This window comes from Stegostoma tigrinum, chromosome 28 (genome assembly GCF_030684315.1).
Source record: "Stegostoma tigrinum isolate sSteTig4 chromosome 28, sSteTig4.hap1, whole genome shotgun sequence".
Taxonomy (NCBI): Eukaryota; Metazoa; Chordata; class Chondrichthyes; order Orectolobiformes; family Stegostomatidae; genus Stegostoma; species Stegostoma tigrinum.
In genome coordinates this window covers 13769349-14005041 of record NC_081381.1, presented here as the reverse complement: position 1 = coordinate 14005041, position 235693 = coordinate 13769349, and the positions used below count along the sequence as shown (strand labels likewise).

Below are 235693 nucleotides of genomic sequence, written 5' to 3'. Positions count from 1 at the left end.
CTCTTTAAGAACTTAACTTTTTTTTGGAAAGGATTCATCATTGAGCTACTAGCAATTACTGATGCAAACATAGAACAAGAGTAGACCATTCACTCCTTCAAGCCTGCTCTGCCATTCAATAATTTCATAATGACTGCTATGCAGGAATATAGATTTGAGGTTAAAATTGTATCTCCTGACAATCTTTCAGCTCGTTGGTAAACTAGAATCTACCGCTGCCTAAAAAATATGTAAAGGTTCTACATCCGCTGCCTTTTGAGGAATAGCATTCCAAAGATATTCAACCCTCGGCAATTTTCTTTTCGTCATCTGCTTTAAATGGGCAACCTATTATTTTTAAACTATGAGCCCTTGTTCTAGATATTCCCACAAGAGGAAGCATCCTCTCCACACCCACCTGGTCAAGTCCCTTAGCATTCCTCATGTAAGTCTGGGTGACTTCTGATTTGTTATTATTATGTTGAAACTGCTCATCACCTGAATTACCCGAAGACGTCACTTTCAATGATGACTGAAGAAAATCACTGACTTACAGCAGACTTTGTCAGCTGCTGGACAACTATCATGATCAAAGTGTGAATCAGCCGCTCCCTGTGACTTGCATAATGGGTGTACTTTTCTGCTAATAATCCTACTACTGTGTGTCAGACTAAGATGGCTGACTCCTTATGGAAAGTCTCTTGCATGGGTTTTGTGCTTTATCATTTAATACAGCTGCCACATTTTCAGTAGCTTGAAATAAAATCACAAGGTGCTGGAGAAACTCAGCAGGTTTGACAACAACTAAGGAAGGGGGTACAAAAGTGATGCAGTGGTAAAGTCACTGGGTTAGTAACCTGGAAACCCAGGCTAATAGCCCGAGGACAATCGTTTGAATTCCATGATGGCAAGCAGTGAAATTTGAATCAAAAAATTCAATCAAGAAATCTGGAATAATAAAATTAAATAAAGAAACTGGTTAATGACAACCATGTAACTTGTCGATAGTTGTAAAAACCTGACTGGTTCATTAATCTCCTTTTGGGATGGAAATCTGCTGCCCTAAACTGGTCCAGTCTCCATGAGACTCTAGACCTACATCAAGATGACTGACTCTTATTGCACGATGCCTACACCTCATGAATGACAAAGAAAAACTCAATTTCTAAGAGATCGTAGGAACTGCCAATGCTGGAAAATCTGAGATAACATGATGTGAGGCTGGATGAAAGTAGCAGGCCAAGCAGCATCAGAGGAGCAGGCAAGTTGATGTTTCAGGTCGAGACCCTTCTTCTGAGTAAGGGTCTTGACCCGAAATGTCAACTTTCCTGCTCCTCTGACACTGCTTGGCTTCCTGTGTACATCAGCTTCACACAGTGTTGCCTCCATTTCTAAGACACAGATTTCCAAAGAAGGATTCTGAGATGAGTTGCAGGATTTCTCAGGACAAGTGGGAGGAGATTAGATATTCCCCAATGTAACTGAGAGTGGAACTAACTAAATTGTTGTTTGAAGAGCTGGTCCAGAGTTGATGGGCTGAATGACATCATAGGAATATTTATGGTGCTGAAGAAAGCCATTAGGCCGATTTGTATCTGTGCTGACTCACTGAAAGAGCATGTCACCTTGTGCATCTCCTCTGCGTGTCTCCTGTGTCTCTTGCAATTTCCCTTTACAGATATTGATCCATTTCCTGTCTCAATATCCTAACTCCTTGCTGTGTGAAAAAGCTTTCTGCTGTGTTGTCATTGCTTCTTTTGCCAATTAACCTAAATCTGAGGCCATTTGTTCATGGTCACTCCACCATTGGGAAAGTTTTTTTTAAGTACTCCATCCAGACTCCTTTTGATTTTGAACACCTTCATCAAATCTCCTTATGGTCTAATGATGTCCTCTCAACTTCCTGTTTTTCAAAGGATAACAATTTCTCATGTATATCTACGTAACTGAAATTTATTGTGCTTGGACCTTTTTCATAAATCTTTTCTCCCTCTTCACATCCTGGTTGCAATATTCCAGCTGAGGCTAAACCAGTGTTTATGCTGGTTTCACATTACTTCCCTGCTTTTGTGCTTTATGTCCCTTTTGACGAAGCCTAGGATACTGTTTACTTTATTAAGCAGCCTCTTTAACCAGTCTATCAGGTCTGCAGAAGGGTCCTGACCCGAAACATAAAGCTTTCCTGCTCCTCTGACGCTGCTTGGCCTGCTGTGTTCATCCAGCTTCACACTGTGTTATCTCTAACCAGTCCATCCATCTTTGGTGATTTATACACCAGATCCCTTGTTCACACTTTTTTTCCCTAAATTCCTATTCTCATGTTTTCTCCTTATGCAATTTAATTCCAGTTTTCAAGCTATGCCCCCAGTTCTACATGACTTTGTCTCAATATCCTTTTGGCAGTGCATTCCAGACTGCTGCTACCCTCTAAACGAAAGCAGTTCTCCTCAACTCTCCTTTTACCTCTTACCCTAAAATCATGTCCCTTGGTTTTTGACCCCTCTGATGAAAAGTGTGAGGAAAGAGTGGTAGAATTATGGAGGATTGAGGTGCACCTTACTTATGTATAAACTAAGCAGCTTTGTAACCCTCAGAGCCTTGTAAATTAGCAAAGTTTGGCACGAATTCAAGTTGTGGGATTTCAGTTACAGACCACACATCTAGAGTATTACAACAGCCCAAAAGTCTTAACAACTTAAACTTACATAGCAGCAGATAATGTACAGTGTTTTCATGAAGGATCCCAAGGAACCGCAGCCACACCATAAGACAAAATTTGCCACTGAGCTATGTGAGGTGACATTAGGCGCTCCTGTGGAACAATGCCCCAACTTCTGAGCCAAAAGGCCAGGGTTCAAATCCCACCCTCCTCAAATGTGGGTCATAACATCTCTGAAGAGGTTAATTTAAAAACTATTATGAGGAGATACTAAGCCAAGTGGAAACAAATCGACGAAGGGATAGTTTTAGAGTATGTGGAGGAGGAATAAAGTTAGGCTTGTTTATGGAGAAATACCCAGAGCTTAGACTCTAGGCAGCTGAAGGGAAGTCGCTGATGTGGGGTAATTAAGACTGGAGGTGCTGAGGAGGCCAGAAACACAGTTTCTGTGATAACTTAGAGGGCTGTGGGGCTGGTGGACATCAGAATTGGGGAGTGAGGATGCTGTGGATGGCTTTGTAAACAAGGAAACAAATTATGAAATGGAGGCATTGCTTAGTTGAGAACCAATGTAAGACTGACTGATTAATGGAACTCTGTGACTGAGGGAAACGGTTTCGAACATGAGAACTTTATAGATCATAAAACGAAGGAGCTGAAGCTCAGGACACATCGGGATAGTTAATTCTCGAGGTACCAAAGCCGTGGATGAGGGTTTTTGCAGCACATGAGTTAAGGTAGGAATGGGAGTAGGCCATTCAGACCCTTCAACTGTTCCACCATTCAATGAGATCATGGCTGATTAGTGGCCTACTTTAGCTCATACCCCTTAATACTGTACCTTTGCTTAAAACAAATCTATTTCATATCTGAAATTAACATCTCATCCAGCATCCACTGTCATTTGTGTAAAAAAAGTTCCAAATCTCTACCAGCCTTTGTGTGTAGAAGTGCTTCCTAACATCTCTCCTGAACAGTCTGGCCCTAATTCTCAGACTGTAAGCCCTGTTCTAGAATCACCAACCAATGGAAATAATTTATCAACCCTGCCTTTTCCATTGATATCTTGAAAACTTTGATCAGATCATCCTTAACCTTCTAAATTCTAGAGAAAATAGGTTTAATTTGTTGTAATCTACTCTCATAACCCCTGAAGTCCAGTTTTCACTCTTGTAAACCTGCTCTACAGTCCTTCCAAGGCTGGTATATCCTACCTAAGGTGTAGTGCCCTGATCTGCTAACAGTGCTCCAAGTGGGGTCTCACCAATGTTTTGTATAGCTGCAGTATAACTTGTGCTTCCTTGTGGAAGAGTTGGGCAATGTTACAATGTGGAAATGGGCAGTCTTTGTAAAGCCACAGTTATTTGGCCAGAAGCCCATCTCAGGGACAAATAGAATATCGTGGTTGTAAACTAGTTCAGCCTCAATGAGTTGCCAGGGAATAAATGTGGCTGACAGAGAGGAAAAAAACTTTGTCGGGCAAAGGTGAAGCCTGGTTTCAGTCTGAGAGCTTGAGACATTGAAAACCACGGGAGTACTTAAAAGACTGGTCAAAGTTATAAAGAAGGTTTATACTGACTTAGAGTCGAGATTCATCCATTGGAAGTGTCCCTATGAATTCAAGAAATGTGTATTCTTTTCATAGTGAGTGTAAAGTGGAGAATTTAGCTTCCCCCACTGTGATATGTTGAGTATTGATCATTTTGTGCAGCAACCTCGTTAACCTGTTTCCAAGGTCAGTCCAAATAGGAGTTACTAACAAAATATTAGCAGATACAAAGCACAATATCTACAATTTAAAATATTTCTGCACATGCTTTACTTCTTTTTCAGAATCTGCATTATACTGCAGTCTTGGATCCAGCATTTGTAAAGCATTGAGTGACAGAATTCTCAGACCTGTCATGTTGTGTTTTAATCCCTCCTGCTAACCGCATTTCTGCTTTTAGCTTTGAAACAACCAAGGTTAAAGTCAATGCATCCCATAACAATACAGCATATGTAATTTCTGCATTCCACTTGTCATTGCAGGATACCATGCACCCATATTTGAAATTCACAGGATTCTACAAGAGCCAAGGTTCAATGAGACTTTAAACCAAGCATTTTGCACGGGGTTTCCATGCTGGGTGTTTGATTATTTTGGTGACAGCTCAGATCATAATCTTATAATCGAGTTTGTGACAGTTACATTATATTTTGTATCATACAGAAAGGACAGGAAAAGATTTTCGTATAAGAAATGAGTGACACTTATTGTTTAAGCATTCATGCCTGCAACAAATTGCTATTCATAATCCTATACTTCACTAATCTGTGATCTAAAACAACAAGATGAAAACAATCTATTTATTTTTGACAGAGATAGTAGCAGTTCCTGCTATCTGTCAAAAATAAATCATTTTTTTTCAATATAATGAATTATTTCAGATAACACAACAAATTTGGAGGAAGATTTAGTTCCCATTTAATGTTTTAGATAAAACTCAAAGATACATGAGGGCGCATACATGCGGATCAATAGTCGGCACAACATCGTGGGCTGAAGGGCCTGTTCTGTGCTGTACTGTTCTATGTTCTATAAACTGACTTCACATGTCACCAGTCAGCCCTCCTCGATGAGAGAGCAGCCCTCCGGGATACAGCAGGCAGATGGAGTTGAGGTATAGGCTCTGCATCCATGATCTAGTTTTTTTTCATATTCATTCATGGGATGTGGGCGTTGCTGGCTGGGCCCAGCATTTATTGCCTGTTTCTAGTTGCACTTGAGAAGGTGGCAATGAGCTGCTCCAGTCCATGTGCCCACAATGTTGTTAGGGAGGGAGTCCCAGAATTTTGGCGCAACGACTCTGAAGGAATGGCGTAACATTTCCAAGTCAGCTTCGGGGATGGGGGAAATCTTGCAGTGAGTGATGTTTCCATACATCTGCTGTTCTGGATGGTAGTGGTTGAGGATGCAGAATCTTATGTTATAGAAGACCGTAACTGAAGGGTGGTGTTGACAGGAGAAATCCAATGATCTAATATTGCTTCTATGTTAATAAGGATGCAACTACTGAGATTTCTTATTACCGGCTCAAAGCAACCAAAGGCATTTTACGTGTTTGAAGAATTGCCAGATTTTCTGTGCTAGTGACCACGCATGTTACAGACTTGTTAAAACATTCATTTCCGTTCATTTCACACAGTTTCCACAAGTAGACCCAGTTTCCTATCTCCATATCTTCCTGAGTAACCGACCCTTCCAGAATAAAATGCTCTGAGATGCTGAGGGTCTGGGACGGACTGCCTGAAGGATTGAAAAACACAAATCCAAATTGCTTTTGTAAAAAACATTTGTGTATGTACTCGATAGTCTATTAATTAATAGAGAAGCCATTTCCCAGAGGGCTGCTCTCTCATTAAGGAGGGCTGACTGGTGATGGGTTAACTTAAGGGTCACCATGCCTCAGGTAAGGAGAAAAATTGAGAAGGACAGTTCTTCATGATAACCTCAGCTAGTGCAGGAATTGAACCCATGCAATTGGTATTAATCTTCAATGCAAGCCAGCCATCCAACTAACTGACCCCCCCACCACCCCAGTTCCATCAATAAACAGCCAAGAGACTGCTGCTGGTAGGCGGCTGGATATCTCACCTTTCTCTGTAACAGCCAAAAACAGAAATTGCTGGAGAAACTCAACAGGTCTGATATCATGTGTGAAGAGAAAACAGAGTTTACTTGTCAAGTCCAGTCCGAAGGAGGATCCCAGACTCAAAACATTAACGCTGTTGTTCCTTCATAGATGCTTTCAGACCTGTAGAGTTTTCCCAACATCTGCAGTTCTTTGTTTTATCCTAGACTTCTCGTGCTGTAAAAACTTTCTATGTTTCATTTACATTTACTAAAGTTTATTTAAAGTTGAATTTTCGACATTGGATTAAAGATTTTTATGATTCTTTTCCAAGCTGATAAAATATTAAGCCACAAAGATTTTCTTACACTAAACTATGTATTTACAAGGGGATTGAGGAGTAAAGTGTGTAGATGCTATGATAATACCAAGCTTAATCTTGAGTCCGATGGGGAAAATCATTACGGAGCTCTTCCTGCTTTGAAGTGACTTTCCATATCGAGCTGACGTATCCTTTGGAAATTGGCAGGGAAACTTTCCACAGGCTAGCTCTCAGAAACACAGAACTGTTACAGCACAGAGAGAGTTCATTTAACCCATCATGTCTGCACCAACTCTCCAAATGAACAATTCACTTAGTGCCGTTCTCCTACCTTCTTCCTGTAACCCTGTGCATTCTTCCTTTTCAGGCAAGTCTCTTCTGTTTTGAAAGTGTTGCGTGAACCTGCCTTCCCCACACTCAGTACGTTCCACACCCTAACCACTCGAGTGAACTTGCCTTCCCCATACTCTCAGACAGTATGTTCCAGATCCTAATTATTTGCTGCATGAATTTTTTTTTAAATCTTGTTTTTCCTTCTTTCACCAATTACTTCAAATCTGTCCCTTCTTGTGCTCAAACCTTTTAAAAGCAGGAAGTATTAGCCTGTATTTGCTCTGCATGGTAATGTGGTGTACTACTTTGAGCATTTAAAGATTGTTTGTGAAGAACAAACACAGAGCATGTTGCAAGCACTCAGCCGGGAGAGTATAGATAAAATAAAAATTTACATGTAGACCTTCTTCAGAACTTGGTTCTTATCTGGTCTTTGAATCAGGGCATGTATTTAAGTGTAGAGTGAGTGATTGTGAGGATTTTAGTAACAGTTGATGAACTTGTTTGTTTGAAAATGAGTCACGATTAAGTGGTTGTTACATTTCTATATGATTCACACCCACGGTACACTCAGACCACTTTGAGTTCTGTCAAATGAAGTTAATTGGCACCAACCTGACAACTATTACCCTGTATGTCACCAAAGCATTTTGTAACAGACTAACACTGAGACATTGCGTTCAACCAAAAGCAGAAAACTGTGTTTGTGTGTTTGTGTGTGTGTGTGTGTGTGTGTGTTGGACACCTTCAGCTAAAGCTTGCAGCGTGGGCAAGACAAGCTTTCATGCTTTTTGCTAATTGTTGGGAGAATTGTAGCCCATTTACCCCAGTTGGAAGCGGCTGTTACACTGCTGACCAAGTCTTACCCATTCATCTAAAAGGAGGTGCGGGAAAGTTAAGAACTTTTTGTGGCTCTGCTCCTGAACCTTGAAAGATGCCAATTTGCAGACCCAGTTTGTCCCAGGGGAGTTTGAAGCTAGGGGATGGTGTTCGGTGTTCTCTCGTGGGCTTGGCACGCCTGGCTTGCTTAAGGGAAATGGTGCGTGGGGTCCCACAGGTGGCTTTCTGGAACTGGTGGAAATCCCAAGCAGTCAGGTAGACTGAAATAGTAGGAACTGCTGATGCTGGAGAATCTGAGATAACACGGTGTGAAGCTGGATGAACACACCAGCCCAAACAGCGTCAAAGGGGCAGGAAAGTTTGACGTTTTGGATTGGGACCCTTCTTCAGAAATGGGGGTGGGGAAAAGGATTCTGAAATAAATAGGGTGACAGGGGAGATGGATAGAAGATGGATAAAGGAGAAGATAGGGTGAGAGGAGACAGACAGATCAAAGAGGCGGGGATGGACCCAGTAAAGGTGAGTGTAGGTGGGGAGTTAGGGAGGGGACAGGTCAGTCCAGGGAGGACGTACAGGTCGGGGGGGGGGGGGGGTGCGCGGGATAAAGTTAGTGGGTAGGCGATGGGGGTGGGGTTGGAGGTGGAAGGAATGGTTACGGAGGCGGGGGCTAGCTGGGCTGTTTTGGCATGTGGTCGGGGAAGGGGAGATTTTGAAGCTTGTGTAGTCCACATTGATACCATTGGGCTGCAGGGTTCCCAAGCGGAATATGAGCTGCTGTTCCTGCATCTTTCGGGGGCGTCATTGTGGCACTGCAGGAGGCCCAGGATGGACAAGTCGTTCGAGGAATGGGGGTGGGGTGGGGGGGGCACAAGTTGAAATGGTTCGCGACTGGGAGGTGTAGTTGTTTATTGCAAACTGAGTGTAGGTGTTCCGCAAAGCAGGTGTACTGGTAATTCAGAAAATAATCCTTGTTTCTGTGTTTACCTTGCTTTATGGCTGGACTTTTTCAGAAGGTTGTGGAATTAGGTCCTGCACGGGACGTCAGTACAGGAAGGAGAGCCGAAAATGCAATGCAATGCTGAAGAAGTGCTACACTGTCAGAAAGTGCAGTCACTTGGCTGAAATAATAAACATTAAACAGGGCAGTAGGGCAGGAAGATCGGGGATGCTATGTTTAGTGTCCTGGTATAAAATGACATAATAAAAACAGATTTACTGGTCATTGTGATCAGAGATAATGGGAACAGCAGATGCTGGAGAATCCAAGATAACAAAGTGTGAAGCTGGATGAACACAGCAGGCCCAGCAGCATCTCAGGAGCACAAAAGCTGACGTTTTGGGCCTAGACCCTTCATCAGATGAAGAGTCTAGGCCCGAAACGTCAGCTTTTGTGCCCCTGAGATGCTGCTTGGCCTGCTGTGCTCATCCAGCTCCACACTTTGTTACTGGTCATTGTCACATTTCTGTTTATAGGAGTATGCTGTGTGCTGATTGCCTGCCATATTTCTCTCCATTACAACTTTGTCTACACCTCAAAAGTACTTATTTGGCTTTAAAACACTTTGAAGACACTTTTATTAGTATAGTTTTTCTTTATTACTTTTGCCTTTCTTAAGAGAGGAATCAATTTGTAGGTAAAAACCAAAAGAACTGCGGATGCTATAAATCAGGAACAAAAACAAAGTTGCTGGAAAAGCTCAGCAGGTCTGGCAGCATCTGTGAAGGAGAAAACAGAGTTAATGTTTCGGGTCTGAGGACCCTTCCTCCGAACTGAGGAAGGGCCTGTTCTGAGGAAGGGTCACCAGACCCGAAACATTAACTCTGTTTTGTCCTTCACAGATGTTGCCAGACCCGCTGAGCTTTTCCAGCAACTTTGTTTTTGGTCATTTTGTAGAAACAGACAAATTTAAGTCTACCTTCTGGTTTATTTAGGCAAAGCATCTGTGGAGAGTACAAAAAGCCTTGAGCTTTCTCATCTCTCACATTCATTATTCTCATGGTATCAGAGGCTCATTATTTGGGGTTCAGTGAGCTCAGTTGGCTGGATTTATTTGTAACAGCTTGTGGTAGAGCCCACTAGGGAAAAGACAATTCTGGATTTAGTGATGTTTAATGAGGCAGACCTGATTAGGGACTTCGAGGTGAAGGAACCCCTACAGGGCAGTGACCATGATATGCTAGAATTCACCCTGCAGCTTGAAAGGGAGAAGCTGGAATCAAATGTAACGGTGTTACACTTGAGTAAAGGTAGGTACAAAGACATGAGGGAGGAGGCAGCCAGAGTTGATTGGAAAGGGAGCTGAGCAGGGAAGACAGTGGAGCAGCAATGGCAGGAATTTCTGGGGTTAATTCCGGAGACTGAGCAGAAATTCATCCCAAGGAAGAAGAAACATACTGAGGGCAGACGAGTTGAGCATGGCTGAGAAAGGGAATCAGGGGCAGCTTAAAGCAAAAGAAAAAATATCCAAAGTGGTGAAGATTATTAGGAAGCCAGAGGTTTGGAAAGCCTTTAAAAACCAGCAGAGGACAACTAAAAATGTAATAGTGGTGGAAAAGATGAAATATGAGAGTAAGCTAGCTAGTACTATAAAAGAAGATTGCATGAGTTTTTTGTTAAGATACCTAAAAGGTAAAAGTGAGTTAAAATTGGACATGGGACCACTGGAAGATGAGAGTGCAGAAGTCATCATGGGGAACAAAGAAATGGTGCAGGAGCTGAATAGATATGAGTGGCATACTAGAACTTCAACAGCGTCGGGCAGCAGAGGTGAGTGTAGTAGCCGTTATTAAGGAGAAGGTACTGGGAAGCTGGAAGATCTGAAGGAGGATAAATCACCTGGACCAGATGGCCTATACCCCAGAGTTCTGAAGGAGATCGCTGAGAAGATTGTGGCAGTGTTAATGCTGATATTTCTGGAATCCCTGGAGTCAGGGATGGTTACAGAGGTCTGGAAAATGGTTGATGTAACACCCCTGTTTAAGAGCGGAGGGCAGTTGAAGATTGGAACTATAGGCCAGTTAGCCTGACCTCAGTCATTGGTAAGATTTTTGAGACCATAATTAAGGATGAGATTGTGGAGTACTTGGCAGTGCATGGTAAAATAGGGCTGAGTCAGCATGAGTTTGTCAAGGGGAGGCCATACCTCAAAAATCTGCTAGAATTCTTTGAGGAGGTATAGGCCAAGTTAGACAAAGGAGACCCAGTGGATATGATCTATTTGCATTTCCAGAAGGCTTTGACAGGGTAATACACAAGAGACTGCTAAATAAGATAAGAGCCCCCACAGTGTTAGGGGTAAGGTACTGGCATTGATAGAAGAGGGGCTGCCTGGCAGAAGGCAGAGACCAAGGATAAAGGGGTCATTTTCAGGATAGCAGCCGTTGACTAGTGGAGTTCTGCAGGGGTATGTGTTGGTACTGCAACTATATATGTCACGCATTAATGATCTAGACAAAGGAACTGATGGAATTTTTGCTAAGTTTGCAGATGATAGAAAGATAGGTGGAGGGGCAGATTGTGTAGAGGAAATAGAGAAGTTCCAGAGGACTTGGATAAGATAGGAGAGCTGGTAAAAAAGTGGCAGATGGAATAAAATGTGGGAAAGTGTAAGATTGTGCACTTGGTAGGAAGAACAGAAGCATAGACTATTTTCTAAATGTGAAAAATCTTCATAAATTTGAAGCACAAACTGACTTAGGAGTGTGGGATTCTATTAAGGTAATATACAGGTTTAGTTGATAGTTAGAAGGCAAATGCAATGTTAGCTTTCATTCAAGAGGGCGAGAACACAGTAGAGATGCATTGTGTAGGCTGTATAATGGTCTGGTCAGACTGCGTTTGGAATATTGAGAGTAGTTTTGGGCCTCATATCTAAGGAAGGATGCACTGAGTTTCAAAGGCATCAAGAGGTGGTTTTACAGGAATGATCCTAGGGAAGAAAGGCTTGTTATGTGAGGAATTGTTGAGGGTCTATACTCAAGGGAGTTTAGAAGGATGAGGGGCGATTTGATTGAAACTTACAGAATATTCGAGAGGCCTGGACAGAGCGGATGTGGAGAAGATGTTTCTAGTAGTAGAATATGAGTTCCTTGATTGGGGCCTTTAAATTGGTTCAATCAGGGACCCCTGGCCGACAGATATAAACAGGAGTGCCAGAGGTTCTGTTCACTCTGACAGCTGACTTTGAGGGATCCAGATCACTGTCAAGGTCTCTCTATGCATAAATAAAGGGTGACATGGTGATGGGGTTCCAGCCTATGTAGAGTTATTTTATATAGGACCATAGGATATAGAAGCAGAACTAGGCCTTTTGGCCATTGAGTCTACTTCACCACTCAATCATGGTGATATGTTTCTTAACCCTTTGTCCTGCCCTCTCCCTGTAACCTTTAATCACCTTACTAATGATGAACCTATCTATCTCTGTCTTAAATACATTCCTTGATTTGGCCTCTTAGCTCTCTGTGGTAATGAGTTCCATAGATTCACCACCCTCTAGCTAAAGAAATTCCTTCTTATTTCTGTTCTAAAAGGCCTTCCTTCACTCTGAGTCTATGCCTTTGGGTCCTAGTCTCTCCTACTACTGGAAACATCTTCTCCACATCCGCTTTGTCTGGGCCTCTCAAATATTCTGTAAGTTTCATTCAAATCCCCCCATATCCTTCTAAACTCCCTTGAGTATAGACCCTCAACAATTCCTCACATAACAAGCCTTTCTTCCCTAGGATTCGTCTGGTTGACCTTGTTATAATCATTACATCACTCCCCCTCTGAGTCCAAGGACAGATTCCATTTCCTTTTTCTATAGCTGCTCGAGGGGCATTTCAGCATCAGGTCAGGTTCCTCCAACTCTGCCTCTGTTATGGGCAGTGCGTAATACACAGCAGCTCGCCTCTCGCACCTGGAACATCTTGCAAGAAATTCATTCTCCTCTTCAGTTGGCAGAGGCAGTGACATCGACTGTGTCCATTTCCATTTCCAATTCCAAGGTATTTTCAAAGCTTGACGGAAGGGGAGAACCATGGGCTCTGGCACACTTGGAAAGGCTGTTGAAGAGCCAGGCATGTCTTACTCCCAGAACATTTGTGAGTTTTCAGCTTTCATATGGTCTTCATGCTTGTTCAGGACCGTCACACTTACCTGAACTTTATGTATCTCTGGACCTGACCTTAGGTTGACCAGGCCTCTTACACGGGGGTGGGGGGGCATTCCTGTGGCTCCTACACCAAACTTTGTCCCCTGAAGTTAACTACTTGACACTGAACCCAAGGATGGTGACTGGCCCAGATGGAGTCCCTAGCTGTGCACTCAGCTCCTGGCCAGATCAGCTGGTCGGAGTAACCACCGACATCTTTAACCTCTCTTTGCTACAATCTGAAATTCCTACCTGCTTTAAGAAGACAACCATCAGCCCAGTTCCAAAGAAAACACATGCCATGTGCCTCAATAACTACCACCTGGTGTCTCTGTCCTCTGTAATTATAATGGGCTTTGAAAGGTTAGTTCATGGTTCACATCAACTCTAGCCTCCCAGCCTGCCTTAATCTCTTGCATATTGCTTACCAACACAACGGGTCCACAGCAGACTCCATCTCCCTGACCCTACGCTCATCCCTGGGACATCTGGAAAGTAAGGATACCTATGTCAGGATTCAACACTATAATCCCAATCAAACTAATCTCCAAACTCTGAGACCTGGGTCACAGCTCTGCTGTTTGCAGCTAGATCCTAGACTTTCCTGGACCACTCAGTGCAATCAGTGAAGACAGGCACTTCCTGCACAACAATCCCCAACACCAGTGCCCCGCAAGGATGTGTGCTCAGCCCCCCTGCTGTACATTCATGTCTGTGTGGCCAAATTTTGTCTGAACGCTGTCAACAGGCTCATTGATGACACCACTGTCATGGGCCAGACATCAAACAATGAGTCAGAATACAGGAAAGAGATAGAATGCTTGGTGTCATGGTGCAAAGATGAGAATCCTCCGTCAATGTCAGCAAAATTAAAGAACTGATCATCTCCTTAAAGAAGAAAGGAGGAAGATCCACCCCTATCTCTCAACGGAGCTGAGGTGGAGAGGGTTGAGAGCATCAAGTTGCTAGGAGTGACAATAAATAACAATCTGTCCTCATCCGCCCATGTGGATACATCAGTCAAGAAGGCACAGCTACACCACTTCTTCAGGAGATCTAGGAAATTCATAAGGACGCTCACCAACTTTTACATATGCACCATTGAAAGCATTCTAGCTGGATGCATCATGGCTGGTACAGCAACCTCTCTACCCAGAGCTGTAAGAAATTAGAAAGTTATGAACATAGCTCAGGCCATCACACAAGCCATCCATGGACTCTGTCTATACCTCTCATTGCTGTGGAAAGGCAGCCAACATCAGCAAAGACACCTCCCACCTGGATTATCCTCTCAAACTCTTCCATCAGGCAGAAGATACAGAAGCTTAAACACATGCACCAACAGTTTCAAGAACAGCTTCTTCCCTGCTGTTATTAGACTGATAAATGGACCTCTCTAATTTCAAATCTAATGTCAATCTCGCTCTTGTGCGCCTCCTGTGCAGCTGTAACCCTGTATGCCTCACTGTCTAAACACCCTGTGATCCGTATGTCCCAGACTGCCTTAATCTCTTGCATATTGCTTACCAACTCAACAGGTCCACAGCAGACTCCATCTCCCTGACCCTACGTTTATCCCTGATCTGCTTGTACTGACCACAAAACAAAACGTTTTACTGGACTTAGGTACATGTGAAAACAATAAATCAAATCAAACAACAAAGCAAATCAAATCAAACTGTTTTTCTTGCTTAGTGGAATCTACCATTCGACTTTAGGAAATACTCAAATTCCCAGCTGGTAAACAATGGCCCGTTATTTACGACCAATACTTCTGGGTGTCTGAGTATCGCAAAAGATGTGAGCAGTTTTCCTATTGTTGTCCCCGTGTTGGATGAATGAACTCTGTACATGTCCAACCACTTTGATTGGATGTCCACAATAACTAATAAATAATACGTTGGCAGTGCAGCATCACAAGGCTGTGGACAAATCTTGAACTTTTCAAGTTTCTGGAGTTTTAGAACAAAAACAGAAATTGCTGGAAAAGCTGGGCCGGTCTGACAGCATCTGTGGAGAGAAATCAGAGAGTTAAAGTTTCCAAGGAATGTTAACAGAGTTCTGAGGAAGGGTGACTCAACCCGAAACGTTAACTCCGATTTCTCTCCACAGATGCTGCCAGATCTGCTCGGCTTTTCCGGCAACTTCTGTTTCAGCTTCTGATTTACAGTAAGCCACAGATCTTTCGGTTTTCATTTTGTGGAGATTTAGATTTGACTTTTTCTTACATTGTCTGTCCTTGCTTCTCCTTCCTTTCCCTAAGAGAAGGATTTGGGCTCACTCTTGACCCTTAGATATTTGACAGCTTCAGGCCTCACTGGAAGAAGGCGGCTCTCTGCTGTACGACCTCCCGAGGCCAGGGGGCAGTACAGCCTCTGCATGGTGCCGCCTGAAACCGCATCGTTACGTCACCGGCGAGCACAGGCCCCGCCTTCAGAATGATTCTATTGGCCGCCTCCACGTGGGTGGAGCGACATTTGACATTCCGATAGGATTAACGTGCTGTCTATCAGAGGAGGTGATGTAATGCTCTGCCCGGGGGGGGGTGGTGGTGGTTGACAGTGAGGCTGCTGTTGGTACTTTGCTCCTCCTGGGGGTAGTTGCTGCTGTTTTCTTTTAGAAGGGGCAAGGTCGAAGGGGGCAAGGCTTTAGGACTTTTTGATGGTTGTATTTATTTGCGAAGGGCGGAATTTGCTGAGGTAGCCGGGGCGCTCTTGAGGCGCAGTGTATGCTCGGGGATGAAGTCGATACAAAGTAGCGGCGGGCGCGGCTGGTGCTGGGCATGAGTTCGGAGACATTGGTTACAACTGTATCCCCGCGCAGGCAGCGGTAACATTGTATCCGGGCCCTCGCTCTCGCTTTTCCCCCCTCACCACAGCTACCTGCACTCCGACCGCCCAGCACGGTAAGTGTTTAATCTGGCTCGGGCTCTTTTAGAGGGGCCCAGCTCAGCTACCTTCCACCCGCCTCACCCCCGCAAACTCATCCACCTCCCTCCTGTCTCTATCCACCTTCCTCGACATCCCTCTAACCCCTACCCTCCACAGTCCCCCACCCCAACAACGGTCCCTGTCCCCGTGTTTCCCACCCCCCCCATAGCAAATACCCTGTCACCCACAACCATCCAATTCACCCCGACCCCCCCTTCTTCGCCATTGAGTCCCCAACACCATTCAAACCACCCCCCCCCCCCACATCGATCTCCAACCGGCCCATACCATCAACCTCTTACCGCCCTCCTCCCCCACAATCCACCCGTACCCCCGACCATCCAACACACCCCAAGAGCATCCTTCTCCACCCTGTCAACACCATCCACCTCTCTTTCCCCCCCCCCGACACACCCACAGCATCCACTTCACTCACCCCCGACACACTCACAGCATCCACTTCTCTCATCTTCCCCACACTCTCAGCATCCACCTCTCCACTTCTTACCCCCCCTGCCTGCAGCATCCACTTCTCTCACCAACCCCCAGCCACAGCATTCACCTCCCATAGTTCAACTCTTATCTTGACCTCTGTTATCCACCTCTCTCACCCCCCACATAATCCACCACCCCCCAACTCAATCCAAACTTCCCCACATCAGCCAGCTACCTCCCCTGTCCCCCACCTCCATTTCAATACCCCTGCTTGTATGTTTCGCTGTTTCACTGTGGGATTGCATTGTCCATCCTTCCTTCCACAAACTGTTCCCCATTCAGCCTGGCCACGCACCAAATTCTGACTTGTAAATGGCCTGGATCCATCCTGGGGTTATATTTTTTTATTTCAATAACTTCAGAGGCAGAAGTTTTATGCACCTATTGATATTGAATGTGTTTCCTTCGAAGTTTGAATCTAGCCATTTTGTTATTTTTGTGTTTTATTTTTGGTGTGTTTTTGTTCCTGTATTAGGAAGCTGCCAGGGATGTAAATGATTTGATTTGTCTCATTGCAGATAAAGGGCTCTCTTTCCCCCCCCCCCCCCCCCCCCACCCCCAAAGACACAGCCAGTTGCTATTACGTGTTTGCAATACAGCGTTTATCTTTTTTTTAAATGATCTGACTGAAGGAATGTTGAATGTTATGTACATGATCCGCCTATACTTGTGTCTGAGAAGGAAATGGATTTGTGAAGGTTTAGTTTTGTATTATTTTCATTCCCTTTGGCAATCCTTTTGGAATATCCATGAGTCTGACTGCAGCTCCTGAGCTGGCAGCCATGTTAAGAGATGGAACAACTGGTAAAGTCAGCAAAACATCAGAGAAGCTACGCAGCAACTGTGTGTATGTCTGCCTATCTGTCTAAGGGACAGCTTCTGTGAATTAAATTTCCCTTCATCTTTGATACAGGGATTGTTTCTGTAAAGTGAGAAAGCAACACAAAAAGCAAGATGTCTGGAGCATCTGTCAAAGTTGCGGTGCGGGTCAGACCCTTCAACTCCAGAGAAAGCGGCAAGGATTCTAAATGCATCATTCAGATGCAGGGCAGCTCTACCAGTAAGTGCAACCTGCAAGTAGATCCTTGCACTAACAATCTTCTCCTCCCTACCTCCCTCCACCGTCTCATCTCCCTGCACTTCAGCACCACTGCGTCAGTCTCTCTCTGTACATCACTGCAGATTTCCACCGCTACACAGATTTCACAAGGCATTATCTTGATTTAATATACAGAGGCAGAATAACACAAGCCACCTTTTCTTTAAGGATAGTGACGTGCAAATCTTGTTGCAGCTTAGAGTTGGTATGTTTTTTGTTTAGAATGTATGTTAGCTGTATGTAAAACATCCTTTTGAGATGTTTTGGTATCCAGACACATCTGTGGAAAATGTGAAATTGTCCGGATATAACAGATTTTATTAATTACTTCGTATGTTTGATACTCAAAATACCATACAAAACTGCCAGAAAATGAAGTGTAACTTGTGTGAGGCGATGAAATAAATTAAGTAACTGGAGTATTTGTTCAATGTTAGAGTTGCCTGCAAAGGGATGATTTTTATTTTATCAACTGTTTAAGTCAGAAGAATGCACATATTGTTGTTAAGCAAAAATAATTTGAATGTAGCTTTACATGTTGTATTTATAGTCAATGAAATGTGTCATTCAATTATGTTTCATATGCGATCAGAAAATAGTTTTAGTTTTTGTATTTCGCAAGTTTGTTTACAGTTTGTGCGCATTCTCCTGCTTTATGGTAACAAAGTTTAAAACTGGCCAGTCTTTAAAGTAAAATTAACATATTTTATTGAAATTACACCTAGCAAAACATGCTTTGTGAAGTGCTTATTTTTCTTTGTGCCGTTCAGATAATATTTAATGTTGAGACTGTGTATTTTAATGGAGCAAGATTGCACCCAAGGTCTGCCTGAGACTGGCATTTCAGACAGTGCACATTGGTCTTTCAGTTGTTTGCTGGTCTAAAACTGCCTTGGATAACTTTTTGATTTATTTTTGTGTGTTCAGCATTGAGCACTTATGATTCAATTTGAGTGAACCTTAGATTCTAAGTATGTTTTAAGATGACTGGCTTCTGGCGGTTTTTGGATGAGGTTTTGGAGGGATACGTGTAGTCCATCCACCTCTCTTTTATTCTGTGCGGTCTTTTCCAGATTTTTTTTTTTCTTTCCCAACCCTCATGGAGTTTATCTAATATCAAGAAGATTTTATCTAAAGTGGCAACTTTTTAAAACACACAGATGTGGCAAAGTACATTTTGTTTTGTTTATATAGGGGAATCATTGTCACAAGTGCAGAATGAAAAGATGGCATCTTGGCATCTAGCCCAGTCTGCACTCATGGTCAGATTTGACTGCATATGGTGCAGACTGGTGCAAATAATCAGCACGTGATGCATTGTTGGGGATAGGGCACATATACTAGAAAAACCCTTGTGTGTTTTGTTGATAATTTTAAGTAGATTTAATTTTGTGTTCTATTTTATTTAATTTCTGTTCTGGGCTTCCATGCAGTGCAGTTTGCAAGCTAAGAACTGTAGTATTAGGTGTTATTTGTTTCCTGTGCTGAAGTGTCTTGATATACTGCAAGGTAAATTTTTTTTGTGAATGATGTTAAATACAATTTATATTTTCCCTCACTTCTTGTGACGTGGACTCTAGTTTGCAGCTTGGTAATCTTGCTTGCAAATTTGCTAGTTGATTTTGATAGTTAATTGGTTTGCATATATTTTCAATTTCAAATGTTGGCTGTGGCCAAGTAGTTAATCACTCTGTAAGCAGCCATACTATCTGAAGGCAACTTTAACATCCTAAAATATCCCATAGTGATTCATTAGCAGCATAATTGAACAGCATGTGGTATACTGAGTAACCTGTGGAGATTTTGGGGATGAAGACAAAACGATTGCTTCAACTTCTTGGAGGAATTAAGTGAAGCTTTCGTGCCCAGGTGGCTGAAAGCATGGCTGCTGGTGGTGGAGCCATTTAGAATTAGTGACGCTCGAAAGGCCAATGTTGAGGTCTCAGAATTGTGGTTCTAGAGGAAGGAATGTGATCATGAGGGGATTCAAAGACGAGACTGTCTGTGTCTTTCTTTTTCAGAAAATTAGGTGCTGATGATTGTCGGCCTCTGTAGGGTCACAGAGCTGATAAGTAACCAGATCTTGGTGTCAGCATGGGTATAGGCAACAGTTCTGGATGACTAAGTTGATGAAGCATAGGTTTCTGGCCAGAAAGAACAGAGGCCTAGATATATCAAAGCTGGTTAATAAATAAGGATCAGGGAACACACCAACTGTGAATACCTCACATTGAACTGTAAGACCTGCCAACGAAAACATAGAAAGGAAGAACAGGAATAGGCTATTCAGTCCTTTTGAGCTTCCTCTGCTATTCTGTGTAATCGCCGGCTCTTCATCCAATTCATAACCTTGTTCCCGCTTTCTCCCCATAACTTTTTATTCCTTTTACCCTAAGAGCTATACCTAACTCCCTCTTGAAAACATTCATTGTTTTGGGCTCAACTGCTTTCTACGGCAGAACATACCACAGGTTCACCATTGGGCAGAGAAATTTCACCTCCTCAGCCCTAAATGGCCTACCCCACATGCTTAGACTGCTACCTTTGGTCTTTGGTTCTGGACTCTCTAGTCATCAGGAACTTCATTCCTGCACTTACCCTGTCTAGTCCTTCTAGAAGTTTACAGGTTTCTGAGATTGTCCCTCATTCATCTAAAGTCTGGAGAACATAGTCTTAATCGATCCAGACTGTTGCTATATGTCAGTTGGTGTACAAGGACACCCAGATCTTGTTGTCTACCACCATATGCGCACACCTACCCAATCCTCAGTCATTATCATTTAGATAATACTTCACCTTCCTATTTTTGCTGCCAAATTGGGTAGCCTGACATTTATGCACGTTATTGTTCACTTGCTGTGCGTTTCTCCATTCATTAAATTTGTTGAAATTACATTATAAAAATATATGCATCCTTCTCACAGCTCACGCTATCAACTGGCTTTGTGTTATCTGCAAACTGAGAGATATCATTTAATTCCCTCATCTGAATTATTAACGCATATTGTGAATAGCTGGGATCCAAGCACTGATGCCTGTGGTACTGCACTAGCCACTGCCTGCCACTTGTGAAAAGAGACACTTATTCCTACTGTTTCCTGGTTGTCAATCCCCTCAGTCCCATGCACTTTAATATTACATGTTAATCTCTGTTGTGAGGCCTTATCAAAAGCCTTCTGAAAGCTTAAGTAATCCCTATCCACTGGCTCCCCCTTAACTCTTAAAATAATTTGGTGTGACGAAGACTGAGATTTATACATACTTTTTAATGTAATTTCTGTTAAATTTGAATTTTGAGATCTTGAGGTAGTGACATATGGATTGTTGTGTCTGAAGGAAATGTAATTTGAGTGTTTCTGTAGCCATGGTGATTTTTGCTTTAAACAGTTTATAAGGGCCAGCATTCAGAATTAATGGATTTCTGTTTACTATGGGGGGAGGTTTTATGACCTTGCAAGGTGAACAATTGTGCCTCAAGATTTCAGTTAAACATTTCTGAACTTTTTTTATAAGCTTAGGGGGAATCATCCATAGCTTATAGAGACAGATCTTTTCAGTTTTACTTTGTTCTGGGCAATTCTCTCGAAGCTTTCTATGTGTAAAGTTGCTCCTGAGAAATAGCGAAAATAGATTTGTTAATACTAGATTTCAGTAGAGGTAAGTAGATAGTGGTTGTCCCACATGAGAAGTGTTTGGATAAAGCTCTGAAGATGTTATTTGAAACTGAGTACATTTAAGCTGAGGTGTGTCATAGCTCCAGGACCAAGCTGTCAGATCCTCTAGATTGGAAGTTAATGTAAACCCCTTGAGGTGTTGGAGTTCTTTTGGGTACTCTACAGGGGTGTGTTTTTATTTAGACCTCTAAAGGAGCATTTTAAAATCCATGACATTTCACTTCATTTTCAAAATGTTTTTAATTTGATGATTTAGTTTGCTTGACAAATGATGTTTTGCTGTTAAATCTGCAGCATTGTGTGCTAATGTTTGTGAGAGACCACCTTATTAGTATCAGAATTAAAGAAAATATGATCTATCAAGTTAGATTTCACTTTGGGACCTGACTTGTCCAGTAATAACATCTGTTGGGATCGTTCAATTAGCTACAAATACTGTCCAACCTTCACGGAGTGTAATTTCCTTTGACAAATCATTTGCAGTGCTGCAATATATCCAAAAAAAAACACTATTTGGTTTTTAGATGCTAGGTATTATGAAGAGGAAGATGAAAACATTTGAATCATAGAACAATTGATGACATTATGTTCTCTGTGGCGGGGGGGGGGAGAAAAAACTGAAGCTTTTTATATACTATCAATGAACATATACCAAGGGTTTCAATATTATGATGCATTTCGCAGGAAATTGAATCTGTTAACTAATGTCTCAATAGAATGATACAAATGCTGTATTCTCTACATTTTAGCTTCCCTCTGTGCTCATTTGACCTGCTGAGTAATTGGACCAATAACGGCATTGATTTTCATGTACATAATGTTCTTGGATCCTAATAGGGTGCTGCTTGTTGAGTTGGCACAATGTTGTGTAGTGCAGAAGGTTCTAGAATTGGTTGACAGTCTCTTGAGCTAAGAAACATTGGCTGAGGTTAGCAATAGGCTTTGGGGAGTGGGGATGGAAAATCAGTTGGAGGCGCAGATGGTGGTTCTTCAGGAGCTTCCCATTGAAAGGTACTTTTGGATGGATGTTGGGTGAATGGAAGTCGCAATCTGGCTGAGATCCTCTGACTTGGTGCTTCTTAATTTTGTAGTCAAAATGTAATCTGCAGAGAGGGGAGGGTAGGGGAATCTGCAGAGATGCACTGTGCAGGAGTTAACTTCTTGAAGGACTCAGTAGCTAAGAAACTTTGCTTTTATCTTAACTGATGTGGGAGCTCAAGTCGCAAAGCTTTTTTTCCCCTCGCTATATTAAATGATTTATTGAGATTTATTTAATGGCCAGAAATGAATACTGTAGTTGGCTGTCATAGACTCAATTACAGGCTATTTGAGCCAACCTTATTTCCTGGGTGGTGACCTTTGGCAGATTAAATTAGAATTTACTTTAATTGTTTTGCAAAACATACAATTTACTCTAAGAAAACATAAAAATGCCAAGCTGTTAGTTTTCTCCTGAAAAATACTTTTTATTGTGGTGGGAATGCTGCAGAAGTTCAAAAATAAATACTTTCTATGAGTAATATGTGGAAATGATCCATCTGTTCAGGATTATACATTGAATTTAATTTGTGCTGGCCTTTCTGTCTGACTCTCAATTATCTTACCGGCTTTGTCACCATTTGCCTTTTAACTCCAGAGATAACAAGGCGTAGAGCTGGATGAACCCAGCAGGCCGAGCAATATCAGAGGAGCAAGAAAGCTGACATTTTTGGGTCTAGACCCTTCTTCTGAAATGGGGGCGGGAACGGGGATTCTGAAATAATAGGGAGAAAGGGGGAGGCAGATATAAGATGGATAAAGGAGAAGGTAGATGGAGAGGAGACAGACGGGTCAAGGAGGTGGAATTGGAGCCAGTAAAGGTAAGTTCCTACTATCTCTGTAACATTGGCAGTTCCTACTATCTCTGCCTTTAACTCCACCTGTGTTATTCTCCAGGGTATTACAATTGGCTTTAATTTCAGAATTGGAACGCATAAATAGACTTCCATTGATATCCAGAATATCAAACCTGAGCTGTTTACCAGGATTCCAGAAGGTCTAAAGTTGATGGTATTAGCTAATTACGATAGTTGTACAAGATATTGGAATTTTGATATGTTCAAATAGAGTCATTGGGTCATAGAACTCTACAGCATGGAAACAGGCCCTTTGGCCCAACTCCTCATCCATGCCGACCAGATATCTGAAATAAATCTAGTCCCATTCGCCAGCATTTGACCCACATCCCACTTAACCCTTTCCATTCATGTACCCATCCAGATGCCTTTTAAATGTTGTAATTGTACCAGTCTCCATCACTTCCTCTGGCAGCTCGTTCCATATACGCACACCACCCTCTGCATGAACAAGTTGTCCCTGAGGTCCCTTTTTTTAAAGCTTTCCCCTCTCATCTTACACCTATGTCTCTAGTTTTGGACTCTCCCATCCCAGGGAAAAGACTTTGTCTATTTAAGCTATTCATCTCCCTTATGATTTTAAAACATCTATGAGGTCACTCCTCGGCCTCTGACACTCCAGGGAAAATAGTCGTGGCCTATTCAGCCTCAACGTATGAGCTCAAACCCTCCAACCTTGGCTACATCCTTAAATCTTTTCGGAACCCTTTCAGGTTTCTCAACACCCTTCCTATATATTGCACTACTTCTTGCTGTTGACTTCTGCTTCATTGAGTACTGCACAGGGAGGCCCCTTTGATCCTTTGTGTACGTGCAGGCTTTCTGCAAGAATAACACAGGTCAACCTACTCCCCTTCCCCTTCCCTTTCCCTTTCCCTGTAGCCTGAAAGTTCACTCATTTTTTTTGGTGCTTGTTCAGTTTTCTTTTGGAAAGTTGCAATCCCATCTGCCTTCATTGCATGCTCTCAGGCTAAATTCTAAACAATTTTGCTGCATTAAAAAGTTTCCCTTTGCCATTAACATTATAATTAGGAAAATGTCAGCAAGTGTGTGGCTGAGATTACTGCCTGTAACAAGAAGAGCTCAGGTTTAATGTGGGCTTGATGCCTTTGAAAAGATGTTTGCGTCTTTCATAGAACTGCCCATTTTGTAACAGTAGTTGAGCTCCAATGATTTCCTGATCACTTGTGATTTGACTTCATTGGTCACCCTTGAGTGCACATCGCTTTTTTAAAGGTACTTCTAGCCATCATTATTCATCTGTAAGACCTGTATTGACAGTGCTTGAAACTTAAACCAGTGCAGCAATACTTAATATGACCAGGAATCCACCTGCAATGTTTTTACACTTAGTTGGTATTGGACACTTTTATTTTCCGTTACAGTTTATGTACTTAGAGCCTGGGGACTCTTCTGGGAAGAACAGCTGGTATATAGAGCCATGGATCAGTGTACAGTTTCAGCAGCTATGTCTGAGAAGCTGTTCCTACACGTTGAAGTGCACATTTGTTTGTGTGAGAGAGATAGGTGTTATGGGAAAGTGTGAGCAAACCTTCTCCTCCCCCCCCCCCCCCCCCCCTGCCAAAACAGGAAATAGCTCAAACAATGGAGAACAGATTTTTTTAAAAACCAGACTACATTTTTCCATAGGGCTGCACATCTACATATTTTCCTCTTTGGTTATATCAATGCCTATAAAGTTTAAAAGGAAAAAAACCTGCTGGTAATTGGTTCTGAACTTACATGGTTTAGTGCATTTGTTTGTAAGATGAAAATATTTAAAGTATATTTTCTTTATGATCTAGATTTTTTTTATCTAGATGTTCATAGGTTTGCCTTCGCCAACCTCTCCAAGCTGGTCTCTATGCATCTATTTGCACTGTTTCACCCTTGTGCTCTAGTGCTGGCATGAACATCACCATTTCAAATGTGCATTCTGGTATACACGTGGATGATTTTTGTCAAAGATGGTAAGGTTCTCATTCTGGTTTTCAAATCCCTCCATGGCCTTCCCCATCTCCGACTATGCAACCCCTTAAAACTCTGTTTATACAGCTCTAATTCTGGTCTCTTGAGTATCTCTAATTTTAATTCTTGAACATTAACTGACGATACTGTGCAATCAGACCAAAAACTCTGGAGTTCTCTCAAGTGGGAATCGACAGGTCAGTGAGCACAGGGTGATGGATGAACAGGATTTAGGACAGGATAGGGGCAGCAAGTTTTTAGATAACCACCTGTTCATGAAGTTTTGAATGTGAGCGATCAGTTAAGAGTGTGTTGGAAAAGTCAAGTCAAACCTTCTGAGATTTTCTTTGACATTATTTATGGGATTGGGGGCAGGGGAAAATTCCATTGCTATTGAATTTAAATGTTTTCATATTCCAACTGCATGCATTATACAAAAGTTTATAATAATTATCACAATTATAATCTATTGAGTCACAAGAAAAATAGCTTTGTCTGTTGTGCTGTGTTTTGTGCAACATTCTTTTAAAAGGAAAATTGACATGATTACAATGTTTAGGATCTTGCATTTCAGGTGAGATCACACTGTCTGTCGCTCCTGTGCTAGCTATATGTCAGAGGTATTGTTCTAACCCAGTATCTCTGCTTTTTCACCATTGTCCTGTAAATTTATCATGTTAAACTATGTATCCAATGAAACATAGAACAATCAGGCTAACGTTTAACATGTACGTGTCACCAGTTGTGAAAGAGCTTGGAAATTTGTAAGCAATTAAAATTGTCCAGTTTGGTGACTTTTCCTTTTTGATTACTTTCTCACAGGAAATAATGTAGTGATATTAAAAGAATGGATCAGATTAATGACGAACCATTTGAATCTATGCTGCATTGCATTCTTGTGATCAAAATTTTTTTTAAAAAAAAGCTAAGTTAAAATAGTATAATCAAGTAAAACTGTAGAAATGTATAATAACTCTAACTCTGCATTTTTGAAAAAGTTGTAGCTTGAAAATTAACACAATGGTCAACTTTTCAAAACTGTCTTTATAAATGGCAGTCTATTTTAAATTTTTCCTTTACTGTGTCTAACAGATTTTTGTAGTTGGTGACCAACACGTTGAATAAGGTGCTAAGTTTCGATCTCATAGAGATTTGTAGCACTGAAAAAGACCCTTCAGCCCATCACGTCCACACTTGTCAAGCGTCGATCCCCTCACTATTCTAATCACATTTTCCAGCACTTGGCCTAATGGGGAATCATTCACTGCCTAAATGAAACTGCTGTTTCATCTGTGCTTTAGGAATTGAGAACCTTTTAAATGCTTTTATTTTAAGAAATAAAGGCATGGCTGAACTTCTGACCTTACTGCTCGCTCCTGAGTTTTAGCTTTCAGCAGAAAATAAAGTCAAAGAATATCTGTGGTTGCCATTCTAATTGTATTTTGCGCAAGCTGCATTTGATAATTTGTAACTAAGTATACATTAAGGCAACATTCTCAATGTGTTGGTCTTTCATGTTTGTGCTTTCGTTAAAGCAATGTTGCATTTTTAAATGTGCTACATTTGTTATTGAATGCAGTAATTTTGACTTCACGTGAACCAGTTCTTAAAAAAAAATGCTTTAGTCATTTTATCCCTAAATATTTGCTAACCTTTAGGGACTTGGATTATGAAGGAAATCTAGGCCTCATTTAAACCAGTAACATTATCCACATTAGTGAATATGAGATAATCTATTCAGGTACAAAGGAAAACCTTTTGCTTTTTAGAAGCTGATAGACCTGTGCAGCTTATTGCTAGTGGTTATGATATCTCTGTTAGCCTGCTCAGAGATGCTAGTATGTTAATATAAAGTAGCAGTTTCACTGTAGTCATTTGCAACAACTCCGATTTTTATGTTGAATAACTTAATTTACTGCATGCTTTCTGCCAGTCTGTGTTGCAGTTACAGTTATCTCTGCTTCCTCTGTTAATTGATTTGTCATTGCAGAGCAGTGCTACTAAAGAAGACAAAGGTTTATTGATCTCTGGCTAGGCTTTGGTACATGAAAGCTGCAGAAATATGGTCCAGTTCCAGAAGACAGCTGACATGAGAGAAAATTCCATTGATTGGACTACATTTTTTAAAAATTCAAAATAATCATGCTCTAGTGACAAAATGCTTGCGGCATGACACTGGTTTAGACATAGCTGTACCATGGTGTTAGAGCAATTTTACTTGGGATAGTGCTATCCAGGCTTGAAGGAGGAAAATGCTCTGGATTCAACTTTGGATCTCCATTGATCTGGATCACTTTTTGGGGGCTGTCAGCACGAGGGAGTATTTTGTTTGAAGTTTGTATCAAGTTCAGCTGAAAGACTGAACCCATCATCAACAATGTGTACTTATATGGCACATATATGAAAACATTCTCTGTTTTGCAGTTGGCAAACTGAGAAGCCAGGAAGTGAGAGTTTGGAGTGGTGAACATACCATTGACCGAGGGCATGGATCTTGAGGATTCTGACTGGTTTAGTGCTGAAGACTGAGTCACCATTTATTGGCTGCAGCAAATATGGTGAATAATGCACAAGTGACCAGAATGTGCAGAAGAGAGTTCAGGAAGTGGGGAATGCAGGACTAGAGGAGACTTTAGCGAGGGTGGCAAAGCTATGGAGGGATTTATAGGAATAGGTTAACGCATTGTTTATGCATAAACCTAGTCCCTGGGAAATGTACTGGAAGGTTGTTAGTAACAATAGTGCTCTGGCATGTAATACTGAATTCAGAAGAGAAGCAGAATGCTGAGCAGGAGAAGCTTTTAAATGCAGAGATTTAACTGAGTGTCATCTTTCCAGTCTCTCACTCTCTCTTTCTCCCTTTCCAACCCTCCCGAAAAAAAAGTCGAGTGATTGCTAAAAATTCCAAGATAACGAGGTGTGGAGCTGGATGAACACAGCAGGCCAAGCAGCATCAGAGGAGCAGGAAGGCAGATGCTTTGGGCCTAGACCCTTCTTCAGAAATGGGGGAGAGGAAGGGCGTTCTGAAAGAAATAGGGAGGACCTATTTATTCCTATCTCAGGTTCGCTAGTATCTGCAGTTCCGACTATCTCTGCTTAATATTCCACTTGACTTATTTTTGAGTAGCTTTGTTAATGATCAGAGATAATGGGAACTGCAGATGCTGGAGAATCTATGATAATAAAGTGTGAAGCTGGATGAACACAGCAGGCCAGGCAGCATCTCAGGAGCACAAAAGCTGACGTTTTGGGCCTAGACCTGGCTCTGATGAAGGGTCTAGGCCCGAAATGTCAGCTTTTGTGCTCCTGAGATGCTGCTTGGCCTGCTGTGTTCATCCAGCTTCACACTTTGTTAATGATCAAATGTTTTCATCAGTTTAAAGCTTTTGATGTAAAATTCATTGGTGAAATTGATTTATTTTAATCAATGCTGCTAAATTCCTGCTGAGTAAATTTCAATAATATTTTTAAAATTTGTTTTGGCTTTGGTGCACTTTCCCCAAAGAGTCTTCTTGCACCTTTAATTTCTGTCCATGATCAGTCTCACTTGCAGATCAGAACCAGCAGTGCTTTGATTTATATTTTTAAAAATATTGCTGATTTGCTCTCGGCTGCATACTGTGAAGGTCACTGTTAGATATCTACACGTGCTAGCTTGGCAAAAGGTAAAATTTAATTGGTATAGCAAGGTTGCTTACTTTACCACATTTAACAAATTCTGTCTGTTGTGGACCTAATGAGTTCTAAGAACTGGGTTTTGACTGTTAACCTTGATGGCCAATGTGAAGGAAACTGCAAGGACTCATTATGTTGTGACTGACCTAAGGCAGGATTTTCAGCAAACCGCTTGACAGCACCCAGGTCATAGAGTAATCAAGCGAACTAGTGGAATGGTTAAGATCAGTGATATCAATAGACATGTAGGAGCTGATGCTTAATCTTTGAATGATGCTGATGTTGCCAAGTGGCTGTAAGACCATAGACCATAAAAGATAGGAGCAGAAGTAGGTCATTCAGCCCAGTGAGCCCACTCTGTAATTCAATGAAATCATGGCTGATCTGATAATTCTCAACTCCACTTTCCTCACTTTTTGTCTATGTGCCTTGACTCCCTTACTGATAGAATAGGTTTTTAATCAATCTCCACCTTGAATAAACTTAACAACTCAGCCTCTACAGCCCCCTGCGGGAAAGAATTCTACAGATCTACTGCTGACTGAGAGAAGAAACTCCTGTTTATTTTTGTCTTAAATGTGCAACCCCTTGTACTGAGATTACGTCCTCTGTTTTGTTTAAATACAATTGAGAATGATTTGCTCATCGAGAGCAGGGGGGGTCCTTGCCTTTTTTTATTATTCATTCATTGGCTTGGTCAGGAAATATTATCCCAACTGGTAGTAAAACATCAACTACATTATTGTGGGTTTGGAAACACTTGTTGTCGTGACAAGGGAAGGATGGCAGTTTTCCTTTGCTAATGAAAAGCAGTGAATCAGGTGGGTTTTATAATTAGTATATTAGGCAAGCTTCTTGTTCTAAATTTTTATTGCAATCATATTTCACCATTTGCCATGATGGGATTTGAACTTGTGTTGCCAGAACATTATGCTGGGGTTCTGCATTATCAGTCTGGTGACATTACCACTCTGTAAGCTCCTTATTTTAAAAAAAAGTAGCTTGGTACAATATCTCCCTTGTATTTAACTAATAATACTTGAGTACCCTTTTTTTGTACTCATGTCAAAGTGGAAATCAAGATTGTGTAGGGAACTAGAAGATACTTCGTTCCATTTAAGATTTGAATTTTTGTGGTTAATTGCAAACACTGCTCAAAAGTGAAACACCATCCTTTTGCATGAGGGTTTACATTGGAAAAGAGAATTACCAAGATATTTGGGACAAATACAGCCAGTGTAGTGAGCTAAATATGCTGTGCATTGCAGATTTTCACCTTTGGGAAACTGGTAACTTCATTTCTTATTTGTGTGTGAACTGAGAAGGCTTCAGTGTGATGCAAAGGATCAAGTGTGTGAACAAAAGGCTTGGGTAAACTGTGAAGATTTTAGGATGGAATAGAATGTAGATTGCTAACAAATCAGGGGATTTTTGTTCTTTTGGCAGTTCTGTAGTCTGTATATTTCAGTTGACATTTGGATACCGTCGAGCTGGTCAAGTTTGGAATTTCCTTGACACTGAAAGTAAGATACTCGCAAAACTCGATGTGTAGGGTGGTGAAAAATAAATTTGATCTGTTTAGACCTATATCTGTTGGAGGATCTGTTTTCAAGGAAGAAAAATGAGATGATTTTTTGTAAAAATAATGACATTCTATAAGAACTGCAGATGCTGTAAATCAGGAACATCTATGTATAGCTTGTTTACTGACTTGAGTTCCACAGAGGTACATGATCAAACACAATTTGACACTCCGTATCACTGATCTGATATAATGCTTGATGAAGATTGAGGAGAGGTTTCAAAGATTCTCATAGAGATTTTAAAAAAAAAGAGGTTTAAGAAAGGAAATAGCTGAACGTACCACCACACTGTGGGACAATTAAAATTAGGGATGCTCAAGAGGTCTGAACTGGGGGAGTGCTGAAATCTGGAGTTAGTAAGACTGGATGAAGTTGCAGAGATGGAGAAGTCATAGAGATGTTTGAAAATGAGGTTGAATGTTAAAATTGATTAATGGGGCACCACCGTTGGACACATGAACAGGAGTGAGTGAGATTTGTTGTCATTAGGACACAGGCATCAAAGTTTTAGATGACCCCACATTTAAAAAAAGGAGGCTGGCTACAAATGTGTTTCAATAGTCAGGCCTGGAGATAATGATTATAGGTACATTTCAAAGCTTAATTCTGATTGCCACCTGTTGCTTGGAAAATAATTCCAGGCTAACTCCAACTGAGGGCCGCACTTAGACCGAAAGCTGGTGATATGTGATTGTAATCTTGCCCCTGTGTTACAAAATGCTTACAGGGAAAAAGAACTTACAAAGTGAAGTTGCAACCTCAGTTTGTTTAAAGTGCATCTGTCAAGTGCTTGTTTCACTATTATAGACGATTAATAGATCTGTAAACATAATTGTGATGTTTTGTTTGGGAAGTGATCTCAATTTCCTGTCTTTGTACTGAGGGTTGAGTGTGGCAGATCTGTTCTTCACAGCTAAAACAATTTACTACTTATTTTGTTATCCTACCGATGAGTAAAGCTCAAAACTTAATTTTATCTGGAGTGTAGCCATTTTCATTTTAAAGACTGTCTTGCAGCAATATTCAACTTACAAGGTTAGTCAATAATTTGCTACTTACCTCATCCCACACTTTTCTAATCGTGGATGTAGGTCCTTGATTCTTCAATTTTACAAATTACACCATAATGCCCTTTAATTCGAGCACCTGTTTAATGTGTCGAGAGAGTCATTTTATATGAGGGTTGACGCGACTCTCATTTTTTAAAATCGTGCAATTGATGCTATTTCAGCATCTGACTTCAAGACCGCTATGATGTTATATGTTGTTCAGAACATTTTTGTGAATCATCTGCAAATAACATTCAAAGACTCCTGCCCAATTAGTTTCACTTTTAAGATTTGGCACATTATTGTAAAGAGGGTTTTCCAGATGCTGGGTGTCTCCGATACAGTATTCTGCTTCCTTCTAAGTGCCAAGTGTCTTGGAATTTGCAGTGTGCCTGAACTGCCTTTTTAAATTTGTACAGTTGGTCAAGGGAGTTTTACCAGGGGCTCTTTCGCAGGTAATGTCATTGCATGTCTTGAGAAAGTGTCAGTGAAACATTTGGGAAGTTAAGCCTGTAAGAGATTTGAACGTACAGAGTAACAGCAAAAGTACTTGCTTTGTACCATGTTACTGTGTTTCTTGAAAACCTAAGGAAAATCATGAGCCAGAGCCCTTCCCCCTTTTTTTGTGGTCTTGGTTGCTTTTACAGTTGCCATTCTGCATACAAAAACTGGCTATGTTTGCAGTTTTTGGATCTGGCATTTTGACTTTGACTTTGTTGTTTTGTTGAAAACCTGACCCATGGATGTGTCAGTTTGTCTTTCTTCTGTTGATTCCCACTCCAGGAAGTGCGGCATTAATATATCTACCTTTTTTTCCTGTTCAGGTAATCACCAGCAGGTTTATCAACCAGAAAGACTGCCTCACTCTGAAATTTATATCCTTTGCAGATTGCACAGGCTGTGCATATGTGCATCGGAGCATTGTTATCACAGTAGGTATGAATATTATTTGGCCAACTGGGAAAGACGAAGAATTGCTTAAATCAATAGCTGTTGGGGTTGAGATGAGCAAATAGATCCTTCTGTCAGTTTGGAATAAAATGGAAATAATGAAATTACCCATAACTGGCTTTGCCTTTGATAAGCATTGTTCAATCTATTGCCCTCTTAAACTGGCACAGGCTTGTTTTGTTTTGAACCATAACCCAAATGTATAACTCAATCATAAAGCTCTTTCCATTTAAAAATAAACTGTTCAAAAGGAATGTGATTTGTGAGAAAGTGTTCAATGGAACACGTTACTGCAGTGAGTTAAAAGGCTGAGATGTTAGATGTTGGACTAGGAATTGAGGAATAGAATGTTGAGATGACACAGGTGGAATAGGAGGAGAGACTTCTGAGAGTTATAAACACCATGTACAGTTTGGCTTACCAGCCTGATTGTGCTGGTGTTCTGTAAGGCAAATGGACAGCCTCTTGGGTCGTTGACAAACAATAGTAAGTGCAACTTTTTTGTGTGTTAATATTGACCTGGGCTTTCACTTAATGGTTAGTATCAATTTGGTTGTTCCAGATATGTCTTGCTGAGAGACATGGGACCCACAGCAATATGGTTGACTCTTAATTACCCTCTGGGCAATTAGGGTTGGGCAAGAAATGCTAGTCTTTCCAGCAATGCATGTAATCTGTGAATGAATAAAATCAAATTTGATCTTCAGTAACCAGTTCCATTAATTTTGTTCGCAAAATTGTTGCCAAGAAGATAGGCTGACAATTAGCTTCAGTCAATGACTGAAATCTCGGCATTTTGTGTTGCATTGTGATCGTTAAAGAGCATTAAGATTTCAGCTCCCCACTGGGGTCAGGAGGATCAAATGTTGACGGTGCATTCTGTTCTAAGCCAAATCTCAAAGACAGGGTGATCCTATGATTATTGACCTTGTGACAAGACTGTAATGACTGGAAGAAATAGATGGATGGCAATACTGAAAAACAAATTTCCTTTAGAAGAAAGTGAAAGGAGAAATAATTAAATGATATGAAACATGCAAAATTGTAAACTACCAAATCAAAAACATGCAGCTAACTTTGAAACTTTAATATTTGCCCAAATGTAACAAGGTTTCTTGCTGGTATTATGTTTGCATGGTATGATTGTAGTGGTGCAAAGAGTAAAACTTTATAATACCTGTAACAAGCAGTTGTTACAAGCTGGAGCTCCATATATCATGTGAAGAACAATCAGTTGCCATGCACAGACCATGCAACAGCTGGTACAGTTCTAAACCCCTGCTGAATTGTAACCTTTTTAATGTATTAGGCTCCTCCTGGGCAAGGGATTTTCTTTTGGTTTGTGATTATAGAATCAACAGAATGATACTCCGCAGTGCTGGCTTGTTTCTAGTATTAAAGCTGTGGGGTTAGAGTGCCCATTTTTCACGTGTATATTTTCACTTTGGTTGCAGCTTACAAAAACTAAAACTGCTATTGTAATGAGCTGGTGAGCAATAGCATGTCACCAAGCTGACTTCGAGCCTGAATCCTCTTGTGATGTTGCACTCGACAATTAGAATTTCCATATGTTTAGAACACTGAGTATTCAGAAGTGTGAAGTTCTGTGCATATTTGGAAAGTTTTAATGCCTCTCCAGCATTCTCCTCTTTTTAAAGATACTTCTTAAAACCTGCCTATTTGACCAACTTTTATCCTAATGTCTGCCTACACTGTTCAGCATCATGCTTCATTCAATAATGCTCCTGTGAAACGCCCTGGGATTACTTAACAGTATTAAAGATGCTATATAAATATTTGCTTTTGTTACACTAGTGGTTGTAATGTCTTTTTACAAACTTCATTTATCTATGAAATTCTGTTTCCAAATTGAAGATTCTATGACGAATAGCAGCAGAATGCAGAACTTTTTATTATAGATTCCTGGAGTTTTGGAACTTTAAATAGCAAATGTTGGCCATTGATTCCATTTATATTAAAGAAGTAAATCTGTTACTTAAGAACGTAGAAGAAGCCATTCAGTCCCTTGAGCCTATTCCACCATTCAGTGAGATCATGGCTGATCCATGGCCTAATTCCATATTCCTGCCTTTAGCCCATATCCCTTAACATCCTTACTTAGCAAAAATGTATCTGTCTCAGACTTAAAATTAGTGACTGATCCTGCATCCTTTCCTTCCAGCCATTTCTTTCTTGGTTGAAGAGTATGCAAGCTTCCAGAAATAATGTGCTGCATTGTGAGTTGCAGTGCATTTGTTAAAAGGTGGATTTACAGTTTTTGTTTGCCTTGTAGTGTTTTCATAAGCAAAACCATTGAATAATTAACCACTCTTTCACATGTGCGACCAATTGGTTATGTTACCTTTTTCCCAAATGTGGTGTTATTGAAGAGGAGGACCGCAAGGTCCACTTACTAGTCTCATAGCTGATGAAATTACTCTTCCCACATCCGATTTAGAGTCATAGAGCTGTACAGTATGGGAATAGAACCTTTGGTCCAACTCACCCATGCTGACCAGATATGCCCTAAATAAATCTAACCCCATTTGCGAGCATTTGATCCATATCCCTCTAAACCCTATGCATGTACTCATGTTGTAATTGTACCAGCCTCCTCCATTTCATTTGATAGCTCAGCCCATACATGTACCGCCCTCTGTGTGGAAAAGTTACCCCAGAGGTCCCTTTTAAATCTTCCACCTCTGGTTTTGGGCTCCCCTTGGCTATTCACCCTATTCGTGCCCCTCATGATTTTGTTAAATTTCTAGAAGGTTACCCCTCAACTTGCAGTGCTTCAGGGAAAATAGTCCCACCTTATTCAGCCTCTGCCTATAGCTAAAACCCTCCACCCTAGCAACGTCCTTGTATGTCTTTTCTGAACCCTTTCAAGTTTCACAACATCCTTCTATAGCAGGGATGCTAGAATGGAACATGTATTCCAAAAGGGGCCTAACGAATGTCCTATACAGCCGCAATATGACATCTTGAACAATTTTAGAACATAGAACAATACAGCGCAGAACAGGCCCTTCGGCCCTCGATGTTGTGCCGACTTGTGAACTAATCCAAGTCCATCCCCCGACACTATCCCATCATTATCCATATGCTTATCCAAGGACTGTGTAAATGCCCCTAATGTGGCTGAGTTAACTACATTGGCAGGCACGGTGTTCCATACCCTTACCACTCTGAGTAAAGAACCTGCCTCTGACATCCGTCTTAAATCTACCACCCCTCAATTTGCAGCTATGCCCCCTTGTACAAGCCGACGTCATCATCCTCGGAAAAAGACTCTCACTGTCACCCTAACTAATCCTCTGATCATCTTGTATGTCTCTATTAAATCCCCTCTTAGCCTCCTTCTCTTCAATGAGAACAGACCTAAGTCCTTTTGCCCTTCTTCATAAAACCTTCGCTCCAGACCAGGCAACATCCTGGTAAATCTCTTCTGCACCTTTTCCAATGATTCCACATCCTTCCTGTAATGGGGCGACCAGAACTGTACGCAATATTCCAAGTGAGGCCACGTTAGCGTTTTTGTGCAGTTGTAGCATGACATCATGGCTCCGGAACTCAATCCCTCTATCAATAAAACTTAACACACCATAAGCCTTCTTAACAGCACCATCATCCTGGGTGGCAACTTTCAGGGATCTATGTACATGGACACCAAAATCCCTCTGCACATCCACACTAACAAGAATCTTTCCATTGACCCAGTATTCTGCCTTCCTGTTCTTCCCAAAGTGAATCAGTTCACAATTATCTGCATTGAACTCCATTTGCCACCTTTCAGCCCAATGCTGCAGTTTATCCAAGTCTCCCTGCAACAGTCTTCCACACTGACCACTACTCAACCGACTTTAGTGTCATCTGCAAACTTACTGACCCATCCACCTATGCCTGCGTCCAAGTCATTTATAAATCTATACAGCAGTGGTCCCAAAACAGATCCTTGAGGCACACCAGTAGTAACCGGACTCCAGGCTGAATATTTTCCATCGGCCACCACTCATTGCCTTCTTACAGAAAGCCCGTTTCTAATCCAAACTGCTAAATCTCCCTCCATTCCATGCCTCCGCGTTTTCTCCAATAGCCTACCATGTGGAACCTTATCAAAGGCTTTACTGAAGTCCATGTACACCATATCAATTGCCCTACCCTCATCCACATGCTTGGTCACCTTCTCAAAAAAATTCAGTGAGGTTTGTGAGACACGACCTGCACTTGACAAATCCATGTTGACTGACTATCTCCAATCAAATTGTTGCTTGATAGATGATTATAAATCCTATCTTTTATAATCCTTTGCAAAGTTTTCCTACAACAGACCTAAGGCTTACAGGTCTATAATTACCTGGGTCATCTCTACTGCCCTTCTTGAACAAGAGCACAACATTTGCAATCCTCCAGTCCTCTGGTACTAAACCAGTAGAAAATGATGACTCCAAGATCAAGGCTAAAGGCTCTGCCATTTCCTCCCTAGCGTCCCAGAGAATCCTCAGAAAAATCCCATCCGGCCCAGGGGATTTATCTGCCTTCACACCTTCTAGAATTGATAACACCTCCTTACTAATTTCAATCCTTTCAATTCTAGTAGCCCATAACTCAGTCTTCTCCTCTACAATATTCTCCTTTTCCTGAGTGAAAACAGATGAGAAATATTCATTTAGCACCTCTCCGATTTCCACAGGGTCCACACACAACTTCCCACTTCCGTCTTTGACTGGCCCTGTTCCTACCCTAGTCATCCTCTTATTCCTCACATACCTATAGAAAGCTTTAGGGTTCTCCTTTATTCTACCTGCTAATGTCTGCTCATGTCCTCTCCTTGCTCTTCTTAACTCTCTCTTTAAATCCTTCCTAGCTAATCTGTAACTCTCCATCGCCTCATCTGAACCATCTCATCTCAACGTCGCATAAGCCTCCCTCTTCCGCTTAACAAGAGATACAATTTCTTTAGTAAACCACCGTTCCCTTACCTTATCACTTCCTCCCTGCCCGACAGGGACATACCTATCAAGGACATGCAATATCTGTTCCTTAAACCAGCTCTACATTTCGATTGTCCCCATCCTCTGCATTTTGCTAATCCATTCTATGCCTCCTAAGTCTTGTCTAGCTGCACTATAATTGCCCTTCCCCCATCTGTAACTCTTGCCCTGTGGCATGTTCCTATCCCTTTCCATCGCTGAACTAAACGTAACTGAATTACGGTCACTCAAAGTTTTAAAACATTCCATCCTGGTCCTGTATAAAAGTGCTTTAAAATGGAATGGATCATAAATTGAATGCACTGGGGAGGCTGATCCTTGCAGGATTCCTCATGCTTCACAAGAGTCCAGAATATTAGTAACTTTATGAATGACACAGGGATTTCCTCAGTTTTTCCCTCTCTCCAAATTAGGAAAAGTGAGTTTCTCCCTTTTTGTATTAGCAAAAGTTAACTCAGTTGAAAAGCCAAATTTTGTTACCTAATCTTAAGTCAGTCTTAATTTAGAAAGTCCTTGCAGCATTTGACAGATGTGAATGCTTGTCACTTGTTGAGAATTTCTGACCAAATGTATGATGAGTGGACTGTGTCTGAGTTTTAAGTAGGATGAATGTGTTTTTGATTTGATTGACAGTGGATAACAACTTCAAAATGTCAAACTATGTATGTGCTGTCAGCTTCACAGAATTCAAAGTAAACCTGTAATTGGGCGGTCTTGATTCTGCAAGATTTAAAAACGTTGTCCAGTGGCAGTTGGAAAAACATTAATTTCTATACTTGTTCTAACTTTCTTGGAAAGGGCTACAGCTGTCTAAAGATAGAATATAACTTACACTTCTAAAAATGATTTTTAGATTTTGGCCTCCATTGGAGGAACTGTATTTGGGTGAACAGCACATGCCAGATTATTAATCAAGCGTATTTTGGAAGAGTTGGTCTAAATTTGATTTGCAAGTGTCCTTAATTAACCCAAGTGTAAATGGTGATGTCTTCCACATCTATAAAGATCGTGGATACAGATTTTTATACATTGGCAGAACCGCAGTGTAGCTGGAAATAAAGAAAGGTAATTTTGAGAACTGATGGTCATCCTGAACCCAGTCCCACACCCACTGTTGGCAGCAAGCAGAGCCTGTGCTGTTTCCAATTTAAGTATAGGCAGAGGCAGAGTAAAACCTCCACCTGTGTTCTACCTCTAACTACAGCCTAAGGAGTGCTACTGCCGTTTGTGAAACTTCCACTTCCTACATCACACATGCTTTGTCAGATTAGGATTTACCAAACTGGTGTTTTGTATTGCATACCTGCATGAATAGAATCTGCACTGATGTGCAGGTTAATTCTGCAAAAATTATTTTGGACTCAGCAAAAAAAAAATAGAAAAAAAACTTCCACAATCTTTGTGATCAGTTTGAGCTCCTTCACATCTGAGAGAACTGTAGATATTGCAGTACATTATGCTGCTTACTTGATCTGGTAATGATGAGGAATATTTATTTCAGGAGCTGTAAAACTGCCATAGTACCTTTTGTAGGTAACATTTGAGAGAGAGGTTTATTTTAGATATTTCTTTATCACTCTGTTAAGAACTGTTTGTGCATACCTCCGGAGCGCAATCCTAGATCTGCTGCTCAAGAGGTAGGGACGTTACCACTGTTCCACAAGAGCCCTGAAAGTCATTTTACACGTGGCAGAGAAGTGTCTCTGTATAGTCATTGACTGAGGTCTCATTAAGTTGCTTTTGATGAGTTAAGCAAGCATGCTTGTGTAGGTTGTGCTTGTAAGGGCAGGAATGTGGTGGCCTCTGTTCTATTTATTGTTGGTCCATCTTCTGCACATTGACTAGTCTGTGATTGGAAGAAGGTCTTGTACATATGTCTAATATCTATATATTTTAGCACTGTATTTGTTCCATTTATATTGATCCTAAAATTAAGATCCAAAGAATTGATTGCAGTAAACTGTTGGTAGTTTATAACTGCAGTGTTCAAGTTAAGTCTGTTTGAGCTGATACATAAATCACATTTACATTTATAATTGCTTGAGTTTCTTTTCTCACAGTTTCTAAAAACGGAAGAGTTTGAGATTTGGTGAGCATTCAAACATTTTTATTAGTTGCTCTGTAATTCATCTTTTCCTTTTGTACATCTGCTCAATCTCTGTGGTACTGTAAGGAGAAAAGTCACCTCATTCTGTAAATTTACACCAAATTGCTGAAATGGCAAGTTTAGAACATAGAACATAGAACAGTACAGCACAGAACAGGCCCTTCCGCCCACGATGTTGTGCCGACCATTGATCCTCATGTACGCACCCTCAAATTTCTGTGACCATATGCATGTCCAGCAGTCTCTTAAATGACCCCAATGACCTTGCTTCCACAACTGCTGCTGGCAACGCATTCCATGCTCTCACAACTCTGTGTAAAGAATTCGCCTCTGACATCCCCTCTATACTTTCCTACAACCAGCTTAAAACTATGACCCCTCGTGTTAGCCTTTTCTGCCCTGGGAAATAGTCTCTGGCTATCAACTCTATCTATGCCTCTCATTATCTTGTATACCTCAATTAGGTCCCCTCTCCTACACCCTTCCTCCTTTAATTGGATATCCTGGTAGTTAGTTCCTGTAGAAATCAGTAAGGTCACTGGTGCGCACCAATCAGGGCTTGCTTCCTCTGGAAAAGTTTGTACCATGTGCCTAGCATATGATCCACCAGCTGGTGAGTGGTATTTATAGACCATCTATCTCTACCAACAGCTGATGAGTCCTTGGGAGTGCAAGTTAAGACTGAAAGTTTGTAGAGGATTATTGGGATTTACAGGCACACCTGTCTCGATTTCTCCTTTTACCTGATTGCTTTGCTATTCTCTTTGCATTCAGAATTTTCAAAGGAGAACAGCTCGATTCCTTGAGCCATATGTTATGCATTGCATGTCTTAGAAACCCAGAGGTGTATATATTCAAAATTTCAGTGGGATTTCTATCTTGGGGATTGTATCTTGGACGTTTTCAATACATCTTGAGGATTAAGTCTAAAGATTAAATTTTAGTAATCTTTCTATTAAGATTTTGCAATGATATTAGTATGCTTTTGAGTAACACCTGAAGCTTATAAACATACGAACTAGGAACAAACATGTTCATTTGGCCCCAGAACCATATGGATCAATAAGATCGTGGCAGATCTGTTCTGAATTTCGCAGTCCCATCAGTGAGGATAGGTAACTGCACCTCCTCTACAATAATTCAACACTGGAGTCCCCCCAAGGATGCACCTTCAGCCCCCTACTGTACTCCCTGTACACTGACTGTGCATAGCCTACACCATCACAGAAGCCAACCTTCCATCCATGATAACAAAGTGTGGAGCTGGATGACCACAGCAGGCCAAGCAGCATCTTAGGAGCACAAAAGCTGACGTTTGGGGCCCCCACCTTTCATCAGAAAAGGGGGATGGGGAGAGGATTCTGAAATAAATAGGGAGAGAGAGGGAGGTGGATTGAAGATGGATAGAGGAGGAGATAGGTGGAGAGGAGAGTATAGGTGGGGAGGTATGGAGGGGATAGGTCAGTCCGGGGAGGACGGACAGGTCATGGAAGCTGGATGAGGTTAATAGGTAGGAAATGGAGGTGCGGCTTGAGGTGGGAGGAGGGGATAGGTGAGAGGAACCCAACACCTCATTTTCAAATCCACTTCCCTGGCCTCCAGCACCTCATTTTCAAAACAGATGGTCTAAACGCCCTCCGCTTCTTCCTGTCCCGCAGACTCAACCAGTCCCACTCCACCAATACCCTCGTCTGCCTAGCCAAACTCGCCCTCGCCCTCAACAACTTCTCTTTCGATTCCTCCCACTTCCTACAGACAAAGAAAGTGGCCATGGGTACCCGCATGGGCCCAAGCTGTGCCTGCCTCTTTGTAGGTTACGTGGAACAGTCCCTCTTCTGCACCTACACTGGCCCTAAACCCCACCTCTTCCTCCGTTACATTGACTGTATCAGCGCCGCCTTTGTGCTCCCAAGAGGACCTCGAACACTTCACCAACACCTTCCACCCTAATCTCAAGTTTACCTGGACCATCTTCAACACATCCCTCACCTTCCTGGACCTCTGTCTCTATCTTAGGCAACCACGTAGAAACCGATATCCATTTCAAGCCCACTGACTCCCACAGCTACCTAAAATATACCTCCTCCCACCCACCCTCCTGCAAAAATTCCATCCCCTTCCTTCGCCTCCACTGCATCTGCCCCCGGGATAAGGCATTCCACTCCCGTACATCCCAGATGTCCTTGTTTGTCAACGACCGCAACTGCACCCCCCGCCCGCAGTGGTCGAGAACGCAATCGACCGTGTCATCCCTGTAACCCCGCCCCCGCAATAACCGCCAAAAGAGAATCCCCCTAGTCCTCACATACCACCCCACCAACCTCCGGATACAACGCATCATCCTCTGACACTTCCGCCATCTACAATCTGACCCCACCACTAAAGACATTGTTCCGCCTCCAGCCTTGTCTGCCTTCCGGAGAAACCACTCTCTCCGTGACTCCCTTGTCCACCCCACACTCCCCTCCAACCCCACCACACCCGGCACCTTCCCCTGCAACCGCAGGAAGTGCTACACTTGCCCCCACACCTCCCTCACTCCCATCCCAGGCAACTTTCCATATCAAGCAGATGTTCACCTGCACATCTGCCAATGTGGTATACTGTATCCACTGCATACGGTGTGGCCTCCTGTATATTAGGGAAACCAAGTGGAGGGTTGGGGACTGCTTTGCAGAACACCTCCGCTCAGTTCGCAATAAACAACTGCACCTCCCAGTCACGAACCATTTTAACTCCACCTCCCATTCCTTAGATGACATGTCCATCATGGGCCTCCTGCAGTGCCATAATGATGCCACCCGAAGGTTGCAGGAACAGCAACTCATATTCCGCTTGGGAACCCTGCAGCCCAATGGTATCAATGTGGATTTCACAAGTGTCAAAATCTCCCCTTCCCCCACTGCATCCCAAAACCAGCCCAGCTCATCCCCGCTTCCCTAACCTGTACTTCTTCTCACCTATGCTCCGCCCACCTCAAGCTGCACCTCCATCTCCTACCTACTAACCTCAGCCCGCCCCCTTGACCTGTCCGTCCTCCCTGGACTGATCTATCCCCTCCCTACCTCGCCACTCTCCTCTCCACCTATCTTCTCCTCTATCCATCTTCAGTCCGCTTCCCCCTCTCTCCCTATTTATTTCAGAACCCTCTCCCCGACCTCCCTTTTTCTGATGAAGGGTCTAGGCCCGAAACGTCAGCTTTTGTGCTCCTCTGATGCTGCTTGGTCTGCTGTGTTCAACCAGCTCCACGCTTTGTTATCTTGGATTCTCCAGCATCTGCAGTTCCCATTATCTCTTCCATCCATGATCTGTATTTACACGGCCTGCTGCTGTGGGAAGGCAGCTAACATCGTCAAAGACCCATTGCACTCTGGTAATGATCTCTTTTGGCCTCTTCCTTCGGGTAGAAAATGCAGCAGCCTGAACACACCTACAAATAGATTCAGAAACAGCTTCTTTGTGCCTGTTATCAGATGGTTGAATAGACTCTAGCCTCAAATAATGTAACCTGCAACGTAACCTGTTTGCCTGTCAGTCTTTTTGATCTGTACATCCTTTGCTTGCTGGGATCTGCCTGTACCGCTCATAAACAGAGCTTTTCACTGTGTTTTGGTGCACGTGACAAAGTGAAAATCAAAAGTCTATCCCCTTTTGGCTCCTTTTGTCCCTTTAATCTCCTGTGTATGGCTCATTCAGCGAAGTTTCAAGCCCAGTAAACCGCTTTAGAACTTCAGAACTTTCCCTCTCCACAGATGCTGCCAGGTTCTGCCCAGATTCTCCTGCACTTTGTTTGTTTCAGATTTTCACCCTTTGCAGTATTTTGCTTTCATTTACATTATTCCTCCTTTTTCAATCCCAACCTCCTTGATGTTGCCATAAGGCAAACCTAATCAATTCATTTTGTTTAGGAGCACAGACTATGCAATCACAAGCCTATTGTATTCTCTTTGGCTATTCCTTGAAAGGAATTGTCCTGTGATGAGAAGCTGAGTAAATTGGGCCTTTATTCCCTGGTATCAAAAGACGTGAGGACTAGTTTCATTGAAGCGTACGAGATTGTAAAGGGGATTGCTGGGTTAGACATTGCAGAATTGTTTCCACAGGCTGGTGAATCTAGACCAGGATATCTGGCTCATCCCTTAGGATTATGAGAAGAAATTTCTTCATTGAAAGCTTTGTGAATATTTTGGAATGCCCTTCTGCGTGTTTGGAGACCCTCTGTGGTTCCATTCTATTTAAGGCTAAGTTGGACAGAATTTTGGCGTCTTAAGGAATTAAGTGATATGTGGAATGCTCGGGGGAGTGGAGTTGAAGCCAGTGATCAACCGTGATCATATTGAATGGAGGGGCCTGGCCAACATATGGTCTATTCCCTTTTCTTGTATTCTTAGAGTCGTAGAATCCCAACAGTGTGGAAACAGGCCCTTGGGCCCAACAAGTCACAAGTGCACACCGAACCTTGGACCATCCCACCTAGACCCATCCCCCCCCATAACCCATCTAATCTACACCTCCTTGAACACTTTTTTTTAATGGGCAATTTTTAGCGTGGCCAATCCACCTAGCCTGCACATCTTCGGACTGTGGGTGGAACCCAGAGGAAACCCGTGCAGACACAGGGAGGATGAGCAAACTCCACACGGACAGTCGCCCGAGGCTGGAATTGAACCTGGGTCCCTGGCGCTGGGAGGCAACAGTGCTAACCGCTGTGGTGTGCCCCCCCCCCAATTTGTATTATTTGTATGTGTATCCGTTTTGGTTTCCTTTGAAGTCAGACTGAGAAAATGTCTATTAAATTGTGAATTGTTAAACTTTCACACTTGATTACAGGCAATAAGCTATGGTCGGATTGGTTTGAACTGGGTCACTGCGACTTGCTTTGGATAATAATGAACATTCACCAGTCACATTTCTTCCAAATCAAGACAGATAACTGGTCACCTCCATGACTCCACCTGTAAAAGTTAGTCATCTGAGCTTTTTCTTTTAAAGTCTTGTGTGTTCTGACTGCTGTTGATGGGGAACATGCATTCCTTTATTATCTCTTACAAACCAGAGGGGCCAGCCTGCTGGATATTTCCTTGCACCACGTGGACTACAATGGTTCAAGAAGGTAGTTCACCATTACTTTCAGAACAACAGGACATTGGCAGTAAATGCTGGGCTAGTCAGTGACACCCCTGTTTAATGAGCAAATAAAATTAGTCTGTTTTCTACAAAAACGCAATTAAACATCCTTTACAGGCAGCGTTTCCTTAGTGTTTTATGCAGCATTATAATTTGGCAGCTGTGATTTTTTAAAAATCAATTTGAAAAGTTGGAGGTGAGTTGAAACAGTCAAGTGCTTGTGGGGGAGTTGTGATCGCACAGGAGAATGTATAGAGGAGATTTACTAGGATGTTGCTTGGGCTGGAGAGTTTCTGAAGACAGATTGCACTGACTGGTGTTGTTTTTCCATGGAGTGGAGGAGATTGAGAGGCAGAGGTAAGGTAGACAGAAAGGAACGATTCCCATCAGTCGAGGGATCGATGACCAGGGGCAAACCTTTTTTTAGGGCAAGGAGCAGGACATTCAGAGAGACGTGAGGAGATTTTTTTTATTTTCACCCAGCGATCTGAGTCTGGAACTCGCTAAGAGAAGTTGAGGCAGAAATCTACGTAACAGGAAAGATGTGGAAGTGTTGGCAAAGGTGCAGACTAGATTTACCAGGATGTTGTCTGGAGGGAAGTCCTTACAAGGAAAGGTGAGAGAGCTAAGGCTTTTCTCTTTAGAACAATGAAGGATGAGAGGTGACTTGATAGAAGTGTACAAAATGATCAGAGGTATAGATAGTATCAGAGATAATGGGAACTGCAGATGCTGGAGAATTCCAAGATAATGAAATGTGAGGCTGGATGAACACAGCAGGCCAAGCAGCATCTCAGGAGCACAAAAGCTGACGTTTCGGGCCTAGACCCTTCATCAGAGAGGGAGATGGGGAGAGGGAACTGGAATAAATAGGGAGAGAGGGGGAGGCGGACCAAAGATGGAGAGTAAAGAAGATAGGTGGAGAGAGTATAGGTGGGGAGGTAGGGAGGGGATAGGTCAGTCCAGGGAAGACGGACAGGTCAAGGAGGTGGGATGAGGTTAGTAGGTAGATGGGGGTGCGGCTTGGGGTGGGAGGAAGGGATGGGTGAGAGGAAGAACCGGTTAGGGAGGCAGAGACAGGTTGGACTGGTTTTGGGATGCAGTGGGTGGGGGGGAAAGAGCTGGGCTGGTTGTGTGGTGCAGTGGGGGGAGGGGACGAACTGGGCTGGTTTAGGGATGCAGTAGGGGAAGGGGAGATTTTGAAACTGGTAAAGTCCACATTGATACCATATGGCTGCAGGGTTCCCAGGCGGAATATGAGTTGCTGTTCCTGCAACCTTCGGGTGGCATCATGGTGGCAGTGCAGGAGGCCCATGATGGACATGTCATTTAGAGAATGGGAGGGGGAGTGGAAATGGTTTGCGACTGGGAGGTGCAGTTGTTTGTTGCGAACTGAGCGGAGGTGTTCTGCAAAGCGGTCCCCAAGCCTCCGCTTGGTTTCCCCAATGTAGAGGAAGCCGCACCGGGTACAGTGGATGCAGTATACCACATTGGCAGATGTGCAGGTGAACCTCTGCTTAATGTGGAATGTCATCTTGGGGCCTGGGATAGGGGTGAGGGAGGAGGTGTGGGGGCAAGTGTAGCATTTCCTGCGGTTGCAGGGGAAGGTGCCTGGTGTGGTGGAGTTGGAGGGCAGTGTGGAGCGAACAAGGGAGTCACGGAGAGAGTGGTCTCTCCGGAAGGCAGACAGGGGTGGGGATGGAAAAATGTCTTGGGTGGTTGGGTCGGATTGTAAATGGCGGAAGTATCAGAGGATGATGCGTTGTATCCGGAGGTTGGTAGGGTGGTGTGTGAGAACGAGGGGGATCCTCTTAGGGCGGTTGTGGCGGGGGCGGAGTGTGAGAGATGTGTTGCGGGAAATACGGGAGACGCGGTCAAGGGCGTTCTCGATCACTGTAGGGGGAAAGTTGCGGTCCTTAAAGAACTTGGACATCTGGGAATTGTGGGAGTGGAATGTCTTATCGTGGGAGCAGATGCGGCGGAGGAATTGGGAATAGGGGATGGAATTTTTGCAGGAGGGTGGGTGGGAGGAGGTGTATTCTAGGTAGCTGTGGGAGTCGGTGGGCTTGAAATGGACATCAGTTACAAGCTGGTTGCCTGAGATGGAGACTGAGGTCCAGGAAGGTGAGGGATGTGCTGGAGATGGCCCAGGTGAACTGAAGGTTGGGGTGGAAGGTGTTGGTGAAGTGGATGAACTGTTCGAGCTCCTCTGGGGAGCAAGAGGCGGCGCCGATACAGTCATCAATGTACCGGAGGAAGAGGTGGGGTTTGGGGCCTGTGTAGGTGCGGAAGAGGGACTGTTCCATGTAACCTACAAAGGGGCAGGCATAGCTGGGGCCCATGCGGGTGCCCATGGCCACCCCCTTAGTCTGTAGGAAGTGGGAGGAGTCAAAAGAGAAGTTGTTGAGGGTGAGGACGAGTTCACCTAGGCGGATGAGAGTGTCGGTGGAGGGGGACTCGTCGGGCCTGCGGGACAGGAAGAAGCGGAGGGCCTTGAGGCCATCTCCATGCGGAATGCAGGTGTACAGGGACTGGTCGTCCATGGTGAATATGAGGTGTTGGGGGCCAGGGAATTGGAAGTCCTGGAGGAGGTGGAGGGCGTGGGTGGTGTCACGGATGTAGGTGGGGAGTTCCTGGACATTTTTCCATCCCCACCCCTGTCTGCTTTCCGGAGAGACCACTCTCTCCGTGACTCCCTTGTTCGCTCCACACTGCCCTCCAACCCCACCACACCCGGCACCTTCCCCTGCAACCGCAGGAGATGCTATACTTGACCCCACATCTCCTCCCTCACCCCTATCCCAGGCCCCAAGATGACATTCCACATTAAGCAGAGGTTCACCTGCACATCTGCCAATGTGGTATACTGCATCCACTGTACCCGGTGCGGCTTCCTCTACATTGGGGAAACCAAGCGGAGGCTTGGAGACCGCTTTGCAGAACACCTCCGCTCAGTTCGCAACAAACAACTGCACCTCCCAGTCGCAAACCATTTCCACTCCCCCTCCCATTCTCTAGATGACATGTCCATCATGGGCCTCCTGCACTGCCACAATGATGCCACCCGAAGGTTGCAGGAACAGCAACTCATATATTCTGCCTGGGAACCCTGCAGCCCAATGGTATCAATGTGGACTTCACCAGTTTCAAAATCTCCCCTTCCCCTACTGCATCCCTAAACCAGCCCAGTTCGTCCCCTCCCCCCACTGCACCACACAACCAGCCCAGCTCTTTCCCCCCCACCCACTGCATCCCAAAACCAGTCCAACCTGTCTCTGCCTCCCTAACCGGTTCTTCCTCTCACCCAAGCCGCACCCCCATCTACCTACTAACCTCATCCCACCTCCTTGACCTGTCCGTCTTCCCTGGACTGACCTATCCCCTCCCTACCTCCCCACCTATACTCTCTCCACCTATCTTCTTTACTCTCCATCTTTGGTCCGCCTCCCCCTCTCTCCCTATTTATTCCAGTTCCCTCTCCCCATCCCCCTCTCTGATGAAGGGTCTAGGCCTGAAACGTCAGCTTTTGTGCTCTTGAGATGCTGCTTGGCCTGCTGTGTTCATCCAGCCTCACATTTTATTATTGAGGTATAGATAGAGTGGACAGCCAGAGACTTTTTCCTCGGGTGGAGGTAGCTATTACGAGGGGACATAGTTTTAAAGTGAGTGGAGGTAGATATAGGGGAGATGTCTTTACTTGGGTGTGGGATGCGTTGCCAGAGAGGTTAGTGGAGTTGGCCTCATTAGGGACATTTTAAGCGGCTACTAGATAAGCATATGGATGATCGTATAAGGTAGGGGTGGAGGTGATATGGACCTTTAGGATTAGGGTAAAAGTTTGGCACAACATTGTGGGCTGAAGGGTCTGTATGTGCTGTACTGTTCTGTAACATTTAAGAATATTTAGATGTGCACTTGAAATGCCAAGGTATATAAGGCCATAGGTCAAGTGCTGGCAAATAGTTGGGTGGTTGTCTATAACCAGCGCAGACTTGATGAGTCAAAGAGCCTTGTTCTGTGCTGTAGACTTCTATGTCTCTGTCTCTGAACTGTCTGGTTCAAATGTTTAAATAAATAGCATCTTTCCAACCCAAACTTGTTTTCTGCAACATTCTGGAATAAGAACATCTTCCACCACTCTCACCCTCATTGCCTCAGCTACTTAACATTGAGTTGAAGTGATCTTCTGATAGATTTGGTGAGATGAAGTGAAGCCATCATGTGAGTAATCGAAAATATGGAGCTACATTAGAGTGTTGGTAATTAGTCAGTCACTGCAAATTACCATTTTGAGCAGAACCCTTTAGCAAGTACAAACTGTGAATTCCTCCAGTGTACGTTAAACCAATTATTAAAATTAAAACAGAGATTTGAATTTATGTAGCCCATGGATTCTCTCTTTTTATTTGCTTGTGGGATATAGGCATTTCTAGCTAGGCCAGTATTTATTGCCTATACCTAATTCACCTGGAGAAGGTAGTGGTGAACTGCTTACTTGAACCATTGCAGTTTGTCGAATGTAGGGATACCCACAGTGCTTTTAGAAAGGGAGTTCCATGGTTCTGATCCAATAACAGTGAAGATCTAACAACATAGTTCCTTGTCTGGATGGTATGTGGCTTGGGGAGGAACCTGCATGGGAATAGCACCACCTGCATCTTCTGCCCCTTTTCTAGGTGATAGTTATCGGTCTGAATGGTGATGTTGAAGAAGTTGTGATGTATCCTGTTGATGATACGCACTGTTACTTTGGCTAAAGATGCTAAGTGGTTTGCTGCTTTTGTAGAGCTTCCTGAGTCCTAGCTGTTACTGTCTTGGCAAGACGAGAATATTTCATTACACTCTTCAGAGTGTGGATGGTAGACCGGCATCGGGGAGATGGGATAACAAGGTGTAGAGCTGGATGAACACAGCAGGCCAACCAGCTTCAGAGGAGCAGGAAGGCAGATGTTTGGGTTCTAGATCTTTCAGAAATGGGGGTGGGGAAGGGGGTTCTGAAATAAATAGGGAGAGAGGGGGAGGCGATAGAAGATGGATAAAGGAAAAGATAGGTGGAGAATAGACAGACAGGTCAAAGGGGTGGGGATGAAGCCAGTAAAGGTGAGTGTAAGCAGGGAGTTAGGGAGGGGCTAGGTCAGTCCAGAGAGGACGGACAGGTCGAGGGGGTGGGATGAGGCTAGTTGGTAGGTGATGGGGATGGGGTTTGAGGTGGGAGGAGAGGATAGGTTGGAGGAAGGACAAGTTAGGGAGGTGGGGACAAGCTGGGCTGGTTTTGGGATGTGGTTGGGGAGGGGAGATTTTAAAGCTTGTGAAGTGAATTATTTGCCACTGAATTCACAACCTTTTGATCTGTCTTTGCCATGGCAGCCATATGAAAGGTCCAGTTAAGCTTCTGATCAGTGGTATCTCTTGGAATGTTGTTATAAGGAAACAAAGAAACCTACAGCACAGGAACAGGCCCTTCGGCCCCCCAAGGCTGCGTTGATCAAGATCCTGTCTAACCTGTCATCTATTTTCTAACGGTCTGTGTCCATTTGCTCCCTGCCCATCCATGTACCTGTCCAAATATATCTTAAAAGACGCTAACATGTCTGCGTCTACCACTTCTACTGGCAACGCGTTCCAGGTGCCCACCACCCTCTGTGTAAAGAACTTTCCACGCATATCTCCCTTAAACTTTCCTCCTCTCACTTTGAACTCATGACCCCTAGTAATTGAGTCCCCCACTCTGGAGGGGGGAAAAGCTTTTTGCTATCCACCCTGTCTATACCCCTCACGATTTTGTAGACCTCAATCAGGTCCCCTCTCAATCTCCATCTTTCTAATGAAAATAATCCTAATCTATTCAACCTCTCTTCATATCTAGCACCCTCCATACCAGGCAACATCCTGGTGAACCTGCTGTGCACCCTCTCCAAAGCATCCACATCCTTTTGGTAATGTGGCAACCAGAACTGTCCACAGTACTCCAGATGTGGCCGAACCAAAGTCCTATACAACTGCAACATGACCTGCCAACTCTTGTACTCAATACCCCGCCCAATGAAGGAAAGCATGCCATATGCCTTCTTGACCACCCTATTGACCTATGGTGTCACCTTCAGGAAACCATGGACCTGAACACCCAGATCTCTCTGTTCATCAATTTTCCCTAGGACTTTTCCATTTACTGTATAGTTCATCCTTGAATTTGATCTTCCAAAATGCATCACCTTGCATTTGCCCGGATTGAACTCCATCTGCCATTTATCTGCCCAACTCTCTAGTCTACCTATATTCTGCTGTAATTTCTGACAGCCCCCTTCACTATCAGCTACTCCACCAATCTTAGTGTCATCAGCAAACTTGCTGATCACACCACCTACACCTTCCTCCAGATCATTTACGTATATCACAAACAACAGTCGTCCCAGCACAGATCCCTGTGGAACACCACTGGTTACAGGTCTCCAATTTGAGAAACCCCCTTCTATTACTACCCTCTGTCTCCTGTTGCCCAGCCAGTTTTTTTTATCCATCTAGCTCGCACGCCCTGGACTCCATGTGACTTCACTTTCTCCATCAGCCTGCCATGGGGAACCTTATCAAAACGCCTTACTGAAGTCCTTGTATATGACATCTACAGCCTTTCCCTCATCAATCAACTTTGTCATGTCCTCAAAGAATTCCATTAAATTGGTAAGACATGACCTTCCCTGTACAAAACCATGTTGCCTATCACTGATAAGCCCATTTTCTTCCAAATGGGAATAGATCCTATCCCTCAGTATCTTTTCCAGTAGCTTCCCTACCACTGACGTCAGGCTCACTGGTCAATAATTACCTGGATTATCCTTACTGCCCTTTTTAAATAAGGGGACAACATTAGCAAGTCTCCAGTCCTCTGGGACCTCACCCGTGTCTAAGGACACTGTAAAGATATCTGTTAGGGCCCAGCTATTTCCTCTCTCGCTTCCCTCAGTAACCTGGGATAGATCTCATCCGGACCTGGGGACTTGTCCACCTTAATGTCTTCTAGGATACCTAACACTTCCTCCTTCCTTATGTCAACTTGACCTAGAGTAAGCAAACATCTACCCCCGACCTCAACATCTGTCATGTCCCTCTCCTTGGTGAATACCGATGCAAAGTACTCGTTAAGAATGTCACCCATTTTTCTCTGACTCAGCGCATAACTTTCCTTCTTTGTCCTTAAGTGGGCCAATCCTTTCTCTAGTTACCCTCGTGCTCTTTTTATCTATGAATAAAAGGCTTTGGGATTTTCCTTAACCATGTTTGCCAGCAAGATCCCATGTCTTCTCTTAGACCTCTTAATCCCTTTTTTCAGATTCGCTCTACATTCCCGATATTCTTGCAAAGCTTCGTCTGTCTTCAGTCGCCTAGACCTCATATATACTTCCTTTGTTCTCTTGGCTAGTCTCTCAATTTCACCTGTCATCCATGGTTCCCTGATCTTGCCATTTCTATTCCTCATTTTCACAGGAACATGTCCCTCCTGCACACTAATCAACCTCTCCTTAAAAGCCTCCCACATGTCAAATGTGGATTTACCTTCAAACAGTTTCTCCCAATCTACATTCCTCAGATCCTGCCGAATCTTGGTATAGTCGGCCTTCTCCCAGTTTAGTACTCTTCCTTTAGAACCACTCCTATCCTTGTCTGTGAGTATTGTAAAACTTACGGAATTGTGGTCGCTATTTCCAAAGTAGTCCCCTACTGTAATATCAACCACCTGGCCAGGTTCATTCCCCAGCACCAGGTCCAGTATGGCCCTTTCCTGAGTTGGACTACATACATACTGCTCTAGAAAACCCTCCTGGTCACACCTTACAAATTCTGCTCCGTCTTGACCCCTAACACTGAGTGAATCCTAGTCAATGTTGGGAAAATTAAAATCTCCCATCACCACTACCCTGTTTCTCCTACACCTTTCTATTATCTGTTTACATATTTGTACCTCTATCTCACGCTTGCTGTTGGGAGGCCTGTTGTACAGCCCCAACATTGTTACTGCATCCTTCCTATTTCTGAGTTCTACCCATATTGCCTCACCGCTTGAGTCCTCCATGGGGCCCTCCTTCAGTGCGGCTGTGATATCGTCTTTGACCAGTATTGCAACTCCTCCACCCCTTTTATCTCCCTCTCTATCCCGCCTGAAGCGTCGATATCCTGGGACAACTAGTTGCCAGTCATGCCCTTCCCTCAACCAAGTCTCAGTAATAGCAATAACATCATACTTCCAGGTACTGATCCAAGCCCTAAGCTCATCTGCCTTGTCTACTACACTTCTCGCATTAAAGCAAATGCACCTCAGACCACCTGTCCCTTTTGTGTTCATCATCTGCTCCCCAACTACTATTCCCTTTAGTCACACTGACTCCATTATCTAGTTCCCTACAGGCTTTTGTTTCTACCTCTTTTCTGTCCAATATTTGGTTCCCACCCCCCTGCCACATTAGTTTAAACCCTCCCCCACAGCATTAGCAAAAGCACCCCCAAGGACATTGGTTCCAGTCCGGTTCAGTTGTAGACCGTCCAATTTGTAATAGTCTCACCTTCCCCAGAACCAGTTCCGATGTCCCAAAAATCTGAACCCCTCCCTCCTACACCATCTCTCAAGCCACGCATTCATCCTAGCTATTCTTTCATTTCTGCACTGACTGGCACGTGGCACTGGTAGCAATCCTGAGATTACTACCTTTGAGGTCCTACTTTTTAACTTGGCTCCTAACTCCCTAAATTCTGCTTGTCGGACCTCATCCTGTTTTCTGCCCATATCGTTGGTGCCTATATGCACCATGACAACTGGCTGTTTGCCCTCCCCCTTCAGAATGTTCTGCAGCCGATCGGAGACATCTCTGACCTGTGCACCTGGGAGGCAACATACCATTTGGGAGTCCTGTTTTCGACTGCAGAACCGCCTATCTACGCCCCTTACAACTGAATCCCCAACGACTATCGCCCTTCCACTCTCTTTCCTGCCCTTCTGTACAGCAGAGCCAGCCACGGTGCCGTGAACCTGGCTGCTGCTGCCTTCCTCTGGTGAGCCATCTCCCCCAACAGTATTCAAAACGGAATACCTGTTTTGGAGGGAGATGACTGCAGGGGACTCCTGCACTGCCTTCCTGCTCTTCCTCTGCCTTTTGGTCACCCATTCGCTATCTCCCTCAGCAATCCTAATCTTCGGTGTGACCAAATTGCTAAACGTGCTATCCACAACCCCCTCAGCATTGCGTATGCTCCAAAGTGAGTTCACCCGCAGCTCCAGACCCATCATGCGGTCTAACAAGAGCTGCAGCTGGACACACTTCCTGCATGTGAAGGAGTCGGGGACATCAGCCCTGTCCCTGAGCTCCCACATTGAGCAAGAGGAGCACAACACGGGTGTGAGATCTCCTGACATTATTAAACTTAACTTTGATAAATGAAAAAGGAACCAAAAGGTTTTTGGCAACCACACGATATATATATATATGAAACAGAAAAAGCCTTACCTTATCTACACACCACCGAGTCTCTCCTTTTTGGTTGGAGGAGGAGGGCGGGTGGGAGACACTACACGTGTAGTGTCTCGGGTTCAGCCGCTGCCCAAATAAATGAAGACGGCTCCAGCTCGAGGTAAGCTTTTTAAAGTGGTTTAAACAAAAAGTTACCTTCCCATTAGTGAGGATTGCAGCAATGGTAATGCTATTGAACGTGAAGGGGCAATGGTTAGACTCTCTCTTGTTGGAGATGGTCATCATTTGTGTGGTGTAACAGTTACATGCCTTTTTATTAGCTCAAGCCTGGATTTTATTGAGGTCTTGTTGCTTATGAATACAATGATAGAAAGCACTTTACAGCCAATTATGTACTTTTGAACTGTAATCACTCCTGCAATGTAAGAAACACAAGTGTCGATTTGCTGCTTGTGGGAGCCTGCTGTGCACAGTGATAATGAGCTACCATGGTCTCATCTATTCCAAACACAAACAAGTACCACATTGTCCCATCAGCATGTTCAAGTACAATATTTCACCGATAGATAACATTCTTTCAAAACCTGATAAATCATGCACATCAGCTTCCAACTGATTTCTCTGATGGATGCAGAACAATAAAATGGCTCAAAGACATGTATTCCCTGATAAGTATAATCTTAGGAGGCTGCTGGAAGCTGAAAGGCTCTTCAGTGTAACTTGCTGTTTATGTTCACTCTAAAGCAGACTTTGGGGGTGAACAAACTTCTAAAACATTTTAATTACTTAACACTTGTTTAAATGATGTGAGAGCTGCAATTTCATAGTCCGTTCACATTTTTAAATACACAATAATTAAAGCTGCAAATATTTTTGCCTGATTAGTTGCTGCTAATTGTAAAAAGTGAAATCAAAGGGGCAAACTGTCCTTCTCAAGGACCAGCAACTTGTAATTCAACTATTGTCCCAAATGACCGACATGTGAGGCTGAGTACTCAGACAGGCTAGGCACACCTGCCAATTCAATTCTGTAAAATCTTAGAACTGTAATTGTCCTTTTTAATTTCTAGTTTGCCATAAATAATCAGTTGATGTCTACACAAACAGCTATTTTTGAAGCATTCTGACCAAGGTTCCAGGTTCAGAATCTGTCATATCGAGGCTGAAACTCTGATGCACTATTGAGAATTTGTGCTGGCATCTTTTAGATAAAAATGTTAAAATGAAGCCCCTGTCTGCCTTTCAAAGATGCACAGAGAATCCCACAGCACTGTTATGAATGATGTGGAGGTGCTGGTGTTGGACTGGGGTGGACAAGGTCAGAAGTCGCACAACACCAGGTTATAGCCCAACAGGTTGACTTGAAATCACAGGGTTTTGTACTGCTGCTCCTTTGTCCTGATGAAGTAGCAGCACTCAGAAAGCTTGTGATTTCAAGTCAATGCATTGGACCATAACCTGATGTTGTGAGACTTCTGACTTTGTCCACCATTATGAAGAGGAAGGAGGAGGAGGGAAGTTCTCCCAATAGCTGATGATTAACTTTCAGTCAAAACATCTGTTTGAAAATCCCAATAGTTTGTCACCAGTGTATTATATATTAATTTGATGCCTGAATAGAAGATAGTGGGAAACCTAGATTTTATCATTTTGGTATTTTAAGTTCAAACAGCTTGCAAGCTAAATTCAAGTGGCATCTCTGATCTAAGATTAGCTTTTCACACCCAGTGTGTTGTAAGTTGAAATCACTTCTTGTGGTTGCTAATGGTATGCGTTGCATGGCTCGTTCTAGACTTTCCTGTATGTGTTGTACAGATAGCACATTTAAAAGCTGGAGGTTTTTGATTATTGTGTTTCTTAGGAAGAATGTGTTTCTTCAGTCTTGAGCTCTCCAAACAATTGATTTGAACCTCTTTTAAGCTTCTTTTGCATTGCAAGTGTACATGAGGCATACACATCTGTTCAGGTACATTTTCCATGAGTGGTAATATTCCTTGAATTGGACAATCAGGAGCTGATACTGAGCTCGTGGTATTATGTGGTCAGTCATAGTGCCCTGTTTTTTTTAATATTGCTCCAACATCTGCTTGGTGTTTTTTTTTCTCTATTTGGGAACATAGACCATTTAGAATGAGCTGTGTGGCAAATTCTGCCTAATTGTGTGTATTCTAATACTTCTTGTATTTTGTATTTGCTTTTTTTATGTTAAAGGTATGTTTTCTGAATCTCTCTTTCTTTCCACCTAATGATCCCCCACTTTTTTGTTTTTGAAATCTCAATTCTACCTTTCTTCCCTTGTGTGTTTCTCTCTGTTTCTTACTTTAAGAAACAGTTTGCATACTCTAATCTCAAATTTCTAAATGCTATGGCATCTAGCAGAGTACAGTCCAGAGATGTGCAGGTTAGGTGCTTGGCCATGCTAAATTGCCCTGTGGTATCCAGGGATAGAACATTGGACAGTACAGCACAAGAATAGGCTCTTTGGCCTGCGATGTTGTGCTGAACGTAGTGCCAAAGTAAACTAATCCCTTGGTGCATATCCCTCCAAACCTTGCATAATCATGTATTTATCTAAAAGTCCCTTAAATGCTCCGATCATATCTGCCTCCACCAGTGCTCCTGGCATCGCATTCTAGACTCGCATCGCCTTCTGTATAAAGCAAAAAAAAATCACCCGTCACATCTCCTGTAAAACCACCATGCACGCACACACCCCTTGTCACCTTTTAAATGCCCGTCCCCTAGTATTAGACATTTCAATTCTGGGTGGGAGAAGGGTTGATGGTCAGAATCCCCCATCTCAATGTTACAGACTTCTATCCAGTCTACGTTAGCTTCTGCCAGTCCAGAGAAAACAACCAGAGTTATCCTAGCCTACCCTTTATAGCTCGTGCCCTCTAACCCAGGATGTGCAGGTTATGTTGCTTAGCCAAGGTAAATTGTAGTGGGGTTGTAGGGATAGGGTAGGGGTTTGGTTGGTATGCTGTTCAGAAGGCCAGTGCAGACTCATTGGGCGAAATAGCCTCTTTCTGCAGTGTAGGGATTCTGTGACTCTTGTATGATTTTCTAATGTTTGCTTCAGTTGAAAAAATATGCTGAACTTTTCTCACATACTTATCACCAAGGCCTTGTATTTGTATTCCTAGTGCAACTGGATGTGCATTCTCATTAGTTACTTGTCACTAGGTTGAAGTTGGCAGAGGCACAATCCTGTCTCCTTTTCCTCTATGAACACACAGTGCTTTGGGCTATAGTCCTGTACAGTGCATTGCACATGTATATTTTACCTTCTAACTCTTAATAGTGTACCCAGGTAAGCTTCACCTATTCTTGTCCTGTGAAATATTGCATATTATAGTTCACTGCTTTCATGCTACTGCTGTTTCTCTTGTACTTTTGTGACTTACATGCTGCAGGCCTAATTGTTGTGCAGTTAACAATGCTCCCATTTACCAGAGTGCTTTCTCTATTGTGTGCTTTGCTCAGTTAAAGGATCAATTGAGTGAAACAAAGAAGAATGGGATTTGGAGTAAAGTCCTGTGCTTGCTGAACGATTTTTTTTTGCTGCTGACTGAATTACTAATGCAGAGATGGAGAAGCTGCTGTTGGGTTAGGTCACATGATCCTGCGGTGGGGCTCTGTGGGGCTGTCTATGCTGGAAAATATGTGAAAGCAGCACTGAGCACAATGCAGACCATTAGAACTGAGTTAAGGCCTTTTAAATGGGACAGTCGTCTTGCATTTGATAGATGCAGTAGATGCAGTAAATTATGATTGGACTAAATAATCTCATTCAATGCAAAATTTAAATTTGTAACCTCACAAGTCTCGTCAAAACTGTGAAAAATCCACCAACCAGTTGTTAGCAGCAAAATGCATGTACAATGGATTTAAAGGAGCAGCCTAAGTCAGGACCACACCTAAATAATTCACTGTTGTTGTATTTCCTTTTGTAAAGCTTATGTTTTACATTTGGCTGGTTTTGGAGATTTTTTTCTTTAATAATGCAGATTAATATGACCCTCCATGGGGGAAGCATGGTGGGTCAGTAGTATGCACTGCTATCTCTCAGTGCCAGGGTTGTGGGTTCGATTCGACCCTAGGGTGACTGTGCAAAATCCATACAGACATTCTCCCTGTTGTCTGCATGGGTTTCCTCCTGCAGTCAAGAAGTTAGGTGGGTGGGCCGTGCTAAATTGCCCACAGTGTCCAGGATGTGCATGCTAGGTGGGTTAGCTACAGGAAATGCAGGATAGGGTAGAGAAGTGGATTTGGATAGGATGCTGTGTGGAGGGTTGGTGTGGATCCAATGGGTCGAGTAGCCTGCGTCTGCACTGGAGGGATTCTGGGATACCTGCGTTTCCTTTCTTGCTTTGCTCATGTTTACTTTGTTACCTTTTTAAAAAACGGATGTTGGTCCTCAGTATTTCTAAGTCTATTTTTAAGCAGTTTTGTTGTCCTACTTTTGCCTTGCTCCTCTTAAACGTTTATAATAGAGGGCAGGAGGAATGCCCTGGATTGAGGAGGATGATTTTGCTGAAGGGGGGAATAAAGAGATGACAGGACCCCAAAATGTTAGTTAATAAAAGACTGTTGTGCAACTAAAAATGATTGATACTCATAATATCTGGACAGAACGCGTCTAAAGATTGCAGGATGTGGCTGTTAGATGCAGGGAGTGAAGATCTTTTTAGTTCTTTGAGCAAGAATTACTGCAAGACTGAAGCAAAAACATATTTAGTGTCTGAGCTTAACCTGTTTGGTTTGGTAGAAGTTACTACAGAAATATTTCTTTCAGTTTCATTCTTTCTTCTGCAGACCCTTTCTCCTCGTCCAGTACACAGAACAGTTTTCTGCTCAGATTAACAAAGACCTTTTGTCTATTCATGATGCCAACTCGGGACATGATTGATTTAGTTAAACTGGAAAGTTGCATCAAAATGGGTTCTGACCAAACCAACCAATTGCTTGCTCCCTTTCCTGAAATAATTATACTCATGAGTGAATTATGATAAAGTGCTGATCTAAATAGTATCAGGATTGTCCATTTGAGAGAGTTACTGAGTAATATGTAATTTGATTAAAACACGCAAGTCCCTAAGGAGCCCTGATCGTCTGGATGTGGAAAGGATTTTCACTCTTGAAGGAGAATCTAACAGTATCCCAAAATAAGAGATTGCCTATTTAAATAACTGAGACAAAATTTGTTTTTGGAGAGAGTTGAGAGTCTTTGCAATTCAGTTCCTGAAAGACAATGGAAGCAGAGGCTATGAATACTGTTTAAAAGGCAGAAGTGAATTGTTTCTTGGTAATCAGCAGATGAAAAGTTGTCAAGGATTCATGGAATTGTGAATTTGTAGTTACAGTCAGAGAAGCCATAATCATGAAGTCAGCTGAAGGGGCTGAAAAGCTGTCCCCTAATTAAAATGTTTGTATATTCTAATTTAAAGCGGATGATTTTAATTGAACGAGCTTTACTTTCACATACTCATGTGAGTATACCAAAAAGTTTACAATTTGTCACTTATGCTGTCTTGGGTGCATGGATACCTAGGTGAAAATTCTTAAGGGGAGAAAAATATTAGAGAAAAATAACGAAATAAAATGTCCGGAATAACAGTGCATCCACCATAATATATCAAAGAAAAAAATTAAAGAGAACTTAAGACATTGTCTTAAATGGCTGAAAAATAATACTTTAGTGTCTTCATGGCTTTTCTGGTGCAATCAATGTGAGAAACGGTTGTGTAACACTAATAATTGCGTGCTCTTTGGGTGATCGTACTGTGGTCATTCATCTGTGAACCTCATTGTGACATTGATAAGCATGCAAAAGCACTGTGCATAAGGATTATGTGACAACTATTGGACATTTGGTAGTTTTTGGGATTTGAGGTTTTGCGTGTAATTCAGCAAGGTTAGTGTTAATTGCATAACGGATAAGGAAGCAAAATTCCTGCTTACAGTTATCAGAGAAACACCACAGCTTGTATTACGTAATTGAACCATAATCTTTATTCAGTAGTGTTCTTGTTGGTTTGGCCAAGATTTTTTTATTGAATAGCTTTTAATTTACATTTCTTCATTATGGACTGTTGAGTGGACTGTGGTTGCTGAAGTCTTGATGGTATTTTTTTTCTGACAGTCTGTGGTTAGCTGGGAATGTTTTTCCATCAAACACTTCTGGGGAAAAAACGGTTGTGTTTATCTAATGGTGCTGGAGATTGTGAATATGGATCAGCATTTTAATATTCTAGTTGTGGGAATGTTGAAAATACAACCATTCAGTAAACTGGTCTTTATCTCTGAAAGTTGGTTTGAGATCATGTCAACTTCCTGAGAATACAATGTGTAATCTGCCACTAATTGGCTTGGCTAACCTTCAGTGTTTATTATTATGCTGGTTTCACAGTCAGGAGCTCATACTGAGAACCGCATTGGCATGGTAAACAGGGAAACTACCTTCAGGCCATTTTACTGGAGAGTTAAGTAACTTGTTGGGCATTTAGCATGTATGTGTGGAATATTGGTCAATCTCATTGCAAAGTTAACCCCTAACTTTTAGCCAAAAGATCCAATAACTTGTGCTTACCACCTGCTCATCCGTCAAATCAAACTGTCTCTGCTAGGCCTGGCTGCGTTCATCCAGTTCCACATTTTTGTTAAATTGGTCTCTCTGGTGTGAACCTATTTAATAGAAACATGTAGGAACATGCTAATGAAGGAGGCTGCTTAGCTCCCCATGTCTGTGCATATACTTGTGGCTCCTTTTGTGCTTCTCTTGGGGACAGGGCTGGTGAGGACTGTTTCTGACCTGACGACTCTGTGATAGTGCGGTGATGAGTCAGGTTGGTTTCAGCCCTTCAAATGTCAACTGTGTAAAAGTCAAACCCCTAACATATAACTGGAAAGCTTTGACATGTGTATCAGGTGTATGGTTTTGTTATCACCTGAATTTCCTGAGTTTCCACGTCTTCTCAGTTTAAATGCAGCAAAACAGATATTTCAACTGATGTTTCTCTGATCTATGATACAGTGTAACATCCTCGGTGACCATGGTTGACTTTAAAAAGGAACAAAATAATTTCTATTTAATATGCAGATCTGACGACTTTTATTTTCCCAAATAAGCTGTCATAAAGGTGGAGTTTATAGAAGTTCTTAGAATCTCTACAGTGTGGAAGCAGGCCCTTCAGCCTAACATGTCCACGTTGACGCTCAGAGCGTCCCACCCAGACCCATCCCCCTAATCTACACAACCCTGGTCACTACAGGCAGTTTAGCATGACCAGTCCACCTAACCTGCACATCTTTGGCCTGTGGGAGGAAACCGGAGCACCCGGAGGAAACCCACGCAGACACAGAGAACGTGCAAACTCTGCACAGACAGTCATCCGAGGCTGGAATTGAACCTGGGTCCCTGGTGCTGTGAGCCAGCAGTGTTAACCACTGAGCTACCATCCCACCCCTAGATGCTAACAAATGACTGTTATCAACTTAATTAAGTTAACTTTAACCCATTAACAAATTGATTGGAATACTGATACGGTTTGAGAATTCAATAGTGGGCATGCAACCTCCAATTATTGGCCTTAAAATGGAGTTAACTCTTCCATTACATTATCCTATTTGCAACATTGTTAAAAATCTGCAGGAAACTCAATGTCTAACTTGAGCAAATAGGTTTCTAAAATAAAATCATACTTTTTCTCTTTAACATATCACAATATGGGAATTAGCTGCTAGTTAATGATTTATTGGAATAGAATTGTCATATTACAGTATACATACACAACGTCTCCAAGGCTGGCTGGAGACTATACTGAACTGAGCAACATTTGCCAAAGACACTAGACACCTTGAAAGTGAGTGATTTTTGTTTTTCCCCTTGGATTTCAAACACATCAAAGGGTATGTGGAGAAAACAGGAACATGGCATTGAGATAGAGGATCAGCCATAATCATGTTGAACAGCAGAGCAGACTCAGAGCTGAATGGCCTACTCTAGCTCCTAGTTACATTTTCTGTACTAGTTCTGGTGAAAATATGTTCTGTTTGCAAGTAAGGATTATTTTATCATCAGTTAATATTAAAACTGCTGTAGTTGTCTCAGGTTAAATGCTAAAGATCAATGGCCATGTAGTTTCTGTGAATCATATAACTTAACTGAGTGTTTCTAATTACAAGCAAAGATTTTAAGATGGTACGGGATAAAATTTGAAGTGAATAATTGCACATATCAGGGCACTATTTCCTCTGTCTGGTGGACTTGAATATTCCGTGGCATTATTTTTAAGAGCAGCAGAACTCCATCCGTTTCCTGCCCTTATTTATACTTCACACCACAACAGCTTCTGTTTAAAAGGAGTAATTATCTGGCCATAAGATTGCTGCTTATGGAGTTTACCTGTAAGTTGGACAGTAGAGCTTCAGTAGTGAAGAGAAATTGAATAGACTGATGTTTTGCTTGGAGCAACCGAGACTGAAGGAGGACATGATTGAGAAATGTAAAATTATGTATAATGTATAAAAATGTATGAAGGCCCATATGGTCAACAAGCAGAACATTTTCTCCTTAGTTGAGGACACAATGACCAGGGGACGTATATTTGAGGTACGGGCAGAAGGTTTAAAGGAGATGTAAGGAAAAATCCTTTTGACGCAGAGGGTGATGGGAATCTGGAACCTGCTGTCTGCAGTGGTGGGAGAGGCAGAAACCTTCAAACATTTAAGTATTTACAATACCAAGGTATAGAAGGCTCTGGATCAAGTGCTGAAAAATGGGATTGAAACAGTGAGGCGATTATATTTGAGTGATGCATGCTTGATGGTCTGGAGGACTTTTTTCTGTGCTGTAGGCTTCTATGGCTGTCGGTTGACTTGTGTTTCCTACATTCCTATCATCATTTTTCCCTTTCAAAAATACTTCATTGGCTGCGAAGTGCTTTAGGAGGTCCTGAGGCTGTGAAAGGTACTTCATAAATGCAAGCATTTGCCTTCCTCCTGCCCATCTGTCTGTGTTCAGAAACTGAACCTAACAAAATGGAGATCTCACCGCCAGAATTTTAAAAGCAACTAAATGTGATGCCATGTGGTTGAGAGCTTCTGGAGATTGGAATTCTGTTTATTGAAATTGGTATCTAATGTGCACACTTTTTAATGTGTCTGTAATGATTCATCCCCTTTCTGTGTATAAATAACTATAGGCTATACAGTGTGCAATTTCATTAAACTTTTAAACATATTATTGAGATTTTCAAGTGATAATGGCACGAGGAACTGATGAAAGTATGTCAATAGAACTTGAGTTGGTAATGTTATTGTTTAACATGCCTTGGTTTTGCTATAAATAAATATTCCATCTGTTCTCCCAGTACTGTACATTAGGATAGCATTGGGGCCCTCGATTGCGCGAGTATGAACCAGTGTTGGCTTGCATAGTTGTAACTCCAGAACGTGTTGTATTATGAGCAGCTTTGAACCCATTAGGCATTAATTTGAGATTGATTACAAAACTGCAACTTGGGAGTGAGGAAGAGAGCTAGAGTTAATTTTAATGCATTGGAGGGCAATAGATTCTGTTTAAACATGCAGAAAGAGAGTAGCGTGTTTGTTTACAAAAACCTGGTGCTTTATGCAGGGAATATCTAGCAAGTTGCTGGTATTGGAACAATATTTGGCATGGAGTGGCAGCGGATGAGTCCAGATGAGTTTTTCAATACGCTGACATATTCTCTGACCTTAGTTGCCAACACTGTACTGATGTACAGTAATTATCCCTTTTGATGCGTGGCCAGCAATAAGTAGTGAGAACTAGAGGTGGGATTGAACCTTTATGACTTAGTCCTCTTTGGGGTACAGGCTTTGGACTTGTGTATGTTAGTTCACTAAACCTTGCATGAAAAAGCCAGTTTGAGTTCATTTAGTTATATTTAAGAGGGAGCAGGATGTGGCCCTTGTTGCTAAAAGAATCAAGGGATATGGAGAGATGGCAGGAATGGGAGACTGAAATTACGTATCAACCATGATTAAATTGAATGATGGTGCAGGGTCAAATGGCCTATTACTGCACCTATTTTCTATGCTTCTGTTTCTATGAATTGTTAAATTTTGTTATTTGGATTGAGCTGTTATAAGGTTTAATTCCAGCATCCAAAATTTTGTGCAATTTATGGAATCATGTGATAGAAGTAGGTGGAGTTGGGGTGCACATCTTAGTAGAGGTTTGTAAGGCTCCACAAGGAAGTATAAATCTGAAGAGGAAAAAGACTTGTTTCTCAAGTCACTATTTGCTTGATGCATTGTTCTTTGTGCAGATGGGCCATTGTTGCTTAAATGTTCTTTCCTTTGCTTTTGCCTAAATGTTCTTCCATTGCTTTTGAAAGAGTTTCCATTTCCTACGGTGTCTCTTTTTATTGTACTAATCCTGAGACAAATATCCTCCGATTTAAATTTTGCCATGTAGTTTCAAAACAACACTCGTGAAAATTTTTTTCCCCAGAATTGTATGATTTGAGAAATGCACTAAACCCTATATTTCTTATGTGAACACACTCCAGTAGTCTTGTTTATTTATGAAACTGTCTCAATTGACTAAATAAATGGATGTAGCAAAGCTCACACTTGCAGGAAGTTTAGACGTCATTTTGTGACTAAAAGTACAGAAGTTCATGTTATGTTTAAAATCGAGCTTGATGTCCCATCATAAATGTGTGAGCTGCTGTTTCCTTTATTAAAAATCTGATTCAGTGACAAGAGTAGACGAGGAGATCGGGTTGACAAGTCATGTCTCATTTTTCTTGAAAACTGGCTCTGTGCAGAGAACAGCACAAGCAAGGCAGAGACCGTTTTCCTGATGAATGGTCTAGGCCTGAAATGTCAGCTTTTGTGCTCCTAAGATGCTGCTTGGCCTGCTGTGTTCATCCAACTCAGCACTTTGTTATCTCAGAGACTGCTAACAGTGGTGTGCATTCTGGACTCACATTTGGTTGTGATACAGTTGAAATTAATTGCCCAAGTCTCTCAAGTTGGTACAGTTGCATCTTCGTGTGGTAGTGTACTTTATCATTCATGTTTAGGCACTGCAATCAAGGACCCTGAGGGCCCGTTACTAAGACTGAGTAATTTGAGGAATACTAGATCACATCGAGTGGGATGTGGAGTATGCAGTGGTAGTGGATTCACAATCTGAAAATTAAGAGCTTGAATCTAAAGCTCCTGGTCTATGCTATTAAGTAGAGCGGGTTGCAGTAATTCATAGTCAGTTTGTCTGCGAATCGGGGTATAGAGGTGGAAAGCTTGCTTTCTGCAGCTGTAGATTTTTGATGCGATTAAAAGGATGGCACAGATATTCATAGCGAATGAACCAAGCACAGTGTGCATATTTTATGAGTGAAGGGGGTGGATAGAGGGATGAAGAAATAATTGATACTGTCCTTTTTACATCTAATGGCTCTTGTTCAAAAGTAACTCTCTGCATGAAAAAGTAGCCATGACGTTCCAGAAAGTAGGTTGCTTACAGTTACTCCTTTGAGTCAAAGTTTAATCTTTCAGAGACTACCTCTGTTAAATTTCAGGCGCTGCTCCTAATGTTTCCTTATTGCAACACTCTGGTATTTAAATACCAAACTGTGTTATTAGCATAGCACATATATATAATGTGCTGTAGAGCTGGAGAGTGAAGGATGGTGTGTTTGATCCATGTTAAATTCTATGCAAAGGATGTTTGTGGCTTGAATAACTTGACCATCCACAAGGTGCTTTTAAATTTGCAGCCCCTTAATTTGGAACAAAGGTGATGGTTGTAACAAAAGAACAATTGCGGGGGGATGAGATGGGAGGTGCCGGAGGTTGCTAGATTGAGTAGTTTGGGAACAAGGGATCAAAGGTGGATATGAAGATGTATTTTAGCAGGTTAATGGCAGTAAGTGTCACCACAGACAAAGAGCTGGACATTTGGGTATGACTGAACTCGAGTTGGAAAGCAAGGATGAGTGGAGAGGATCCAAAAGAAGCAAAAGGCAAGAGATAGGGCCAAAAAGAGAAGGAATAATTATTGGTTCACAAGATGTGGCTGTCTCTGGCTTTGCTAGTATGTGTTATCTTAAGTGATGGTGGACCACCTTCTTGAACCACTGCAGTCCATGTGGTGCAAGAAATACCCAGCAGACTGGCCCCTCTAGATTATAAAGGAACACATGCTCCCCATCAACAGCAGTCAAAACACATAGCACTTTAAAAGAAAAAGCTAAGATGACTGGGCAGGTGGAGTCATAGAGGTGGCCAGTTATCTGTCTTGACTGGGAAGAAATGTGACTGTTGAATATTCATTATTATACAAGGCAAGCCGCAGTAACCCGTTTTAAATCAGCATTTATTGCCCAGGAGGCAGTTAAGATTAACCACATTGCTATGGATCTGGAGTCGCCTGGTGGCCTGACTAGTTAATGATAGCAGTTTCCTCCCTCAAAGGCCGTTAGTGAAGGGATGCATTTTTCTGACAATCGCCGATAGACTCAACTGTTGATTCCAGATTTTTATTGACTTCATATTCCACCATCTGCTGTGGTTGGAATTGAACCCAAGAATATTGTCTGAGGCTTTAAATTAATAGTCTAGTGATTAATACCACTAAGCTATTACTTCCCCTTGAATAAAATAAGTATTGGGTGAAGAGTTGCAAAAATATTTTCTTTTTGAAAGGGGAGATATTTGTAATGTAATTGACTTTAATTATTTTACTCAGAGCTTGCTCATTGTGAAGTCTAACAGCTTTCTCTGATATGTAATTGGAAAGTAATGTTAAGTCCTGAAATCTACCAGGCACCTTGTGTATGTTGAATTAATATGCAGAAAAATTAAGAGTGCATTCTGATTTCTTTTAGCTAAGTCAGAGATTTGGCATTGACTCGATTTAACTGATCGGCTGCCATCTGAATTATTCATGTCCCGTCGCTTCCATTGTATCCCTAAGTGCAAAGTTATACTTTTCCCAGTCCTTTTGCCAGGCCACATTTCAATAATGATGCATACATTGATCCACACTGCATTAACTGCAATGTCAGATCAGCCATTGTCTCCATGACATTAGGGACTTCTGCTCCAAGTCATGTATTTCTGTGTTAGTGTTTTCCTTGTCTGTGCAGAATGTTTCATATCCCAAAACTAAACTCTCTTGCTTGAGGGAGTTCCATCTCTGTATTCAGTGACTGTTGCACAATTTTGCACATTTGGTTTTTAACAACATTTATTGGCTGCAGCATACTATTCTGTTTAGAAATAACTAAATGCAACCTGTACAATTCCAGCTGTTGTTTCAGAGCCAAAAAGACACTAAATGAATATCTACAATGAAAATACTGATTTTAACAATGAACAGGTTTTAAACCAAGGCTTGCTTACTGCTCATAGATTTTTAAACAGTTCTATTCAGGGCTGTAGAAGGTGAAAACTCCTCAATCTAATTTCACTGGCATCCGCATAGTGCTCTATCTATCCTTCTTTATTATTGCTGCCTGACAGCTCAGTATTGTAACTTGTTATTAGATGATAGCTGACAGCTGCAGCAAAACATCAAGGATCTTGTCAGATGCATGGCGTTAAATTTATATCTCCATTCACTGATAGTACGGTGAAGTCACTTAGACTGATGCGGTTAGCAGCAGTTATGAAGGGACGTGATCGTAATAGTAATTTTTCCATGATGCGCTACATTTTGTGCACAAAATGGGACTGGAATTTGTAGCTTAATGATGGATGGTGCGAGAGAACAATGTTACAGTCATAAACTGTTCTTTTGTGTTTCTTTCTTTGACTTGAAAGAGCAGAACAGATTTTCTGGGGTTGGGAAGGGGTAAATTGCAAAAGATGCCTTATCTGACTATAGAACTGCAGAAGCAGTGGCTTGTTTGCCCTTGAGTAAAATGTCTATTTAAAAAGAAATTCATGAAGCTTGACATTATCATGGCAAAGGACTCGTGGATAAGACGTTTTCAATTTTAATAGTGTTTGAAGTAGTTTAAAGTGCTGTTCAGTGGTAGACTTTGCCTTTGTTTTTGTACCTCAAATACAATGTCATTGCTCTTGGAGTTATCAGAAATGACCTACATTTGGTCATTTTACTGGCTACACATCATTGTCATTGTCAAGAAACTCTAAAATTATAGGGGTGTTTTATGTTTAATATTTTAAGTGTTTTGCACTCTGTAATCTTTCTGGAAGAGTTTTTGAGGCACTTTGTCTTCTGTTGCGATTGCAGTTACTGCCACCTGCTATGATAGCAAGAATATTACTCTCTTCTCCTTTCACTGAACACTTCCAATTGTCCCTCTCTTAGACGTGTGCACACAGACAACTGGCCCCTGAGAAGCACCAAGGATTAGACAGACCTTGGTATTCATGTACAGTGGGCCCTAAAGATTTCAGAAATCGTAATTTTTTTTTAACAAACACATGGCGTTCTTGCCTTTATTAGCTGATACGTAGAGTTTAAGAGCAGGAAGGTTATGCTGGCTTATGAACTATATAAAACGTTGGTTAGGCCACAGTGTACTGTGTGCAGTTCTAGAATCCACATTATAGGAGGGATGTGATTACACTGGAGAGGGTGCAGTATGGCTTTACTAGAATTTTGTCTGGGCTGGACAGTTGTAATTTTGAAGAGAGATTGGTCAGACTGAGTTTGCTTTCCTTAGAGCAGAGGAGATTGAGATGTGTAAAATTATAAGGAGCAAAGCCCACGTAGACAGGAAGATTTAATTTATTATTGTCATCTACTGAGATATGGTGAAAAGTATTGTTTTGCTAACAAGACAAACTGTACCATATGTTAGTACATCAGGATAATCAAACAGAATGCAGAATATAGTGTTACAGCTGCAGATGAAGATCAACTCAAACATGTGGGCGGTTTGTTCATAAGTCTGATAAGTGGGGAAGAAGCTGTTCTTAAATCTGTAGGTACATGTTTTCACACTTTTGTATCTTCTGCCTGAGGGATACAGTACCTCTTAGAGCAATCAGTGATGTTGGGTGTACATTTAAGGTCAGGGGCAGAAGCTTTAGAGGGGATGTGAGGAAGAAATATTTTCATTGAGAGGGTGGTGGGAAATTGGAATTCATTGGCTGTAAGGGTGGCAGAAAACATAGGGAAAAGCATGCCCCCTCAGATTACCAAATACATAATTTAACAAGTGACTAAACCCATACATATGCACTTGAATTATTTGTGGATTAATACTTGATGGAAACAAATAATGTTTTTCATTTACCTGGTATGTTTTGCTATAAATTTCTTTCATAACTTCTGGATTTGCACCATTTTCAAGGTGGAAATGAACAGCGATATTCATCTAAGTTTGTCAATGAAAATAAAGTTGTTAGACTGTGGCTATCATAGATTGTCTGATGACCACATGCAATAAAGTTGAGTAATTAACATTGAGGAGTCGTCTTCTAGTGCTCCAGTGATTGTGTGCTGTGTTTGTGATTGCTTGTACAATTGATCAATATTTACAGCATAACATCAAGTTGGTTTGCAGCTGTATAGTTGAAGGTCACTGCTGCTTCAAATCAAGGTCAGCCTCTTCATTTGAAAGTCGGTATCAGCCGTAATATGAACAATTGCGTTCAGGTTAATAAAACGAAACATTTGAGAGTTGTGTTTAAATTGCAGTTTTACTTTTTCTATGATAACCTTTCATAATAAATAAGATGTACGCGTAAAGACTGGAACTCTCTCCCACAAATGGCCATGGAGTTGGATGAATGGTTAATTTTAAATTTGAGATTAGTTTTTGTTTAGCAAAGATATTGAAGCATATGGGTCAAAGGCAGGACTAGAATTGCACGTAGATCGGCCATGATATAATTGAATGGCAGAACAAGCCTGAGTAGCTGAAAGGCTGGCTCTTATTCCTAGTGATAATGGGAACTGCAGATGCTGGAGAATCCGAGATAATAAAATGTGAGGCTGGATGAACACAGCAGGCCAAGCAGCATCTCAGGAGCACAAAAGCTGACGTTTCGGGCCTAGACCCTTCATCAGAGAGGGGGATGGGGAGAGGGAACTGGAATAAATAGGGAGAGAGGGGGAGGCGGACCGAAGATGGAGAGAAAAGAAGATAGGTGGAGAGAGTATAGGTGGGGAGGTAGGGAGGGGATAGGTCAGTCCAGGGAAGACGGACAGGCCAAGGAGTTGGGATGAGGTTAGCAGGCTTGGGGACCGCTTTGCAGAACACCTCCGCTCGGTTCGCAACAAACAACTGCACCTCCCAGTCGCAAACCATTTCCACTCCCCCTCCCATTCTTTAGACGATATGTCCATCATGGGCCTCCTGCAGTGCCACAATGATGCCAACGGAAGGTTGCAGGAACAGCAACTCATATTCCGCTTGGGAACCCTGCAGCCTAATGGTATCAATGTGGACTTCACCAGTTTCAAAATCTCCCTTTCCCCTACTGCATCCCTAAACAAGCCCAGTTCGTCCCCTCCCCCCACTGCACCACACAACCAGCCCAGCTCTTCCCCTCCACCCACTGCATCCCAAAACCAGTCCAACCTGTCTCTGCCTCCCTAACCTGTTCTTCCTCTCTCCCATCCCTTCCTCCCACCCCAAGCCGCACCCCCATCTCCTACCTACTAACATCATCCCACCTCCTTGACCTGTATGTCTTCCCTGGACTGACCTACCCCCTCCCTACCTCCCCACCTATACTCTCCTCTCCACTTATCATCTTTTCTCTCCATCTTCGGTCCGCCTCCCCCTCTCTCCCTATTTATTCCAGTTCCCTCTCCCCATCCCCCTCTCTGATGAAGGGTCTAGGCCCAAAACGTCAGCTTTTGTGCTCCTGAGATGCTGCTTGGCCTGCTGTGTTCATCCAGCTTCACGCTTTGTTACCTCTTATTCCTAATACCTGCTGCAGAATGATGGACATTGATCTTTGGGAGGTGAGCTCCCTTCAGTATTAATGAGATTGCATATTTGATTATTATCTCACTCTGTGCCCAGAGGGTTTGTAATTCGATTCAGCTCATTGTCAACTTTGCAGAGGTGGTGTAAAGGTGTGGGTAAACAAAAGCGGTGGTGGGGGTGGGGTGGGGTGGGGTGGGGTGGGGCGGGAGCAAGTTGGTCGGGGGGGGGGGAGCGGAGTTGGTCAGAGTGGCATCCTAAAATCAGGTTGTAATCACGTCCACATCATCTGGATTAATTTTAAAATTTAATGGTGTGTATTAACTGGCTTAAATTGTCATTATAAAGCCATTTATGTATTAATGCATTCCAATTTAACACAATTACTTAAGAAAATGTAATTGCATTGAGCTATATTGGTTTTTTTATGAAAGGATAAATTTTTCAGCACTTCCTACAGACTATCTGTTTCCAATTAAATGAGGTGAAATGGGAATGGTACAGATTTATCTTTGCAATGAATCCTCCCCCAGTTGCCCAATAAATGCTAACTATATTTCTAGTGAAGTGGGTGGATGCAAAGTTACCAGATTTAAATCAATGCAGTATTTTTACCTTGAAAAATTGAATCTTTTAGGCTGTAGGATATCTACGAAATGTATTAGCTTTGTAAACCAGTTTGATTAAATGATGGCAAAAATAGCATTCTACGTCTGAATGATATTTGTCTATTGTTGTATATGCTATTACATATTGCAGACTGGATAAGAAATTGTCCACATTGATGCTTTTAGCAGTTTTTTTAAAGAGGCACATTTGGAAAAACTCTCTTGCTGTTTAATCTGTGTTTAAAAAAAAGGATTAATTTACAGGCATTATGCTTTTTTCCAAACTGTTGCTCTCGCTCTTCCCACTATCCTACTGTAAATGGAGAGAGAGAAAAGGTTGTGAAATTTTTGAGAGGTGAGGTTTTGCTCATGTTGCCATAAAAATCACTGCATCACTGAGACTGCCATTTTAGATGAACTAGCTGGAGCTGTTTGTTTGGATGACCTTAATCTGGTCTTTGCATCTCCTGGCTCAGTGCCATCAAGCCAACTGGAGATCATTGCCCTCTGTGATCCGGGATGCCACACGTGGTTCTAGAATGCACTTTCAGTGCTGGCAGGAGCTCGTATGCACCTCATAAATACCCATTCAATATCCGTGTCTGCTTAGCCAGGCACTAGTCGCTGAATCTTTGCAAAACTGGAGAGTGGTAAAACTGAGAAGTCTCTTTGATTAAGATCTGAGAGAACTCCTCCTCCTCCTCCTCCTTCCCTTCCCCAACATCTCTCCATTTAACCTCCCTGGTGTTGATTTAAGGTTGAGTGAAAGTTGGGGGAGGATTTAATTGAAAGTCAGTTGGTCTGCCCTGGTAGAATTGCCCACAATTATGGAAGATTTAGGTGGAGCAGATACAGAGGAAGAACATTTCTAATTGTAAGAGAGTGCAAAACAGGACATAAGATCATCATCGTGAAACCCATTTGGGAATTCAGAGGAAACCTCTTTTCCAGGAAGGTGGTGAGAATATGGAAATCACTTCTGCCACAGAGTGAGATTGAGGTGAATATTTAAGGGGGCGCTAGTTGAATATATGAGGGAGAATGGGAGGAAGGGGTTTTTCCAACAGTGCATACAGGCTGGCACGGACTGTTTGGGTTGAATGGCCTGTATGTTCTGTGTAATTTTATAACTTTGCATGTTAGACATCCTTCAGCCTGTGAAAACGTGGATTTTCAGAAACCAGGCATCACCTTTTTGGTAAAAAGGCCCAAGTGCTGTGAATCACCAAACTTCACCACCACCACCACCAAACCAACCCAACATCCAGTACTGAGGGTGGGTGAACAGTATGTTTTCTACAGTAAGCAGATGGCACGGCTATGTCAAGGTGAGATGATCGTATTACAGTGTTTGCATCATCCTTAATGGAGTAAAGTGTTATAGTATACTTTAGGATTGATTTTAAATAGTTTTCTAACCAGCGTTCTTCAATATGTTCTGCTGAGGAAGTTGTTCGAGAAGTGACCAGAAGAGCCAATCTGAACCTTGCCCTTGTTGACAGAATGGATTAATGCACAGGCCCCCTCGCCCCCTCGCCCCTCCAAATTTCATTTTGCTTTTGGCATTTCCCACCTTGGGTGTGGAGTGGACGTGTTGTCTGGATGTACAGTTTCGTGGCTATGTCCTTGATGAGTAGATAGAGTTCAAATCCTTTTAATTTGTGCCAGAAGGTTTAAAAGGAAGGCATGTGATTGTGGTTAAAAACCAAAGAAACATGGCACTGTCCATTCAAACTGGGCTACATGGATTCTAGTTTCACAGTGTAGGTTGAGTCATCATTTTCTCTAAGGGGTTTTTGCAAGCTGCACCACCCTGAGGTGAATGACGTAAGGCTCAGCACCGTCTGCCCACAGGAACATAGAATTTGGGATTGCAGGGATAGGGTAGGGGATGGTCTTAGGAGGGTCAGTGTGGACTTGGCTGAGTGATCAACATCAACACTACAGGAATCCTATGATTTCTAGTGTCCACATGCTGTGTACTGTACTGGCAGTCCTGGGCTTATTAATGGGTTTTTAAATTAAATTTAAAATGACATCTCTGTATGGATTGCATTTGTATGTCGGATGTTCATAAGTTGGGGACCCCTGTATACTATTCCCATTTTGATATCTTATAATGTCACGCTAGCTTATTTCACTGATCCATACCATGGAAATATTATAAACATAGTGACTGATCCAAATATGTATGCATTGCTATGTAAAGCTGTTAAACTGTATTCTCAGAAATAGTAGGAACTGCCAATGCTTGAGTCTGAGATAACACTGCGTGGAGCTGGAGGAACACAGCAGGCCAGGCAGCATCAGAGGAGCAGGAAAGCTGATGTTTCAGGTCCTGACCTGAAATGTCAGTTTTCCTGCTCCTCTGGTGCTGCCTGGCCTGCTGTGTTCCTCCAGCTCCACTTAGTGTTAAACTCTCTATCCCACCCATGTCCTATATCCTGTGATGTTTAATACCTTTCTTGGTTCTTCAGTGATCAGTGCATTGAGTATGGGAGTTCGGATGTCATGTTGTGCCTGTACAGGACACTGGTTAGGTATTGGAATATTGTGTTCAGTTCTAGTCTCCCTGCTACAGGGAGGATGTTGTGAAACTTTAAAGGGTTCAGAAAAAATTAACAAGGATGTTGCCAGCGTTGGAAGGTTTGAGCTATAGGGGAAGTCTGAACAGGCTGGGGCCATTTTCCCCTGACTGTTGAAGACAATGGTGTTACGTTACAGATGTTTAGAAAATCATGAGGGGATAGGGTGAATAGCCAAGGTCTTTTCACCAGGGTATGGGAGCCCAAAACTAGAGGGGCATAGGTTGGAGGTGGGAGGAGAAAAACTTTAAAGGAACCTGAGGGGCAGCTTTTTCACACAGAGGATGGTGCGTATGTGCAATGAGCTCCCAGAGGAGTTGGCGAAGGCTAGTACAATAATAACATATAAAAAGCATCTGGATGGGTACATGAGTAGGGAGGTTTTAGAGGGATGTGGACCAAATGCTGGCAAACGGGACTGAATTCAATGTAGAATATCTGGTTGGTATGGACCCGTTAGACGAAAGGGTCGGTTTCTATGCTGTACATCAATCTATATCGCTGTATATCAATCTAACGTTCTCAGTTTTGAAATCTCAGTAACTAAATCTTGACAGAATTCCAACGATTCACCACCCTCTGCAGAAATTCCTTTACGTCTTTGTCCTAAATGGCCATTTGTAGTTCCAAGACTATATGCCTTGACTCTGCTCCCCTAGCCAGGGAAGCATCTTTCCTGTAACCACTATGTCAATCTTTCTTTATAGGTATGTGGTATGCTGAAATGAGTCACCTTTCATTCATCTAAACTCCAGAGAGTACAGGGCTCTTACAGTGCAGTGGTCCTTTCCTCTGGGCCAAGAGGCTTGAATTCAAGTCCTACCTGTTCCAGAGGCGTGAAATAACATTTTTAACAGGTTGATTTAAACAGACTGGGCCTGTAGGTATTTTTAATCTTTTACTCCTAGAACAAGCTCTCGGTTGGAGATAATGGGAACTGCAGATGCTGGAGAATCCGAGATAACAAAGTGTGGAGCTGGATGAACACTGCAGGCCAAGCAGCATCTTAGGAGCACAAAAGTTGATGTTTCGGGCCTAGACCCTTCATCAGAAAAAGGGCCTAGGCCCCAAATGTCAGCTTTTGTGCTCCTAAGAGGCCTGCTTGGCCTGCTGTGTTCATCCAGCTCTCCTCCTTATCGGGGAAACCAAGCAGAGGCTTGGGGACCGCTTTGCAGAACACCTCCGCTCGGTTCGCAATAAACAACTGCACCTCCCAGTTGTGAACCATTTCAACTCCCCCTCCCATTCCTTAGACGACATGTCCATCCTGGGCTCCTGCAGTGCCACAATGATGCCACCCGAAGGTTGCAGGAATAGCAACTCGTATTCCACTTGGGAACCCTGCAGTCCAATGGTATCAATGTGGATCTCACAAGCTTCAAAATCTCCCCTTCCCCCACTGCATCCCAAAACCAGCCCAGCTCGTCCCCGCCTCCCTAACCTGTTCTTCCTCTCACCTATCCCCCTCCTCCCACCTCAAGCCACACCTCCATTTCCCGCCTACGAACCTCATCCCGCCTCCTTCACCTGTCTGTCCTCCCTGGACTGTCCTAGCCCCTCCCTATCTCCCCACCCATACTCTCCTCTCCACCTATCCTCTTTTCTCTCCATCTTCGGTCCGCCTCCCCCTCTCTCCCTATTTATTCCAGAACCCTCTCCCCATCCCCCTTTCCTGATGAAGGTTCTAGGCCCGAAACGTCAGCTTTTGTGCTCCTGAGATGCTGCTTTGCCTGCTGTGTTCATCCAGCTTCACACTTTGTTATCTCGGATTCTCCAGCATCTGCAGTTCCCATTATCTCTCATCCAGCTCTACACCTTGTTATCTAAGTTCTCAATTGGTTTTGGTTTTGGTGAACCTTCTTCCTACTCCCTTTTGTTGCTTTTCGTGGGTACGGGGACCAAACCTATACACAACACTCTGAGCGTAGAGTGACCAAGGCCCCATATCTTAATTGCACTTCTGTGTCAACTTGCAGTGACTCATGACCAGTACACTCTGGTCCTGTTTTGAAATTCAACTTATCCCAGCTTATCACAATTTAAGAAATAACTTTGTATTTCTGTCTTTCCTCTCAAAATGGATCACTTCCCATTTCTCCACATTATATTCCATAATCTAATATCCACATGTAAAATAGTCTGATTTTTAGTGTGTTGTTGACAAGTGATGGCTGACAGATGATGTGCTAACATCTTGTTGGGAAGTGATGCAGAAGAGTTCTCCCTAAGAACATGGGCATTTTGACTTTGGTACTTCATTTAATTTTTTGGTACTTCAGGAATGTTGAATATGGTTATCTTTTTGGGCATGGGGAGGAGGGTGGGGAAACATGTCGAAATCTGTTGTGTTCCTATGATGCGCTTATAAACTTCTTGATTTGTTTTGGTGATGAAGTGATATGGACTTGGAGACTGGAAGGGGAGAACCGTTACTTCATTACTTACTTTCACACTGTATGGACCCCAGTGAAATAACATAGAAGATTGCAAAATTTCCAGTCCTTTACAAGATAGGCAACGAAGCCAGAGCACAGAGAGGAAAATAAAATACTGCGAATTGTGCTGGAAAATCTGAGCATGCCTGACATCATCAGTGGAGAGGGAAACTGTTAAATTTTTGAGCTTATTGACTGTCTGGACATGCAGACTCTTGTACTGATAAGGGCCTTTATCGTACTTTTCAGAACTGGTTCCATTTGCTTTACACCCAGTGAATTATTTTGATAGGCGATTGTTACACTGTAGAGAAACACAGCAGCCATTTTGTATGCTTCATTGAATTTGAGTTGAGTTCTTTGGGCAATTACATGCACTTAGATGTCAGAGAATAAATTTAGCTGTGCTTGCATTCCAGTTGGTTCTCGCAAAACTGAGGGAATCAGTTGCTGATGACTGCTTGCAATTTAAATGGGTACGATGAATAGGTCTTTGCTCGTTAGTCATATCTTCTGCAGAGATTGACCAGGAAGTCAGGAAATAGATTGCTGATGAGTCAGATAATTGCGGATTCCGTGCGTCTGTAATTTTGCCACCTGCTGTTCCTGTACTGTCATAGACGTTTTTAAAAAAAACAGTATAATATCAATTCTGTCATTACTGGGTCTGGGAAATGTGATATTTGAGATGAAGAGAGTATTGGGTTTGCTTTAAAAACAAGACTGCTGGAAAGCTTTGATAAAATGTGCCTTTTTTAAGCAGTGCTCTAGTTCTGTATCACCAAATGACTATTTGATCTAATTCAGTGTTTTCTATTTACAGATGAGTTTGTTCAGAAGTTTTAAAAAGTAATAAATTAGGCAGCTACGGTATTTATTTATTTGTCAACATTAGTGTATTTCTCTTGGGGAAATTTAAAATGAATTTTTTACTGTTTCCTGGTTCCTGCTGGGCTCTTCGGTTATATATCAGAATCCCTTTTGTTCACAACTTTAACAGGCAGATGTTTCTTAACAGGCAGCTCAAGTACATCAAACATTTTTATCAAAAATACGCTACTGCAGTTTGAATATAGGATGATAAAACAACACTAATGCCCATCTCTCAAAAGGCTAACGTTATCCTGAAATGCTTTGACTGTTTAGCTTATGCCATGATTGCAGGATAGTTTGCACTTTTTTTTGTGAAAATTTTGTAAAATACATCATGCAGATTTGACTGAGATAAACAGACAGAATGACTTTTACAAAATGTTGCCACCCCTTAAATACAAATATTCCAAGCAATTTTGCGAGTCAGTATTGAGGAAAAGTGACAACATGCTGTGTGAAATGATCCCGTGTCAGAAGGAGAGAGAATGTCTATTTTTATTGAGGACTGCAAAACAAGCTGTGCTAGCATCTGGCAGCTGTTTTGTGGTCTTTTTGAAGTACTAAGTGTTTGCATTCCAAGGATACTGTAAGTTCTTGCGTGCGGCGTTACCAAGTTATGAGTCCTTTATTTAAATATATTATACAGAGGTTTCAATACCACCAAATTTGAAGATCTTGGAGCAAATACTGTGAAATGTAAGATATTTCAAAAGTACTTCAAACTTTTTCTCATCCACCTCCCAATCTCTAGACTCTCTATGCTAAAGTCTTGCCTGAAGGACAACCATTTCTGGACACACGTCCTTGTTTTGAGTAAGATTATGCAAGATTCCTCCTGGAAATTCTCTGTCAGGTCCTGTTACCTCAGACTATTCATCTCCAGTGAAGATTGAGGTAATGAGCCACTTAGGAAAGCTTGTGACCAAACTGAAAGCATGACCAAGGATCCAGTGATCTTGGGGACTCTCCAGTAATCCTGCTGTTGTCATTTCGAGAAATACCTCTGGGATTAGGTAAGGTGGCCTGTATAATTTCTTGCATTTTTTTGCTTTACTTCCTGCATTGGATTTGAAGATCTGCTGAAGCTGTCTTAGCTGTACTTCAGAAAGATTTCTTCAGAGTATCCAATGCTGAGCACTAACTCGGTGAGTACTCAGTTACCATGTCGTGGTCACTGCAAAGCTAAAAGTCAGAAATTAGGAATTTCCAACACTTTTACCCTGTCCCTCCCAGACTCCTCAAGCCCCCATCCACCAGTAAACTTGTGTTTCAATGTACCATGGAAAAACAGATTTCACCTTAAATATGAGATAACAGGGTGTGAAGCTGGATGAACACAGGCCAAGCAGCATCAGAGGAGCATGAAAGTTGACGTTTTGAGTTGAGTAAAGACCCTTCTTCACCTTAAATATCATTGCTTGATATTTTTAATGGCTTGAACTGTGTAAAGCCTTTATGTTCTGTCGAACTGTTGGGCATTCAACTTTAATTGATCATTCCAGCCTGATACTCCCATGCATTGTCTCAGACCGGTGAAGACTAACATTCCTATGATAGTTCTTTTGTTCTATTGTGCAGTGGTAGTGTCCCTATCTCGAACTAGGTGACCTGAGTTCAAGTCCCACCACCTCCTGTGATGTGTAATAACATTCCTGAGCAGGTTGCTTAAAAATATGAGGGCTGGTTTTCCCCAGTAAAAGGAAGTGATCAAGAAGCAGTGGGAGTGGACTGGAGTTTGTTTGACCATGAAATATGAATAAACTGACTCCTACTTCAGGGAATGGATGATGAGCAATAAACAGTAGCTGTTGCCCATTCGCAGTTATAGAATCCCCGCTGTGTGGAAGAAGACCATTTGGCCCAATGAGCCCACACCAACCCTCTGAAGAGCATCTCACCTAGACCCAAAACCCTGCCCCATTCTAGTAACTGCATTTCTCATGGTTGACCCACCTAACCTGCACATCCCTGAACACTATGAGCAATTTAGCATGGCCAATCTACCTAGCCTGCACATCTTCAAACTGAAACCGGAGCATCTGGAGGAAACCCATGCAGACATGAGAAGAATATCCAAACTCTACAGGGACGATTGCCCGAGGGTGGAATCAAACCAGGATCTCTGGCACAGAAGCAGCAGTTCTAACTATTGAGCCACTCAAATTGTCTTTGAACTGAATGGCGCTAAGCCATTTCAGAGAGTAGTTGAGAGATATTGCTGTGGGTCAGGACTTGCAAGTGGGCCTGACCGGGTAAACATGGCCGTTTTCCTTCTCTAACATGAACCGCACAGATTTTTGACAACTAACGACAGCTTTGTCGTCAGAGATAATGAGACCAACTTTCATTCCCAATGTTTTATTAATTGAATTTAATTAATAGTTGCTAATGTGGATTTGAACCTGTGTTCCAAGAGCACTAACCTGGATGCTTTTGGATTGCTAGTTCAATGGCATTACAATTATACCATCATCTCGCTTCAACCTTCAGTGGGGATGATGCAAATTCATTAGAATGATCCTTGATATGTGGAAAACCAATTGAGGAAATACTGGGGAACTTGCTGTTGCCATAAAACCAATTCCACATTGATGTGCATGAAGAGATGTTTAAAGTCAAGATGGAATGGGACAGAGTAGCTAGAACTGTGCTGTTGCCGGTAGTTGTAGGGACAGTTAGAAGATTAAGTGGAAGGGACTTCAGATGGAATGCAGAAACCTATTTGATCTTGATTTTAATACTGAGCAGTTGAGGGGTTATGGAGTGCACTTCTGGAGTTCATATTAAAAGGAATGATCATATCAATATTTACAGATGGACAATACAGGCTGCACCTGTTTCAACTCCATGAAATAGGTGACACCTCTATCCAGGTGCTGAGCTCAGTAATGTCCTAACCAACCAGAGTCAAACTGTGTCTGATTTTAAAAATTAAACAAAGCCTGGCTGTTAACTGTCAGCCGTCATTAATTGATGCATTCTCCATGGCAATACCTCCACCAGTCAGTGCTCTCCTCTCATTCAGAATTAATGTTAGCTTTCCCTTGAATTAGAATTCTTGAACTGTCCCTATGTGTGAAAGATGAAAAGCTTTGATAAAATGCCTTTTGTTTTCCAACAATAGTCAAAGCTATCTTAAGTTTTAATAGATTATCCAAATGTTGCTGAGTGACCAAATCTAAAGTGTGTAGTTTGAGGAGTACTTTCCACCTGAAACTGTTTCTAGTAGTAAGTGACAGTATCATTTCTGAAAAAGGGTCCCGACCTGAAATGTCAACTTTGCTGCTCTGATGCTGCCCGGTCTGCTGTGTACCTCCGGCTCCACACTGTTATCCCTGACTCTAGCATTGGCAGTTTTGTAATGTCTGAGTATGAAATCTGCACCCAGTTTTCCTCTAAGGACATAACCAGTTAATGTAATTTACATCTGGTTATTTTTTTCCATTAAATATAAAGAACAGCTTCACGTCACATTGGTGGGAAATCATATCCTGACACTCTTCAGCCTTTCTTCTGAAATCTAAATGTAATCTGACTCAAATTCCAAATTTCTGTCTGTGGGAGAAGGTTCTAATCTTCAGCGTTAGCCAACTATCCTCTGCAGTGTTAAATCAGGTCCAATCCAATCAATGAGAGAAGCAAAGATAGTTTTCTTTGAGTTTATTAAGGATTCAATTTTGTAACTCTTTACGTACAGCAGTCCTATCTGCACTCCCCCACTACATGTAGAACATAGAACAGTATAGCTGTTTCGCCCATGATGTTGTGCTGACCTATTATCCTACTAAGATTAATCTATCCTGCATACCCTTCATTTTATTATCATACATGTGCCTATCCAAGAGTTGCTTAAATTTTCCTCATTTATCTGACTCTACTACCATTGCTGGCAGTGCATTTTACACACCCACCACTCTGTGTAAAGAGTCTATCTCTGACTTCTCCCCTATACCTTCCTCCGGTCCCCTTTAAAATTGTGGTCCCTCATGATAGCCATTTCTGCCCTGGGAAAAAGTCTCTGGCTATCCACTCTATCAAGTCACCTCTCATCCTTCTTCACTCCAATGAGCGCTATCCAGTCAATTAATTAGACTACTAACCTCTCTACACTTATCAAAGTTAACTCTGCAGTCGAGGAGAGTTTTTTTTATCAAAAGTGGATCATGTAAAATGAAAGGGATAACAAAGTATGGAGCTGGATGAACACAACAGACCAAGTAGCATCTTAGGAGCTGCTTGGCCTGCTGTGTTCATCCAGCTCCACTCTGTTATCGCAGATTCTCCAGCATCTGATGTTGCCATTATTTTCTCCCATATAAAATGAAAGTCCTATTGCAGCTAACTAAAATTTGTTGGAGAATGCAAACCAGCGCATGGAAAATGTTGATCTCCTGCGTCTGGCTTTACTGAATACATTATCGTTGGAGGCAAATAGTTGCACAAGGGAATTACTTTAATTGACAGAACCACTGACAACTGTTTCTATTTCTGGAGGATGGCCTTTTAAGTTATGAATGCTGTGCAAGCGTTGGTATTCATTTCGGTATTTGGAATGAGGATGCTGTATCGTTCAGTTGTCAGTTCCAATTTTCATGAATGAGACGCCTTCGTGGAATTACATTCTGACATTGGGTATGCTTTTGTCACATGACAGCATCTGTGCAAGAAAAAAGAATTGATTGCTTTCACTTATAGAATCTTAAGGAGGGATTATAGCCTGGATTGACTTGAATCTTCATTGTGTTCTTGCAGTTGCCCCAGACTAATCATTCCATACATGAACTGGAAAATATTTAATGGATAATACTCATTTAACCTCAGGCTTTAAATATTACGTTGATCATTTTCTGCAGCTTAAAAATTTAGTTCTAAATGACATCTTGCCTCTGCAATGTTTTGCCTTCGTTTCCTACTAATCTGACAGTGAATTGGCTTTGCTCCAATTCAGTCAAGAGGGATGTGATCTCCAGAGTAAGAGACTTCCGTTTTAGCTGGGGCTGCAAGTGGCCATAGACTCAGAAGGTGGGCATTGAGCCTGGGCACTTCATTTTTCATGTGCTCGTCCTGTAGTTTCTAATGGGTAATCTTAACAAGCCTTGACCCTTTATGAGGCAAATGGTAATATTTGAAAATTGATGGTGCTGATAATTTATCTATTCATTTACTGTCATCACTCCAAGAGTCGAGACCTCACTAGTGAAGGGAAGCGAGGGACTTTGTTCAATTTGGATGCTTTCAGACATTAAAGAATAAGGAGAATATGGATTAAAGGAAAACATTTTATCTTGATCCATTCAGAATGTGGCTGGACTGTATTTTGCCTGAGATTTCAACTCTCTCTTTAAAAATACACTTTGTAATGATCAAACTGTAGTTTATATACTTGGAAAATTATGCATAGGTCTTTATCTTTGTTACTTCAGTAGTGTTGTAATATTGTTGGCTTATGTTTGGATTGTTAACCAAATTGTATTTTCCAAATATTGCAAACTTGTTTGGAGTTTGCACATTTTCCCAGTGACTGTGTGGATTTTCACTGGGCGCTCTGGCTTCCTCCCACAGTCCAAATGTGTGGGCTATGTGAGTTGGCCGTACTAGATTGTCCATAGAGTCCTTGGAAGTGCAGAGTAGTGGATTAGCTATGGGAAATGTAGTGTTGGGGGTGTGGGTCTGGGTAGGATGCTCTTTGGAGGGTTCATGCCGACTTGATGGACTAAATGGCCTCTTGCTGCACTGTAAGGATTCTATGCTTCTAAATGGTTGCGTGGAGAGATGGGAAAAAACTCTACAGTTACAATACACAAGATAACGTCACTGTTGCAGCAATACTTTTAAAACGTCTTGGTCCTGGAAATAGTTTCTACTGGTTTTTCAATGTTATTTTGTTTCTTTTAATGTTTGAAACAGAAGGATTTTTACAACAATCTGGTTGTTAGCTCATCGCAATTACTGATGCTAGCTTGGTTATTCCAGATTTTATTTAATTAATTGAATTTGAATTCAGCAGCTGCCGTGCTGGGATTTGAATTCACATTTCCAAATTGCTCATCGAGTAAAAGGCTGTAACCTGTCTGCTGTGAACTGAATATTCTTCTCCTCACTATCTTACAAACGGGGCCCAAATGTGACAGCTGGTGTTTGTCCATCATTCACAGGACTCATTCATAGTGTTGCTTCATCATCTTCAAGCTTCACTAATACTGTTTTTGATGTACTCTTGAAGGAGAGGTTTACATCTTGTGGACTAGTTGATCTCCAAAGACACTGTATCCAGAGCTTGGGTATTATATTTCAATTTTGCTGTTTTTTTTTACTGACCATCAATAAGTAGTCTCTGATGTAGAATTTTTTTTCTTTTTGGAAGATCATTAGGCACATTGGTAATTTTTGTTAATTTCAATACCTACTTCCTCCATTCAATTCATCTGTGAGTCCAATTGATGCTTTGGTTGCATTACTGTATCAAATTCAGAAGAGAGGGACGATGATATTCAGTCCTTCCAGCAGGTTCTGTGGTTTTGTTCGACTTTTATTGCCTGCCTTTCCTTAATGTCCTTTCAATGTTGTGCCCGAACCAGGATCTGTTGATCTCCACTAGATGAATTCAAGCATCTATTCACTTCGTAGGGTGAGGCTATGAGTTTCCATTGTTGGGGAAGCGGTCTCCCATCTTCTTAAGAGGTAGCTTCAATTTTTGGATTATGACCCCTTTTTCAGAATTTTCCCAGGAGTGGAAATAGTTTGTTTGAGCTTCATTGAGCCCCCTTAGTATTTCAAGCAATTAGATCACCCTTTTACTGGACGTGAAACAATTTGTTCATTTTAGCGACTCTTGTGGTGCAGCGGTAGATTCCCTATCCTTGAACTGAGAGACCCCGGTTCAAATCCCACCTTCTGCAGAGGTGTGTAGTAACATCTCTGAACAGGTTGATTAGGAAAATAAGTTAATTTCCACTAGGTGTGAACCAGTTTGTGTGAACTGGCCTCATGATCTAATCCTTGCAGCACTTTAAAGCACGTAATTGCAGATAGAAGCTGACAAAGGGAAATAAACACATGTTGTAAAAACTGAAATTGTAACTCAGACTGTTTTAAAGACAGGTAATGTAAGCCAACATGTATCCTTTTGTGACAGAACATCCAACATCTTAAACAAGATCAATGAGACTCAGTGAAGTGAATAATGAGCCTCATGAATTGTCAGTGTTGCTTAGCTCCATTGTATAGTCATAGAGCCTGACCCTTTGCACATTAACTATGGAGAGCTTTCTTACCTCCTGGAATTGACAAACAAAACGGCAGGAGGCAACACACATCCTACTCCCAATGAACATTAAAGATACTTTTCAGACCACTAAAGCCCCAAAAGGCATATGTGCCCCCTCATGAGGATTAATGATGAATTGTGGGAGATAAATCAATATGAAACAGTCTGAATCATATTTTAAGGATGGTGTTCAGTTTTTAAGTTTAATCATGCTTTGTGTTGGGAACCTTTTCTCTTAAAGCAACTTAGTTACTGAATTATTCCCAAGTTATTTGCGTTAGATGCATTAGAATATTTTGTACTCTGGGAAACTATCAGATTTGGCCAATAAAATGTTGCTGTTATACTACAGTAAGTTTCTTCTTCTAGTGCTTTATGGTATTCTTCCTCAATTCCAAATGTCCCCATCACTGTTTTCCATCTCGGGCTTTTCTGAATGTTGTCCCCAGTGATCCATAATTTTGGCTCATTGAGGGGACTGCAGATGTGAAGTAATTTGCAATGAAATTTAACCAGGCACTTCCCATGCTATTTTTGGAATTTGCATGTTCACATGGAATCAACTCACCCATAACTGTGATACTGAAGTGACTTTTAATTTGTTCACAAGATCTAAACATCATTGGCAAAGCTGCCCTTAGTTGCCCTTGAGAAAGCTGGGGAGTTTCAGGAAGGAACAGTAATACATTTCCAAACTATAACGCTGTTTAGCTTAGACAGGATCTTTGTGGCGGTGTTCCTTGTATCTGCTGGCCATCCCCGTGGTAGAGGTTGCAAGTTTGGAAGATACTCTTATCAGTTACTGAAGTCCATCCTGTTCATGGTACACAGTGCTGTCACTGCATCAGTGGTAGGGGGAATAATCATTTTGATCTGGGAAATAGGGTGCTGGTTAAGTTGGCTGCCTTTTCTTGGATCATGTCTGGCTGCTTGAGTGGTACATAGAACATTACAGCACAGTACAGGCCTTTCGGCCCTCAATGTTGTGCCGACCTGTCATTCTGATCTCAAGCTCATCTAACCTACACTATTCCATGTACATCCATATGCTTATCCAATGACGACTTGAATGTACCTAAAGTTGGCGAATCTACTACCGTTGCAGGCAAAGTGTTCCATTCCCTTACTACTCTGAGTAAAGATTGTGTTGGAGCTGGACTCATCCAGGCAAATGGGGAATGTTCCATATCACACTCTCTTGAACTTGTGCCTTGAAGGTGGTAGTTAGGACTAGGAGCGCATGATAGAGTATCCAGATCGCCACTGGTTTTCTGCATTTATAGCTTTGTTCTCAAGTGAAGACTGCAGAATGAGTCACTGATATCTTTTTGTTCCTCTTCCTTTAGGTATTATAAACCCGAAGAATCCAAAAGAATCACCAAAGACCTTCAGCTTTGATTACTCCTATTGGTCACATACCTCGGTAAGAGTCTTTCTTGTATCAATCATTAATTTTGCAATAAAGGTACCTTCGTACCAAGACCTTTTTAATACCTGATTCTTGCACTGCAAAGAACCATGGATGCTGGAAATCTGAAACAAAACCAGAAATTTATGGAGAAACTCAGGAGGTCCGGTAGAATCTGTAGAGAGAGAAACTGAGTTAACATTTTGGAGCCAGTGATCCTCCTTCAGAACCTGAAGCTATTGGACTTGAAATGTTCGTTCAGTTTCTCTCTGTTTCTCTCTCACAGATGCTGCCAGACTCGCTGAGGGTTTCCAGCACTTTGTTTTTGTTTCACACTTAAATGAAATCCCTGATACCTGAAACAATGTACAGTATATCTCAGTGCCTCATTATGTGGGTTAATATGGGTGAGTCTCTTCCCTTTCCTTCACACCACAACCCTTCTCCAGCTTTAAAAAGCCTGCGCAGGTGATGGTGTTATGCATATTAGAATCTCTCCTTATCTTTTCACTTGCTGCTCATCCTGAACTCTGGGTGAGTTTGTTCATGTGCAGAATTTCAATGTTTCCATTCCTCCCAAGTGGTTGACTTAAGACCATAAGATATAGAAGCAGAATTAGACCATTTGGCCCATTGAGTTGGCTCTGCCATTCGATCATGGTTGATATGTTTCTCAACCCCATCCTCAGGTCTTCTCTCCATATTCTTTGATCCCCTTATCAATCAAGAATAACATTGATAACAGTCTTGGGCCAAAATAACCTTCACACCTACTCTTAGTTGGAGCAAAGGGCAGTGGGAAGAAATTAAGTACATTCATGTTGCGACGCTGCTGCATCAAATAAGTTGGTTTCAGATGTGGCTTCAATAAAGAGTGTAATGTCATTGACTCTTAAGCAGTTAATGCAGTGGTGACAGCCTATTTTAAACAAATGCTGAATGGGTTATTTGTGATTTCCAGTACACGTCATTAAAACAAAGTGGATTACAGTCATGGATGACAAATCTGATTTGGTGTTCGGTAATGCTGTATCCTTCATTGCTTTCTGGAAACAAGACAATCTCTTCCCTTCTTTCTCCCTACTTCACGCCTCTCTCCACCTTGAAAGGAGAACATGAGTGTTACTGGAAAAAGACACGTTTTGTTGAAACTTTGTCTTGCATTTATCAGAACACTTGGCAAGAAATACTAAAGGGGACAATATTTTCATACTGTACAAGATGAGAGTGCTGATTGGCAGGTAGAGGTAATGTGGCAGATGTACCAGTCAGAATGTATGTGACAAACCATTTGTGTGCTCTTCAAATATATGATCAAAATGTTATTGTTCTCCCTTTACTCTTGCAAATTGTTCTGATGAGTGCAAGACACAAAACCTTGAAGAAAGGTGCCTTTTTTTAGCAACATTTAAATTCTAGCCAATAAAATGAACCTTGCGTTATGGTCGAACAATCGGGACAAAACCCAACGGGTTCTTAACATTTGATAATGGGAAGTGCAGATGCTGGAGAATCCAAGATAACAAAGTGTGGAGCTGGATAAACACCGCAGGCCAAGCAGCATCTCAGGAGGACAAAAGCTGATGTTTCGGGCCTAGAACCTTAATCAGAGACGGGGATGGGGAGAGGGAACTGGAATAAATAGGGAGAGAGGGGGAGGTGGACCAAAGATGGAGAGAAAACAAGATAGGTAGAGAGGAGAGTATAGGTGAGGAGGTAGTTTAGGTCAGTCCAGGGAAGATGGACAGGTCAAAGAGGCGGGATGAGGTGGTAGGTAGGAAATGGAGGTGCGGCTTGAGGTGGGAGGAAGGGATGGGTGAGAGGAAGAACAGGTTAGGGAAACAGACAGGCTGGGCTGGTTTTGTGATGCAGTGGGGGGAGGGGAAGAACTGGGCTGGTTTTGGGATGTGGTGGGGGAAGGGGAAATTTTGAAGCTTGTGAAGTCCACATTGATACCATTGGACTGCAGGGTTCCCAAGCGGAATATGAGTTGCTGTTCTTGCAACCTTCGGGTGGCATCATTGTGGACTGCAGGAGGCCCATGATGGACATGTCGTCTGAGGAATGGGAGGGCGGAGTTGAAATGGTTCGTGACTGGGAGGTGCAGTTGTTTGTTGCGAATCGAGCGGAGGTGTTCTGGAAAGCGGTCCCCAAGCCTCTGCTTGGTTTCCCCAATATAGAGGAAGCCACACCGGGTGCACTGGATACAATATATCACATTGGCAGATGTGCAGGTGAACATCTGCTTGATACGGAAGGTCATCTTGGGGCCTGGGATGGGGGTGAGGGAAGAGGTGTGGGGGCAAGTGTAACACTTCCTCGGTTGCAGGGGAAGGTGCCGCGTGTGGTGGGGTTGGAGGGGAGTGTGGAGCGGACAAGGGAGTCGCAGAGAGAGTGGTCTCTTCGGAAGGCAGACAAGGGTGGGGATGGAAAAATAGCTTGGGTGGTGGGGTCGGATTGTAGATGGCGGAAGTGTCGGAGGATGATACGTTGTATCCGGAGGTTGGTGGGGTGGTGTGTGAGAACAAGGGGGATCCTGTTTTGGCGGGAGCGGGGTGTGAGGGATGTGTTGCGGGAAATGCAGGAGACGCGGTCAAGGGTGTTCTCGACCACTGCAGGGGAGGAAAGTTGCGGCCCTTGAAGAACGTGGACATCTGGGATGTGCGGGAGTGGAATGCCTCATCCTGGGAGCAGATGTGGTGGAGGCGGAGGAATTGGGAATAGGGGATGGAATTTTTGCAGGGGGGTAGGTGGGAGGAGGTGTATTCTAGATAGCTGTGGGAGTCAGTAGGCTTGAAATGGACATCAGTTTCTAGCTGGCTACCTGAGATGGAGAGGTCCAGGAAGGTGGGGGATGTGCTGGAGATGGCCCTGGTGAACTTGAGGTTGGGCTGGAAGGTGTTGGTAAAGTGGATGAACTGTTTGAGCTCCTCTGGGGAGCAAGAGGCAGCGCCGATACAGTCATCAATGTAACAGAGGAAGAGGTGGGGTTTGGGGCCTGTGTAGGTGCGGAAGAGAGACTGTTCCATGTAACCTACAAAGAGGCAGGCATAGCTTGGGCTTAACATTATTAGGGCTCATGAGAATCTTATTCCTTTCAATAAAAGTTACAGTGTGCAATGTAATTGATCACAGTGTGATTGATAGGTACTTTGCTAATTGTGTTTCATGTAGAATTCACATACTTTTCCCAGGCCTACTGCAGGTGCCATGCCCTTGCAGGGGCTATGATTTCCTGTATACGTCTCATTTCAATTTCTTGCCTCCCTTCCCCTTTACCAGTTACAATCCATAGATATTTGAATAGGCCATCTCAAGGATGTGATAGTATCGTGCTCCTCAAACATTTTTTTCTGCTGTTAATCCTGTTTGAGGCCTGAACATGTCACAATATCTTGGCTAATGATGGAGGAGGGAAGAAAATTCCTCTGAGTACTGGAGTTGGGGATTGGGCCCTACTGCTTCAGAGCTCTCAATCCCCAAACTTCAGCTTCACCCCCGTTGATGCCCCAGGCCCTGTTTGGGGAAGCCCTGTGATAGGGACTGGCAATCTGGAGGTCAGGGCTAATGATCCAGACAGTTTGTATTCACTCCCATGTCACCATCATTCTACTGGCATTTGCACTGTAGGATTCCAGTTTCCTTCCATACAGGGGACCAATCTCAGCAGCTGCGTTGTTCTTTTAGTTGTCTTTAGGATAAATGCGTTTGTTTTTGTCTTGGTCGTCTTCTCCACTGAATCAAGCATAACCTGAATCTGTCTCTCTCTCTCTCTCTTTTCACTTTTCAGGCTGAAGATCCAGCCTTTGCTTCTCAACATCAAGTCTACAATGACATTGGTAAAGAAATGCTGCAGCATTCGTTTGAGGGTTACAATGTATGCATTTTCGCATACGGTCAAACTGGTGCAGGGAAGTCCTATACCATGATGGGAAAACAAGATAAAGAACATCAAGGGATTATCCCGCAGGTGAAGTTCAGCTTTAAATCATCAAGATGTAACTAAACATTGTTGATTAAATTGCTTTTTACTTTGTTTAATGTGCCCCCTAAAGTCCCTCCCCTTTTTCCAAGTCACTAAGAATTGCTGAATCCCCGCTGTCAACATTATGGTGACTGCTATTGACCAGAAATTGTACTGGACTCAGTGTTGCTACAAGAGCAAGGCTAGGAATCCTGATTTCCCCCAAAGCCTGTGCACCATCTACAAGGCACAAGTCAGGAGTGTGATGGAATACTTCCCACTTACCTAGATGAGTGCAGCCCCAATAACACTTCAGAAGCAGCCTGCTTGGTTTGGAACCATGCCCACAAACACCCATTTCTGTCCACCACTGACAATCGGTGGCCATAGTGTGTACCGGCTACAGTTCGCCGAAGCTTCTTCAACAGCACCTTCCAAATCCATGACCACTTCCATCTAGAAGGACAAGGGCAGCAGATACTCGGGAATGCCACCTCCACCACCACCACTCAAGTTCCTCTCCAAACCACTCCCCATCCTGACTAGGAAACATGTTGCTGCTCCTTCAGTATGACTGGGTCAAAGTGCAGGAATTCCTTCCCTCCCAAACAGCACTGTGTATGTACCTATACCAAATAGATTGCAATGGTTCAAGAGGGCAGCTCACCCGCACCTTCTCAGGGGAAATGGGGGGCGTGGGAAATAAATGCTGGCTTAGCTAGGGGCACCCACATGCTGTAAACAAATTGGTACATAAATAATTGAGATAGCAATAACTGCAGATATTGGAGTCAGAGATGACACAGTATTGAAATAGGGGAACACAGCAGGCCAGGCAGCATCAGAGGAGCAGGAAAGCTGATGTTATGGGTCAGGATCCTTCTTCAGAAATGGGGATGGCGAGTGGAACTCAGAAATGAAGAGAGAGGAGGGTGTTGGGGCTGGGGAAAGTAGGTGGGATGGTGATAAGTGAGTGCAGGTAGGGAGTGGTGAGGATTGGTCAGTGAGGTGGGAGGAATGGACAGGTAGGAGAGAAGTTGGACAGGTCAAGGAGGTGGGGATGCGAGGGAGGGTTGGTCATGCGATGAGGCCAGGGTCGGGGGTTGGGGGGTTGCGGTGGGGAGTTTTTAAAACTGGTGAATTCCACATTCAGGCCATCAGGCTGTTGGCTACCAAGGCAAAGTATGAGGAGCTGCTCCTCCAGTTTCTGGGTGGCGTCATTGTGACACTGGAGGAGGCTCAGGATGGACATGTCACCCAGGGAGTGGGAGGTCAAGGAGACCTGACACAACCCGTCCATCTTCTGTCTCACCTATCACCATCCCACTTACCTTCCCCAGCCCCACTCCTCCTTTCACATTTTATTTCAGAGCTCCCTCCCGCTCCCCCGTTTATGAAAACGGAAACGTCAGCTTTCATGCTCCTCTGATGCTGCCTGGCCTCCTCTGCTCCCCCAGCTCCACACTGTTGTCTCTGTATTGGTACATAGATACTTTTTAAAAAATTGTTTTTATCCAACCTGTCCTTTTGACTGCTTTGTAGTAGAACTGATGAGTAGTAACTCCACTGACAACTGTGATTGTCAGCACTTTCATAGACTGTGAAGCCTATTTTCTGTTGCTGCTTGCTTTCCAAAATACAAACAGAGCTGCCCAGCATTCCTCAGGTTTGAAATGGAATAGTCATTGATCCTGTAGTCCAGGTTTTTGAAATTAATATTTATAATCTGTCAAACAAGTGGCTTTAAAATGAGACTTCTCTGCTGCAAAACTCAGTAAGGCTGTATTGGTCAAATGCAAGAGGGATAAAGAAAGATGTCAAGATGCGGTGTACGTAACACAAAATTATTGACAGATTCTGAATGAATTTGAAATTAATAGCCACCTAATACTTGAAGATAAAAGCTGTTTTAATGGGGAAACCCTGCTTGCCTTGGGATGACTGCCCAAATAGTATGTTCACTCCTTTTGCAGGAAGAGATTGTACATGATCAGTGGCTTCTGGTAAACCTTAAACTGTAATTTGTTCCTCTTGCAGCTTTGTGAAGAGCTCTTTGAAAAGATAAATGACAACAGTAATTCTGATGTGTCATATTCTGTGGAGGTAAGAACTGATGCAAAAGGTACATGTCACGGGGAATGACTCCTGGTTTAGAATCCAGCATTTTTAGATCTGAGAAACCTGTGCTTGAGGTTTTTCCCCTGTTTCTTCTTGTCTTGGAGCTGTTGTTTAGCCTGATCACATTTCCCCTGTTCCTGGGCTGTCCAATACCCTTTTTCTTTGAGAAAGAAGTTTTTAAAAAATTTTAACTGATTGAGACTTTATTTGACTAAATTAATCTGCTGTAGAATACAACAGATTTTTACAAACGATTAAGACCTGAAATTCTCCATTTCAGGGGAAAAAAAAGACAAGAATTGGCACATTTTTAAGGTGAGAGGAGAGAGATTTTAAAAAAGGCATGAGAGGCACATTTTTTTATTACACAAAGGGTGGTTTGTATGTGGAATGAACTTCCTGAGTAAGTGGTGGATGTGGGCACAATTACAACTTTCAGAAAGACACTTGGATAACTACATGAACAGGAAAGGTTTGGAGGGATATGGACCAAGAGCTGGTAGCTGGGACTGGTTTAGTTTAGGATTATGTTTGGCATGAACTGGTTGGATCGAAGGGTCCGTTTCCATGCTTTATGACTCCACGTATCTATGACTTTATGGAGCAAAAAACATTTTCAAATATTTGTAGGATTTTTTTAACCCAGAAATATGTTTTATGTGGCGTTTTCTGACATGGAACTGATCTGCATTTTGCTTATGCACATGAGATCTTTAAATTGGCCGAATTGCTCGTTCATTTGTATATTTCTGTAGAAAGAAGTTAGTCACAAATCAAAACTCGTCTTTATGCAATAGTGTTCTCAGTCCTAAACATGTATCAGAGGTAATGGGAACTGCAGATGCTGGAGAATCCAAGATAACAAAGTGTGGAGCTGGATGAACACAGCAGGCCAAGCAGCATCTTAGGAGCACAAAAGCTGACGTTTTGGGCCTAGACCCTTTTCTGATGAAGGGTCTAGGCCTGAAACATCAGCTTTCATGCTCCTAAGATGCTGCTCGGCTGCTGTGTTCATCCAGCTCCACACTGTTATCTCAGTCCTAAACCTGCCTGTTAATGAAATATCACGATAAGACCATGAGTAATGAAGCTAGAATAATCTGTTCATTGAGCCTGCCACCAGACTTTGCACTGTGGAAATTTTGGATCTGACCTTAACCCAAGGGGAGATTAAAATGACATATGGCAAAGATCTCAAATAAGCTGAATGCTCATAGTCTGACTTGGCTGTGTTAAAGATACTCTGAAATCTAAATTATATCTCTCATGTTATGAGTTGGTGGATTATTTTTAACCTTGAAGTGATGTTGATGCTATGTACCTGCAATTTATGAATTTTCACCATCGTCTAAAAATTAGCTTTCCAAAATAGTAATTCACTTACAAATGGAATGTGAAGCAGTTTTTTTCCCACAAAATGCTTGGAATTGTAGAGTCATTGATCAATCGATTTTCCTTTTGTATCATATCATTTCCATTCAATAATATTGATAGTGCTTGAATCTGAAGTGCTTTTGAAGGCATTTCTGCCTTCCTTAACAGAGGTATGTACTTTTCTGGGATTTGCAAGAACCCAGAGTTTGAAATATGTAACTGATAACAATTTTAATTATAATTATGCTCTTTGCCCCCTATTTAACGCCTCCCTCCACCCCATTTTCCAAAAACAAAGATGAAATCAAATGGGAGAACTATTAATTGTGTTGTGTGCTTTTATTTGAAAATGTGCTACACAAATAGCTATCAGCAAAAGCAGATAATTCTATAATTTAGACTATTTATGATATCTAAGTGGTGGAATACTCCGATACTTCAATGGAAAAGAGATTAAGTCTTTAATTCCAGCAATTGACTCGTGTTTTAAACCTACTTGGGTGTCTGATTTAAGTTCTCACTTAAATGTAATGTTTGACATTTTCTGTGCTATATTCGATTCATGTTTGTGTTAACAAGACTAAACAGAAAGTTTCAAACTGCATGTCTGTAATGCAATATTAAAATGGGTTTGCATTGTTCCAAACAATATGCTTTGCTGAAACATTGCTCCTTTGTTTTCATTTATACTCATAAAAGATAAGACTGGCTTCACATTGACACACTTTTTCATATTTCTGTGTTGCTCGCTCTTGTTGAAACCTAACCATGTTTTCCTGGTTGTTGGATGCAGGTCAGTTACATGGAAATTTATTGTGAAAGGGTTCGAGATCTGCTCAATCCCAAGACCAAAGGAAATCTCCGTGTCAGAGAGCACCCACTGCTGGGACCCTATGTAGAAGATCTTTCCAAGTTGGCTGTAACATCTTATACAGACATTGCAGATCTCATGGATGCAGGGAACAAAGCCAGGTTGGACATCATGTGCTGAATCAGATTCTGGTTGATTTGCACTTGGCACCTTTTGCTATTCCCTTTTTAAAAACTGCCAAGTTACGGCTGTGTAGCTGAGCTCTTCCGTTCTGGATATTGAATTTATTGTTGTCTGATGTGTTTTGCCTAAATCCTCATTATCTGGCAATATTCACCTGAGCTTTTTTTTGTTGGTTTTCTTGGTTGTTATTTTTCTCAGCGGTATACCAGTACCGATCACTCTCGGGTGCCGGAGAAAGAGGCAGTTTCCAAGTCTACGTGAGAATGAGAACCGTGCGCATTCACCATATAGCCAACTAAGATTAATAATTTTTTGGGTATTGAAGATATCATGAGGTATTGATGGATACAGGGTTTTAAAAAAATGGATTGAGATAGCAGGTTGGCCATTGTCCATTTGCTCATCCTCGAGGAACTGACTGGCTGGTGTTCCTAACTAAGCCAACCACCCCATTGAATTTAAAAAGCCAAGCATACTGTTATGATTAAAAATTATCTCGTTGCTTTGTCTTGACAATCAGGGCAGGGTTGCTGCTTCAGCATTTGTTGAAACTTGAGACCAAAATAATAATTTGTATTGAGATTTGTATCAATATTTCCTAATTTTGGTTTATTCATAATTTAGCTGTTCATTGATTTTGAGCATATAGACTTCATTAGTTTCATGCTACGTAGAATACATCAAAGTGAGAGGCTGTTGCCAAATGTCATCTGCAATTCTTTGGGCTGTGCCTGTCAAATGCTCATGGGAATCAAGATTGTTGTGTAAATGTTTCCCTGGTTATAGTACCCAGACTTTATCTTACAAATGCACTGGTAATTTAATCTTCTGCAATCTAGTATTTAAGGTTAACAGGTAACTCAATTACTGTTCAATAGTCAATGCAATATCAGTGTAAAGGGCAGCAGAGTACCTGGAAAATGGGACAGGAGGAAATGAGTAGGAATTAAACAAAAAGGAATATATTTGTTTGAGGAATAAATAAACCAGCTGTCATGTTCTACATATTGGGGTCGTTATTGGAGGAAGAAAATTTCATGTCCTGTATATTATGCAGTATGAATAATGGGCAAAGGATTATTTTTGGCACTGAATTTATGAGCTGTAAAATGTAATCATGTTTTTAATTTCAGAACTGTGGCAGCTACTAATATGAATGAGACCAGCAGCAGGTCCCATGCCGTTTTCACCATAGTTTTTACCCAGAAGAAACATGACGTGGAAACAGATCTTTGCACAGAGAAGGTAAAAAGCTGGTGATTTCTTCTGAAGGGACACTTCACTTTAAACAAAGCTGAAATTGTTGTGAAAACTCAGGTCCTAAGGGCATCTGTGGAGGAAGAATCGTGATTAATATTCTTGTCCAAAATGGCACTTTTTTTCAGGAGATGAAATACCTTGGACTTGATGTTATCCCTTGTTTCTGTCTCCACCAAGTGCAGCTTGCCTTATTGAGTTTCTCCGTAATTTCTGATTTAATTGCAATTTCCGGCATCCTCGGTATTTTGCTTTTGTTTTAGTGCTTGAACTTATCACTGTTTTTGGTTCACATTTTATTTCCATTTGCCAAAATTGCTGGAGAAACTCAACAGGTGTGGCAGGACCGTGGAGAGAAAAATTGAGTTAATGTTTCAAGCCCAGTGACCCTTCTTCAGTGTACACTTCACTTATCATACACCATCGGTTCTAACAAAGGCTCACTGGACCTGAAGCGTTAACTCTGTTTTTCTCTCCATGGTGTTGCCACACCTGAGTCTCTTCAGCACTTTGTGTCTGTTTCAGATTTCCAACATCTGCAGTTCTGACTTTTATTTCCACTTGCTATTGTTTCTGATTCCAGTGTGAATTGCATTTTTTGGTTCCATTTAATAATCGACAATTTATCTCTTAAAATACCTTTTTGACTTTCCATTTGTTCCCCACCAACTAAAAAGCAAAATTCCAACTCTTCAATTAGTAAATTGGATCTCCGTAAAGTTGTCTCAGTGATAATGGGAACTGCAGATGCTGGAGAATCCAAGATAATAAAGTGTGAAGTTGGATGAACACAGCAGGCCAAGCAGCATCTCTGGAGCACAAAAGCTGATGTTTCGGGCCTAGACCCTTCATCAGAGAGAAGGGTCTAAGCCCGAAACGTCAGCTTTTGTGCTCCTGGGATGCTGCTTGGCCTGCTGTGTTCATCCAGCTTCACACTTTATTATCTCCGTAAAGTTGCTGCTTTATTTGCTAAATGGATTTTCTTGTGAGGGATTTTCTAATCCATGTAGGAGCGATGTGTAAATGACATTCTCAAGTGTTTTTTTTTCTTTTGCTTAGTTAATGATAAATGTCCTGAGCATTAATGGATTTTTTTTTCACTTGCCCCTTCATGAGCTGTTGTCAAGTGGGTAGCATTCTGAGTCTGAAGTCTCTGGGTTCAAGTCTCATTCAAGAGAGTTGAACCTAGAAAATCCAGCATAATGCTGCACTAGAGCAACGAGGTGTTGCTGTATTGTTAGAGGTACAATCTTTTTGAATGCGAAGTTAAGCCGAGGTTCCATTTACCTAGATAGACATAAAAAATCTCCCAGCTGACATTGTGAAGCGGAGCATGGGATTTGTTCCTGATGCCCCGGCCAATGTTTATCCCTCCATCAACAGCAGTAAAACAGATTACCTATACTGTTATTCTGTGGAGCTTCGCTGTACGCAAATTAGCTACTGTATTTGCTGCAGCATTGATCACACTTTGGAGGAATTTTATTTTCTGTGAAGTATTTTCGAATGCATTGTTATTGTGAAAGGTGCTATATAATTGTAATTTTTTCTTTCTTTTGCAAAACACTGCATTCAAGATGGGAATCAGTTGATTTCTGCACATAGCTAGACACGTGGGAGGCGCTCTGTAACATTGATAACACAGGAACAGTATTCACCAAATCTTAATGTCAATATCAGATATGTGAAGTCTTGTATATTTGTCCATTAAATTGCTTGTCAATGCACTGTGTCGTTTGTGAGGGGTTTGCTCAGCAACACCTAGAAAATTCTCCCTCATCACTGTGAGGATATCAAAATTTTTTAACTCCACTTGAATGAATAAACCAAAATTCATCCTACGCTGGTCATCTTGGGAATAAATCCAAACAAAAGACCATAAGGTGTAGGAGGAGAAGTGGGGCATTCAGCCCATTGAGTCTGCTCTACTATTAAATGTGATCGTGGCTGATCTAATGATCCGCAATCCCACTTTCACCGTATTCAAAGCTGTGGCAGCTACTAATATGAATGAGACCAGCTGCAGGTCTCATGCCGTTTTCACCATTGTTTTTACCCATAAGCCCTGATGCCCTTAAAAAATCGACCTCAGCCTTCAATATACTTAACAAGCCAGCTTGATAGAATTCTCGTACAGAATTCCACAGATTTATCACCTTCAGAAGAAAATCCTCCTCATTTCTGTCTTAAATGTGTAACCCCTTATTGTGAGGTCATGGCACCTGGTCATAGATTGTCCCTTGTGGGACAATCTATCACTCCACATTTAACATGTCAAGTGTCCTAAGAATCTTTGCATGTTTCAGTAAGGTCACCTCATTCTTCTAAAATCCAATGAGCACATACCTAATGTACTCAACCTCTCCTCCTATAACAGCCCCTCCCTTTCAAAAGGGCCTGTCCTGTGCTGTACTGTTCTATGTTCCTGTTATCAGCCGAGCGAACATTTTCTGCACTGTCTTGTGTGCCAGCAATGGTTTGACTAATGCCTTGTATAGCTCTGGAAAAACCTGTCTACATCTATACTCCAGTCCATTTTGGAACAAAGGCCCACATTTCTTTTGTTATCCTGTTACTTGCTGAATTGAATGTTAGCTTTTTGTGATTCGTGGATAAGAACTCGCAAATCCCTCTGTCCTGTATTCTTTCCATTGAAATGATATTCACCGTCTCTATTCCTGCCAAAGTACATAACCTCACTTTCCCCCCACATTATATTCTGCCTTCCCTCCTTCATGCCAGTACCTCTATTCTTCAGCAGGTGCAGCCAGTGTCTCTTGCTGCTTTGATTTGGAATAGAAGCTGATTTATTTTGTTGCAGTGCAAGGCCGAGTGGTTAATTTTGAAGGTACAAGGAAATCTGATGGATGTTCACATTCTCTCCTTGATTAGGTGAGCAAAATCAGCCTCGTTGATCTGGCCGGTAGTGAACGAGCTGACTCCACTGGGGCTAAAGGAACAAGGTTAAAGGTAACAAAGAATGGCAGATTTCTTGCTGACATTTCTTTATTTCTGATAATTGGAATACAGTGAATATTTTATGAAGTCTCCCATAATACACTTGATATAAATGGTGCATGTCAGCCAGTGGCAATTTTCCAGTTCAAACTGTCAAGCTTTTGTGTGTTTTTGTTTTGGAGAGCCATTAATAGGGTCTGAAATGTAGCAGAGTGTTATAAATAATTAACTTTTGTGGAAACCTTATTAGTGGGCCCATCAAGGTTAAGAAAACCTTTTGGGGGAGGGGGGAATGCAGAAAAGAATCAAAGCACCTTGAACTTTGCAAAAAGAATGCAGTACAGGTTTAATTTTTGTCACAAATTCAATATATTGACCTAAAACACATTGAGTTAATGGCTTCTTCACTTTCAGGAAGGAGCGAATATCAACAAATCACTTACAACATTAGGAAAAGTTATCTCTGCTCTTGCAGAAGTGGTGAGTTCTTGTTTATCTACATTATCTCAGCTTTGTAATAACAGACTTTCATGGTGGTTTTCTATAACTTTGTCTTTTTTAATTATGCTGCCATTGCAGGATAATGCTCCCAGTAAGGTAATGCCAGGATATTATATTATGTATTCCTCTTTGTTTTATATATGTGACAACAAAAAACGTCAAAATCTCTTGCAAGCTCTGTGTTGCAAAGCCAGTTTCCTTCACTAATGCGCATTGTTTGCTTGTGCCTAACACAAAGCAAAGTTAGAAATGTCACATATATAATTAGCGAAACTAATTTGTCTGTGTTTTAAAATTGCTGAGGAAATGTTCCTTAATGGTGTAACAATCAGTCTATTTTTGGTTCTGAGTTACTAAAGCAATATTTGAACTACATTATTACATCCATTTGGCCATGTAAAATTGTCTGCACATGTAGCTGGCCAAACAACCTATCGACTAAAGGTTTGCTGTTCACTGGAAATGAATTTGAGATAATTCAGGAATGTGGTTTAAGTATTGAGTTGGAACTGTACACTATTTTCTATTTATTTTCAGTACTCGGCTAACATTTGAAGCTTTCTTCAAGTTGTCCTTCTTCATGGCTAAAGACTTTTACAAGTGATCTTTCATCTGTTTATTCATTATCATTTTATTTTTCATGTCCTGCAATGAAATTTAACTTGTTTCAATTGCTGTAAAATAGTAGCCCTGTGAAGCTGCTGATACCGCACCCCCTTTACCCCCTCCCCCCAACCCTCCTCAGTTTTCTCCGAAATGCTCCTTCGTAGCTGTGGTGAAAACACATCATTGGATAGCGCAGGGTTTTGAAAGTTGCACAGGTTGAGGGCTGACTGACTTTTTAAGGAATTGCTGCCACGCTTTTTACTTTTGCCTTTGCTACACTTTTTTGAGTTCCTGATTTGCTCATGACATTTGGAAACTAGTTGAGTGATAGAAGCACAGTTGCTTCCCGTAGCAAAAACACGGAACTTTCTGAGAGCCAGTCTCTCTGATGGTATCCATGAAATTATTGCTGTGCAAAAAGAAATCCTAATGTCCTTTTAAAGGAAGGAAATTCCTCATTCTGGCCAGCATGTGACTCCAGGTCCACAGCAGTCGGGTTGACTATTGCCTACCGTCTGAAATGGTCCTAACAAGCCCCTCAGTTCATGAGCAATCAATAGCCCTTATGCTGGTGTTGCCATTAATCCCCACATCCCAGGAATGAACAAATAGTAGAAAGGTAGCTGTATTTGGAAGCTAGATTATTTTCAAGATTATCTCAACCATCTGTTTGCATCTTGGCAGGTCAGAGTCCTCATCCAATCCTTCTACTGTGTGTAGGAAACATTTGAATCTCTATTTACCTATTGCCATGCTTTCCTCCTCTTTTATGTAATGTCAAGACAGCTTCTCCTGAACTTCCTAAGTTAATGTCACAGCAGTCACAGATTTCAGTCAGAGATTTCAAATTGTAAAGGCCTGACCTGAATTATTGTATTTTGAGTCAGTCATGAGGCTAACGTAAGCAGGAGTGAAGCCACCATAGGTCAGAAATATCAAATGAATCCGCCCAAAGATGGACACACCATTTACTTGCTAACAAATCTAACTTGGTTAACGATGGAAAGTTGCTTGTGTTTGATAGATAGTGGCTAGACACTGAATGCAAGTTTGCATTGATCCTTCTTCAGTAGGGGAATGAAGGGTTATGGCAATGGGCAGGAAAGTGGTTGTGAAGAGTTAGATGAGCTATGATCCTGTTGAATAGTGGAGCAGGCTTGAGGGGCTGAATGGCCTTCTGTTCCTTTTTTCTTACTGTCTTATCTGTGGTTATAGGTAGTGAGTACAATTTTGTACTGATCTTGAGACAATACTTAAATTGAGAATTTTACCACTTTTGATGGAGAATGGAAATGCCTTAATTTTGGCCTTAGTTGACTGTTAGCCAGCCCTGTATCGTGGACTCTGCTTCAGAGCTATCTCTCTTTCTGATGTTACTGACAATATTTGAAAATGAATCGAAATGAACAGAATTCCAGCTTTAGACAGGTGGGGGTGGGTGACATCTGGCATATAACTTTTCAATATTTATATATTTTTTAAACCTTTTGTTGAACAGAGCAAGAAGAAAAAGAAGTCTGACTTCATTCCTTACAGAGACTCTGTATTGACCTGGCTTCTGAGGGAGAATCTGGGTAAGGTGACTCTCCGTGAAGCTTTAGTCCGGTTAGTGGTGTATGTATGTATGGTAACTCCTTTGGTACAAAACGAAATGGAATGAAATTTTACAAAACTAAGTCATGCATACATGACAGACTAAGAATTTGTGCTTCTTTGTTTTTATCATACAACCGTAGAATCCCTATAGTGTGGAAGCAGACCATTTGGCCCATCAAACATCACACCTAGACCCACCCCGTCCTCTATCCTGTCCCTGTAACCCTGCATTTCCCATAGCTATTCCACCTAGACTGCATATCCTGTACACTATGGGCAATTTAGCATGGTTATTCCACCTAATGTGCACATCTTTGGATTGTGGGAGGAAACCAGAGGGGAAACACAGACACAGGGAGAAGGTGCAAACTCCACACACAGTCACCCAAGGGTGGAATTGAACCCAGGTTCTTGATGCTGTCAGGCAGCATTGCTAACCACTGAGCCACCGTGGCACCCTTAGTTAGAAAGCATTGAGTTTGTGTGCTAGCATAAAGAGAGAAATTAGATTTGCATTCCAGAGTATTGTGATTTGTTTCTCGCTTAGCAGACTTTTAATCACTGTGACCTGTGCTGTTAATGTTACTGGTTTTAAGCGCAGGTTTATAGATGTTTGATTGTGGCTTGTTTCTCTCAGGTGGAAACTCACGTACTGCAATGGTTGCTGCTCTTAGTCCAGCTGACATAAACTATGATGAAACTCTCAGCACTTTAAGGTATATCTGTTCTTAACATCTGGTATTTATTTTCTGCTCTTCATTTAGCAGGCTGTATTTGTGGTGACTCTGCTACAAATGAATTCATTCCACTCTCTACAGGAGCAGGTTTGAATTCTACAGAAACCAAACTTGTTGAAAACAACATTTTAGCAGGTGGCACTTCTGTCTTGATGTTTAAATTAATGAATACAAACGTTGTCTTTTAAAAATTGAAATGCAATCCTACTCTAAATTTTCAGAATTTAGCAATAAGATGTTTTCATGCAGTGCTGATACAATTTCAGCATGTCCATTTTGAGATCCCTTCCACTGTAGGCACACAATGACGGCAGTCTGTATCATCTACAAAATGCACTGCAATACTTGGTCTCCTTTGATAGCATCTTCCTAACATGTGACCACTACCACCAAGAAGGTCAGGGCAGTGGATATACGGGAGCACCACCAAGTTTCCTTGAAGAGACATATCATCCTGACTTGAAACTACATTGCCACTCCTTCACTGACAATGGATCAAACACCCAAAATGCATTCCCTAGCAGCAGCACAGTGACAGTATCTTCTCTGTTTGGGCTATGCTGGTTCCACAAGGCCGCACATGAACTTTTCCTTCCCCTTAAGGACATTTAGAGATGGACAATAAGTGCTGGCTTGCCTGTGATGACGTGAATAAAACTTGATTAAATCTGTTCCAGGTTGTGCTTTACTCTAGCCTTGCAATTTGAAGTATTGATGTATGCTGCAGCCTCAGCCACAGAATTAATTGTCATAAATCTTCAACCACTTGTCGATTCATATTCACCAAATAATTTTTCTGTGTTTGTAAAGGATTTGATGAAACTCGTGGGTTGGTCAAGGGCATAATGGTTGCCAAATCTTGACACTGTGTACATTGTTTTCATTTAATGTTCTCCTCCTGGTGTAATTGTTAATATTATTGGTATTTTTATCCTTTAGGTATGCAGATCGTGCAAAGCAGATTAAGTGCAATGCAGTGATTAATGAAGATCCGAATGCAAAACTGATCAGAGAACTGAAGGACGAAGTCACAAGATTGAAGGACTTGCTGTGTTCTCAGGGTCTGGGAGATATTTTAGACAGTAAGTGGATTAACACTATGTATAACCTTTTAAGAAGTCATCATAATTTAGGAGCATCTGCTTTAGGCATGAGGATTGTTTTGGGCACAGAAACCCTCGTTATAATCCAGAGGGAGGAAGAAAGTTTTTATTCAAATAGTATATTCTTCACTAGGTTGTCTTTAAATCTCAATTTTAGTACAGAAATTCTTTCAGAATTCACTATGTAGGATCTAAAGGATAATCCATTTGTAATCTTCTATTTTCTTTTCTGTGTGTGTGTATGGCTGACACTGAGAGTTAAATGAGGTCACATGTAATCCTAAGTAATAGCAACACTGATCAGATTTAATATAACCCTGAAGTTTTTTAAACTGTTGCAGGAAATAATTTTTCATTTTCACCTTCGTGTAGTAACAAAAGTGAAATTCAAACATTTCTTTAACTCTCTTCTTTTTGTCTGCTTAGCATAAACCTTGTCACTAACAGTCTGTCGTCAGCATCTGGAAAGAATTGTAAGTGCAGATGCTTTAGGGCATATATTCAAAGTTAAAATCTTCAAGTCAATTTCTGAGTACTCACCACTTCCAGTTTTGATGTAGATCTCGCAGGGAGAGGTAACCATGTTACATGACCATAAAGTTCTTCCTTCTAAAATCAGCATGGTTACTCTGGATACAGGTTTTTCTAAACAAATTGAGCAGTAACTCGATTGGCAAAAATTAGATTAAGTCCACTCATTATTGAGCAGAACATCGTAGGATGAACCTGCTTCCCTGTTGTTGAATACCCATCAGTGATTCAGTATGGTACATTGTTGTAATAAATGTAGGCATGTTTCAGTGCAGTTTTATTAAGGGACCTACTGGAAATAAATTTGATGCCATAGAGCATGGGTGTATGTCCTAAAATCATACGGTACAGAAGAGGCATTTCGACCCATTGAGCCTGAACCAACAGAAAGCTGCTCTAAATCTAGACTAATTCCACTTTTCTGCACTTCATCCATAGTCATGGATGTTATGATATTTCAAGTGCTCAAGGAATTACTTTTTCAAAGTTGCCTTTCAACTACCTTCTGGGGCAGTGCATTTCCAGATTCCCAACACACTCTGGGTGAAAACATTTTTTCCTTATATCTCCTGTAAACCTCCTTAGCTTTCACCTTAAATTTATACCCCCTTGCTATTGACACTTTATCTAAGGGGATAGCTATTTTCTAGTCACCCTGTCCCTGAATGGAACCCCACCCTGATTTCCAGGTTGAGAATTCTCAATGTCCAGCTTGTTTGGCACATTTAGTAAGCGAGGAAGTTGTCTCTTAGACAAGAAAGTGCGGATGATATCAAATATGTTGCTCATGAGTTTAAAAATTCCTGCATTAATTCATTCACTGCTTATATTTAATGTGGTTATTTTAACATCAGAAAGTAATTAGTGGCACACTTTCTCCATAATATTCACCTGCTTTAAGATGTTACTTCCTGCGATGCCAATAGCAATTTTAAAAATTGCTGCCCACACTTAGTTTTTCAGTAAACCCATGAGCGGTCAAATGACATTGCAGACTCAACCAGTCAGCCTATTATTTTCAAACTGGGAATGGGGACAAATCAAATGTCCAGCGAGGATGGCAGTGTATGACCTTTGCAGGTATTTTATTTCACATGCTCCAAGACAACAACTCTTGCATCCCATGTATAGTCAATGAGAGGGAATTGGTGTGGCACCAAGGTAATGTTCCTATCTCTGAACCAGAAAGTCTGGGTTCCTGCCTGTTCCTGAGGTGTGTCATAACACATCCGAACATGGTGATTAAAATGAGCTATCTTCAATAACGCTGTAACTATGAGCAATACCAGCGATTATAAAGAGCCTGCTCAAAGCGGGTGATGTTAGAGTGGGCACAGTCTGTGATGCTTTCAGGGACATTCAGCAGTATGGGAAAAGGATGTGCTGGCTCAAAAGCATTTCAGTGGCACTTGATTTTTAATGTGGCCTTTAAGGCTTCATGGCAGGTTGTTATGAAGTCAGGGAAAACCAACTGCTTAGTGAACAGTTAGTGAAATTAAATCCCTAACAAAACTAACACTGAAAACCTCAGCGTGTGCACAAATCTGAGTGCAAGGTGGGGTTATATAGCTGCGGCTTGATCATCGTATAGTGAAGGTAGATTCTGTCATGGCTTTCAAATGGAATTGAAAGATTAACTGTAGATGCAAACAAATTGTGGGGCCATGAGGATAAGGTGGGCTGATTATCCACTTCAGTATCTTTCCTCTCATAGTATTGCAATGCACTTTTCATCATTGGTGTTTAGAAGTTTGTCCATCTCTCCTTTACAAACTCAGCCATGGAGTATGTTTCTGGAGTCGAGGCTTCCAAAAATTTACAATCCAGTGAGTAAAAATAAATTCTCCTCCTTTTTTGTCCCAAAGTGGCTTCCCACTTAGTTTGAAGCTATGACCATTGGTTTAGACTTCCCAACCTGTGAGGAAACATCTTCCCTCAGTCCACCCTTTTAAGTAATTTGTCAGTTGCAAAGAGATTACCCTTAATTCTTTGGGACTCTAGACAATACAGATCTAGGTGCTTTTAATGTAATCCAGGTGTGGTCTAACCAAGTTTCTATGCAATTGAGGCAAGGCTTTGCTACTCCAGCACTTCAGTCCACTTTTGTGATCAAAGCCATCAAACCCTTAACCTTCCTCATTAATGACTTGTAACTTTGCTTATGAATCTTAACACTGGCACTAAAGAACTATCCATTGAATCCTATGCACAAATAGCCCTGATTTCTGTTTGATGTAATATAGTTTGAGAGTATAGGAATTTGAACAGAAAGATATATCTCATTCCTATTCCTTAAAGATGTTTTTGTTTAAGATTGTGTGATGGTAGAGAAGTTTGTGTTGAAAAAGCTGAGTACTAATCTCCTCCATACGCTTTCCAATGGATGCATATTCCATATCATAAATCTAAGGCCTGAGTATCTGCTTTATCAAGGAAGTGCCTCTAATATGTTAGTGTAAATCTAATATCGTTTAAAGGGATGAAAATCTAAGAGACCTATATGAATCACACCATGGTCCATGTAATATTTCTTGAAAGTTTTTTTTGGAATCTTGGAAGATTTTTAATGATTTTTTTAAAAAAATTGGGCTGGAACAGTACAACGCCAGAATTTTTTGGGATATTGAACCATTTAAATTTTGGTGAAATGTTTTGCAAGTCTGATATGCTACTGGAAGCAAGTATGTCTGAGTTTTCAGAATGACCTTTGACCCTTCTCATTCTCCTCCTGCATCCCTCCAGTTGAACCAATGACTGATGATTACTCTGGAAGTGGAATCAAATGTGTGTATACATGTGTTGGTACTTTCTCATTCTCCTGCCAAAGAAAGCTCTTCTGCTTTTAAATCGTTCTTGCTTCAGTCCAGGCTTTGCATGAACGCATCAGTGGTGTTGCTTATGGGAGTATCGCAGATAGGTTTTTGGAGAGTGTCTGTGCTGTGTTCTGTGCAAATATGTAAATGGATAGGCTGGGAATGTGTTCTAATGTGTGCTGTTGCAAGCTTGCTTTTCTGTGTGTGTTGGTGGAAATGAGTGTATGCATCTGCTCTGGATATTAGGTTGCTTTGTTCACTTTTGGGGGGAAGCACCTTCACAGCTTCTGACTGAAGCCCCAACATCTCACCCTAGATTTTGTTTTTAAAGTTCTTTCTGCAGTTCACACAATTCACTTTTTGGGTTGAGAAAAGGATGGCATCACATCACACTATGATCTTCTTTGACTGACTGTATTCTGTTCATCATTTGAAAATGTTGATTTAATCTTGTTTAAAATGTAAATCAGTAACAACTGCAAGACCCCAAATGTATATTGTTATAATTGTTCGTGAACAGAGCCCTGCTTGTCGCTGAGGATGGAGCACTTGATATGTGCCAAGTAATTGGCGTCCACTTGTAAATATCTTCATTCCTCCTCAGTGGAGCTCCAATTTCAAATTGCTTAGCATATGACAGTGATGCCTACGTTTCTGTTGTTGAGATTGGTGGAACTGGTCTTTCTTGAAAGAAAGATATTGTGCTTACAAATGTTTATCTATTAAGGGCTGGGGCCACCACTGGCTAGGCCAGGCTTTATTGCCCATCTCTAATTGTCCAGAGAGCAGTTAAGAGACAACCATATTGCTGTGGATCTGGAGTCTCGGGGCAGCACGGTGGCTCAGTGGTTAACACTGCTGCCTAACAGCGCCAGGGACCCAGGTTCAATTTCACCCTCGGGCAGCTGTCTGTGTGGAATTTGCACATTCTCCCCATGTCTGTGTGGGTTTCCGCCGGGTGCTCTGGTTTCCTTCCACAGTCCAAAGATACGCAGGCCAGGTGGATTGGCCGTGCTAAATTGCAGGTAGTGTTCAGGGATGTATAGATTAGGGGAATGGGTCTGGGTGGGACTCTGAGTGAGTGTCAATGAGGACTTGTTGGGCCGAAGGGCCTGTTTCCACACCGTAGAGATTCTATGATCACACGTAGGGCCAGGCTAGGTAAGGATGGCACTTTCCTTCCCTAATGGACATTAGTGAAGCAGATGGGTTTTCTGACAATTGACAATGGTATTATGGTTATTATTTTTTCTGTTTAATTTTCATATTTTTATGAATTCAATTCCTGCATCAGCTGTGGCAGGATTCAAACCTGGGTCCCCAGAATGTTATCTGGATCTCTGGATTAATACCACTCGGCAATCACTTGCACATCAAATTGAGGGAGAGGGATGGTGCCAGACAAAGCTAGTTTTACGAGAATAAGTCCATGACTTAGGCAATATTAATCATCTGAACTTAATTTCTCTGCCATTGGCTATGTTGGTCTTTTCAAAGGCCATTTTTCAAACTTAGCCTGAACAACACGCACATAAGTATTTCCCATGTTTGTGAACATTGTAGGGTGATGTGATGCCAAAGTTCTGTTGGTTTACTTGTCTATTTTAATCCAATGTGTTTGCAGTTTTGAGAACACTATTTCTGTAAGCTTTGAGCACAAGAGAGGTCTCTGTGTATATGCACGTGTAATGTCATCTGCATTAGCCAGCTGCTTCGCAAATCACTTTATCGGACAGTAATATGACCAGATCAGTTAACTTTTTACATTGTTGGTACTACACTGATGGTGGTTTTAAAGTCTTACAGGGGCTCTGTAGAATTACTAAATAAAAGCACTATGCATCTTTGAGTTTATCTTCTGTGGACATGACAATGTGAATGGTCAGGTATTACGGGCAGCCCTTCGTTCGATTCACCTCTGCATATTCAATGAAAAGAATCTGATAAATTCAATATGCAGGTTCATGAATCATAGTAAAATTGATTCAGATGTATTATTTTTATGTATTCATAATAGAATACTTGTAAATTCCTCGTGTGATATTACATTAGAATAACTTTGTGGACACGACTAAAAGAAACTATTAAATGAGCTATTCTTAAAATCTTTTATTATGAAATCGCTCACCAGCAAATGGAGGAATGTCAGAAAGTTTGATTCATTGAAGCATCACAAAGGATGATTGAGTTAAAAGTTCAGAAATTTGAACAGTATTTTAATGTTATGAATTTATATACTTTAATACACCCTGTATGCGGTTTGTTTCTGTCGTGTACCTCCAAAGTTGAGTTAAAAATTGCACAAGGACTTTACCATTTTTTTTTCTTTATTTGCCGTGTATCCATGGACCATGTTTGCTCTGTTTGTTGTAAAGCTGATCAGAATCAGAATGCACTGTTTTAGAACTACCATCTAGTGTATATGCCCATTCTATAACCCTGTCTTGTGGATCTTATGTCTTTCCTTTCCTCTTTTCTCTCCTTGTTTTTTCTCTTCCACTTCCTTTTCCCTTGGTCTGCTGCTCCTCTTACTCAGACTTGAAAGAGATACAGAACAGTAAACATAAGTACAAACTAGCTTCAGGAAATCAAAGGCCTGGCCATTTCTCCACAGCGCCCGTGGGTACACTGACAGCTTCCCCTTCCTCGTCTTCGCTGAGCAGCCAGGCAGGCATTCAGTCAGTAACAAGCTTGCAAGAGAGAATAATGTCAACTCCGGGTGGGGAAGAGGCCATTGAACGCTTAAAGGTATGTGCTTAATTAATGATTCTTGCATTTTCGTCATGATGTTTAGAATCACAATACTTCCGCAATTACATCCAGCCCTAGAATGTAATTTAGACCAATCAGTATTTAAAAGAGCATGTTGTGTGTTGAATTTTCAGTTTGGATCTAAAAGACATAATGCAATTTTAATGTGCCACTCCATGTTTTAACACGTCTCACTTTTGAACAGTTCATGGTGCAGGCTGATAATGGGAACTGCAGATGCTGGAGAATCTAAGATAATGAAAAGTGAGGCTGGATGAACACAGCAGGCCCAGCAGCGTCTCGGGAGCACAAAAGCTGACGTTTTGGGCCTAGACCCTTCATCCCACTCTTCTTTAATCTCCATCTTCGGTCCGCCTCCCCCTCTCTCCCTATTTATTCCAGTTCCCTCTCCCCATCCCCCTCTCTGATGAAGGGTCTCGGCCCAAAACGTCAGCTTTTGTGCTCCTGAGATGCTGCTGGGCCTGCTGTGTTCCTCCAGCCTCACATTTCATTATCATGGTGCAGGCTATTTGGCCCCATGATCTGTCCATACCAGACTGACCACCAACCTCACTGTCTTCTCGTTTATTAAAAATGCACCATATCTGTTCCCTTTTATCTTGAAAGCTCCTCTTTTACCTGCTGAATTCCAGGTTTGGTTTGGTTTGATTTATTGTCATGTGAATTTTGTACAAAGATAGTGTTGTTTAGTGCCACCACTATGTGGCAACATCTTAAAACGCAGAGAATAAATCGAAGCGCAGAATATAAAGCCAGAAAAATAAAACAATAAAGTACATCTTCTAGTCTTATTTCAATAAGGTTTGGTGGTATTTGAAATAGCTCCTGCTTCTGGCTCAGCTATGGGCCTGGATCCGTGCTCCTCCATCCTGATGCTTCGAGTCCCTGCTACTAAACTAAGGACAGTGCTGTAGCCACGCTTTGCCACTGGAACTAGAGTCACAACTCTCTGCCGTCTCACCTCCTCCAATTGTACCAACTCCGTGAGTTCACACTGGGCCAACTTCTCCAATGCAGCTGCAGGGTCCTGAAGTGGGATGAAAATCGTCAAGCACCCAGGCCTAGCCACGGACCTAGAGCCTCCGCTTGGCCTGTGTGCCTGGACCAGCGGATTAAGCCTGGGACCTGCTGTTTGCTTGCCAGGAGACCTTGGACTTGGCTGGAACTGTCTGCCTTGTCCTGGCATTGCTGCCGTCATCTCCAGAGCCTTCTCTTTCGTCATTTGTTGGGCCTTGCTGCCCTGAGCCCGTGCCGCTATCTTCATCCACTGTTGCACACAGAGCCCACTCTCTCTGATGCCGAATACAATCCCACCTTGTGCAATCTCATCTTTTAATTTACCCCTTGGAGTCCACTTACACTCTCTAGGAAATCTACACTGCATTGTCCACTCAGCCACTATGTCCCTTTAATGCTCAGGATATTTATATTTGGTCTAACCAAGACTTTGAATGGATGACTGCACTTGTTTCTTCATGTTATTAGTGTATCATTTTACATTCTGATTACTGATGTCTAATTTCATTATTGGGTATTAATATGTTTTTCCTAGTCATTGGGTTACCTGCGGGAAACCTGGAGTATGGGCCAGTTGGGGTGACTTGTTGTGTCAAGGCTTTGGGATCCTGGAATGAACTTGTAATTATGTCATGATGGTGGATTCTCATTTGGTGTAAAAAGTACCTGGTGTGGGTAGAGCCAAGAGGGGAAGAGAGAACTCAGGGTTTGAAGGGGCCTGGAGCTTGGCATGTGAATGTTAGAAACCAGGGCAAAAGCCTATGGCATAGACCCACTAGCATTTGTTATGGAATTCATAGAATGATATAACAGTAAGATTAAAACCTGGTACATCTCTGCATACCACTTTATAATATTTCATTTTGATATGTCATAAACAGTGTTATAAAGAAGCATAAGGCTAAAGATAGTTTTAGGCTTTGCCTTCTCCATGACCAGTTTCTCTTGAAACCAAACTCTTGGATGTGAACATAAAACCAAACATCAAAGAGTGATGTAATTGACCTCAGTAAATATTGCAAACGAGCTGAACTTTGGGTATAGGGAGCATGTTGACTTTTTTCCCCCTGTACTCTGGGCAATTTGAGACAAGTTACCTGTTAAATATAATGAAGTAGCTAGTAATCATCTTCATAAATTATTGAACTTAAAATTTTGAGATATTTTGACTAGCTTATGCCTCTAGGCTATGTAGAAAAATTTGTTAGAGATAATAGTCACAGATTATACAAGCAGAAAATAGAGTGTTACACTTAGGTTAGGCAGTATCTGTGAAGAGAAACAGTTAATGTTTCAGGTTGATGACCTTGTCAGGCAATGCAAAGATATTTGATAACTTATTGAATATTGGTAAATATAAGGTGACTTGATTCATAGGATCAAAATCTCTACAGTCAATAAATGTGGAGCTGTAAAAACACAGGAGGTCAGACAGCATCTGAGAAACTGGGAAAGTCAAAGTTTTAGGTCAAAATCCATCATCATTAAAATCTCTACATTACGGAAGTAGGCCATTCAGCTCATCGAGTACACACAGAATCCCAAACAGCATCCCACCCAGAATCCACTCAATCCCTGCATTCTTACATTTCCCATGGCTAAGCCACCTAGTCTGCATATCCCTGAATACTATGGGCAATTGAGCATGGCCAATCCACCTAATCTGCGCATCTTTGGACTGTGGGAGGAAACCAGAGCACCTGGAGAAAACCCACACAGACGTGGAGAATGCGTGGAGTTTGCACAGTCATGTTGAACCAAATAAGATCCTGAGGGGTCGTAAGGTCCATGTGGAAAAGCTGTTTCCTCTTATGGGAGAATATAGAATTAGAGGAGACAGTTTCATAAAAGGATTGGCCATTTAAGACTGAGATAATGAGAATTTCTTTTTCCTAAAGGTTCTAAATCTTTAGAATCCTTTGCCTTAAAAGATGACAGAAGCGCAGTCATCTTGTTTTTAGGTTAGAGTTGAATAAATTGTTAAGAAAGGATGCTAGAAGGTTATCAGGTGGGAATGTGTAATGATCATATCAACTATGAATTTATTGGATGGCAGAGCCGATTTGAGGGGCTGTGTGACCTATTCCTGTTCCTGAATTGTTTTTCCAAATGAGCAAGTATATATTTTTTAAAATCTTGGTGTTTAACCTTCACACTTCTTTTTGTGATTTAGAATTTGCAAGCCTTACTGAATTAAATTTTTTGAGCTGCCAAAATAGGAAATATTTCCTGTGTAATTAAACCAGCAAAGTTTGTAGGCTGTCATTTTATCCAGAGGGGCTCTGTTTGCCTATTGAATATAGTTCAGTGCTTAATGAAGATTAGACAAAATAAAGGATTCTAATTACCGTCACACAGTCAAATGCTGTTCTGCCCACGGAATACAACATTTAAATTGCAAATTGACTGTGAGCAAAGTCTCTCAGGAGAGAGAACGCTCCTTGTACATCCCTCAGTGTACCCAAGGTGTCTCGTGTTAATATTGAAGAAGGTTTTATAGATGTTTGAAGCGAATCAAAGTAACATGAATGTTTCAGAGATAGTAGGAACTGCAGATGCTGGAGAATCTGAGATAACAAGGTGTGGAGCTGGATGAACACAGCAGGCCAAGCAGCATCAGAGGAGCACAAAAGCTGACTTTTCGGGCCTAGACCCTCCTTCAGAAACGGGGGAGGGGGTTCTGAAATAAATAGGGAGTGGTGCAGGAGGCACATAAAAGATGGATAGAGAAGATAGGCGGCTATAGGTGGATAACCTAACCTGTCCTTCCTCTCACCTATCCCCGCCTCCCACCTCAAGCCCTAACCCCATCTCCTACCTCCTAACCTCATCCCGCCCCCTTGACTTGCCCGTCCTCCCTGGACTGACTTATCTCCTCCCTGCCTCTCCACCTGCACTCACCTTTACTGGCTCTACCCCTGCCTGTTTGACTGGTCTATCTCCTGTCTACCTATTGCTCATGTTGTCCCCTTGTTTAAGAAGGGTAGCAGGGATAATCCAGGTAATTATCGACCGGTGAGCCTGACATCAGTGGTAGGGAAGTTGCTGGAGAAGATACTGAGGGATAGGATCTGTTCCCATTTGGAAGAAAATGGGCTTATCAGTGATAGACAACATGGTTTTGTACAGGGACAGTCATGTCTTATCAACTTAATAGAATTTTTTGAGGACGTGGCAAAGTTGATTCATAAGGGAAAGGCTGCAGATGTCATGTACATGGACTTCAGTAAGGCGTTTGATAAGGTTCCCCATGGCAGGCTGATGGAGAAAGTGAAGTCGCATGGGGTCCAGGGTGTGCTAGCGAGATGGATAAAAAAACTTGCTAGGCAGCAGGAGTCAGAGTAGTAGTGGAAGGGGGTTTCTCAAATTGGAGACCTGTGACCAGCGGTGTTCCACAGGGATCTGTACTGGGACCGTTGTTGGTGATATACGTAAATGATCTGGAGGAAGGTCTATGTGATCTGATTAGCAAGTTTGCAGATGACACAAAGATTGGTGGAGTAGCAGATAGTGAAGGGGACTGTCGGAGAATACTGCAGAATGTAGATAGATTGGAGAGTTAGGTGGAGAAATGGCAGATGGAGTTAAATCTGGGCAAATGCGAGGTGATGCAATTTGAAAGATCTAATTCACGAGCAAACTGTACAGTAAATGGAAGAGTCCTGGGGAAAATTGATGCTCAGATCTGGGTGTTCAGCTCCATTGTTCCCTGAAGGTGGCAACGCAGGTCAATAGGGTGGTCAAGAAGGCACACAGCATGCTTTCCTTCATTGGATGGGGTATTGAGTACAAGAGTTGTCAGGTCATGTTACAGTTATGTAGGACTTTGGTTCGGCCAGATTTGGAGTACTTCATACAGTTCTGGTCGCCACGTTACCAAAAGGATGTGGATGCTTTGGAGAGGGTGCAGGGGTGGTTCACCAGGATGTTGCCTGGTATGGACGGCGCTAGCTATGAAGAAAGGTTGAGTGGATTAGGATTATTTTCATTAGAAAGATAGAGATTGAGTGGGGGATCTGATTGAGGTCTACAAAATCATGAGGGGTAAAGACAGGGTGGATAGCAAGAAGCTTTTTCCCCAGAGTAGGGGACTCAATTACTAGGGGCCATGAGTTCAAAGTGAGAGCAGGAAAGTTTTTTTTTTAGGGGAGATATGCGTGGAAACTTCTTTCTGCAGAGAGTGGTGCGTGCCTGGAACGTGTTCATCTCTACTGTTCCCCAACAGTCACTTCAAATACAAATTTCTAGTTGAACTCACTTGGGTGTGCTCACAAATACAGAGTGGTAGCTGGCTTGAGGTACATTGAAGTTCGGGAAATCTTACAATAGAAAGTAGACAGGGATTGTTATACTTCAAATCTGAATGACCTGACGAGGGACTACTTAACAAAAAGGAAACTGTAAAGGAAATTGTGCTGATACTTTTATTGACATTCCATTATTGTAAAGGTCTCCTAACTCTTTGTTACCTCTAATGGAAGAATATCTGACAGACATCACCTGAGATTTCAAATAATAATGAATGGTCGCATTGTGACCTTCTGATTTAGTTCTGGGAATGCGCATCTACTTGCAAACAATGGTCACTCTCACATAGGAAAATCAGGAACAAGAGGACGTCATTCCGTTTCTCAAGGCCCCTCCACCATTCAATTGAATCATGGCTGATTTCCTACCTTTAACACGTATTTTCCTGCATTATCCTCACATTGCTTGGTATGTTTAATATTTAGAACTCTTTTGCTCTTGGTGTTGATTCACTGAGCCACCTTAGGTGGAGATTCCAAGGATTCACTAGTCACTGCATGAAAACTGTCTTAGCTTTTCTGTCATAAATGACATCACCTATTCTCAGACTGTGCCCCCACTCCTCCCCAATAATTTCATCACTAAAGTAAAAAGCATTTGGTTCAGGGAATGAGAAAAATTGTGGTCCACTATGTTCTGACCAGTGTGTGCTGATTTGACCAATTTTTGTACTGTTTCTGATAGATATGTGAAGCCAGTTTTGTTGAGGAGAAACTTTGTTGAGGTCTGGCAGCATCTGTGGAGCAAGAAACTTAATGTTTCGAGTCTGGTATGAACCTTCTGAACAGGGGTTGTAGCAGACTCAAAACAGTAACCGTTTCTTTCTCCACAGATGCGCTCAGACCTGCTGACATTTCCCAGCATTCACAATATTTTGCATTTATTTGTTGAGGAGCAGGTCTGCCACACTTGTGTGCGTTAGTTGTGCCTGGAGGCAACTTAGTAACATTCCTTTTAAAAACAAAATGACTACTAGTTACAAACAGCCATGGCAGCAGCTTTGGAATACTCTCAACCTGCCCTGCCAGGATGTGACCAAATGACATGAGTGGAGGGGGGGGTCAAGGCAAGAGTGTAGTTTTTCCATGAAATAAATCATGGGTGAGGAAGTTTTCCCTTTCTTGGGACCGTAGTTCAAGTCCACTTTGCTCAGTAATGGCATTTCTGCCTCTGAATCAGCCCCAAACAACGTACTTAAATACATAATCTAGGCTGCCTCTTCAGTGCAGTAATGAGTGCTGCATTGTTGAAGGTTCAGCCTTTTGGATGAGACACCAAATCTGTTTATTCTGACGATTAAAAGACCCTATGATACTATTTCGTGCAGATCAGGGCAGTTATCAGCCTCATCAACATTTATCCTTTGGACAAATCCATCAAAAGGTGAATGGCTATATCTCTTATTATCCTTAATGTGACGTATAACCTACAAATTAGGTGACATGTTTATCTTCTTCATGTTGACTGAAATCTAGTAAGACAAGTAACTGGCATTTTTAGGATGTCCTGAGGATGTGTAAATTTGTGTGCACGCTTTTTAACTAACATTGTAAAATGTCTAATCTGCCCAGCCCTTATCTTTGTATCTTCTCGATAGTGACACATGTGTACATAGAACAGAGCTCACCGGAAGAAACTGGTATTTTTAAAATGAGCATTTGAATGAAAGTCTTTCAGCCAGCTGTAATATTATTCCCGCTGGTACAAATCTTTTTCGAGGCTCCTAATCACAAATGTTGCACTGTTCTTGTCAATTAATGGTATCTTTGGGCATGGTTTAGTGCAGTATTATGACAGAAGAAAGAATGCAGTTGTTCATTGAGTCAAGGGATTTCTTCTCTGTGTTGAAACAGATATCTTCTCTCCAGTCTGTTCATAAACCGACACCCCTCCCAAAAAAAATGATGCATTTCAGAGCATGTAAGTGCTTTCCAAACCACATGAGAGAAGAAGCATTCTAATGATACTGCAGTTAATGCTGGTTACTACAGCAACTAGACTGAACATGCTCTGCAGTCCCTTGATAGTGAACCTGTCATGGCATGATGTCATTTCATTGGAAGATACAAATAACATTTCAAGGCAGGTGTAAACTAAAATGAGAAGGGGACTATTGTGTGTTTGCAAATTGAAGTATCACACAACCACATTGGGGAAAGAAAACAGTTAAGATTCAAAAATCTCATCTGGGTATTTCTTTCAGTTGTTTATTATGGAGTAAATTTAAATTTCTCATGTTTACACAACGCAAGTTAAATTATAAAATGTGGGCATGATGAGTTCCTTATGCCCGATTTTATACCAGCACAATCGGAAGTTAATAGAATTGTTTAAAGGCACAGGGCAGAAGGGAGAAATTGAAATTCAATATTTCAGCTAGATTTTTGTGTAACACAAGATTTTATGACAGGGTAAACACAGGAAGGGCATTCCCTCTGCCTGGGGAGTCCAGAGCCTGGGGTCACTGTCTAAAGATGTAGGGTTGGCTGTTTAATACATTTGGGGAAAATGTCTTCATTCAGAGTGGCTGAGGCTAAAATGTTGTTTTCAAGAATGAGTTGGATACAGTTCTTGGGCTAAAGGGATCAAAGGATATGGGGAGAAAATGGGTGCAGAGTATTGAATTAGATGATCAGCCATTATCATACTGAATAGCCTATTCCAGCTTCTGTTTTCTATGTTTGTTAGGACTGCAGCAGAACCTGTTATAAATACATAGTACAGTTGTCATTTTGAGTAAAACCATCAAGGAATGCCTTCCTATGTCAAATCTTGATTCAGCTGATTGAGTTGTTGTGCTTTTAAGTTGATGGTAGTTTAAGTAATGACTGTTATCATCTTTCTTGGATAAATCTGAACTGTTTAACTGGTGATTGGGCTGCCACACTTCAGATGGGAGCTCCTTCCTGGAGTGGTTTCAGTCATACCACAAAAATGTTTATGCTCATGTTTGTTTCTAGATAAGAGAAAGAAAGACCGCTTTAGTCAATGGTATTGACAGTAAAGGACTGTAGCCAACAGGGATTGCCCCACTTTGAAACATTTTTATTCCGGGGATTCTAGATAGCAGCCCTTTGACTCTTAACTGGGTTTGTTAAAGCTCTCACACTGCTTTTACCTTTTTAACACTTTTCATATCCCTCCCAGTCTGAAAGAAAAGCGTGTGTTATTGTGGCACGTTTCATGATCACCACGTGTTTTACTACTACTTTGCGACGAGTGAAAGTGCTTGACGCTAATTTTAAAAAGTGTGAGGAAGTCATATGATGTTTGATCAGAGATCAGTTGCAATCCTGTTGAATGATGGAACAGACCCAAGAACGTAACTGATTGTTTGCAGAGTAAATCTCATTATCCACTTCCTTGGGCAGCTCTTCATATATGTACTTTTGTGTGTGTAGATTCCAAATTAACGTTGTAATCAATGGATACCCAACTTTTTTTTTGTTTTATTCTAGGGTAAAATGTAGGAAATTGCTAAGGGTTAAAAGATTGTTAAACTGAGAGTCAGCACCCACTTTATGGCTTGTAGATCTGCAATTGCTGAGCCTTCATTTTCAAAACCAAAATGTTGTGGGAGAGATTTCTGAATAAAACAGATGGAAACATCTGGATAAAACTATGTCTTAAAAGTGAGAATCAACAAAATTTAACTTTCTAGAAGGAGGTTCCTTCACATCTTTTTTACAGAGACTGATTAGGTAATGAAATCTACCACGAATTGGCAGTATTCTCAATGCATTTTCCTAGGCTCTGAGGCTCAGTGGTAGTGTCCCCACCACTGGGCCTGGAGTTCAAATCCCACCTGCCCAAGAAAGGTGCCATAATATGTCTGAATAGGTTGATTTAAAAATATCTAAATGCGTGTCTCTCTCTTTGCAGGAATCGGAAAAGATCATTGCTGAGCTGAATGAGACATGGGAGGAGAAGCTGAGGAAAACTGAAGCAATTCGAATGGAGAGGTCAGGGCTCCCCTTTAAAACCTCAATTTCAAAGCTGCAGGATTTCAGATGTTCATATTCTGTTCAAATTTACAAGTGCAGTTTTCTTTCATACAAGTCACACCTCACGCTCTGCAGAGTATAGCTTTCCCTGTGCAAGGAATTTTGTTCATTTTTAGTCATAATTTTTGACTGAGACATGAACCCATTTATCTTCATAAGACACCAGAATGAAAGCATAATTTGGCCCTTGAGTCAAATTTGTTGAGTTTGAAGACTTTCATTGTATGGATATAGTGACCATCATGAGGGCTGCCTCTCCTACTCCAAAAATAATACTCATTTAGTAAAAATGTCAAAATTATGCTTGTCGCTAATGGTTAGAAATTCAATCTGACAGGAAGCAGGCAGTTTTTAAAAATAGATTCCTCTATCAGATGTTGCTTGTACCTAATCTTCTCATGCAGTCAGAGATAACTGAAATTCCTTGTTTATCTGACAGTCTGTGTCGTGGACGACAATTTGCAGATTTTTGTGTCAGTGAATGACCTTTGCACAAAAAAATCTTTATTTTTAAAGATGGCAGCCTCTGTAGCAAACCAGGTTTCAGCCACTTTTTGAAGTCCTGACTCATCTCAGATAATGTTTGATGTGAAATCCTCCAAGATTGCAGAGAAAGTAGTGTAATTGCTGCAAATTTTTCTGAAGAAGGGTCCAGACCCGAAATGCCAGCTTTCCTGCTCCTCTGATGCTGCTTGGCCTGCTGTGTTCATCCGGCTCTACACCGTGTTATCTCCAATTGCTGCAATGATTGTTTTATGACAAATTGAACCTAGAATGTTTGTGTATGTCTGCATGTTCGTTTTTTGCTCTCGCGCGCTCTCTCTGTGTGTGTGTGTGTGTGTGTGTGTGTGTGTGTGTGTGTGTGGAATTGCAGTAAGCTGATTTGATTTCTCTTAGTTTAGAGGGCGCTGCATGCAATATTGTGTAGTGACCTTTTTAAAATATATTAAAGACTGAACTTGGTGATACTAGGAGCATGTGCACAAGCAATAATGTTCTTTCAGAAATATATTACTAAAACAGTGTTCCAAATATGTAAAATTTGAGAGAGGTTTAATGAAAGTATATGCCTTGGAAAAGTAAAGATTTAAAGCAAGATTTTTATTTTTGAACATCACATTGCAGTCAGCGAACATCACATGCAGTCAGCAACCATCATCTGATCATTGCTGCCAGCAAACACACTGTTTTAAAAACCTTTTTCTAAAGTGCCCTGAAACCTGTTACCCATTTGTTAAATGCAATAAAACAGTTGCAGTTGGTGATATAAAACCATAATTTTTGTTTATCTGAACATATTGGATTTTCCATTTGCAGGTGAAGTTGGCCTTTCATTTAATTTGTAAGCATTTGCTCTGTTTTGCAAAGATTCTGAGCTGTTTGGATTCGGTGCACTGATGCTTCTCCTTTGTTGTGACATGATAATCAGAGCTGTTTGCTGAGCTGAACTGAAACCGTTCATTAGCAGCTGACTGCAGTGACATTTCTTTAATCCTAGGGAGGCCCTTCTAGCTGAAATGGGAGTTGCTATACGAGAGGATGGAGGCACGTTGGGAGTATTCTCACCGAAAAAGGTAGATGCTTTATACCAAGCATCATAGGTAAAACAAAAAATAAACTGGCACAGGGGTGGAAAAGTTCATCACATCGTTACTTAATACTTCCATTTTCCTCTGGTAACTATTTGCTTCTTAACTTTGCCTAAAGCTTTCTTTTTCTACAGTTGCAGCTCTTTGCTTTCCATTGCTCACCCACATTTGCAAAGTCTATTATCGTTATGTCCACGTCATTTATAACATAGCTGCATTTTGTGTATGTGACCTCTACTGGTGTGCACTGGCCAGAAGTAAAGGTGTTAGAACTACTTGCAGAGTATCATAATTACTTCTATTTAACATCACAAGATACTTGAAGCATCTGTATGTAGAGGTATGGATGTGGAAAATCAACCACAAACTCATTGAGTGGCAGCGTGCCTTGAGGGGCTGAATAGCCTACTCCTGGTTGTTATGGTTTGATGTTCTAACAATGTTCCTTGGGTAATTCCAAAAAGTACTAGAAATAGTGGATACAAAAATAGAAATTGCCGGACAAGCTGTTAAAGGTCTGGCAAAAGGAAGGTCCAAAAAGAAATCAGTTAACGTTTTGAGTCAGAACAGTGAGGAATGGTCACTCGACCCGTAACATTACCTCTGTTCTCTCTCCACAGAGGCTGTCAGACCTGCTGAGCTTTTCCAACAATTTCTATTTTTGTCTTGATTTCAGCATCCACAGTTCTTTTGGGAAATATAACACCCTATATAGTTGTGTTCAATTTCTTTTGTGCTTTTCAATATTGATGCCTGTACTTTTAGCTTAAATTAGTTCCTGGAATTAACATTTCATAGATATTTACGTGGTAACTGATACTGATGCTGTAAAATGGGATGACTCTGTGTAGAACATTCCCAAAATGTACAAAGGCTTTGACCGTTCAAGGTTTGAATGTTACTGAATTAACACTCAAAGCAAATATTAATTATGCACACCATAATGTGATATGAAAAAAGATGAGTAGAAAATTTGTGCTAAGTTAAAATTCAAAATTTTGTTTAAAATTCAAATATACAGTATAATTCATTCTCACTGGCATCTGTTCTGTTAGTGATTTCCCTTCGTTCTTATGTTCTGGCCACATTAACCATTTTAGCCAGTAATAGGGAATGATATTGTCCGCACTGTTTTAATCTTTAATGTCAAATTAATTAGTGTCAAATTATGCCAATAGCCCTTGCTAAATATTTTTATTTAAAACCATTGTTTTCCTGAGTGTAGATTTAGGTCACAAACTTAAGGCATTTGTGTGCGCACCAGTATTAAAAAAAACTTGTTTAATTATTTGTTTGTCATTGTCATGTGCTTTAACTTCAAATTTTGATCCTGTTTTCTGCCATCGCATCCTGTTCAGATTAATAACCGGGCATCATCTGACTTGTTTGAATCAGATGAAATGTTTACTCCTGAAAAGGTTGGTTTACAACATTTCAGTTCATGAGCCTGAGACTGAACTCAAGCGTAGTAAGGTTTTCGTAATGGCAATAGATCTCCTGAAAATGTTTTATTGAGTTTGTAAGGTTAAATAAAATCCGCTTTTGATCGCTTCAGTCAAAGCCACACAAATATCTTTTAGAATTTTCTAATCAACCTGTTCAGAGATGTTATTATACGTCACTGGAGCAGGTAGGATTCAGAGTCATAGAATTGTACGGCCTGTCCATGCCAACCATCTAATGCGGGGAGGTGATGGCCTAGTGGTATTATCACTGGATTGTTAATCCAAAGACCCAGGTAGTGTTCTGGGGACTCAGATTTGAATCCAGCCATGGCAGATGGTGGAATTTGAATTATGGAATTAAGAATCTCATGATGACCATGAATCCATTGTGTGTTGTCGGAAAAACCCGTCTGGTTCACTAATGCCCTTTAGGGAAGGAAACTGCCATCCTTACCTGGTCTGACCTACATGTGACTCCTGACCCACAGCAATATGGTTGACTCTTAAAGTGGGTTTCCTGGTGCTCAGGTAGGAATGTTATCACTGCACCACAAAATGCCTGATTTAAAGAATTAAGCCAGACCTTCCAGTTTCCTTGTCCAGTGACACTGCACCTAATCTCGTAAATGGTGGTTGTTTGGTTATATTACAGAACAGAGAACAGAACAGGCCCTTTGGCCCACAGTGTTGTGCTGAACATTTACCCTAAACCTGAGGTCTATCTAACCTCCACCCCTACCTTATACGATCATCCAAATGTCTATTTAAAGCCTCTTAAATGCCCCTAATGAGGCCGACTCCATTACCCTCTCCGGCAATGCATTCCATGCCCTGACCACCTGGAGTAAAGAACCTACCTCTGACGTCTGCCCTATATCTATCTTCACTCACTTCAAAACTATGTCTCCTTGTAATAGCTACCTTTACCCTAGGATAAAGTCTTAGGCTGAAAACTCTATCTATACCTCTAATCATTTTGTACACATCTATCAAGTCACTTCTCATCCTTCGTTGTTCTAAACAGAAAAGCCCTAGCGCACTCAACCTTTCCTAGTAAGACCTTCCCTCCATTCTGGACAACATCCTGATAAATCTCCTCTGCACCTTTTCCAATGCTTCCACATCTTTCTTGTAATGAGGTGACCAGAACTGGACACAGTACTCCAGATGTAGCTGAACCAGGGCTTTGTATAGCCACAGCATAACTTCATGGCTGTTGAATTTAATCCCAATTATGTTTGGCTTTCCTTATTTGAGGAAGAATGTTTTGACCAGTGAAGGGGTGTAATAAAGGTTTACCACACTGATTACCAGGTTGGAAGGAATGATATATGAAGAGAGACTGGATTCACTAGAAATCCCAAGCCATGGGTTTGAATGCCACTGAGGCAGATGGTTAAGTTTCAACTAAATAACATTTTTAAGAACTGCGGATGCTGTTTCAGAAACAAAAACAGAAATTGCTGGAAAAGCTCAGCAGGTCTGACTGCATCTGTGGAGAGAAATCAGAGTTAACGTTTCAGGTTGAGTGACACTTGCTCAGAAACAAAAGAAGTTGCTGGAAAAACTCAGCAGGCCCAGCAGTATTTGTAAAGTACAAGTCAGAGTTAATGTTTCGAGTCGGGTGACCACCACCCCACGCCCATTTCCTGCTTGTCTGTAAACAAAACATGATGCAGACACCTCCTATGGCCTTATTAAAAGCCCATTTTGCTTGTTGCTGTCAGTGGAAACAAATGCGTATTTTGAAACAATTTGCAGGAGTCTTGTCGTCATTTAATGCAAGACCAGAACAGATTCTGTGGAGGAAGATCGGATTATTTTGTTCTTCCTTCCTTGTTGCTCAAGCACCTTGTTTGGATGAGTAAAACCTATTTGCTTTTGAAATAATTAATTGAAACATTAAAATTTCCAATTTTTTTTCCCAGAAAGAAAGAAACTTCTCTTTATGTTTAAATAATACTTGCCACAGAAAGGCACTTAATACAAAAAACATCAATTCTGAGGAAGGGTCACCGGACCTGAAACAGTAATTCTGATTTATCTCCAAAGATGCTGCCAGACCTGCTGAGCTTTTTCCAGCAATTTTTGTTTTTGCTTCTGATTTCCAGCATCCGCAGTTCTTTGGGTTTGTAAAAAGAGAAGAACTCTTCATTCTTTTGCCCTGAATGATAAGTTCTATACTACTTGACCTTCTTTAATAAAGAGTTATAAAATTTCATCCTAATTTTACATCTTGCGTCTTATGGCATCAAACGATTTGCAAAGAAATGAATGTACTGGCCATTGTATCACGCTGAAGGTGGATGACCTGTGGCAACTTGCGTTTATATAGCCTTGACATAGGAAAACATGCTTAAGGTACTTTATGGGACTGTTCTTAAACAAATTTTATTGTGCAGCCAAATAAGAAAATATTAGGTAAGTTTAAGAAGTGTCTTAAAAGCAGAGTGATGGTAAAGATTACAGAGCCAGAAGTGTGGGGGAAAAGCCTTCGAAGGATTTAGGAGCAAGAATGAGGATTTTAAAATCTGACTCAAAAGCCAGAAATTGCTGGAGAAACTCAGCAGCCTGGGACCATTTGTGGAGAGGAAACAGGTAGCATTTCAAGTCCAGTGACCCTTCTTCAGAACTTCACTTCTGCAGTTCTGAAGAAGGTGACTGGACTCAATGTTAACATTCTGTTTTCTCTGCACGAACGATGCGAGACCGACTGAGTTTCCCCAGCAATTTCTGTTTTTGTTTCAGATTCGCAGCATCCGCTGCTCTTCTGTTTTATTTTAAAATCAAGGAGCCTTTGAATTGCAGCTCAACTCAAGATAGGTCAGTGATTGCAGGGTTGATGGGTGAACATAACGGGTTTTGGGTTAGAACATGGGTGGCTGCATTTTAGTTGAACTGAAGATTTTTGTGTTACGTAGGGTGGATGATTAGAAATTGACCTGGGGAACATTTTAGTTCCATCTGAGGATAACAAAAGTATAGGTGAGGGTTACAGTAGCTAATGAACTGAGCAGTGAGATGGAGTTGGCTGATGTAAGGAAGTCCTATTTGTAATGGGATCTATCCAATTCAATTCAATGCAATATGTATTACCTGAGAAGGGTTCTCATAGTCATCTCCAGAGTTAAATTCCCATGGTTAGAGGTATCCAACAATAAGACTTGAGTAAATGTAGGAAAAAGGGTTTTGTAAAGTCAAAGGATGAATGTTCTTTTACATGGTAAATAGGTGAAGGGCATTGTGTAGGACATATTTCCTGATTAACAGATAGAAATGGATTTACATCAATATTGTGGATCTTAATTACATGCAAACTCTATGATGACTTGTATAATTGAGTTTATCAGTTGGGCGTTGGTTTGATGTTTTGAAGAGGTTATTCATGACTCTCAAATCAATCTGTAAACCAAGCCCTTGAAAGGGTTGTGTAACAATTTCAACATTGCAGACTTGATATAAATGTAAACTTAAGTCTCCTGCACATTCTGATTTTACCCTTTTTTTTATGGAAAGCAAATGAAAGGTGATTGTTATATACTATGAATTTTTAAAATGGATGTGATTATGCCATGAGTCAAACTGAACTTGCTTCAATTCACTGGGGGAAGTTTTTTTGTCTAATTTTTGACTAATGCTGAGTTAAATTTATTAATCTTAATTTTCCGTTTTTGTTCCTTTGTAGATTAATTGGTTAATATTCAGATTTCATAGAGTAAGTTACCATAGTTTTGTCTTGTTTGTGTGGCTTTGACTTTGGGGGAATGATCTACTCAAGGAAATTTGTGATATTATCACAGATTTTGTTTCAAGTCTCATGAACTCAAATGGATTTATTTCAGTTGTAAATCCTGCATAGTCTAATCTCTTCTACACTCGCTACCTCGTGTACCTTGTTTCGCGTAATTCATGGCTCTCTTTTTGAGTTGTCTCCTTGTGTGTCTCCTTACATTTTCTGTCACTTTTTACTTTGGCATTTCTGCTTCCTGACACCTTTGTTGCTTAGGATTTGTCTTCAAGGACATGTGAACTTTTTGCTGACTCCTATGGTGTATTTTCTCCAAAGAAGGTTGGTATATACAATAGCAGGAAGATGGTGTAAAATGGTCTATTTATGATATGTGGTGCTTGCATTAATATTAAAGTATTGTAAATACAAGTGTACAATCTTTTGTGCCCATATAGTACAATATAATTACAGGAGGTGTATTTCAATCTACTGATCCGTTTTCTCATCTGCAATAGCTCTTGGTATTGCATTGTTCTTCTGTGGCCACACTGTCTGGTCTGGACTGGACTATAAAATGAATAACATTACTCTTCAGTTGTTTGTGTTTGCAACAGTTACATTTCAGTTGGCTAATGAAGTCCTTTAGAGGGCTCTTTCATCTGAATTGTTTAACCTGAGGGTCACAGTGCCTCAGGTGAGGGGAGAGGTTGAGAGCTTGTGGACCTCAGCTGGTGCAGGAATTGAACCCATGTTGGCGTCACTCTGCATCACTAACCAACCGTCCAACAGACAAAGCTAATCTTCGCCTCACAGAAATGATTCACAAAGACAAACATTAACCCATAATTGTTTAGATTTAGAGAAAGTTTGTAAAAATATCTCTTGGGAGTGTTGTTCTGAACGTCTTGAAAATTTAGAGGTATCCTGGAATATTTTGGGATGCTTTTAGACTCTTGCATTGGAGGCCAGTTTTGCTGCCTCCAGTTGTAGCCCCTTCTAACAAGAAGTGTCCAATCCTGATGCCTGCTTCCTTATTGATTTAAATTTGTTGAGCTAAAAACTAAATGAATGAATGATGAAAGTCATGAAATCCACCATAACGTATAATTTAATACCACAGTGATTTAGACACAATTGATTTCGATTTAAGGTCAAATAAAGCATGATCAAAGCAAGACTTTTTGCCTTTTTAATTGACAGTTTTAAAACTGAATATTACTGCGGGATGTGTTCAGCATAGTGGTTTAAATCCTGCCCTTTCATCTCCAGGGATGAACAATCTCACTGGTCTTGAAGGGTCTCGTGAAAGTTTTGGACCTTGAACCTCAACTTCTGGGTGGGGCCATTTTTTTTTCCAATGAATTGGAAGCTACTGTTCAAGTTCTTAGTCATTCTATTTCAATTCAATTTCTTCAGCGCTGTGAGCAGCATTAATTATTCTTGTTTGAAGTAAACAGATTCAACAACGCCCAATTAAAATCTGCTTTCGCAAAGCAGGCTTCACTGTGCTTGCTGAAGAATGGGGAAAATGCAAGGAGAAACAAGAGCTATTACAGATTATGTTCATGGCATTGTTAGTTTCAGTTACTTTTTTGGAAAACTAAATGTGCCGCCTATGAGTGAGCTGATCATTTGAATATGTCTCAACGTCATTTCAAATTATTTTTCATTTTGCCAGTTCACATTAGTTCTGACTTTGGGAGGGCTTTTAAAAATTGCAGCCGAACAGTTGTGAAGCTTAAGTCAAATTGCTGTGAAGAAGATTTTGAAAGACTGCATTTGTTCCCCCTTAATTGGAATAAATAAAAATTGTAATGCAATTGCACTGTAATTTTTAGAATGGTGAAAATAGAAGATATTCTGTTGCTAAGAGCTATTTCTGGTCATGAGGCTGACTGTAATTGGTAATCAAGGTTATTGTTGCAACATTTTCTGATAAACCTCACTCTTAAATATTTTGCATTCATTGGCACTAGTGTATCGATGTAGAAAGTGCTTTCACAACTGTGGAACCTGTCAGTATCCATAAGACCATTAGATATAGGAGTATAATTGGGTCATCCGTCCCATTGAGTCTGCTGTGCCATTTGTTCATGGCTGATATGTTTCTTAATTTCATTCTCCTGTCTTCTCTCAGTTATGAGGATCAATGGTCGGCACAACATTGTGGGCTGAAGGGCCTGTTCTGTGCTGTACTGTTCTATGTTCTATGTAATCCTCGATCCTTTTAATAAGAGAAACTCCTTATTTTCATTCCCCCAATGATCAACAGAACAGCCTTTATGTATAGCACCCTATTCCTAGAAATTTAATGCAGTGTCCTTGCATCTGGTTCTTTGTATCATTTTGCAAATTTTAAACGATGGACTTTTCTTCTCCCCTCCAAAACAAGTTTATTTCTTGCAAGCGGGGTGCATTGTGGCTGCTTGGTACCTCATCCAAGTGATCATTGTTGATATGCAAGTTTGGACAGAGAAACAATGTGGCATTGAACCTTTTTTTCCCCAAGGTGGGTGGTCAAGGCAGCAGCAGCACAACGCCATGAGATCATGCCTGCAAGTGTTCTTGTACAGAAGCCATTGGGAGTTGGAGCCTTGGTCTTTTCCGATCTTCCTTCATCCTTTCTCCATCCCCATTCACCCTCCCGGATATTTTTGGACACATCTCAGCTGCCTGATTAACTAGCCATGCATCTGGACTGAAGTTGGTTTATCTGCAATTTTGCTTTTTGTTTATTTGTGCATTTATTCCTGGAGGTATCCAGTGACCAAGTTGTGAACACCTTTTCAAATGATTGCATTTCCGGTCATAGCTCCAATAAATGCAATGTTATTTTGGTAGATCTCAAGCCAGAGTAGACATTGTAATTCTATTTTGGCTAGTGGATAGGGATTTTTTTGTTTTGTTGCAAAGAATAACATGCAAAATTAGCCTGAATTACTTATAAAATCTACAGATTTTATCACTACACTTTTTTTTTCTGTTTCTTGTGTCAGACGCCACATCTTGTGAACCTCAATGAGGATCCTCTCATGTCAGAGTGTCTTCTTTACTACATCAAAGATGGCATCACCAGGTAATGAGCTTCAATAAACTTTCAAGCTATTTTGAACAAGGCATCACACAATAACAGACTGGATTGATTTTTGATTTTATACAGCTTATCAGTTGGATTTATTTTCCAATTTAAGATATCCTCTGAGTTTTGGTTTGAAAGGATTCAATTTTTGTGAAGTATCTGTTTTGAAATGTGTTTTGAAATGTAGTCTTTCATGCAACGAACGTGAATTAATTGTATTGTGATATTTTAATAGTTTAAATCACATCTCATTTGATCTTTAATAGCATAAAATTCTTCTGAAAGCTGAGAATAGCGAATTGAAACCCAATGTTCAACCATTTTGGGGAAAAAATATTTAATTTGTACCTTAGGTTTCACTGGCCAAGTTTGCTGAAATGTTCCTTTTAGTTAAATTCTAGCGGAGGATACGGGTAGAACAATAGAACAGGAAAAGGCCAATTAGCCTCTGAGTCTATTCCACCATTCAGTGAGATTGTGGCTGATCTGTGATCTGACAGCATTTACCTGGCTGTGCCCTATTTCACTCAGTGCCTTTGGAGAACATGAAGCTAGCAACCTCTGTTATATATTCACAATTGCTCTGGCATTTCCACCATCCTTTGTATAGAAATCTCTCAATCTCAGTCTTAAAAGGTCTGGCTCTAATCTTTAAGAAATCGCTCCAGTTGTAAACTACATGCTCAAGTGTACCCACATACACGAGCTGACTGGTTGCTGTTGCTGTTTGACTGTTGCTTTTTGGCTGTCATATTCTCACACTTTCACTCTTTGTGCGAACTCTCTTGCTGTCTTGCACACACTTGCTGTTATTCTGTCTCGCATATGTATGCGCTCTTGCTCTCGAGCGCGCAGTCTGTCTCGCTCTTGTGCATGTAACTCTTGCTGACTAACGTCCTTTGATTTGCGCTCTCATGCTTATTTTCTCTGCCACTGTCTGTCTATCTCACCCACCCAATCTCTCTGTGGCATCCTCCCTCCTGTGCTTTCTCTCCCAGCCATCTGCCCTCAATATTTTGGAAATTGAGCTGATTCTGATCTATTTTAAGCATTGTACTGAGTAAGGAGGTCTAATTAAAGATATGTTACTTTTTATTACACTTTAAATGTGTTTGTACCCCAACAGAAATGTTACACCAAATAAGTGCATACAATGTACAGCATAGAAGCTGGTTTCCTTGAGAAAGTTAAATTGGATAGGAAACTCCCTTTGACTACAATACCCAGGGGGCCGTAAATTTGCATTTGAGAAACATACTGTAAACTTATGATTTTTCAGACTTTCAATATGCTCTTTGAGTGGATTGCCAATGCAATAGCTGTTCCGTAAATGTCTGCTGTTTTCAAAAAATCAAAATCTTGACCCCAATTCAGCTAAACAATTGGCTTGAGCCAGAGGAGAATAAAATCATTTTCAACCTTTTTTACCTCTCTCCTGGTGATTCATGCTTCAACCTTACTTTAATCAAGTCTATAATTAAATAATTAACACAATTTTAAGTGGAAACCTCACTTGATTTGAGAGTATGTTTAGCTGCAGTAAATGTGTATTTTTTTTTAAGGGTTGGCCAAGCAGATGCCCAGAGACGTCAGGACATTGTTCTCAGTGGTGCCCACATTAGAGAAGAGCACTGTAGTTTCAGGAGTGACAAGAATCAAAATGGTGAAGGTAAAAGCTAACAGGCTGGTTTTATTTTCCACAGAAATTTCATGAAGAGATTTTATTTCATTGCCATAGCTTTTGGGATTAGAATAGGGTTCAAAGGCTCCTGTGTTGATACCAGATGTCCTGCAAGTTGTGGCCGATTTTGGGGGACTCAGGTCAGCATTGGGCTATAACGTAACACCCCTGTTTCTTTAAAACAGGGAATTTGTAATAAACCACAAACAAAACAAATTCCTGAAAAGCTGGGTGGGTTTGGCAGCATCTGTGGAGTGAAATCAGAATTAACGTTTCGGGTCAAATGACCCTTCCTCAGAACCTCATCACTCGACCCGAAACGTTTAACTCTGATTTCTCTCCACAGATGCTCCCAGACCTGCTCAGCTTTTCCAGGAGTTTCTGTTTTACAGCATCTGCAGTTCTTTTTGGCTTTCATTTAGAATGTTGAAATAAATAAGTGTTAATAAATCTTTCAATCAGAGACTCGAATAATGTTTTGAGAATTGAGAGCTTGGGTTTTAACATTACTCTGTTATGATGCTGTCTTATGCAAATGTGAAAGGTGTACTTTTGCAAGAAATTGATTTCACTGTGCAACACTAAACTTACATGGCACAGGGCATCATACCAAGGAGGGGGACGTGTGATTATGTTTCTGGACCACACAATTAACTGTCCATCCATGGATGTTGAATGTATATCCATTCTACTTTTAGCCTAAGGAAAACTCTGATCAGATTTCTTCACTGGTTTAGAATCTATAATGTGATCCCTATAGAAACCTGTAAAAAAAAAAGTTAATTTTTCCCAGTGACTGATTGCAGTGTTCAAAGGACAAGATGATATACTTCTAAGACCCATACCGTAATAAACTAGCTAAAGGCAACATAAATCAAACATTACAGAGTAGACAACTAACAGATTGACATAAAAACCAAAAGAACTGCGGATGCAGTAAATCAGAAGCCCAAACAGAAGTTCCTGGAAAATGTAAGCAGGTGTGGCAGCATCTCTGAAGTGGTCCGGACTCAAAACGTTAACTGTTTGTGTTTTTTTTTTCTTCAAAGATGCTGCCAGACCTGTTGAGCTTTTCCAGCAACTTCTGTTTGTGCTCCTAATATATTGACACAATTAGTTAATGCAATGTACATTAATGTAGTTGAGATGTGTCTCATCTCCCCTTTTGCTGTGCAATGCCCATCTTGCAGATGTGTATTACATGAACAGTTTGCTTGTTACTCTTTGCTCCCTATCAGCCACGTTAGGTTACAACGTCCAGTCGCCTTCGATCATTTTCTGCTGCACTTGAGTCTTCCTGATCCAGTTTGCGTCAGCTTTGATGATTCAATTTATCTTGGTGGTTCCTTGTTCCTTAAATCCTTCAAATTCACCTCGAATCTGTCTCCTTTGGTTTTGACCAGAAAACAAATAGTTGAAGCATCCTGCTTCCGTGGCAACTGCTTTGCCCGCCAGTGCGAGATCTCTCACCATTGCCCCCCGTTTCCCCCCCACCAACCCACTGCCACCACTATCTTTTCTCCCCCCCCCCCCCCCCCCCCCCCAACCCCAGTGTCTTTCGAAAACAGCTATCCTTTCACTGTGAGACCACATGGCAAAGTGTGGAAACTGTCTCAGAATTTCAGTAGGTTCCTTTTTGAGACCCTGCCTGGCCATCTTCCTCAATGACAGCAGACCACAGAGACTAGTCTGTAAGAGGTGGTTGTTTCCAGAATTCACAGTTTATCTTAATTATAAAACATTGAAGACATTTTAAAACATTACCATAAATTATGAAGTCCACCATTTCAGCGTTGTTTTTGGGACATTTTCAGGCCAATATTGCAACACTGTTAAGCAAATGTGATGCCCTTGATGTTTGGTCACTATTTAGTTTAAATAATTTAAATAGTTTTAGGTGGGGCTGGGAGAGAGAACACAGGATGGATCTGGGTGTTCAGGTGCATTGCTCCCTGAAGGTGACCACACAGGTCAATAGGGTGGTCAAGAAGGCATATGGCATACTTTCCTTCATTGGACGGGATATTGAGTACAAGAGTTGGCAGGTCATGTTGCAGTTGTATTGGACTTTGGTTCGGCCACATTTGGAGTACTGTGTACAGTTCTGGTCGCCACATTACCAAAAGGATGTGTATGCTTTGGAGAGGGTGCAGAGGAGGTTCACCAGGATGTTGCCTGGTATGGAGGGTGCTAGCTATGAAGAGAGGTTGAATAGATTAGGATTATTTTCATTAGAAAGACGGAGATTGAGGGGGGACCTGATTGAGGCCGACAAAATCATGAGGGGTATAGACAGGGTGAATAGCAAGAAGCTTTTTCCCAGAGTGGGGGACTCAATTACTCGGGGTCATGAGTTCAAAGTGAGAGGAGGAAAGTTTAAGGGAGATATGCGTGAAAAGTTCTTTACACAGAGGGTGGTGGGCGCCTGGAACGCATTGCCAGTGGAGGTGGTAGACGCAGACATGTTAGCATCTTTTAAGATATATTTGGACAGGTACATGGATGGGCAGGGAGCAAATGGACACAGACCGTTAGAAAATAGATGACAGGTTAGACAGGATCTTGATCGGTGCACGCTTGGAGGGCCGAAGGGCCTGTTCCTGTGCTGTAGGTTTCTTTGTTTGTTTCTTTGTTTTGATGTGGGAGAGTGGAGTTCTCCTCTTCATCCGCCCACCCCAACACCCTACCTGTGCATGGCTGTATCTTTTTAATGTTGTGTGTATTTGTGGGGGATAGGTCACATGTTCCACTGTGCCAGCAAATGCAGCCTTTGTGTAATGCTTTTGTGAATGGTGCATTTCTCAAGGCAGGAGCAGCTGGTGAAATGGTGACCATGTAACCATTCTCAATTGTGGTAAAAACGTAACTGGTTCACTAATGTCCTCTTGGGGGAAGAAATCTTCTGTCCTTGCCTGGTCTGGCCTATATTTGACTCCACACCTACAGCAGTGTGGTTGGCTCTTAAGTGCCCTCTGAAATGACTTAGCAAACCACACAGTTCAAGGGCAGGGAAATGGAGGTAAGAAAACACTGGCCTCAGTAGCATTACCCACATTCCATGTAAGAACAAAATAAAACTTTGGTGTCTGCTGGCAATACTAGGTACAAAGTTACAATGAAGTAGTGAGTTTGGTCTTATATATTGGGTTTTCTCGGGCAGATTTAGAAGGTGCCATTAATTGTAAAACACAGCACAGATGGTGTAAAGCATAAGTCAGCCCAGTGCTTTCCCTGGCAGCCATCAGCCCTATGAAATATCTTCATGCGCCCAGGAGCACGGTTTTCCTTGCTTCTCTTATAAGTGAGCAGTAGCTAAATATCTTTACTCTCTCTTGCCTTCACAGTTATTGTTACTCTGGTTCCCTGTGAAGGATCTGAAACTTATGTGAATGGTAAACGAGTTGCCAATCCAGTGAAACTGCGTTCAGGTAGGCAAAGATACTGATTGATAATTCAATCTATTAAGTTTATGCTTCTTATAGTTGCATGTTTTAGATTAGTGTGGTCTTTGATCCTGCTTTATTATCTTCTGTTGTGATTTGATATGTATGTGGGCAGCATGATGGCTCAGTGGTTAGCTCTGCTACTTCACAGCACCAGGGACCTGGGTTCAGTCCCACCTTGGGGGAACTATCTGTGAGGTGTGCACCTTTTCCCCGTGTCCCGCATGGGTTTCCTCTGGTTTAATCCCACAGTCCAAAGATGTGCAGGGTAGGTGGATTGGCCATGTCAAATTGTCTCATAGTGTCCAGGGATGTGCCGGCTAGATGGATTAGTCATGGGAAATGCGGAGTCACAGGGATAGGGTGGAGGATGGGTCAGGGTCAGAGTCAGATTCCCTTCAGAGGATAGATGTGGACTCGATGGGCTGAATGACCTTTTCTGCACTTCAGGGATTCTACGTTCCTATGTTTTTGAAGGCTGACCAACAATGTCCAAGCTGATGCAAGTGTCCGCATGCATCCACCAGTCAGCCATAAGTGGGAACTCCAGCTGTCAGTGTTTCTTTTTTCGTCTCTTGTGTTAGAACCCAGCCATAATGAGCAGTAACTAAGTCCAAAAAAACTTAGCATCAATACCTTGGAACGTAACCGAGTGTAGAAATGTAAATTGATGACTGTGTGGAAGGAGGGCCCTACACTTTAGAAACTTTCAGTTTAACCAAACATTTGATCATCTGATCTAATAAGTCCTTATGAGGCTCGGTGCCCGATTTTTTTTATTTTGTAATACTTCTGCAGAGTGACTTTGCCTTTAAAAATGTGTTTTCTTTTTATAAAAATGTACACATGAAAGTTGTTCATTGTGACATTTGTTTTTGTTTTACCTTTTACCTGTCTAAATATTTTTTTAAAATATTCATTCTTGGGCTGTGGTTGATGCTGGCTGGACCACAATTTATTACCCATCACTAGTTGTGATTTGAGAAGGTGGTGATGAGCTACCTCTTGAACCACTGAAGTCCATATGCTATGGGTTGACCCACAATGACATTAGGGAAGGAATTCCATGGTTTTTGACCCAGCAACACTGAAGGAATGGTGATATGTTTCCAAGTCAGGATGATGAGTGGCTTGGAGGTGTCCCCATGTATCTGCTGCCCTTGTCCTCCTAGATGGAAGCGGTCGTGGGCTCAGAAGATGCTGTCTGAGGATGTTAGTCACAGTGTCCTGTCATTTGAAACTCTTGGATCAAACTTTCTTTCAGGGAATCGTATTATAATGGGCAAGAATCACGTCTTCCGGTTCAATCACCCTGAACAGGCTCGTGCTGAACGTGAGAAGACACCGTCTGCTGAGACCCCAGTCGAACCTGTTGATTGGGCCTTTGCTCAACGGGAACTTCTGGAAAAGCAAGGCATAGATATGAAACAAGAAATGGAAAAAAGGTAATGGTAGCCTGGTGAATGTTTAAATTTTTGAATATCCATGTTTTGGGTCAGTGTTTTAATGTGCCCAAGGTAGATGATATGGAGCTGCCAGTGTTAGACTGGGGTGGACAAAGTCCAAAGTCATGTGACACCAGGTTGTTGTCCAACAGGTTTGTCTGAAATCTCAAACTTTCAGAGCACTGCTCCTTTGCCAAAACCTGTTGGACTGTAGCCTGGTGTCGTGTGACTTTTGACAAAATAGATGATGTTCAAATTCACAATGCATCACCTAAGTTGATCTTGGTACTTGGGTAAGATGTGCATAATAAAAGTACTTGATTATTCCAACTCCTGCAACACTAGTGAGACATTTCTGTTGCCCACACCGTTCTACCTGAGGTTTATGAATTTGCTGATATGAACATTAAATAATAATGTGCTACCTGCAGGGGCCTCGTTGTGTTTGCATTGGAATACCACAACACAGTGATGCATGTTATTTTGCAGTCGTACCTGCACAGAATTCAGTTTCTCTCCTTTTTGAACATTGCTTGATGCAAGAATGTATTTAAATTCTGCACTTACGACATATGTCTTATTCATATGGATCTCAACTGATCAAAAATGATTGGCCTTCAATTGCTGGATTAGCATATGTAAGGCAATTGGATATATTAACACTATAAAATAAAGGTTAAATATTGCATATGCTGGAACATTTAAAATAAACATGCTGGAGAAATTCAGGTGGTCTGGTAGCATCTGTGGAGAGAGGGAAAGTTGACATTTTCGAGTCTAATAAGAGACTTCTATGGAAGAAGAGTAATTGAACCTGAAATGCTAACTTTGTTTATCGCACAACAGATCCTACCATAGCAGCTGAATTTCTCCAGCACTTGCTGTTTTGATTTTGGATGTGTTAGCCAGTACTTAGGATTCTGGTGTGTGATCAACTTCAGTTGCCTCACAGAGGTGAGAGATTCTGTGTGGAGTAACATGGGCAAATTTCCTCTCAGTTTTGATGTGCTGCCACAGAATGACTTGCAAGTAGAAAAGATTATGAGCCAGATTTTCTGAGGAGTGGCAGTCTTCTGCAGATGACCTTTCTACCCCCTCCTTTTTACCAAAGGAGGGAGTTCTGCATTTGTGTGAGGCGGTTCTGATCCTTGCTCCTTCGGAAATGCATTACCATATTTCCATTCTGACAGACCTTTCATAGTACAGAACTGTCAGAGGAATGTAAACCCGACTCCTCCCTCACAGCACTCTGTGGCAGTATTCTGACATTTAAAGATCTAGACACCTGCTGTGGTATAATAAGTAAATAAGGTGAGTATGATCATAGGGTGCTGTGTAAGGAGGGTGTCAAGTATTAAGTGATGCAAGTGACCCAAGGGTAGGTCAGGGTGAGTGGGAGAATTCAGATCTGGGAGGAGGTCCCAGCCAGGGTGGTTGAAAGTTGAAGTGGCTGTCTGGTCCCCGTGAGTGTTGAGTAAGTCTAGTGGGTGTGAGTGGTCAGGAGGGCTGAAGTTGGGTCTATGAGTGAGGTGGGTATGAGATCAATTGAGTAGCTACTCAGGAGTTAGGGAAAAGTTAAACTGTTAAATAATTTGAGTGTCTATTTATTTACTTATTTCAGCAGAACCCTCCAAACTGTCCAGTTTTAAATGGATATTACTTGAGGGTTTCGAGTGTGTTGGAATAAATATACACCTTTTGATTCAAAAGGCAGTACTTCTGATGTCCTTCCACTCTCAGTTTACATGATAAATCCTAATTCTGTGCTTAATGTCACGGTTGTGGGGGGGGGTACCAAACCACAGCTTTTTGACTGGGGGCCAAGAGTGTAACAAACTGAACTGAGTGGCAGCTTTTGAATGGAGAGCGAAGTTGGGACAGGCTCATCCTGATGCGTGTAATCTTACTGATAGGAAGGGAACTGCAGCACTTCAGTACTTCAGTGCAGTACTGTAAGCTGTATTTAAAAGTATGTAACAGGTAATAAATCCAGAGGATAGAATCATTACAGCACAGGAGGCTGTTAAGTTGGTCAAGTTCATTCTGGCTCACTTTAGATCGATCCATCTTGTTCAGCCACTGTATCCTGTATTTCATTCATTTAAATGACATAGAAAGCGATTTGCAACGTGCGCAAAATAGTGACAATCTTTGCGTGCAATGAAACGTCACATCAACTACCATTTCAGATGTAAACAAAAAAGACTAAAGAACTGCAGATGCTACCAATCTTAAAATCAGAAATTGCTGGAAATGGTCAGCGGGTCTAGCAGTATTAACCTGTTGGGTTCAGTGCTGAAGAAGGGTCACTGGACCCAAAATGCGAATGTTGCATTCTTTCTACTGATGCGGCTGGGCCTGCTGAGCATTTCCAGCGGTTTCTGATTTTACCATTTCAAATCTGTCATCTTCATTATCAATCCCTATCATTAAAGAAGAATGTGTAAGGAAGAACCTTGAGGTTTCCATTCGTGAAGTTGCTGCTGTATTTGAATAAGTTACTCATTTGAAATGTTTCTAGCAGTGCTGTTTACAGGGCGTAATCAATAAAAGCCTTTCTCCCCCCACCCTGAATGAGACTGTTGTGTAAAGCCTTGTGTCAACTGCTAATTTGAAGTTTGAAAATACACTCAACCTATCTAAAATAGTTTGTATTTGCATTGTCCTGTCATTCAACCTGAACTGAGGTATTGTCTAGTGTATATCATTAATGATGCTTTTTGTGTCTGTTATAATTACTTTGTACACTACCATGAGCATGTGCATAGCAAAGAAAGGCTTGTTTATGAAGTTGCTTTACTGAAAATCAGGAATTATTAAATTAAAATTAAAGTTGCATAATCTCTTTCCAATTTGTCCATTCCTCAATCTGTCCTGAATTACACGGACTGTGCATCCACCATACGAAATGGATGTAAAATATTCTATTCTCAACAGGCTTCAAGAAATGGAGATTCTCTACAAGAAAGAGAAGGAAGAAGCTGACCTGCTTTTGGAGCAACAGCGCTTGGTAAGGACTTTTGACTCAATGCTAACATTTCTTGTGTGTCACATGTTGATATTGCATTATCCTAGCCTGAATCGAGTGGATTATTTGTGCTTGCTTTGTTGATTTCCAGACACTACTAATTTTGCACAAACTTCTACCTCTGACTTTCCATTGAGCTCTTTGTGATAAGTGTTGAAATTGATCATTTAAAACTGCATGGGGCAATCCACTTCTCTTGCATGGGTCTTGATCTTCCTTGTATCTTCAATAGAAATAACCATTCTGCTATATTTGAACAGCATCCCCGCAGCAAGACATTTTCAGGGAGTTAAGGATTATGGACTTAATAGAGGCTTTTGGCATAATTAGTTTTGTTTTCCTGAGCAGGAGAAATACAGATGTTACAAAACAAAACCACCCAAACATCTTTTAAAATGGAAATGACTCTTTTATATGAATTAATCGAGTTTTAGGGCAGAACTTTGGAGGAATATCGGTGGAGAAAATAATAAAAAGCTGAACAAAATAATAATCATGGTAATCAGTCAAATAAAACCTCACAAGGAAAAGCTAACAGGATAGGTCACATCTGTATTAGTTAAGAGACAAATGTTTATGTTAATTCCTTTATACAGTTGGTCTGTTGAGTTGATGCTGCATGACAGTAGTTTTCTTAAAATAAAAATAATGGGCAACAGTGTCCCTTGTAGACTTATTTTGAACATGTTCTTGAAATAAGAAATGAGATAGTAACTGGCTCGTGTTCAGACTTGACTTAAAATATAATTGAACGGAGGAGCTCATTCTCCTGTTTATGTTGCAAGAATCCTTTGGGAATTTGGGAGATGGTGGCCAAGTGGTATTATCGCTGGGCTGTTAATCCAGAGACCCAGATAATGTTCTGGGGCCTGGGTTCAAATCCTGCCATGGCAGATGGTGGAATTTGAATTCAGTAAAAATATTTGGAATTAAGAGTCTAATGATGATCATGAATTGATTGTTGGAAAAGCCCATCTGGTTCACTAATGCCCATTAGGGAAGGAAGCTGCCATCCTTACTTGGACTGGTTTACATGTGACTTCAGACCCACTGCAATGTAGTTGACTCATAACTACCCTCAGGACAGTTGGAGATGGGCAATAAATGCTGGCCTAGCCAGCGACGCCCTCATCCCATTAATGAATAAAAAAAATTCCCAGTGAGCATTGGCCTACAGCACAAGATTTCCCATAATTTATTTCCATTTGATAGTCTCTCTTAGCGAGGCCTAATGTTGTTTGGGAATTGGTAATTATTGTGGTAGGAGATGTGGGAAATTTGACAAATCCCAGATCTCCCAGAATGCAGAGCAGATGGACAGCAACAATTGTCTACCCATGACAGCTAGGCATGTACAGGATGGGGAAAGGCATTTCTGATCATTGCTTCTTGGTAACATGTGATGAGAAGCCCCATGGACTGAGACAGTCACTGGCTTGCGGTTCAGAAGTATTGTTTGAGGGATCCACCAATTCAGATTGTAGGAGGTTTACTTCTTCCCTTCTGTAAATGGTATGAGAAAGGTTTCTTAAAAAGTCTCTGACAAGAACATTTTGTTGCACGTGTTGTTAATTCTGCCTTCCCTAATTATCCTTGTGAAATTGTTAAGCAGGAGGAGGAACCATTAAGTATAGCTTGCATTTGTGAAAGGTTATCAATTACAGTCCATCAAACACTTGCACAAAGGATGTTGAGCAGCATTCAACTTTGTTTACTACAAAGTTCTGGTCAAATTCAGCAGGTCTGGCAGCAACTGTGAAGAGTGGAATGTGATTTAATATTGAACAATTAATATTCTTTAAGTGGTTTCATTTTCCTTTAACTAATTAAATGAATAATAGAAAAGTGAAGGAGCTCAACATCCTTTTTTTGTAAATGTTTAAACTGTCAAATCAGTGAGATTCCTTTAACATTCACATCAATGGTGTATTGGTAAATTACAGTAGTGAGATCACTATGACAGTATCGAATGGTGGAGCAGGCTCGAGGGGTTGAGTTTCCTCCTGCTGTTCCTGGTTTTTATGATCCCTGTTCTCTGCCCATTCCTGTTTACATGGTCTAATAGCCAGTGTTTAAGCCTGAACAAGAGTTCTGAATTCAAACTCCTTAAAGCAAAGAAGTCCAACTGTTGTCCAATTAAATATCTAAATTTTTAATTCAGCAACCCATTTGGGTCTTTTGCAATTAATTTTTACTGTTTGTATTTAAAAGTTCGATGTGTACCTACAGTGACATGGTTTTCTCTCTCTTGGTTTGAAGAGAAACCCTACAATGGTTCTAAAGTTTTGATACGTTACTGCTGTGTTGATTTTTGTCAAATGAATTTGACGGGCAGCAAAGATTAGGAATTTGAATGCTATGATTTGTTTAAAGGACAGCAATGGATCTTCAAGTTTATATTTTATCCTGTGACCACTATGCTGCCTGTGCTAGCCTGACCCTTTCCATTTCACCTTAAGATACTAAACTCTGGCTATTTTGAGGTGACAATGTACTGTTGCCTTGCTTGTTTCAATATCATCCTCTGAGTTATTTTGAATTTCTGACATTAATTGTTGTCAGTTATGCTTAATGTGCCAAATTAGACAATGGTAAATATTTATGTAAATTTTATTTTCTTTTTCACCAAGATTTGAGAGTTGGTAGTTCTCATTCTTGCTCTAATCTGATCCCGACCCATTTCACCGCACCCCCCCAACACCCAAATGCACACAATTCCTCTTGTAAATCAGTGTTCCTTGAATACTACAACACTGAAACATCGCTAAGAAGTCTGGCAAATCTGGCATCTTTGGTCAAATTTAACCAATGAAAGAATTCTCTCGACCAAAAATATCAAGCTCTTGGTCAAGTGTCAGTTGGTTAAATGAGTGTTGATCAACGTCACCTTACTCCCATTTCAGCAAGGATGAGAAACTACTTTAAAACATACCTCAGCTTTTGTGTAGTGTTGAGATGAATATTGGCTGCTCTAGACTTATCTGCATTTATATGTGCACCTACATTACTAACCTATCTTAACAACATCCATTCAACCACTATACCAAACTGGATGCATTACACACTTATACTGCCATTTTAAGTGGGGAGATTGTAAAGAGGCAATCACTTTTTTGCATGTTTGTAGCATGCGTTGAGTGCAGCTTCGAAATTCAGGAAGGGAGATAAAAACAAGTTTGGATTTGTCCAATAAATGAATAAAGGCAGTTTAACATTTAAAAATAAATTAAATTCTAAATTTTATTTCCTCTTTGTTTGTCAGAATGATCATCTGCAGAATTGTGGTGCAGAATATGTAAATTTAACTGATTTGTTTCTGCAGATATTTTTGAACGGTGTCATGCGCATTAAGATCCACCTGTACACTTACCCTAAGGGGCATGTCACAGGGATAAATGTGCAACTGTGTAACTACAAGTGTGCATTGCTTAAGCTGAGGATGCTTTAACTGGGTAGATTGTATCACAGGTGGATAACATAGCGCTGAGTTTGAAAATATTTGCACTAAGTGTTTGAATCTTTTTAGAATTCTGGACCATAATTGTGCGTTTGATTATGTGCCAAAAGCTTATAAAGCATGTTCATCTAACTCATCATAGTTCTCACACTTCCCCATGTTTTGTTTGTGACTTCTGGATTTTTAAAAAAATTTTTGTTCAATTTGAATTTTGGGTTTAATTTTAATTTTAATTTTGGTTGTTTTGGGGCATTTTTTTGGTTTTTTTTAAAGGATGCAGACTCTGATAGTGGGGATGATTCAGACAAGAGATCATGTGAAGAAAGTTGGCGATTGATAACATCCTTGAGGGAGAAGCTACCTCCCAGCAAGCTGCAAGCCATTGTAAAAAAGTGTGGCCTGCCCAGCAGTGGGAAAAAACACGAACAGATCAAAGTTTACCAGATTCCCAAACGGCGTAAAATTACCAAAGACCCGAAATGGGTGACCTTTTCAGATCTTAAGATCCAGGCTGTAAAGGAGATCTGTTATGAGGTGGCCCTGAATGATTTCAGACATACTAGGCAGGAGATTGAGGCACTGGCAATTGTGAAAATGAAGGAACTCTGTGCCATGTATGGGAAGAAGGATCCCAATGAGAGAGATTCTTGGCGAGCTGTTGCAAGAGATGTGTGGGACACGGTTGGTGTCGGAGAAGAGAGGATTGAAGACGTGATCCCCGCTGTGAAAACACCGAGTGACGTGGACGACCTTAAGTGCCATGTGGACAAACTGGAAAATATCTTGCAAGAGGTGAAGAAGCAGAACAACATGAAGGAGGAGGAGATAAAAATTCTTCGCAGTAAAATGTTGCAGATGGAAAAGGTTTTGCCATTGATTGATTCGCAGGAGCAGCCAGGCAAGTCTCCTGCTGGCAATGACAGGAGTAACAGCAAAGGCGCTCCAGTCAAGGAGGACGAGATCAGCAAGGATGAGCGTGTCTCCAAACTGATGTCGGAAGATCCGGAGTTCCGGCGTGGCCGCTTGCGGTGGATGAGGCTGGAACAAATCCGACTGAAAAATCTGCAGCAGCAGGAGATCACCAAACAGCTGCGCAGGCAGAATGGACCGCACAGATTCATCCCACCCGAGGACCGCAAGCTGCGCTTCCCGTTTAAGAGCAACCCCAGTCACCGGAACTCCTGGAGTCCGGGCACACACATCATCATAACGGACGACGAGGCGGTGGAGTTCGTCGTCGAGAGGAACTCGAAGGAAGCGGGCAGGACTGAGGGAGAAGTCGGCGATAAGAGTGACCACGGTCAGCCTCGTTCGTGGCGCCCTCACGGCTCGGGCAGAGCGGACAACCCAGGCAACAGACAGCACCACAAGAACGGACAGCATCCCCGCTACCGGAGCAACTCTTTCAGCAGCGGCCAGCAGCGAGGTATGCATCGGCAGAGTTCGAACTCCGCCGAGTCATTGCTGTCGTCCGATGGCCATCAAACACCATTAACCCCAACGCAACAGCAGAGGCGCAGCCATCAGAGGCCGCACTACTTCAGTGGTGGGACCTATGAAAACTGTTTCCATGGGAATGAGTACAGTAGAACTGAGAGATCATACTACAATCACTTCACTACCCCTCCGAGAATGCGGCGACAGTATTCCGCACCAAATCTTAAAGCGCGAGAAACGACGGTGTAGAGCCGGTCACAGGAATAATAAACCCAGTTCTTCCTCACCTCCCCCCTCAGAGATGCCAGGGTGCTAAAGCTGACGTTGTGTTTGACTGTTCATTTTCCCACATTGTAAAAATGCAAACTGCATCGTGGCCAGATTTTTTTTTTTGTTTTGTTCGCTTTAACAATTTTTGGAATCTAAAATTCATTGGACCCACGTTAATTTTACCTGTCCAACCACAAAATATGAGCCATCTTTGGCACCAGATTTTTTTCTGAAGTTTGCAGCCTAACTGAAAATGTACCAAAACATTGGGTTTGAGAATTGAAAAATGTCAGTATTTGGTCTGCATATCTGCTCTGTTCGTTTCTAAAGTTAACTATATGACACTGAAGCTTGATTTCTTATATTCCCATTTACTGAATTTTAACTGAATATAAAAATTCCAATGTGTTTCATAAGTCTTCATGTCAAATTACAAAGTTAATGATAAACTGTCAAGCAGAACACGTGCAGTTAGCATTTAATATTATTAATGGATTCAAACATTGGCTGAGATGTGTGTCTTAATTTTATTTGTTAATGTTTTGTGAAACCAATTTGATCCAAGTGTTAAACTGCCATTTATGATTTTGGGTGGGTTTCTCTCTCAAGTCAAGACAATTTTCTACTTGCCTGCTTCATTAATGTGCTTTTTTAAAGGTTCAAATTGTTTCTTTTTTTAAAAAAAAAGACCGAAACCCAATGCTATTATTATCTTGTTTTGCTCAGGATAGCAATGTAGACCACTGACCAATTTCAATTTGATGAATTAATCTAAATCCTAACAAGATAGGGCAGTATTACCTTATTGCATTTGACTTCTGCGTGATATATCCCAACTTATTTAGAATAGTTTTCAAAAATTTCACCTAGTATAAAAATCTGATTGCAAGATTCCTCTTAAAAGTCTTTTTTTAAACTTTTTTTTTAATGAAGGCTAATCCCCACCCTCTGGAGTTTTGTGATTTTTAAAGTATGTCACGTTTTTGATTTCAGTTATCTCCTGGGCAAACTGACCGAGAGGAATATTTATATTTCAAAGTTTAGGTTTGTTCACTTTGTGGATAAAAATTGAACAATTAGGAACAAATTAGCTTCTAAAGGTGTGGCATGTGTGTGAATGTCTGAGAATGTGTCTAGGAAGGTTGAGGAAAGACTGACAGAAAGGAACTGTAACCTAAGAATGGTGCCTTATCCACTTGCAGTAAGATCTTAATATAAATTTCATTGCTTTACTTTAGCCTAAACCTGCTACAGCCATTACTTATCTCTTTCATTTCTTAGGGGTGACCAGTGCCAATAAAGTAGTTTCTCTTTTAGATATGTATCATTTGTGTTAGAAGAATTCAATTAAGTATCTAATAGTCACCAAACTATTTGCATTTTGGATTTTAGGAATTTCAAACTGTGCTGTTCCCCTAAATATAAGACATTTGTATTTGACTAATTAATGCAAGCATTAAATTGTCCCAACATTATTTACTACTTTTTATAAATTGTAACCAATTGAATATGTTCGAGAAAAGCATTGTCCCAAAATACTGGGGTGTGGGAAAAATATTTCAAAATATCATAAATACAGAAGTAGCATTTCTAAGATACACGTTCAAAGATTTGTAGTTTGCATGTGAACTTCTTGATTGAGTGAGTGTTTTAAAGCTTGGGATTCTTAAATGATTTTTTGCATCCTCTTTAATGGCATTATAGTTTTGATAATTATGTTCTTTTGCTTAAAACTTGGAATTAGGATTGTGAACAACCCACGCAATGGGTACTCTGTAAGGGAAAGGAGTTAATTAATTTTGATTTGTCTTGATTGGAGTGATGTGCAGGGTTACTTAGCCCATAATGGAAGTGCCCTTAATTTTTACTTGATTTTTTTTATCAGCATATAATAATTTTTCCTCAATTTTACATATCATTAGATGCTTTTTAAAAAGAAAATATACACTGCAGCTTCTGCCTCAGTTCATTGAGTTTGAAAAAGTCAAATCTTGAACATCCAGCCTTTGAAACTCTGGAAGCTTTGAATTATCGTTTTAATCCCTAGGGTACCTTTAAAATTTAGACAAGCTTTTTTTTTTCAACGGAAGCTCAAACCTTTCTCCTGGGAAATTTATATTTCTGCATCATTGGACCTGATTTAAATATTTAACTTCTGACTAACTGAGTGCTAAGTAATGAATATGAATTTAAATAAGGATTATGTTCTGCAAACGAACTGTTCTCTCAAAAACTGTTTCTCCGGGGGTTTTGCAATATCTTACAGTCAGTAAAGGAAAATTATCACGCGTGGTGTATTGACAATTTCACGGATGCATTGATATAAACTGACCAGCTTCTGAAATGTATAGTTTTTGATTTTAGTTTAAGAGCATTGCCTAGTGTGCTACATAGTTAGATATTAACCATTTGGGATAGTGCAGTTTCATTTAATTAACCTGTCTTAAAACCTTGATGTAGTTTGATTCATCTATGCATGTGTATTCTGGTTGTTTGCAAAGACGTTAAATTTTCTAGTAAGTTAAGTGCCACAGTGCCTCAAACTACAGACTGACCAGTGCCTTTTCAGTATGGTGTTAATCTCTCTCAAAGAGCAGCCTATTTTTCATCATTACTGTTACATTTTTCAATATGTTGCCCTTGATACATTCTACTAATTTTATTTCTTTTGATTTGATTGTAGTTGAATTAACAAGCGTTGAAAAATGCTGCAGAATGATTTTAAGGAAATGGTGCTAGTCTGTTTCTTGAGCTGAAAAAATGGAAGCAAATCACATACAACTCTGGGACACTTTACCTTCCTGTGGATGGTTTATTGTGTACTTTTAAAATGGGTCTTTGTGGACATCTGTTAAATCTTTTTTTTATCATTGAGCCTCAACAATTAGTAAACGATAACATCCAAGTATGTCAAAACTTGTTTTATGTAAGGCTAGTTTTATAAATTTGACTTTCACAACTTTGGATTTGTAATAACTGCGGTCTGACTGTCTGTGTAATTAGTTTCACTTTTTTGCCTTTTCTGGCTGTTGTACTGTAAGTCAGTGCCCAGTTCAAATCTTTCGAGAAGTTGTAACAGTTTCAGTCAAATAAAGAGCCAAGCCCTCAGGTTTCTGTTGGCTTTTCTCAATAAATCGCCTTTAATCTTGCGAGGTATGTTGGAAATCCCCCTCACTCCCACGCTCATGCTTTAGATTAATTTTAGGCATTATCTTATGGTCTTATGTTCAGTATATAGAAACGGAAATGGGCCACTATTCGATCTTGTCTGGTATGTTTCTCAACCCCATTCTCCTGCCTTCTCTCCATAGCCCTCAGTCTCCTTACCAATTAAGAACTTGTTGATCTCAGTCTTAAATACACTTAATGACTTGGCCTCCACAGCTTTCTGCTGCAGTGCATTTCACAGATTCACCAGCTTCTGGCTGAAGAAATTCCTTCTCATCTCATTTCTAAATAGTCCTCCCTTCACACTGAGGCTGTTCCCTCAGGTCCTAGCCTCGGTGAAAACATCTTTTCCACATCCACTGTATTCAGGTCTCAGTGTTCTGTAAGGCCTGATGAATAATTAAGAAATGTTAGATTTTTTTTTCATTACCGGGAGTTTTTTTAAAACTTGTGAAGGATCTCATTTACTGGTCGGCCACCTTGATTACATTTGGAAAGTGCTAACCATCAATAAATTTCCAGAAATAATTGTTGATGTTAGTGTTAGGAAAAAAAGAATGCTTTGCCACTGTCTTGCTGAATTGATCATATGTGCAAGGATTTCCTAGAACTAAAGCTTGCTTTTAACATTCAGGGTGCTCCTGTTGGCGGAGAGGTTTTTACATTTTGTCAGGAAGATAGTGAAAAACCAGCTTTATGTCTCTTTTACCTTTGGACATACATTAGAAAATTTATGGCTCTGTCCCTGGGTTTTGGGAAACGGGTTCAAGTAAGAAATTATTGTGTAAATTGGGGAGGTAATTGCGAAGTGGTATTATCAGTGGATTGTTAATCCAAAGATCCACGTAGTGTTTTGGGGACTCTGGTTCAAAAGTTACTGTGACAGATGGTGGAATTTAAAGTCAATAAATGTCTGGAATTGAAAGTCTAAACGATGCCCATTGCCGATTTGCCAGACAAATCCATCTGGTTCATCAATGCCATTTATGGAAGGAAACTGCAAACCTTACCTGGTCTGGCCTACATGTGACTCCAGACCCATAGCAATGTGGTTGATTCTTAACTGCCCTCTGAGTAGTTAGGGATTGGCAATAAATGGTGGCCTAGCCAGCAATGCTGTCATCCCATGAATGAATTTTAAAACCAAAAAAAAAGAGAACCACATAGCAATGTTCTTGCCTCTAGTTCAATCTTTGAATTATTCTAAATCCGTTTCTGCCCAGCAGCAGCACTGAAATTGTTCTTGTGATTTTGGCCTTCATGCTTATATTAGAACATAGAACAGTACAGCACGGAACAGGCCCTTCAGCCCACAATGTTGTGCTGACCACTGATCCTCATGTATGCACCCTCAAATTTCTGTGACCGTATGCATGTCCAGCAGTCTCTTAAATGACCCCAATGACCTTGCTTCGACAACTGCTGCTGGCAACGCATTCCATGCTCTCTCAACTCTGTGTAAAGAACCCGCCCCTGACATCCCCTCTATACTTTCCTCCAACCAGCTTAAAACTATGACCCCTCGTGCTAGCCATTTCTGCCCTGGGAAATAGTCTCTGGCTATCAACTCTATCTATGCCTCTCATTATCTTGTATACCTCAATTAGGTCCCCTCTCCTCCTCCTTTTCTCCAATGAAAAGAGACCGAGCTCAGTCAACCTCTCTTCATAAGATAAGCCCTCCAGTCCAGGCAGCATCCTGGTAAACCTCCTCTGAACCCTCTCCAAAGCATCCACATCTTTCCTATAATAGGGTGACCAGAACTGGATGCAGTATTCCAAGTGCAGTCTAACCAAAGTTTTATAGAGCTGCAACAAGATTTCACGACTCTTAAACTCAATCCCCCTTTTAATGAAAGCCAAAACACCATATGCTTTCTTAACAACCCTGTCCACTTGGGTGGCCATTTTAAGGGATCTATGTATCCGCACACCAAGATCCCTCTGTTCCTCCACACGGCCAAGAATCGTATCCTTAATCCTGTACTCGGCTTTCAAATTCGACCTTCCAAAATGAATCACCTCGCATTTATCCAGGTTGAACTCCATCTGCCACCTCTCAGCCCATCTCTATTAAGGTACTATTCAGAAATTTTCATTCAGTTTACTGATTTGCTACAAGCATACACTCCAGGTTGATTCTGTTGAATAATTCCTCTCCAAACAATTTAAGCATCACTCAAAGAAAAATTTTCACTGACTGTAACGAGGAAGTAGATTGAATGCTAACACAAAAACAATGGCTACATGGCATCCAATCACATGGGTGAAAATGAATTCTGCTCAAAGTAAAATCTTAAATGCAAGAAGTACTTATGTACCTTACGAAAGAGCTAGAATTTGAAACCTAACCCTGTACTGACAGAATATCTGAACCATGGTAGTGTGTGAGATTTTGATGGTATTTTAATAACAGGATTCCTTTTTGCTTCCTCTAACTTTTCATTTGTAGCAAAATAAAAAGAAAATACCAAGGGTGGGTTGCCCAAAGGTGTGGAAACTGCAATACTGCTCATCTCTGGAAAAGTACAAAACTAAAATTGAGCTTGCATCAATTTCTACATCCCTAAAAAATAGTAAAACTAGTCCTGTAGCAAGCGATTTAAGTTTCTACTGTTGTAGTGTAGAGATGGAATTATTACAAATATGTACATTTTAAAACTAAAGCTTTTGTGACAATTAAAACAGCCCATAGTGGTGTTTCCATTTTATTGTGATGGTGGTGGTATTAGTATTCTAAATGCCAATGTTTAAATACTCCCACCTTTTATAATGGTTCTTACAGTATCTTATCCACAGCCCTTGTGATTTTATGAACCTCTACAAGGTCACCCCTCAGTCTCAGATGCTCCAGGGAAAATAGTCCCAGCCTATTCAGCCTCTCAAACCCTCCAGCCCTGGCAACATCTTTGTAAATCTGTTTTGAACCCTGTCTTTAAAATAAAAAGACAGAGGTGAAGCTTACGTTGGCTGTTCAAAAGCTTTCAAGATTTTGACAGCGTGAATGCAGAGAGGATGCTTCCTTCTACAAGGAAGAGCAGGATTTAGAAGCCATTCAATATGAGACGGTCAACTGGAAATCCAATGGGGAATTCAGAAGCTGCTTTGTTACCCATTGACTGGTGAAAATGTGTAATCCACTGTCTCAGGAAGTGGTTGAAGTGACCTGGGTAGTTGATTTATTTAAGTGGCAGCTACATAAGCAAATGAGGGATCATGGAATGGGTGGTTGCAATGAGGTTTAGATGAGGAAAGAGTGGAGTGAAGTTGAAATAGAATGTAAACACCAGAATGTACTGGTAAGGTTGAATGGCCTTGTTTTGTGCTCTATGCCCTGCCTAGTCCCCTGATTAAATGGTACCTTATGGTGCCAGTCACATAAGCTTGGATAACATGCATCTTCTGTAGTATCTTCAACCATCCATTCAAATCTGTATTCAGCACAAACTAGCAAAATTAATTCTGAACATCCAAAGAGATTTTAAGAAACTAAACAGAGTACATGGTGTGATGAGCTTACTGGATTCCATCTCTCTCGAAACTGATTTGAAGAATGGATTGATAATCTGCACAAAATCAGGATTCCTGAATATATTCAGCCCTATTACCAGCCCATGATGGTGATGGATCCTTCTCAGCATCTCCCCAGTCTATTAAAGTTCAAGTTCAAATAAATATAAGTTGCAGAACCTGCAATCCCATTGTTTAAGTTTAGTCATTGTGGTTTTGTGATGGGTTGCTGGGAATGAAATGATGATGTGGTGCTCTTGACTTCAACCCTTTGAGGCTATATTTTAGTAATTTGTGGGATGTGAGGCTCGCTACCAAAGCCATCATTTATGAACCATCCCTAATTAGATTTCAGAAGATGGTGTTGAGTTGTCACCTCAATGTGGGCAATGCAAGAGAGTCCAGGGAATTGAGCCAACCCAGCCCATCGTTGTAACAAAGTTACATTCAAATGTTCTCCCATCTTTCCTTCTGTTAAAAATAACCGTTTATAACCTCTTCTGCCATTTGTTTGTGTGGATTAGGTGCACAATAGGTACCTCAGTGATAGTGAGGAAATGGTGATCATCCTGCTTAAAGCAGGATAAAAGTCTTCCACCAAACATCTTATCTTTTCAGCAATAAACAGCTTTTCTACACAGAGTGGATTGTATGTGGAATGAACTTCCAAATAATGTGATCGATAAGGGTACAGCATTTAAAAGACTCTTGGAGAAGTACGTGAGCAAGGAAAGTTTGGAGGGATATGGGACAAACGTAGGCAGGTGGAACTAGTTTAGTTTGAGATTATGTTTGGCACAGACTTGTTGGACAGAAGGGTCTCTTTCCATGCTGTATGGCTCTCAAGTTGTTCTACCAAACAACTATTCATGTATTTGTACCATCTTCTGTATTTGTTTGGCTCACAGAATTTCCAATTTAGCTTTAATTTCTTTAGTTTAAACTGTGCTTGACACGTGTGATGGGTTTTAAGAAGGAAACTGGAAATTGAATTTGGCTTGGGTAGTTAGTAGTTGATAGAGCTGCGATGGAGGCAGGATGTGTTACAAAGGTGCTACTTTTTAAAAAACCTAATGGGTATGCCGGAGATAATGGGAACTGCAGATGCTGGAGATTCCAAGATAATAAAATGTGAGGCTGGATGAACACAGCAGGCCAAGCAGCATCTCAGGAGCACAAAAGCTGACGTTTCGGGCCTAGACCCTTCATCAGAGAGGGGGATGGGGGGAGGGAACTGGAATAAATAGGGAGAGAGGGGGAGGCGGACCGAAGATGGAGAGTAAAGAAGATAGGTGGAGAGGGTGTAGGTGGGGAGGTAGGGAGGGGATAGGTCAGTCCAGGGAAGACGGACAGGTCAAGGAGGTGGGATGAGGTTAGTAGGTAGCTGGGGGTGCGGCTTGGGGTGGGAGGAAGGGATGGGTGAGAGGAAGAACCGGTTAGGGAGGCAGAGACAGGTTGGACTGGTTTTGGGATGCAGTGGGTGGGGGGGAAGAGCTGGGCTGGTTGTGTGGTGCAGTGGGGGGAGGGGATGAACTGGGCTGGTACAAGGCGACCCACTCTCACCAATTCTATTTAACATTGCTCTGGATCCGTTGGTGTGCTCTCTGGAGAGGGCCAACTCAGGGGTCTCCATGCCCCTGGGCGACAGAAGAGTCAACTGTTCGACTTTGGCCTTCGCGGATGACATCGCCCTTCTAAGTGACTCACACACTGGTATGGCAAGGAACCTGAAGCTGCTCCAGGCATACTGTGACCATACGGGCCTCAGTATTAACATAGCGAAAACGAAGGGATTCCACTTCACCTTTAAAAGGAAGACCTTCATATACAACCATTTCGCAAACTGGAAGCTAAGGGATGAATCCATAGCCTACATACCCCCAGGCGACACCGAGAAATACCTGGGTGCCCGCATCGATCCATGGGCAGGTGTGGCAGAAGGGCAGTGGGAGGAGAAGCTTAAGTCCTGGGTTCATGGAATACAGGCAGCGCCCCTCCGACCACGACAACGGTTGGAAATCCTGAAAGTGCATGTCATCCCCAGATTGTACTTCCATCTGATCCTAACAGAGGCATCACAAACTACTCTTGTAAAGCTGGACCAAATCATCCGTAACGCCACGAAAGAATTCCTACACCTACCACCTCATACTGCAGACGGAATACTATATTCGAGCCACAGGAACGGTGGTCTCGGCGTCCCAAAACTCGAAGTGCAAATACCATCCGCGATTATCCGTAAACGCGAAGCACTAGACATGTCAAGTGATGTAGTCATTCGGGCCTCCTTTCAATATAAAGGAGAGAGCAACACAGAGACAGTTGCGGGACTGCGTGCACTCAAAGTCCTAAAGGAAATTGAAAATTTCCAACCCAACACCCGCGGCAACGGTGAGGGGATGATAGACCTGATGGCTGACATCCAAGACATGATGCCGGTAGCACAAAAGGCAAACGAGGGGCGACCGAAACCACCCGGTTGCAGGAACAGCAACTCATATTCCGCCTGGGAACCCTGCAGCCATATGGTATCAATGTGGACTTCACCAGTTTCAAAATCTCCCCTTCCCCCACTGCATCCCTCAACCAGCCCAGTTCATCCCCTCCCCCCACTGCACCACACAACCAGCCCAGCTCTTCCCCCCCACCCACTGCATCCCAAAACCAGTCCAACCTGTCTCTGCCTCCCTAACCGGTTCTTCCTCTCACCCATCCCTTCCTCCCACCCCAAGCCGCACCCCCAGCTACCTACTAACCTCATCCCACCTCCTTGACCTGTCCGTCTTCCCTGGACTGACCTATCCCCTCCCTACCTCCCCACCTACACCCTCTCCACCTATCTTCTTTACTCTCCATCTTCGGTCCGCCTCCCCCTCTCTCCCTATTTATTCCAGTTCCCTCCCCCCATCCCCCTCTCTGATGAAGGGTCTAGGCCCGAAACGTCAGCTTTTGTGCTCCTGAGATGCTGCTTGGCCTGCTGTGTTCATCCAGCCTCACATTTTATTATAATGGGTATGCCGTCTATTTTGAAAGCTCAGTTCTACAATTAAACATGAAGTTTCACACATTGGGTCAGTGGGTGCCTGAGTAGGGTTGAGGGAGATGTGAACGTTTTAATTGAGACTACACGTAATAATTGATATGAGATGCTCAGAGGGAGGATATACTGATACGTCAGTGTTGGAATATTGAATGTGCAGTCTGAGAGCACAGAAGTAGAGAAGTTGAACTGGTTAGCATCAGCAGATGTGGAGGTAGACTGAGTAGCTAGAGTACACTGAATATTTTTGTCCCCTTGTGTAAGGAAAGATGTTCTTCAGTTGGAGGCAGTTTGGAGAAGGTTTGTGAGAATGACCTCTTGTGTGGTGGGATTGTCTTGAGCACAGGTTAAACAGGTTGGGTCTCTACTAACTGGAATTTGAGAGAATGAGAGTGATCTAATCGAAACAACATACAATTCTTAAGCAGCTTAACAGTGTAAATGGCTGAGAGGATGCTTTCCTCATGGGAGAGCCTAGGACCAGAGGGTGGCGTCTCAGAATAAAGGAGGCCAAGTTAAGTCTGAAATGAGGAGGAATGTCTTCTGAGTGTTGAGAGTCTCTGGAACTCCTTGCCACTGAGGGGTTAGAAACTTCTATGTTTAAGGCTGAGATGTATCCTCCTTCAGTAGGAGAATCAAGGGTTGTGGAGAAGGGGCAGAAAAGTGAGTGTGAGGATTGTCAGATTGTATTGAATGGCAGAGCAGGCTGGAAAGGCCAAATGGCATACGCCTTTTCTCATTTCTCGGCGTTTTCTAGAGCCAGTACTTGTGACAATGTACAACGGTGCAACGTGAATGCTGGAAAGAAACCTAATTTGCAGATCGGTTTCACCACGTGGGCATCGAAGTTTGAACACTGGAACTTTGAGCACAAAGTGAACTCTTTATGCCTGTGATTTCATGACTGTGTTTTTAGTAATTGTGTTTGTTTTTAAAATACCATCTCTGAATGAATGACTGCTTTCTAGAGGCTGTCTGGTAAATAGAGCATCTTCACAAGGTAATGTTTGAAGGTAATTTGCTTTCTACTCCCTTGGGGTATGAGCTTTGAATTTGTGTACATGTGGAACATCAACATAATGTGAAGAGTTGCTGCAAGTTTCTGGTTAAACTGTAGCAAGCCTGTTAAAATCAGTCCTTCAATTTAATTGAACAACTAATTGTGTCAACATCAGAACTTCTTTTCCAAGAAAAGTTCATTCGGATTTTGAAAACTGTAGCATTGAAATGACCTCAGATTTCAAACAGACATGATTCTCTAATACTTAATACATTTATCCTTGTTTGTGAGCTATTACAACTTTTAATTTGCAAAAGTACTAAAATTACCATAGTCTGTGATTAGTAATTAACTCTGCAAGTTAATTAACGGGATAAAGTAGCAGTGAAAATTAGCATTAGTTTTCACTAGCCCCAGTATGATTCAGGACTTCTGCCTCAATTGTTTATAATAATGAGGCTTTATCAATGTTACTGCCATTCCCTATTATAATTCTGAAAGGATGCCAATGTTTGAAGCTCATACTATTGTGATGTAAATGGATTGGTTATTATTGGTTACACCACATCCATCTTTCATTTCCTTTTGAGAGTATTTTTGTAATGCATTAAGGAGAAATGTATTCATCTGAGTGATATGTTGTCTTAAATGTGCTAACCTATGCTGTATTTATTTTTCGGTTAACCTCCATCTTACTGCATTTTTGCTTAGAGAGGTACTAACCTTCCACTCTTGGATTTCCATTTGGTCATCTCTTTAGGAAGCCTAGATCCAGAAATGAGGTGGAGAGGTGGGCTGTGTCCCCCAACCATTTTATAGATACTTGATAATGTTAAAAACTTTAAATTTAATCAAACACTTCTGATTCAATTTATTCATGCTTTATATGCACCTAATTGTACTGAAGGAAAAATTAGGATCCTTTATCTGACTGTTAATTAGCTCAGTCTTTTTAGGATATTAATTGAAGGAAAGCACATAGGTTTTAGTTTATGATGCAAGTCAGGTCTTGGACTTTGCAGCAAGATATGCTATTCCTGTATTAAAAGCAATAATCAGTTGAACCCCTGCCACTGCAAAGTCTTTGACTTGTGGAACCTTACTGGCTCTCTGCCCTTGTCCTTTCTTGTACACGTCTTCTGTCTTTATTGCCAGGACTATGAAAGTAAGCTTGAAGCTTTACAGAAACAAGTGGAAACCCGTTCACTAGCTGCAGAAACAACTGAGGAAGAGGAGGAGGAGGAGGAGGAGGAGGAAGAAGGTGATGTACTTTGGCTAACCATGATTTTCTTCATAATACCACCCTCAGATTATCAGAAAGATCCCTGATTAGAACATGAAAGGCTTTAAGTAAACATTTTAGCGAATCCAAGTTCCTGTTAAAATCCATTGGGATCATTTCAAAATGTGTCCTTGCAGCTGGTGATATAATATGACATGTAATACACTTGCTTGTCATTTTTGACAAAGTGGGATCAAAGGACCCACGTCCAAAGGAGGAGGAGGGTGGAGCAGGAAGAGAAGAGGTGTGTCACTGTTGGTTCAAGATGTTTGATCCCACCACCTTCCGGTGTTTTTGATTTGCACTCCTTCTTCTGTTCTGAGAATGCCTTGGTAAATTTTATCACTACTGTATCTTGGAGTTCCTTGGTCTTTAAACAGAACATTAAGTAGAGGCACTGCTGTCTCAGCCCCAGGGACCTAGGTTTGATTTCACCCTCGGGCGACTGTCTGTGTGGAACTTGCACGTACTCCCCGTGTCTGCGTGTGATTCCTTTGGGTGCTCCAGTTATTCCTCGCAGTCCAAAGATGTGGAGGTTAAGTGAGTTGGCCATGGGAAATTGCCCATGGTGTCCAGGATGTACAGGCTAGATGGGATTGTCAAGGGAAATGCAGAGTTACAGGGATAGGGTGACGGGGTGGGACTGGGTGGGATGCTGTTAGAAGGGTCGGTGTGAACTTGATGGAAGCGGGCCATTTGGCCTACACTGTAGGGTTTCAGAGTCTAGTCTATTAAGTGACTCTCAGACCTTTGGCTACATTCAAAGCAATACAATAATGAGACTTGTCAACTTTCTGTTTAGTCACTCAGTAGAACGTTAGACAAGTTTGGCAGAAAGTCAGATCCTGCTGAGTGAGTGAGTGAGTGAGATAGGCAGCACGTTATTCAGCCAGGCCGGTCTGAGAGATTGATGGCAATCATCATCTAGCTGCATTCATATGGATTATTCACTGGCCTTGACTGAAATGGTTGTAACCATTGCTTTTATTTCTCAAAAGATCTGACATCTTCACACTGAAATTTGTGATAAGTATTTAAGGAGGCAAATTGAATTTTGGCCTTTATTGCTCAGGGGCTGGACTTTATAAAGAGGGAAGTCATGTTCCAACAAGTGAGGCCGTTCGTGAGGCTGCACTTAGAGTTCTCTGAACTATTTTGGTCTCTGTATTTAAGAGAACATACTGGCATTGGAGGCTGGTCTGTCGATACTCACCAGGTTCATTGCCAGGATGGAGGTGACAGAATTACCAAGGATGGGCCTTTATTCATTGGAATCTAGAAGAATGAGAGATGATCTTATTGACACACATGAATCTGCGGGGACTTGACTCAGTTTTCCAAAGAACGGTGCTGCTTGGCCTGCTGTGTCCATCAAGCTCTAAACGTTGTTATCTCAGATGTTTCTACTAGTTTGGAGGATCTTGAACTAGGGTTAGAGTTCAGAATAAGGGGAATTCATTTAAAGCTGATATGTGAAGAAATTTCTTCTCCCAGAAAGCAGTGCAAGTCTTGAATTCTGTGCCCTAGAGTGATACGGAAGCCAGATCACTGACAGGATTTAAAGTGAAGATAGGTTTTTGAAGTTTTAGGGAGTTGATGGTTACGCTGATCTGGTATGAAAGAGGAGTTGACGCCTGGGGACGATCAAACATGAGCTTGTTGAATGGTGGGGCAGGCCTGAGGGTTGGAATGGCCTGTTCCTATTCTTTGTGTTCATGTGTACCAAAGGTATTTGACCAAATAAGCACTGGTGTTCTATCCAGTTGTCAGGTGGACGAACGAACAGGGAAATACTCCTTCACGTTCATGCTATCCCTCAGATGGTGAAGCCTTTACACAGCCCTCCTCAGTTGTTGCTGATCTAACTTTGTGGGGGAATATGGAAATGCTTGGCCAATCTCTGAAAACTCCGAGCAATTGCTCCCTAACTCCCTAAAATATTCGAACGTGCACCAGGGGTGAGGCGTGATAGATGGTTAGTTGCACTAAACTAATACTCTCTTTAACCTTCCCAGGGTTGGATAAAGGGCATTCCCATTTGGCGTGGGGATGCCCATTTCCCACTATTGCATTTCAGTTTTTCAAAGTAGTGTATGCACAGTTTGTGCAAAGTTAACATTTGAAGTACCATGTACATGTTATTTGGCTCTCTCCATCCATACAGTTGGGAGCGATTCATTGCAGAAAGCTGCAGAACAAAGGAACTTGCAGGGGGGTACTTCTGCCTGAACTCAAAAAGCTAGTGCACAGCTGCAGCAGGTAATCAGGAAGATGAATGGAATGTTGGCCCATATTTCAAGGGGATTGGAGTGTGTGACTAGGGAAGTCTTACTGCAACTGTACAAGGTGCTGATGAGACCGCATCTGGAGTAATGTGAGCAGTTTGATCCCCTTATTTTAAGGAAGGTGGAGGCCGATCAGAGAGGGTTCACAAGGATGAACCGTGGTTTGGAGGATCATATGAGCAACGGTTACACTGATTGAGACTGTACTCTCAGGAGTTGAGAAGAATGTGAGGTGATCTCATTGAAACATGTAGGATTTCAAGGGACTTGGTTCGGTGAATGTTGAGAGGATACATACCTTTGTGGGAAAATCTAGGACCAGAAGGCACAGTCCCACAATAAAGGTTGGTTGGGGGTGGGGGTGCAACTTAAAACTGAGATGAAGAAGAATTCTTATGTTGAGGGTCGAGTGCCTTTGGAACTCCTTGTCACAGAGAGCTGTGGGGACAGAGACCTTGTGTATATTTAAAGTTGAGATAGGGTCTTGACCAGTAGGGAAATCGAGGATTATGGGGATTGTTGGATCTGTTATTGGATGACACAGCAGGCCGAATGGCTCACTCATGTTCCTGTTTCTTAAGGTCTTATGGAAAATGGTACAGATTTGGTATTTCACATTGTGTGTCAGGGTGGGGGAATAGGGGAGGGTGCGGAGAGAGTAGGGAAAGTGCTTAGGGGCTGTTGAATTTTCAGGAAGGCAGTGGTGCAGTACTTGGTGCCTTCCAAAATTCCTTTGATTCAGTCAGGGACAAGAAAAGGTGAGAGTGGCCCTTCTGTTGGAAGGTCACTAAAGGGCCTCATCATACCTCCATAGATATTCCCCTGGTAGTGGTGTTCCTGTGCCATATATGGAAGCTACCCAGGAGGAAAAAGCTTTCTTGTGGGCTTGGAAGATAATAGGGTCCCATTCCTGGTTTGGGCTCTCTTTGGTCCTGAAAGAATCCCTCCCCCTCCCTCAATAAGAATCCACACCTTTGCGAGACCTGCCCAACAGGCTCCAGTGAGCCCCACCCATGCCCTCATTCCAGAACCAACTCAACCTTTGATGTTAATGGGGCAAGCTGCAGTTGGCTTGGACTGAAGAGAAGCTGTTTCTTATCAGTCAGTTGGTCTTGGAGATGGAATCTCAGCCCCCTGTTTCCTGACAGAGCAGAAACCTTGACACAATGCTTTGTGGTTTCCAGAAATACCTACACCTGGATTAACACCAGTTTTTGAGCGACAAAAGCCTTGCATCTCAGCCCCGCGTTTTTTTTTCCTATTCATTTTTTCTGAGATGTGGGTGTTCCTGGCTGGCCAGCATTTCTTGCCTATCCCTGGTTGCCCCTTGAGAAGGTGGTGGTGAGCAGCCGCCTTGAAGTGCTACAGTCCTCCTGCTGTGGGGTGGCCCACCATCCTATTAGGGAGGAAATTCTAGGTTTTTGCCCAGGTGACAGTGAAGGAACAATGATATATTTCGAAGTCGGGACGTCAAGTGGCTCAGAGGGGAATTTGGAGGTGGTGGTGTTCCCATGTACCTGCTGCCCTTGTCCTTCCAGATGAAAGTGGTTGTGGGTTTGGAAGGTGCTGTCTGAGAATCCTTGGTGAATTTCTGCAGCACATTTTGCAGATAGTACACACTGCTGCTACTGAAGTGGTAGAAGAAGTGAATGTTTGTGGAAGTGTCTCAGCTTGGCAGCACTGTAGCTCAGTGGTTAGTATTGACGCCTCACAGCACCAGCGATTTCGCCCTCTGGCGACTGTTGTGTGGAGTTTGCACATTCTCCCCATGTCTGCGTGGGTTTCCTTCCACAGTCTAAAGATGTGCAGGTTAGGTCGATTGGCCATATTTAAGTTGTCTATAGTGCCCAGGGATGTGTAGGCTCCATGGATCAGCCACAGGAAATGGCAGGGTTACAGGGATACTGTAGAGAGTTGGTTCTGGCTGAGATGCTCTGAGTCCACACCAGCCCTGCAATGGGCTGAATGGCTGCTTCCACACTGTAAGATTCTATGATTTTAAGTGCCTCATTATTATACGCAACTTATTTTCTATAGAATACTGAAATCTCAACTTAAAAAGAAGTCCTTTGGGTTTAAGAGGAAAAGAAAATCATTGACCATGAAGTCACTAAATATTTAACAAATTAATTGTTGATATTTGATTGCAAAATTTGTTACCAGGATTTAAATGTTTTAGAACACAGAACATAGAACTTGACAGCGCAGTACAGGCCCTTGATGTTGCGCTGACCTGTGAAACCTAATCTGAAGCCCATCTAACCTACACTGTTCCATTATCATCCATATGTTTATCCAATGACCGTTTAAATGCCCTTAAACCTGGCAAGTCTACTACTGTTGCAGGTAGGGCATTCCACACTGTTACTACTCTCGGAGTAAAGAATCTACCTCTGACATCTGCCCTATATCTATCACCCCTCAATTTAAACCTATGTCCCCACATGCTAGCCATAACCATCCGAGGAAAAAAGCTCTCACTGTCCACCCTATCTAATCCTCTGATCGTCTTGTATGTCTCTATTAAGTTGCCTCTTAACTTTCTTCTAACAAAAACAGCCTCAAGTTCCTCAGCCTTTCCTCATAAGACCTTCTCTCTATTACCAGGCAACATCCTAGTACATTTCCTCTGCACCCTTTCCAATGTTTCCACACCCTTCCTCTAATGGTGCGACCTGAACTGTACGCAATACTCCAAGTGCGGCCGCACTAGAGTTTTGTACAGCTGCAACATGACCTCATGGCTCTGAAACTCAATCCCTTTACCAATAAAACCTAACACACCATATACCACCTTAACAACCCTATCAACCTGGGTGGCAATTTTCAGGGATCTATGCACATGAACACTGAGATCCCTCTGTTCGTCCACACTACCAAGAATCTTACCATTAGTCCAGTACTCTGTATTCCTGTTACTTCTTCCAAAGTGAATCACCTCACACTTTTCGGCATTAAACTCAATTTGCCATCTCTCAGCCCAGCTCTGCAGCTTATCTATGTCCCACTGTAACCTGCAACATCCTTCCGCATGACCCGCAACTCCACCGACTTTAGCGTCATCTGCTAATTTACTAACCCATCCTTCTACGCCCTCATCCAGGTCATTTTTATAAATGACAAACAGCAGTAGCCCCAAAACAGATCTTTGCGATACACCACTAGTAACTGAACTCCAAGATGAACGTTTCCCATCAACCACGACCCTCTGTCTTCTTACAGCTAGCCAACTTCTGATCCAAATTGATAAATCATCCTCAATCCCATGCCTCCGTATTTTCTGCAATAGGCTACTGTGGGGAACCTTATCGAACGCCTTGCTGAAATCCATATACACCACATCAGCCGGTTTACTCTCATCTACCTGTTTGGACACCTTCTCAAAGAACTCAATAAGGTTTGTGAGGCATGACCTACCCTTCACAAAACCGTGTTGACTATCCCTAGCCAAATTGTTCCTTTCTAGATGATTCTAAATCCTTTCCAACACTTTACTCACAACCGAAGTAAGGCTCACTGGTCTATAATTACCAGGGTTGTCTCTACTCCCCTTCTTGAACAAGGGAACAATATTTGCTATCCTCCAGTCTTCTGGCACTATTCCTGCAGTCAGTGACGACATAAAGATCTCTTTGGACTTTGGAATTTTCTGTTTGGACTTGTACTGATAAGCTAACTGGATTCCCTCCATTAAATCAAGCTGTGATTTAGAGCGTGGCTCAGGTTTTCAGGTTGGCCTGTGTTTTAAGACAAAAATCTGTTGTGCAGCAGCATTCCAACCAGGATTTCTGAGCTTTGCTGTATCTTTGTTCTTCAAAAATCGAGGACTATCCAACACAGTCCAGCTTGTGAGGATCAGCAGCATCTCTGACTGACTATAGCTGACCTGTTGGAGTCACTGCTGCAGAAGGGACTGATATGAGAAAAACTATTTTGTCCTTGTTACCTGGCAGTCTAACTGAGTCTCACGTGTACATGAGACAGTGGTGGCGGTGGGAGTTCGTTTTCCAGACTGGAACCTGCAACCAGCTGTGTGCCGTAAGGATCGATGCCACGTCCACTGCTTTTTGTCATTTATATAGATGATTTGGAGATGAACAGCGGAGGAAAGGTTAGTAACTTTGCAGGTGACATGGAAATTGGCATTATCATGGACAGTGAAGATGGCTTATCAGAATACAATGGAATGTTGATCAGATGGGTCGAGGAGTGGTAGGTGGAGTTGATTTAAGATAGATGTGAGATGTTATGGTTTAGTAAGGCATATCAGGGCAGGACACAGACACAATGGTAGGATCCTGGGAAGTGGTGATGAACAAAGAGATCTCAGCATGTGGGTTCATAGATCCTTGAAGGTTAGAGCTGCGGGTAACCAGAGTAGTGATTAAAGCGTTTGATATGTTTGCCTTTATTGGTCAGAGCATTGAGAATAGGAGTTTGGATGTTGTGTTGCGGCTGTACAGGATGTTGGTTAATAAAATGTGAGGCTGGATGAACACAGCAGGCCAAGCAGCATCTCAGGAGCACAAAAGCTGACGTTTCGGGCCTAGACCCTTCATCAGAGAGGGGGATGGGGAGAGGGAACTGGAATAAATAGGGAGAGAGGGGGAGGCGGAACGAAGATGGAGAGAAAAGAAGATAGGTGGAGAGAGTATAGGTGGGGAGGTAGGGAGGGGATAGGTCAGTCCAGGGAAGACGGACAGGTCAAGGAGGTGGGATGAGGTTAGTAGGTAGCTGGGGGTGCGGCTTGGTGTGGGAGGAAGGGATGGGTGAGAGGAAGAACCGGTTAGGGAGGCAGAGACAGGTTGGAGTGGTTTTGGGATGCAGTGGGTGGGGGGGAAGAGCTGGGCTGGTTGTGTGGTGCAGTGGGGGGAGGGGACGAACTGGGCTGGTTTAGGGATGCAGTTGGGGAAGGGGAGATTTTGAAGCTGGTGAAGTCCACATTGATACCATATGGCTGCAGGGTTCCCAGGCAGAATATGAGTTGCTGTTCCTGCAACCTTCGGGTGGCATCATTGTGGCAGTGCAGGAGGCCCATGATGGACATGTCATCTAGAGAATGGGAGGGGGAGTGGAAATAGTTTGCGACTGGGAGGTGCAGTTGTTTGTTGCGAACTGAGCGGAGGTGTTCTGCAAAGCGGTCCCCAAGCCTCCACTTGGTTTCCCCAATGTAGAGGAAGCCGCACCGGGTACAGTGGATGCAGTATACCACATTGGCAGATGTGCAGGTGAACCTCTGCTTAATGTGGAATGTCATCTTGGGTCCTGGGATAGGGGTGAGGGAGGAGGTGTGGGGGCAAGTGTAGCATTTCCTGCGGTTGCAGGGGAAGGTGCTGGGTGTGGTGGGGTTGGAGGGCAGTGTGGAGCGAACAAGGGAGTCACGGAGAGAGTGGTCTCTCCGGAAAGCAGACAGGGGAGGGGATGGAAAAATGTCTTGGGTGGTGGGGTCGGATTGTAAATGGCGGAAGTGTCGGAGGATGATGCGTTGTATCCGGAGGTTGGTAGGGTGGTGTGTGAGAACGAGGGGGATCCTCTTAGGGCGGTTGTGGGGGGGATGTTGGTTAGGCCACTTTTGGAATAATCAAGTGTTCAATTCTGGTCTGCCTGCTATAGCAAAGATGTCATTAAACTTGAAAGGGTGAATAAAAGATTTGCAAGAATATTTGCGAGGGTCGGAGGGTTTGAGCCATAGGGAGAGGCTGAGTAGGCTGGGGCTATTTCCCCTGGAGCATCGGAGGCTGAGGGGTGACCTTGTAGAGGTTTATAAAATCATGAGGGGCATGGATAGGATAGACAAGGTCTTTTCCCCGGGGTGGGGGGAGGAGTCCAAAACTAGAGGACGTAGGTTTAAGGTGAGAGGGTTAGGGTTAGAGGGGAAAGATATAAAAGGAACCTAAGAGGCAACTTTTTCATTGAGAGGGTGGTGTATGTATGGAATGAGCTGTCAGAGGAGGTGCTGGTGTAATTCCAACATTTAAAAGGCATCTGTATGGGTACGTGAATAGGAAGGATTTAGTGGGATATGGGCTAAATGCTGGCAAAAGGGGACTAAATTTATATTGGATATCTGGCTGGCATGGATGAGTTGGACTGAAAGGTCTGTTTCTATGCTCTACATCTCTACAACTCTGACTCTATCAGCTGTTATTGTGTTAATAAATTCTTTATTATGTAAAATTTGATCTTTTTTTTTGAAATGTAAATCTGTGAAGGTTTTCAGTTTCCAAGGCAAAGTGAGCAGTTTTGGTTATGATATTAAATAACAGTGGGACCAGGAGGCTGCTGTCCCATTAGAGAGAGAGAGCGAGAGAGACAACTAGTGGTGGTTTAGCCTGAGGTGAAAGAGAGGAGTTGAGAAGGAGAGTCCTTGATGCAGCAAATGCAGGAATTGAACCCATGCTGTTTGTGTCATTATATCACAAACCAGCCATCCAGCCAATTGAGGTAACCAACTAAATAAGAGCTTTAGTCAATAAGGAAACTACACTGTATTGCTGGTTAGAGGTGATGGTTGGGTTAAAGGGTCTTGCTGCCAGAAAATCCAATCAACCTGCATGCTCTTGGTGTATGCCAGAAAACAAGAGTCTTTATTGTAATGCCATCTGGAACCACTTTAAAGGGGTTACCATCAGTGATACAGTGACAAAGTCAAAGCTGAAATATTTTAATGATTACCAGTGCCTGGCCATGAGTGACCGTTGATAAGTTTCTGTCCTAAATGTTCTATGAATCTTGTTTTCCACTATAGTGCCCTGGACCCAACGTGATTATGAGCTGGCAGAGTGGGCATTCAGAAAATGGAAGTATCATCAGTTTACATCTTTGCGTGACTTACTTTGGGGGAATGCTGTCTATCTGAAGGAGGCAAATGCCATTAGCGTTGAACTGAAGAAAAAGGTACTGGTTGGCATTCTCGTGCAGTGCTCAAGAACGCAATTCACTGGTTAAATTTTTAGTTTTTTGTGAACTTTCCTCATGCCCTTGTTTAACTTAAATCAATTCTAAAATAAAATCTGTTGTTGATTTGCTCAGAAATACTGGCCTGCAGCCTGTGGTTACTGCTGAATGTGCTGGGCTTGTGCTATTCTGGTCTGGAATGTACTGTTCCGAAAAACCCAGACATTATTCACGAATGAACGCTGCTCTGAAAGTTGATGTGAGGAAGGAATTGCTGATGTTTCTTTTTCAATTGTAAACTGACGCCCGTGCTATAGGGTAGAGATGGGAAGATCGTTTCAGACAAATCAACATTAATTAGTCACCAGTTTTAGAGGATTGACAAACATGCTTAAGGAACAAATATTTACGTTTTAGGCTCTTTGCCGAGAAATAGGTCTTAATTTTTTTTCTACTTTTTTAAAAAGAGATAAAATACACTTTTGTAAAACCTGATCTGTCACTGAGTCAGAATCAAGTTGGGTCAAATGACTCTTCCGAATGTGTGGCTGGAATATTAATCCACAGTGTAAAATTAGTAAGTGTTAATTTGCAAAAGGCTGTGGAAAGAATGTCTTTGAGGTTTTAGTATGTACTTCATGTGTACTTCATGTGATAACAGTGGTGGATTTTTATACTGCTCTGTAGCATTGGACTTTGGAGCTGAAGTATATCATAGAACCCTTTCAACCTGTTCTACCTTTCAATTAGATCTTGGCTGATTCTATCTTTTCCCAACGCTGATGCATTGGTATCCACAAATCTACTGACCTCTGCCTTACTGTACACTGAGTATCCACAGCCCTGTAGGATACGGAATATCAGATTCACAAAAAGTTTGAGTGAAAACAGAATTTTCATCTCCGATATGAAACTTTTCCCGAGAAAGTCACCCCTAGTTTTGGATTTTCTAGACAGTGTGAGCATCCTCTCAATGTCTACCCTGTAAAGCCCTTTGTGTATTTTGTCTTTCAGTACGTTCATATCCCATCTAAACTGTGGACAGTTTGGATGTGATGTCCTTGATCACTTGTTCTGTGACAATCCCCTTAACCCAGAAATAAATCTAATAAGTCTAGGTGGCACTATGTCTAAAACAAGTGCATCCTTGCTTCAATAATGTGACAATATTGTGATTTATGTTATTCCTGAAAAAATCACGTGTTATGTTGCTTACTGATTTGCCGAAGAAGATGTGAGGATATTGACTGCTGGTGGTTTTATAATTGATTTTTCTTCCCTCCCCCCCCACTTCCACCCTGCCACACTGTGTCCAGGTGCAATTCCAGTTTGTGTTGCTCACAGACACTCTGTACTCCCCTCTTCCACCTGAATTACTCCCTGCTGAGGCTGAATCAGATCGTGAAGTTCAGCAATTCCCAAGAACCGTTGTTGCAGTGGAGGTACAAGATCTGAAGAATGGTGCAACACATTATTGGTCCTTGGAAAAACTCAAGTAAGGTTTGCTTAAGTGCTTGCTGAATCTTCTGGCATGCTGTTTGTGTTACATTTGACAATATCCTATTTTACAACCTGAGTGAGAGACCTTCCTTCTCCACCTTAAACTATATTTCCTAGACTGCATTCATGATAAATTTCTGGAAGGTATTTCCACAATGCATCATGATGTCATAATTGGGGGATTTCCTAATCTTTCTCTATTTAATGGTGAAATAGTGCTGAAAGAAAGACAGATGTTTGTCAAACCTTTTCGTTATGCGCTCTTGCAAAAAATTTGTACGGAATATGAAAATGAGGAGAAAGTAATACTTATAGTGAGACAATTACTGAATGATTGGCAAATGAACTCTAGAGGCATTGCTGTGGATAATGCACCAGTTAATGATGATTAACAGTTAATTGCCAGCCCTGTTTAAATATTGTGTTTTTTCAGTAATTTTCAACTTTTTTTTTAAACCACCAAACTACTATTGATGTGGTCTTAATGTGACACATGGATTCACTTCTCTCTTTCTTTTCGTGGGACATGGTTGTCATTGACAAAGCCAACATTCATTGCACATCCTTGCGTGCCCTTGACCCGAGTGTTGTTTCAGAATATTTAACGATCAGCCACATTGCAGCAGATACAGCTGTAGCATCTTTCTCTCTACTGCTATACCAATGGCACACTGAAGATAAAATAATTTCATACTGGGTCACATCCCCTTCTCCAAGACAACTGTAGTTAACAAAGGAAGTTATATCCATTAATTCCAGTTTGATCCAGCACACATGCAGTTGGGAACTGACATTTGGAGAGGATAAGGTTGCTTGATAGCGCACATGGAAGTAGTGAAATTACACAGTGCTGGGCTGGCTGGCTGTGAGACCATGCAGTATGCACAATGGCTAGGTCATTGTCTGCCACCGAGAAGTTTGCAACAGCTTCCTCTCCAAAATTTAGCTTCCAATTGCTGGCACCCTACACAATGATAATTAATAGATCAAACTTATTTCCTTAAATACAGTCAGGATGTGATCCAGCATGAAATTACTTTATCTTCAGTATGCCATTAGTATAACATAGAAATGAGGAGTGTTGACGAATTGTCTTGAGAACCCAAAAATGAAAGAAGATGCTGTGTGAACAGAAGTAATTATATCCTTGCATTCATTTCATCATCTTTGTTTCATTTTTAAAACTGTCAGTTCTATGGAAGAATTTGTTCACCAACTGAAATAAGGAACTTGAACAACCATATTGAGTTACTATGCAGTTTTAGAGTACTGAGGAAAGCATGCCAAGTAAACACCATGTTTTTCATGCTCTGCCCCCATTTTAATGTTAATTTCCTTTCGTTTCTTTAGTTGTCTTGTGTAATTCCAAATCCCTAAACAAAAGATTGGTGTTGCGAGCTAAACAGACTGAATCGCAATTTCGTATCACGTTCTCCCTTGGCAACTACCTCATCTGTGCCCATTTCTTGTTTTTCTGCTGTGCTTTGTCTCCCTGGAGAAAGGAGAGAACCATTCCTGCTGCTGTGTGCTACAGAATGTCCATTACACAGCTGAGTGTGTCTGTCAGTGAGCTGCTGGCTATGGCTTGTGGTGTACACTTTTTAAATAAATTGATTTGATATTTTGTTGTCACATGTACCTAAGTAACAGTGCAAAGCTTTGTCTGTGAGCAATAGAGGCAGATCAGAGTAAGCAAGGACATACAGGTCATAGAGTGTTCAGACAAGGTGAGACATACAGGTTACACTGCACAGGAAGTGTGTGAAGCAAGATCAACATTATTTGAAGTTGAGAGTCCATTCAGCAGTTTAATAATGGCAGGGAAGAAGCTGTTCTTGAACCTGGTGTGTGTTGTGTGTTGTGTGTATTGAAGAGTTCTGTATCTTCAGTATGCATTGGCCCAATTCGCACTGATACTTGCAAGGGAGAAAAATGTAGACACATTATCTTCCTGTGCGTTAGTTGAGCAACATTTGAGAATATGTACATTTAGCTGAACCTTGAGTTGCCAATATCTTAGGAGGGAAGGAAAACTCAGATTACTCTTGCAATGCTTTAACCATGTTCTATACAAGTGTGCTTTGTCTGTGCAGGCAGAGATTGGAGCTAATGCGTGAAATGTATGATCGTGCTGGAGAGATGGCCTCTGCCACACAAGATGACAGCGAAACCATAATGACAGGCAGTGACCCGTTTTACGACCGCTTCCATTGGTTTAAGCTCGTAGGAAGGTATGTTGGTGTCTTTCCTTTATATCAAAGCCATTTGGCACTGACAGCTGCAAAACTGAGTCTTGCTCTGGCTTCGATGTTGATCAACTCTTGAAAGAGATACTTCTATCAGAGGATTATCATAAACCTTCTGTCTGCAGTGCAGCTATTCCCATACTCTGTTTCACATCATGTCCGTTGGGCAATAGCAGAAACAGGCATTCCTATATAATCCATAAGTGCACGATATGCAGCCTAAAACGTGACTCAACTTGTTTAGTTTAGTTCCCAGTTGTATTTAAGGAAAAATTTAACATTTCCAATCAATTTTCCTTTCAGCATTGAGGTGCAAAGGCTTGGTGATTGATGTAATGAAAGTAAAATGACTAAGTTCTTGCGTCTATTTATAACTTACGCTGATAATTATTCTGTGAGTGAACTACGGATTATCATTTAAGTTTGTAACAAAATTTGCCGCTTTTGAAACATTCAGCTACGTGGTGCATTCTGGTTAGCCGGAAAGGAGAAATATGTTTTGGAGAAGTGGGATTACCGCTCTCGACGATGGTAGTTTGCAGACGGGATTCATTTTCATTATAGTGCTCTGCAAGGATGTGGAGTAAATGCATCTCATCCCAGGTTCTGGTAGACATTGGATCACAGGATAAAACCAGCCGCTTAACCACAATGCTAATGTTCTATCGCTGCATTGGTGTTAATGTTACAAAACTAGTAACGCACAGGTCTGGAGTAATGATCCGGAGCCCCAGGTTCAGATCCCACCTCAGCCACTACAGAAGTGCATTATCAGTTAATAATGTATTTCTGAAATGAAATCTAGTGTGATGAGTATGAAACAAGCTGATTGTTAGAAAAACCTTGTCTGACTCATTTATGCCTTATGGGAAGAAAAACTGCTATCCTGACCAAGTCAGATTTCTTTGTAATTCCTGACCTACAGCAATACAGTTAATACTTGGATGGCTAAGCAAGTCAATCAGTTAACAAATGGTAGCATGCCACCATCTCATTGCCTATCCCCAACTGCCATGGTAAATGCTAGGCTTCAGAGCAGCACCGACATGTCTGCATGAAGTCAGTAAAAAGATCAAATAGGTGCTCAAAATTATTTTCCTGTTAAATTTCATTGTCTCCAGTCCCACCCTCACCAACACACGCACGCAAATAAATTCACCCTCTCAAACTCCCCAAAGGTGCATCACCTTGCCTCACTCACTGTGGACATGAAAGATTATTTGACTGCAGGGGCATAACAGCTGTGCCCTATTGCAAATTACCCTTATGTTTTTGACAGCATATTGCTCGCAAAGATTGGTCAAGAAGCATCAATTCATTACCAATCTATTGTGTTATTCCATTGAAAGAGTATGCAGGGCATTTGCAGAACCATTTCCACTGGGATCACTGAAATTGACTGAAGATCAAATGCAGAATCCTCTAGCTATCAGCTGCCAAAATTTGAATACTTGAAAAAAATGAAGATGGTGAGCAAGTGATTTGGGGGATAGTAGTCTTCTTTCAGGGGTTCAGATGCATTTTACTTTTGCCATTCATGGTGTCAGTTGAATCTTGAAATGGGTACCTTGTCATTCTAATGTATCCACTGATTGTTCTGTAATTTCTTTTTCTCCACTTAAGCACTTGCAATTTTCCAGTCATCTACACGGTATTTAAAAATCAAGCTTGTTGCCTTGCATTTTCTGTCAACTTTTTATGGAAATTGAAAAATTGTGGGGCAGGTATTTGCAGCATTAACCAATGATTTTGTCTTAGTTTTTGGCTGGGAAGGACTCTTCACATATAGTCGAATTTCCTTTCAGGTTGGGGATAACCCGAACAACATCAAACAAAGGAAATTTTTGGGGGGGGGGGGGGGGTGTTGGAGGAGAGAGGAAAGGGGTTAAAACTAAGAATTTTGATGGTTTTTGTGATGAATGTTTGTCCAAAAAGAAATCCTAGTGCTTTTATAGGTGGATCATGTTTTTGCCGTATATAGACTTATGAGTTGTCGGTCATTTGCAACAGACATTTGCTGAGCTGCTGCTGATGCCGAAGGATTAACCAGCTGCTAAAGTTGAGTTAAAGGTTTCTAAAGTTTCCAATGTCCCAACAGCTCAGAGCTGCATTAATAACATATGTGCCTGCTGAAGTGCTGGTGACCTTGATTAATTTACAAACAAGCTGCAGAGCTTGGAAGAATATTTTTGGGAACCTGTTGCTTCAAACATCCTTTCTCTCCTGTTAAAATGTGGAGCAAATATGTAGTTTACAAATTCCTTGGTCTGTCTGAGTGCTCCTGAGTGACACATCTGGGCAGCTTTCTTGACAATCCATGACTGGTGAGGAATGAACTCAAACTAAATACAGGGTCAGTGGGTAGAGTGGTACCCAGTCGCATGATTATTTGGGCAGGGCACCGCAATGAAACATGTTGCTTTCACAAAATTCTCCAAGTTTCTGACCAAAATATGCATGACGGAGAGAAGGTAGCTTCTCCCTCTGTCCTTCTCGCTCCTTGCATCCTCTCCCTTCTGCAAATCAGCTGTTGGCTATTTAGCATGAGTTTGCTTTGCTTCATTAGACTATAGTGGACCTATATCTCAACCTACCTGTTTATCCATAAAGAATGATCTCATCCAGTAACGTTGTCAGCCTCAACCTTAATCACTCTACCAGAGTCCTCAGCCACTTGGTGGGTTGAGTTCCACAATTGCCCTTCACTGATGCTCAGTAGCACAGTGTGTATTATCTACAAGATGCATTGTAGAAATTCACCAAAGATCCTCAGACAGCACCTTCCAGACCCGTGACCACTTCCATCTAGAAGGACAAGGGCAGCAGACATGTGGGAACATCACCTCCAATTCCCCTCTAAGTCTCTCACCATCCCGACTTGGAAATAGACTGCCATTCCTTCAGTCGCCTGGTCAAAATCCTGGAATTTTCTCTCCCTAATAGCATTGTGGGTCAATCCACAGCAGGATGAATGCAGCAGTCCAAGAAGGCAGCTCACAACCACTTTCTCAAGGGCAAGTAGGGATGGGCAAGAAATGCTGGCCAGTCAGCAATGCCCACATCCCACAAATGCATAGAGGAAAAAGAAATAAAAACCCCCTCTCCCTGCACAATTTTATGCTGTGCAATCTTACTCTGGATTCACTCATTAAAGGAAGTAGCTCATCTGAGTCAATCCTATTGACTCCTTCTATTATCTTAAACACTCTTAACTCTCTAAATATTAGCATATACATGTGTCATGTTTCCTAACCATCTTCATGATAATCAGCCCTTTCAGCCCCCGCAGTTTCAGTAAAGCTCCAGGTATGCCCCTTCCAAAGCGAACACACACACACTTCCTGAGAACACTTGGCCTTGAATTAAGCACAGGTCTCTGTATAGACCCTAACAAAACCTCTACAACTGGACATATCTTCTTATCTAGCTTCAAAGAAGCGACATACTCAACTCCGATATTTATTCTGCTTCTGTCTCCACAGGTACTTCCAGACCTGCTGAGTTTCTTCAACACTTTTGTTTTTATTTCAGATTGCCAGCTTTTTATATTTTTTTCTTCTCTTTCCATTCCAACCTTGTGGAATTTATAAGCCAACATTAGCATTTGATTACAACTTGTACTTTTGCATTACCTTTAAGTGATTTGTGTACAAGGTCATCCAAAGTCTTTGGGTTCTCCACAATATCTAACCTCTCGCTGTTTAGAAAATATTCCAATCCTCCCTCCTGTATCTTGATTGGATGACTCAGCATTTCTTTCTTTTTCTTTCCTTTGGATGTTGTTGCATGCCTGAAATAACTCCACTGAGGCTGGTAGCTCATCACCAAGCCACCCTTTATTCACATGTGCACAGTACATAGACTCTGACCAGCCAGCTCAGAGCCGGTCCCTAGAGTGAGGAGAACCCTTGACACTCCTGTTTACGTTTGTCAGCCACAACTCCCAGATTGGGATTGTTAACCTGGACCAATTAGAGGACTTGTATTCAATGAGACCCACCTGGCCAACCTCATTTCAATCACTACAGCACCTCTGGAGCAGGTGGGGCTTGAACCCAGGCCTCCTGGTTCAGAAATAGAGGCACCACCACTGTGCCACCGGAGCCCTTGGAACTACTTGAATGTTTTATTACATTTTCCACCTGGATCTGTTTCCCTCTGAACTTAAGAATGTTTCTACAGTCCGATCCATTGTTCCTGATAGTTTCTTAGCTCTGTTCCCATAAAACTCTTTCCTGTCCAGGTGCTGGTGCCAGACCAGGCAAACCAGCCCATCAACCATGTTTTTAGTTTTTGGATTGATTAGCAAGAGGCTCAAGTATTAATCTAATGTCTTAAAAACCCATGAGACCATTTTCCTTAAGTTAGTGACTACCTCCTGATGCTCTCTCAATGGTGCACTCTGTTTTTCTGGTTCTCATGTGGTCATAATAACTAGTTCTCCTCATATCCCTGTTCAAGTTGATCTCTTGCTTTGTAAGAGATCCCTTTCCCTGGCTGTGGACAGGCAACTTTTCCTGCTGGGTGCCTGAATCATGGCTGCAGGCACTTGTCCCCTGTCCCTTTTGCCTTCCTGTTCGCTTGTTCGATCATCCACCCTTCCAACCCTTTAGATTGCGCTTTTTTTCACCTAACCCCCCTCCCTTCCTCTATCCTTCAACCAGTAATCCCGAGAATCCAACCAACCAACCAGTCAGTTATTTCATTCTCATTGGCTCTTGCTGTGCATAAATTGCCTACATAATTACTTTTGAAGTTAATCACTTATTGTTTGAGTGTGAAGCACTATGGCTTGCCCTAGCTATATAAATTCAAAGTAATTCTTTGTTTACATTCCAAATTTGGAGGGTCTGCTCCCAGAATATAGAGTCAAGGTTTTTCCAATTATGTTGCAGGCCAATTGATACATAAATGAATTTGGGTAAATTGAGAGCAAGGAACTTAAAACAGGATATGTTTCGTTATGGTGTGCCTCAACTTTTTAATTGCCCTGACTTTCTGTTGTTTTTTCATTAGAGCAAATGAAATATAAAAGATCAAACATGCTGTTTTAATTTCTAACTTGAAGAGATTGAAATAATCATTAACACCCATTTTTCTCCTGAAGTCAAGTTGGCCTGGACATTGGAAAATAACCCTTTCTTGCCATTAACTGTACTCCAGTTCCCCAATCTTCCATGGCTGTGTGAATGAGCACATTGCCGATCGCACACCCTCGCCCACCTTCTCCACAGCCGACTCTGACATCACCGAGCTTGCTGATGAGCAGCAGGATGAAATTGAGGACCTGGATGACGAGGCCTTTGTGGACGATACTAGCTCAGACCTTGGCAATGAAGAGGGATCAGACATCTTCGGAGATGGGCACGATCCGTTTTATGACCGGTCCCCCTGGTTCATTTTAGTGGGAAGGTTGGTGAGGTTCTTTGGAGAACAGTGAGAAGGGACTAGCTCTTTTCATTGAAAACCCTACAATTTGCGGCAGCAAAGTCTCAGTATTTGACAATGTACAGAAAGCATTCTTGCCTTGTTCTATCAAACTGTTCAGCTCATGGAATTAAGAGTTTCTCTTTAATGAATCTGCTTCACTTTCAAATTATAATTACCACAACCATTTATCTGGAAACTGATGCACGTGTTCCTAATGAGGACATTTAACATGATCTCAAAGTATGAGACTGCTGTGGCGCAGTGGTAGCATTTCTACCTCTGAGTGAGGAGGCCTGAGTTCAAGCCCACCTGCTGCAGAGGTGTGTCATGATACCTCTTAACAGACTGATTAGAAACATTTTTTTTTTCTTAAATATTGATTTCATGTCCAACTAATCTTGCCATGAATACTTTATTGTCAGCAGTTCCCCTGTCCGATTGGAGAACGTTTTGACTGCCTTAAATTGGCCAAATGTAAAACTGTACCCTAGTGCTGAAGAAGCTATCACTATACTGCAGATAAGAAAATGCCTTCAAAACAACAAATTAGGGAAGTATGGTTGGGTGAATGCCATTCCGGCACCTCCATATTTATAAGTTTCTGTCATTAAATCAAAACAGATTCATAAAATTGATTTTTCTAATGTAAATTTTTGGGTTCAGTGGTAAGTGTGTGAATTCCATTTGGACTTGCGCTGCACTTGTGCTGAAAGTGGATTTAAGCATTTAATCTCATTCTCCTGCAGCCAAGTACGGTTTTGCATTTGATTCTTTCTTGTGATTCAAAATGCACTGCTCCCCCTTTTGCTTGAGCACTCTGCGTCATTGACAGGCCTGTGATGTGGGTCGAGTACGTGAAGTGCTGATGCCAGCTGTGATCATTTGGAAAACAAAGAAACAGCCAAAACACTCTGAGATCATGCAACAGTGAAGGTGTAAGTGGCAGGATATGAAGCATGTTTTAATGATCTAACATGGGAGTGAAACATGGAAATAGTAATGGAAATGCCTTTTCAGTTATGACACTGCTGTTCTCGGACAGCTATTTAAGGGCAAGAGAAGTCGGGAACAGGACATGACCATTCAGTACTTCAGGACTTGCCCTACTGTTCAGTAAGATCAGGGTTGATCATCGTTTTGAATGCAATTTTCCTGCGCAAACCCTGGAAAGATGATGTTTAAGTGCATTGAATGTGCTCAGTAACTGAGTCCAGACAGCCCTCTGGGGCAGATATCTCCAAAGATTTGCCTGTTGGCTGATTAGCACAAACCAGATGTTGCATGTACAAATCCTCAATCTAATTCCATGAGCTAAACTAAATATACTGTGCAGATAGTGCAGCAAGTGAAACCAGATGAGGGACGTAGATGGAATGATGAGACGGTTGGTGAGAAAATATGATGTAATTCTGTTGCAAATTTATGCAGCACACCTTTATTATTTTTGTCATGTTGCCAGGAAAAATTACATTAAATGTGAAGGATTATGTTTAGTCCTTACTCCTGCAGGAAATTGAAATGGAAGGTGTTGAATAGTGGGGTTATAAAAATAAAGCTAAACCGGTCAGGGATTCAAAATGTTTACTTTCCCTATCATCCCACCCTGGTTCCACACTTGCAGAAGTATATGGAGGTCCTCAACATGGTGCCAAGGTGAGGAATTTCTGGTCACAGTGTTGGGTTGGAGAGACTGGGATTGCTCTACTTGAAGCAAAGTTGAGGGCAGCTGCCGAAGATTGTTATAGGTTCCGAAAAGGTAGCAAAAGGAAAGCTGTACCCATGAAACGACGCAAGTAGTAGTGGAACCACATTAAGATTTTAAGCAAGAGGCACCACGATGAGTAACCATGGGCTGTGAAGGTGATGGAAGTAAAGATGATCAATGATTTCAAGAGGCACCAGAGATAGATAAAGGCAATGGGCATAGGATGGAACAATAAGACGGACTGGGTCGCTGCACAGAACTGGCATGAAGTTCATCGGCCAAATAGCCACCACCTGCACTGTAAGGGCTTACCGACGCTCATGTAATTTACTGAAGTGCAGCTTTAGTTTTGGCAACACATTGCTAAATTGCCCAAAGGAATTGATACTTGTTGCACATTTATTTACCTTTAGGTGGTTCTGTAGATTTTATATCCCACAGTCTGCAATGTTATGATCTGAGCCAGAAAAAATATTCCAGAATGGATTTTTGGAATGCTGTTGGTGACATGAAATATAATAAGCGGACTCTGCTGCATAAATACTGCAATGTACTTGCTTTTGTCAGTTAAAGAGCTCGTCCCTTTAGTTGTCTCCCATGGCATGCTGGGACTGTATGACAATTTCACATTTTTGATTAACTTCTTTTAAAAATAAATAATTTTGTCTTGTGTCCTCAAACTACATAGTTTCGTGTTCCTAATACAACATTCCCTTACTATTTGGCTGTAACTTTTACTTTGATTCAGAGTTTTATTTGGAAGATTGTTTGGTTTGGAATTTGTTTTGTCAACATGCCATTTTTTTTGCCTCACCAATCTTACCACTGATATTGTTTCAACCTCTTCAGTCTGCTTACAGAAAGGCACGTTAAGCGTACATGTTGTGAGGAGTTTCAAACTGTGTCTGATAAAAATGACTTTGTTCTGTTTGCTGTCTCAGGCACCTCAGCCATATTTTTTTTCTCCCGAAATTTTTAAGGTATACTCTGTAAATAAAAAAGAAAAGAAATGCTTATTGAACAGAACTTGTGTTGGGAAATAGTGCAAGGTAGAACAAGATTACTGCATTCTAAATCTCCGATGACATTTCACTCGACCAGTGGTCCAAGGGCTTCTGACTGATCCTGCTGGATAAACACTAAGATTTTGATACTGATTGTCAATAGACTACATGTTTTAATTACTTAAAGATTGCAGCTGTTGTATCTTTATTTTAGTTCTTTTTGCCATTCCTTACTAAAAGTATAGTTGTGCTGGTAAATGCCGCAACTAATACTAATTATTCCTGCCAAACTTTTGGATTATTTCTGATTATTCGAATGTAAACATTAGCGCTGTTTTGCTTGTTTTATATTTTTTTACAGTAACCTTTTTGTAGTAAGATTGGTTACTGGCTCAAAGCAGACTGAATAAGGCTCATGTGATTTTTGTTCTGTTTTAGGTTTTATTTTGTCTCATTATTTTTAACCTTCATAGTTTTAGCTGTTTTCCATAATTTTACCTGTTTTTATAACTTTTGTGTTTACTTCAGTCCGATTATGATTCACCTTTCATGTTTAGTTTTCAGTGTACAGCATTGTTTCCCCCCTCCCTCTCTGTCGCGCGCGCCCTCGCTCAGAACTGGGAGATGCATTGTTGTTAAACAAGTACATTTGGAGCATTAAGGATGGAGTTGGTGGGTGGTTTAATAGACCGTAATTGTAATTAGTATTTCATAGCCATGCCTATCTGAAGAGTAGGGATTTGCAGACATCCCAGTTTAAAGTTTGGACTGTTAATTCCACCAGATTGCCCACAGTATCACCAAATCTTATTTTTAAGAGCCGCTTTTTTTGCAGATTCTGAGAAGTCCTTCCAAATTAAAATGCAAAACATAAAATATTTGTTTATTCTAGATGAATACGGAATCGTCTAATTGTGTTCCCCAGTTAGTTGGGTTACTGTGGGATGTGGAACAAAACAACAGACACTTTACACTAGTCAGCAACTTACTGTGTTGCATTCGCCACAGGATCTGCTAAATTGTTGTCATCAGAAATCCCAAATACCCATAGGGAGGCAAAGGTGCTTTGTAGCTGCAGTATCAAGATTATTATTGTGCATTAATTTTGCATTACTATTTTCACTAGGTATTGGGTTTTATTTATAACTAGATAATGGCAGAACTATCAGAGATAAACAGGAGTTTTTTTAAATCAGTAGACAAACCTTGGCAAATCAAATCAGATTCTGTGTAAAACTTTGGATGGTTTGATATGAACACGTAAAGCAGTGAACACGTTGCCTTTATGGATAGGAGATGACATCTTTAATTCCGATTGTTAAGTGAAAATAGATCATGGTTCAGCTTCAAACATGACTGATGGACCTCTTAAAAATGCAAATAAATAAAAATTCATAGCAGTATTAATGACCTTCGTAGCTGTCTTCTTTCAAAACTAAAATACCAATGTGTTTGTCTCACTGTAACACTATTTCCAGCAATATCTCAAGTCATTTAATAAACAACTCTGGTGTCTTTCTAGCAAATTCTCAAACGTTTTTGACAAGAAATTGTAGTGATATTGCTGTAGTGGTGAAGTCATGGAGTGACTGATCAAGATGCCCAGATTAATGCTCTAGGGACATGGTTTTGAATCCCAGCACAGTAGCTGGTATTTAAATTCATCATTAAAACTGGAGCATGAAGCTCGCCTCAGTAATGTTGATTAGGAATCTATCATTCCTCGTTGTAGAAACCCATTTGATTCACTAGTTATCTTCAGGTCAGCACATCTTCCCTCCTTTATCTTGGCTGCCCTGCAATGTGACTTCAGATGTACAGCAATGCACTTCATTCTTAATTAGCCTCTGGCTGAGCAAGCCACTCATTTGCAGGATGACAAATGCTGGCTTTGTCATTCCCCATGCAAGAATGATTTTTAACAAAGTAAACTCTTGAATGACATTTCATGCAGTAGAAATAAATAAAATGATTAATTGGAACTTAAACTGGATCCTAGTTGTCGTAGATTCTGATATCCATTTACCTGGACTTACCTGTTTCAGTTTTTAAAACTGACACATTCTGAAGATATCTGCACATCCCTACTGTCAGTTATTGTGAACACAATCTTTAAACACTTATCTAAATTGCAGTCTTTTTTTGTCCGCTTTCTTTCTTTGTTCACAGGGCATTTGTGTACCTCAGCAATTTGCTGTATCCAGTGCCCCTCGTTCACAGAATCGCCATCGTTAGTGAGAAGGGAGAGGTCAGAGGCTTCCTCAGAGTGGGCGTACAGGCCATCACAGGTGGGTTTCACATTGTCAAGGTTAACATTCCTCTTTATTAATAACTTGGCTGACAGGGCAACACCAAGCTCTAATTATGCCATTACTGTGAATCGAAAGCATAACACATTTGTGTAGATTGCTAGATAAGTCAGTCCTTTCAACTGTTTATCCAAATGTAATGACTTAATTTTGTTTTTTTTTCCCCCCCTATAACTTAACGGGTCAAATTAATGCAAGTCTACTTTTATTCCCTGAAGTGGAACATGTTTCCCTTGTGCAGTGCAGTTGTGATATTACTGACACATGCCTAACTGCAAAGAGAATTTTCCTCTTGTCATGTTAAGCCTTGTGTTGCACTGCACAGCTTCACAAGAATTCAATAAAATGTACGTTCTGTCGACAGCAGAGTGTGTCAAATTATGAAGACTTGTTCACATAGCCTTCCAAGACAGTACTGTACTGACATTGTTCCGTTTCTCCCAGCCCATTATAATTATGTAAATAGGCAAGTTAATAAGCTTAGGTTCCTCAGTGTGATCCCATCTAGTTTGGACTTGAACAAAAACAGAAGTTTCTGGAAAAGGTCAGCAGGTCTGACAGAATCTGTGAAAAAAAATCAAAGTTAACATTTTGGGGCTGGAGACCCTTCCTCGGAATCACCTTTCCTCTAGTTTGGACTTGCTGGCAGGCAAGTATCATGAGACATTATTCTAAAGCAGGAATGTTCTCACACTATGCACTGTCAACTTTATGGCCAGCAAAAGTCATTGTATCTTTCTGGTGGATTTAACTATCAATAAGTTGGAGAGCTTGTAGTGTTTGATTAAGTTTGTCTGATCACTGATCCTTGTACAGTGCTTGATTGTGACCATGAGAGTCCATAAAAGATTCCTTTGTCAGAAGACATGAAACATAGTGCTTCCAGCTAGGATTGCTTGTGTATTGAAAAGTTCTGTAAAGTCTGTAATGATTCAAGCCATGTAAATAAATTGCGTGAGTTTATTTGTAATGCAACCAAATGTGCATTACTTTGAGATGATTAAGAACAATGGCAAATCAGTTCACAATGAACACACGCTGCTGCAAACATCTTGTGTTATGATTTGACAGGCTCTGAAGTTGCAAAAACAAATCACTGTTGACTTTGTAGAGTTCTAGCACCAACATTTTATACAAGGGTCTTGCTTAACTCAAATTTGTTTTGAATTCATGTTGAATTTTGTTTTTCTCTCTCTCTCCTAGCTGATGAGGAGGCACCAGACTATGGATCTGGTGTACGTCAGTCTGGCACTGCTAAAATCTCATTTGATGATGAGAACTACAGAGAGGTAAGTGTAATGTTGTTTCTAAACAGCCCCCACACGTTTGTGTACATTAAAGTAGATACAAGCCTAGTCACCAGAGTTATTGTGATTTCCCATTTCGTTCTTCATTTTTATTCACAGAGTGACGTTTCTTCTATTGTAATGTCACGTTCTGGGCTCTCATTGGAGGAGCTTAGGATCGTCGAAGGGCAGGGTCAGAGCACAGAGGTCATCACCCCATCGGAGGAGATGAACAGAATCAACGAGCTGGGTAAATGGTGTAAAATAAAATTGAAGCAGTGCTGGTTGTGAACAGTAGTGAATGCTTTTTCAGCCTGCGCTTGTAATGTAATAAGACTACAATGGATATACAGATGAGTTCATCTGCATTCATTATAATCCCTCCAGTTGTATCAGAAAATGAAGCCTTTGCAGTGGGGTTGGTGAGGGGTGGGGGTGTGGAATTTGTCAGAGTTTAGGCATAGAAATCTCTACATAAGCTGCTGTTTTAATCTTACTGTTGAGAATTTAGAGGAAATCCTATTATGGATAATGGAATACTGAGTGAATCTGGTGTTTAAAATTATTTCCATAGAACTCAGCCCAAGTCAAATCTTTCAAATCAAAGTACAACTTAAATTCTGCTCTCCATGTGTATTCATGTTATACATTGGAGTACGAGTTAATAAATCCACTAGGGTTTCCAAATGTAGAATTGTCATACAGTAATGTTCTACTTTTCTCCCCCTGCAGAATTAGATTAGCAACGCAATTTCACAACATAATTCGAATTGGTGGAACAAATTGGTTGTGTGCTAATTTGAATGCAGCGACAAAAATATTGAATCAATGGTGTTTTTTTATTTACACTGTACTCCTCTTAACGACATTACAGCGGAACCCAAGGTACAATTTAGTGTTGGCAGTGGGGCTCAGGTGATTAAATGACAATCTCACTAACAGCGTGTGTTTGATTCCCTCGCTGGCTGAGGTAATGGCTCACCCGAGGCATGGTGACCCTTGGGTTAACCTTATCACCAGTTCCCCCTCTTTATAATGAGAGAGCAGCCTGTGTTCCTCTGAGACTCTGGTCATTTTCACTTCATGTTGTAAGAAGACATCCTTAGTACTTTGCCAACTCTTCTGTACTTTCTTTCCCAGCTTTTGAAAATATGATTTCACTTCCATACTAACCAGGGTGCCATGGGATTGCCATGGGTTTTATTCCCAAGGTTGGACTCCTGTCTAGAAGGTTTACTGTTTTTTAAATAAGTTCAACTACGAATAAGCTAACAAAGTGTGGAGCTCGACGAACACAGCAGGTCAAGCGGCATCTTAGGAGCACAAAAGCTGACGTTTCGGGCCTAGACCCTTTTCTGATGAAGGGTCTAGGCCTGAAATGTCAGCTTTTGTCCTCCTAAGATGCTGCTTGACCTGCTGTGTTCATCCAGCTCCACACTTTGCATATGATGGAGAATCCGAGATAACAGTTGCCATTATCTCAACTACGAATAAGGCTGGGTCTCACAGAAAAGACCATTTGGTCTGTGTTGGCTACTTGCAAAGAGAAGCAGTTGGACAACTGTCACTCCCTGGCCCTTTCCCTATGTCTGTTCCTCCTTTGAATGAATGAATTAGTCTCCACTGCGCTCTCAGGCAGTACGTTCCAGGTGGTAAACAGCTTGCTGTATAAAAATGCCATTCCTCGTCTTGTCTTTGTTTCCTTTGTCACTTTGCTTAAGCCCATTGCCTGTGGTTCTTGACTCTGCCATCAATTGAAACAGTTTCCACCTACTCCCTAGGGAGTTTGACCAACGCTTTCGAGTCTATCCTGAACCTTCTCCAAGGAGAATCATCCTGGTGTGATTTTTGCTGCTGAATTACTAAAGTGTTGGTCAATAATGCGTGAAATTAATGTCTTGAGAGGTGACAAGCCTTTGGCCAAAGGAACTACTAAACTTTTCAGCCTGTATTGTTTATGGTATGCTATCTCATCTTGAAATACAGTGGTTAGGTTAATGTCATTGTATTGGGGTCTTTTGCAATGCAGATTTTAAATCGAGCACAGAGCTGGACCCCAAACTGCCCCAGGGGGGAGTATCTGACAGCGTTGGCGAACACCTAAAAGTTGGTAGTGTTTTTACTTTCCGAGTGACTGTGCTACAGGCCAGTGGGATCCCACCAGAATATGCAGACATATTCTGTCAGTTCAAGTAAGTATCTTTCTCTTTCTCTTTCTCTTTCTCGCACTGTGCTTTGCAGGTTATGTCCATGTTGATAGTCTGAGAGGTCACGTACAACATCTCAAATTAGCTAATGACAGGTATCATTTTGCTTCGGATTCTACCACTTTTGAAGTGATGATGCAATTTGTAGTTTCTCTGTGTAGATGAGCAAGTTATTATTTTGGCCATTAATATGATTGCCTTAAGGTAGCTATTATATATCTTTAAGCAAGTACACTATTTCCATCAACTTTTTCCCCATTTTCTAAAATAACAGCTAAGGTAGGGGATGAAGCAAATATTGTGCAATACAATATTAAATTAAGTCAAATAACAATTTTATTTGAATTGTTGATAAATAATTTTAAGGTAATAACCTAATTCCATGTTCTTTTAGACTGCACCTCTGATGCAATGCCGTATTCGCACCTCTTTCCCTGTCCTTCTCACCTACTCCCCAAACCTTGCCCCCTGCCTTCCCTCTTTTCCCCCCCGCCCCCGCCGCTTACCCAGTGTTCCTCTACTGCAGTGAAGTGCTCCACCTAGTGGGTTTATTTTTAAGAACTCTTTCACATTTAGTGATATTGATGCAAATAACTCCCTCTATCTATTAGAGATATACAAGACAGAACAAGTCCTTCAGTCCAACTCGTCCATGCTGACCACATATCAGAAATAAATCTATTCCCATGTGCCAGCATTTGACCCATTTCCCTCTAAACCCGTCCTATTCAAATACCCAAGGAGATGCCTTTTAAATGTTGTAATTGTGCCAGCCTCCTCCACTTTCTCTGGCAGCTCATTCCATACACGCACCATCCTCTACGTAAAAAGGTTACCCCTTAGGTCCCTTTTCAATCTTTCCCCTCTCACCTTAAACCTATGACCTCTGGTTTTGAACTACATCACCCCAGGGAAAAGATCTTTTCTATTCACCCTATCCATGCCCTTCTTGATTTTATGAACATCTATAAGTTCACACCTCAGCCTCCAAAGTTCCATGGGAAAAAAGCTGCAGTCTATTCAGCCGCTCCATATAGCTTAAACCCTCCAACCCTGGCAGCGTCCTTTTCTTGAACCTTTTTCTTCTTTCTGAACCCTTTCAAGATTCACAATATCCTTCCTATAGTAGGGAGACTAGAACTGAACGCCGTCTTCAATAATGGCCCAACCGACATCCTGTACAGCTGGAACACTACCTTCTAACTCCTACACTCAATGCACTGACCAATAAAAGAAAGCATATTGAATGTCACCTTCACTATCTTATCTACCCGGTACTCCACTTCCAAAGAACTATGAATCTGCTGCTCCTCAGCCCATTGGCCCATCTGATCAATCTCCAGTTGTACTCCAAGTAACTTTCTTTGCTATCCACTACACCTCCAACTCTGGTGTCGTCTGCAAACTAACCATACCTCCCGTGTTCACTCGAATTTAAACATTTGTATTGAAAGGCCATACAGTTACCGGGCCAAGCATCAGTTTTTTACCAAGACAACAGACTTATTGAATTTAGCCAATCAACTTGAACTGGGAACTTAGATACCAAAAACCTATTAAATTTAAGTCTGATCATTTTGACAATATAGGACCAATCCTATTGAAAGGAATATTGATATGTTATCAAGGCTATAAAAGAAGGGGGCAGCTGGACAAAGACCTCTGCCAAAGCTAACGGCACTCAGCTCATGAGAGAATCACTGGCTGTCACTATGTCTTAGAGAAAGCACCATCTGAACATCAACAGTATAATTCGTTAATATTCCTGACGGAAGAATCTACAGAGAAGGCACAGAACGTTTTGGAAGACACATAACCTGCCTGTAATTTCGAGAAACTAAATTCTTTATTTAATGAGTGGGGCTTGTATTTATTGGAACAGCATACCATTAGAATCTTGCTTTATTTGGGAGTAGTTAGTAGTTAGGATGTATTTGGTTTGTTAATAATTTAGTTAATTTGTTCACTTATTTATTTTGTTTAACAACTAGAAGTTGCTGAAAGAGAGGCTAAACCACTTTTCACTCTCCTTTTACAGGTTATAAGATGAGGTGTTTCTTTAGGTATTTTGGTTTTAGTTCACAGAAGGGTATCAACCTCGGCTTTATGAACGCTAACGAGTCTACCAGGAGGAATCTTGTCGAACGCCTTATTGAAGAACATACAGATCACATCCACCGTCCTGTCTTCATTAATCCTCTTCATTAAATCATCTTCAAAAAAGTCAATCAAGTTAGCGAAACACAATTTCTCACACACCAAGCCATGTTAACTATGCCTAATCAGTCCTTGTCTTTCCAAACACACGTAAACCCTGTCCCTTAGGATTCCTTCCAACAACTCGGCCAGCAGCAGTGTCAGAATCTCTGGTCTATTGCTCCTTGCCAAAGAGTCATAGAGTACGGAGACAGACCTTTCAGTCCAACTCATCCACACTAACCTAACATCCCAATCTGACTGAGTCCTATTTGCCAGCATTTGGCTCATATCGCTCTTAAACCCTTCCTATTCGTATATTCACCCAGATGCCTTCTAGCAGCTTGTTCCATATACATACCACCTACTGAGTTAAAAATTCCCCCTCAAGTCCCTTTTTAAATCTTTCCCCTCTCACCTTAAACAATGCCCTCTTGTTTTGGACTTTTGGAGACCAAACAATCTTGTCTGTTTACCCTATCAATGCCCCTGATGATTTTATAAACCTCTATAAGGTCACCTCTCAGTTTACAACGCTCTGAAGGAAATAGTGCCAGCCTATTTGGCCGCTCCCGATACCTCAATCCCTCCAATCCCTGTAGCATCCTTGTAAGTCTTTTCTATACCCTTTCAAGTTTGACAGCATCGTATGGGAAAGTGTCCAGAATCGTGAGCAGTCTTATAAAAGTGGCCGCACCAATGTCCTGTATTGCTGCAACATGACATCCCAACTCGTAGACTCAATGTTCTGGCCAGTGAGGACAAACACATCAAACGCTTTCACCACCCTATCAACCTGCAACTCCACTTTCAAGCAACTATGCACCTGCATCCCAGGTCTGTTTGTTCAGCAACACTCCCCATTAACTACCATTAATTGTGTAAGCCCTGCCCTGGCATTTTGGCAAAGCAAACAACACCTTACATGTATCAAAACTACTCTACTCCTCAGCCCGTTGGCCCATCTGAACAATGTCCCATTATACTCTGAGGTAACCTTCATTGTTGTCCATTACACCACCAATTTTGGTGTCATCTGCAAACCTACTAACCATATCTCTTATATTCACTTCCAAATCACTTATAAATGATGAAAAGCAGAGCCAGCTCTTATCCTTACGGCACCCCGCTGGTTACAGGCCTCAGGTCCAAAAAGCAACCCTCTGCCACCATCCTCTGCCTCCTTCTTTCAAGCCAATTTTGTATCCAACTGGCGAGCTTCCTCTGGATTCCATGTGATCTAACCTTGCTAATCAGTCTACCATGCAGAAGCTTGTCAAACACTTTGCTGAATTCCATATAGACGCCTTCTATCACTCTGCCTTCATCAATCGTCTTTGTCACTTCTTCAAAATATCTGTCAAGTTAGTGAAAGACAATTTCCCCACACAAAGCCATATCGACTGTCTGTAATCGGTCCTTGCCTTTCCAAATGCACGTAAATCCTGTCCCTCAAACTCCAGCAACTTTACCCAACACTGACGGAATGCTCACCAGTCAACAGTTCCCTGGGTTTTCCCTGCGGCCTTTCTTAAATAATGGCATCACGTTAGCCAATCTCCAGCCTACCGACACCTCACCTGCGGCTGTCAATGATACAAATATCTCAGCAATTTCTTCCCTGGTTTCCCAAAAAGTTCTGAGAAATACATGAAAAAGCGCTAGGGATTTATCCTGGGAATTTAGCCTCTTGAGTAGCACTAACAAATCTCCCCTCAAGGGTTTAGTCCCCTTCCAATTCAGGTGAAACCCATGCCTCTTATACAGGTCAATCCTACCCCTGAAAGAGATCCCAATGATCCAAAAGTGAATCCTTGCCCCCTGCACCATTCATGTGCCTTATCCTCCTGTTCCTACTCTCACTAACACTTGGGTTCCTTATTGTTAGGAAGTTGTAGTGTTCTAACTTTTTCCAGAGAATTTATCAGCTTTGTTTGTAAATTTGAAGTTCTAAAGCTTTTGAGTGATAAAATGCTGCTTAACATTGAGATTACACTTCCATGCATATATAGTTTACCCACACACAGCTGTATCAGCTTGGATCCTAATAATTTTGTCAGTGGGTCTAGCATCCAAAGAATCGGAGAAGCATTCTACAGTCTAATTTTTCTTTTTTGTTTGCATTACAACAGTGACTGCACATCAAGAGCCATTAATCTGAGAGTTTGTGTGACATCTGTCAGTCAAGAAAGGCATTATATGGATGTGCATATTTATTTTCTTACAAACTGAAATTACAACGGAGATGCTTGCTGAGCCACTTCAAAAAAACATTAAAAGTCACACATTCAGTATAGAATTGGAATTGTGCTAAACCAAAACAGGTAGTGTGTCAGGTTCCTTTCACATTAGTGAATTGATAGAGTTCTTCAGTGGATACTGAGATACTTCCCTGCGATTTCTCTGATCGTTACCTGGAATTTGCATTTATTAAATAAAAACTGGAAATGTTGGAAAGCCTGGCAGTGTTTGTGGGGAGAAAAAGAGCACAGACATTTCAGGTCTATGCCATTTTTTCAGGTCTTGAGACCCCAGTACTTGTCTCGTGTGACAAGTTTCAAAGCTTTCGATCTTGTACTCACCAGGACAAATGCAAGAATTTGAGGATTTTTAATTCATTTATGGGATGTGGGTGTCACTGGCTGAGTCAGCATTTTATTGCTTGTCCCTAATTGTTAAGAGACAAACACGTTGGTGTGTTTCTGGAATCACATGTAGGCCAGACCAGGTAAGAATGACAGTTTCCTTCCCTAAAGAGCGTAGTGAGCCAGATGGGTTTCTCCTGACAATTGATGATCATTTCATGGTCATTGTTAGATTTTAAATTCCAAATTTTTAAAATTCAGTTAAAATTCCACCATCTGCCATGGTGGGATTTGAACGCAGGTCCCTGGAGCATGACCTGTGTCTCTGGATTAATAGTCTAGCAATGTTACTTGCAGCCTCACAGCACCAGGGACCCGGGTTCAATTCCAGCCTCGGGCGACTGTCTGTGTGGAGTTTGCACGTTCTCTCCGTGTCTGCGTGGGTTTCCTCCGGGTGCTCTGGTTTCCTCCCACAGTCCAAAGATGTACAGGTTAGGTGGATTGGCTGTGCTAAATTGCCCGTAGTGTTCAGGGGTGTGTGGGTTATAGGGGGATGGGTCTGGGTGGGATGCTTCAAGGGGTGGTGTGGACTTGTTGGGCCGAAGGACCTGTTTCCACTGTAGGGAATCCAATCTAATGATGCTTCATATTGCCTAGAAATGACATAACATCATACAAAGGGACCATTCTCTACAACCAAAAGGGACAAACTTGCACCTTTTGTTTTAAATTAGCTGGAAGCTCAGGGAATGTATAGTTTCCCCGTTGCTTTCTCCATGACAGCTTGGCCAATCAGAGTTGACCTACCCACCAATCGTAGTGTAAGTTGTTGTAACCATTTAAAATCTGGCATTCTTTTGTTTATCCTGATAATTGAAAGGCAAAAGACTTCAGCAGCATCTCTCCTTGTTCACGACAAGTTTATTGTTGAATGTCTAAACGTTTAATGTGTTTGCATCAAACTTCTCTGTGCTCCATTTCAATGTTAGTTAACTTGTGAACATGTTAATCATTGTTTGGTAAATTTCTTTTCTTCCTAGCTTCCTGCACCGCCATGATGAAGCCTTCTCGACTGAACCCCTGAAGAACAGTGGCCGGGGAACTCCCCTTGGCTTTTACCATGTGCAGAATGTGAGTCCGGGATTTGGGTGTCTCCCAAAATGCCTGACCAATCATTTCACCAGTTCCATAAGTATGTTTGAAATTCCTGATTTAAGTTGGAAACATGACTTTATCTCCATCGTTTATTTAGGTTGCTGTCGAAGTTACAGAATCGTTTGTAGAATATATCAAGACAAAGCCAATTGTATTTGAAGTTTTTGGGCACTACCAGCAACATCCTTATCATTACCAAGGACAAGATTTCAAGGGGTAAACTTCATGCAAAAAATTGTAAAAAGGTTTCAAAATTTTGATATCTGCTAAATAAATAAATTACATTTGGTCTATAAGGATTGTGTAAAACCAAACCTTCCTTTAGGCCCTGTCTTTCCTTTGGCCATTCAAGGGATATGGGCATTAGTGGTGAGGCCAGCATTTGTTATCCATCTCTAATTTCCCTGGAGCTGAGCTGGTTGTGAGGGCACTTTCAGGGGTTAGTTAAAAGTCAGCCACATTGCCTCTGCAGTGGATTAGGAGTCATGTAGTGACAGCAGATTTCCTTGAATCAGCTGCATTGGCTATTCTGACTACTTTGTTGCTGTAAAAACCCAATTGTCCTACTCACCATTATTAAGACCAGTTTTTTTTTTATTTGGAGTCAATACAGTGTGCATCTGGAGGAACAGAGCTGGTCAGGTAGCATCAGAGGAGCGCGAGACTCGGGAGTCCTGATGAAGGGTCCCAACCCGAAACATTGACTCTCCTGCTCCTCTGCTGCCTGACCTGCTGTGTTCCTCCAGCTCCACACTGTATTGACTCTGAATCCCGCATCTGCAGTTCTTGCTATCTCCCAGTTTTTATACTCCAGATTTATTAATTGGAATTGAAATCAGTTGAGTTGTCATGGTGGGATTTGAACCCACAGCATTAGTCTGGTTCTCTGGATTACTGGTATAGTAACATTACCACTGAGCCACCACCTACCTCTTTATTCCCAGACTTGGTGTGATTCTACACGTACATAGATCGATGCAAGCGTGTAGACATGAGCATGCTCACCAACCTAGCGCTAAGACATTAAGATCATTTTTGAGTTCAATGTATATTTTAAAACTCTGAATCATTTTTGTTTTTCATAATCAAATTTCACAATGTGGGAAAGGAGTGAGAAAATAAAGTAGAGTTCAGTTACCATGTATGTTTAATGTTTAATTTGGAGCACATTGCATTGTTTTACAAAAGCAATAAACTCAACTTTCTGTTGCCTTTTCCCACAGCCCACCACAACCAGCTCGCAAATATTTCCCTCCTCCAATGCCTCTTTCAAAGCCAGGTGAGTTTGAAATGGAAACGTCTTTGCTGAGGTGGCATTAGATATAAAGATACGTTCAAATTTGTGTAATTGCAGTGAGGTTCAAATCTTGTGGCTGCCCCACCCTGCAGCCCTTTTGTTACTCAGACCTTGTGCCTCCTCTGTCATTCCTTGCTTCTATTCGATTGAGGTAGAAGTTTGTAGTTTTCGCTTCCAGCACAAACATAGCCCTTTGGATATTTTATAGACTGCACTTGGCTGTGAATGTACAAATGGATGTGGGTGTCCTTGTCTACCAGTAAATTAAACAGACAGATGCAGCAAGCAATGAAGAAGGCAAGTTGCTGCAAGTAACAAAGTTGCATGAGGAATTTGGTTTTCAGTGTTGAATATAATATGCAATCAAATTTACAGTTGCCTTCAATTCTCATCAAAATGAGAATAAATTTCAGTGACAACTTCAGATTTGTATGAATGTTCTGTACTGAGTGAGTTTTTGAATTACGATTCCTTCAGCAAGACTTAATAGCAAAGAAAAGATCTGTATTGGTTTAATGTTACCAGTCTAAAGGATTTGGATGATTTTGTAATTATTTTCGAGAAAAGTGCAATTGCAAAAACAAAAGGTAAAGGTTCTAATTAGTAATGAAGACTTGTAGACTAAAATACTTATTTCATATTTTTAATTTTGCACGTTAAATGTTTTTTTTTCTTTTTATTCTTTCCCTACCCTTGGCCTTCTGCACCATCCATGCCCTTGATTTCTCTTCCATTTCAGATCATGAGCGAAAGATTGAGTTGATTAGGTATTTGATGTCTGGCTATGTAAATGTACAGTTGCTTGATGCTCTCTCTGAGAATGCCAACGTGTTAGTCTCATCCACTGCCAGCTCGTTCATCAACAGTGCTGATCAGCTGCCAACATTTCTCTTCCATCCTCTTCCCATATGTCACGTTCTGAAAATTTCAAAGCATCATGGTTGGTAACTAGCACAGAGCCACGGCAAATTAGAGATGCCTTAGCACCTTCTTTAGTGTTGTCCTCCCCTATCTTGCACTGCTTTTATAGTTAACATGTAAAGATTATAGCCTCCCTAGTTCATGGTCAAATGTTGCACTGCATTGGTCTGAAGTAGATGTTCCAAGCAAAGATAGAGAAGCTGAACATACCATTTGTCATTATTAATATTGTTGTGGAAATTTGTGCCTTATTATGGATCATCATTTGATGTCTTGGAATTTAGCTGTTAGCGCGCAGGTTTTCTAAAATATGTTTTCCCAATTTCTTTGAGTTGGCGTGAGAAGTGGTCTCAGTGAAACAACATTTGAAGTCGCCTAATTATGCATTATTTTGGATATACAATTCTTCAAATATCTTACCACCAGAACTTATTCTGGAAAACTTTCCAAAGTGGAGTTTCCATTGGAGTGGCCAGATTTTCAACTTAAGTGTTCCTGGTTAGGAACACAGACTCACTTAGATATAGATGTCATGTTGTAGTTTCTCCAAGGCACTTAGTCTTCAATCTTGCATTTAGCTTCTAAGCAGCTGTTTCCTCCAAATTGACTGTTCACAAGGAAAGAATATAGTCAATTATGTTTGATCTGATGAAAAAGGGGCATAAATGAAACTTGCAAGTTATTTTTCCGGTGCTGTAATAGTAAAGATATTAATGGTGCAAAGTGAGATAGAGAAGGGTAAAAATTTTGTGTACCAATAGGATTCAGAAGAATTGATTTCTTAAGAAAAATTCACCCATGGAACTTGGCCAATGCCAATGTTCATTGTCAAGGGCAACTAGGGATGGACAAGGTGGTGATGAGCTGTGTTTCTGAACCGCTGCAGTCCATTTATTTGTAGGTAAACTGCAATGCCATTCGGGAGGGAATCCAAGATATTGACCCAGCAGCATTGAAGAGTTAGTGGTCTATTTTGAAGTCAGGGTGGTGAGGCTTGCAGGGGAGCTTACAATGGTGGTCATCTTGTATATCTATTGGCCTTCTCCTTCACCTACTCTGACATTTCAGCCCTTTTTTTATGAGGAATGTACCTTCCTCTGTCTTAAAAATATTCAAACACTCTATATCCATTTATTTTTTGAGGAAGAGAGTTCCATAGACACGTGACACTCTGTGAAAAATAAATTCCTCCTTGCTTCTGCTATCAATCGGTCCAGCCTTACTTTTTAACCAGTGACTCCTAGCCCTAGATTCTCCAACAAGAGAAAACATCATCTTCACATCTACTTGTCAAGATCCATCAGGAGTATTTTGTTTTTTTCAATCAAGTTGTCTCTTGCTGTTCAAATCTCCAGCAGGTACAAGCCTAGCCAGTCCAATATTTCCTCATAAGACAACCCTCACCTTGGCCCCCCCCACCCCAATTCCATGTATTGGTACAATAAACCTGCTCTGAACTGCTTCCAACTCGTTTTATGCCTTAAAGAAGGAGATCAAAACTGTACCCAATAACCCAATTGTGGTCTTATCAAATCCCTGTACAACTGAAGTATAACCTTCTCACTTATGAATTTATTTCCACTTAAAAATAAATAATACCACTTATTAGTTTCTGGGCGGCACGGTGGACCAATGGTTAGCACTGCAGCCTCACAGCTCCAGGGATCCAGGTTCAATTCTGTCTGTGTGGAATTTGCACATTCTCCCTGTGTCTGTGTGGGTTTCCTCTGGGTGCTCTGGTTTCCTCGCACAGTCCAAAGGTGTGCTGGATAGGTGGATTGGCTATGCTAAATTGCCCATAGTATTCAGGGGTGGGAGTTATAGGGGAATGGGTCAGGGTGGGATGCTTCGAGGGGCGGTGTGGACTTGTTGGGCCGAAGGGCCTGTTTCCACACTGTAGGGAATCTAATCCAATTACTTATATCTGCATACCAACCTTTTTGTGATTCATGTGCTAGAGCACCCAGATCCCTCTGCATTCTCTCACTATTTAGATAATATGCTGCTTTCAGTGTGGCATTAAATAACAGGTGAAATGATAGCTTGGAGCAGTGGAAGAGGCCATTGAAGGATTGGCAGAACTGGGACACTGCCAAGTTGCTGGAAGAAAGCAAAATGAGCTGTCAACTGTATTAACAAAAGGAACTTAGGTAATTGGACATAGACAGCGGTACGGTAACTTCTTCAAAGGTAAGAAGTGCTGAAGCCTTTCAAACATTTTTGAGATGTGCAAGGAGTTAGTAACGGGTGAGCTAACTTATTAGGATTTACTCGGTCTTACTGTCTCATCTTAAACTCAAATTTCCTAGATTGAAGCCAAGTGTACAGAGCAAACACAAAACAATTTTTTAATTTAAAAAAAAATTTTATTAACATTTGGGAAGGTGTCTAACACTGGTGTTTCAAATATATTTGTTAGATCTAGCCCAGTGATTGGAAATGTCGCAGCCAAAGCAGCTCAGACACTTAATTTTACAGTTGACTGAAATATCCTGTCTGCCTGGCCACAGCAATATGTTCTGTCCTTGCCAGAATGATGGATAGTTTCACAAACCACATCTAAAAAAACTGCTTGTAGTGATTATAACAAGATCAGCCAGATGGTCCTCATAGAATGAGCTCCCTTATTGGGACTGTTACCCTGATCCAATTAGGGAGCCCTGGCTAACAGATTAAAAAAAAACAGGAGTGTCAGGCATCCTGTTCGCTCTGAGAGAGCCAGATCAGTGTCAAGGACTGTCCACATGTAAGTAAAGTGTGACTTGGTGTTGGGATACCAGCTTCTGTGGAAATATTTCACTCCGTTTTCAAAAATACTCCACAAGGAAGATTGAGGATAAGTTTTCTCTCTCAGGCTGAACTCTCATAGTTATTTTACTCCCTCCCTGCTGTTCTCCATTCGGTTGTGTTGATGTACAACAGTAAGTAAGTGTGCATTATCCAATATTTGCCATGCTCCAGTGAAATGTATTTTCTATATATTCTCTCATTTCTAAGCTGTGAATATGTTATTAAGCTGGGAATTATTTGTTTTTTTTTTAAAATCAAATAAGATAGAATTGAATATTGTAACTCCCTGGAATGGAATTGGACAGTCCTTTCAAAGAAAGTGGATCAGTTTGTGTTTGCATTTGCCCTTCAGCATTAATGATGACAAAAGGATTTGCCTGGAATGATTTTGTCAAAATTACTGTGAAGTGAAAATCGTTCTTGTGCAGCGACCCATTTAACACAAGTCTTCTCCATTCCTGCACGGTTATGCCATTATGTCTTTCAAAGTGGCCTGGTATGCATTTGCCATTTCAAAACCAGTACCATATGGTGAACTCCTCAAAAAGGTTATTTAGTTTGGGGCTGTGATCAGTGAACAGTGTTGTCAGCAGTTTCAGCTGCATTACGCAAGCTTAGTTACCTTGTACTGAGAATCTGTACTAGAAGTGATGAGGGTTGACTGAGTCCATCAGTGGAGGGAATCACAATGAATTGGGTTGCTCGTTCTAATGTGATCATGATCCCTGCATATTGAGGGGACCTGTAAGTTGAAGAATGGGATCTAAACATTAAAATTGGCTTGGAGGTCAGACTCTGAATAAGAGTTGCACAGCAATTGCCATAGCAAAATATTTTTGTCTCTTTCATTTGCTTCACTTTGATCTTTAACTTGGTTGACACTTCAATATTTTGGCAAAAGAAATAAAAAAACAGAAATTTGTTTCTTCTGATATTTTGAATGCGCAGTTGCAGCTGGTGGAATTATATCGAAGTCCCATCTATTTGGTTAAGTTTAACATAGATTGGAAGCTGATGGTATGATAAAGCAAGTGAAAGAATGCAGTTTAGAGAAAACACTGCACACCCAAGTCAACAAATATGAATCCAGAAATAGTGTAGGATTCTATACATCACTGAATAACATCATGAAAAAGCAGCAGTAGGCCATTCATCCCACTTAGTCTGCCAAAGTCAATCAGTGACCTAGCCTGTACTGGAGTTCTATCATAGACCTTTTGCAATGCAGTCACTGTCATATAAGAGTTATAATGAAGGTTATAGAAATGGGAGATGCTTTCAAACTAAACTTGAATAGTAAAGACCATTCATACTGTAATTCCTGTTTAAGACATAGATGAAGAATTTGTTTTTTTCAGAGGGTCATTAGAGTTTGAAATTCTCTTCCCCAGTGGAGGCAATAGCCTACTGCTGTTTTCTCATGTGATCATGTTATTCGGGAGCTTTGAATCCTAAAATATTTCCAGATTAATAGAACTGTTGACTCAGGTGTAGTACTGGTTCTAGTATTTGCTTTAATTTTCTCAGGGTGTTGGTGACACTGATGTGGCTGTTGCTTAGGAACACCTGAACATAAATCCAATGTACCTTCTCTTTGAACTGTAACAGAGTTTGAGCAACCAACATTCCAACAGTGCTGCTGGGGTAGGGAATTCTATCCAGAATCTCAACAGTGGGGAAAGAGGCAATTTGGCCCATTGAGTCATGCACCGACCCTCCGATGAACATCCTACACTATCCCTGAAACCCTCCATTTATCAGGCCTAATCCACCTAACCTGCACATCTTTGGCTGGTGGGAGGAAACCGAAGCACCCGACAGAAACCCAGGCAGTCACAGGGAGAATGTGCAAACTCCACACTGTTACCCAAGGCTGTAATGGAACCTGGGACCCTAATAGCATAAGGCAATGGTGCTAGCCATTGAGCAACCATGCTGCCCAGTTGGTGTACAGAGCTTTTGTGGGTGTGTATGTAAGTCAGAGCTATCTTGGATTCAATCTGTGCACCACGTTTTTTTTTGTGTTTGCAGCCCTGCAAGGTTTATAAATGTAAAAATTCCTAAATCTTCTTTACGCGTGCCCTTTCTACAAAGAAATGCAACCGAGTAGCCACTTGTCAGAAGTACTTGGTTCTTGGACATCTCTGGTTTATCTGGCATGACTTCTTGTACTGGCACTGGAAAATTCAGCAGAAATACCAAATCTCCAGGACACCCCACAAAGCTGCAGTTTTACATAGTTATTGTGTCCTTCAAAAGATTAACTTGCATCATACTTTCATTCATTAACTTACTTTTATTGAATCAGTTAATTCAAATTTTTACATTTTGGAATCAACTTTACAGCAAACAGATATTGACTAGCTGATGTGTCACAGTCTCATATTTCCTGCAAATAACTATTGCCCACAGAGTAAAGTGAGAGGGGATGACAGGTTAGGAGCCTTGTTATGAAATCAGTTGATTTTTTTATTTTTTTCCTTTTCTTCTCTGACAGTTTAAAAATTATGAAGTCAATGAAAAATGGCTGCATGTTGTTGCTGTGTGTTAATTTTCCTGTGTTGATGTTCCTTTTGTTTTAATTTCAGTTCCAGCCACAAAGGTGAATGCGATGAGCAAACCTAACCTCGGACAATGTGTCAGTAAATATGATTTGCTTGTCTGGTTTGAGATCAGTGAACTGGAACCGACAGGAGAGTAAGTTGATAAATGGGTGGGTCCGTTTTCTTTTACTGATCAATACATGGTACAGTCAGAAATGGCACACTTTGCAGGGACTCATTTACACAGTGTTGGTAAATATGATCTTGATTGAGTCTCATTAGTCCTGGTAAATTCTTGCAGATCCTTGCATACAGATTAAAACTGCAATGTTTTGAGTGGTTGCATCACTACAAAAATATCTTCTACAAACTGTGTATACATAACTGGAAAGGGGGATAGAGATGACAAAACAGATAACTGAGTAGTGGGTATTCTGATCAAGTGAGTCATCCACTTGAACCTAAGAGATAGAACATAAGTACATTTCAAAATATGAAGAGCTAAAAATGATCATGGCCCAAAGAGATTTGGGAGTCTGCATACGTTAGAACATAGAACAACACAGCGCAGAACAGGCCCTTCAGCCCTCGATGTTGCGCCAACCTGTGAACTAATCTAAGCCCCTCCCCCTACACTATCCCATCGTTATCCATATGCTTATCCAAGGACTGTTTAAATGCCGCTAATGTGGCTGAGTTGACTACACTGGCAGGCAGGGCGTTCCACGCCCTTACCACTCTCTGAGTAAAGAACCTGCCTCTGACATCTGTCTTAAATCTGTCACCCCTCAATTTGTAGCTATGCCCCTTTGTACAAGCTAAAGTCATCATCGTCGGAAAAAGACTCTCACTGTCCACCCTATCTAATCCTCTAATCATCTTGTATGTGTAGTATCATCAATTGATCCAGAAACTAATCAAAAAGCTCGTGGGATTCTGGCCTTGACATCTAAAAAACTAGAATACAACCTGTGGGTAGATGGGGCGTTGTAGTTCACCAGACCTGTAGTAATTGGGTTCAGTTATAGACAGTATTCCTTAGCAAGGATGTACTGACCTTGGTAGAATTGCAGGATAGACTGATGCTCAGACTCCAAGGATTAAATACCAAACAATAAATACACAAAGTAGTGTTTGTATAGCCTGGAATGTAGAAGGTTAATGGGTAATGAGATTACATCGCGCAATATTAGGATGAATGGATGAGCTCGATAGAGAGGAGTTATTTCCACTGAATGGAGAATCTAGGACTGGGGATGTTGTTTAATACTTAGATTCAAACATTTCAGGAGTGAAATTACCTTTTACACATGAGTGGTAGCTGTTTGAAATTCTGTTCTGCAGTGACAATTGAGACTTATCAGTTGTTGATCTTAGATCTGAAATTGAAAGGCTTGTGTCAATCAAGGGTAATAAGGGATGTGGGACAAAGATGACTATTATGGAGTTAGTTCACAGATCAGTTGTGGTCTATTTGATGGATGGAACACATTGTATCCCAATGATAAGGACTATGTGTTTGTTTTTTAATCCTCCTAGTACATACTTTCTGCCTGAGACCGCTTTTGGAAAAGCAAAGATCCACTTAGAAACTTACTACCAGATTATTTTCTGAACAAGATTCATTAGAGTCAAGAAAGAAAGGTTCTGTTGAATCTTTTCCTAATTTGTTCTGATTCCTGCAATGATGTCCTGTCTGTTCTGCAGGTACATCCCAGCAGTTGTGGACCATAGCGGAGGCCTGCCATGTCAGGGCACTTACCTGCTTCACCAGGTAACTATTTCAGATAAACTTACCTGTTTAATACTGTCCTTGGTGAATAATTTATAACTGATTAAGTGGTCTGGTTTTGAAAATTATTACACACCGGTTCTAAATTTTCAACTCTCGGTAACATTTAAACACGTTTAATGAGCATGTTTTCAATTCTGATTTGAAGCAGTTATAGTATTGAAATAGCATTGTTATGTTGTATGTGTACGTTCTTCAGTGATTGTACAGGTAATCCCTAAATTAAGAGCATCTGACCCACGAAGTACACTTAATCCAATTTTGAGAATCTAACATGCAAACATTCGCTCATATTTGTGAATGGATAATTTATACCGTACTACACGGGTTTCCTGGATTTATGAGTGTCAAACTTACAAATGCTTGTGCTTATGAATGCAATTCCATATGTAATGCAGAAGGAAATTTACATGAAAGAAAATCCCTGATATTCATTTCATAAGTAACAAATTACAATTTATTTAGAACTAGTAATAGAACTACTAACAAACTTGACCCCTAACTATTCCCTAACTGAACAAAATTCTACTGGTATGGTATTCCGATAAACACTTTGTTTTAGCAAGGCTCAGGTCTCAGTGCTGCTTAAAGTATTCATTTTAGTTCTCTCCTGATCAAGCTGCCACCTTGTGTTATAATTGGTTGTACTAACACTTAAATCGAAAAGGGAAGACCTTGCATTTGCATAGTGCCTTTTAGATATTGTTAACTGTGAAGCATGTTACTGTAAAACATTTTGAAGTGAATTTGCTATTGTTATGTTGGAAAACAGAGCAACCAATTTGCATGTTCATGGTGATAAAATAATTGACCAGGTATTTTAATTTGGCGCAGTTGGTTGAGCAATGAACGTTGACCAGGATTCTTCTGTTCCTGCTTAAAAAGTGCCTTGGAATCTTTTACCTTCAGCAGAGAGGGTATCCAGAAGACAGACCCTTGGGCAGTTCCAGAATCTCTTGGTGCAACAGCTCGATGATAGGTTTGATTTCATGCTGAAGTCGTGCAGTGTGACTCGCACCTGCAGCCTTCCAACACAAAAATAAGGAGGTAACCACTGAACCATGTCCGATATAAAATAATCTAGAACTTCATTTTCTTTCAACAGGGAATTCAGCGAAGGATTACGGTAACAATTGTGCACGAAAAGGGCAGTGAGCTTCACTGGAAGGATGTTCGAGAGTTAGTCGTTGGTGAGTGCTTCTCTGAAATTCTTTATCGTTTACAACAAGATGACCTGACTGGAAATATTAAAGTTCGATGATATTAAGTATTTTGATTTTGTTGCTTCGCCAATTCAATTAAAAATTTCACAAATGTTCCTCTATTTCTAGTTCTCTACAGAATTAAATAATTTCCATAATTAATTCTGTTTGAACTATCAAGATACAATTACTAGCATACAAAAACAGAAATTGCTGAAGCAACTCAGCAGGTCTGGCAGCATCTGTGGAGAGAAAGAGTTAATGTTTCGAACCCAGTGACCCTCCTTCAGAAGTGAAAGCAGCTGGGAAAAGGTGATATTTATTCTGATGATTGGGATCCAGGGAGGGGAAGATGAAGGAAGGAAGGAAGGAAGGAGTGAGTCAAATAGATGGAGCTGGTACCCAGAGAAAAATAAAGAAGTGACAAAGGGATTGCTAATGATGAGCTGAGAGAGACAGAGATACATTGAATGGGTGCTAACTGGGTTGGTTGTACTGGGAGCAACCCATACCACCTGGGTCTGAAGTATGTGGGGAGGGTAGGTAGTGAATGTGGCTGAAGGTGTTCTCTCTCTGAAATTGTTAAACTCTGAATCCTGAGGATTGCCAGAAGATGAAGTATTGTTCCTCCAGCTTGTGTTGAACTTTGCTGGAACACATGCAACCAGCCTGAGACAAATGTTGACTTACCAACATAGTTGTGCATCGGTAGAGATTGTAACTAGATCTGCCAGGTGGAGCTCGTAGAATGGGTTCCCTGATTAGGGCTGTTAACCTGGTCAATCAGGGAGCACTAGCTGTCAGAAGCCATGTCAGATATCCATTTCACTCTGAGAGCTGGATCAGTGTCAAGTACGATGTATGTATTTCTGAAGAAAGGCCTAGGCCCAATATGTCAGCTTTCCTGCTCCTCTGACGCTGCTTCGCCTGCTGCGTTCATCCAGCTGTACATCATGTTATCTCTGTTGCTATACCAAGCTGTGATGGATCCAGATAGGATGCTTTCTGTGATGCATCTATAGAAATTGGTAAATGTCTTCATGGGCATGCTGAATTTCCTTAGCCTTTTGACGAAGTAGAGATATTGGTGTGCTTTCTTGAGGGAGAATGGAGATGACACACCGGTCTGTTTGATATCCGTCATAGGAAAAAGTTTGAATCTTTTTACGTCTGAAATGACTGGCGAATGTTGTTAAACACATTCAAAAATTGGAAGAGTGTGGACTGCATTCAACCAGCCTACATTTAAGGTGGATAGCTGTTGAACAATGTGGAGTGTGCCAAGAATTGCTACAATAACTAACTTAAAATTATCAATCAGGATCACAAAGTTATTCATGTATATTTTCTAGACGATTCATTTTAAGTTGATGAGGGTCGAGCTGTGGATGTGGTGTATATGGACTTCAGCAAGGCATTTGATTAAGTTCCCCATGGTAGGCTCATTCAGAAGGTCAGGAGGAATGGGATACAGGGGAACTTAGCTGTCTGGATACAGAATTGGCTGGCCAACAGAAGACAGCGAGTGGTAGTAGAAGGAAAATATTCTGCCTGGAAGTCAGTGGTGAGTGGTGTTCCACAGGGCTCTGCCCTTGGGCCTCTACTGTTTGTAATTTTTATTAATGACTTGGATGAGGGGATTGAAGGATGGGTCAGCAAGTTTGCAGACGACACGAAGGTTGGAGATGTCGTTGACAGTATAGAGGGCTGTTGTAGGCTGCAGCGGGACATTGACAGGATGCAGAGATGGGCTGAGAGGTGGCAGATGGAGTTCAACCTGGATAAATGCAAGGTGATGCATTTTGGAAGGTCGAATTTGAAAGCTGAGTACAGGATTAAGGATAGGATTCTGGCAGTGTGGAGGAACAGAGGGATCTTGGTGTGCAGATACATAGATCCCTTAAAATGGCCACCCAAGTGGACAGGGTTGTTAAGAAAGCATATGGTGTTTTGGCTTTCATTAACAGGGGGATTGAGTTTAAGAGTCGTGAGATCTTGTTGCAGCTCTATAAAACTTTGGTTAGACTGCACTTGGAATACTGCGTCCAGTTCTGGTCGCCCTATTGTAGGAAAGATGTGGATGCTTTGGAGAGGGTTCAGAGGAGGTTTACCAGGATGCTGCCTGGACTGGAGGGCTTATCTTATGAAGAGAGGTTGACTGAGCTCGGTCTCTTTTCATTGGAGAAAAGGAGGAGGAGAGGGGACCTAATTGAGGTATACAAGATAATGAGAGGCATAGATAGAGTTGGTAGCCAGAGACTATTTCCCAGGGTAGAAAAGGCTAACACGAGGGGTCATAGTTTTAAGCTGGTTGGAGGAAAGTATAGAGGGGATGTCAGAGGTGGATTCTTTACACAGAGAGTTGTGAGAGCATGGAATGCGTTGCCAGCAGCAGTTGTGGAAGCAAGGTCATTGGGGACATTTAAGAGACTGCTGGACATGCACATGGTCACAGAAATTTAAGGGTGCGTACATGAGGATCAATGGTCGGCACAACATCGTGGGCTGAAGGGCCTGTTCTTGCTGTACTGTTCTATGTTCTATGTTCTAACCATAGATCTGTCTCCTAGGAAAAGAAACCAGTCGAAGCATTGCATCTGTCTGGCACAAACAAAAGAGGAGGGTACAGTAGATCCATGGTGCAGTCCCCAACACAATATCTGTACTATGCAGAGTTGATTTGCGAACCAGTCAGCAGAGTAAATTGTTGCTCCTTTTGAAATTTGCATCTTGCGTCTGTCCTGATGCATGCAAGATGAGAGCCTTCACCAGCATTCGCCTTTCTTTTTCCAGCAATGTTCGAGCACTGCGTTACCAAGCATCCCCAGTTTAGCTTGATTGGACATTTGGAATTTGCAGTCTGATTTCTGATAAACTCATACATTTCCTATTTATTTCATGCAAAAAAAATTACAGTAACTGCTCAAGACAGGATCGTGCATGCCACGACTTTCGCAGCCAGTCATTTGATATTTTCCCTTTTGTTTCCCAGGTCGCATCAGGAACAAGCCAGAGGTGGATGAAGCTGTCGTAGATGCTGTTTTGTCTTTGAATATTATTTCTGCAAAGCATATCAAATCATCACATGAGGCTCATAGGTATGTCTTTTACGGAAAGAAAAACACATTGTGAGGTTCTTTTTGTTTTTTGCCCGTACTTCCCTGAAAGAGCATTTGAAGTCTGGTAGTGTTTGTTTATTTGAGTACTGAACATTACCTGGATTGTCAGTGTGGCTTTAAATTTATACTAGCTTCCACTTTTAAATGATTTTTTTAAACAAAAATCCAGTCCCTGAGACCAGCTAATTGAGGCTGCAGCAGTGCAGTTAGGCATCAAGGGATGGCTGTGACAAGCTTCCGCTGTTAACATGTCGAAATCAGTCAAAACAGGAAGTCTTCGTGATGTGGATATAATGGAAATAAGCAAGTGGCTGATAGACCAGGTTGGCCTAAATGACGAGTACCTCATCTATCAACCAAGGAAGCTTAATATCCTAAATTATGTTCTAATATCTAAGGAGCTTTTACACTGAACAAGATTGGAAGTTAGATTAAGACTCCAGTCTCATTGCACAGGTCTCAGCAATGATGAAGTAATGTTATAGTCAGGATATCTCTAACCTTTATGTTCTGTTGATGTAGATCAGTGACATTTTTGCAGTTCCTTTTGCTGCTTTCACATGTCTGGCTAAATTTTATTTTTTGTTTTTAATGGGGCTGCATTATATTCTCCATTTCACTCTTGTCTTCATTGCTACTAATGGTCGCCTCTTGTATTTTGCAGGCTGTTTCTTGATTTGGATTTACCTAGGTATTTTGTGTTTTTCACTGCTAATCGTTTATTCTGTGCACGTTAGCTTAGCAACCTGTCTGACTCTGTCTGTCTGTCTCTCTCCCTCTCTCCCCCCCTCTCTCTCTCTCTCTTTTTTAATAGAAGCATAATTATTTATTTGCTTTGCTTTTTATATATTCATTCTTTAGTGCTGTTTCCAAGTTTCCTCTTTATATCACAGGCACAGGAAATAATCAAAGGAAAGCAGTTGAATTATTTCTGTGGGCACAACATCATACACACCAGAAGCTCAGAACACTTTCCCTATTGCTCTGAGGATTCCAAAAATCAGATGTTCAGCTTCACAGACCCACACAGTACAATTGTTGTTTCAGAAAGTGCTGTTAAAACTCACCTGATCAGGTAGTGTTTGTAGCAAGAGAAAGGAATTCAGCATTCAAATTGTTAAGTATTCCTTACTGACTTGAGACCTTAACATTTTTCTCACTACATTTATTGCCCAACTAGCTGATTTTTATCCAGCGTCTGTAGTATTTTATAACAGTAATTGTTTAGCAAAGAGTTGGGGCAAAAAAAAAAGCTACCTCTCTGATGGTTTAAGCTATTGCATTCAGAATAGTTCAATGATCATACATTGTAGATAAATGCAAACCATCCTGACACAGTGAATGGGAGGACTGCTAACAATCTTCTCAAATAGTGTGACAGTGACATAGCTAGATGCGCGTGTGTGTACATGTATGTGTGTGCACACGTTACCAGCATTGTTAACTAGAAATTTTGCTGATATTTGAGGAGATAGCTTGCCTGGGAATAGCCACAACGATGTGGAACGCAAGCTTTGAAGTGTAATAAGCTTCAGCAGAGTCAGTCATGGGAAGCTTGCAATTAACTGTAAGGTGAAGGGCTGAAATCAATGATTGGGATTCTCAACACTAGTTAAACAGGGTAGGCAAGCTGAGAATGGAATCTGTCTGGCTGATGATTCCCCACAATCTGCGATAACCTCTTTGCCTTAAGTTTGCACTCAACATGAATGGCCTCCCTGTGAATAAGGAATTAAAAAGAAGAATTTAAACTAAAGTTTGTGGTGATGGAGTATTGTATGACTTATACTTACCCTAAATTATAGCAAGTAATGAACTATTTCAAAATTTTCCAGGCTGTGACTGCTTAGCGTTGAAGAGTACTAAGTCAGCTGGAATTTGGATTTGATCAGGAAAATAAGAGATCGCTGTAAATGTTTTAACCACACTTGCAGTTGTGAAAAAGTTTGAAAGGAAATAACCTGTGATATAAATAATAGTTTCCACTGGCGGTACCTGTAATGTGCCAGTTATGTCACACATTAGTCGTGAATGATTCCTGTAAAACCTAGTCCTGGGAGGCATTAACCGTTACATTCCTCTTCTACGATATTCCTGTACCATTCCCCTCGTCTTCGAATAGTAGCAGTAATTTAAGTCAATTGTAACTATCTTTTGTTCCAGTAATCTTTATAAATTCCAGGTGGTAATACTCAATCCATCCTCTAAGTCTTACACTGTGGGGATGCACTGAAATTCCACCATGTTGTTAATCAGGTGACTTGTGTAAATGGTGGTAATGGCTGTAGTGTGTAGTCAAGTAATATATAATAGGGCTATTTTTTTGTTTTGCCTCTTATCTCTGAACCATTTCCACAGTCGCTGCAGAGCTCTTCATCACCTCTATCTGGGTGACTGTTTTTTGATGCCCATTCCTCATTGCCTCAGATTTAAAAATCTCATCCTTTTGCTTAACTTCCTCATTCATGTGTCACATTTTACTTCAGTAACCTATTCCAGTCCTTCACCTGTCCCAGCTCTACAAGTTCTCTTGTTAAAGAGATGAAATTGATTGTGAATTCATTTTACGTCATAATGTTTAATGTAAATGTGCAAGAAATCCCTTTTAGTAAGTGCTTGGCCATATGCTGAAACGTTGGCTGACCTGGCTCTGTCTAATTTTGTTTGCTTCTACTGTGAAGCATTTTAGATCTTTGATTTTGAAAAAGATGCTGTACAAGTCCAAATTGTTGACGACTGCACAATATCTATGGAACTGTAACTCAGCAAAGGGCAGTGAGTTTACTTGAAGAAGATGTTTGCAACAACCTATAGAATAAAAACAATGAGATAAAATTGATGACTGACTTATTACAGGATTTTTCTGACCTCCGCAGAATCATTAAATTGTGTTACCCATACAGGGTGGAGGTTCCTCGTGTAATTCCAGCTGTATGTTTACCTTAAAAGGCAGGGAGGGACACTGAACTCTTGTCCTTCTGCATTTCTTGGCTCCTTGTTTCAGAGCAATTTCTGAACTTTTTGGGGTCAGTAGCTGGCTCCAATTAGCTAGAAATATTGTAATATGGGTGGCTCATCAGGAAAGCAAAGTGAGAAAGTGCTGGGGAAAGCAGCTTAAAGCAAAGTCATAGCCTCTTGATGTAGGGGCTGACCGTGTGGTCAGTGCTTTCAGATCTGAATGCAATAAGAATATGAATTAAACACTCATTTAGATACAATGTAAAATGCCCATGAAAGGTACATCAGTTGAATAGTGGCCCTTCTGTTGGTAAAGCAAGTATTCAGAGTGGGAAAATTCCCCATTTCTAATTTAAAGGGATCTGGCTTTCTTTTTCATAAAAGTGAAATGGTCCAACTATCTGCACTTGAAGTCAGGGTGTCAGAATATTTGCCATCAACTTTTGTTTAATTTGCAAGACGTCGATTTATTTCCTTCGGGGAGCAACTGATCATTTGAAAAACCTTTTGGTTGCCTGGGTTAAATTCTGGAGAGCATAAATTTTATTTTGTAAGACTGTTGAGTGAAAATTGTCACTTCTACTCTCCTTGTTTAAAAATGATCCCCGGCACAGACTTCACATGTTAGCAATGGAATAACATTTTACATCTTTTAAAACAATGATTCTTTCTGCAGAAGGCCTCTCATTAGAATGCTATTATGAGGTGTCTAATTGTGACTTAAACTACAGGCTGCTATGAATATGAAAAAAATCCTTGCTGCAAATTAAAGTTCTTTTTCTGAAGATTATTGTATTTTAAGTTAGCTCATCTTGTTTAAAAAATATTGCTGTCGCCATGTATACCTTTTGACTCTGCATTAGGAGCTTAGGAACAGAAGTAGGCCATTCAGCCCCTCAAGCCTGTTGCATGAAACAAATGAGATCATGGCTGATCTGTGGCCTAACTCCAGATATCTGCCTTTAACTCAAATTCCTTCATGCCTTAACAATGATCTATCTCAGATTTAAAATTCACTAATTGAAAAATGACTTAATTTGTTAAAAAAAATGTTATAGTTGATGTATAACATCAGTGGCACAAATGATGTCTTCCGACATGTTGTATACCTTTTACGGCACTCTTTCTTGTAAGAGGCTTTCCATTGCTTTTATGGAGGGTCTACTTTGTCCAACATTTCTTTTGCAGCTGTAGGACTGAGGATCAAGTCAGTTGTGGATCTTCCAGTTTTGAGACTGGCCTGGAAACCTGGTTGGAGTGGTTGAACTGAGAAAGTAATGGGGTTACAGATATAAGAATCCATGTAATGGCATGGTAGGAATAATAACTTTAGGGGTGCCACTGCTGCAAAAAGTCAGGAACATTCCAAGCATGTCATCAGATGTAGTGGGGGTCGTTTAGCTCATTTGGCTGGATGGCTGGTTTACAATGCAGAGTGATGCTAGCAGTGTGGGTTCAATTCCTGAACTGGCTGAGGTTACCATGAATGACTCTCTTTCTTAACCTCTCCCCTCATCTGAGGCATCGTGCCCCTCCAGTTAAGCCATGCCAATTATCTCTCTCTCCTGAGAGAGGAGCTCAATGGTCCTCTGAAACCATGGCAACTTTATCTTCTTTTGCAGTTGGTTAGCAATCAAGAATTACTTCAATTCCTGTTTTCCTCTGCACTTGTCAGGAAGTAAATAATTAATCCCCAGATTTGGTCAGTATTGAAATTATGATTTTTGAGAGTGCCTGGACATAGATGTTTGCTTTGAGTGTGTTGCTTCCATTGTTCAATAACAAATAAGGCCTCCTGTTGAGGATGAACAGCGACCTGGGCATCAAATAGAGAATTTGCCTGCGCTTGTGATACTGCAACCCAGTGAGAGTAGTGACTTTCAGGAGGTTAGGGTGATCAGTCCAAAAATAGTTTAGATTCACAATGTATATTTTTGACATTCTTGGATCAGATGAATAAAACTGAGTAGCATTTTCTTTGCTATGATTGCTAAAATTGCATAAAAGATATCTCTGTTCAGAATGCCAGTTCTGAAGTGTGCTGAGAGCATCCATAATAAGTTATGGTCTTTTTTAACAAAGTTTTTATATTGTGTTATAATTGTGAACGTTCAAAAGCTTTACATTCCTAGAAAAAGCCAGTCATATCCTTGTCTCAGATCAATAATTGGAATATCCCTGTTAAAACGCTGATCATTGTGTTTCAGTTTTGCCACAACTCAATGTTTTTATATTCGAAACTGACCTCTACCACTTCTATTCCCTTCGCCCTTCAGAAGTTTTTATCGGTTCGAGGCTGTTTGGGATAGTTCTCTGCACAACTCCCTTCTCCTAAACCGTGTGACACCATATGGGGAAAGAATCTACATGACCCTTTCTGCCTATCTGGAGGTTTGTCTTTCAACTGGTTCTAACGAATCGGCCATATGTTTTGATGACCATTGGCTGCATTTTGTAACCCTTCAAATATAAGAAACATCTATGTTTTCTCCTCGTGCTGGTTTCATTTCAGAAATGGAAATTGGATATAATATTTGGAATGCACAGGCAACAATTTCTACACATAAACTAACCAATCTCATTAATGCCGCACATAGGAAGTTGAATCCCAGTCTTGTTTTCATGTGAAGTGGAATTGGTGATAGGATGGTAACTTGGAACTATGAATGCGAAAGTATGGTTCAAAAAAATTATCTCTGTACTCTGACCAAGTGCCCAAAATGTGAATTGGTCATCTTGTGTTAGTGACAGCAGGTCCTGATAGGAGCTTTCTTGTCGGCTTACAGTCGATTCTGATATAAGGCAAAGTTCGTGTTCTGCAAATGCGCATCCAAATTCTTCATTCGCATTAAAACCAGTTCATGTTGAAGGAACACGTTACAGCAGAATAGACTGTGTGTGTATTTTTCAGGACACTTTCAGTGGAGCCGCTACATTCCTTGGTGCGTTCATAGAATCTCTACAGCGTGGAAAGGGCCTTTCAGCCCATCATGTCCTCACCAACCATCTGAAGAGCATCCCACCCAGCATTACCCACCACCCTCACTCTATCACTCCACATTTCCCATGGCTATTCCACTTAGCCTGCACATCCTTTTACACTGTGCAATTTTAGCACTGCCAAACCATCTAACCTGCACGTATTTGGACTGTGGGAGGAAACCAGAGCACTTGGACACTCAGGGAATGTGCATATTCCCCACAGATAAGTTCGCTGCTAGCATCTGGTGACTGAGCCCCTGGTGCTATGAGGTAGCAGTGCTAACTACAGTACCATCTGCCCACTTTGTTTTATTCTTGACATCTAAATTAGCACAGTTCAGATGGGTCATTGCCAGCATGTTCTGAAGTTAACTCTATATTTTAGGGGTGTCATTGACACACCAACACAAGTCCAGTATGAAAATCAGTCTAGGCCCGAAACTTTCCTGCTCCTCTGCTGCTTGGCCTGCTGTGTTCATTCAGCTCTACACCTCGTTACCTCACGTTTAAATTGGGATTAAGTTGATACTAATCCCCAACTTCTTCACTGAGATAAGTGCAGGCCACAACCTTTGTTTCCTTTCTGAGAATACAGCTGTTTAACAAAGAACTGTGGATCCTGCAAATCAGAAACAAAAACAGAAATTGCTGGAGAAATGCAGCAGGCCTGGCAGCATCTGTGGAGAGCAAGCAGAATTAACATCTTTTCATCCAGTAATTCGTCTCCAGAAGAGGGGTCGCTGGGCCCAAAACATTAACTTAGCTGTGTTCTTCTCACTATTGGCTAAATACCATCTGATTCACCACTCATGTGCTGTGTAACTTTCATTTGTTAATTATCTTTTATGTATGCAATCGTGTTGTTGGTTTGCTAAATTGGGTTTTTTTTTGGTGTGTGGGCATTTCAGCTCTGAATTTTGTTTCTGCATCTTCTAATCTTTCAGCTTGACCATTGTATTCAACCTGCGGTCATCACCAAGGACATCTGTATGATCTTCTACTCCCGGGATGCCAAGATCTCACCTCCACGGTCCCTGCGGAATTTATTTGGCAGTGGCTATTCAAAGACACCTGACTGGTACGTGAGTCTTTCAAGATCAAATGCCGAAAGACATTCAATGAAGTTTTAGAATGTTACCAATATGCGAGTAAATTGAGAGGAAAAAAAAATCGCTTTTTTTTGTGCGTGATTAGATTAGATTTAAATTAGATTCCCTACAGTGTGGAAACAGGCCCTTTGGCCCAACAAGTCCACACTGTCCCTTGAAGCATCCCACCCAAACCCACCCCCCTGAACACTACAGGCAATTTAGCACGGCCGATCCACCTAGCCTGCACGTCTTTGGACTGTGGGAGGAAACCGGAGCACCCGGAGGAAACCCACGCAGACACTGGGAGAATGTGCAAACTCCGCACAGACAGATGCCCGGGCTGGAATTGAACCCAGATCTCTGGTGCTATGAAGCTGCAGCGCTAACCACTGAGCCATCGTGCCGCCACCGTGATGCTAGCAAAGGCCAACGTTTGGTAGCGTTCCCTCATTGCCCTGGAACTGAAAATGTTACTGGGACATTTCAGAAGGCAGTTTAGAGTAAATGATCTGGAGTCAAACATGGATCATGTGGGGTAAGGTTGGCTGATTCCCAAGTGGGTATTCAATGAATCAGATGGGATTTTACAATGATTTATGCTCATTTATTGGCTGAGACTAGATTTATACAGAATGACTTTTGATTGAAAAGGTAATACTTCGGTAATCATTAGATGTGATGGTAAAGAGAGATGCTCATGATGAGGACAAAAAGTAGTAACTTGGACAACAAAGTGTGGAGCTGGATGAACACAGCAGGTCAAGCAGCATGTTAGGAGCACGAAAGCTGATGTTTCAGGCCTAGACCCTTCATCAAAACGTCAGCTTTTGTGCTCCTCTGATGCTGCTTGGCCTGCTGTGCTCATCCAGCTCCACACTTTGTTATACCGGATTCTCCAGCATCTGCAGTTCCCAATATCTCTAATCGAAAAGTAGTAACTTGTTTGTTTTTGGTTTTGATTCAGTAATCGAGTGAGTGGCGTATATGAGCTCAGTTTATGCAAAATGGCTGACACGGGGAGCCCTGGTAAGTCCAAGATTCGAGTGATTCTTGTTTCTATTTATGCTTTTGCCCCAGTTTTTGTCTGTCACTGGATAATGTACACATATATACACACAAGCATTTCTGCAGGTGTCTCTGGTTGGAATTGTAACCGATGGTATTTATTTATGATTGTTGCTTGGGATTTGAGTTTTGCTGGCAAGGCTGAATTGTTGCCCATCCCTTGTTGACCTGAAGAGTTGGTGATTACCTTCTGGAACTGCTGTGTTGTCATTGATGTGGGGATTTGGCACAACCATTTGGAATACTGGACCATTTCAGTGTTAGTCACTGTGTTGCTGGAGTCACATATGCTGACTTACATTGTCTCCTGTCTCCTTCCCTGACGACCATTACTTTTCCAATTGTGATTTTACAGCCATCTGACAGCTTCACCTCTAGTGCTGCCAGTTTGTCGTTACGCATTTTTTTAACAGCAGAATTCAATTTCCCAAACTGCTCTGATGGGATTTAAATTCACATTCTCAGAATTATAGCAGTTGTTGAATGGGGAACACTGACAGACTGTATGTCCATTTGAATAGAGTTTTATTTCAAACTGATATCTCTTACTCACAACCTGTTAGGCTACTTAGCTGCTGTTTGTAGGCTGTTGGGATTTGATTTCCTTCAAGCCGCCAGAACACCTTCCACAGTAACAGCCTCACACAGGCATCTCAATGTATCAAAGCCAATTAAATCTCTTTGATCAATAAAATGACTTCCTGAGTTATCCCCAACCTCCGCTGTGTTCACAGAACTGATGTACTGTGACAGCGCAGATGACATACCTTTTTAAGTGACACTGTGTGTGTTTCTCACACTTTATTGTGAGAAGCCCGGAGAGGCTTTTCTGTACATATTTTGCAGTTGAAATGGAATTGAGCAAGATTCTTGTACTGCTTTAGTTTGAGTATATTTGCAACCAGTGCTCCTCTTCATTGGGTGAACTTTGACCTCTACCCAGTTACTTTGCACAGGGAATTGCTATCACGTTATATTACAGAACAGAATATTAGGGAGAAAATCAATTTGGGTAATATGATCTCCTTTGAAATATATTTTCAGGAAGTACGTTGATCTGTAGATATTCACAAAAGATTAACTTTAAATTATCATGATGCAAATCTAGTGTGTCATTTTGTTACAATTCTTCGAAATATCAGAGCACCCAATTTTGATTTTGGTTATTTTACACACCCATATCTGTTTTTCACATTAGACAGTAAAAGACTTTCATTGTAAATTGGCGACACAAATACAAACATCATCTTATCTTAGAGTATTGCAGCACTTGGGTGCCCTTCAGTTTGTTGTCTGCGTTGGTCATCAGATACCTATTTACTGTAATCTGCTTTCCCAGCAGTTAGCCCACAGCCTTGAGTGCTATGGCTTTGCAAATATTTATCCAACTCTGCTTAAATGTGATGAGAGAACAATCCTATAGTCCTCCTGGGTCATAGATTATAGAATCCCCACAGTATGGAAGCAGGCTATTTGGCCCATCAAGTCCCACACCAACCCTCTGAAGTGATCCCACCCAGACCCATTCCCCTACTCTCTTCCTGCATTTCCCAACACTAATCCATCTAGCATGCACATCCCTGGACACTGATAATTTAGCTTGGCTAATCCACCTAACCTGCACATCTTTGGACTGTGGGAGGAAACTGACAGGAAGAATGTGCAAACTCTGCTCAGCCTGAGGCTGAACTCGAACCCAGCTCCCTGGTGCTGAGAGGTAGCAGTACTAACCATGGATCCACCATGCCACTCTTGTGACGTTCAATAGTGACTTTTGACTCGCTGGGAAATGGTTTGTCTTTACCACCTCTAATTCCTTCCCTGTATCTTAAATCCATGCCCCCTGGCTGATGGCCTGCCCACCTAAGGGGAATAGTTCCTTCCTATCAATACTCCTTATAATTTTACAGACCTCTAAGGAGATGTCTTCCCATCTGGAAGGAGAACAATCCCAGCCCTACATATAGTCTGCAAGCCACCTTTTCCCCTCTAGACCCTTGCCCAAAATCAACACCCACTGAGGAAGACCTCAGGTTTTTTTTTGTATGTAAAGAAACCCATCATCAAATTAAACAATCGCCCAGTGAACAAATTACAAACACTTGCCACCAGGGGCAGTGTGACGATAATAAATCAAAAAAGGGAGTGAAATCAAGGAAGGTAGCTGCTTCAAAATGGTGGTTTTCAGGTAAATAGTGCACCCCAGCCCCCATGGTGTATTGAGGGTTCTGGTGGGCGCCACAAGCTCCTTGTACAGGGACTTCCAGGAATGTGCACAGCTGTGGAAGAGGGGTAAGAATTCAGCACTTGGGTAGTTTTAATCCAGCTGGTCAGAGATGTTAAGACGAGCCTGGAGGAAGTGGGACTTGAACGTGGACTTCCTGGCCCAGAGGTGGGGACACTACCATTGGAGTCCCTTAAAGAACTTGGCTCTTAAATACAAATGGCCAGCGGGGAATTTAGAATTGTTAAATGTGCATGTTTTCTCTGTCGTCTTGACACTTTTTTTGGAAGATTGATTTGCTTCCCACCAGGGAGTAGGCAGAACAGGGAAATGCAGAGAGCACAAGGAGGTTACTAAGCCTATCATGGCTTGGCTGTCTCCATTCCTCCTCTTAGCAACTTGTAACTGATGGAGAAGTACCAGCTGGGCTGGATGAAAAGTACTGTCCTGCAAAGATGCTGGAAATGTTGCTGGTGGTCTATTACACTCTACCAAGCATCAGTGGGCTGTCTAGGAAGAAGATTGGAAGGATAATTGAGAACAGAATTATTGATTTTCAACCTTGTGAAGGCTCAAAATTCTCTGTGAAATATTCAATTTTCATTGTGTACAATAAAATCATATCATTGTGAAATGAAGGCAGAAAGTGAGGATGAAACTGCGCAGGTCTGACCGCAAGTATAGAGTGTGATACAGAGTTAGCAGTGGCAGGACCTCAAAGAAATGCAGTTCTTTTTCTGTCTGCAGCCATGTAATTCTTAGGAGAGACACAAGCACAGAAATAAATCCTCCCCCAGTGAAGTAATGAACAGTGTGTAAAATTGCTCTCCATGTTCCTCAGACAGGTTAAACTAACTCTGGAGAATCACAGCTTGCCTGTTTTTTTAAATAAAAACTGAATCCAATGATGCAACCTCTGCCCCACTCAAACTAGTTGTCCCCTACACGAAGATACACACAGCATCAAAACGCACCACAATAGTCAGCACTAATTTTACAGGTTCCTGATTCTCTCCATCATTGTCATTCCTGTTTAACATCTCGACGTGTTTGCTTTGTCAGTTACCTAGTGCACAAGCAGACCACACATGTGCTGGTTATTTAATATTCTAATTGGACCAGTGACCCTGAGTTCTTGGGTCATCCTTCTGAACATAAATTTAATTTCACCACTACTTACCATTGTATGAATGCGAAAGTCACATTTTTCTAGTTGCTTGCGTTAAGGGAGATAACATGGGCTTTGCTACTGCAGGTAAAATGCCTCACTGGGAAAACTCTCAACAAGTGCTGACCCTCAGAAAAAACTTATGCCAGTCACAGATTCAAGCGTTAGACCCTAACCTTGCAAGTTCCTCCTCCTTCTGTAGAAATCCAATCTGTCGTTATGGGGAGGCGATGCTTTGTGATGTTACCCTGGATTATTATTCTAGAAACTCTGGTAATGTGATGAATTTCATCATGGCAGATAGTACAATTTGAATTCAATTTCTTTTAAAAATCTGAAGTTAATAATCTACCGAGGACCATGAAACCATTGCAGATTGTCGGAAAAGTCCATCTGCCTGACTAATGTGCTTCAGGGAAGGAAATCTGCCGTCCACACCTGGTCTGGCCTACGTGTGACTCCAGTCCCACAGCAATGTGGCTGACTCTCGCTGCCCTCTGAAATGACCTACCAATCCACTCAGTTCAAAGGCAGCTAGGAGCAGGCAATAAACATTAGCCAGCCAGAGATGCCAACACCCCGTGAGCGAATAAAAAGAATTAACATTATTTTTATGTAATCTGTCTCAAACCTTTTCAGGTCAAAAGTTCCAGTTAGCAATATTTCTGAATCAAAATTTTTGTTATTTTTCTCATGGTGTCTTTTGTTTCTTCAGTTGGTATTTATTGGTTTCCATTTAGTGTGTTGAATTTTTTAAAAACTTTTTAAAATTATAATTTTCGGTTTTTGCATATAATTCATTTGTATTTTTTAAAGCTTTGGCTAACTTCTGAACATTATTTCAGTGACTTGTACATATCTTGTACACAACCTTGGGTGTACTTCAGTTTGATCGTGGCACCAATCCGTTCTGCCATCAATGTACATTCCAGCCTGACGTTTGGAGAATGGGTGCACGTTGTGATGAGAGTGCCCAAAATAACCAACTCAGTCACTGGCATGATAGAGATATCGATGTTGCCTATTGCACTGAATGCATTCCTTGCCATGGATTTAGTTGGGAGGATCCTGGATAAAAATTTGAGGGAGAAAGGAATAGCTGTTGACAGGGTGATTTGTTGTAAATGAGGTAGGAGGGAGCTTATGTGGAACGTGAACACTGTGTCAGTAGCTGGTGGATGTAGTGGATTTTGAATACTTTTAAAGTTCGAGCTGGATTGATTCATGTTAGACAGAGGACTTGCTAGCATGGGGATTGGGGTTATTGGGAGTAAATGAGAATGTGCAATTCAAAACAAACTGATCAGCTATGATCTTGGTAGGTGGAGCAGGAGTGGGGGGCAAAATTGTCTGTTTCTGCTCCTATTTTGTGTGCTGTTATACGTTAGATGCCTTCAAGGCAGAGATCGACAAATTCTTGATCTCACAAGGAATGAAGGGCTACAGGGAGAGTGCAGGGAAGTGGCGTTGAAATGCCCATCAGCCATAATTTAAATGGCGGTGTGGACTTGATGGGCCAAATGGTCTTACTTCCACTCCTATGTCTTATGGTCCTATGGTCTTACTAGCACTGTTTCTGATCTGCAAATATGGTGTACTTTTCCTCATGAACATATAGGCAGAGTTAATTACCCACAAGTATCCCTACTGTGTGGAGGCAGGCCATTCACCCACCACTACCCCTCAACTCTACCCTGTAAATCTGCATTCCCCATGGCTGATCCACCTAGCCTGCACATCCCTCTAGGTTGTGGCCAATTTGGCATCTCCAATCCACCTAATCCGCACACCTTTGGACTGTGGGAGAAAACCAGAGCACCCAGAGGAAACTCTGTCACTCGAGGCTGGAATCGAACCCTAGTTCCTGGCACTATGAGGTAGTGTTAACCACTGACCCACCATATACCCTGATAGATTGGAAAAATATCATCAGAGAGCTCTGTCAGAACTTTATTTCAATTTGCGTCCCTCTGTGTCTGTGCAAGTGAAAATAAATTTACTAAAATTGTGGTCATGCTTGTGTAATGTGAAAAGTTTTTAATACAGGTGGAGTAATAATTTCTCCCCTGTTCTCCAGGAATGCAAAGGAGGCGAAGAAAAATTTTGGACACTTCTGTTGCCTACGTTAGAGGAGAGGAGAATCTGGCAGGTTGGAGACCCCGTGGGGACAGTCTCATCCTGGAACATCAGTGGGAGCTGGAGAAACTGGATCTCTTGCATGAGGTAAATGACAAGAAATACTGTGAATACAGGAAACCTCAGCAGGTCAAGCAGCATCAGTGGGAAGGAAACCCTAGCTACTGTTTTAAAATGATAACCTTTTGTCAGAACAGGTGTCTGGGTGACATTGAGTAAAGCAGTTTACATTTGGAAGTTCTTTTGGTTCTGAGCAGTGACCAGAAAGTAGACATTTGTTCCCTCAACTTGAGCCCTTCTTTGGAAATCGGTACATGATAAATTTATTACTTTCAAGTAATTATTTTGAGTGTGTGTTAGAATTCAGGGTGAAGATAATTGTGCTCCAAAGATGCTGCTTGGCCTGCTGTGTTCATCCAGCTCCACACTTTGATATCTCGGATTCTCCAGCATCTGCAGTCCCATTATCTCTATTATACAAGTCCTGTTTCCTCTTTGATTCAGGTAGTGTTTCACACATTTTAGGTATTCAACTATTACATACTAAATATGTATTTAACACTCCTTGAAAATATCAAAAGCAGATGTAATTCAGTAGTAGAACCCCATCAGGAATTTTCTCAAACCAAATAAAGACAGTACTTTTCTCCTTACTGCAGTGTAAACAGTGAAGCCAAAAGCCATCTGCTTCATTCCTTATATCTAAGTATTTGTCCCTTGTTTGTCTGATATGCAATACTTGAAATGAACCAGCAGTTCTCAAGTTCTTTCGTTGTAAATTATTGAATCAATTATGTCATTTAATACCAGCACAGCTCCAATATATTTTTGCTTGGAGCATTGGGCTAGGAGGTTTTTTAAGGCTCCTTTTGGGTGATATTGTTCCTACCTCTGAGCCAGGAGGTCTGGGTTCATGTCCTACCTGCTCCAGAGATGTGTCACAACATCTGTGAACAGGTGGAAATTGGGAAAATATCTTCTGTTGGGATATGTCATTCCTGGCACTGAAGGAGGCTATTTGGCCTATTGTGTTCTTGCACAAGGCCAGCTCTTGGTCATAGTTGGCACCTGAAAGTACAGCAAACTTTGATTAAATCAGCAAACATTATGCACCTGAAATACTGGATACTTACTGTATTATTGTGTTCGCTGTGATGTCAGTGTTCAAGAATATGAGTGAGAAGGGTCTCTGCTGCTAAGTTTCATTTGTTATTATTTAAGTAATTCATGCCATAAATAATACTTCTCCAGCATTGTCTTTCTATTACTTAGTGAGTATTTTTACATTAGTTATGTGGAACTCTTGATCAACTGAATATTTGCTCACTCCTAGTCCCATAGGTGCTGGTTAATGAAAAGTTTGCCATATGTGTCAGTGGCTTTTTACATTTTTTTTTAACCTAGTCTGGTGTAATTGTTCTCCATTTGACATTTTTTTTTCTACTTTCTAGATATATTGAACTGTAAAATCTGCTGTGGCAAATGCCATGATGCACCAGAATGTTACAGCAAAGCACGAGGCCATTTAGCCTGCTGTGACTGTTCTGGTCACCTTCAAGCACAGCTCAGCCTGTCCCAAACCTTTGCATTTTCCCTGTCACCCTGAATAGGTTTACTTATGACAAATGAGCACAGATGTTTCCTTTGAAAATGTTTTCATTTGCGTCCAGTTGCGTGACCTGTTGTGTTCTTTCGAAGGTTGAGCGGACACGCCATCTCCTGTTACTGCGTGAGAAACTCAGCGAGGCAACTTCAAAGTCTCTCTGCGACTCCATCTCCCCCAGTATGAGCAGTGGCACACTCAGCACCTCAACCAGCATTTCCTCGCAGATATCAACCACAACGTTCGAGAGCGCTGTCACACCCAGTGAGAGCAGTGGATATGACTCTGCAGACATTCAGAGCCTTGTCGATCGAGAGAAGGAGCTGGCCAGCAAGGTATTGCAGAATGGGATACAGCTGACAGGAGTTGCTCATTGTGGGGTCTATGTGCTGTGGCTAAAGAATGCTTGTTCATTATGCAAAGTCACAAAAGGTTGATGCTTTGGTTTAGAACTTCAGTATAAGTTTGGGTGCTTGATCCAGGGGACAAACTTGGAACTTTCTTCTAGCAGCAGTTACTTTTAGAAGAAATCTTGTTTGGCTGCTTCCCTTCGAGAAAGTTGTATTCAATTGTAATAATTGAATGGCTGCTGCATTTATTTGGACCATGAGTGCCCATTTCTTTCTGCTCAGAAGTGATAGATAGTGAATTAAATGCCAGCATTTTATTAATTCCCTCGGGCACCTCCCAAAAAATTCCTAACTCTTTTTGTGTAGATGCACAGTCTTGGCTCCCCACACAGCTTGTTCATCAGTCTGCCTTACTGTTTGTAGAAAAGCAGAGGACTGGCTAAACGCATCATTGGCAATGCAATCAGCCTGGTTATTCTGGTATATCCTGTGCTGCCCCGTTACCAGTGACTTTTGGTGCAGTCTTAAGAGCGAATGATTTTGCTGCTGTATGAATCGGAAAGAAAACAGTAAAGCACATTTTGTTTTGTTTTGAATGAAACACTCAAACTTGGTTTACTGCAAAGAAAAGTGCTGTGTGTCAAAATGGAACAATTAGCAAAGCCATTGTATTCAGACAGTTTGTGAATGTCTTTTGGATCTATGGTCCAAATGATGAGGTGATGAAACTGCCATATGGGTGCCCGAAACATCCATCAACAGGGCACTATCTCTACCTGCTTTCTGTGAATCATTGAATCTAACATAAGGAAACCATTTGGTCCATAATACTAGCGCTAGCCCTTTGAAAGACAAGCTGTCCCATTAATTCAACCATTCCGTTTCTTGTAGCCCTGCAAAACTTTCCTCTTCAAATTCTGTGCCCAGTTCCTTTGTCTTACATCACAATATCCTTTTCATTTCTTCTTGAGCTTGTTTGCCAATTCTCCCAGTTTCGTTCCCTAGAAACAACAATTGTGGGTTTATTCAATCTAGCTGGTCTGCAGGATAAAGTTTTTCTGAAAGTGAATACCATTTCAACTGAAGTCACCTCTATAGCTGTTGCTTTATCCCCAGTGCAAATTTGGAGAAGCTAAATTAGCAATCTAAATCAAATATTTCTCGTACATTAGCGTTTTTGTCAAACGGGCTTCCTGTTTGTTGGCCTGTCTGATCTGTTTCTTGCCTGGTCTTCATGTCCTTAATGTGCAATAATCTTTTTCTTTCAGTGCTTACGACTTCTAATGCATACCTTTAATAAAGAATTCAATCCAGTCTGCAGCAGCATCAGTGACAGCAAGGTAAATATAAACGTTCTTCACAAAGAACCGTTTTAATACAACAGACACCCTGAAGATGCTACAGACCAGTTTATGTTGATTTTTAGTAGACCACAAGTTATGTACATCTGAAATGGGGCAGCGTGGTTAGCACTGCCACTTCACAGCACCGGGGACCAAAGTTTGATTCCACCGTCTGGTGACTGTGTCTGTGTGGTGTTTGCACGTTCTCCCTGTGTCTCTTTGGGTTTCCTCCCACAGTCCAAAGATGTCCAGGTTAGGGCGGATTGGCCATGCTAATTTGCTCATAATGTGCAGGAATGTGAAGGCTAGGTGGGTTAACCATTGGAAATGCAGGGTTACCGGATAGGGGAATGAGGTTGGGTCTGGGTGGGATGCTCTTCAGAGGATTGGTGTGGACTCGATGGGCCAAATGGCCTGCTTCCACCCTGTAAGGATTCTTTTGATTCTGAGTAATCACAGGAGGTTATTGTACATTGTAGGCTTTCAAGCATTAATGCGAAGTTCTCGTGCAAAAGCTTGCCCATTTGAAGGGCACCCTAACTAATTGCAAAAGACTTGGCCAGTGTTTGAAAGAAAAACTATGCTGAAATTGCCAAAAGTGTATTTCATAAAGGACAAAGAAATAGCAATAATTTAACAGGTAAGATTAAAGAAAAAGGTAAAACAGCTCCCACTTTCTGATATCAGACAGCAATCTTGCTGAACAGACCTGTTGTACAGAGAGGGTTGTGTTAAGGGCCTGGACAGCTGTTTGCAATGCAGAGTGATCCACAGCATGAGCTCAGATCCCACCCTGGCTAAGGTTACCATGAAGGGCTGTTCTTCTCAATTTCTCCTCTTGCCTCAGGTGTGGTGACCCTCAGGATAAACCATTTGTGTCTCTGTAATGAGAGCCGACCCCAATGGTCTGGTGAAACTAGGGTGACTTTACCTTTTGGGGACGAATACAAGTTTCAAGATTTCTGCTTTGTGCTACAATATTCTGATGGACTTGTATCAAATCCATAAAGACTTTTTTTATATTAATCTTATCTAAAGTAATATACAATTTGTTTCCTTCCAAAAACTGCCCAAACATTAACCATCAGGTCTGGATAGATTGTCTTTTTAATATTGAGCACTTAAAATTGATATATTGTGCTCTTAAATAGACTATCTCATTTGGAAAAGGCCTTGCTTGTGTTGTATTGTAACGCATTGGAAAATGCATTCAAAAGTCCTTTCTATTGATGCTTTCGGTGTCAAGCTTCTTTGTATATCTGTTGTTAGGGAATATCGCTTTGCAGATGTGATCTTATTTTCAAAGAGTATTCTTTGGCAATTTAGGAGAAAGCGGCTATTGTTTTGACAATTATAAATTTGTCATTCAGCAAACCAATCCTAATAATTTGAGATTATTTTAAAATAACCCATCAACTCTTGAAATTGTAAGTCCTCTGAAATAGCTGTGCACTGTGATTACACCACACAGAACACTACTTTACTTTAACATCTTACATTGTTTCAAGGTGAATTAAGATGAGTTTGTTCTTGTTTTGGTAAAGTCAGACGTGGATTTCTAAATACTCCCATGTTTCAGCTTTCAGATGTGAACTCTCCGATTGGCCGTGATGCTTCTGTGTCCAGTTTTAGCAGTACCACGCTCACTCCTTCTTCCACCTGCCCGTCACTTTCAGACTCCCGCTGTAACTCAGTGGATCAGAAGTAAGTCTGCAATTGAGGATTTTTTATGCTAATCAACTTTTAAGGATACTGAGTGAAAAAAAGAACAGTTTTCATCTTGTTGAACTGTTTGAATGATACTGCAAAGAGAGGGAGAAAAGAGAGCACAGAAAAGAAAACCCTGCAGGAGTATGCGTTAATCTCAAATTTAAAAGATTGCCTCCCCCACCCGTGTGCACTTTCCCACTGTCAGCCTTTACATTTGGCTGCTGCGTCACGTCATATAAGCAATTTTAAAATGCGTCCCTTTCATTGCACAGAATTGGGTTGACAGTATTAAAGTTAGTTTGAGAATCCTTGAAGCCATTGGTGAAAGAACTGAAACCAACTTCCCAAGTTCCTAGATAATAAAATGTGAGGCTGGATGAACACAGCAGGCCAAGCAGCATCTCAGGAGCACAAAAGCTGACGTTTCGGGCCTAGACCCTTCTTCAGAGAGGGGGATGGGGAGAGGGAACTGGAATAAGTTCCCAGTATCTCTTCCCAAGTTCCTACTGGGTTTTCCCTTTTCTCCTCTCTCTCTGTAAACCACTTCCAATATCACTGTAAATGCAGTTTGCTACTTTGGAGGTTTGGCCGATATTCAAAGAAGGGAGCACCTTGGTCACATTACAGTTCAAAAGCTCAGCCCATTCACTATACCCTGTTGTTTCTAATAAGTTACAGAATTGCCTTTTCTATCCTCGGTTCCTCAACCTCTGTCTTTTTGACTCCTTTCTGCCTAGATGCAAAGCCCATCTTTGGGTGAGCTGTCTGCCAATCCAAATCATCCTAAACATTCATGAATTAGGCCTCATCAGCTTGGAGATGTCAGTGTTCCAGGGCCTGGTAACACAAAGATGTCAAACCTAATTGGACCATTTCTCAACACAACTTGGATCCCTAAATTACTTTGTGTAATCTATTCTAACTTATTATTCTTAATGAAATCTTCAATAGTGAAGATCTGAGAGGTAATGAAGCACCGATGATTCTGATCCTGGTCAATGCTGATTTTGTTGATTCACCACTTGTGAAGAACTTCCGTTCTTGTATATCTATTTCAAACTCTGTTTCCCCTCAACATGGAACATTTAAGCTCCACAATGCCATGGGGGCATCTTTAATTGAGTATTTCAGGCCTTGCTTCCATGGAGTTCTGAGGAAGACTCCTGTCAAACACATGTTTCTCTCTCCACAGAATGTTGCATGATCTGCTGAATTCCTCCATTTTCTATTTTTATTTCTTGCTTCTATGTAACCAGAGACTGTGTTCATATTTCAGGACTCCAGAGGCCAACTCGAGATCCTCAAGTCCGTGCGTGGAATTTGATGGCTTCCCCATAGTTTCTCGAGTTGAAACTTCGTACCTTGCCAAAGCGGGGAAGAATGAATTTTTAAACCTGCTTCCTAACATTGAGGAGATCAGGACTGGGTAAAAGCTTCTGGCGAGATTCTCCAATTTATTTGCTCCAAGTTACAAGCACTCTGTAAATGTTACACCAGTTGCATGTGACCTTTTTGTGTATGATTCTTTACATATGCTGAAGTCCTGTGGTGTCGAAGAAAGGGTATCTGCATTTCATGGAACCGCAGTCTAATTCTTGGGTGAAGCATTACGTTGCAATCCGCCGTCCATATGTGTTTATCTACAACAGTGATAAGGACCCCGTGGAAAGAGGCATTCTGAATCTGTCCACGGCCCAGGTGGAATACAGCGAGGATCAGCAGACTATGCTAAAGGTTGTTATATTGCTTGCATATGTTTTCACCAGCAAAGAACAAGGCACTTGTTACAGCATAATGTTTCCCATCCATTATCGGGTGGCCCAAATCGCTAAGATCCACGAACCACACCCAGGATTGAATACAGGAACATAGAGAATAGGTGCAGGAGTAGGCCCTTCGAGCCTTCTCCACCATTCAATACAATCACAGCTGATCATCCAACTCAGTCCCCTGTTTCCCCTTTCTCCCTGTACCCTTTGATCTTTTTAGCCCTAAGAATTATATCTACCTCCCCTGAGAATATTAAATATTTTGGCCTGAACCACGCTCTGTGGCGGAGAATTCCACAGGCTCCCCACTCTCTGGGTGAAGAAGTTTCTACACATCAGTCCTAAACGGTCTACCCCATATCCTTAAACTGTGACCCCTGGTTGAGGACTCCCCAGTCAGCAGGAACATCCTTCCTGCATTTACCCTGTCTAGTCTTGTTAGAACTTCATAGGTTCCTGAGATCGCCCCTCATTCTTCTAAACGCCAGTGAATGCGGTCCCAACCAATCCTGTCTCACTCGATACGTCAGTGCTATCATCCCAGGAATCATTCCCGTAAACCTTCACCACGAGTTCATAATTAATTCTGAGAGAATGCTGGCTGCTAGATTTCTGGGGCACCCTGCTCCTGTACTCTGGTAATCTAGAGCTCCTCATGTGCCGTTTCTTCTTCCATAATCTCACTTCACAACAATAATTAGTGTTTAGATCCTACAGCTATGCGAGATGTTTCAACTAAAACAACTTCCACCAAGCTGCAGTTTGTAAAGACAGGTGTAAAAATGTAACAAGGGCATACAGATAGGGAATGATCCGTGTTCCGAGCAAGGTGATCTTGGCGATAGTATCAACAGTCTGTGGCCCAGGAAGGCCACATCCAGATTGCTACCCAATGACACATGCTGGGAAGTGCATTTGGATGGATGTCAGATCAGTGTAGTGTCAGCTTGTTATCCTGCCAGACTCTAATCCTCTGCTACACCATCAAGGCCCATAGCTGAAGGCAACCCTTGCCTGTGGGATTATACCTTGGTAAAAGTTAAGTATGTTCTGCAGTGAAGTATAAATGACCAAAACTGATAGAAAACACAATATTAACTATTACATGGTGGTTGGGTTGTAGTAATCTTCTGCCATGGTTAAAAGTTAAAAGAGCTACAAACTTTGGCTTCAAGATTCCCAGTAAATACCCTTTTTGTTTTTGTGTTGTGCAGACATCAAACACATTTGCAGTGTGCACAAAACATCGTGGAATACTTCTGCAAGCAAGCAATGACAAAGATATGTATGATTGGTTGTATGCTTTCAATCCACTGTTGGCAGGTTCAATCAGGTAAACAATTTATTTATATTTCAGTAAAACTTGCCCTCGTTCTTAATCTTACCCTAAATATCCGGTTTCTCTATCCTATCATTGAAAGCAAATCAAGTGAATACATTTTCAATTTAATTGGTAAATGATACTTGGGATATAGTATAATCAGGTGAAATTGATAGCCAGCTGTTTTGCTGTCACTTGGTAATCTTGTGGCGCAGTGGTAGAGTCTCCACCCCTGGACTGGGAAGGCCGAGCTCAATCCCACCTACTCCAAAGGTGTGTAATAACCATGCTGGACAGGTTGATTGGAAAAATTTTCGGTGCAATATTGAGGGCCGAAGGCCTGTTCTGCACTGTATTGTTTTATGCTCTGTAGGTTAAATTAAAATAATTTTGCCAAAATATTATAACGTAAGAGTTCTGAATTCTCTCTCCGTTCTACACTGCGTGTGACATGAGAGCCATGATGCTGAAGTTGATAATGTCACATTGCCACAGGAAAAGTATTCTTGTACATGTCACCAAAAATATAAACCTGGTTTGATCTACTTTGTGATTAAAGAGAGATTTAAAAATTCCAATGCAGTACTTTTCAATTATTTCTTTCAGCCATGTCATTTTTTTTGGATAATTGCATGCTGTCAGATTTCCAAACACTGCTTTGGAAATCTCTCCAAACCTCCTCCTTTCTCCTTAAATGCACATATTCATTAGTAGGGGCCTGTTATCTACAGGATCAAGGATCTGTGCAGGCCTTAGACCTGTTTTGAATTAAACAAAAGCTTCCAGGTTAGATTCCTGGTGCGTTTGACATGGTGACATTTCGACCAATCATTGTCCACTTGCCAAATAATCAGCACTCTGCTCCCATATGGTATGAACTGTTGCTTTCTTTGAAATTTGGCATTCTTGTCACTGACCTGAAGAGTGCAAGATGAAAGTCTGTTTGTTTGTTTTCAGCAATGCTGAATTTTGTACTCCTTATTGATGAATCTTTATTTGAGGAGCAGGTGGCAATGTTGCTAGGCTAGGCATCCGGAGAGCCCAGCTAGCGCTGGTGGAATTTAAAATCGGTATAAAGCTGAGCTCTGCGATGGTGATCGTGAAGCTGTTACTGATTGTTGTAAACAACCATCAAGTTCACAAATGGCCTTTTAGGGAAGGAAATCTGATGTCCTTACACTATCTGGCATACATGTGAGTCCAGACTCTCAGCAGTGCTGAGACTGTGACTGACTGAGTTTCTCAGTTCAAGGCCAATAAGGAATGGGAAACAAGTGTTGAAGTTGTCAGTGATACTCCTAATCCATGGAAGAATTTTTTTGGCTTGTCGTGATATTTGTTTATTGCTCCTGTGGTACACTGGCTGGTTTATAACTACATCATATTTTTATAATGATTGATGTTTTCACAAATTCATGCCTTGTTTTTCACATTTTGTTTTTGCTTTCTGTAGGTCAAAACTTGCTAGGAGACGTTCAAGGCAACAAATGATGTAAACGAATATCTATCACTGAAGGCAAGAAATGAAGTAACAATTCTGACTTGCCTTACCACCATAGAGGAGTTGCTCTTAACCGTTTGTGATTCTTGACGATTTCTCATGTACACATGGCTTAACACTCTCTCTAAGCACCTTTTTTTTTCTAGTTACCAAAATACTGCTGTTTCTTTGCATCCATTCCAGGTCTTGTAGTAGCATGTTGTAAAATAGCTGTGTGTGCACGATTCTCAACTTTTTTTCCATTCCTGCTTTCTTCTCGTGTCTGTAGGATGTCCTTGTCTGTGTTTCCAGTCGAACTGTAGCCTTTAATTTGCAAACCATGGGGTAATTGCAACTGGTCCTTGGGCCCAGTAGCTGTAAGATAAGGTGGAAAAGGGTAGTTCACGCCCTTCCTCTGATAGGTGACAGGCTAGGTACCTTCAGGAATACACTATGTTCTGGAATATCACGTGTGGTGATCTCCAGCATTCTGGAATGTCACGGCTGCCAGGCCGTTTTAGACGGAACGTTTTTGATCGCAGCAGTTGCAAACTTTGCTGGATTGTTAAGTGTGACGTTAGGGTGAAGCCCTACTCTGAGGAAGTGCAGTCCTACTACTAAGTAGGAAAACTAGCCGATCTCGAAAGCTGACCCACTCAAGTAGTAGGTTAACTAGTAGCAAAAAGGCAACGGCCTGACTTTGTTGTCGTAAACACACACTGCAATGGTTGGGCCATCTCTTTTCCTATATCTGTCTGTCTTCTGCGTGCATGCGTATCCAGAAGGATACTTCTGCCCAAGGATGTTCCTTCATACCTTGGTGAAAAGCATTTAATAGCAGACATTTGCAAATTGCTTTCCAGACTTCCGACAATGCACATGTTCCTCGCTTGCAAGATGCCTAAGTACCTTCTTGCAGTAGAATCATCATTAATCAGCAGCAGTATCCCAGAAAACTGACTCAAGGTCAAGTAATTCTACATCACTGCTATGCAGATGGAGAGCTCGAAGTACTCTACAAATCCTGCACCATGCTGTATTCTTGAATATGACCACTCGCATTAGAAATAAATTTGCCGACTAATCCTTTTATGCTGCGATCAGGCATTTGCTGACACTTTTTAATTGCTGGCCTCTAACCACCAGATAATCTGCAGCTAAAGTTGCAATTTCAAAACAAGGTGCAATTTAGAAAGTAGCAAAAGATTAATAAGACTCTGTTAAAGTTTGTGGATCAGTATTCACACTTGTGACTGTACTAGTGAATTTACTGCAGCATTTAAGGTACAGATGTTGAGGCAGTCCCCTCAACATCTCATCATGAGATCATGTCTAGTGTATTTCAGCCTCAACTATTAGCCAAGTGTAAATTTGGCAGAAGGGACTAGGATTTCATTCCTTGTTATTCCTCTGAATGATTTTCAGTTTTTGCAATCCGTTTTGTATCTCAACTGTCACCAATGCATCCCTAAAAGGATGACTGCTAAAACATCCTTTGCCAAATGCTTTGTCCCTTCCACCACACAAGGTATATAACACAGGCTGACTGCAGCCCTGTTTACAGACAATTGCATGTCAGTATTTCTCAGTAGTTTTGAGTTGAAGATGTCAACCGATAGCCAAAATAAATTACACAAATTTGTATAACTGTAGGTTGATTAGATTCTGTGGAGGGAAAACACAGTGGAACTTGATGACATGCAAACTATTTATTAGAAAAAAGTTAACACATTTAGGACATGATTGGCAATCACATAGCATTTTGCCAGATTTGGGTTATAGGGAAAACAGTCAATAGTGTTATCCTTGATCTGTTCCATTTGGCCCAACGGGATAATATAGGCTTCCCTGGGCATCTCCAAAGACCATTGTTCATTATAGGGCTTTTCCCTTCTAGTTGTTTACATGTTGCTGCAGAGGAAACATGTACTTCTAATGCATTGTAGCTGCATTCTAATGTGTGTCATGAAAACACTTTTCCACTAATACTGAACAAAAATGGAGTATAATCGTACAATGCACACAGACCTTGCATGGTCACATGCAGTAGTAATTATATCACATTTAGCAAACCAGCACAGGCAACTTAGCATTGCTACAGATTTATTTTTACAGTATATATGCACTTTTTTCTTATCCATAACTGTTGACCATGATCTGCAGAAGTAGAGCTTGATCAAAAGGGATCCTAATGGAGGTTATCTACTGGATATTCTTGCAGTTTGTCCACTGAATGGTTACCAGGAAACTTTAACCTACTTTATGTGCTAATCAGTGCTTATGTGTGAAGTGGTGAGACATGGGATATTAATAACATAATAGGATAGAGAAATATATCGATGCTTGAATTGTTTACAACAGGAGTTACCAGAATGTAAGCTGCCTTGGCACATCAAAAGTGAGAATTTCTCTGGTAATATTTGATTAGTGTACTGTTTACAGTTTTTTGTTTTATCGCTGAAGGAATTGTGCTGTGAAATGAGAGGGGAAAAATCTAATCTTTGCTTTGAACAACTGAAGTCACACTAAACAGCAGAAATCAGAGTTTCTATCTTTTGTAAACACTCTATTCCCTAAATTCATGACTTCATTTGTTCTGTCCTCACCAGATATTTGTTTCAAAATTAAATTTGTACAAAAGGATCCAAGTGCTTTTGAAAGGAACATTGAAATGTGCTGCAGATTTTAAAGTAAATGCATGCTATTTGTACATGAGGTTTTTCTAATTTGAGTCTAAAAACTTGTGTTTCATCTTGTGCTTTTGTAATATGGATTGAATGGAATTGGATATAACCACAAACCTAGGAAATCAAATAACAAACCACACTGCTCAAATGCATATATTCTTCTGGATAAAACTGTTTATGATTAATACATTTTATTCTTCTGTGCATTTTTAAAAATGTTAGCTTAAGAGAAAGACATTTTAAAGAATGGAGGTTTGACTGGGGCTAGCAAACCTACAGATCATGGCCTGCACTGACATGATAGTGGAAGTACCCAGGACTGATTAAATGTATAAGTTCGTAGTGTTAAGAGTCCATATTTTAGATTACAGGCATCTGGCATGCATAATGTAGGCAATCACACTACAGATTATTTATTGTTAATGGACTATATAATATAGTACTTTTCCTAAAACCAAATTTGGTTATATTTTGTCATGTGAATGGGATTAAACTATATTCAAGCTTTGGATCAGTTTTGTTACTAAATTTCTAAAGTATGAAAGCTGAAGCTAAATTAAAAACTGGCAGTTTTTCCTGAGTCAGTATGTGACTTCCAACATCTGAAGAACCTACCATTATTTATTATTGTTAATTGTAGTGAAGTTTTAAGATACATTCACTTTCATTGCTAAAGGCTGTATGTTGTTTTGCAATAAGTCAGGTTAAAAAAGTATGCTTGGTGGAACCACTGTGTATGTGCCTGAAGTCAGCCAACTTGCAGAGCACATAATGGGATCCATCATGCTAGAGGCCAGGCAACCTCTAGAGCATGGATAATATGAAAAGTATTTGTTTGATTGGATTGAATATGCTTTATATTAGTCAGCTAATGCTTTAATATCTAGTCATTTTATCCACCAGATATTTTGAAATCATTGCAGTGTATTTAAACTGGCTACCGGATAGTCTGAATAGTCACATGTTCTTAGATGAAGTTATGAATGAAGAATGCTGTGGAAGTAAGCTCAATGTCTTTACTTTCCACGGTGGATACCAAGTTCACACATCTTGCACTTTTAACTAATGTTTCCAGCTACTTCTCAATGTAAGCACTGTATACCTTTAAATCCCAAACTAATGTTAGACAGATCTCTTCTTCAGAACGCCATGAACTGTTGAGGATAAGGACTAATTGAATAATTGTTTCATTTAAAACATAAATTGTAATCCGATGACTGAATTCATTCATTTTAAGTCTGAAAATATAGAAGAAGTAAAATCTATCATTTTCTAAAATCTCAAAGCCTTTTCAGGAGGCTGAAACAAATCTTAACGTATAAAATCAAACAAAAACCTAATTAGTTCTGTCTCGTGAGTTGGATGTCTCTACAATTAGGAGAAATTATGTTCAAATTTTTGTAAACTTTTTTTTGCCCATTAACTTTCAAAAAATTACCTGGGTTGCCAAATTTATCAACCCATCACTAAATCAGATTTGTCAAATAAAGGACACTGTTGAGACAGAGCGTCATCAGAAATCACACAATACCAGGTTATAGTCCAAACAGGTTTATTTGAAAACACAAGCTTTAGGAGCCTCAATCCTGACTGAGGCTCTGAAAGTTTGAGATTTCAAATAACCTGATGTTGTGTGATTTCTGACCTTGTCCACCCCAGCCCAACACTAGCACCTCCACAAAGTGACAGAGCATATTTAACAAAAATACTTGGCCTTTCATATGTGAAAGCAAATCGAGGTGGATGTGTCAATATCCGTTCACCTGCCGAAGTCTAACGCAGAACAGGCATTGTGAGAGTTCTTTTGCTTTATTGTTGTGTTGAAGTCTGGTAAATGTAAGCACGTGCATTTTATTAATGCCATTTTCCTAACTCTGACACAGTGAGTTTCCACAAAGGCCAGTAATCTGTTCCCTTGTTCAACGTACATCATCAAAGCAAAGATTCTGCCAAGGGCCCCCTCTCATTTCTCGCTTTTTAGCTAGTGCATGATAAATGCACTATTTATTTTGTACAAATTGTTTGCAGTAAATTGCACACCTTTTTAAGAAGTAATTCTAAGGAAAACATTGGAAATTGCTGTGGGTCATTGTATAGCTTTTTTTCTTTGCTAAGAGTCCTTACGCCAATACTGCACATTGAGATATGAAACATAGGGCCTCTTTTATTTGAGAGAGACTGTACACCTCTTTAAAGAAGGTAAAGAGTTCACAGTAAGGGTGCAACATTTGAACAACTGGATTTTGTTTCTCAGAATTATCAAGGCTGCAAATTAGTATTGTATTCTGATCGTTCTTAGAGCATTTTGCATGAGAATTTGAAAATGATAAAACAAATGGTCAAATCTGCACCATGTCACATAATTTTATGCTGGGATTGAATTATTTTGTAAGTTTGATTGTACAAAGAACTTGTACATAAATTGAGTTATACCGTCTCCCTCGAACAATGAGTGCCATGGAAGGGAAAGATACCATAGCTGCTGTTCGTAGATTTACTGAATGTGCTGGTAATCAGGAACCTACCTGCGTTTTTCTAATTTTAATTTTGTCTGTGGCTGGTCAACCACAATCCATTGTAGTTTAAACATTGTTTTAGTTGGGAATCATTTATAGTGCTTCCTATCAACACCAGGCTCTTCAAAGGAGTGTATCAACACTGTACATTATTTATTATATTTTGTCAGGGTGGCTACACATTCATAATTTTTATTTTGTAAATATGTGTTGAACCAAGCTTAAGGTATAAAGACTTAATGTAAATATTTCATTTATTTGTACTAATTATAATCCATTTGCTGTATAGCATAGACGTGTAATGCAGATAACTAACTGTGTATGGTAACCTGCACCACTGAACTGTTTAGTGAATGAGGTAACAATAAAGGTACAGCCAGTGCATAAGCAAAAGAAACATGTCGTCTTTTTATTGCTACTCTCTATAGGAGTTTTTAAACGCATGTGTGGGCATGTGGTTGTCCACAGCCAGTTCAGCATTTCTTGCCCATCCCTAGTCACCCCAGAAAAGGTGGTGGTGAGCTGCTGCCTTGAACCGCTACTGTTCTTGTCCACTGGGTTGACCCACAATGCCATTAGGGAAGGAATTTCAGGATTTTGACCCAGCAGCAGTGAAGGAATGGTAATATGTTTCCCAAGTTCTGTAAGACAAAGTAGAACAGTAAGTATTTTCAAGTAATATTCATTTCAGTTGGTAAAATAAATTACATTTACATTATGTTTGTATGATCCTTAAATTGTCACTCTCTGCTTCAAAACCAGCAGATTACTTTTGGAAGTGTATGGGACTGGAAAAGCACATAACAAATCCCACAAACAGCAAAAAAAAGGAAAAACCTCTTCCAGAGCTTTTAACTATTGATTGAAGAGTCTCTGGTTCAAAATCCCGGAATTCCGTCCCTAATGGTATTGTGGGAATATCTACACCAAATTGACCGCAGTGGTTCATCTCAACAATGGGTGGACAACAAATGCTGGTTCAAGCAACAACTCCCTCATCCTGTCAGCGAATTTGGATGACGCTTTCCAGATACTTTTGAGAACGGCTGCTCTCCCCAAAAAGCAAGCTGAGAGATTTTCTACATACACGTGATGAACTTCCACTTAACACCTCACTTGAAAGATGGTGTTCTGGGCACTCCCTCCATCACACTTCTGCATCAGTTTACCTGATGACATAGAATCCCTACGGTGCAGAAAGAGGCCATTTGGTCCATCACGTCTGCACTGACTCTCTGCGGAGCATCGCCCTCTCCTCCTCCTCCTCCTCCCTCTCCCTCTCTCACACACACGTGCACACATCCCAATCTTGTAACTCTGGATTCATCATGGCTAATCCAACTAGACTGCGCATCCCTGGGAACTATGGGGCAATTTCAGCATGGCCAATGCACCTAACCTGCACACCTCTGGACTGTAGGAGGAAACTGGAGCACCTGGAGGAAAGCCACGCAGACACAAAGCGAACGTGCAAACTTCACTGTTAATTTAAAAAATGGATTTTACAAGCACAGGTGATGTTTAATGGCAGTTTAATCATAGTGGTACATGGACCTAGATGATGATTCACAACACCTGTAATTAGATTCAAGAATTTCATAAATTGACAGTGTGCCATATCCATGCCAATGTTGAAATTATTCTATATAATGTACAAGCTTAATTCTGTTTGATCCACTGATGCCTTTTCCTTTCATCATAATTGTGTTTTAAGCTCTACTGTACTGTAAAAATGAAACACACAAGTCAGTCCATTGTAATGCTGAGATGACAGAGTGGCCGAAGATATCATTTGGATGAGGATTGCCTATTTTGGTAGACATTGCAGATTTCAAACAGTAATTATTCAAAGAATAAGAAGTCCTCATTGTCAGTGTTCTTTCAAGCAGCATCACTAACTAGAAATGGATTAACTGGGCCAGAAGAAAAATAGATTGCTGGAGAAACACAGCAGATCTGGCAGCACCTGTGGAGAGAGAGAGAAAGAGACAGAGTTAATGCTTCAGATTGGTCTTTCAGGTTTGCAGAGCACGAACTTCAATCTTGTTAGTAGAATATTGATGAGTGAAATACCTGTCACATTTGTGCACAATCTATTGTAGTTGCAAATAATTAATTGTACTAAAAGCACTTAAGACAGTCAAATGCTTTTTAAATATTGTTCTACCTTTCTCGTTGGTAGACTTCAGTGACCAGACTTTTGTGGAGATTCTGGATGAGAGCATTCTGTTGGTTTTTTTTGGTACATGGACTCTGAGATCTACAGTTCAGATAAAAATCCATCACATACACACTGATAAAAACCAAGTACTTACCTCTTCTAATGACATTTTCCAGTACTTAGTCCACAGTCTTGTATACCTTGGCATCACAAATTCACATTTATATACATAAAAATTATGAAAGTTTCTGTCTCCACCACCCTTACAGGCAGTGAGTTCCATATTCTCACTAGCCTCTGTGTGAAAACATTTTCCTCATCTGTAAGTTGTCTTTCTATTACTTTACATCTGTGGCCCCAAGTCATTGATCTTTCCACCAAGAGCAAAGGTTTCTTCTTGTCTACGTACTCTATGCCCCTCAGTTGTACATGTCAATCATGTACCCTCTCAATCTCTGCTCTAAGGAAAACAACCCCAGCCTGTCCAATCTTTCTTCATAACTGAAACTGCACAGCCAAGGCAACATCCTGGTAAATCTCTTCTGCATCATCTCCAGTGCAATCACATCACTCCTATAATGTGGGTTCCTGAACTGCATATAAGGCTGCTGGACTTGAAGCAAACACAGAGATTTGATGTCTTCCAAAGTTCAGCTCGGTCACTGAAAACAGATAAGGTCCTTGAACTTGTGAACTGAGATGAGATCATCATCCAGGCTGCTATGACCATGTGTATGGCAGAGTGAAACTAGGGTTCCCCGCTTCAATGATCAATCAATTTGAATAAACGTGATCGTGCACATAGTTGGTGAAATGACCATTCACGGTGCGCATTTGAACGATTACATTGGAATGATGGTATTTGTAGGAATGTAAGTTTACTTGTCAGAGGAACAGAAACCTGAGTCAGGGTTCAGATGAGGGAGATAGAAAATTAGTAAAACATGAAAGGTACAGAATGAAATGCTATCATCAAATAGTCAACGTATGGAAAAATGTTGAGGCACAAAAATGTCACTGGCAGCATTCAGTGTAAGGTATGTGAATTAATTAATGTGAACAAACAGAGGCAAATGGGGATGATAGAATTTATCATGACAGATATGTGTCTGCAGAGTGACCAAGGTTGGGAAATTGAATATTCATCATTGAGAATGGATAGGATAAGAAAGGGAGCAGTGCTGATGATAAAGAATGTGAGGCTGGATGAACACAGCAGGCCCAGCAGCATCTCAGGAGCACAAAAGCTGACGTTTTGGGCCTAGACCCTTCATCAGAGAGGGGGATGGGGAGAGGGAACTGGAATAAATAGGGAGAGAGGGGGAGGCGGACCGAAGATGGAGAGTAAAGAAGATAGGTGGAGAGGAGAGTATAGGTGGGGAGGTAGGGAGGGGATAGGACAGTCTAGGGAAGATGGACAGGTCAAGGAGGTGGGATGAGGTTAGTAGGTAGGAGATGGAGGTGCGGCTTGGGGTGGGAGGAAGGGATGGGTGAGAGGAAGAACAGGTTAGGGAGGCAGAGACAGGTTGGACTGGTTTTGGGATTCAGTGGGTGGAAGGGAAGAGCTGGTCTGGTTGTGTGGTGCAGTGGGGGGAGGGGACAAACTGGGCTGGTTTTGGGATGTGGTGGGGGAAGGGGAGATTTTGAAACTGGTGAAGTCCACCTCTCCACCTATCTTCTTTTCTCTCCATCTTCGGTCCGCCTCCCCCTCTCTCTCTATTTATTCCAGAACCCTCACCCCATCCCCCTCTCTGATGAAAGGTCTAGGCCCGAAACGTCAGCTTTTGTGCTCCTGAGATGCTGCTGGGCCTGCTGTGTTCATCCAGCCTCACATTTTATTATCTTGGATTCTCTAGCATCTGCAGTTCCCATTATCACTAGTGCTGATGATAAAGTTTGGGCTTGGTACAATAGTGAGGGAATCTTGGATCAGATGAACAAGTTGTAGAATCTGTTTAGGTGGAGCTAAGCAAGGGCAACAAACATTGATTACCTATAGACAAATCCTACCAAACAGTAATGATAATGCAGAACATGGTATAAATTAGAATTAGAGCTACAGGTAACGAGGGTAATGCAGCAATTATGAGTGACTTCAAAGTACTTGTAGTCTTGGTAAATGTAATAAATACCACTACTGTGGAAGATAACTGTCTTGTAAACATTCTAGGAATTTATCTAGATCAGTGTGTTGAGGAACTGACTAGGGAACATGCTGCTTCAGATCTAGTATTATGCAAAGAGAAATGGCCAAGTAATACCTTGGCAAAATTCCTTAAGGGAAGAGTGACCATAACATGATGGAATTTTTAATCAAATTTGAAACTATGTGGTGATGCAAGATAGCGCTGTCATCAGATGACTCCTTGCAAGCTCCTACAGCAGATGTAAATCCCAATCCGATACTAGGTTCTTAAAGAAAACTATGATGGTATGGGGATCAAGCTGGTTGTGACGGATGTGAAGCTATATTAAAAGTATGGCGCACAGGCAATTTCTAATATTTAAATAATTAACAAGATTTGCAAGAAATGTCTGTAATTCTTTTAAGACAAAAACTGAACTGAGAAAGTAAACCAACTCTGATTAACAAAGTAAGTTAAATTATTGCATTAGATCATAGGAAGGGGCTTATACAGTCGCCTTAAACAGTAAGCCTTAGGATTTGGCAAAGTTAGCAAAGGAGGACCAAGGAACTGATTTAAGGTAGTGAAATTGGAATGTGAATATAAGCTAGCAAGAAACTTGAAAATGGAGTGTCTGTATTATGTAAAATAGGGGGAGGGCGATAGCCTAGTGGTGGTATCGCTGGACTGTAAATCCAGAGACCCAGATAATGTTATGGGGACTCTGGTTCAAATTCCGCCATGGCAGATGGTGGAATTTGAATTCAATAAATATGTGGAAGTAAGAGTCTAACGATGACTGTGAATCCATTGCCGATTATTGGGGGAAAACCCATCTGGTTCACTAATGTCCTTTAGGGAAGGAAACTGCCATCTTTAGCTGGTCTGGCCAACATGTGACTCCAGACCCACAGCAATGTGGTTGATTCTGGGCAAGTAGGGATGGGCAATAAATGTAGCCTAGCTAGTGACGCCCACATCCCGTGAATGAATGAATGAATGAATAAAAAAAACAAAGGAAACAATTAGCAAAGACCAATGTGGGTACAGCACAGTCAGAGATAGCAAGTTGTCTTACAAGGGCAATCTAGGAAACCACCGAGAATCTAAACAATTGCTTTGTGTCTATCTTCAGGGAGGAAGATGCAAGAAATTTCCCAGAAATAATAGCTATCCAAAAGACTAGTGAGAAGACGAACGAAAAAACATTAGCTTCCTTTTTAGAAAAGGTAGTGCTGGTGAAATCCATGGGACTGAAAGTTAACAAATTGCTGGGACCCAATGATCTATGTCCCAGAATGTTTT

General features: G+C 41.4%; 1 protein-coding gene across 27 annotated transcripts; it reads left to right on the top strand.

Annotated features, from left to right (window-relative positions):
• Window positions 1–15412: 15412 nt before the first annotated feature.
• On the top strand, window positions 15413–230498 carry kif1b (kinesin family member 1B). 27 transcript variants are annotated; one of them, XM_048561042.2, is made up of 53 exons: window positions 15413–15787; window positions 17221–17367; window positions 85912–85988; window positions 89764–89943; window positions 91975–92040; window positions 94223–94401; window positions 95557–95668; window positions 98573–98650; window positions 99053–99118; window positions 99218–99235; window positions 101244–101319; window positions 101979–102057; window positions 103018–103160; window positions 106455–106496; window positions 109062–109273; window positions 118505–118584; window positions 120125–120200; window positions 121574–121633; window positions 125667–125729; window positions 128387–128466; window positions 130032–130138; window positions 133495–133578; window positions 134858–135038; window positions 137976–138048; window positions 155103–155208; window positions 164263–164411; window positions 165728–165906; window positions 168005–168142; window positions 173321–173569; window positions 178466–178584; window positions 179809–179894; window positions 180012–180141; window positions 181921–182083; window positions 187920–188010; window positions 188132–188250; window positions 189258–189313; window positions 190071–190271; window positions 195631–195739; window positions 197293–197359; window positions 198483–198567; window positions 201572–201677; window positions 202363–202389; window positions 206933–207047; window positions 208583–208716; window positions 209694–209755; window positions 215264–215409; window positions 217021–217260; window positions 218544–218615; window positions 220198–220322; window positions 221605–221754; window positions 221870–222062; window positions 223312–223430; window positions 224872–230498. In XM_048561042.2, the coding sequence occupies exons 2-53, from the start codon at window positions 17262–17264 to the stop codon at window positions 224912–224914; spliced, it is 5817 nt and encodes a 1938-aa protein (XP_048416999.1). In that variant the 5' UTR covers window positions 15413–15787; window positions 17221–17261; the 3' UTR covers window positions 224915–230498. The 27 variants fall into 27 exon arrangements, with proteins under 27 accessions (XP_048416999.1, XP_048417001.1, XP_048417004.1 ...); XM_048561044.2 differs by lacking the exon at window positions 99218–99235; XM_048561047.2 differs by lacking the exon at window positions 106455–106496 and having other exon boundaries at window positions 109140–109273.
• Window positions 230499–235693: the final 5195 nt, after the last annotated feature.

Bases quoted from the DNA above. Each gene is read 5' to 3' on its own strand.
- kif1b (XM_048561042.2), top strand. From the start codon at position 17,262: ATGTCTGGAGCATCTGTCAAAGTTGCGGTGCGGGTCAGACCCTTCAAC. The intron at 135,039-137,975 runs GTAATGGTAGCC...TATTCTCAACAG, and splicing joins AAACAAGAAATGGAAAAAAG to GCTTCAAGAAATGGAGATTC. The intron at 223,431-224,871 runs GTAAACAATTTA...TGCTTTCTGTAG, and splicing joins CTGTTGGCAGGTTCAATCAG to GTCAAAACTTGCTAGGAGAC.